Raw genomic sequence first — 231,984 nt, 5'->3', positions numbered from 1 at the left:
GAGGTAATGGTCTGAACTTTTTAAAGAAAAAAGATAGTACGCCACTGCCATATTTCAAATTAACAATCGTTTTTGTATTCCTCGTTCAATTTGTGACAAAAAATCTATCTTCCTATTTTTTCATACGAGGTGCCGTTTTGCTGCAAAAAATAAAATATCTTAACGCTTCCAAAGTATTCGAATTAGTTTTTATAATGGATGTACGAGTTTATGTAGATGTAGAAACTACTAATAGTAGTATTTTATTTCATAGAAGTTCGAATAACGGTTAAGATGTTTTATTTTTTGAATAAAAATGGCGCGTCGTATGAAAAAATAGGAAGATCGATTTTTTGTCACAAATTGAACGAGGAATTCAAAAACGATTGTTAATTTGAAATATGTCGGTGGCATACTATCTTTTTTCTTTAAAAAGTTCAGACCATTACCCCTATGCGCGCCAATGATAAATATAAAATTTTTAATTGTATGTCAAAAAATACACAGCAACTACCTCTTACAACTCGCCAAATTTTATTACAATGTTGCCAGTAGTTTCGGCAAAATCGTAAAGAATGTGTAAAATTTTGTTTTCTTCAACGCTCTGTATCTTGAAAATGGATGGCGTTACAAAAAATTTTTATTAAGCAAACCCCAATTATTTTTCAGTTTTTTACTTACTCCAGTGACGGTGTTAACTTTTTTGAAAAATATGTATAAAACTATCAAAAAACGAAAAAAAAACCGAAAAAATGCGGTTTTTTATTTTTAAAGGTGCGTTTCACCAAATTTAAAAATTTGAAAAAAATCAGGATGAAACATTATGCAAAAATACACGTTATATATTCTTTTCGTAAAAGCAAATGTCTTAGTTATTTTTTTATACTCATTTAAAATTTTGAAATCGTTCTAATATTTAAATTTCCCGCCAAAAATTAAAAACAAAATTTTTTTCGGACAGAACTTTTTAAAGCTTACAACTTTTTTATTTAAAGTTTTTCGCTAGTTCTCGATGCGGCTGAGATAAAAAATAACAACATAAAAACCCTAATTAGGCTCTAGGTGGGTCACATGACCACCTAGGGTGCTAAAAATTTCAGAAAGTTAGTTTCACTATATATGCTAAACGGTGGCCTATATGGAATTCGAATCGAGTTGGGGGCACTTTTCATCATCTTACCCGGCTAGGCCCTTTGCTTATATAAAAAAGAAGAAGATTTTGTTAATATTTTGTTGACTGCACTTGTTGGTATATAGTTTGTTCTATTGTTTTTATTTTCGACATTTATTTCATTTTTTCGTGGATCATTCTTTAATCATCATATCTTTTCTGTAGAAACTCTAGTTCTTCATACATATCTGTCGTCCAGATTTATTGTGCTTTAATTATTTTATTTTATTGATCTATGACTCTCTCTACTCTCTATATTTTTTGTTGTCTTGGTGCCGGTGCTTGTTCTGTCTTGTTTCATCCATTAACTCTAGAATTTCTTTGGTCATTTCAGGGTTTATGTGCTGTTTGTTAAATCCTTTTGAAACATTTTTCAGATTTATGTCACTTATTAATTATTATCGTTAGCAAGTTTCATATATTGTCTGAATTTTCCGTTTCTTTATCTTTAACAGTTTTATGCAGTTCTTGTTGTACCTTCTTTGTATATCGATTTCATTTAGTAACGTGTCTGTTCTTTGTCTTGGCTAGAAAATCATGGAAACAAGGATAAAAATAGAAAAGTTTGTTAATAATATTATTTATTTACACATTTTGGTAAAATACTGCTTTATATTACAAAATATGACTTGAAAAATCTACGTGAACACTACATAGGTAGGCACTAATTTTTGTTAACTATTTTTTTCGACAATATGTTTAAAAGCTTATGTTAATTCAGGTGGCTAAATCAATTCTAAAAACGTCAATTACTTAACTTTTTATTGACTATTTAATAAAGATAAAAAATTAGATTTTCTTCTAATTTTTTAAGAAATGCACTAAAAAATCTAAACGCAGGCGCAGGAGAGAACAAAAATAAATATAATACACAAGGAACCGGTGATCTTTATTTATAAGTGGATAGTTATCTCTCTTGGATCTCCTGGAACCATCTGGAATCCTTTGGCTAAGCTATGTAAACAAGAACAGAAGATTCCCTATCCTTTCAGGTTGCATCATCAGCTTGCAAAGACTAAAAATTTTGGTTTTGTTTGAGTTCATTTTAATGCTCATTTCCTCTTTTACTTCGTGAATAATATGATCAAGCAGAATTTCAAGAATTTCAAGCATTTCAAGCAGAACCTTCTGACCTTTTTTCTAAGGAGGCATATATCCTACGCAATACAAAAGTGGACGTATTAGATAGGTGGATGGAACATTATAAAGAATTACTTTCCACCGAAGTTTATTAACACGGCATACAATGATTTCTTGAGAAATACTTACAAAAATTAAACTGATCTACTGACCATTACGAAAATTAGACAAGATGTAACATTTCTGACATGTCATAGCAGGCCTCATGAAAAGAAGGGGTGAAGAATGATGGTGAAACGGGCAACAAATGGCTGTATTTTTACTCTGGAATGAAGAAACAGAAGAATGTACGAAGATAAAGGTGCTTTAATTTTTTCTGGAATAATAATTGATTATACACGGTTTTAAGTCGGGAATTTATTATATAAATTATGTTTTAGTGTAAATAGTTTAGTATAAATAAATTAAAATAAAGACTAAATAAATTAAATGTTTAAAGTCATTAATAAATTAAGTATCAACGCTTCCTTATGTGGAAGTTTGCTTTTAACATAATGTTTTTTCAGCAGCTTCCGATTCGAGAACTAAAATTTTTGTTCAATTATCTGGCAATTAAATAATGTTTTTTGCAGTGTTGTATTTATTTATACTAATGTGGTTGTTGTGGTGGTGCTCTATTCATTGTAGCATTCACAGCTCCTCCATCCTCGGGGATGCTTATTTGGAATTGCAGTAGCACCACCAGGTACGTAACCATAGTGGCTATTAACTGTAAATAGAAATTTATTTGGGTTAACTTGCATAGAAAAGATAAAAGATAATTTGAATAGATACTGAACTGTTAATTGTAATCATGTTTTAGAGTTACGGCCCATTAAGTTTGGTCGTAATAGTGTAGGGATTAGGGATAAAACAATAAAAGAAGCTTATATTTTTGCGCAAAACAAACATGAAATAGCTATTTGTATAACAAGGGAGGAAAAGGCACTTTACTCCCATGTTATACATATGATTTTTCCACCTTCCTCAAATATCAAGTACCTAATTGTTTCATTTTTATACAATTTATTTATGTAACTAACTGACAAAATTTATTAGAGCACTAAAACTAACAAGTAGGTACAGTATAACTGTCAACTGTCAACTGTCAAATTAAGTCAAATTATTAATGTAAACATTGTTAAATCAAAATAACAATTTACTGTTTTTACCATTCTGCAAAATACAGGGTGCTCTATAAATAAACGTTAAAATGATACTCACGATAATAGATAATAGAATATTGTATAGGGCGTCAATAAGATATTTCATCAATGACATACCATGACCTTACTTTTACTTTTCCTCCCTAGGGAGGAAAAGTACGACTTTGCTCCCTACAATCAGGTCAGGAAAAGTATACTTTCGGTAGAGGTAGGTGCAAAACATATTATGTGAATAATAAAAAATACGGCTTTTTTGCAGTAAGTATTCAGTAAAAGTTACTTGCAAAGATTTGAATAATTTAAAGATTATAGTCTAATGTGTTCTATACAAGGTAGGTCTGGATCCCGCGTATGAAAAAAAAGTTGATTAATAGCAAGCTGAAAATTTGTTAATAGCTTAAGGGTGTCTAGTCGGAGAAACTTTGATATATGGGAACACTGGAACAGGGGCAGTTTTAATTGTGGAACAGGTTAAAAATTTGGAACGGTCACACCACGAAAACGGCACATTTATTTTGTCCGACAGAACAGACTTAAACTCTCCGAACAGAGATTAAACTCTCATGCAAAAATCAGACTGCTATTTATCACCAAATGGGCGTTTTAATGAGTGGAACATGTAGAATATGTCAAATGACAGGAATTATGACAGGTGATAAATAGCAGTCTGATTTTTGCATGAGAGTTTAATCTCTGTTCGGAGAGTTTAAGTCTATTCTGTCGGACAAAATAAATGTGCCGTTTTCGTGTTCTGACCGTTCCAAATTTTTAACCTGTTCCACAATTAAAACTGCCCCTGTTCCAGTGTTCCCATATATCAAAGTTTATCCGACTAGACACCCTTAAGCTATTAACAAATTTTCAGCTTCCTATTAATCAACTTTTTTTTCATACGCGGGATCCAGACCTAAGGTGTTTTCAACATGATCTGAAGTATGTTTGTGATCAATTCATCGTTCAATTTTAAGGTTAAAAGTTCCGATAAACATCCAATAAGTTTTGTTGTGATTGTGATTGATACAGGATTTCTAGGTATATCAAAAACGTAAACAGCATCTCACAAAAATTTCAAGAAGTCGATTAACTTCAGGAAATATTCGATATCTTTTTTCTTCTTCAGGTGCCATTCAGAATTATTATTCGACGTTGGCGATCACCATTGAGAAGGCATCTCGATCTTCTGCAATATGGAACAAGAAACTTGTTTTTTTCCTATACATACCTCTACATCTCTCTATTTTGCCTTTAAGGATCAGTTGTATTTTTCTCACTATATGTCCCAGATAAGACATTTTTCGGTGTTTAACAATCAGCAGTTCTCTATCTTTGTTGACCCTCTTTCTCTTTAGTACTTCTTCATTAGTTTTTCTTGCTCTCTAAGGTATCTTCAGCATCCTTCTATGAATCCACATTTCCAATGCTTCAATTCTGTTCATGGTCGATACTTTTAGCGTCCACACATCTGTACCATATAAAAGTACAGACCAACCATAGCACTCGATATATTTAATATTTACGAAATAGTGAAAGGAATAACAGACAGATATTGGTCACTGCTTTAAATTGTCAAAATAAGCACACTCACCGATTTAAACAAATTTCTGTTGACGTCAAAGAATCCTCCCAAACTCATGTCTGTAGGGTTCATTTCTGTTGCTCTTAAAAACATATTTATCTAAAACGAAAAACATTTTTAAAAGTAGGGAGAGTCGGCTAATGGTGCGCGTCGGGTAATTGTGCGCATCAATGTTTGTAATCTCCTATTTAATAAAATTGCAAAAACTATATTGTCGGGCCATCTAGTAGCAACTGCCCACATCTATCCGACACAAACGAACGTCGGGAGATACCTGCTTTACCGGTTGGCAGGTATCGTTTAGAGGCCTTAAAATCAACATTTCAAAAACAAAGTGGATGGTAGTTGGAAAGAATAATATAGATCAGGGTCAGCTTTCTCTTGATGGAGAGGAGTTAGAACGGGTGAATCATTTCAAGTACCTTGGCAGCTGGTTAAAAGTAAATTGTGACTCTGATGAAGAGATAATAACTAGGATCGAAATATCACGGAAGGCTTTTATGACCTGGAAACCAGTTTTATGTAACAGAAACCTGTCGATGAATATTCGAAAGAAGGTCCTGAAATGTTATGTGTGGTCTATCTTATTGTATGGTTGTGAGACATGAACAATGGACGTTAAAAACCACAATGCTAAACAAAATAGAAGCATTCGAATTGTGATGCTATCGACGAATCCTAAAGATATCGTGGGTTTCGCACACTTCCAATGAAGATGTTCTTCAAATGATGAATTCAGAACGTCTGCTCATAAACATCATAAAGAGGAGAAAAACAGAATACTTCGGCCATATAGATCGAGGACCTAAATACCATCTACTTCGCCTTATAATACAAGGAAAAGTGGAGGGAAAGAGATGGATTGATCGAAAGAAACTTTCATGGCTGAGTAATATTAGACAGTGGTGTGGCTGCATAGTAGAAGAATTATTTCGCGCAGCTGACGATAGAGAGAGGTTTCTGGAAATTGTAAACATGATAACGGCCAACGTCTGAATACAGACACGGCACCTAAAGAAGAAGAAGTTATCGTTTACATGTTTTCGCGTGGTATGATATTGTTTGTGTGACTGAGAAAATAAGCGATAACTTTTTTTCTTGACAGAAATATAGTTTAAATAGTACTTATATCTTTTATCTATTTACCATTTTAAATACTGATATAGTTAGATTTGCTCGATTCTGTTTTGTTTTTATTAAATTTGATACGTGTAATTTTTGTACGTCGTCTAATGGTGCGCGTTTCGCACCATTAGCCGGTTAAGGTATATAAAGGCATTTTTTACGTTTTGTGACTGCGTCATAAAACGTAAACAAGCGTTAAACAACCGTCAAAGTAGAGAAAGGGGCAAAGAGAAAACCACGAAATTGAAAAAAGGTACAAAAAGGATAACTAGGGACACAACAGCTCCGAAGTTATTTCAGAAAGTGAACTGTGCCATGATGATGAGTTGGAAGATCTCGTGTCAGATCTAAATGACTTCTGTGTATTGTGGTGATGGTAGCAAAGAAGACGAGGTATGGTGCAAGTTTTCGATATATTGTCAGTGGTCTCATGCCATATGTATACGACAGCATAGTCCAGAATGATATATTATTTTTGACTTCTGCAATATTTAGATTTTTTTTTAAATATCTGTAACTTGGTTTCTTATCTTTTTCCGTGTACATATTTGTTTGTTCCTTTAGTATTTATGTTCAATAAGCTACATTTTCGAAGGTTATTTGTAAGTTCTATTATTGCGCACAGTTATCCAACATATGCGCACCATTAGCCGAATAGGTCGGGTATTTGTGCGCATTACACCAATTGCAAATTTCACCTCTCACTCTTCTACTGTTCAGCCATTCATTAAATGCGGTCCCTACCAATATACCTAAGCCTTTGAGAAGTATATTTGTCTTCAAAAAAATTGGAAACGGAAATGTTTCAAAGTTTGTGAAATATCCTGAAATTGCCTTAGGTGCGCACCAATAGCCGAGTCTCCCCTAAATAGGTAGATGTTTTATAGCTTAAATTATCACAAATATGTCTGCTTTGAAAACCTTCCCTTTTCATGCAAATCTCTTCCCTTGGAGCACATGCTTATTTCAGTAGAGAGAGCAAACTTAAACGTCCTATTCTATTCTACTTGATTTTCCTATGACTATCTCTGCACTCCATCCTCCTTAGATCCTTATGACGAACTATATTGATCATACATATACCATATTGATTATTATATAATATATACTAGGTCTGGATCCCGCGTACCAAAAAATGTTGATGAATAGCAAGCTGGAAATTTGTTTACAGCTTAACTGTGTCTATTAACTAGTTTTGATGGGAAATAAGCCACAATTTTACTAAAAAAATATTTTATTAACGTTTCGACGCCCAAATCGGGTGTCGTTGTCAAAATACAAAAAATATTAATGAATTAAACAAAAATGTTGTTGCTTAGTAAAAAAATTCTTCTAATAATTTATTTAATCTGACTCATTTATATCAGCAATTCAGACATATATTATAGATTTTAAAGTAGAAGACTCTAAAATGATATTGCCAATATTTATGAGTTGCGTTATAATATTATTTTGACAACGACACCCGATTTGGGCGTCGAAACGTTAATAAAATAATTTTTTTAGTAACATTGTGGCTTATTTCCCATCAAAACTAGTTAATTGCAAAAATGCCACAAGAAAATAGCTTCAGAATAACTGTGTCTAGTCGGACAAAATTTGATTTACGGCAACACTGGAACAGGGGAAGATTTAATTGTGGAACAGGTTACAGGTTTCGAACGTTAGACTACAAAAACGTCCCATGTATTTTGTCGGACAGAACTTCCAATTGATTTGTTACCCTTTCATTATTAAACTCTCATGCAAAAATCAGACTGCTATTTACCACCAATATAATTCCTGTCATTTGACATGTTCTACGTTTCGGACTTATTAAAATGCCCAACATATTTGTTGGACAAACATTTTTTATATACATTTTCACGTGTTTCAATTTATCAATCAAAGATAGAATAAAAAATTTAATTTTTTTATATAACGCGGGCACAAAAATTTGATACACCCTGTATATTGATTTGTAAATATTTATTAGAAGTTAGCTTTCAACGCAAAATGGTTTCTCCTTAATGAATTTTTCCATGAAGAATATTAAAACATTTTTGTAAATAAAAGTGAAGTGAAAGTTATTTAGGATTAGTATTTTAAACCGATTGTTTATTACGGGAAAGATAAAAGCCATAGGTAATTAGTTCTTAGAAAATTAAGGTAAAGAAAGTTTGGAATTTTAAATATGTTTGTTTAATGACAGAAATATTTAGATAATTTCCAAAAAGTCATTAGTTTTGAGTAGAAGTATTGTTTAAATTGTTAGTTGTATTGAAGTATTTTGAGTAGAAGTATTAAATTTGACCCCCTATTTATTTAAATAATTATACATAAAACTTTAAAAACAAATTTGCAAAAAAGTATTTTTGGAGTTTTAAATAAGCATTATAAAATATCTTATTTTACAGGAGAAGTTGCGCTATGTTATCAGTATTAATAAAAAAAAATTGGTCCAAAAATATTTAATATTTTTCAAGATATGGAATTTGTTTATCAAATGTTACTCTATTTTCCATCGCAAAAACGAGGTTGTTGCCAAAGAAATATTCACCTGTATTAAATGTTATTATTTTTATTCTTATGTATATTTTCGATAAATGTATTGATAAATTCAAATTTCAATTTAATTTCCTCCTAAAATGGCATTTGAAAATTATTCATGTTTGTTTATAATTTGTTTTTTTAATAACGTCACGGGTATTAAATATTTTGAAATTCCGTTTCGATAATTGGATTCCTGGGAATTTTTCACTAATTAACAAAATTTTTTTCTTTTTTCCTCTTCTTTTTTTTTCTTGGAGTTATATTACTATGGGGCCTTTTAGGGTTAAGTTTCATTAAAAATGTCGAATCTCTAGGTTGTAGATTCTAGACCTAAAAATATTAAGATTGGTCTAAAATCACTTAAATAAAATGTGACTACTTACTGAGTTACAGGGTGTTTTATTTAAAAATTTAAAAATTATTTTTACCAAGTACTTTCAAACTATTTGACATATACTTATCATATTTGGCACAAAGTGTGGGTACTATACACTCTACTAAATTGTGATAAATAAAAGTTTCTAGCTACTACCAGAGGCGTACGACATGGGATAGTTAATGGTTGACCCTTTCCAAATTCTACGCCACTGAGGTAATTACTATTTTAGCTAAATTTTTCGATTCTCCAATACTTTCTAAGCAAATAATATACTCTTTACTGGTAACGCTTAAGTCAATAGTTTTCGAGATATTGGACGTTAAAAATTAAACGGCATAGTTATTTTGATTGATTTGATTCATTCATTCATTTTAAACTTCCAATATCTCTCAAACTGATGACTTTATCGATACCAATAAAGCTATTTACATACAAAGTATTGGAGAGTCGAAAAATTTAGCTAAAATAGTAATTGACTCAGTGGCGTAGAATTTGGGAAGGGTCAATCATTCACTACCCCCTGTCGTACGCCTCTGGAACTAGATAGAAGCGTTTATTAATCACAATTTAGTATCTAGGGTGTATAATAGCCACACTTTCTGCCAAGTATGATAAGGATACGTCAAATAGTATTAAAGTACTTGGTAACAATAATTTTTAAATAAAACACCCTGTAACTCAGTAAGTAGACACATTTTATTTAAGAGATTTTAGTTAAATCTTAATATTTTTAGGTCTAGAATCTACAACTTAGAGATTCGATATTCTTAATAAAATTTAGCCCTAAAAGCCCGTAGTAATATAACTACAAGAAAAAAAAAGAAGAAGAAAAAACGACAAAAAAATTTTGTTAATTAGTAAAAAATTCCCAGGAACCCAATTATCGAAACGGAATTTCAAAATACTTAATCCCCACGACGTTATTAAAAAAACAAATTCTAAACAAATTTGAATAATTTTCAAATGCCATTTTAGGGGGGAGTTTAGTTGAAATTTAAATTTATCAATACATTTATCGAAAATAAACATAAAAATAAAAATAGTGAGATCTTAATCAGGTGAATATTTCTTTGGCAACAACCGCGTTTTTGCAATTGAAAATATAGTAACAGTTAATAAACAAATTCAATATCTCAAAAAATATTAAATATTTTCCGACCAATTTTTTTTTGCTTAATACTGGTAACATATCGCAACTTAATCTGTAAAACAAGATATTTTATAGTGCTTATTTAAAACGCTAAAAATAATTTTTTGCAAATTTGTTTTTAAAGTTTTATGTACAATTATTTAAATAAATAGGGGGTCAAATTTAATATAGTAAGTCTTATGTGAAAGATTTACCCTTCAACTTAGCAGAAAAAATCCCATAGACCTTCATTAATAAGTGAATTACCTCAGCAGTTAAAAAAGTATTTTTTTTTGCAAAAGTGACCCCTTTTTAATTATTTAAGCAATGATCCCCTTGTATGATTTGGATACTTTCTTGAAAATATCTCTTGTACCCACCTAAACTTTGATATAAAATTTGTTTTAACCTGTACGAATTTACATTTTGACTTTTTTTTATTTTATTAGGCTATAAGTAATTTTGCGAATACCAAATTTGTTTGTTTAGCTGGGTTTATTAATGGTATCAAGAACAAAGCGATAAATATTTGTTTGAATTAGATTCATTTATATGGTAAAAGTTTCTTTTGGACAGTTATGCCCACAGGATTTAACTGATAAATTTATAGAGCATTGCTTTTGATAATAAAGATATTTGTATGTGTTTATTTATGATTTTTCTATTTATTTCCTTTTCCTATTTTATCCCGATAAGGATCAACTAAGAGATACTGAAACCACGAGAGAAGATAAGTATAACATAAGATAATTTAGACATATTTTTTATTATAAAAAGGCACCCTGAGATTTTTTTCTTAATATTTTTATGTATGATTTGCGTTAATTAAATAATTGATCAAATAAATAAATAAATAAATAAATAATAATTAATATAAAGGTAATAAGAAGCAGATCATAACAATACGTATGTATTATATAAAGTTTGTTATTGAATAAACTTAAATTAAAAACAACCTGCTAGTTTTCACAATCATAAACTTGTCAGGATGACACGTTCCACAATTAAAATCACATTCAACAATTAAAACTGCCTCTGTTCTAGTACTCCCGTAAATCAAAGTTTGTCCGACTAGACACCGTTAAGCTATTAACAAATTTTCAGCTTGCTATTAATCAACTTTTTTTTGGTACGCGGGGTCCAAGCCTATACCCTTATTGTATCATATCAAATTAATAATACACAAAATTAATAAACACTTTACCTCCTGTTGTGCATCGTCATTCATCCAGTTCAATTCTACGAGCAGCAACTTCTTCTGGAATTGCACTTTCACCTTAAAACAGAAAAAATAAGAAAACACATTATGTAATAAGAAAAAAATATTAAGTACTCTCACTAGAAAAATCAGTTTTTCTAATGTTAAAAGATATGATTTGATGCACAAGAGAAAAATTTAGACATTTCTAATAAATGAATTTAAACTGTACTCTTCTTCTTCTTTTTAGTTCAGGCGACAGTTGTTAATCTCTGGCAGTTGATCGTAAGGTTTGTGTACCACACCTTGTTTTTCCATCTAACTCTAAGAAGTCCTGTGGCCTCAACGAAGGCCAACAATTTCCTTATTGGCAGTTTTAGCATATCTTCTGGTTCAATGCTCAATTGACCAGTGAATTCCTGTCTAATATTTTATCACTTTGCATATTGCAATGGCATATGATGTGTATGGCAGTCTCATCTTGCTTTTGACATTTTTTGCACCATGGTTCATTTACCTTACCAAGTTTGTATAGGTGTTTTCTTAAACAACAATGTTTAGTTGACTTTATTTATTTTTAACAGCTTACAACTAAACAAATGAAAAACAATGAATTTATATCTTTTATTTTAAAAACTACGATATCTAATTTATTTAGTACACCAAAACTAACAATTTATTTACATAATTACAAATTCAAAAAAATACCGCACCCGATACATATCAAAATACACCGACGTATTCAAATTCACAACTAACTGCTAATTTCCAAATCCCTCTTATTTATACAATGCTTAATCATCTCGAATACAAAAGAATGATCCAGAATAAAGGAGTATTTACATAATAACTTAAGGCACGTAAAATCGAATTTTCTAGTACAATAACAAAAGAACAATTATTAGGAAAAGGTATGTAAGCAAACTCGGTCGAGATCTTTCTTTAAATTAGGGTCTCTCATAAATCAATCAACCACATAAATCATTGTATAAAAAAAAGTTCTTGGTAAACACCTTCGGCGTCTGTTAGTCCGGGAGCTGAAAATAGTTGAGTGACATAAATGTGTCACAATATTCTTGATTATTTTCTTAGTCTAGATTTGCTTTTGAGTGACTCTCTATCTCTTCTTTTGATGCTATCTTCTCAGCCACTTATAAACCTTGTTTTGTAGCCTTTTATAACTTTTATCCCGAGCCTTGTTTTGTTAACATATCTACTTTTTCATTTCCATGCAGCCCTTCATGACCCGGTACCCATATTAAAGATATTTTATTATCTTTTGCCAGGTTGTTGAGGAGTTCTTTGCAGTTTCTCACCAGTTTTGATTTGGTGAGAGGGTTCTTTACTGCCAGAATAGCCGCTTGGCTATCTGTATAAATGTTGACTCTCTTTGCTTTGGGGTCGTAGTCTTCACCATTGAGTGTATCACCTATCCTAGGATGTAAGATTTATTATAATTACATGTCTGCCTAAAGACTTCTGGTCCAGTGCCATGTCTAGCAAACTGTATTCATTTGATTAAGTTGTATTAATTTAACAACAATACAACAAAAAAATAATAAACCCCAGCAACTCATAGCAAAAAAGAATATATACAAAGTGCGAGGAACAACTAACAAGAACAAAATTCGGATCTCGTGATGCTCTGGGAACACGGGAAGCCCTTTTTGCTGTGCAAGTGCTATTTCAGAGATGCAGGGATGTAAATTGTGATATATACGTATGCTTTATAGATTACCAGAAAGCATTTGACCGAGTAAAACATGACAAATTAATAACTCTAATGCAAGAAATTGGAATTGACAACAAAGATCTGAGAATTATCAGAAACATTTATTACAATCAAACGGCCAAAATCAAAAGTTTACTGATAAAATTGCAATAGAACGAGTAGTACGACAGGGCTGTATTTTATCTCCACTACTATTCAATATTTACTCTGAATGGGTATTTAAGGAAGCTTTATAGACGGTTGTGCGAAGGGAGTATTAATAAATGGTGAATGGTTGAATAACATTAGATATGCAGATGACACCATAGTTTTTGCCGACAATCTGAATGATTTACAGATATTAACAAATCGTATAACAGAAGTCAGCAACAGATACGGACTAGCTCTAAACATAAAGAAGACCAAATTTATGACAAATAGTAAAAAACCAATACTAAACACTCAACTTACAATCAACCAACAGAATATCGAAAGAGTTGAGCAATATACATATCTGGGCACGAATTTAAATAGCCAATGGGACCACTCGACAGAAATTAAACAGCGAATAATAAAAGCGAAAGCAGCATACGTTAGAATGAGACCCATTTTCAACAGTCGAGACATATCATTAAAAACAAAATACCGTCTATTGAAAAGCTACATATTCACAGTTCTGCTCTACGGAATGGAAGCGTGGACACTAACTGTTGCATCTATGAATCGGCTCGAAGCTTTCGAAATGTGGTGTTATAGGCGCATCTTACGTACATCTTGGGTTGACCGAATTATTAATGTGGAAGTCCTGCGTAGAATGGAGAAAGAGTGTGAAATTCTCATAACCACCAAAACAAAAAAATTAGAATATCTAGGATAAGTAATGAGAAATCAAGAACGTTACGGCCTTCTCCAACTGATTCTCCAAGGGAAGGTAAATGGTAAAAGTGGACCGGGAAGAAGACGCATTTCCTGCCTTCAAAATTTACGAAAGTGGTATAACACGACTACCACTGAACTGTTCCGCGCTGTGGTAAACAAAGTCAAGATAACCATGATGATCGCCAACACCCGGAACGGATAGGCACTTTAAGAAGAAGAAGAACTCATAGCAACCCGAAATACTTCTGGTGTTAATTCTGTCTGCTTTAGTTCAGTAAAGCCTTTAGCACTATTTTTCCCGCTGCACCTTTGCTATTCCTTAATACCAGGTTTCTATTAGGCCTTTAGAGCTAAAACTAGAGATTTGAAGTCGGAGCTAAGAGTTAGGTTGGCTAGGTGCTACGTTTTCTCGACTTTGTTTTATGGAATGGAAGCTTGGACCGTGAATTCTGCATCAATGAAAAAACTAGAACCACTCGAGCTGTGGGTGTACAGAAGAATTCTGAAAATATCGTGAACAGAACACGTCACAAAAAAAGAAGTTCTGAGAAAGATGAATAAAGAAATGGAAATCCTAAATATGTACCATCAAAACAAGAAAACTGGAATATCTCGGACATATTACACGTGGAGAGAGATACACCTTGCTCCAATTGATTATGCAGGGAAAGATTCAAGGAAAGGGAAGCATAGGGAGACGCAGAATATCGTGGCTGCGCAACCTGAGAGAGTGGTACGGATGTACATCAAATGAACTTTTCAGAGCAGCCGTCTCTAAAATACGAATAGCTATAATGATTGCCGACCTCCGCCGCGGAGATGGCACTTAAAGAAGAAGATTAGGCGTTTTGTTGATTTTCAGTTTATTACTCATTTTTTTTTGTTGGGTCTTTAGAAGTTCCTTTTATATTTCCGTACCATCCGTACCGAATGAGTTGTTCTGATATTGATATCGTCAATAAAACTTGTTTTTTCTTGTGAATATGTTTCTGATATCTTCATATTTAATTCCTAGTTTGAATTTTCATAGTGATTTTAGTTTTTGTTTTGTTTTCTCTTCGGCTATTGAATTTTTTTATAACCTTTAGTGCATGAGTGAGCGTTTAACTAAAGTATTTTAAAGTTTCTAACATTATAGAATTAAATGTGTATCTTGGGACAAGAAAAAGTTAAGAAATGTTAATAATAAAGTAGTAAATCGAGTATATACCACGTGATATTTATTTATATGTACTTTATACTTACACAATTGGATGCATAATGCGCTTCATCGCTGATCAACAACAGCATCATAGCAGCAAAGAAGGCTGTAATAGCCAGTCCAATATCTTTGACTCCCAGGCCTTCTTGAATCTGTGACATCAAACCATAAATAGTCAAAGTAATAATCAAGAACAAATATAAACACAAAAACGTTAAGGTAAAGCTGAAAGCGTTGCCAATATCTCTGACTGTCCTGCTGAGCAACATCCACAGAGATCTAAATTCGGCAACTTTGTTAGCTGGTCCAATGTTTTTGAGCACTTCTTGAAAGTCATCAGCGACTGTGAGGGCCATACTGCCTACTAGATCGCAGAGCATGTACCAAAGACCACCGATCATGTAGGTAGCAATGTTAATGTAACAGTAAGGAATCACCTGAAATAGAAACAGCCAATAGTTAAACTCAATGAATGAATAATATTATAGAATAGAGATAGTCTATAATATTCATCATCTTCTCAATGGTATTACCTACTTACATCTCTTCCAATCCATTCTCTGAATGGATCTTTGCACCTTTTTCTAGGCCGTTTACACCTCTTTCCCTATCTGTTTAGCTTCAGTTCATATTCATCACACGTTGTGGTAATTCTGTTAATGAGATGTCGAAGTTCTTAGTAACTAATTATCAATATTATCAATATTGACGCCATTCATATTGATACCACATTGAACCTTATCCAATGCTTTATTGAAAACGAACTCCGAATAGATATTAAATATAAGTGGGGACAAAACGCAGCCTTGTCCTACACTTCTTCGTATTTGAAGCTCTTTAGAATTATCTCGGCCAATCCTGATGTGTTCACGTTGATTACAGTAAAGATTTTTAATGATACGTAGGTCCTTATTATCAATACCTATCTGCTGATGAATAACTACCATTTGAGTACGTTTACTCGATCAAAGGCCTTCTCAAAATCAATAAAACATATATAAACTGAATGGCCCACATCTCTGTACCATAACCTGAATACTAAATAGTGCTTCTCTGCTCCAAGGTTATTGCGGAATGTGGAAACAAAACTGTGTGTCACTCAGTTGTTCTTCTATTTTTTGGTAAATCCTTGAGTACGAAATTCGAAGAAATATTTTAGAACGTGGATTACCAAGCTGATGGTTCGGTAGTCGCTACATCTTTTTTCATTTGCTTTTTTAGGTATCGTCACAAACGTCGAAAACAGCTAATTTGTTGGTGTATTATAGCCAGTTTTATAGATTTTATTAAAAAGATGAATTGAAAACCTCTACTGTCTTATGGTTAAAAAGACTAGACCTGCAAAAACATATTTACCTGTAGTAGTTTAAAGTGGACCATGGTCACATGAGTCACAACCATGGTAGAACAAGCCAAAATCGGCAATCCGATAGTCACAACAACAGGTTTGTTGCCAAGAAAATGCTGGAACTTCTTCTTAGTGATTTTGTGATACATGTTCTCAAAAACGACAAAATTCGTCAAAACTCTGGCCAATTTTTTTGCTTCACTCCAACATATAGGAGTTAAAAATATTGGGACCTTAAAAATAATAATACACATAAAAATATATCACATTATTTTAAATGAAATAAAGTCAATTTATCACATACAAAAGTGGACAAAATCACTCCCAAATAAACTATTTTTAGAGAGAGTTTGTTTCTACTCGATTAATTTGGAATTCAGTCTATAATCTGATGATGCCAAAAGGCAGAAATAATTATGAAAAGTCATAGAAAAAATATAGTGTGCAGTAGTAAGTGAATACGCTTGTGTTGTTCTTACCAAGTAGACTGAAAATAAGTAATCAATTACAGCTTCTTCAAAACGTCCTTCAGCTGATCGTACCATTTCTAACTTGTCCCATTTTATATAACCTATGTACCCTAATATTATTAAGAAAACTACTACCGAATATATCATCCATTGTAAAGTGACCTAAAAAATGCTCTATTAGTATTATAAACCGATACATTTTTTTAAGTATTTAATTGTAATAAACTGCTCGTCAAAAGTTAGGGATATAGAAAATTATGCTGATTTTCATAGTTGATTTTTTCTCGAATAGACGGATTCCGCTATTTTTTTCTATTTTAGATTTTTCTTTAGTATTTACACAGTTGTGCAAAGGTTTACTCAAACTTATGTTTTGTACTTATACCGGGTGGAAGAAAAGAAATGTTTTTCTTATGTTAAGTTTAAGACACCCTGTACTAGAACCTGTATTAGAACGTACAAATGTGAGTATACATCAGAACCGTATTGTAGTCTTATGTTTTGTGAACATGTTGTTTGAATGTCCCTGATATCTTTAGAAACAAAAAAATAGACGGTTTTGTAATTTAACACGTGTTTTAACCGAAACAAAAGTTTGAGACACCTTGTAGGGAGAAAAAGGCACAAAGGTGAGTATACCTCGATAATATGTTGTAGTCTCATATTTTGTGAATATTTTATTTTTTAATTTCTCTGATATCTTTAATAACAAAGAAACTAGACTGTATTACTTTTTAATATGTGTTTCTATGTTTCACATGTGTGATGTGGCGCAAGTCGTCAGTTAAAACACATATTAAAGAGAAATACCGTCTAGTTTCTTTGTTATTAAAGATATCAGAGAAATTAAAAAAATAAAATATTCACAAAATATGAGACTACAACATAATATCGAGGTATACTAACCTTTGTGCCCTTTTCTCAATACAAGGTGTCTCAAACTTTTGTTTCAGTTAAAACACATGTTAAGTTACAAAACCGTCTATCTTTTTTGTTTCTAAAGATATCAGGGACATTCAAGAAACAAAATGTTCACAAAACATAGGACTACAATACGATTTCGATGTATGCTCACATTTGTACCTCGTCCACCCTACAGGGCATCTCAAACTTAACACAAGAAAAACATTTCTTTTCTTCCACCCGGTATAAGTACAAAAAAAGTTTGAGTAAACCTTTGCATAACTGTGTAAATACTAAAAATAAAAATCTAAAATAATAAAAAAAAAGTAGCGGAATCCGTTAATCTGTTTACGAAAAAATCTACTATGAAAATTCAGCAGAATTTTCTATATCCTTAACTTTTGACGAGCAGTTTATTGCACGAGATCTTTTTCTTTATATTGCTCAATATTTACTCAGACTATTTTAGTCTAGGCGCCAAATAGAGGTCACCGTGTCCTTTTCAATTCTGATGGACAAACTCAATGGTTTCTTATGGATTTTTGGCTGCTGATTACGAATTTCGAGGGTGGATTTCGATCCTAGTGGTCAAAAAAGTGTTATAAACAATTTAATTGTTCATAAACTAAAAGAGATAAAAAAATGTTTCAAATAAAATTTGTTCCTTAATAAAAAACGAAGAAAAACGTTTACTAAACTTAAATCCAACAATTAGAACTCAAGAAAAACGTTTACTAAACTTAAATCCAACAATTAGAACTACAAATTGCAAATTGCAAAATAAGAATTTTTCGAAGCTTTATCGATCGTAACTGGGCTTCTACGAATGCAAATGAGCCTTAGAAGAATTCATTTTAAAGCTTCTAATGAATAGGCTTCCAAAACATAGTTTGTTAAATTACTTTATCTTCATTTGTTTTAAAGTATACCCGTTTGAAGTTATAATTTTCTTAAAAAAATTAATCAATAATTTGTTTATACGGGTTTCAAGCAAATTTGAGCTATAAACATTTACACTTTAATTAACAATAATGATAGAAGAACTTAAAAGGAACAATTTGAGCTTATGAAAATGTTCGTAAGTTTATTTTTGGCCAAGATATCGATATTTTGGCTACGAATTTCGTCACTTACTTGACTGTGAGCCGATCTTGCGCCTCATAGCGCGCCATTAAAATATCGATATCTTGGCCCAAAATATACTTACGAACATTTTCATAAGCTCAAATTGTTCCTTTTGACTTCTTCTATCATTATTGTTAATTAAAGTATAATTGTTTATAGCTCAAATTTGTTTGAAACCCTTATAAACAAATTAATGTACAATTTTTTAAGAAAATTATAACTTCAAACGGGTATAACTTAAAAAAATAAAGATAAAGTAATTTAACTTCCGAACTTTTTTTGGAAGCCTATTAATTAAGCTTTAACATGTGATCTTCTTAGGCTCATTTGCATTCGTAGAAGCCGAGTTACGATCGATAAAGCTAAACAAATTTCGTCACTTACTTGACTGTGAGCCGATCTTGAGCCTCATATCGCGCCATTAAAATATCGATATCTTGGCTAAAAATACACTTACGAACATTTTCATAAGCTCAAATTGTTCCTTTTGAGTTCTTCTATCAGTATTGTTAATTCAAGTATAATTGTTTATAGCTCAAATTTTATTTGAAACCCTTATAAACAAACTAATGTACAATTTTTTTAAGAAAATTATAACTTTAAACGGGTATAACTTTAAAACAAATAAAGATAAAGGAATTTAACTTCCAAACTTTGTTTGGAAGCCTATGAATTAAGCTTTAAAATGAGAGCTTGTAAGGCTCATTTGAATTCGTAGAAGCCGAGTTACGATCGATAGAGCTTCGAAAAATATAGTCCTGTCGCCTGTGGGGGTACAACGGCCTCCTTAATTCAGATGGACTTACCCAAGTTTTTTTATGTATTTTGACCCGTAGAACACGAATTTTTTGGGTAACAGTCGATCCGGATGTCGATAAGATTGTTATAAACAAAGAACTTGAGGAATCATATAACAGCGATTTTTCGCAAAACAAAATATTTTTTTGGATTTTTTGGGCCATTCTTAGCAAAAAATGTTTTTACAAGTTTTTTCGTAGGATGCATAGTTTTCGATATAAACGCGGTTGAACTTAAAAAAAATCGAAAAATTGCAATTTTTGAACCCGAATAACTATTGATTGAAAAATAAAATAGCAATTATGCTTACCGCATTTGAAAGTTCAAGTCAAATTCTATCGGTTTTGATTACTTTCGTTGCTAAAAATAATATTTTTTTATTGTTAAACAAAGCTATAAACACATAGTGATTGAATGATGTTTTCAATGCATTTCTCATTTGAATTCGAACGAGTAGGCGCGCATACAGACAATTACTATGTAGATTACGTACAACGAATGCATTGGGCACGGGAAACACTATGTGTTTATGGCTTTGTTTAACAAATAAAAACTTAATTTTTAGCAATGCAAATAATCAAAACCGATAGAATTTGACTTGAACTTTCAAATGCAGTAAAGATAATTGCTATTTTATTTTTTAGTCAAAAGTTATTCGGGTTCAAAAATTGCACTTTTTCGATTTTTTGAAAGTTCAACCGCGTTTATCTCGAAAACTATGCATCCTACGAAAAAACTTGTAAGATCATTTTTTGCTGAGAATCACCCAAAAAATACAAAAAATGTTTTGTTTTGCGAAAAATCGCTGTTATGTAATTCCTCAAGTTCTTTGTTTATAACAATCTTATCGACATCCGGATCAACTGTTACCCAAAAAATTCGTGTACGACTGGTCAAAATACATTAAAAAAACTTGGGTAAGTCCATCTGAATTAAGGAAGCAGTTGTACCCCCTCTGGCGACAGTACTAATACTTATTTTGCAATTTGCAATTTGTATTGTGCACTAATTTTACAATATCTTGAGTTCTAATTGTTGGATTTTAGTTTACTAAACGATTTTTTCTTCGTTTTTTATAAAGGAACAAATTTTATTTGAAACATTTTTTTTCTATTTTAGTTTATCAGCCAGAGCCTTATAAACAATTAAATTGTTTATAACAATTTTTTGACCACTCTGATCAAAATCCACAAAAATCCATAAGAAACCGTTGAGTTTGTCCATCAAAATTGAAAAGGACACGGTGACCCCTCTGGCGCCTAGACTATTTGTGTGGCTCTGAGAACCATCCGAAAAAGACTCCAGTACACATCACTGAGGGAGGTGGCTGAAAATGAGTCAATATACTTCTTCCACCAAGCCACAAGAAGACATCTTAAAACAAGAGACATCCTAGCCAGAAATCAAATATAGAGGATGTACAGATGTAGACACAGACTGATCGTCAATCTGATCAGGTAATAGCCAGGTGGTTGCAAAAACCGGTAAGAAAAGTAGGTACGATGCCACAAGAAGTGCCTACAGAAAAAGACGTCCACCAGAACTCCACGACATGATGAATCAGGTATCCAAAAAGGAAGCAGTCCAAAAGGGGATGGTGCAGAAGCGGAACACCAGAAGAAGAAATGAAATATCTTAAGGAATGAAATGTATAATATACAAGAATAAAAAACCGCTAAACACCGTAAAAATGAGTGGCGCATACAATATTCCAGCTACAATAGATCTGATATGAATATTTTTTTTTATTTACATTAACGTGCTCGGCAACTATGGCCACTCGCACGGGACGATTACAAACAAGATTACAAGAGGTTTACAAGATTAAAGAGCATTAACAAGTTATGTCATAAAAAAAATTTTTAAAGTTTATGATACAATGATATTTTTTTTAAAAACTGAAGAACTCTGTCTAACTGGTTGGTATCACTTAGAATGTCACATAGCTGCGGTTTGAGTTTGAGCTGCTGTCTTACTACACTTAACTGATGACATTCGCTAATAATGTGGTTCACGGTAAGTTGGCACTGGCATACGTGGCGCGAAAATGTATTTCCATTTCGATGCAAAATAAAATTTTAGTTTTATTTTAAACGATTTTTCCATAATATTTGCTAAATTTGATGTAAAACGCGCCACAAAAGAGTAACTTTGATACAGTTTGAATTTTTAAACTCTTTTGTGGCGCGTTTACTTCAAAATTAGCAAATATTATGAAAAAATCATTTAAAATAAAACTAAAATTTTATTTTGCCTCAAAATGAAAATTTATTTTCGGGCCACGTAATATTCATATCAGATCTTTTGTAGCTGGAATATTGTATGCGACACTCATTTTTACTGCGTTTAGCGATTTTTGAAGTTATACTTCTTTACGGGCGTAATGACGGTGAAATTTTATATGGGAAAACCTAGCGACCGGGCGCATGCGCATTATAACTTTGTTCTGATTGGATGTTCAAATGACATGACAAAAATTATCCAATATGGCAGCTGTGGCACAGCTGTGGGACTGTGGTTTGGTTATAATGTATGCTTGTTGCGTTTTAAAATTTGTAGGAAGAGAAACAACAAACAAAAAGTTAGTTAATGGTTATACTGTCTTTTTAAATAGTTTTCATATTATATTTTTGGACTTATTTACATAGAAGAGATGATTGTTGCATGCCAATGTGAAAGCTCATCAAACTGTGACTAGTATGAGTGCCGCAGATCTCGCTTATTCAAAGCTAAAGAATCTTTCACTGGTAAGTGTTTTATAAATAGTTGATCAAATTTTGTTATGATATTTGAACATAGCCACTTTGCACGACGCAAGTGATTGCGAAATTTATTAGTCGTTATACGGGCTCCGATACCTACCTTGAACCTACCAAAATACATAAGTAGTATGTAATACTTTTATTTAAATAATATTCACCTAATATATTGTTTTCTTACTCTATGTTTTGTTGTATTTTTTCAATTCTAAATCATTTCAATTCAAAATCAAAATAATTTGATTTACATAAGTTAAAAATGTCAAAAGGTTAATCTGTTTAGTTAGACGATCTTCGCACATAATGACAAGCTGTCTCTGTGGCGAAGTTTTAATGCGGGTGAATCCGAATACAACGCAAATACCAGCCGCTTGGTAAGTTGGTTCGAATCCCAATAGAAACTTTTATTTTTTTATTTTTTTTTATACATTTTATGATTGTAAGTATATTTATTATATAATTTTATTTTCAGAAAATACGTATTTAGTTAAAAAAATTCCGACAATTAATGTTCAGAAATCATTTGTGGCATTTTTAATGTACTTGTGTGTGTTATTTTTTTATTATTTTAATTTTTGGCACTGTTTTAATAAAAATGTTTGAGAAGTAGTAAGTGTAAATTAATTTAATATTTAAATAAAATATAAATAAAAAGTACATTAATTTCGTTTATAATCATATAATCATATAATAGAAGTATAACTTCTTACGTGCGTACAAAGTACACACACATTCTTTTTTTATTCATGTATCAGGAGTTTTTCAAAGTTTTTTATAAATTAAATGTATGAAATTGATTGCAATTTTTCTCGATTACACGTTAAGCTTTATAAATGGTCGCCTTTGTCGCATTATCTCCCAAATGATCTAGTGTCCATGGAATGTACACTAGATTTTTTTTCTATTCGAAATAGATTGAAAAAAATATTGGGATGGCCGGTTAATGAACTCGGATTGCCCGTTGTCAGATCAAATTTATCGTCGTAACCACTACAACTGCATAAACCATTTCGGAAATAATCGTTAATTTTATTATACTTTTGGAGATTAATAACTTCTAAGCGGCTTAACCGATTTTGACCACTAAACATGAGTTTGAAACGTATTGACTAGTAGTATCTGATGCATCTAAGGTCAAGTATGATAACTGAAGTTATTACAGGAATTATTGAGCTTGAAAAACCGTTTTTCCCATAGGAAATAGATTTGATCATACTTATGAAGCCTATAGCTTAAAAATTCGAATTTTCCCGGATATGTGGACATCGTCAGATTCGTCTAGAGTCCTTCTACAAACGGTCAGTTATTGGCGCAATTCGTTTCAGATCGGTTTAACTTTTCCAGTCACATACATACATATTCACAAACATTAGTCACATACATACATATTCACAAAAATTTCCCTTTTTTAAATAGAAATTGAGTCATATTTATGAGCTCGGTAACTTTTGAATGGTATAACCGATTTTCAAAATTATACATGCGTTGGAAAGGTACTATTAGAAGCCCCAAAGGTGGGACTTAAATTTTCAAAGTATTTGAGAGTTTTGGGGACGACAACGAAAAACAGGCCCTAAATAGGAAGGGCCGTAAAATCCACCGGACTGGGACGTTTGGCCGTCGCCGTTTCGCCGTCGCCATTTCGCCGTCGCCGTTTCGCCGTCGAGCCACTTCGCCGTCGGCCGTTTCGCCGTCGAGCCAGTTCGCCGTCGGCCGTTTCGCCGTCGCCATACTGGCATTGGTTAAGTTTACAAGAACGTGATAACATACTAACTTTTTTTTATACTAAATGTCAGTGTAAATAAAATGCTGATGTTAGTAGTTAAACCAAGTTATATTTTCGTATTCAACTATACATTGTTTTCGTCTGAAAAATAAAATATTTACAGTATTAAAAATATGACTATTATCAGATTCCCGGAAATAAACAATACTGAGAAAAGGGATTTCAATTTCACTGTATCAAAAATAAAAAATTTCATTATGCAAAAGTGTTCGAAATATAATCGTTCGAAAAAGTTCAAAACTTATATACAAGTAATGGCGACGGCGAAACGGCGGCGGCGAAATGTCCTAGACCCAAAATCCACACCCTTGGACCAAAATGGATGGTTGACATATGAATGGGTGAGTCTTTTCCGTAACTTTAAGATGGAAGTTGGCACTATTTTCACTTCCGTCAGATTTAGAAAATCGAAAATTTCGTGTATATATAGTTTCCCATGTAGGGGGGTGTAGGTGTGCGCCACTGGCGAGAACTGCCGTTCCCTGGTAGTTATGTATTATAGGCAATAAATGTTTTTATTTTTATTTTTATGTTTTATCTGAATATGGACCATTTATTTAACAAATCATTTGAGAGACATAGTCCTGTCGCCAGTGGGGGTACAACGGCCTCCTTAATTCAGATGGACTTACCCAAGTTTTCTTTATGTATTTTGACCCGTAGAACACGAATTTTTTGGGTAACAGTCGATCCGGATGTCGATAAGATTGTTATAAACAAAGAACTTGAGGAATCACATAACAGCGATTTTTCGCAAAACAAAACATGTTTTTGTATTCTTTGGGTCATTCTAAGCAAAAAATTATTTCACAAGTTTTTTGGTAGGATGCATAGTTCTCGGCATAAACGGGGTTGAACTTTCAAAAAATCGAAAAATTGCAATTGTTGAACCCGAATAACTTTTGATTGAAAAATAAAATAGCAATTCTGCTTACCGCATTTGAAAGTTCAAGTAAAATTCTATCGGTTTTGATTATTTTCATTGCTAGAAATTAATTTTTTTATTGTTAAACAAAGCTATCAACACATAGTGATTGAATGATGTTTTCAATGCATTTCTAATTTGAAATCGAACGAGTAGGCGCGCATACAGAATTTCTACGTACATTACGTCCATTAAAACGCATGCATTGGGCCCGGGAAACACTATGTGTTTATACCTTTATTTAACAAATAAAAACTTATTTTTTAGCAATGCAAACAATCAAAACTGATAGAATTTGACTTGAACTTTCAAATGCAGTAATCAGAATTGCTATGTTATTTTTTAATCAAAAGTTATTCCGGTTCAAAAATTGCACTTTTTCGATTTTTTGAAAGTTTAACCGCGTTTATGTCGAAAACCACGCGTCCTACGAAAAAACTTGCAAGACCATTTTTTGCTGAGAATCACCCAAAAAATACAAAAAAAATATTTTGTTTTGCGAAAAATCGCTGCTATGTAATTCCTCAAGTTCTTTGTTTATAACAATCTTATCGACATCCGGATCAACTGTTACCCAAAAAATTCGTGTCCTACGGGTCAAAATACATAAAAAAAACTTGGGTAAGTCCATCTGAATTAAGGAGGCCGTTGTACCCCCATTGGCGACAGGACTAACAGCCATATGCAATAAAACTCAACGGGGAATTACTTAATGTAATTAGATATGATAGAGAAAAATGCATGGTGTCTAATATAATCGTTAATTAAAACCTCTTACCTGAAATACCATATCTAATTGAGCGATTGGAGATATACCTGAAATCTTCATAAACAGCAACATAGGCCTTAAGCTGTCAAAAACTACACTACTGCTGCCACTTTTGCTTTGAAAAGCTTTTATGGGTAATTGGTGACCAGGTCCTGGACCTTGTGGGTGAAAAGGAGCCACTTTAGTGACCGGATTTTGCTCAGGATTCTGGTAATAAGGCAATGTTCCTTCCAAATACACGCTCCGTTTTCTTTCTGTAGTAGGTGTGTCTTCTATGATGTTGATGTTTGGCCCGAACATGGTGCCTGAAACCATGCAAAAGAAAGCAAATCTTTATTTTCTGCAAGATTTTTGACTTAAATTTTAAATAGCTATTTTGATTTTCTACAATTTTCTTCGTGTTTCGAAAAAGAAAAGTCGTTTAAGAACTAAAAAAGAAGAATTTAGACCGTAATAATTCGAAAAACGAGACAAGCAGAGGAAGAGTAGAGGCAGTTGAGACGAGACGAAAAAGGAATACTGAAAAGGAAGAAGAAGGAGAATAATGAAAACCAACTGAAAGAAATAGAGAAGTATAATACACAAATGGAAACGTGAAAATTCTACAAGAAGGTTATCTAAAACAGAAAAGAATTAAAACTTAGATTATCAATAGTTAGAAACAGAACAGGGGAGATAAAGACCAGATACTAGAAAGATGGGCAAACAATTTTGAAGAGAGACTAAATATAACAACTGAGATGAGGTTGCAAGAAGCAGAAATCCAGCTCGAAGACATGGAATACGAAAGAGAGAAAGATAACTTTTCAACAGAGGAACAACACAGAAGAAATACAAAAATTGCAAGAAAATAAGCTCCTGGAGCAGATGGAATTCCCTCTGAGCTTTTAAAACATGGCGCAAAAAATCTGTTGTGTAAATAGACTCGTAAAACTGATTTGGAAACAGGTAAAACTATCAGAAAACTGGAATGTAGGTATAATCGTACCTATTCATAATAACGAGGATCAAGCAATTTGTGATAACTACAGAGAAATTAACGTGACCCACAAATAGTGGCATACATTATGACCATAAGATAGCCTATTGTACCTTTTATTCAACATTGCTCTAGAGAAAGCTAATAGAGAATCCATAATAACATCAGTGACAAGAAAGCATAGATAACAATACATGGAGAACAAATTAAAAAAGTTGAAAAATATAAATATCTGGGTACAATAATTAATGAAAATAATGAATACTTAGAAGAGATTAAAGCGAGAATAGGACAGGCAAGAAATGCTTTCATCAAACTAAAAAAAGTATCCTGTAGCAAGGATATTGTACAGGATTTATATTAGCATAAAAAAATAAGAGTAATCCATATCGATTTAATTTTTAAAAGTCTTAAACATTGTCTACATGTATTGTTTACGTTACGTAAATGGGTGACATTGATGTTGCAATGTAGACCACTCGTTTTGAAAACTCCGAAGTCAGCGATTCTAATATTATTAGTAATTCACGGTCACATTCGGGTGTCGTAAATCGTAATAGAACAATTACGATTTATTTATAGATACGGAGAAAGTAAAGAGGGAATTGATTCATTATTCAGACATCGACGAGGTTAGATCATAGACTTTGTCCACCAACTTGTTACTGGCGTATTTAGTGTTCAAAATAAATATATGTCTGGTAAATAGTGTTTTCAACTCGATCAACCCCATCATCGGGAGTAACAACCCCCCAGTGCCAAGATAATATTACAATTTCTTTAAAGATAAGACTTCTGAGATGCTACGTGTTCCCCGTATTATTTTATGGGTTGGAGGCTTGGACACTAAAGAAAGATGTTTCGGACAGATTAGAAGCCTTCGAGTTATGGGCCTATAGAGAAGGATATTAAGAATAAGTTGGGTGGATAGAGTCACGAATGTCGAGGTGTTGAGAAGAATGAGAAAAGAAAGAGAGGTTTTTAGGGGCGAGCGTTATAACTTGTTAGAGCAACGGTATCGAAAGTGCAAATTGCCATGATGGTTGCCGACTTTCTTATAGGAGAGATATATGAACAAAAAGAATAACAACAAGAGGAACCACTATTAATAGAAGCGTACAAATATTAGCGTATGCAGACGACATCGCTATCATAGCAAGAAGAAAAGCGGTGCTGGTCCAATAGTTCACGGCATTGGAAGCAGCAGCAAGAAGAATAGACTTACACGTTAATATTAGTAAGATTGGAAAACTATACTAGTAAAATTGAAAAAAAAAATACTAGTAGAACCCGAAGATCTAATGGTTGGAACATATACTTTCGAAGGAGCAAGAGAGTATGTGAGGGACAGAGCCTATTTTACTTCAAATCAGGCCTGAGGCACTACACAATTTTCGGGCCCCTAAATATGATTTAATAATACTAATAACTTTTTTAAATAAATAAATAATTTAATAGAAATATAGTTGCACCAAAAATTTAAATTTTAAATAAGTTTAAATTTTTATTAACAATAAATAAAATTTAAAAACAATTACTTAAACGTTGTTTATTATTACAGTCATACAGGTTGAAGGTTCACATTTTTTAAGATACTCAACTGAAATTAAAATTTTAATCGCGGCCTACTGCGAATCCACAACCAGAGTAATTTTTCTATATTTTACTTCGCGTTAGCTAGATATCGGAAAAAGTTATTTGAAAAAGATGTTCCAAATATTATTCTAACCCCACATACCAAATTGCATGACAAAATTCGCACTTTTAGTTTTTTCAGTATTTGTAGTCAGGACCCTAAAATTCGTCTGTCCCGTGATGCATCTCAGGCCAACCAATTTTAAGTTTTAGGATCCTGACTACAAATAATGAAAAAAACTAAAAGTGAGAATTTTGTTATGAAATTTGGTACGTGGGGTTAGAATAATATTTGGAACATCTTTTTCCAATAACTTTTTCCGATATTTCTAACGGGAACCAAAATATCGAAATTTTACCCTGATTTTGGAGTCGCAGTAGGCTGCGTTTAAAATTTAAATTTCAGCTGAGTATCTTAAAAAATGTGAACATTCAACCTGCATAATTGTACAAAACTTCACATTTGTATTTATTTTGATAGCCAAAATGTATGGCTGTCTTCGTTTTAAATGCGACACACCCATAAAATGGTTTTATTATTATCCAGTTGTGTAACACATTCACTAATATTATCAATGTATTGATTCGGTCGATCATTTATATTTGAGGCCTATAAAATCAAAACCGGCTAGATCCATGTTTTGAAAATTTTCAGGAGGCTATAAAACATTAAAAATGTAAATATTCCAAAAAGTATCAGGCATTTGTCAGTCAAAGGGGCATCAATAAATATCATAAAATGGCACACTAATTTGTCATTTTTCTGCATGCCCCTTACATCTTCAGAAATTTGTACTTTTAGTTTGGATTTACATATAGCAGAACGACAAATTTAGGATTTAGCAGGTTTTGATTCTGATGTGCTCATTTATAAGATATTGTTGAAATTCCAGATTTACCTAAATGTTTTGGTCAATCCCCTATATCGCTAGGAAAAGAGTTATTGACATTGTCGTTTTCTATAGGAGATGACGGAGATGTATTTGTGACAGGTGAAGTCGCTTGAAAATCAACAGTGGAGTAATCACTTATCATTTCCTGTTCGTAAAATGAAAGAATTTTGAAAATTTATTTTGTTATTGTAATATAAATAAAAAATTTTTGGTGATCTTTCCAGGCCCTATTAAAATGCGGGCCCGAGGCAGGTGCCTCACGGGCCTAGTGGTAAAATAGGCCCTGGTGAGGGAGTATATCTAGGCACAAAAATCAACCAAAGTAATACAGTAACTGCAAAAATTATCAGACGTATGTATCTAGCAACTAGAGCATACTATTAGTCCAGAGTAATAAGGATTTTCTCGGGACACTCAAAGATCCAGGTAGCTGACTACTTTTTTAGATATTGTAGACCTATAGGAAGAAAACCTACCTGTTTCCTGCCTAGAGTTCGCGTCCGTTTTTTAATTATTAACAATTTAGTGCAAAAATCGCGATTTTTATACTAAAATACTATTTGATACTAAAATTTTTTATTTCATTAGTAGTTCCAAAATGACACAAAATCTAGGCATCGGATAAAAAAGTTTATTTGAAGAAAGTGTATTTTTTTGTTCTTCTTAATGGGGGTACAGGCTCGTTTTTGTAATATTGTATTTAATTACAGAGTAATTTCCACATATTAATATATTTTTCAAATTGGGCTCTGTACTGCCATTCTTTATTATATTACGAATAAGTGTGCCAAATATCTCGAAAAAATATTCAAAATTACAGCCGCAATCTTGGAACGCGTTTTTGCTACCTGTTGATCGCTACTGTTTACTCTTAAATATGAAATTATAGGTTAGGTACCTAATTCTAAAAAATTTGGTTTGAAAAAATTTTTTCTACGGCAAAAATTGAGTGAATTGTAAATGAGTATATCGAAAAACATTGATTTTTTCGATATAAAACTAACACTTTCGATATCGAATAAATCGAAAACTATTAATTTTATCAAAAAAATGTATACAACATTTTTTGCTTAGAATGAATGTTTTTATGAACTTTTGTGGTCAAAATATATTAAAAAATTTCCACCCTCGAGATGGGGTGGCAACCATCCTCATAGTAAAAGCGCCTTTCGGCATCATACAGATTTTGATCCTTGGACTATGCACCACTTATTCTCAAATTTTCAAGTAAATCAATCCATTCTGTAAAAATTGCGAAATGAAAAGCTTCGGTTCCTGAACTAGTATGACCGTTCACATATCAAGTAAAACAAGTTAAAATACTACGAAAAGAATACTATCATTATATCCAAACTACCTACTCACAAACTGTTAGAAAACTGCTTTATAGATGTTTTTCTATTTAGTTCTTCTTGGTAAACACAATCTCGAAGCTTTTATTCGATGTTGCTCTACATATGTTTTTTCTATTTGATTCTTTTTACTAAGTACCGACTCGAAGCTTTTATACGATGTAAGACAGACTGAACTTTTCTAACGAACTTTCTTATTTTCACTACGACCATCTCCAGACTAATCCAACCACAAACTGAACTTATTGTTAAGAACAAAAGCTCATATGCTTTTCTAGAAACATGAGGCTCAGAATTTTTAAGTGACCTACGGCTCTTAGAGGTCAAGACATAGACGTGTCACTAGTCAATTTAAAAAAGAAGGGCTTGAGTATTTTAATAGTGCTCAAAGCCTGTTTATATAGACATTTACAGTTATTTAACAAACTGTCATATAAGGGCGATTAATAGTCGACATATTTTATAATTTTCTACCATTGTTTTGCCCACCAGGCTTGTAATAAAAGGAAGAAATTACTTTACGTACGCTATCCCAGGCAACCAAATAACGTTTACAAAACGTTGAAAAGACGTCATAATTATCACCAAACCACGTCAGTTTATAACGTTTTTTCGACGTCGAATGTCACGTGAATTTGTTCCACCACAATTGACGTCATTTTTATCACGTTTTAACTTACGTGATATCAATAACGTAGTTTTTATGTCGTTTTTTTAGATTATCTTTCATTTTATGGTTTTAAAAATACCTAACAATTATTCGTATAAGCATTTTTCATTTAACTGTTTTAAATTTAGCCCCAAGGCTGAAAGTAAAACCAAATGGAAGACTATCTAAAATGATATAGAACTACAATACCCTCAATGCAACAAATATAGAATTTTCACTTTTTATATATACTTACGGTGTCAAAACTGAAACAACATATAAACTAATAAATAATTTATTAACAAATTATTTAATTAAACTCGGTAACACATAATTAGTTTATTAACAGAAAATAAACACAAAAAAAAATAAATAACATAACCTCAAACAGTTTTCAAGAAGAACTATTGCATTGAACTAACTCACTTGAGAAAAACGAACAAAAATCTCTTAATTAACACGTTTCTTATTTTACCACACAAAGCATGTAAACAATAAATAAAAAAATTCTTATGGAAATTGTTTGGAGTCATAAGTGGCATTACCTAAGTTTTTAAGCTCCTCCCAATTTTGTGACGTCAGACTTAGGCTATCAAATGAAGACGTTTCTACGACGTAATGTTCAAACACGTGTATATATTCAACCAAAAACTGACGTTTCCTCGACGTTATTGACGTCACTTGGTTCCCTGGGATGCAACTGATCTCTCTTTCTCTCCCATTCTCCCTTGCATTTTTCTCATTACTGAGAATCGTGATTTCCTCCAATACTCCTAACAAACTTTCTCCATTGGTCTCCATATCCAGCTGCTCTAAAAGGCACGCATGAGTGGCCCTCTGAATTCTGACTTTGGTCAGACAATCTGGTTAGTGGTCGTCCTCTTGGTCGTCTTCCCGGAACGTTTTCGGAGGTAATTATTAATATAATAATCGTCATCTCTGCAAACCAAGTCACCCAAGAACTGTGGAATCCGCTGCAGATATGTTGACAGCCTTTTTTAATGTCAATTTGGTTAAAAATGGAAACGTTTGTCCAATTAGTTGTCCAAGGTATCTAAGACATCAATTTTTAGCGTTCTTGTGTGCGAAGAGCATTAGAAATATTGAGAATTAAAGTGCTTTCATCAATCTCATCTTGATTTTTTGAGAGACATATCTGTCTTTCCAAACCTTAGTTAGGTGACTCATCGCATTTTTCACTCTACGTGTCATCTTTAGTTATATTAGTGCTCTTGTCTGTGAAATAATCCCTCACCAAGTTCTGTAGTTATGGGGATATTTCCAATTCTTCTAATAGTCTGATGATTTTCCCCCAGCTCGCGTTGTTGAATGCATTCTTGATTTCCAGGAAGATTGCCACCATCCATCTACCCCTGCATGCTTCTTTCTCCCTTTCTAATGTGTTTATAGCGTCTACGGCAGATCTGCCTTTTCTGAACTCATTCTGGCGATCCAACAGGCCTTCCCTATTTCTTTTTCAAGCTTCGACTTTATTAGGATTTCGAATAGCTGCCTAGTGTATTTAGCAAGCAGATTGGCCTGAAAGCATCCGGTTCTTCCATTTCTTTCCAGGTTTTAGGTATAAGGTTTGCTGCTTTCCATACCGTGTGTTCTAAGGAGGACGTCCATAATATTTTTCACCCATTCAGCTTTTTCCTCAATTATAGTCCTTAATATATCCGGCGCAATTCTATCAGGTTTGGGCGCCTTTTCTACCATTAGTGCTTCCTGCTTCCATTGCTTGTGCTAGTTCTCTTCTGCGGCTGTTCTCTATCTTAAAGAAGATGTTTGCTTTGAGGTATTTTGTCCCAGATGTTGTTCCAGGCTTTCGTATAGTTCTTTCCAGTATCTTCCCTTTTCGCTGTTAATTTCTTTGGTTAATTCTTTCTTTAAGGCTTTTAGTCTTTTGGCCTAATTTTAGTTCTCTTCTACTAGTCGGTTATTTTCCTGTCTTTGGTGACTTTTCTTCTTCATTCGTTGTAATTTCTTCTTATAATCTCTAAGTTATTTGTCCACCGGTATGGACGGGCGTTCATTCTTTTTCCCCCGGGAAACATCCCTTAGTTAGCTTTTTGATTTGTTCATATCCAGCAATCCAGCTTCAAAATTATTTGGGTGTTTTCTCATTCCCTGTAATTCGTCTCTCTTTCCTTGATTTTTTTTCTTACTTTGTATAGGATATATTTATGATATGTGAAGGTTTACCCTACTACTACATCCCATTCTTCTACTTTTCTCTTAATCGGATAGTTGCCATCGTTACATGGATGTGCGTTTGGCTTGTTCCTTCTTCGAATGTTGCCTTTCCCGTATTTAATTCAACCAAGTTCATAGCTTGAATGACTTCAACCCATGTGTATCCCCTTTTATCGTCTGCCGGTGCTCCCGAAAGTATTGACTTTCAGATCTACGCTCCACAGCAGTTGAAGTACTCAACTGAGATCTTTCTTGGTTTTCTTCTCCTTACAGCTGTCTGTAGTATGGCCGAAGCGCATACATGCGTAGCACCTCATCAGTTTGAGTCTGGGGGCAGTAAGAGTGCAGGTTACTAATCGTACCCTGATCTATTTTTTTTCCTTAAGATCAGTGTCTCTGCTACGTTAATGCTAGCTGTGATGACAACTGCATGTCCACCATTTAGGTATTCACTTCTGGCTTTTAAGTTGATGGTTTCAGCCTCCCTTCTTCCCACCACCCCCTTAAGTATATCCATAACTTCTATTCTCTATTAAAATGGATGAAAGATGTATCCAGCTTACACAATTGAATACCTTCTGATATTCAACAAAGCAAATAGTCATAGGTACTTAAAATAATCTCGACTGTTCAATGAGTTGTCTTAGATTCAGGATTTGCACACCTGTACCTTTTCCCTTTACAAAGCCCGCTTGTATTTGGTAATGTAGGTTAGGTTTTAATCTGTTGTTGATGATATGCAACAAGATTTTACTGGCATATGTTATTAGTGATCATGTACAATAGTTTTCACATTTGGTCCTGGCTCATTTTTATGTGGTGGAATATGAATTGATGTACACCAACCAATCAGATGGCCATTTTCCCCAATTTCTTGTCATCTACTGAATGCACTAGTGCTTTTATTATTGTGTCAACTCCTGGGGATTTTAGACAAAAGTTAAAAAAAAAATGGAAACGTCACTTTGTTGAAACTGTGGTAAGAACAAAAGACGAAATGTGTTTATATAACATTGAACACCAAAATGAAGAGTATTGATCAAAAATTTGCAGATCAAACTCCCTCATCTCTTCCTTAACGAACCGCTATGAATCAATTAGCAAACAAATATTTAATTTTCTTTTGGAAAGCGGTCAAGTTTCCAGAAAATGACTTAATTTGTAAATAGAATTATTGACGGTTATATATCAGCATTTTGTGATTAATTGTTCGACGTGTAATTGACAAGGTTTTTTTTAAACAGGGGTGAGAGCCAAGGATAGGGGGCTGCCCTTAGTAGTAGTTTTTAATAATCAATGTTGCTGTCTACTTGCAATATACATAAAAATACTCTGAAATGGGGTTCAAGGTTATATCTTTGTTGTCTTTTATTATTAAAACCATTTCTCTCTGTATCTACCTTTAATAATATTTTTTTAATTCAGTTTTAAATTGTTTATAACTCGAAACCGAACAAATTTAGAAAAGAATACAAGATACTTTTTTTCTTCTTGCAGTACCGTCTCCTATCGAAAGTTGGCTACCATCATAGCAATCTTAACTTTGTTGGTTGCAGCTCTGAACAATTGTATTGAATTGTACCCGTACCACTCCCTTAAATTTCGCAACCAGGAAATCCTTCTACGTACCACATTTCTCTCTCCCGAGATTTTTCCTTGGATATGAGCCTTAGCATCTTAAGCAAAATATCTTGATTTGTTACTCTCTCTGGCCATGGTATTTTCCACATTCTCCTGTAGCACCCCATCTCGAATGCCTCAATGTTTTTGATGTTTATCTTTTTTAGTGTCCAACCTTTTATGCTGTACATCAGAACGGAGAAAATATAGCACCTTAAAATTCTCGTTCTCAATTTCAGATGTATGTCTCGGCAGCATATGAACTTTTTCATTTTGATAATGATTGTCTCACTATTTATGTTCGCCTCTTACATAAATTCTCTTGTCTGATCAAGACATTAGTGTCAGTGAACCAAACCCCTAAATATTTGTAGGACAATCATTATGTTCAACAATCTTTAGAAAGATCCAAAAAATCTACCTAGAAAATCTGTCAGGGCCGAAAAAGTTGATTTTTACGATTTCTTTAAAAATAAATTTAAATAAATTAGGACCACTTTTCGGAAGGGCAACTTCTTGAACTTTATTCTATGCCATTCTATGGCATTTCATTAAAGTGATTATGTCTCTTCTCTTCTGAAACACATCAAACGTAAAAAAATGAAAAAAATATTCAGGCTGTATTGATCTCAAAAAATATTAGGCCTGGATCCCGCGTACCAAAAAAAGTTTATTAATAGCAAGCTGTAAATATGTGAATAGTTTAACGGTGTCTAGTCGCACAAACTTTGATGTAGGTGTGGAAACAGGGGAAGTTTTAATTGTGAAATGTAATTTTAATTGTGGAACGTGTCATCCTGACAAGTTTATGATTGTGAAAACTAGCAGGTCGTTTTTAAGTTTATTCAATAGCAAATTATATAAAATATCCCTAAAAATTCAGTTATTTCAGATTATACCTACATAACCTATAGAAAACCTTGAGTTAATCTATTTTGAAGTCTATAACATGGAGAAAATCCCTAAAAACCACCGAACAAACCAGTTTTGCGGATTTTTGAAGATGGCGCACCTTACGGAAAAATCTGAAAAAAGTCAGAAATATAGTTTTTGATAAAATCAACAAAACACAAAAAAAAATAGACATACATCCATCACCAAAAAATTATACGTACCTATTAACAAACAAAAAAAAAGAGGTTATAATATGTACACTCAATATTCGGGTCCATAAAAATAGATGTTTTAAAGGCCTCAGCTGTGCGTGTGAATTTTTTGTAATTTATAATTTAATAATTATTAACTATCCTAAATGGGAAATAAGCCACAATTTAACCAAAAAATGACCATTTAGAATAGTTAATTACAAAAATGCCACAAAGAAATAGCTTCAGAATAACATTCATAATTTAATTGCAATCCAACGTAAAAAAAAATATAATCGAAAAATTGACATTTTTGGCTGTGGGGGAGGGGGAATAGAGGAAGTGGGCTAAAATTGCGGTGAGTCCTAATTTTTTAAAATCATATAGAACGTAAAAAAAATAAAAAAAATATTCAGGCTGTATCGACAATAAAAAATATAATTAGACCCGCAAAAATCTTTACAAAATTTTAGAAAAACATGGTTTTTGGGGGGTTTAAAAGTATTTCGCCCAATTTTTGAATATCCTAATATACTCAGTTACTTTAAATTATACATAATCTATTAACAAAACCTTGAGTTGATCTATGTTGCAGTCTATAAAATGGAGAAAATCCCCAAAAACCCCCTAAAAAAACCGTTTTCTTGATTTTTCAAGATGGCGCACCTGACGGAAAAATCTGAAAAAAATCAGAGAGATAGCTTTCGATAAAATACACAAAATGCAAAAAAAATTGGACCTGCAGCCCCCTCCGAAAAAAAGTTATAGGTTTTAAAAAAGTTAAAAAAAAATTTGAGGTTATGTACACTCGACCTATGGGTCCATAAAAAATGGACGTGTTTTGTAAAAGCCTCAGCTACACGTGTGAATTTTTTTAAATTTTTAAATCAATTGCAACCCAACTAAAAAAAATTAAATCTAAAAATCTACGTTTTTGGCTGTGGAGGGAGGGGTAAGCGGGGTGGCGAGCTAAAAATCCGCGTTATCTCATTTTTTAGTTGCATAGAACGTAAAAAAATTAATAAAATTGAATTCTGGGAGTGAGGGCATTTTGCCTATCTTAACGGGGGGTACCCTTTGCACTCAAGATATTTATGATTCATAGTCACTAAGTAGCGAAATGGGTACCCTAAAAATTTCAGTAAAAATACTGAAAAAGAAAAAGTTATTTGGAATGACTTAAAAATGATCAAAATAGAAAAAATGCACCCGAATATAATTTTTTATAAAACTTCTTATGCACAAGATACTTTCAAGACTATTGACATCAAACAAAATAATAAAGAACTTATTAATCAAGGACAAAATAAGAAAATCCAGATAAAACCATTCTTCAAAAAAAGCCCTGCAATCGATAAAAATAAAAAGATAGATCTACTGGATCTTTGTAAGGAAAATGCCATTAGACAAGTTTATTGGCCATGTTACCAAATTTACCGGAAAAGATCGAGTAGAGGAGGGGCCTGAGTCCGACTCTGAATAATTTGTATTTATTTAACTTTGTTTTAAATTAAAAGTTTAATTTTCTAACAAGTTAATTTTATCTCAAATCCTATAGTCTCCAGACAGACCTCTATTTACAAGAAGTAGCTAATTTATGTCGTAATTCAAGAAAAAAGTTTAGTTCGATAGTGTAACAATGTCACTAAAGTTTAAATTTCAGTTAGTTTAAACAAATATTACCTAAATATTTTCATGCACTAAAATGTTCTACAGTCCTTCAAAACCAAATTACTTATTTTCGTTCATTAAAAATGAAAATTAAAAAAAATATATAGAATATATAAAATACGAAATTTCTTTTTCTTCATTTTCTCACATATTCTAATTTTGGACTTGTTACGTTATTGAAGTGAGGTATCGATATGCCTATTTAATAAAAACGCCTTAGTTTGGTATTAAATGACATGATAAAAAATTAAATAAATAATAATTAAATATCAAATAAATCTGATTTGAGTCTAATCTACAGTGTATGCAACCAGCTTAACGCAATATTAAAAATTGTCGTCTGTGCTGCCATCTATTTAGTCAAAACCAAATGTGATAGAAAGCTAACCTGTTGTCAAGTAGTAATCTTGTCAACCTCTACAAGCATGTAATGAACATAGATTTATAATACTCTAGATTGCGCCTTACGATCTTAAAATGGGTGACGGTTGCGACAGAGATAAATGAGCCTATTTGGTCGGTAGTCTCTTTCTAATTCAAGGGGAGTATCGACGACGTCACTATCCTACTCTGTCGTCGAGTATTTTAGATGATTTGACAGTTCGAGCGGATGGCGACGAGAACTGGTCGTTTGTCTTCGGACGTGGATAATCCTGGTTCGAATCCCATAACAATCTTTACTTTTTTATTTTTAGTTTAATCAATATTGCGTTTATTAGATATTATTACATCTCTAAAATAAATCTATGCAAAGAAATATATAACAAATAAGAAAAACTGTGTAGGTACCTATAGATTTTTAAAAATATAAAAGCCAATGTTATTTTTTTTAATAAGTTAATGGTAGAATACTATAAAGTAATTAAAAATATTCGTAAAAAAATACCAATAATTAATATCAACATAATGTACCATCGATTTATTAATTGAATCGGTCATTTAAAAAATAACACGAGTCACATATTCCTAATTTTACAGAAGAGCAAAGAAAACTTAACTATATAGTCGAAAGATGGATGAAATGGATGACATCAAAATTCAAAGTTATATTGTAGTTTTGTTCCTAATGTTTTTACTAGACTGGTGTCGTTTTTGCACACAACGTTTATCTTAAAGGAGTCTATTCCTCTCAAAAAGTTAGTTTCTCAAAATTGTGGACTTTGCTGTTTTTGAAATGACCGATTCAATTATAAGTAATTAGACATTATTTTTATTTATGAAACTATTGTTACAATTTTTTAAAAAAGTAGAAGCAAAACAAATATTATTCACATCATTCGAATAAGGACGAATTTATATTAATAACGAATGACTTTTATTTTACTATGCAGTTCACAAAATGTATTCCAATATTAACTTACTATACATAGGTACTACATTTATTATCTGCTAGATTTACTTAGGTCCATTTTTCAGAAGTAAAAATATCTAATAAACGCAATATTGATTAAATAAAAATAAAAAAGGTAAAGTTGGTATGGGATTCGAACCACGATTATCCACGTCCGAAGACCAAAGACCATTTCTCGTCACCACCCGCTCCAACTGTCAACACATATTACTCGATAAAGTGGGATAGTCACGTCGTCGATATTCCCCTAAAATTAAAAAGAGACTACCGACCAAATAGGCTCATTTATCTCTGTCGCAACCGTCACCCATTTTAAGATCGCAGGGCGCAATCTAGAGTATTATATATCTATGGTAATGAAAGATGTCACTGTCGGCCGTTATTTGATTGTAGTTTCACTTTTGTGTCGTGGTAACCAAAACTGGCGGATTGTCTACTAACATAACCTTGCAGTTGGTAGTTAGCATGTTATTATTCATAAATATACAATTAGAAGTGCTAAAATGAAAAAATTAAGTTGTATAGTGCCGGATTGTGATTCCGTGGATTCCCAACACGATGGTGCAAATACAAAGTTTCACCAGTTCCCTAAAGAAGCCGAAGTGAGGAAAAAGTGGCTAAAGGCTATAAAACGAACGGAAGGAGAAGTTAACAAAAGGTCTAAAGTGTGTTCCAGGCATTTCAAAACCGACGATTACGCTATCACCAGGCTCAACTATGGAGTTGGAGGTAAACCCACAGCTTCGGGCTCTAAGAACACCTGTACGAGTATTTTGAGGTATTTGTATATTTTCTCTAACCACCCTGTATCTTTTAGGTGAGTTCAAAGCGTTGAAATCGGAGGCGGTCCCCAACATGAATCTACCGCCAAAATCTACTTTCAAAATTAAGATTAGTAAAAAGGATAACAGCAAACACATAAAAGTGGAGGAAATAAAAGTAAAAGAGGAAAAAATCGAAAAACCTGAAAGGGTAAGTAGTGTTTGTAATATTTTAACGTAGGGGGCTCTGTTATTAAATTTCCAACGTAAATATTTGTTTATTTAACAATTTTGTCCACAAAAATACGTTCATCCGTTAAAATAACGTACATTCCATTAATATCCACGAAATTACTTAAACCCCTTCCAAAATATTTCATCATTGTGTATCTGCCAAACAGAAATATCGAGTCAGTCAACTGAAAAATCAACTCAAAATAATAATTCATCATATTCAAGCCGTCACTGGTCGACTATAATGAATGTTTTTATGACCGGCGTCATTCTCAAGTGTACAACATTTATCAGGGTTCTTATTTTCACCAGACGTCGACTCAGCTCATTTTTATCAACAAAGGCATGCATTGTTTGGACCTAATTTGTGGCGTACTGTTCATATTTTGGCTGTTTAATTTTCCAAAACATTTTTCTTAGAATTCGTCCAAATTGAAAATTTAAATTCGCCGCTAATGGAGGTCCCTCCCACAAGCGGTGTTGCCACTAATTCCGATAATGTCTTTTGAAGATATTTTTGTCCTAAAAATAATTTTTTCTTGATTTGTTTGTTATTAGATGCAATTAAATTAAACAAAATCACTTGTTTTCTACTTTTTCCTTCTGCTTTTATTAATTCTTGTTTTATTTTTCTTGTTCTGTATTATGTTGTTAACAGATGGAAGCCATTTTTGTTTTGTTTGTATTTCATTTGCACATTTGATAATTTTTCACCATTTGGGTTTATTTAAGCTATTTCCAGTATTCTTAATCACATTTTTTCTATAAATAAAGCAGTTTACTGGTCATTTTGGAATCTTCTGTAGATTTTCTTTGAAATAGGAATAGAATTCTTTGATTTATTATTTTTGTGAAACTTCCTGCTTTTCCAGATCAGTTTTCTTAGATATTTGGGTAGGAGAATGTTTAATAAGAATAAAACTTCATTTATTGTTTTCATCTTTTTCTTTCCATTGTAAGTAAAAATTGTCTTACTTTTTCTCCCTTTGATTCACCTCTTTTTTGATTAATTCTTCTTCATGTGCCTCATCTTTTAACGACATTAGCAATGATCATCGCTCATTTTACTCTATCTACAGTGATTCTGAAGAGTTCTATTGTGGTTTTTCCACCTCACTACATTAAATTTTTCAACCAGGATGTTAATTTCTTAGTATGTGACCAACGCAGCTCATTTTTACGTATTGTGTCCATGATATTTTCCTCATTCTTCGATAACACCATATCTCAAAGCTGGCTAGTCGTTTTTCAGTTGCATCCGTAATTGTCCAGGCTTCAACTTCATATAAGAGGACAGGGTATACCTAGCATCTCAATAGTCTAGTTCTAATTTCTATTCCCAGTTTTCCATTGCATAATACTGCTTTCTTAAAAGAAGAAGAACAGCTGAAAGTATTTGAAAGAAAAATAATGCGCAACATTCTGGGAACAAAAGTACTAAATGAAAACAAAAAAAACCCTGGATGAACCACGAAATAGATCAATGGATGGAAGGAGAAAACATAGTGAAAGAAGCAAAAGCACGAAGAATAAGGTGATAATATGGTCATATAAGTAGAAAAAGTGAAGATGATCCCATTAAAGTTATTACCAACTGGATACCCGAGGCAGACCAAAAGCAAGATGGAAACAGTCGAAAATGACTTAAGAGTTATGGGAATTCGAAACTGGAAAAAAAGACTGAGAACCGAAATGAGTGGAGAAAAGTAGTGATGGAAACGAAGATACTCCAGAAGCTTTGAAGAGGCAGATTAGAAGAAAAGTGGACTGATCCCCCATGTCTTAACGGATCATTAAAGTGAAAAACAGCTACAACTTCCATGGGAGTGTACAGCTTGTATATATAATATTGCTTTCATTTTATCAAAAGTGCTTCTGGTCATCTAAATGTTTCTCTAAAGCTTTTACTTTAACGTAAATTGCAACATCTTCAATCCTGTTCTTACTGTATGGTCAAGGAGTATTGTATCATCTGCATATCTGATATTATTCACCAGTGTTCTATTGAATGATATGCCTCCATTGATGGCTTCTAGTGCCTCTTTAAACATCTTTCTGAGAACATATTAGAAAGTAAAGGGGATAGTACACATCCTTGTTGTAATCTTCATATAGGTATCTCTTTAGATTTGTTGCTCTACTTGTATTATGGCTTTCTGATATCAGATGTGATGTTTCATTCATATATAACAATTTTTTAGTGGTAAAAACCAGACCACATAAATAAAATAATTAATGATGTACAAACGAAATTATGTTATTAAACCGAAGGTCAATTTTTCATTCATATTTGCAATTCTAGAAACATCAACTAGTCACCAATGTCTCCTTTCTTTATCCTAATATTATTTGAGTAGAAATTAAAAACTGGCATTAATTTTCTTCGTATATGCTGTCGTAACTATCATATCGTGACTGGCTAAACAGTTTAATTGACATTTTTTAGTGCTTCTAGTCCATTCATACCATACCATTTTCATACTGTCTTTCTTTGATAAAACATCATAATACTTCATAAACTGTAGGACAAGGTGCTAAAGGTTTAGTAAATGAACAAACTTATTTATCTTTTTATTTCTTGTTTCCTTTTTCAATTCTGAATTTTAATGAACAACTACACCTTTTCTTATCATTTGTATACTTTTAAGCATTTACAAACAAATGTAAATTGTATTATTGCTTTATTATTAACACGTTGGCTGCCATAATGTTAAAAGAAAGCGGCTCCCTACACAGTCTTCCGTTTCTAAGATTTTGAGACAGCTATGGTATGTCAAGTGGCTGTTATCAACATGAGACACAACATTTGTGTCTCATGGCAGCCAAAGTGTTAATATTTCATTGTCATTTCCTTTATCTTTTAGACATCGCCTTTGATATTTTCACTATTTAAAAGAAAGTGACAAAGCTAACTGATGCTTTTAATGGTTAAAAATGTAATATAGTTCTTTAATACATTATCCATAGTGTGTAATAGTTTGAGTGGTACATGGGTTTTGAAGCTATTTTCTTGTGGCATGTCTACACAACTACGGAAGTGTTATATTGACGTATCTTTTTTTTTTTCGGGTTTTTCAGAATTTTTTACGTTTCACTTCCACATGCTTCCTCTCTCCTCATTTCTTGATCCCTTGTCAGGCGTGGTGACCTCTAAATATTGTTATTATGCTTGCTATCTCCTGAGTCAGATGAACGGCTTCATGTAGTTATTTTCCCTCCAGTCTTTATTTGGTCTGCTCATCATATTGGTGATCTTCCTCTTGATCTTCAGCCTCCTACCTTTCCTTAGTTTAAGCTCAATACTATGCCAATATAATTAGTTTTTTAGGTTGTTTGTTACATCCTATGGTTAATTCTTTTTGTTTTTTTCTGAACCATTCTATGTCTAATACCACATAATCTTATCAATATATATACTACGAAAAGAAATAAAGGCGTGGTGTGACAAAATCCAAGCAATAAATAACAAAATGGCGGAATGAAATCCACCTAATATCTGAGTAGTATTATCTCAAGGACATATAAATTTATTCTATTTAGTTAAATCGAATCATAGTTAATAATACATATTTGATATTTCTAAGAACTGTATAAGTATCAGGATTTTCTGTAGAAACAATTACAAAACAATAAAGATTTAACAAAAAATTTCTCCAAAAAAATGTATTCATATCTACGAAATTCTCTCTCACATCGGCAACGTCGCTAACGCAGAAGCGTTTTGACAGGACGTTTCCAAGATGGACGCCGCGCCGGCCAAAGCAAAATAAAACTGCATCCTATTTGTTTATTTACATGGAAACTTGGAAAATATGAAAAAAGTACGCATTTTTATCGACCAAAAATCGTTCTACACCCAAAAATATGATCGTGCCAGTGCTTGTTTCATGATTTGTGAGATATTTTAGCGCAAGTCGCTTTTTAGCGCCATAATTAATTTAATACTTTTATGAGCCTTTTTCTTTCTAAGACTGATCTTGTTGTTGCTTAAAGTTAAAATGAAGGTTTGTAATGACTTTTTTAACAATCGTAGAAAAGTATTACCTACTTGCCCCACCTACAGACTTGCAGTTTCAGCCTTTTTGGGACAATGCAAATTATTTATGACTGAATGGGTCTTTTTTCTAAAAAAATTGTTTTGCTTGATGGACATTGATGTATTCTTCTGTTTATTTTGTTTTATATAATTTATCTAATTTGTTTGTTTTTTATCTTTTTGAGGTTAAGTTTGTTTATATTATTTGTTTATAAAGTTTCAATGTCAGTGCATGGGATGGAGTAGGGTAGATTTTTTTTTATTTTAACCCTGGCTATTAGTGGAGCTTAAGTTATATAATATTATACCCTTGTGGATTTTGCGGTTGAGTCATGTGCTACCATCTATTTTAATTTTTGCTTGCCATGCTTTTTGTTGTCTGCTGTATTAGTTCAGAGAAATAAGGAAAAAAATAATGCTGTTGGTGACACAACCCCCTCCAGGCCGAAACCAAATTTTTTGAGTAGTATGAACATCTAAATTAATAACCTATATGTTTCCTGCAGCCGATTTTGATGATATACATAGTTATAAACAAATGAAGATCAAAAAACGGTAAATTTTCGCTTTTTTCATCTATAACCAAAAAGTTAAGTATTTTAAACAAATTTGAGAGCGAGAAACTCATAAATCGTATAAAAAACTTCAATATGGCGTTCGCTTAATGTCTATCCTTATTGGTTGCTTAGAAAATTGCAAAATAAATCATAAATTTTGAGTTTTTATAAATATTCATAACTTATGTATAAATTAACTTAGAATGTTCTTATTACACGGAATGCTGAGACTTCTGGTGCTTAAATCATACCCTAAATTTCAAAGCAATTGGTCAAATAGTTTAAAAGGTATTTAATTTGTTCATCCCAAATTAATTTTTTTTGCAACGCTATAAGTCAGAAAATAATGAAATTACATTAATACTTTGGATAGTTTATGAAAGAAGAAGATTTATACTATTAATTTAATTAAAAAGAAATGACAAGAATAATTCTAAATACTGCAAAATTATTTTGCAAAAACAGGGGGGGGGGGCGGGGGCTAACTTCGTCCCTAGTTGTCCTAGGTCAATTGTTTTTCTTTCTAAATGTGTATAAAAATACAGTCGACTCTCGTTAATTCGAAACTCGAGGGATTCTTAAAATATTACGAATTATTGAGTGTTTGAAATATCAAATGGTTCGAAATTTGTGAGGGAAAATAAATAAAACTTTGAATTATTAAGTGTTGATCAATTATTATTTATTAACTGCTATTCTATAACGATGACAAAAGTTTAGAGGTACATTCGTGTACATACATGTATGTATTCATAATGTGAATTAATCAATCTTTCGAAAGAACTCTATTATACTATACTGCTTTGCTTCAAAGCACATTGCTGCTGCCCAGACTGCTCAATATCTTTTTTTAAGAGAAAAAGTGCCTGAAATGCTTTTTCATCACTTTCGTTCTGTAGACAAGGTATCAAATGAGGATCTTGCTTCCTTAACTGAAACAAAGGCGCGTTGAAAGAAGTTTGAAAACTGTACTTACTACAATCCTTTCGCCTCTTTCTCTCTGCAACTTTGAATTGTCGAGGGTTGGACGCCGATGAGTTCGAATTAACTCGTCGTTTTGTCATATAGCAATGATTTTTTTCTTTCGAATTACCAAGTGCATAAAAATGTATTGATTTAGTTCGAAATATAAAGAGATTTTGTAGGGAACTTGTGATAACTTTGAATTATAGAGAGTTTCGAATTATCGCAGGTTTGAATAACCGCGAGTCGACTGTATGAAAAAATAATTTTTCTACAGGTAACAGTTAAAAAGTTATTCTAATTGTTTATAAGTAAGCAAAAAATCGACGTGTTTTTTCAAAATAATTTTACACTGCTTAAAATTACTTTTTGTCATTTTTTTTAATTAAGTCAATAGTGTAAAAGTTCTTCCATAAACTGTCAGAAGTCTTACTGTAACCTCATAACTTTCTGACTTACAGTGTTGCAAAAAAAAATAAATTTGGGAGAAACAAATTAAATAACTTTTAAACTATTTGACCAATTGCTTTGAAATTTAAAATATAATTTAAGCACCAGAAGTCTCAGCAATTTGTGTAATGAGAAGGTTCTAAGTTAATTTTTACATTAGTTATGAATATTTATAAAAACTCAAAATTTATGATTTATTTTGCAATTTTCTAAGCAACCAATAAGGATAGACATATTCAGCGAACGCCATATTGAAATTTTTTAGACGATTTCTGAGTTTCTTACTCTCAAATTTGTTTAAAATGCTTAACTTTTTGGTTATAGACGAAAAAAGCGAAAATTTACCGTTTTTTGATCTTCATTTGTTTATAACTATGTATATCATCAAAATCGGCTGCAGGAAACATAAAGGTTATTAATATAGATGCCCATACTACTCAAAAAATTTGGTTTTGGCCTGGAGGGGGATGTGTCAGGAGAAAAATCTTATTTCTCTGGACTATATTATATTATCTTCTTCCTTCTGTTCAAAACTGTTCTTTAAGCTAGAGGTAAATATTTTGCTTTCCTTAACACCTTGGCTGCGTTCTTCATATACTCCTCCCTCTCCTCATCTTTTGCTGTATTATCAATCTTATCATTACATGGATGCCTCAGAAGTCAAACAGTGTAAGTCACATTCTCCCTAAAAATGACTTATGAGATATAACATTTATTATTATATATACTGAATTTGCTCTATCGAGATTCACTTTGACACTGACGTTAGTAATTTCTTTTTTGGAAAGTTCAGTTGTCAGAAGTGACTGGAAATTACTGCACAACCAACGCACCTGCTCATAGCTCATATTATTAATAGTAAACAGACATAAAAATAACATAAATCTTACACCAATCAATAATTATTTATTTACACCATTATAATGTATTGATAAGAAATGGGAAAATTATTTATTGTACAAAATAAAAATATTTTGTAGAAATAAACTCCACAAAATTTTATGAGATTAGTAGACACTCCCACTATTTCTAATAATTCTTCTTTTTTTTAATGAAACAGTAAGTTGATTTTAGCTGTTAATAGTGTGAGGTAGGAATTTTTGGTGTTGTATGTTGCCTATTCCGAATGTGTCAAAGTGAATATCGGTAGAGCGAATTCAGTATAATAATATTATTTTCTTGTTTGTGTTTATGAATATGTTACTCAAATTATGAATTATGATAAATAAAGACAGTTTATTTGTTTTTAATAACTACTTATATTTCTGCAACTATTGTCAGAAACATCTTAGTGTCTCATTTTAAACACTTATTGACTTACACCGATTGGCTTCTGAGGCATCGACATGTCCCAGATATTGTAAACTGTATTTTTATTATGTTTATTATGTCGTATTCTTTGCCCATTTCTCACAATACTTCTGTCCTTTTCTTTCCATTCTATTTTAAGGATCCTTCTGTAACACCAAATTTCAAATGACCAGCTTATTTATGTGTTCTTGTTTCAACTTGTCTGAATGTCCAGCTGTCAAGCCAAAACACGTAATATATGAGAGCCCTTACTTTCATGTCTTTATTGCACAGAATTGTTTTCATTAAGGGCCAATTCATGGCCCTTATTTCTATTGTTTGATCATTATTCTATAAAATCCAGGTTCCCAGATATTTGTATTTAACAACGCTTTCTATCAACACATTTCTCAAATGTATGTTTGTATATTTGTTTTCCTTATTATTATCACATATTTACTTTATTTTATATTCATCTTTATTTCACATTTTTCACAGAAACTACTTATCTTATTTAGTAGTATATGTCTGGATCCCGCGTATGAAAAAAAAGTTGATTAATAGCAAGCTGAAAATTTGTTAATAGCTTAAGGGTCTCTAGTCGGATAAACTTTGATATATGGGAACACTGTAACAGGGGCAGTTTTAATTGTGGAACAGGTTAAAAATTTGGAACGGTCAGAACACGAAAATGGCACATTTATAACAGACATAAACTCTCCGAACAGAGATTAAACTCTCATGCAAAAATCAGACTGCTATTTATCACCTGTCATAATTCCTGTCATTTGACATATTCTACATGTTCCACTCATTAAAACGCCAAGTTGGTGATAAATAGCAGTCTGATTTTTGCATCAGAATTTAATCTCTGTTCGGAGAGTTTAAGACTGTTCTGTCGGACAAAATACATGTGCCGTTTTCGTGGTCTGACCATTCCAAATTTTTAACCTGTTCCACAGTTAAAACTTCCCCTGTTCCAGTGTTCCCATATATCAATGTTTGTCCGACTAGACACCCTTAAGCTAATAACAAATTTTCAGCTTGCTATTAATCAACTTTTTTTTCATATGCGGGATCCAGACCTAGTAGTTGGAGTTGTTCAGCAGAGCTTGTCATAATCACTGCGTCATCTGCAATCTTATGTTGTTAACAGTTCTTCTGTTAATTATTATTCCTTCACTTTCAGATAGTAACGTGTCATAAACAGATTCACTACATTAAATATTAGTGATTACAGAATACATCCCTGCCTAACTCCTCTCCTGATTTCAATTTTTTAACTGGTTTCGTTATCTATTACAATTTGTGCTCTTTGATTTTATTCTATTCTATTTTTTCATGTCTTACTTCGTCAAATGCTTTTTCAAAATCAACATAGCAAACATCCACATTCATATCTATGCATCTGAGCTATCAAATTAAAAGCAAATAATGCCTCTCAGGTTCTTAGTTCATTTCTTAACCCAAATTGACTACATATTCCTTCTTCCAGTTTTTTATTTATACAACAATGTATTATTTTCAAGAATAATTTGAGAACACGACTTAATGATATTGTTCTGTATTCATTGTAGTCTTTAGCAATTGTATTTTTAAGGACAGCGCAAAAGGGAAAGGATGTCTTTCTTATAATACTAGATCTAAAATTTGCTCCATTATCCATTGTTTCTTTTTGTATTTGGTTGGTGTCAGAATTTCTTTTTGACTTTGTTCTAGTTCTGTTTTTATTAATAACCATTTTGTATCCTTGTCAGTATTTTGCAGAATTTGTTCTTTAAAATTCATTAATACATTATTGATTTCATCTGTCTGGCATTGTCTTATGAGTGGGTTCGTTAATATACTTGTATCAATTTGTCCATCTGTTGTTTGTCATTTTATTATACAGTAGAACCCCGCAAATCCGAACCCCGCTAATCCGAACGTTCGGCAAATCCAAACCAACAGAAAGTGAAAAAAATTAAAAAATTCACACAAAAACTTAAAAACATGTTTATAATACAGAGTAAAACCAGAAAATTGAACAATGTAGCATTAATAAGACTTTGACATTTAAAATTTCTTGATGAATATGTACTTTATCTGTACTGCCTATAAAGGTTAAATATAAACTTACGTCGGTCCTCTTGCAGTCAACTTAAGTCCAAAAATGTTGTCCACACTCTTGCGAGAACGTTTTGAGACTCAAAATCAACGACAACGAAAGCTTTGAATTATCTTTCGGATAATCCGAACTTTTCGGAATCCGAACAGGCTCTTTCCCCAATTAGTTCGGATTTGTGGGGTTCTATTGTATTCTCATTTTAAACCTAATTTTGGTCACTACTGGGTTGTGATCTGATTCTATGTCAGCATTTGAATATGTTTTTGTTGATATAATAAAATTGTATTCCTTTATCTTTGTCTAACTAATTCTTCTTGATCTGCTAATGATTTAGAAAAGCTTCATCATTCAAAACTATGTTCCTTTTTGTTGTTCTGAAGCTATTTCCTTGTGGCATTTTTATGATTAACTGTTTATATGGGAAATAATCCACAATTAAATTGAGAAAAATAATTTTATTGAAAATTATTTTTAATTAAAATTAAAACTAAAATGTTGATAAAATTATTTTTTTCAATTTAATTGTGGCTTATTTCCCATATAAATTAATTATGTTCCTTTTATTCCATATCCAGTTCTAAGAGTCACACAAAAAATTTTTTCTTAGTACTGTAAAATCAATTTGTCTGCAACCGCGAGGAGAAGAGATGACAGACGTTCGTTTATGCGGTGCAAGTGGTCTTGAGGGTTTTTGTTAACTCTGTTTACCTGTATATAATAACATTCTTTACTAGATGTTGTAAAAAGGGACATGTAAGCTTTCATATAGACATTTCTTGGGTTATTTTTGATAGACTGCACATCTGTACATGAGTTATACTAAACATGAGTTTCCATTGCCATTGGTACTTGATTGTGTCATTAATTTTATCAGATATGCAAAAATAGTGGTATAGTTTAACACATTCACGGACAAGCTTCACATGTATATACATCTTCTTATGGAGTAAGTGACTCCATATGCAGTCGTGACCATGAATGTGTTAACATCTTGGCTGCATTACAAGCAAGGCAACAACCCGATATTAGATAACGGTTGGCAGCATTGATTTTGTTGTAAAGCATAGTGGCAAATGGGGTATACGGGACATATTTAACAAATAGTAACTTACTCAGTGTAAGTTTATAAATATCTCTAAACACAGCCAAGGTGTTAAAGAAAATAGACAGGATGAAAACATTTTCATGTTTCGTGACAAATAGATTTTATTTAATGTCATTACTTCCTCTCTCACACATACATTACTATTGTTATATGCATCAGCTCTATAGTTTTTCTGGATGGGATACTTTTGTAGTAAATGTTTTACATTATTTCTTTTTATTTTTTATAGGTAAAAATGCCTAAAAGACCTGCACCCCCCGACAGTCCTCCAAGGTCTAGAACAGGGTCTAGGCCTAGTAGAGCAGCTAGTAAAGAAGCACTGAAGCAGATGCAGTTGTTGTTAGATGATGAAAATGATGCCGTAGAGATTCCTGACGACGTAAGTAATCGACTTTCTCGTAATATTACATTTCAGATACAATTACTGGTTAATAATGTTGTTAACATTACATTTTTTCTTGCTTTCATATATGGGATACCTGCAGTATTTCTTTGATGTATGTATCAACTTTAAATATGCTTTTCTATATAGTATACATGTTTTCTATGATCATTTCTATGATTTTTTGTTTCACAATATATAAAAATTACACAAGTAAAAACATTTGTAGAATATTAATCAAATGAAAGAACAAAAAATCATTTATACATTCGTAATATATGTCAGAGGTAAATATGTACTAGCATTATTCGATAGGTTTGAGCCTATTTCTCATTATAAACTCAGATAAGTAATTCTTATGTCCCAGCTATCCATTTCTTCATTGAATATAACACAACCATATAAAACTGTATATTGTGTACTGTATAGAAGAAAATTAAACTTTGAGTACTAATCAGATATAAAGAAACATTGTATGAATGCAATGGTAATAGAAAACATGTGTGTACCTTACCCCAGCAATGATTTGAGCTCTTAAGGGTATCCTCTGTGTTATTAATCATTTTTCTTTGAGAACAATGGCCCAAAACTCACAATTCATTTAACACGTTGACTGCCAACTATGAAATAACTCGATATATTAAATCTGATTTCATTCAGAAGGTAAGGGCAGTCAAAATTACTATTTAGAATTTTAAAAATAAAAGCAGCACCTGAAATATCCCTTCTTATACTAATAGCCCAATATGTAAATGACCGTTTTGGAGTGTAATTTTCAGGGGCAACTCCGAATTGTATGAAAATTTGGATTTAGGTTCTGCTTACCCTCCATTTCAAAGTTGAATTTGTGCCGTTGGTTGCTTTTACTTGGGGGGTGACAGTCGCCCCTTCTCGAGGGATGAAAAACGCTTGTTTAAAATAAGTCTTTTTACGTAAGTCAATACTTTTCGAGTTATTCACGATTGAAAATGTTGATTTTTCGACAAAAAAACTACGTTTTCAAACCGTTTTTCGCAAATAACTCAAAAAGTAAATATTTTATCGAAAAAAATATTCTTAGCAAAAGTGTAGCTTATAAAAAAACGAAAAAAAATGATGTATCAGTAAAATCTATAAATTGAGTAAAAGCAAAGTTGTAGCTCATTAAAAAATACGTTCTTATTCATCTAATTCCAAATCGAATAATTCCACGCAAAATCACCGAAAAATTAAGCACTTTTCGGGAAAAGCTTATTAACATTTTTAAAGGATCTAAAAAAAGCTTTATATTTGTTTTTTACAAAAGTTTCTAGCATAAAAAAATAAACGAGTTACACTGAAAAAAAAAGTTGGCCCCTTTTTTTGGTAAAAAAAATCGTGAAAACCTCCCTCTATTTAGCACCCTAAATAAAATTAACCGTTAACGCTTTACCATTAATTTTAACTGTTTGTGTATTGTTTATATGATCTGTAACTTTGATTGCTTTGAAGTGCTTATTTTTGAAAACATTTTTGAAACATTTTTGAAAAATTCTAAAAATTTTTGAAAAATGTCCTTTTTTCAAAATAACTTAAAAAATATTAGTGATAAGTAAAATTTAAAGAGTAAAAAATGTAGGTTTTGCTATTCAAAATATGCTAGTTTTATTTTGTTTTTCCGCAAGACAAAAATTGGTTAAGATATGGCTGTTCAAAATTTGCATACACTCGTAATTAGTGACCCGTTCAAGATTTTTCAACTATAACCCTTTCAAAAATAAGCACTTTAAACCGATGAGACTGACAGATCATATAAAAAATAGATAAGTAAGTAAATTGTTTGTAAAGCGGCAGCGATTAATTTCATTTGGAGAGCTAAACACGGGAGATTTTCATGATATTTTTACCAAAAAAAAGAGGACCAACTTTATTTTTAGCGTAGCTCGCTTATTTTTAATGCTAGAAACTTTTATAAACAATTAAAATAAAGCTTTTTGTGAACACTTTAAAAAAGTTTGAATGGGTTTTTCCCGAAGAGTGCTTAATTTTTCGATGAATTCGCCTTGAAATATTCGATTTGGAATTAGACGAATAAAAACGTATTTTTCATGAGCTACAACTTTATTTTTACTCGACTGATAGACTTTTCTGATACACCATTTTTTAGGTTTTTTATAAGCTACATTTTTGCTAAGGATATTTTTTTCGATAAAATATTTACTTTTTGAGTTATTTGCGAAAAACCATCTGAAAACGTAGTTTTCTTGTCGAAAAATAAACATTTTCAATCACAAATAACTCGAAAGGTATTGACTTACATGAAAAACTCTATAGAACAAAAGTTGCTTAAAATCAGTCAATTTATCCATTTCCGGTCTTATCGTGAACCTATGTTTTTTCACCCCCGAGAAGGGGTGACTGTCACCCCGCAGGTAAAAGCAACCAACGGCACAATTTCAACTTTGAAGTGGAGGGTAAGTAGAACCCAAATCCAAATTTTCATGCAATACGGAGTTGCCCCTTAAAATAGCACGGTATCGCCGTATTTCTCGTTCATTTACTGGGCTATAAGTGCACTAATAGCGCAGAGGGAAGGAAAATAGACCCACTGATTGAGAAGATCACCAGATGAAAACTGAAAGACCAAGGGGATGACCCAGAGAGAGATGGGAGGACCAGGTCATGAGAGATATCAAAATTCTGGAAGTGAGAAACTGGAGGGAACTATGCACATATCGAAATGAGTGGAATATAATTGTAAGGAAAGACAAGTCATACAACAAACTTTGACACTACACAAGAATAATGGCAGAGTGATTCACTGCAATAAGTGAATCAGAGAGCTGTAAGTAAGATCGGCAAACATTCCATCCAGAATGAAAGGCATTGATGATGATGACTAGCCTAATAAAGGAGAATAGCTTAAAATAAATGCTGAGAATGTTACATGAGGACAAAATGATTTCTTTATAAAAATTTGCAGTTTTGGAACCAGAATAATAATCATAAAATACTTTTTACATTAGAAACAACAGGGGATACCTTATAAATTTGAAAACACCACAGCTTATACACTAAATTTGCTTTTTTCATAAATTAAGTATAATCCTAAAGCTTTTCCTCATTTTGCTTATATTTATAACATAAATAACGTAGTAATAACAATATTATTAAAAGCTTGAATAAATATGAACAAAAACTCAAGTTTGATTTCATTTGTTTCAAAATTGGATTCGGTTAAGTACTTTGGAGTCTATATATATTTTTTCATCAATAAAAGACATATATCTTATTGCTAATGCATAGTAAATATGGACTAGTACTATAGTTCATTCGCTTTCAAGATGAATAACAACGCCAGTTTTATATGCCTGATTTGTGGGTTTTTCGTGTCGTCGCAGCTTGTCGTTTGTTATAATTTAATTTATTCCAATTATTGTTATTTCTAACAAATAACAAGCTGCGACGATACGAAAAACCCACGAATCAGATATCTGAAACTGGCGTTGTTACTCATCTTGAAAGCGAATAAACTATAGTAGCATAATTTGAAGTATGTACTTAGTCTACAGTCTAGAAGTATCTACAGTCTATTTTAATGTTGTTAATACTACCACAAAATGTGTGATTTTAACTGTGTATGCACAAAGGTAAACGGAGCTATTTACATTATTCGCGGTGTGCAAGTACTTGGAAGGGGAAACGAGAAACGACCCTGCGCGAGTAGCGGAGAAATATTGCAACTATCTTAAATAATTCATATTGTCAATTGAAATTGTCAAATTGACGTATATTTCATACCTTCTGTCAATGAAGCAGAAAAATTATATATTGCTCCACAATATTGATATGATATGCAATTACTATATAAAGGTAAATTTAATTAATTTTATTTTGCTTGCAGTACTGCATTTTAATAACTAATTTTATTTAACACATACAATTGTTGACGTTTTCATAACATAACCTGAATCTTATTTTTTCTTCTTATTATTTTTTTGGACTATGGCCTTGACAATTATCCAGTAACCAGGACTAATATAATTGGCCAATATAATTAAAAGTGCGAATTTTAGTATAGAGCGTAGAAATAGGGGTCGCTTTGCCGAACTTGCACGGTCCCAATAATGAACCATAACAATTAGATAAAAATCAAAAGATTTTACAAGATTAATGAAAATATTTCAGCCATGAGCCTCCAGGCCTAAAGAATTGTTGTATATAATGTAAATATTTCAGTTTATTTCTACTAATACACAAAATGTTTGTTTTTTTAGTATGACTATTGTGGATAGTTGTTTTGACTATTTATTATAGTGTATGATCGTTTCAGTTATTATCTTGCCAAATTTTTATACACTTAGGGCCGGTTGTTCGAACGCTAATCAAAAATGGAATCAACTGATCATTATCAAGTATTTAATTAGGTACTGTCACCAACTGTCAATGTCAACTTTGTTTGGGTAGCTGAAAACATTATTGATTACAATTATGAGATTTATTAATCAATTATGTTAATAATTGTTATGTTAATTAATATGCTTTTTCTCGTGAGGATCTTTCAGTGCGTCACAGTTTTTCGATTTCTTTGTAACGCATTAAATTGCATGTGACAAAAAAAAAACGCACGTCGGTGATTACATTTCGTCGGTGACATTTATAACATTTATTCTAGTTGTCAATAGACGGCGATATAATCGAAAAAAAATATTTACGAAATATATAATATATCTACGAATATATGTAATCTGTACAATTTATAAGACTATACAAATCAAAGAAAATACCATTTTATAAATGCAATAAACACAATTGATTTGGTTTTATGCCAAATTGCAAATAAAATGTGACAACTGTCAGATTTAACTAAAATGTCATGTCACTAAAATGTATATTATCATGGACTTACCTTTTTTTTCTATCATTTGTGACACACTGAAAAATGCTCATGAAAAGAAGCATAATTAATAATTAATTAATCAATTATATTAGTTATCATAATGATAATTAACATAATTGATTACAATCAACTGATTGACGTACGAATGAGGGGAGTGTTATTTGATGGTTGTTAAGGGGACTTAATTATAATCAACTTCTTGATTAGCGTTTGAACAACCGGCCCTAAATCATGTATTGATTCAGGTAACTATATTTTTTTAAGAACATTTTTCTTCTCTTTATTTTTTTTGTTTCCAAAATCACTGCACAAAAAGAATTAATTATATAGGCATAGAATTATATATTTTATTGAAACAGCTATAAATATGGCATTGAACAACATTTAGGAATCTTTTGAGTGATTTAAATGGCATTTATAATGTCTGGTAAATTTAGTCTCTTAGTCTTAGAGGAAAAGTATAGACAGCTGAGACCAGACAAAAACAAATACTGAAAAGAAAGAAGAAGCAGCAAATAGAATACGAACTGAAATGACTAGACAAATGGAAACGCGAGAATTGTATAAGGAGGTTAACAGGAAAAGAAAGGAATTCAAATCTAGATTATTAAGGCGAAGGAAAGGAAGGTTGTGGAACCAATGATGATGACATTTAGTTATGTACATACATAAGGTCCAAAATTAAAATTTAGATCAAGTGAAAGAAAAACCTTGGTTCAAAGTATCCAAATACTATTCAGAAATAGTTATTTTCCTAACAAGTGCAGAAAGTCATACTTTTCCGCACGCGACTGCAGTTTGCCGAACGACGCGAAGCGGGAGTTCGGCAAGCAGTCCAGTGCGGAAAAGAGACTTTCTGCAAGCGTTAGGAACAATATTTTTCTACGAGTCTTTAAAAAATGACCAAATCTTAATCAATTAATTTAATTAATATTAAAATACATACACAAATTAATTCTTTGACAAGGTTGTCAAAACCAAAGTTTCAGCATAATTGGTAGCATGACGACGATCTTGGTTTCCATGACGACGATTCAAAACCACTGTTATTGTCTACTGATTTGACTTTCGAATATTATGTCAAAATTATTTTATTTCATCGAATTCTCGCGTTAATTTCATTAAAACATAAACACAATAAGATATATTTGAAATAAATTAGTAAATAATATCTAAATATTAGTTTATTGCTTGTATTATAATTACTTTAAGGCCATATTAACATATCTAAATTACCACTCGTGCGGAAAAGTAAACCGCGTGCGGAAAAGTAACACGCGTGCGGAAAAGTAACACGCGTGCGGAAAAGTAAAACTTTCTAAACTAAAATGCGTGCGCGAAAGTAGACATTTTTGCACGCTCGTAGAAAAAATCAGTTTTGATACCATCAGTTTCTCTTTGTTGTAAACAAAGATATTAAAGAACTATAATAATAATAACCAAGTTACAATAATTGTTCACGAATATAACAACTGAAACGATCATATAGTAACTGCCATAAATATTTGGTGTTAAATTATATTTTTTGAGCAGGTCATGCCAATTGCTCCATCCCCACCTATGGGTCCGCCACCTAAGAAAAAACACAAAGTAAGTCACCGAAAATCTGCAGATGCGACTGCTAAACCTGCACCCACAGGTAAATATAATTTTTTATTATTACAAAAATTAATATAAATTAATTTATTTAACACATTCTTGGACACGACTTTATATTAGGCAGACAGTAATTTCCCCTTGTCTGCATATGCAGTCGTGTCCGCAAATGGATTAACCTTGATTAAATTACGTTGATTGTCACTACAACGAGCTTTCGACATCCCTTCTGGCGTCTTCGGGGCTTTCGATGTCTCAGTATCCTGAGCCTACAGAACTACTATTTGTTTTCCATTTAACCTATGGCTTCTTCTGTTGGCTGCATGTATGCTATCTTTGATATATTCATATTGTTATTCTGTATTTCCAAATTCTGTTCTATTTAATTCATCACTTAACCTTCTTTTTCTTTGTCTACTGCACTACAGCCAAATTGAGCCATGGCCTTCTTTATTTTTTGCCTCTAACATTGTTTGTCTGTGACTGCTGCTCTTCTCCATACATGGACTCCAAAAGTGCTTGTGCGTCGCTGTTTACTGTGTCTTCCCAGCGCTTTCTTGGCTTTCCAACCGGTCTCTTTCCCTGCATTCTAGCGTTCAGTGTTCTTTTTGGTAACCTATCCTCTCCCATTCTTATCACATGTCCGGCCCATTGCAATATTCTAATGAAGTTTGACAGGGGTGTTTCCTTATAAAGTTGATAAAGCTATCATTTAACCTGTTTGAATATAATTTCCATATACGTTCTTGTTCTAAACTTTTTATATTGGATATTTTTCTCTTATCTCTTTTGCGCAGTCTTCTTTGCCAGTTACTTCTGTTTTAAAGTGTTTCCTGGTTATTGGCTTTATATTTTGCCGTCAGAAAATAATGGTCAATTATTTTGGTGTCTTTTTTTATTCTAGTGGGTATTTCTGTTTCGTTTAGTCATAACTTTTTAATAGGGGAGGAATGTATGCTAAATGTGCAGTCACTCGAGCGCTTTAGGGACCTATTGGGTTGTGAAGAGTAGGTTCTAAAACCAAAAAAGTTAAGTAGTTTTCCATTTTAATGGGGACTCATTTATAATTTAATTTTCCATTTCCAACAATTGTTTTTTCCGATTATAGCGCCATCTATCCATACTTCGAAAAAATGTTTCAAATAAAAGTTACTTATTTTTTACATAAGAAATCCGAATCTGCAATAAAAAATGGGGGCTCCTATTTAAAATTTTATAGTAACCCCCACCCCACGTGGGTCGTGTTTGGTGCCATTCGATAGATTTTTCAAACATATTGAATAAGTGTATTTTTCAGATTTACCCCCCCCCCCTCTCCGTGGGCAGTCGTGTTTGGTATCATTCGATAGATTTTTGACAAATATTGAGCACATATTTTTTAGTTTTTAGATCTATCGTTCATTTCGCGAAATATTCGCTTTTTTCTTGTGAAACTTCGTGCCCAAATCGTCAGATTTTTGAAATATACACTGTTTTGCATGTATGTACTTAACTTACCTTATCTTAATCTGACGATTTCGAGGATTTCTAAGGATAGATTTTTTTTCGGCCCCCTTAACGAATTCCTCTGTGTTTAGAGCCAATATGTGGTAGAGGTACATCTACAGGATATGATATGGTTCTCCCCATATGATAATCTGACTCGCTCGAGTTCCTGCAAAAATCCCTGCTTAGGCTTCCCTACAATTTATAGTTTTAGACAATTTTGAAAATGGTTTGAATAGTCACTGAAATTAATTAAAAGAAATCAAACATGTGTCACTGAAAGTTTTCATTGTTTTCTTCTTCTCCATGTACCGTGTCCTTTCAGAACGTTAGTTACCATAATAACTATCTTAATCTTGTTCATTTCCACCCTAAATAGAATGCTTGTATCAATATCATACTAATCTGGCAAGTTCTTCAACCATGAAGTCTTTCTTCGTGTTGGACTGCGTTCAAAACGAGCCTCAAGGCGATTAGATCACTTTTATTCAAGACTTCAAGTCTCGACACCATAAAGTAAGACCGAGAGCATGCCTTATGAGTATTTTGGTTTAGTTATATTCTGATCAAGACCTGCCTTCTTACAGCTCTCAACGACACTGTTAAGTAGTGTTTGCAGATCTTCTTGAGTAGAAGCTAAGAGGACTGTGTCGTCCGCATATCACAAATTATTGATGACTGCACCGTTTACAATTATTCCTTCTTGTACGGCATCTCTGCCGTACTCCTCTTTTAATATTAAGAGCGTGTGATTCTAAACCATCTACTAAAACTGATGTTGTTTGATTCCAATACAAATTTAAAATTATGCGAACGTCTCTGCCATCCATTTCATTGTTTTTTTTTTATAGATAATCTAGGTCTTTCTTAGGTCATTCCTTATACCGTGTGGTGAATTGGAAAACGGGCCATAGGAAACTCAATGTAAAATTCTAAACTGTTGAATTTCTGCTTCCCTAATTATTTTACATCAAAGACATTAGAAACTATTTGTAGAGGATTGAAATCTGTATTGAAAACAACTGTTAAAATTGTTCTACGAATTAAACATATTCCAAAATTTTGTAAAAATGTAATACATTTTTCAGTTTTTCAGCCCAAAGTTAGGCCACACACAGTGCAATAATGTGTCACAATCAAGTTATTATTTTCATATTTTTGAACTGTCAATATTTTCATTTTATCATTTATTGTTTAAAAACAATACAGTTGATAAGTCAGTAAAGTAACTCTTTATCGAACAAGTCTGATATTATGAGCCGAGCGAACAGACGAGTTCGATAAAGAGTCTTTACTGACGTGGTGCATACAAAATTTAATCGCCAATCATAAAAAACATTAACACTTACTTAATTACATCCTAATGAAAAAAGAGTGTGTGTACTTGGTAGGCACGTAAGACGTTATACTTCTGTTATTATGATTTCAACGAAATAAAAATATTTTAAACAGTTTAATCGTATTTTTATTTAAATATTAAACCAATTTTAACACTTATAATTTAATAAAATATCAAAAATTCAAAATACCGTTAATAGTTACGTTATGTTTATGAAGTGTAGCCTACCGTAGCGCAGTTGCTTTTCCCTTGATGAATAGTAGAAAATCTAAATAAATATATTTGCTAACAAATTATCATTAATATCTGTCACTGTCATATACATATAATCCAATTAACAAAAACACCATTTCATAATATACACAAAATATTTAAGAATTTTATTAATTTTGGACGAAATAAAAATTTCGTGTGACAGTAATGACGATGACAGAAAGCTTTTGCATGATGGCCGATTTCGATGTTTAATCGATAGTTGTTATTAATATTGAATAAGTACCTAATTACTAAATCTGTAAAGTTTTGATTTACGTTTTATGAATATAATTGCAAAATACTACAGAATTTCAATTCCTGACATAAATTTAATTAATAATAACGTAAATTTTGTACAATATTTTTAATAATTAAAGTAAATAAATTTTAAGTTGACTCAAATAAATAATCGATTACTGCCATCGACCACTTACATTCAATCTCAGTTTATTTTGATTAATCGCGGCAGGTAAAGTAAAATTCTTCTTTCAGTACAATAAAGTGTTACTTTACTGCCGCAAATGGCGTCAAATGAGTACAATAATGAATTACTTTAGTGACGGTTGGCGATAAAGGTTTTTTATTCAGTCAATGGTGTGAGCACTGTCAGTTAAATAGTAATGTGTGGCCTAACTTTTACACACATACCTACGGTGGCAAATGTATCATATTTTTCAAAATTTTGGAATGCATTTAAATCGTAGAACAATTTTAACTTTTGATTTTAATACAGATTTCAATTCTCTACAAATATTCTCTCATGATGTAAAATAATTAGGGAAGCAGGAATTCAACAGTTTAAAATTTTACATTGAGTTTCCTATGGCCCGTTTTACGATTCACCACCCGGTAGAATAAGAGTGTATATTTTCTTATCACACATATTTTGTACTATTTTTTATTTTATTTAGATCGAGATACAATAGTTTTACAAACAATAACGAACCGAGATGCCGAAAATACACTAGAATTGGATTGTTGGGTGGAACAACCGGACCAAATACACAAAGACCGTCGAAAGAAGTACCTAGATGAACAAAAAGAACTACAGGACAAACTCGACGCTCTAGTAGCAGAAAACCATGGGAAAGTCATTTTCAAGAATGAGACGAGCACTATCATCGAAGTTTTGGAACAAGTTCGCTCAGCTGTCGAAGGTGAGTGATCATTTGTTTATAAAAAGTCTTATCCAAACTTTATTAGAATTCATCTTCTTCTTCGGCAATCATCATAGCTATTCAGACTTTAGAGACGCTGCTCTGAAAAGTTCTTTTGATGTGTTTTGTCCACGATATTTTCAGAATTCTCCTGTACACCCTCAGCTCACTTTTTTCTAGAATCCATAGAAATCACTAAAATAAAAAAGCGTGATATAACTTACATGTTAATGGTAATCAATTGCTGTTGTCAAACAATTAGGACGCTTTTCGATGTACACTTAGCGTCAAAATTAACGCACCACCTTAAATATGGGACATTTTTGATGTCTCGTATATCCTAAACCTGTTGTCCGATTTTAGTGATTTTTTAAATATGTTATAGCTTTATTCTTCAAAAATATCGATGTAATAATATTGTTGCTAAACAGATAAGTGTCATTGCATACCGGGTGTAACAATGATAATGTGTTTTTTCTCAAAGATTGGAACACCCTGTGGAATATTCCAGCGTATATAAAATATTGAAATTAAAACTCAACTGTAGCCTTAGGCTTTCTTAACAATTTGCTTTTTGATTCATTCGCTTATGTTGGATTAGCAACGTTCTTCATCAATACATGGTGTTTCTAAATAATTGCGACAAACTTTAAGGGGTAATTCTGCATGAAAAAATAATGACAGTTTGCTTTATAAACATAATATGTCCGCAAATGCTTCGTTTCCGAGATACGGGATGTTGAATTTTTTCAATTAACTAATTTTGATTGGAAATAAGCCACAATTTTACTAAAAAATTATTCTATTAATATTTTTTGTATTTTGACAACGACACCCGATTTGGGCGTCGAAACGTTAATAAAATCATTTTTTAGTAAAATTGTGACTTATTTCCCATCAAAACTAGTTAATTGCAAAAATGCGACAAGAAAATAGCTTCAGAACAACGTTGAATTTTTTCTTACAAACTGACGATTTATTTATTGCTCTAAAACCGGTTGAGATATGGAAATGAAATTTGGTAGGTATTAAGAGGTAGTTATTGCGTATTTTTTGACATACAATTAAAAATTTATAAAGACGGACGTTTATAAAGCAAACAGTCATTATTTTTTCATGCAGAATTAAATTATCCCTTAAAGTTTGTCGCACTTATTTAGAAACACCCTGTATTGATGAAGAACGTTGCTAGTTGTTTTTTAAACCTAACTTTTTTATTATTTAATAATATTTTATATATAGGCTATTGATTATGTACTATAGAAAGGAACTACAACGTTAACGGGGTTTTATTAATTCATATGGTCAATGAATCTCTAATGTTGTTCTGAAGCTATTTTCTTGTGGCATTTTTACAATTTTAACTATTTAGAATGGGAAATAAGCCACAATATTATTAAAAAATGATTTTTATTAACGTTTCGAGTAAATAGAATAAATAAATTTTCAGTAAAGAGGAAATTAAAGCTTTAAAAACTTTAAAAAATGATGACTCCATAACGATCCTACCAGCGGATAAAGGAAATGCAACTGTAATAATGGATAAAATACAATACGAGGACAAAATTACAGATCTAATTACAAATGGACCTTATACCAAATTAACGAAGGATCCAACGAAAACACTGGAAAACAAAATCTATAGAACTTTATTCAAATTTAAAAATGATCTAACATACTATCAAAGAAAATTAATTACACCTCATTACAGTAAGTCACCACATTTTTATGGAGTACCGAAAATTCATAAAGCGAACATACCACTTAGACCCATTTGTAGTACCATCAGTTCTCCTTGTAGTGAACTATCAAAATTTTTATTAAACATTATAAAACCATTTGCTAATAATGATGACACATTTATAAAAAATACAAAACATTTTGTAAACAAATTATCAACTATTGAGTTTAATCCAAATAATATTTTAGTAAGTTTTGACATAAACAGTTTATTTACAAATGTGCCATTAGATAAAACTTTAAACATAATCAAAACGAAATTAGAGAATGATGATACATTGACAACTAAGACAAAACTAAATGTATCAGCTATAATGGAGTTATTGACATTATGTACTAATAATACCTATTTTCAACTAAATAATGAATTTTATAAACAAAATTTTGGTCTAGCAATGGGCTCCTCTTTATCTCCATTATTGGCTAATATATTTATGGAGGATTTCGAAACTAATATCATTTCTAAACAAAATTTAAAACCCACTGTATGGTGGAGATATGTAGATGATGTGTTTTCAATATGGCCTCATAGATCAGAATTGTTGGATACATTCCTGAATATTATAAACGATCAAGAAGAGACAATAAAATTTACAATGGAAAAGGAATATAATAACACCCTGCCTTTCCTCGATGTTTTAGTCTTAAAGAAGGATACTGGATATGAGAGTCAAGTGTATAGAAAACCAACACATACCAACAGATATCTCAATTACAAATCAAATCACAACATCAACGTTAAAAAGGGAATCATAAAATCCTTATATGATAGAGCCAAAATTACTTGTTCTAACGAAAATTCCTTTTTAGAAGAAAAACAATTCTTAACATCTGTTTTATTAAAAAATGATTATCCTTTATCGTTTATAAATAAGGAATTGTCAAGATTGGATCGAATGGAACAGAACAACATAGAACGGGATCCTACAACATTCACAAGAAATAATACGAGGAAAATATCAATACCATACATAAAAGGACTATCCGAGAAACTTAAAACAATAGGAAATAAATTCAACATTTCAACAACATTCAAAACAACCAACACATTGAGATCTATTCTATCTAAAACTAAACCTAACAATGAACAAGAAAGGACAAAGAATTGTATTTATAAAATACCTTGTGAATGCGAACAGTTTTATATAGGTGAAACATCAAGACCATTAAACGTTAGAATAAGTGAACATCAATCTTATATTAAAAATAGAGAATTTGATAGATCTCAAATATGTCAACACGCATGGGATAATGAACATAGAGTTCAGTGGAGAGATTCAAGTATAGTCCTGAAAGAAACAGATAGTAAAAAGAGAAAAATCAAAGAAGCGGCTCTAATTATGCTAAACGAAACCAATTGTGTCGCAAATTCCTCGGTGGAATGCAGTAGGATGTGGATACCCATACTGAAAGAGGAAGTCAATAGAAAGAAAATACCACAATTAGTAAGTCAATAGTCGAGTTAGTACATATTTTATATTTTAGTATTACTTATATACCCATGTATTATTGATATTATTTATAATTTAAACAAAATTATAGTAAAGTCAGAATTTGGTATTAATTTTGAGAGTAAATTAAATGTAAGACCAAATACTTACGATGTCGGGATAGTATCACGAGGTTTTTCCTGGTTTTCCCTCGTGATTTACTATGAGATCTCTAACGCGAGAATTTTAATGTCACCGTTGCATGTGGTTGTCTTTTTAAAGACAGATCACATGCTATGATTTTTTTGTGACGGATATTCTTGAGTTGGGGTTGATTTCATGTAATCGAATGAACTATCTTTCAGTAAAGTCGTCCCAGGAACGCAACTCATAAATATTGGCAATATCATTTTAAAGTCTTCTACTTTAAAATGTATCATATGTATCTGAATTGCCGATATAAATGAGTCAAATTAAATAAATTATTAGAAGAATTTTTTTACTAAGCAACAACATTTTTGTTTATATTAATAGTATTTTGTATTTTGACAACGGCACCCGATTTGGGCGTCGAAACGTTAATAAAAATCATTTTTTAATAATATTGTGGCTTATTTCCCATTCTAAATAGTTAAAAATGAATCTCTATATATGAAAAAACCGCGGAGTGCTACCATTTAACGGGGTGCGTTTTTGAGAAATGGGTGAATTAGTCCCTGGGCACAGGTTACATTAGGGTGAGTTCTAGGAACTTTTGGTACCAACACGTCTACATAAAAATTGTTCCTGGTTAAATTTCCTATCTAAATATAACTTTTTAAAGTCAAAGATGCCTTTTTTACAAAAATATATTCAAAAGAAAAAGCACAAAGAAACCCAAAAGGAAGAAATTTTGTTTTTTGTCACATAACTTTTGTCTGCGGGGATATAGGTATAGACATTGCTTCACAGAAAAAAAACTTACATACTTTTTCTTTAAATTGATGTTTGGTAGAGGTCATTACGATTTACCGTTTTCGAAATATGATTTTTCAAAGTTTGCCACTCACAGCAATTTTGGGCAATTTTCCTTGTTATTTCGCAAATATTGTTTTGTAACTTATTTCTACGCTACGCAACTTTAGGCATATGCAATGGTACATGTAAGAGGAATAGAAATCAATTACCTTTAAAATGTTCTACTGTATAATGTTGTACGACTTCTTTTAAAGAGGTTATCTTTTTCAAGATTTTATACTTTTAACGAGTTTTTATATTTTTTACGATTATTTTTACCATTATAACTTTTTTTCTATATGGTATATATTATATAATAAAAAAGAAAGCTTATTCTATTTAATTTAAAATGGTGTATTATAAAAAATTCTAGGATTATTTTGGAATAAGATTTATGGTTTTTCAAAATGTAATAAGTACTTGCATCGATTTTAAATTTTATGAATATTTTTTAACTTTCTCATTACAACTTTTTTATGTGATTGTGTATTATGATTGAATCTTATTTTTTATAGGTAATACTTTGGATCCACTTGACTCGGCCGGGCAAACTTCAAAATATGGATTAATTCCAATATTTACTGTCAAAGCTCCTGCACCTTTGCTTGAAAAAATAGCATGTAAATGTAAATACCAAAGGATGTACAAAAAACTGCGGTTGTAGGAATAGGAATTAGTTGTTCAATATTCTGCAAAGGGTGCATGTGCATGGGTACTAATTGTGGGAACTCGTAAGATAACTGAGGTGTCAGAGGAAGATATTGAAGCTAATGCTAACGAAGAGATGGACTTTGATTTTGAAAATTTTTTAAATGTCAACGTTTAAATAATTTTAGTGATGTTTTTTAAGACTAATGTTTGTGTAATTTTTGTAAAAGAAATAATTTTAAATAATACAGGTAAAAAAATATCAAAGAATCACTCGGTTTCCATTATTTAAATATAGATGATAAACCATTTTAAAGAACAGAAAATAAGTCCTCTTTTTTGGGCAATATACAGTATATTCATGTACAAGAAAAAAAAGTTATAATGAGAAATTTAAAAAATAATAATTAATTAATATTACATTTTGAAAAATAATATTTTATTCAAAAATAATCCTAGAATTTTTTGTAATACACCATTTTAAAGTAAACAAAATAAGCTTTTTTATTATATAATATAATATATACCTAAATGTAGAAGAAAAAAAGTTATAATGAGAAATTTCAAAAATAATCGTAAAAAATGTAAAAAACAATATTTTTTATATTAGGTATTATATACCTAATATACAGGGTGAGGCAGATAACTGGCCTATTAGAAATATCTCGAGAACTAAAGGCCACAGAATCACGAAAATTGGAATACAGGGGTTTTGAAGGATGATCTATTAAATGAAAATATTTTCATCTCTTTGCAACTTCCGGTTATACCGGAAGTAGCTTATAACTTCGTTTTTTTAATGGGACACCCTGTATATTTTCAGATTTTTGGATTCTCTTCGATGTCTTCTTTTTTAAAATATGAAGATTTGTAATGCTATACAGGGTATTTTAAAAGATAAATACGTTTTTTTTATTAATTTCGTATCAATATTCACACCCTGTAGAATTGTAGTATGTAGTTTGACAAATAAAACTCTACTTACGTTCAAATGATTTTTAATACAGTCTACTATTGTTAAGAATCATTAGTATAGCTAAATTTTTAATTTTAGTATACAGGGTTGGTCGAAACTCGGAATGAGTATGTTCTGAGTTATCTTAAATGGAACACCCTATATTTTAGTATTGTAATGAAATGATATTTTATGGTACTTTTTTATTTCTTAAGCATTCCCTATACCTAACTGCTTTAATTTGTGCTTAATTGTTAGTTGCATCAACAATCTTAACTACGTAGGTATTTCGATAGCTAAACCATTATTGGTAATTTTAAGGATCAGTCTGGATTAATATGTATTTATTTCTGAAAAATTATTTGTGATTGAATATTTTCACGGCCAACCTAATAAAATTTTACGTATTTTTTTTGCAATTAATGTTTAGCTTGAAAATAATAAAATACTAGTTCACGAAAGGGATGTCAAAAAGAGATGGAGAAAGTACTTTGACAGCTTATTAAATGAAGAATTTGACAGACAGCCTGTAGAGTCAACGGAGACAGTAGCAGCAATGGTCACCAAAATAACCAACGAGGAAGTGGCTCAAGCGCTTCAAAAAATAAAGAAAGGAAAAGCGGTAGGACCAGATGATATTCCTGGGGAAGTATGGAGAGCATTGGGAGAGACAGGAACAAGGTGGCTAGCAGGTCTATTTAATAGAATTATGGAAGTTGGACAAATGCCAGACGAATGGAGAAGCAGTATACTGGTACCTGTTTACAAAAACAAGGGAGATATACAACAATGTACAAACTACAGGGCTATAAAACTGCTTAGCCACACCATGAAAATATGGGAAAGAGTAATTGATAGACGGATACGTGAAGAAACCGAAATATCCGAGAATCAATTTGGCTTTATGCAGGGTAGATCAACAACAGATGCAATTTTCATTATAAGGCAGTTGATGGAAAAATACAGGAGTAAAGAAACAAACGCTCATATGGTATTCATTGATCTTGAGAAAGCATATGATAGAGTTCCTCGAGAGATTCTGTGGTGGGCACTCAATAAGAAAGGAGTCCCTGGTGAATATGTAAAGATTGTGAGGGATATGTATGAGGGAGTAACGACTAGTGTTAGGACAGGTGTGGGAGAGACTGATAAATTTCATGTGAAAGTAGGATTGCATCAAGGTTCTGTGCTTAGTCCGTATTTATTCTCATTAGTTTTGGACCAGATAACAGCGAAAATACAGGGGAACATTCCATGGTGCTTAATGTATGCTGATGATGTCGTGTTAGTAGGAAATAGTGAAAGAGACTTAGAACAAAAACTGGAACAGTGGAGACAAGCTCTGGAGGAAAAAGGTTTAAAACTTAGTAGGACAAAAACAGAGTATTTGGAATGTTCATTTAAAGATGGAGCTACTACAAATAAAATGGTATCTTTGGATGGTGAAATGATTGTAAAAAGCAATAGTTTTAAGTACCTAGGATCGGTATTACAGAGTAATGGAGAAATAGATGGAGATGCATGCAGTAGAATTAGGGCTGGATGGATGAAGTGGAAAGAAGCGAGTGGTGTGTTGTGTGACAGAAAAATTCCAATGAAGCTGAAGGGAAAATTCTATAAAACAGCCATAAGACCAGCTATGATGTACGGAACTGAATGTTGGGCAGTGAAAAAGAAAGAGGAACAGCGAATGCATGTGGCGGAAATGAGAATGCTTAGATGGATGAGTGGAGTGACAAAGAAGGATAAAATTAGAAATGAGTATATTAGGGGAAGTCTAGGTGTGGCACCAATTGATGCCAAAATGAGAGAGCATAGGTTAAGATGGTTTGGTCATGTTCAACGTCGAGACGTTAACCACCCAATACGAAGAATAGCTGAAGTGCAGATTCCTGGAAGGAGTAGGAGAGGAAGACCAAAGAAGAGCTGGGGGGAGACGATAAGGCAGGACATGTTGGTAAAGGGGATTAACATTGATATGGCCCAAGATAGAATTGTGTGGAGAAATGCAATTAGGGAAGCCGACCCCGCATAGGGATAAGGCAAAGAGAATGATGATGATGATGTTTAGCTTGAATCACCAATAACTCAAAATTAAAGAAGTTAGGTATAGGGAATAATTATAAAATAAAAAAGTACTACAAAATATCATTTCACTACAATACTAAAATACAGGGTGTTCTATTTAAGAAAACTCAGAAAATATTCATTCCGAGTTTCGACCAACCCTGTATACTAAAATTTCAAAATTAGCTATACTAATGATTCTTAACAATAATAGACTATATTAAAAATCATTTGAACGTAAGCAGAGTTTTTAATGTCAAACTATTACAATTCTACAGAGTGTGAATGTTGCTTCGAAATTAATAAAAAAACGTAATTATCTTTTAAAATACCCTGTATAATATTACAAAATCTCATATTTTAAGAAAGAAGATATTGAGGAGAATCCAAAAATGTAAAAATATACAGGGTGTCCCATTTAAAAAAACCAAATTATAAGCAACTTCCGGTATAACCGGAAGTTGCAAAGAGATGAAAATATTTTCATTTAATAGATCATCCCTCAAAACCCCTTTATTCCAATTTTCATGATTCTGTTACCTTTAGTTCTCGATATATTTCTAATAGGCCAGTTATCTGCCTCACCCTATATAATATAATATTATATTATATATACTCTAAATAATATATTATATAATAATATTATTTTATTTTTATATTATATTATAAAAAATCGTTAAAAGTATAAAACCTTGAAAAACCATAATCTCTTTCGAAAAGAAAAAGTCGTACAACGCTATACAGTAGACCATTTTAAAGGTAATTGATTTCTATTCCTATTACGTGTACCATTGCATATACCTAAAGTTACGTAGAAAAAAGTTACAGAACAACATTTGCGAAATAACAAGGAAAATTGCACAAAATTGCTGTGAGTGGCAAACTTTGAAAAATCATATTTCGAAAACTATAAATCCTAATTACCTCTACTAAACAACATTTTAAAGAAGAAATATGTAGGTTTTTTTTTTCTGTAAAGCAATGTCTATACCTATATCCTCGTGGACAAAAGTTATGGGACAAAAAACAAAATTTCTTTCTTTTGGGTTTCTTTGTGCTTTTTCTTTTGAATATATTTTTGTAAAAAAAAGTATCATTGACTTTAAAAAGTGATATGTAGATAGGAAATTTAACCAGGAACAATTTTTATGTAGGTATGTTTGTACCAAAAGTGCATAGAACTCACCCTAATGTAACCTGTGCCCAGAGACTAATTCACCCATTTCTCAAAAACGCACCCCTTTAAATGGTAGCACTCAGCGGTTTTTTCATATATAGATGTCCATTGACCATATGAAATAATAAAATCCTGTTAACGTTGTAGTTCCTTTTAGCTATCTGGTTTTGAATATAATCAATAGCCTAATACATAGGTTAGAATATTCCACAGGGTGTTCCAAACTGTGAGAAAAAATCACTATCATTGTTACACCCGGTATACAATGACACTTATCTGTTTAGCAACAATATTATTACATAGATATTCTTGAAGAATAAAGCTATAACCTATTAAAAAAATCACTAAAATCGGACAACAGGTTTAGGAAATACGAGACATCAAAAATGTCCGATTTTTAAGGTGGTGCGTTAGTTTTGATGCTTAGTGTAGATGGATACTTGGGCAATCAGTGGTTCAAAATGCAGAAGATCTTGGACAATATGTACAGTTGAGTCCCCGAGTCTTTACCCGTGCGTCATCATTTAATGCATACGAAATAAGTCGGAAATTTACTAAACGCAACAGTAAGTGACAGAAAGTGGGTATTATTCCAACACGGGTTTTAGTATAAAATTTGACGTTATCAAATAAATAGAATATCAAATTTAAGTATTGCTTTAAAATTTTGGTGCATAATTACAGCTACATTTGGAGTAGCTTAATAAATTCTTTTATTATCATTGATTAATAAATAAATAAACAATTTATAAAAAATTCGATAACATATTTTCTTTTTGCTATTTTATTCACTTTGGTGGAATATTAAACACAAGCATTCCTTAACTGTGTCAACAATGAGGTTATTTGTATGTTGTCAAAATTTATCGTAAAATAACATAAACTTATCATAAAATTTCTAACTCCAATATAAAATTAGTTGTGAAAATAACTGTTTGTATATTATAAAAAACTTCAAAATGCAAAAATTCGACAAAATAACAGCAAAAAATTCAACAAACTGACAGTCACAAAAGTAAACAAACCAAAACGTCAGAAATTGTACTTAAAAATATGTGAAAACATCCTCAATCGTCCTTTTCTGTACCTTTCTCTTTTCAATGCACTGAGTCTAGATCGTTCATAAAAATACCATGTGGTTTTACTTAATAACAGGCGGCAGTTGGTTTGTCATTAGTTTCATGCGTGGAAGAGAACGATGCTAGATAAAAGGTATGTGTATTACTAGATATGTAGATAAAAGGTATTAATGACGCACGGATAAAGACTCGCGGACTCAGCTGTATGAAGAATTTTATAGTCACTGTGAATTCCATTGCAAAGTGTACCCCCGTAAGATAGGCAAAAAGTCGTCCCCCTGAGAATTAAATTTTTTTGGTTGTGTCACAGAGTATACCGGCTTTTTAGAGACGTTTGGGATGATTTATTCATCTTTCTCGATCGTGAATTTCTTTCTCAGTGATTGTCTTTATTTTATAAATAGATCACATTGAAAACATTGTTACAAATCAGCGTTTATTTATTTTTAGGAGCTGAAAAACCTCCGACAAGTGTAATTATAAATAATAACTTAGGTGGAACGCAATCTTATAATTTGGTAATGGATCCGACAGCAGGTCTAGTTGCTTCGGCGCCTATCCAGATAACACCTCCCGTCGTAACGCCAGCACTTGTCGCCGTTACACCACAGAAAGCACCTCAAGCAAGAATATCGGTAAGTTATAGGACTCTATGCTTTGTTTTTAAACCAGGAGAAGTATTCCTCATTATTTACATTAATTATGCTACTGCTTGTGCTACACAAATATCCTTGGTCAACATATTTGAATCGTATGGTCCAGCAATGCACTTTGATTCTCCTACAAGGATTACAAAAACTACATCTACCATAATTGATTATATTGTCTCAGATTTCTCACCCCTTGATGTTCGCTCTACAATTATTAATGCGGGATTATCTGATTATGAAGCTGTTTATACGAAGTTTAACGTCTTCAGCAAACCCTCCTCGAAATCCCGACGTTTAGTAAATAACGTATCGTAAATTCCAAAATGTAATGCTTAACCTCTGAGTGGCACTTTCCTTCTGTGGACGTGGACTATAATTTCAGTGATTTTTTGAATAAGCTTATCTGTATCTTTAGCAAAGCATTTCCTTTAATTACAATTAAGCCAAAACATCGTAAACCCTGGACTATCAAAGGTATCCGCATATCAGCCAAGAATATGCGTTCACTACTGTACATCAAGAAATTTACTACCAACGTCTCTGTCACTGAATATATCACCAAGTACAGGGCAATCTATCTAAAACTTATCAAATCAGCTAAAAAAGCCTACTGTCAAAATCGTCTGGGAAGTTCTAAAAGTGTTGCAAAAGAAACTTGGTCCATAATAAACAATCTTCGAAATAAAACTCACACAGCTCAAAAATTTTCCCTTCTTGACCCTGAAAATCTAAATGAAGACTTTGTTAATGTGAGTAAAAATATAACATCAACTATTCTGCCAAAACAAGATCCCATTTCTTATCTCCCTAATTCAAGAAAGGTCTCGAATTCATTCTTTATAAGACCAGTTGATAATCTGAACTGATCCAAACAATTAATAATATCAAAAGCAGATCTTCCTATAGTACTGATGGACTATCCATAAAAATTTTCTCATATCTCCCAGAAAATGTGTTAGGAGTCCTCATCTCACTAATTAATGATTCTTTTGAGAAAGGTAAATTTCTAGAGTGCCTAAAGACAGAACTTATTATTCCTCTTCATAAGGGTGGTGAAAAATCTAATGCTTGCAATTATAGACATATTGCATTACTACCGGTAATCTCCAAAATTATTGACTCATAAAAGCCATTATTGACTCATAAAAGCCCGACTTATGCCTTTCTAGTTGAAAACAACATTTTATCACAAAATCAGTTCGGCTTTTTAAATAATAAATGCACCACTGATGCCATGTTTTCTGTACTCCATGAAGTTTATCAAGCACTGAACAATAATCTTCACACTGCCACTGTTTTTGTGACTATGCCAAACTTTTGATTGTGTAAATCACGAAATTTTGATAAAAAAAACTAAATTTCTACGAAATTTAAGGTATTTCTTTGAATTGGTTTCAATTTTACTTGGATAATAGGAAACAACTGGTTAGAATGCAATGGTTTAGCTGGTTTAGCAAATGATACAGACTCTAGTCTCAAAAACATTGTATGTGGGGTACCACAAGGTTCAGTATTGGGTTCTCTACTTTTCCTTATCTTTATTAATGACATCACTAGTTTAAAAATCGATGGAAACATTTTTCTTTTTGCTGATGATACCAGTATTACTTGGAACAACTTAAATGTTACAACTGTTCATGCTACTATAAATGCTGATCTACTCAATAAAAACCTGGTCCGATTCTAATTTACTCTCTTTTAATGTAGATAAAACAGTAGCATTATCCTATAAAGGAGCTCTTCAACCCTTACCTCTTAATAACAGCCAGATCAGTACCGTTGATTCTGTAAAGTTTCTTGGTATTTTTTTAGATAGCAACCTTAAATGGTCCCTTCGTATCGATGTGTTAAGTAAAACTATCCTCAGTCTGCTATGCAATAAGATTTGTTTCGAAGGAAATCAAGTTAGCCTCTTCCAAAATAACATATTTTTCTTTGTTAGAGTGGCATCTTCGATATGGTCTTCCTTTTTGGGGTTCTGGTACAGCTGCCCAATCCGATGTTATTTTTAGATTACAAAAAAGAACAATAAAATATCTGTTTAGGCTCAGAAGAGCAACACGTTGCAGAAGCTACTTCAAAGATCACGAGATTTTAACACTTCCTTCTTTATATATTTTAGAAACTGTTTGCTTAATTCGTAAACATCTACATGCCTTTCCAGCAAGACCTAATCATGACTATTTCACCAGAAATTCTTCCTTTGACGTCTATTTACCGATCCAGTCCACCGAGTTAGTCAAGAAATATATATTATATTCCGCAAAAAAACAAAATATAATATCTGAAATATGAATGAAATGTGATATACCGGGTGGTGAATCGTAAAACGGGCCATAGGAAACTCAATGTAAAATTCTAAACTGTGAAATTCCTGCTTCCCTAATTATTTTACATCAAAAGTCATGAGGGAATATTTGTAGAGGATTGAAATCTGTTAAAATCAAAAGTTAAAATTGTTCTACGATTTAAACGCATATCAAAATTTTGAAAAATACAATACATTTGCCACAGTAGGTATGTGTGTGAAAGTTAGGCCACACGTTACTATTTAACTGACAGTGCTCACACCATTGACTGAATAAAAAATCTTTATTATTAATACTTTCTCCGCAACTGAGGGTATCTTATCAACTGTATTGTTTTTAAACAATAAATGATAAAATAAAAATATTGACAGTTCAAAAATGTGAAAATAATAAGTTCATTGTAACACATTATTGCACTGTGTGTGGCCTAATTTTGGGCCGAAAACCTGAAAAATATCTTACATTTTTACAAAATTTTGGAATATGTCTAATTCGTAGAACAATTTTAACAGTTGTGTTCAATACAGATTTCAATTATCTACAAATAGTTTCTAATGTCTTTTGATGTAAAATAATTAGGGAAGCAGGAATTCAACAGTTTAGAATTTTACATTGAGTTTCCTATGGCCCGTTTTACAATTCACCACCCGGTATACATATTATATTCTACAAAAAAACTATACAATCATCTCCCTTTGCAACATTTTTCCCCAAGTTTCGTAAAATAACAAAAGCCAATCTATCTGAAAGACCATATTATTCAGTAGAAGAGTTTCTTAATCAATAACTAAGAAGTTACGGTACCCTTACGTAAAAGTAGTATTTTTATCTATATTTGGGTATCATATGTAGCAGCTTAATTATTTATTAGTTCTTATGGTTGATTATTTGCAATTTATTTAAATTTGCAATACATTGTTTTTGGTTTACTTATTTTTTTTAATTTATATTGATGATTTATGTAATTTTAGTAAATTGTATTTGTAATTGTTTTTCAACTGTTTATAAGCTTTGTCTATAAAATTTTACAATTTTCAACGACAATAAAGCACATTTCTATTCTATTCTAGTAAACTAAAAAGATGAGTCAAGCCCAAGAAAGTCACTAGAAAAATCACCAAATACATCTTCTTTTTTGGTTGATCATGTCGGCCTTCGACGGTAATCCATAAATATTATATTATACTAATACGTCGCTAAAGAGTTTTAAAAACAACTGTTTTTTATGTAAATGCAGACTAGAAATCTAAAAATTAAAGGAATAACGCAGAAAACATAAAATCGCCGATATAACTTAACCTATGAAATGCAAATATGTAGTGTCAAAATTTCATAAATGTTAATAGTATCAAAATTTGATAACAGTCAAGTAAACTTGCCTGCGGTTGGACCAGTTATTACAATTGGCATTACAGCTTGGTAAATTTGAATTACTCCTCCTGGTTTAAAAACAGGACATAGTAGATCTTAAGACGATTTTCTCTTGTCAAACTCTCAAGAAGAGAAACAGTTGTAATATTTTACTACAAGTTCACTCTTGTATACTATGATTTTTGGTTCCAGGTGGTTCAGGATCTCCAGCAAACTCCTCCTCCCGCCCCGACGACGCCTCGCGTTGCCACACGAAATCGGGCTAGAGGTTCTACAAGCAAGAACACCCCTCCACCTCCCGCACCAGTCGCCACACCACCAACAAGAAGCAAAGCAACGCCGGCCCAAAGTACTCCTCCAGTACAAGCTCCTCCGACACGAAATCAAACGCGCGCCCAGGTTCAAACCACTCCAGCCCCCAAACCACCACCGGCAACTCCACAGACGAGAGGTCAAGTGCAGAATACGCCGCAGACTCGGGGACAGAACGCTCAGACTAGAGGTCAGAATACGCCTCGAGCGGCGCAGATACCGACTCCGACGCCAACCCAGACTAGAGCCCAAGCAGCAGCTGCTACACCGCCTACACCTACACCTACACCGCCTCAGACGAGGGGCAAGAAACAAGTCAATACTCGAGCGAGAGGGGTGGTAAGTGTTCCCATGTTTGCATCATTTTTAATCCGGTCAACTTAGACATCAAAATAGATGGCAAATAACAAAAGTTGCCGGAGAGCCAAGTTTTGGTGGAGAGCTAGAGTTTACCATAACAAATAAAGTTTTAAAAGTCCCCATCGATCCCATGTGTGCAACAAAAGTTATTCGGGGTCAAAGGTCAAAATTTGAGATTTTTTGGATTTTTCTCGAAAACGGCAAGTTTTATAAAAAAAAAACTTCAAACCAAAGTTGTAGATCTTAACATTCTCTACAAAAATAGTCCTTACAATTTTTTTCCTAAGAGTTGCCATTCCTGAGATATCGCGATTTTAAAAGTTACTTTATACATTATATGCACTATTAAGCCACCTATATACATAATGTGGCACTTAAGACAAGTATAAATGCCTATTTGTGTCTCTTTTATATAATATATTATACTATTCTGAAAATATTTCTTCAAAAGATAATCAGTCCCAAACTGAATTTCCTCTATCCACGTGGCCTTAAAAAACATTTGGCTATACCATTGTTTAAAAAAGAACAGATTGTCTATTGTAAACAATGGCTACAGTATTGTCCGTAGGTCTTGTTCATATTAGGTTTGTTCGTAGTACGATCCAATCGATCAGCAACCGTTGCCAACCATCAGACGCATGCGCAGTGAACAGTTAGCGTTGCGCAGTTAACAGTTAGCGTTCGTAGACTACGAACGCGCATGCGTCTGATGGTTGGCAACGGTTGCTGATCGTTCTACGAACAAACCTATTATCTGTTTCTTTTAGTGCTAAAGGTTCAGTTCAAGTGAATATAAGTACTTATTACAAGCCACTACCATTTTTTAGCAGATATTACGGGCTTACAGTGACAGTGGTATTTGACGGCTACAGTAACTCGACAAAGAATATTAAAGATGCAGAACAACGTCGTCGAACTACAAAAACATCATCGGGTTCCGAGATTATCTTTGATGAAAATATAAAAGTTCCAGCGAATCGACAATAATTTTTCGCTAACATTAATAATAAATCTCGTTTCATTTCCATGTTAACTGACAAATTAACATCTGCGAATATTAAAGTGAAACAAGCTAAAAATGACGCAGATGTCCTTATAATTGAGACAACAATTGAAAAATTTAAGGCAACAAACACAACAATTGTAGTTGGTGAAGATGTTGCTTTGTTAGTACTGCTTATTGCAAGGACTCCAGTAGATAAAGTTATTTATTTTCTGAAATCTGGAAGGGCTCAACAGCGAACAGAGATATACTCTTCGAAAAGTTTATCTGCTTATCCCAAATGCCAAAGTCGGCTGCGACATTACGTCAGCAATGTACAGAAGGGGCAAGACGTCAGTACTTAAATTATTCGAAAAAAAGATTTGACTGACTGCTGTAAAGTCTTTACAGAACTTCCACACCGCAAACAATAATTACGCAAGGAATTCGCTTTCTTCTTGCGGTTTATGGAGCTCCAAAAAAAATGAGTTGGCTTGATAAATACCGATACTTAACGTAAAAAATACGCGAAACAAGAAACAAGTACAACTATCATGTCTTCCTTTAACATCAGCATCTGCTTTTCAACATTTGTATCGAGTATATTATCAAGTTCAAACATGGCTAGGCAATGAACTGAATCCAGAAGCGTGGGGTTGGAAATTAATAGATAATACTCTGGAACCGATTAAAACCTTACTCCCACCTGCTCCAGAAAAACTCCTTAACACTATTGCAAAGAAGGTTGTAGTGCCAAATGTGGATGTAAAAAAGTCAGGTTGCTGTGTTCTCTAGCGTGTACCAACTGTCAAGGTCAGTCTTGCTCAAATGTCCAGTTTAGTACAACAGAGGAAGACTCGTGTGATTTTAATGAAGAGACCAATGACTCAGTCACATTTGAACATCCAGCAAGAGGAAGAGGAAGAAGATGAAATCGAAGAAGACTGTTGAAGTAGACTTTTAAGAATATGAATCTGATTAAAATATCTAAAGAAATCAAAGCAATAGTTAACCTAATAATCAATAGCAATATCAATAATCAATATCAATAATAATGAGGCCTACAGGGGAAACCGCGGTAAACAAACGCGCCGAGTACACTACTTCACAGGTGGTGTGGAAACGTGTGCATATCATGTATAATGTGACCCAGAATCGCGATATCTCAGGAATGGCAACTCTTAGGAAAAAAATAGTAAGGACTATTTTTGTAGAGAATTTTAAGATCTACAACTTTGGTTTAATGTTCTTTTTTGATAAAACTTACCGTTTTCGAAAAAAATCCAAAAAATCTCAAATTTTGACCTTTGACCCCGAATAATTTTTGTTGCACACATGGGATCGATGGTGACTTTTAAAACTTTATTTGTTATGGTATACCCTAGCTCACCACCAAAATTTGGCTCTCCAGCAATTTTTGTTATTTCAAATGTCTATATAGACCGGGATATTTAAAATATTTGTTTTTAAAACACGATTAGACGGTTGCGTTTCGATTCAATTGGAGTCTCTTACCATCCTCTGACACGTGTTTCTAGGTCTACCTGTCATCAGAGAGGCTCGTAATGAGAGTGAACCGAATCAAAGCACACGAAATGCAAATATATTGAAATATACCAACGCATGCCTTGAGCGACCTCTAAAGAGGAAAGATGAAATGAGTGTCGATAACAATAATGTTTTTTAATTCCTAAATAATCGTCTTTGCGTTTATCCCGGTGCGGGGTTAAATACTCAGTGATTTTGCCTGTCGCCATACGACGACGGATTCAATCAATTGCCATCTACAGTCACTCCACTCAATTTTTTCTGACTTATATCTATTTTGTTGAAGCTCCCTCAAATTTTTTCTGACTCCCTCCATTTTTTTCTGACACCTCCAATTTTTTCTGACTTCCCTCCAATTTCTTGGATTCCTCCAATTTTTCCTGACCCCCTCCAATTTTTTTTTGACCTCCCTCCAATTTTTTTGACTTTTCTCCAATTTCTCGGATTCCTTCAATTTTTTCTAACGCTTTCCAATTTTTCTTATTTCCCTTCAATGGTTTTGACTTCCCTCCAATTTCTCGGATTCCTCCAAATTGGCAAAATTACTTACTAAAATCACTGGCAGTTGTGTCGTGAGTTTAACGAACCGACTATAGCAAAAAATATATTGAAATTTTCAACACTTTGTTCGTAACTTTCCTTTAAAAATGTCTGCAGCTATGACATTCTCAAAGTTTTTTCTTTGCGGTTCTATAATACAAAATTATGTGTTAAATTATAAGATACCATCGTTTTTTACAGCTTAAGCTGTCTCTCATTAACTTGTTGTGGAATGCAATTGTAGATTCCCCCATTGCCTATCATTTATCGCTCCGTTTGCCTTGCAAATTTTAAAAGGTTCGAATTTTAGGTTGTTACCAGAATATTTGCTTTCGTATTATTTTGGTCAATAGACAGCTGGATTTAGTTTGAATCAGAGCGCACCACAAAACCATTCTGACGATTCCAATAGGTTGAAACGTACGTAAACGGATGTGGGTGATTTCTGAAACAAATTAAATCTAGTTGTCTCTCATTACGTTTTTTTTTACTTTATTTCCAGCCCGGTTCCAATACATTCACAACAACGGTACGTCCGTCAGAAACTAACGTAGAAGGAGGTCTTTCGGCAGGTAATAAAAACCAGGTAGTGGAAGTCGATCTCACTTCCACGGACGATACAGAAACCAGCAAGTTACCGCCGGACAGCAGAGAAATAGCGTTCAATAAGTTACAAGGCAAGACCTATCCTTCGCTGGTGGTCGTAGCGAGACCTCACTTAAGAGCCAAAGACTTGTCTTTGGATAGGCCCAAGTTGGACGCCAAAGTGAAATCAGTGCTTATGCATGCTCCACCCAAATTTACAGAATGGTAAGTCGATAGTTGTATTCAGTGCCGTAATTTTACAGTAGGTATATCAACACGTTCTCTGCCACATTGGTCCGATATGACCAAAACTGATGCTGTCTCAGCAGGCCTATGGAGCTAAATATAGTTTGTTCCGTTGCAGGTTAACGGAATCAATTAACTTAAATTAAAATAAGTGTAAAAACAACAACTTGTCAATAATATATTTATTTATGTCGGTAAAATAGCGTGAATATTTCTCGAAAGAGGGTTTGTTATTCCTTGCGAGTGTGGTGGTGTGTCCGCGTTGGGTGTCCGCTGTGACTATACTGAAAAAAACACATGTCTGTGGTTTTACGTTGAAGACTAGTAATTTATCGACATAAAGAGGCTGGTCCTTTATCTGATGTTTTAAAAGCTGAACACATTTCTTTCAAGAAGCGTCCTCGAATGCATGAAAAAAGTGATTCATTGACATAAGGTCTGATAAGGTAACTATTTAATGGGGAAATTTTAAACTGAGACTGAACATGCCATTACCATCTGGTTTCGTATAGAAAGAATTGTGAATTTTAAATGACCCATATTATTTTCGTTTAGAAAAGAAAGTTAATATTTAAAATTAGCAATTAAAAAAATAATAAATGGAGCGTGTCGCTATAAGTTTATACCAAAACCTTCTTTTAGTGCGTCATAGTTTATCAAATTCTCTCTAACGCATTAAGTTTGTTTTACATCGCGGCCACTTGTGCTCAATATAAACTATATTTTTTATGTTTGGCGTAGTGGACACATGTTAAAATATGTCTGACACACTTAAATCATCCCGTAGGTTAATCCAGCAGGGTCTCATCCGCTCGGAACAAAAATGTACTGTACATACGAGCACTCAACTAAAACTCGGCATGTACAGCGATGTGTCCAAGTTTCCCTATTCCGGAGGATACGTGTGGATTTCCGAATGTTGTCCTCAAAGGTTTGTCTCGGTATTCAGCGGATCGTTATTCGAAGGGTCGCCCCATCCTCCAGTCGTCATATTGAAGTTGCTGTACCATTGGGCGTGCCAAACCAATATTCAGAACGTCGTGCAATGGGTACGTAACTATTGATAAGTAACTCCTTTGATTAAAAGGGTCCTTTACATTCATTACGAAATAAATAATTTATAGTTAAAGTTAACTTTAAATTTATTAATTATTAATATTTTAATTTAGGTAAAAGTAGACAACCTGTATGTCAAAGGTATGTTCACGTGGCTGCGTTCCATCTGTACCGTAGGCCTCCAGTCGCATTTCCGCCAGCTGGGAGGACCAGGAGTCAAAGTAGAGGTGGGCGTGATCTCCCTAGGCACCAGTTCCCAAGATGGAAGCACGCGACAAGTAAAAGTCGAAGTATTAGGAGTTCTAGAAGCGGACTCGAAACTTATCAGACTACGAGCGGTAGAGCCTCAATCGGACGGCGATAGGAGCTACAAAAAACGGTTTTCGAAGATACTGGAACCGTTGGTCTCTTGGGTACACCCGCACAGTATGCTGGTAGCAGATATGACGGTTGACAAGCAAGCGTTGTACAACATGGGGTTCACGAACGTTGTGGTTTCTACTGTGGTCACTAACAATCAGATCATGGAGTATTTGCGGAGGATAGTGCCGAGAATGTTCCAGAATACGCTGTCTTTGTTGTCAAGGCAGATCATCCAACAGGTAGGTTTTAAAACATTTATCAACACCTAGTCCTATATTCCTATCCTTTTAATATCAACCTCTGACCTGCTAGAAGGTTTGGGTCATTGATTTATGTACTTTTTCCACCACCACCACCACAAATCTTCATTTAAACAAATTTTCGTTATATACTCATTTGCACTCTTCTTCAGGCAAACACTAGTTAATAATTATTTGTTTTGAACAGTTTTTGGACGAATTGGTATGGCGAGAATGGTTCGGGACATCGTCCCTCCAAGCATTCGACAGCGTGGTCCAGCACTTAGCAGAACAAACTCGGTACGAGAGCGGCATGTCACTGATAGTGCGTCTTAACAAGGTCGCCCAAAATCCCTTCAAGAGTTGGAACATGGGCCTCCCTAATACACCGAAAATACCGGTGGAAAACAATGCCATAAACGCGACAAACGCCACAAACAACTCCAAGAAGTCGAGGAACGCCAGAAAACCGGAACTTCCAAAGGTGAGTAGAGTTACTTAATAGTTGTGTATAAGAAATAATGATAGCACTATATACATGAGCGTCAGAGAAAGCTGACGGCTTACAAAATTTAGAAAATTTTATATATTTTTTTATATATATTTTATTATAATTTATTTGATTGAATAATGTTATATTTTGTGCTATCATGGTTAATCATACACAATATACTTACCATGAATCGGAAATAATAAATGCTATAAAGAACTTATTAAGAAATATCCAAAATTTAGTTATTTTGGAAATAGTAAATACCATGAAGGGACTTTTTTAAGATTAGTTTCCTTTAATGTTTTTTTGTTTAATGCTTTGTATAATTTTAATCTGATGTTGTTAGCGCAATGTGATCATTTCAGAACTGATTTATTACTTAGTTCTCGCTCGTTTTCATTATTTATGAATAGCAAATTTTAATACATCACTTGTCACCCCAAAATGTCATCTGTCACTCCATAATTAAACTTCGAGTATGACAATGTTACTTATCGAATTAAATTGCCTTCTGTGGGGCCAAAATGTTACGTCACTTATTAAAGGAATATCGAGAATTTGAATATATACGACAAAACAAGACGGTTTTCTTAGCTTCAGTTTATTTTAATTGATCTTAACTCACATCCATTTAAAAAAGAGTTCTTTATGTGCTACCTCGTATTTCCTGAGCTAATATATTTCTTAGCTATTGAACTTTTTTATTATTTACAAAGAGTCAGTTTTAATCTCATTTGTCATGTCACACATTGAATTCAAATGATTCTTGTCCTGTCAAAAGTCACCTGTCACTTCAAAATTAAACTTTGTGCAAAAAATGCAGCGTATAGGATTTTTGAACGCTTCTCATTTGTTTCGAGCCTCTGTCATATGTCGTATAATCCGTGTATAATATCAAATACATTAGACGATAATACATACAACTCTTAACATTTCCCATCAATTTTGTGGAAGCAAACAAAATAGCGCCATCTAGTGGTATGGGTTGTAACCACAAACTATGCATTTAAAAGAAAGGTATTTTTATAGGATTAAACCAAAATACAAATTTAGTTGTGAGCTATTTTCTTTAATTTTATATTCTTAGTTTTTAATTTACACAATTTTTCGTTTTTACTATCGTTAATTTTATTTACATACGCTTTTATTAAACGATCAAAATATTTATCTATAAAAGTTTTGAGACAATTTGTAGGTACATACATTTTGGAGAGTTTCTTGTAACATTTTAATTTTAAATTATATTTAACATTTTCAACACTCTCTTGTATATAATTTTAAAAATACCTTTTAAATATATCATTAATTTTATCTGAAGCTCCCTTTATAAGTTACATCTAAATTTCACACTATCAGGTATATCCTTAGCCCTAATAATAGAAAATAAATTTCCTATACAGTCTGGGGTTAGCCTTCTTGTAAAAAGAAATTGCAGCTAAACGCTGTCTCATCGGGGTGAATGGAGGCAAAGTAATACAAAAATTGGAATAAATCCTTTGTAAAAGGTATAAAATTTATTAAAATCCCTAAAGGGCTACATCAGAACAAAACGTTTTCGATTTTATTACAAAATCATCATCAGTGTAAGACAGTCTGGATGCTAGCTGAGCCACCAAAGAAATATAGGGGTAATAACCCTTCAAATATAAAATGTATGCTTTACAGATGCATATTTACTTAAAATGCCTTGTGATGGGCAAAAGGCAACAGGAATAATGCCCTAAGGTAAGGTATTTAAATTCCCAACATGTGGGATGCAAAAAAAATTTGAGTTTACATTTCGATGACTTTATGGCAACTGCTGCCATCCAGTTGCCATAAAGTCATCGAAATGTAAACTCAAATTTTTTTTTTTGCATCCCACATGTTGGGAATTTAAATACCTTACCTTAGGGCATTATTCCTGTTGCCTTTTGCCCATCACAAGGCATTTTAAGTAAATATGCATCTGTAAAGCATACATTTTATATTTGAAGGGTTATTACCCCTATATTTCTTTGGTGGCTCAGCTAGCATCCAGACTGTCTTACACTGATGATGATTTTGTAATAAAATCGAAAACGTTTTGTTCTGATGTAGCCCTTTAGGGATTTTAATAAATTTTATACCTTTTACAAAGGATTTATTCCAATTTTTGTGATTGATGGTATACAGCCAACTACAGGAAAACTTTTCTTTCCTTGTGGATAAAGTAATACACTTTTTACTTAATTTTGTTGCCATCCTAGGTATTTGCTGAGAATCCATTTTACCGAACCTATTTTACAAGACATTTTGTGTAAAAATACAAACACAATTTACCAAGATTAGCTAATTACTTATCCAAAAATTGACAAAATTAAATTTTTATGTTTACGTTGAGAAAACGTAGTTCAACTCAAGCCGGCAGAGGCACTAGTGGCAACGTGCTTCGAGTTTTCGAGTGGGAGTTGGATGTATTATCGTCTAATGTATTTGATAATATTAATATACGACATATGACAGCAGCTCGAAACAAATGAGAAGCATTGAAAAGTACTATTGGGTCGAAGTGTCTTCTGTCAAACCAAAAATTCCGTCACATGTAGAAGTACCTACTTAAATTGTATGCAGGCCAAAAATTACCTATAATTTACAATCAGTTGGTACTTGGTTGATTCTTTAAACCTCCCAAAGAGGTATTGTAGTCAACTTTTTTACATTGTAGCCCCATCGCCTGTACTAAACTTTCAGGTAGATCTAGTCCAACTAAAATAAAAAGTTAGTATGTATACTAAAATCGCAATAAAGATATACTAGAAATAATCAAAAGACATGTTGAATGTTACTAGAAGCACTCATGAATCATGATTTACAATGTATAAGCTTTGTAAATCATGATTCGGTAGTGCTCCTTGTAATATTCAACGCGCCTTGGTTTGTTTATTTCTAGTGCATCTTTATTGTGACTTTGGTATAGTATCTTGTTTAATTCAGAAAACATTCAACTGATCCATAATCTTATAGCAATTTGTTTTTTCTTTGTTTTCTTTTTTAATTTCTTAAGTTCGATAATAGTACTAAAAATTATTTACAACAGTTAACTACAAAAAAAATTTAAAGTCCTTCAGTTTCGCTAAAATATTGACCAGTGGATGGCTTTTAGTACTCTGTTATGTGAGACTTAAGTTCTTTAATAGTTAAAGTTTGTGTTAATAAATATATGTTTTTCTCTCAACTGACCCCAACACAAACCCCTCATACTTTCCTTTCCTCCGTTAAGGTGAACCAGGTTACACCAACAGACGTCAACAGGCCGCCAAAAAGCACATCTCCAGACGTTCCTGAGCAGATGGTACCATTGGAAAGCTACTATTACGGTACCATAGAGACCTACACCAAAACACCGAAGATTACCTTAAATATGAAGTGTCCGTTCTGTAAGAGCGTGTTCGACAACAATATACAGCTGATGAGTCACTTGTTCAAGCATGCGCACAACGTATCTATGGACGCGCAGCTGTGCAGGTACTGCCTGACCAGTGTTGCCACAGCCAATGACCTGTTGAAACATATTGGTAAGTTATTGTTGCTTTTTGTTGCTATATTTTTATTACTGTTTCAAAATTGTTAGAATATGGAGCAGAAAAAGCCTACATAGCTGCACTGGATGGTTTACACCTTCATTTTTACATTGTAAAACCTTAAAAAAGCAGTGTTCTATGAATTTTCTCTGTCAAATTGCTTGTCAAAAATTTCGCGCATATTGAAAAATACCAAGCTATTAAACGTGTAGAAAATGCCCAGAGTGCATTTGAGTGACGCGCAAAAAACAAAAGCAATGGACCGTAATAGTCGTGATGTCAAATCAATGTTGGCTACTCTGAAAAAGGTTTCCAAACAAAGCAAACAGCTGTCAGGCACACGTGGTTTTTGTGGCAAATTTTTATTTTCGTCATGATTTTCGTTTTTATAAATGAAATATATTGCTTGTACGTTATTTAATTTTTACAAAATGGTAATGTGTTGGGTACCCGATTGTAATCACTGCTCATAGAGGCGAACTTGTTAGTCTTTTAAGTTTTCGAAAGAGACTGATGTTCAAAAATAATGATTATCATTTGATATTCTAAGTACTAAAATATTATATAATAATATCTTTAAAACAGTTAATTTCATTAATTTTAATTAACTGTTTTTTGCCATTATTCCAATTAATCAAACGCAGATGATTTTTAAAACAAAATAAAATTACAAATCGATACATCAGTATCAGAGTGCACCAACTCAAAAAACATAGTTCTTCACAAATCAGCTTTAACTTATTTTTTCTGGGAGCAAATATTTTTAATCTGTTGTAAATGGTCCATTTGTTTTTCAAATGGAACAAAATTTGGGAAATAGATGCTTATTTTATGGTTCTTTTAGATGATAATTTTTGATTAATTTTTTTTAAAGAATTCAGATTTTTTTTTTGAGTTGGTGCACTATGAAACTCTTGACACATCATTTTTTAACAGTTAGTGCATTTTGTATAGGGTATTTGTATGGAAATCAAATAAAATTATTTAAGTATTTTTTTCTTATAATATTATTATTGTTCCTTGATATGAAAAAATATAATAAAATCAAAATAATTCTGAATTGTCACTTTCTTCAGTAGCGGCAGAAGTTGGTAAGTTCTGAAAAAACTCACAGTGGATTCTGGGTATTCAACCCGAGGAGCAGAGCGACAACAAATAACATTTTTTAAGCGGTGGCACTCGATGAGGTTTATTGGAGAAGGTGAGAGATATTGGAGAAGGTGAGAGATGGTTCTTCATAAGCCATGCTCTTTCTGTTTTATCAAATATTTATGACATTATAATTTTCGTCAAAATAAGACTTCTGTTACATTATTTTGTTTGGCTGGTTTTTCTCAACTCTTAGAATTTGTATTTATCTCCATTTTATTTGGTCTCCGGCTTCATTTGTATAAAAATGTTCCCAATTTTTTGTAAATTTTTACTTTATACACTTCGGCAATTTCTTCTGTAGCGTACCAGGCCGTCCAGTTTTATTCTTCTCTTTTTCTTCTTTTTGTATAGATATGACTCTGTCTGTTTTTTCAATGTGCCTCTAGTAAGATGTCGTTTTCCATCGTTTTCGTGGTCTTCCCACTGATCGTCTTCCTATTGGGAAACCGTCTCTCGCTGTCCTGACTACATTCTATTCTATTCTTCTGTTTCTTACCCAGTCATTAATGTTATCCACCTTGCATCTCCGTCGTATATCTATACTTCTAGCTCTGTCCCATAGAGTCTTACCATCGATTTTTCGAAGGGTTTTCATCTCGGCTATTTCGAGCAATCTTTTTGTCCTCTCTGTGTCGGGCACTGTCGGGTAGTGTTTCTGCCGCGTATGTAATTATTGGTCTGATGACTGTTTTGTAAATTCTGCCTTTCATTTCTTTTCCGATATTTTTATCGGAAGTTTTCTTAGCCAGTCTAATTATCATCAAAACCATTTGCGATAAAATATAGAGAGGGTTTCCTTTTAGGTATCTTTTTTTTCTTTTTCTATGAGGGCATGCATCGCATCACCCTCAATTTTGAGTATGTCCAACTACTAAGCATTTGTGGGTTAGGCTTTTTATTGCTAAGTTTTGACAGCAATATAAAATCAAGCAAGCAATGAACTTGTTTTTGTTTTGGCCCAGGCAATTATCGGAATAAAATATGTGCTCATATTGATGTCCCATGGTTCTTTAGATACTGTCAAAGACACGTACTTATTTCATTAACACCTCTGCTTCCAATACATTCGTGCCACAAAAAACTATAGCTAGGTTTGTGAGAAATATCAAATATAGTGAAGTTGTAACATGATAGGCGTCTCATGTAAAAAGAAAATCACTCCGATCTCCATTTGGTAGTGATAATAAAGTTGGAGATGAAAGCAACAAACTACAGAGCACTGTCATCTTCCTTTGAATTTTTGATATCCAACTCCTTCTCTAACCGAATCTAATTTTTTTTCTCTGATATGTGCATCATACTTAAGTTGTACAGTAAAACCTGTGTTAACGTCCACCTGTCAAAACCGGCTACCTGAACTAGCCAGCCAGTTTCAAAGTTCCCCAAACCAAAATTTATGGACTATAAAACCTGGTATTAGCGGCCACTTTTTTATATCGGCCAAGAGTCCTGTCATTTTTAGTGACCGTTATTGACAGGTTTTACTGTAATACTTTTTACAACGCTGGTTTTTTTTGGCTGAAAAAAGGCAATATTAAATTCCCTGTTGAAAATCTTGGTGCAATAATTGAGTTTTACGGGAATTTTCAGTTCTGCTCTACATTTTTCTTGGTACAGTCTGTACACGATGGCTAAGTTTAGAGATTTGATTTTTCTTGCTCCGCAATAATGAGAATCATTTACTGGAAAAGATTTGATCACGAATTCTTTTTCATCATCCAGCACCCTTGGTCGCCCAGCATTTTTTTTTCCTCCGCGGTTGTCATGCTGTACAAAACCTAGCTCTGTTTTTTTAATTGTTGTGCATGCTTTTTCATTATTATACTATTCGAAATGTTTAAAGTATTCATAAAGAAAACTTTACATACTCTAATTTTTTCATTACTCATCTCAAAGTAATTAGCTATATTTTCGCTTCTATGACTCCCTTCTTTCTTATATTGATATTTTGGCTTAACCGGCATTACATTGTTAACTATAAAATCTCACTGCCTATTTAAATCACCGAGACTCCAGTAGATACTTAACAGTTTTTCTCTTTCTGTATCACTGAATTGTTTCGAACATTTAATTTAGTAACGGTCAGTGCAACAGCTTTCACAGACCATTTTGAGTTAGTAGCTGGCAACAGTTATACCGATCAAGTTTCATTATGCACTAACTCAAAGTGATGCGGTATGAAACTAGGACATTGTAAAAAAATTATGGATTCTGCATGTTGACAAGTCAAAATTTTTTACAATGGGGTTGGAATTTTGAGATGGTGTAATTTGAAACTGATAAATAAACATATTTTAACCATTTCCTCATACTTATCTCAATATTGAAAAATTTTGAGTTCGTGCAGTCTGATACTGATGTATCGAAATGAATACACAAACCACGTGTATAATAGTGACACATCTTTGTTTTGTTTAGAAACCTTTTTGACGTCACACTATCACGGTCCATTGCCAAACTCAAAGAAGGTTGGTCACTAAGGCATGTTGCTGCAGATTTGAACGTGAGCCATATGTGCATATATGGAAAATCAAAGATGGGATCATTTTCACTCTATAGGGCTTTTCATCGAATGTCATTTGTTTCGAGATTCTGTAATGTGTCACATGATATTAATATATCTCCGTCATATGTCTTTGGTTTGTATCATTGGTATATACCAATAACGTATGAAGTAGATATATTAATATTATGTGACACATGACAGAAGCTCGAAACAAATGACTGTGAATGAAAAGCCCTATAGCACGGTTCGGTGGTTCAAGAGGGCCGAAGATCTTCACAGAACAATAAGATGAGGTGTTAGTAAATTATCTGAGAGAAGCTTCTTTTGCCACAGACCGAAAAGCTAGCGAAGAGACAGCATTGACAGCCACTGCACGTAGATGGATTAAAGCAAGTGAATTGATAAATTGTGCAGCTGCATGGAAACCTTTTTGACTGAGGATCACAAGAGGAGACCAGTTGCATTTTGTAATGAATGACCTTAGTGACAACTTTTGGTCCAATGTTGCATTTTCCGATGAAAAATTGTTTCACTCATATAGGAATAGTCGAATAAGAGGTTATAGGCCAAGAAATCATAGGTTTGATGAATGGTATACTCGTCTCTTAAGATTGTTTGTTCTCACATAGATAAAAAATTAACAGGATAAACAAACAGCAGTAAACAACGGCTATAACGAACAAACAGTTAACAAAATTTTAAACCAAAAACTCCATAAGAAAGCCCTGAAATTAGTGTATCCACCACCACAGATAGAACCCAGTACCTTCTGCTCTCTCACATATACTGGCAAGATAACAACAAAAATAGCCAGACACATAAAAAAAGAAAGGAATAACACCAGCTTTCAGAACTAACAACAACTAGAGCATATATATTAAGAACAATAAAAGCCGAAAGAGAAAGCAACTACAGAGTGGTGTGTACAAACTAACGTGTGGTGACTGTCCGAAAACGTACATCGGTCAGACTGGCAGAACTTTTGACAAACGGATAGCAGAACACAAAAGTGCATTCAACAATAGAAAAACAGACACTTCTACATACACATTTCACCTTCTAGATCATAATCATTCTTTCAATGAAGAGTTTCAAATTCTGCATATGCAAAATAAAGGCCTTAAGCTATCTTTTTTAGAATCTATGGAAATTAATAAACTGAAAAATACAGATATAATTCTGAATGACCAACTCGAGACAAACAGCTCCCCACTCCTCAACCCCTTCAGTTGAAGACTTAAAAAAGCAAACACATTGTAAACTATATCACTTGAGAAAGGCACTCTGCCGAAACAGCTGTAGTCACTTAGTTATAATAAAATCTGTGGAATTATAGAAAACAAACGTTTTCAGTGTTTTATTATTAGATTTTCTGGAGGATATAATGTTGTCATCAGTGATCCAATAACACGAGGAGATTGGTACTATCTATGAACAGAAGATTGCAAATGTTAAATAGTGGGGAGGGGGGGGGGATAAAGCACAGCCCTCTTTTATTCCCTTTCGTACAGCTACCTGTGCTATTTTGTATCCACTGTAGAGAGTTCTTTGGCATCAAAATAGTAGTCCAGGAAATTGATTTGTTAAATAATCATTTATTCGTATAGAAATATTGCTGATGATAATATTTTTGTTTTACCTAGCCACATCACATCCAGCCGAAACCAAATTCGACAACGGATTCTGCTGTCTGATCTGCGAAACTCCCTATATGAATCCGTTCATTCTGGGTAAACACATGTCCAAAGAGCACTCTCCCAGCGAATTGCCGTACCAATGCGGTACTTGCGGCTATCGTTGCTCCAACCACAAGCAAGCCATAGATCATTTCTACAAAGCACACGACAACGGACCCACGATACAGTGCCCCTTCTGTTTGAAATCGACCACGGTGTTTACGTCAAGCAGAAATATTGTACAGAATATGAACTATTTCATCCAGCACTTACAGGTAAGTATCTAACATTTTTGTTATCCTATGATATTTGTGTTAAATTGTAGTTTATTCCAATTAAAGATAATAGATAACAAAGAGAGCACAATAAGATAATATATTCAAAACCACATTAACAATTTTTATATCATGTTTAAAGTATTTTAATCTAAAATTGCAAAGATAATTGCAGAACTAGCTCTCCACGCCCCTCCCCCACCCCTTCTCACCATCTTTCAATACACTTCTCACTCTATTCCTCTCCCCCACTCTCTGTCTATTTTCCTTCTCTCCCGGTCTCTCTATTCCTTCTCTTTCGTTTTCTTTATCGTCCACTCCCTTTCGTTTCCTATATGTATTGTTATGCTCTGTATTTCTCTCTTTTATGAAATTGATGAGCAAATTCTTAATTCAATTAATTACTTAATTATTTAATTACTGCTTATGTAAAACAAAACCAAATTTAAATTAAATTTTCTAATAAACTTTATTCTCAGGGCTAATTTATTTTTGATGCTTTACCTTTGGTTTGTGGCTTCTGGTATTAGTTGCTTACTCCATCCAAGGACAAAACAGGGAAATTAAACACACTCAATGTCATATAAATGTTAAAAAATATTATTTATTTATCCAATATACCATAAACATAGGATTTAAAAAAATATGCTAAAATCTAAATTTGTTGCAACTATTTCTCATCTACTAAATTAAGCTTTAATTTTGATATCTCATCTGTTTTAACAAAAAAAAAATATTTAAATAATTCGTTATTTATTCTTAAAAAATTTAATAAAATTTACTTTTCTCTTTTTGAATTGATTACTTATTTCTTCTTTAAAATTTGGAATGACTAATTATGTTATAGAACTGTTCAATACAAAATTAAGCAAATATGGTGTGGATATAAACAAACTCTCTCCGTTTCACAAATGATTTGACTAACCTTTTTGTTTCTTCTCTACTTCTTTTCCCGGTTTGCGTCGTCCTCGATTCTCCCACACGTACTCTTAGGATGTTGCGAAAGGTCCCTCTCGTCCAAACTGCTTCACAAACAAACAAACAGGACTCGCTCGAATTCTCGACTCAGTTTTCTTTCTGCTCAATATCTTGTGCAAATAGATACCAATCGGCTACTCGTTCTAGACAGAAACAGGAATCTTCCTCGGTCCCAGGAAAATTAACTTCTCAACTCAGTCAACGATTTCGTTTCAACTTGATTCTGCTCGCAAAGGCCAACTTCACCACTTTACACTGACTTCTCACTTTTCAAAAACTGGACTCCTGTCTTCCGATATTCATTTCACAGTGCCTATTTTTTCTCTCGTCAAAATCAGACTCAACACTCTCATCCCTTCCATCCATCATTTTCCACCAATCACAAAACATTCTTTCTACCCACTACCCATATTATCATTTCTCAAGAACCAATTTAATTTGTATACAACTTTCCAATTTGTTAAATTCCTGGAGACATCAAATTACTTTCGTTGCTAAACAAAAAGCCTTACATTCTAAACTCAATAAATTTGTTTACCGCTTAACCTTCTTCGAATTTTTTATAAAATGTCTTATTGTCCATTGCAAAGCGAAATAAACTGTATTGTCTAATCTGACCGCACCACTGTTTAAGGTGGTTCAAAAACCCTTTAAAAAAATCACCTTCTTAACGATTTCACTTTTCCGTGAAAACACTGATTGATTACTCACGAAATTATCCTATTACAATTTTTGGTCATATACAGGGCAATGAAAATCTATAATTTCGTGGTCTCTGATATAAATTTATTTACTAAATTTTTCCCAAAAAAATTATACAACAGTATAAAATATATCATCATCATGGCATTGGGTTCCATGGGTTCTCCCTCTTTGGGTTCTTCCGATTCATTTGTCGCCGAGAATCAGTCCGCATTAAATTTTGGTTTTACAATTGGTTGTATGACTTGGCATGTTCTACAATAATTCTTCATTGGTCCTGTTATTACTTATGGTTATCCATTTTCGAAGTCGCATCTTCTTAAGGTGCGCAATTATCTGGTTCTTCATCTTGTTTTCGGTTTTCCTCGTAGTCTGCTTCTGGATTTCTCCTCTATTTGTCTCATCCATCTGAGGCACTGAGCCTTGATAAATCTGACAATGTCTTCTCCTTTCAAAACTTCTTACTTATTTTACTTCGTGGTTCATCAGTTTTCTAAATTCATTATTACCTAAGTTTAATGGGCCTACTACTCTCCGAATCATTTTTCTTTCTAGGATCCTCAATCTCTAGGATCTTTCATTTTGATTTATTGCCACACCTCTCTTGGATGCTTCCTTGCAAAGTCTTGCTTTAAACTGCTTAGGTTTCTGCTAATCAATGCTATGTGGTTAGTGTACGCCATAAGTTGCGATGTTGAATGTTATAAAAGTGTAATTTTTATTTCGGATGTTCTTATTGTTCCTTCTATAGCGACATTAAATAGTGACGTTGATAGAGAATCGACCTGTCGTACTCCAGTTGCCGTTTCTATATTTTTGGAGATACCGCCATCTATTATTATTGCTACCGTCGATCCTTCCATTGTCATTTTCGTAATCTTTACGAGTTTCGTTGGGATATCTAAGCCAACAAAAGATATTCGTCAACAAAACTTGTCTTGCTGTAAAACCATCACACGCAGACATATTTTATTAATATTATTTTATGATTTTAGAAACATCAAAGGAAAAACTTAGCTCGTCGATGCGGCAAATGCAACTCGTGGTTCGTGCAAAAAGACGCTCTCAACGACCACCAGAAAAAAATGCACATTTCCCAACGGGGCAAGCCCGAACTGGTTCCCTGGACGGCACCCCGAAACGGTATTATGGTTCCAAAGTCTAAGATGGATAAGTATCCCGTGGATGCTGAGGTTATCGACTTCGACGCCTTAAAGTTAGATCTGAGCAAAGGACTGATGTGCAAAGAGTGCGATACGCCGATGGATACGCCAAAACACTTTCCGTAAGTAAACAGCCAAAACACTTCATACATAGTATTTTTTTAACGCAGTAAGCGTTCAAAATATATCTGTTACGGTTGATGTGATAAATCCGGTCTGTATTAATAATTACCGGTAAATATTAGTAGTATCCGTAGCAACCGTGATTAATAATGCTTTTATAATTAGATTTTCCGACTTTTATTAATACTTTCCTAACAATTCTGGTTAATGTAATAAAAACGCATTTTGGCCTTCACTATTGTTTATTTATGAAATTTGATAATAAAGTTAAACACTTAAACAGAATTTATCAATAAAAAAACTCAACTTTTAGACACCTTATAAGTAAAAACAAACTCATACATACGCATTAGGCTTTAAATTACTAGACTATAATGACTTGTTTTCGTAGGAAGGGCTCTTGTGGCATTTAGAATTAAAAAGAACGCTTAATTTTTTATATTTGCAGCGTTTTTAATTGCATTGGCCACTACAGTTGCAGTGGCGGATTCCTTGACTGCCTAAATTCGAATCTTTACGAACGCATTCACTGAGACTCTGAGTATCAGGCGCTTCATTGACTGAAATAAGTTTCCTTGCATGTGGTATATTCGTTTCTTGCATGAAGTTGGTTTAAACTGCCATGCTTATTGCCTAGCTTGTATAGCTGTTCATCTATAACAGAAATAATAATGGCAATAATGTTTCGGCTATCGGCCTTAGCTCTATTAACTTCTGGAATTCGCACTCTAACACTTTGACCTACTGACCATTCTGTCAGATTCTTTTACAAGTGACTGTTTAGCAAGATCCCGAGTCTCCTGAATTTTCTTTTGAAGTTTTGTCGATTGCAGTGCCATCTTCTCCGTCTCTCTCATTTTCGTTAACGCCAATACTGGCATTGTCTGCCTCATTTACAGCAATTATCGCACACGCATTATGTTCGATTGGGCTGTTAGTGTTACCTGTATCTTCAATATTCGCTAACTGTGAATCCTCGGTTGTACTGTTGAGTTTAATATCACCACGGTGCTTTACTCCATCATCAGCGTCATCAGAATGATCTGCTATTATCGCTTCTAAATCTTTTTTAATTTCGGATAGAGTACCAGGAGGTAAGGATGGTTTTAATCCTGCTTTTAGCCTTATGTATTTAATACATTAAATAGTGTATTATACAGTGGTCGACTACAGATTGACTAACACTGTGATATGCGCTATGCACCGTATTTAGCTTGGGTATGCCGCAGTGACTAATAAACCTCCCTACACTCCGCAAGCTTCTACGCACTTAACGGTGTTGAAATTTATCACATTTACCGTTCTAATCCGGGAATTATTAATAATTACCGGTCGATGTGATTAATTCTGGCATATTTATTACTTTTACTTAGCTATTCGGTTTGTATTAATAGTAACCGGTAATTATTAATAATTTCCAATTAATCGTATTTATCGTAAAATATCGATTCTTTTGTCCAACTTTTTCACTTTCTTGTGATGAAAAAATTGAATCCTGTAAGTTCCAGCCCATAAAAATATTTTTTAGAGGTCACTCAATAATCCTTTTCTCTAAAAATCGCGTTATTTTTCGTTTTCTTGACTAGAGCGAGTTGACACGATCCAAGTGTACTTGGACTAAGTGCACTTGTACAAGTGTACTTGGACTAAGTTGGTTGCCACGGTTAAATGACTTAGATCTCAAATAACCATTGCAAAGGTGTTTATACGTATTTTGCTTGGATTTATGTTTTTTAATATATCGTTTTCAGTGAGAACAGGAATATTCACGTGCACTTTTATTCGTTGTAGGGCCGCACTTCTAGCATCGTTATTTGTATATTCCTTTATCTGGATATTCCATAATAGTCCAAGTAATGAAGCTTGAAATAGGACAAAACCTCGCAATTTTTACAGAATGGATCGATTTGCTTGAAAATTTAAAAATAAGTAGTGAATAGTTCAAGGATCAAAATCTATATGATGCTGAAAGGCGCTTTTACCATGGGGGTGGTTGGTACCCCCTGTTGGGGGTGGAAATTTTTTATTATATTTTGACCGCAAAAGTTGGTAAAAACGTTCATTCTAAGCAAAAAATGTTTATACATTTTTTTGATAAAATTAATAGTTTTCGATTTATTCGCTATCGAAAGTGTTAGTATTATATCGAAAAATCAATGTTTTTAATCAGTTTTCTGCTAATAACTCCAAAAGTTTTCGTTTTATCAAAACAACCTTACTTAATAAAAATGTACTATTTGAAAAAATAAATAAAACCGTGTTTTTTAATTTTCTTTAAGACCAACAGTAATCAAGATATACTTTATTATATGTTAGCTCTCCTTTGTCAAATGTTAAATATTGTAGTTTCAAAGTCAAAAGACGGGCAAAATATGCATTTTTCGAAAATAACTTGTTAAAACTAATTTAAAGAATTTAAAAATATCTATCTCTAGAAATAAAAAAGAAGTCACTAGCTCAAAAATTAAGTGACTTATAATGAAAAGAATGTCAGTCCCTATTTTTTCCAGCGCAAAAGTGGTCGGAAGCAACCCCGTAATCACCACCCTAATTAAAACTAGTCATTGACCTTATTTGGTCTTATTTATTCATGTATTGTTAATAGGTCCGAGAAGTTTGACCGACTTAGAATGATTCGTTTTTAAAAAAAATGAAGTTAACAGCGATTAACGAATTTTTGTAGTTTGGAAAAAATGGCCTTTTCTTCTGAATAGAAAGATTAGCATCAGAGATGTGAAAAAATGTTTAAATATTAAATTGTATCTAATTCAATTCCCAAGAATTTGATATGAAAAAAATTTTTCTATGACAAAAATTAAGTGAGCTATTGATAATTAAAACTTGTAATGGCATGCAAAAACCACCTTTACCAACCCTTTCAAAGTCACCTCTTTTTGTGACTAAGAATTTTAATAAGATTTAATATTAATAGGCTTGTAGATCTTGTAAAAACCTACAAAATTCTTTTATACCAAACTTTCTAAGATACAAAATAAAAAAGTTACGGTTAAAAAATCAACATATTTTTTTGAGAAAAAAAAAAAGAAGAAATCCAATTGTAAGCATAATAATGTAAGTTAGCGGTGTTTTTAGTCATTGGCCTTATTCGTTCTTCTTTATTTGTTTATTATTAATATATTCTAGAAGTTTGACTTGCTTAAAATGATTAGTTTTTAAAAAACTGAAGTTAAAAGCGAATAAAGAATTTTTGTAGTTTTGTAAAAAATGCCATTTTCTTCAGAATAGAAAGATTAGCATCAAAGATAAGAAAAAATGTTTAAATATGAAATTGTAGGTTATTTAATTCTTAAGAACTTGGTGTGGAAATTTTTTTCTACGACAAAAATTAAGTGAATAGTAAATGAGTATACTATAGAAGAACGTTGATTTTTTCCATATAAAACTAACACTTTCGATAGCGAATAAATCGAAAACTATTAGTTTTATCAAAAAAATGTATACAACATTTTTTGCTTAGAATTAATGTTTTTATCAACTTTGCTGTCAAAATATAATAAAAAATTTCCACCCCTGAGATGGGGTGGCAAACACCCCCATAATAAAAGCGCCTTTCGGCATCATATAGATTTTGATCCTTGGAACATCCACTACTTATTCTAAATTTTCAAGCAAATCGATCCATTCTGTAAAAATTGAGGGGTGAAAAGCTTCGGTTCCTGGACTATAATGCTTCCTCAGCTTCATATAGTCCATGAATCTAACGTTCTCTCTTTAAGACCATTTTCTTTTTGTATTTACATCTCGTTTTCGATTTTCCGACAACGACGTCATTTTAATTTTACACTTTGACACTACTTGGATCCAAGAAAGTTGGCGAGCGTCCTAGTTAACTTGGATATAACCTGTTGATACAAGTGTACTTGGACGAATAGGTGACACGTACAAAGTAGCTTCCAAATGTTGCGCGCGCAGCGTCCAAGCAGACCAAGTACCCTTATCGTGTACCGCCTTAAAAGGTGTAAAAAATTTATATTCAGCGTATTTGAGTGCCTTTATTTTTTCCTTAAGTTTTCTCTTTGAATATCATCCTTTTTAATTTTGTTTAAAATAATTATAATTATTATATAGTTAATTTTATGATTATGTTTTATAAAAATGCCTTAGGTTTTAACGACCTGTTGTGCGTGTAAATAAAATTAATCAAGTCCCTTAAATTTGAAGACATTTTATGTGTCATTTTTTAGCAATTTTAGGAGTTACAATGTGCAATAAAAAATAATGTGTACTTTGTACGCACGTAAGAAGTTATACTTCTATTATATGATTTCAACGAAATTAATATACTTTAAACACTTTATTTATATTTTATTTAAATATTAAACTAATTTTAATACTTACTACTTTCCAAAATTTTTTATTAAAACAATACCAAAAATTAAAAAAATAAAAGAATAAAACACAGACAAACACATTGAAAAATGCCACAAAGAAATGATTTCTGAACAATAATTGTTGCCAAAAATTTTAACTAAATACGTATTTTCTGGAAAAAATTATATAATAATATACTTTATGATATACAATCATAAAATGTATAAAAGATAAATAAAAAAATAAAAACTTGCAATGGGGTTCGAACCCGCAAATTATAGGGCTGTTAGATTGTAACTCAGAGCGTTTTACCATTTAACTACCTAGACATATCAGTTACGGTGGAAGATACACCATAAACTTTTTGACAGTTGCTTATTACCTTATGAATGTAATCAAATTAGTTTGATTTTTGTGAAATTAAAATATATTAAAATACAACAAAACATAGAGTAAGAAAACAATTTAATATTAGATGAAGATTGGTAGAAATTTTGTTCGTAATCAAATTATCTAAATTAAAGCATTACCTACTAATAGGTAAGTATAGTATTTTTACTACAAAAGCGATATTACGTAGGTCAAAATTTTTGACGTAAGAGAACTGTCAAAACATTTATAATAAACATGACAATAATGAAAAGTCACATTCTAATGTTTTGACAGTTCTCTTACGTCGAAAATTTTGACCTACCTAATATCGCTTTTGTAGTAAAAATACTATACATTATTTTTTACGTACCTACCTGTTGCTTTTAAAAACTATTTAAAAAGTCACTACAATTATAAACTTGCTTTTGTTTCTGTCCTCACAACAATAAAAACTAACATACATAATATTTGTTTACCCATAACCGCCATATTGAACAATTATTGACAGGTCATTTTAACACCCAATCAGATACCGTATAAGGTTTGAGCTGCGCTCAGGACCAAGACTTTTGATCAATTCGCGCAAATATACATTTACTCCCAAACGCGGCTAAAGAAGTATAACTTCAAAAATATTTTTCATACTACATTAAAACATTTTTAATTAACACCTTTTAAGAATCTTTCTCATTATAAATGATAGGCCAGGAACCAAAGCTTTTCACCTCGCAATTTTTACAGAATGGATCGATTTGCTTGAAAATTTAAGAATAAGTAGTGGATAGCCCAAGAATCAAAATCTATATGATTCCGAAAGGCGCTTTTACCATGGGGGTGGTTGCCACCCCATCTCGGGGGTGGAAAATTTTTATTATATTTTGACTGCAAAAGTTGATAAAAACATTCATTCTAAGCAAAAAATGTTCCATACATTTTTTTGATAAAATTAATAGTTTTTGATTTCTTCGCTATCAAAATGTTTGTTTTGTAAAGAAAAAATCAATGTTTTTCGATATATGTACTCATTTACGATTCTCTCAATTTTTGCCGTAGAAAATTTTTTTCATACCAAGTTCTTGGGAATTAAATAACCTACAATTTTATATTGAAACATTTTTTCGTATCTCTGATGCTACTATTGGGACCGTGCAAGTTCGGCAAAGCGACCCCTATTTCTACGCTCTGAACTTTTATTCGCACTTTTAATTATATTGGCCAATTATATTAGTCCTGGTTACTGGATAATTGTCAAGGCCATAGTCCAAAAAAATAAGAAGAAAAAATAAGATTCAGGTTATGCTATCAAAACGTAAACAATTGTATGCAGTAAATAAAATTAGTTATTAAAATGCAGTACTGCAAGCAAAATACAATTAATTAAATTTACCTTTATATAATAATTGCATATCATATCAATATTGTGGAGCAATATATAATTTTTCTGCTTCAATGACAGAAGGTATTATATATACGTCAATTTGACAATTTCAATTGACAATATGAATTATTTAAGATAGTTGCAATATTTCTCCGTGACTCGCGCACGGTCGTTTCTCGTTTTCCTTCCAAGTACTTGCACACCGCGAATTCTGAAGAAAATGGCATTTTTTACCAAACTACAAAAATTCGTTATTCGCTTTTAACCCCAGATTTTTAAAAACTGATCATTCTAAGCCAGTCAAACTTCTAGAATCTATTAATAATATATAAATAAATAAGAATGAATAAGGTCAATCACTAAAAACACTGCTAACTTACATTATTATGCTTCCAATTGGATTTCTCCTTTTTTTTTTTCAAAAAAATTTATTGATTTTTTAACCGTCACTTTTTTATTTTTTAACTTAGAAAGTTTGGTAAACAAAAGTTTTGTAGGTTTTTACAAGATCTATAAGCCTATTAATATTAAATATTTTTAAAATCCTCAGTCGCAAAAAGAGGTGACTTTGAAAGGGTTGGTAAAGGTGGTTTTAGCATGTTATTACAAGTTTTAATTGTCAGGAGCTCACTCAATTTCTGCCGCAGAAAAATTTTTTGCAAACCAGGTTCTTGAGAATTAAATAAGCTACAATTTCATATATAAACATATTTTCGCATCTCTGATGCTAATCTTGCTATTCTGAAGAAAAGGCCATTTTTTTCCAAACTACAATAATTCGTTATTCTCCTTTAACTATATTTTTTTAAACTAATAATTCTAGGCCGGTCAAACTTCTAGAATCTATTAATAATATATAAATAAAAAAGGCTAAATAAGGTCAATGACTAATTTTAATTAGAGTGGTGATTAGGGGGTTGCTTGCGATCACTTTTTTGCTGAAAAAAATAGGAACTGACATTCTTTTCATTGTAGGTAACTTAATTTTTGAGCTAGAGACTTTCTTTATTTCTGAAGATAGATATTTTTAAGTACTTGAAATTAGTTTGAACAAGTTGTTCTCGAAAAATGCATAGTTTTCCCGTAGTTTGACTTGAAACTACAATATTTAGCATTTGACGAAGAAGAGCCAACATATAATAAAGTATAGCTCGATTACTATTGGTCTTAAAGAAAATTTAAAAGAACGGTTTTGTTTCTTTTTTTAAAAGGTACATTTTTGTTAAGTAATGTCGTTTTGATAAAACTAAAACTTTTGGAGTTATTAGCAGAAAACTTATTAAAAACATTGTTTTTTTTTTCAATATAAAACTAACACTTCCGATAGCGAATAAATCAAAAACTATCAATTTTATCAAAAAAATGTATAGAACGTTTTTTGCTTAGAATGAACGTTTTTACCAACTTTTGTGACTAAAATATAATGAAAAATGTTCACCCCCGAGATGGGGTGGCAACCATCCCCATGGTAAAAGCGCCTTTCAGCATGATATAGATTTTGATCCTTGGACTATTCACTACTTATTCTCAAATTTTCAAGCAAATCGATCCATCCTGTAAAAATAGCGAGGTTTTGTCCCATTTTAAGCTTCATTACTTGGACTATGATTAGCAAACAGTTTATCTCTTGATCGTAAGCAGGTTTAAAGTTATTATACATTATTTATTCGTCCACAGATCGTTTGAGAGCTGCCAGAATCCGAATTGTCAGTATTCAACGTGTTGTACGAATGCAATGCAAGAACACAACGCCAAATGTAGCAAAACCAATAACCCCATTGCCGAAGAAAAGCTTCCTTTTGAAATGTTCTGTATTTGTGGATTCAGTAATACTGATGGTAAGTAAAGCTCAATAAAATATATACAAACATTAATCAAAATCTGGTTTCCTTAGTAGTCTGTTTTTCGTTGCCGGAAGTAAGTTTTTGCTTTCGGTTCAGGGAAAACTAGAAAAACACATTTATTCGTAATCTATGATAGCTTTCTATCGTGCGTTTTCTATCGAGTATTTTTGTGACCAAACATTGAATTCTCCAATTTAACATCTTCTAGTTCCTCATATTGGTTTTCGATTCTACCAAGCATGTCGACGACTCAACATGAACATATCCACGCAGAAAACAAACTGCATTACCACTGCGAACGATCCAATTAGATGTAAGCTTGTAATAGAGAGGAAACCCATAGAACAGCTGAATCAGTTTAAACCCAGCCAGAGACCTAAGAGGACAGATCGATAGATCTACAACAAGTATAACAAAAAGTAGAAGAAGGTTTTCGATTCGTTCTGTTATCAGTCGAATAAGGCGTATACCTCTGTGATTTTACATTTCTTTTTGTCTGCTTTTTTACGGATAAAGCTTATACATGCCCAACTTTAATCTTTTGAAATATTTTCCTTATAGTGCAGTCAATGAGGGTATTTGGCCCCGAATTCCATCCTACTAAAATAGCCACGGAAGAGGCTAGAGAACCTAATTTTAAGCAAAAACTGTTCTATAATTATTTTTTGAAAACTCAATACTTTTTGAGTTATTCGTGGTTGAAAATTAACCATTTTCATTGAAAAATTACACCCTTTTGGGACGGATTTTTGCGAATACCTTAAAAACTATGCATCTAACAAAAAACTACATAAAATATTATAAAAAAACAAAGAGATTTGTTCCTTCATAAATCTTCTAGTTAAATACAAAGAGGAGTATGGTAGGTAAGAAGAGTTTATTTTTTTTTGCTGCATGCTCAAATCGGTTTATTCAACTTGAAATAACAGAAAACCTGTCGATTTTAGGTGTATAATGATACTAATAACTTTTGTAGGGCTTGAAAAGACCTTTAAAATGAGCAATAATAAATGTCGATCACATTCAAACTAAGCGAGATATTCTGCAAAAAATTTGATGACTAATGTATTTTAAGAAGAAATGAGAAGTATATTTAACCTCTCATCCATCAGAACTTAAATACATCGTTTTGCTTCTAAAATACTTTTTATTATAGTGTTATTTCTATGTTCAAAAAGTTGGACTGGATTAAAATGAACGGTTTTTGAAAAAAATAAGATTAAATTATAGAGCGCATTTTTAAATTTTCTTAAAAATCTTATTATATTCTTTCATATATATATTCTTCTATATATACCTTTTCCTCCATGTAACTCGAAAAAGATAAGAGATACGAAAAAAAGATACCACACAAAAATGTAGGGCTTATAAATTTACTTTTTATTTTTCATTACTGTATCTCTCTTATCATTTTCAAGTTACATGGAGAAAAAGGAAGATTTTTTAAAAAAATTTAAAAATGCGCTCTATAATTTGATATTTTTTTTTCAAAAACCATTCATTTTAAACCCATCCAACTTTTTGAACATAGAAATAACACTATGGTAAAAGGTATTGTAGAAGGAAACGATGCATTTACATTTTGGTGGATGGGGGTTAAAATTACTTCTCATTTTTTCTTAAAATACATTAGTTATCAATTTTGTTTCCAGCATATCTCGCTTAGTTTTAATCTAATGGACCTCTAATATAGCTCATTTTAAAGATCTTTTCAAGCACTACAAAAGATATTAGTAGCATTATACTCCTAAAGTTGACCGTTTCTCTGTTATTTCAAGTTGAATACACCAATTTGAGAATGTACCAAAAAACAAACTATTTTCACCTACCATATCTCTTTTTGTATTATAACTAGAAGATTTATGAAGGCAAGTGTCTCATTGTTTTTTTATAACCTACAAAAATGTTTAATATAGTTTTTTTTAGTTGATGCATAGTTTAGATGCATAGATTTTAAGGTATTCGCAAAAAACCGTTCGAAAAGGTCTTATGTTTCAATGAAAATGACCAATTTTCAACCACGAATATCTCAAAAAGTATTGAGTTTTCAAAAAAAATTATAAAACAGTTTTTACTTAAAATTATGTTCTAGCGAATTCCGTGGTAATTTTAACCAAAAATTTGTCCATCCCTTTAAAGGAGTGGGAACCACCCCCAAGATAAAAGCACACATCGGCATAGGGTAGACTTTGAATTAGGAGATAAGAGATAAGTAGAGGCTAGGCCCAAAATTTCATTAAAATCCATGCAGTAGGATAGAATTCGCCCATTGACTGGCGTATTGTTTGATTACGCATTTATTATAAAGATTTGCCCCAACAATTCTATTAGTATTGGCTGCCCGAGGTTTATTAATTAAATGGAGAAGTTTCCAGGCCTTATGGCTTTCCGGTTTTTCATTTCCTTTAGGGTTCATCTTATCTTGTCCACAACTGATTGGTTGTACTTCGGCTTCGTCTATTGGATCTGTTCTAAAGTCCCTGTAATTTATTTCGCAATGTGGTCTTGCTTCTGTCAATAATGATTTGTAATATACTTTCCCTCTGACATACGTTTAGGGTTTAATCTCCCTCTTCCTTTGTGATCTTTTCTAAGGTTTCCTACAAACTTCCATGCTTCAGATATTCTAGTTTCATCCACATATCTGTTCATTTTTTCACATTTTTTGTTCCACGCTTCGTTTTTTCTTTTGGTCGTAGTTTTCTTAACTTCTCTATTCCAGTAGGTGTGTGTTCTCCAGTCTTCTGGATTTTGTGTTTGTGGCCAGATTTAATAAGCTGGTTTTTATTTAACAAATTCCAAAGAATTATTTTCATTAACATTAGAAATGACTAAGCTTTCTTCTTCTTTAAATTTTAGGCGTGGGTAGCTTCCATGACAATTTGCTGATATTGTTCTCGATCTTGTGCGGCATGTAATAGTTGATCTGCTGATAAGCCAGTCCATTGACGAAGGTTTCGGATCCGTGAATATTTTTTCCTCCTACCAATTTCTGTTTCCGTCGATCTTTCCGTTGAGAATTAACTGCAGCATCGTGTATCTGCTACCTCTCATTATATGCCCCGAGATATTCAAGTTTTCTCTTTTTTATCATCTTGATTAAGTCACCTTCGCTTTGACCTACTCTGTTTAAGACCTCTCTGTTTGAAATGCGTTGAACCCAAGAGATATTCTGAGCATTCTACGATATGACCACATCTCGAAGGCTTCTAATTTGTTCATCATGTTAACCTTCATGATCCAGTTTTCACATCCATATAGTAATAATGGATACAAATAACATTTTAGGAACTTGATTCTTAGTTGTAAATTCAGCTGCGAGTTGCTCAGAATATAAATATCTAAGTTTCATAAATGCCCCTCTTGCAATTTCTATACGAGTTTTAATTTCTTCATCCAGATTGTGTCTCGTTTATCAAACATCCTAGGTATTTAAAATGGTTAACTCTTGTTATCGGTTCATTACTGACAATTAGTTGCATAGGGCCGACGTCTTGTTTGCTAACCAAAAGTTACTTTGTCTTTGTTGTATTTAGCTAAGTCCGTTATTGGAGCATTCTCTAGTGACTCGATCTATAAGGAATTGAAGATCTTCGATACTTTCAGCCATGATCGCGGTGTCGTCTGCATATCTGATGTTGTTAATAGTTTCTCCCCCGATTCGAACTCCACATTGCCCTTCCATGGCTTCGTTAAAAATTATTTCTGAGTATACGTTAAACAAAGTCGGGGATAACACACAACCCTGTCTGACACCTCTTTGAATGTAAATTTTGTCTGTGTCTTTGCCATCTACCAGAATAAAAGCTTCTTGATTCCAATATAGATGTTGTAAAAGTCTCAGATCTTTATCATCTATTCCAATCATTTCTAGATGTTCAAACAGCCTACCATGTTGAACCCTATCAAACGCCTTCTCAAAATCTATAAAGCAAACGTAAATTGGTTGCATGATCGTTGAAGTAATGTTAGCATTGAGAAGAAAGCTTTCCTTGTTCCAAATCCTTCTCTGAAACCAAATTGTTGGTTTCCCATTGTCTCTTCACATTTATGCTTGATTCTATTAAGAATTATCTTAAGAAGTAGCTTGAGAGACTCAGCTTTATTCATCATCATCATCAGGGCTTTTCATTTCGGGTGGAATGTTTGCCGCTCTTACTTAGAGCTCTCTGATTCACTTATTGCGGTGAATCACTCCGCATTCCACTTGTATGTTGTCAAAGTTTGTTGTATGACTTGGCTTTCGTTACAATTTTCTTCCACTAATTTCGATATGTGCATAGTTCCCTGCAGTTTCTTACTTCCAGAATTTTGATATCTCTCATGACCTGGTCCTCCCATCTCTCTCTGGGTCTTCCCCTGGGCCTTTCAGTTTCTGGTTTCCATCTGGTGATCTTTTTAATCAGTAGGTCGTTTTTCCTTCTCTCTATGTGTCCCAGCCATCTCAGCCTCTGTGCTTTAATAAATCTAACTATATCTTCTCCCTTTGTAACAAAATGAGGTTTTGTTGTGGCAGAATAGATATAGCTTCAAAGGGGTAATTACTTAGTTATTTAAGTTTCCTGAAACTAGGCTAGCTGGATATTTAAGAGACTGTATCAAGTGGACTCAGGAGAAGATCAGGCCGTATTTGCACGCCCGAAATAAGACGGTACCTAATGAAGTACTGGAGTGTTAAGAAACTAAATTAAAATAAGGAAAGAAATGAAAAAAAGGAACTACTGACGAGAAGATATTACTGAGAACGTATAAGGGCGCCAGGGAAGAATTGAATATTTTCTTCTCCACGTGACCTATATTGCTGTACCTAACTAATACTATTAAAATGGTAGGATAATAAAACATATATGTACAACCAACAAATTTAATGAAAAAAAATACCTATAACCCCTATATACAATTTTATACAAACTAGCTAATTCCTGACGTACTAGGCTAGTACGCTCCTGTCTGCAACGCAGCTTTTACAGTAAGAAAAAATGTGTTGAATTTATTACAAAGACAGTTAATTATTGATCTACCTATGTATATACAACCTGACTATGAATGAGGATTAATATTGGCTGACAATCCCGAATCTGATCGGAGGTGACAACCTGACTACAATACCTGACAAATGGAATAAATATTATTAAATAAGAGAATCTACGCTAGATATTGTGCACAACATCGTCATAGGTCATAATCCCCAACTATTTTAAATAAAGGGTATGAACTGTGAAAAGATTAAATTTGTTGACGATGATGAATATTACTATGTTAACTATATTTTTAATGAAAAATGAAGATATATTATTATTAGAGAGCTTATTTTTAAGTTATTGACATAAAAAATAGTAATTGAAAAATATTATTAGAACAAATGACATGCAAATTTTTATTATAAAAACCTGTCGCTACAACGTAGGCGTGTTGCTTCTTCAAACCCTGTGAAGCTGATGGTGGGAGCGCCAAATAAGGTATCCTCCGTTTTCCCTCAATCCTTGGGAGATCCTCAACCAAAGGAAGGTATGACAAGGAGGTACTTTCCCAGTATCAAAAAAACTCAACTGCTATTCCACAGAACCAAAAAAAAAACCCATCCAATTTACATCCAAAAGAATTCCCCAAAATAATGTTTCATTCCATAAAGGCAAACTAAAGTATTGGTTGACTTAATTTCCTATCTTATCTTCTTTCTTCCATGGCTAAAAGAATAGAAAAAAAACCTATCAGCTGGTTTTCCTTGAGTACGCAAGAAACAGGGTCACTATAAAAAGGTGGATCACCTTATCAGAACTTGACAGAGAAAAAATCTAGGGAAAAAATGAAGTTTGATGTACATGCTTGAAGTTCATTGACCTTGATTATCCTTGACTGGAAAAAGCCTTTTTAAACGAATATAAGAAAGTATTTGGACAAGTAAATGTGGATCTTTGTAATCAAAGATTACTATATGGACTTATATAAAGGAGAGAATGAAAATGATCATTGATTCCAAACTTATTTGAGAGTGAAAATGTAATTCTAAGAATTCTATTTTTTTCCTGTAAACGTAGATTAGAAGTATTTAAGAATTGAAAATGTGGTAATTGAAGAGTAGCAATGCTTTTAATATAATCTAAATATGGCATTAAAAATGATTTTGATGGTTATTTTTAACAGGGAAAAGACATAAAAAACAGCTACGTGATAGTTTCATACATACCCATTGCTTTTCAAAAAATATTGGAAACAAAACTCTTCTTTTTCACTCCACAAATCCAAAACAAAATATTAATAATTCCTTCCAACGTAAACTGCTCTGCTATAAACGAATATTTCAACCAAAAAATAGTATTCTTTAAACAATGGCCATGGAAGAAGTTATGGGTTCATCCAACGAGATTGGAAATTCAAGTCCATCCGCTCCGCTGGCGATATGATATGCCCCTCCGTCGGAAGCCGTACAGCCACACGCTGAGACCAGAATTCCCCAATCTAGTACCAACCTTATATTGTATTTGGTCCCAAATTTAGGTAACCCGTTCTAAGCACGAATGCATAACTGGTAGCATACTTGTTAGGTGGCTTATAGGAATAAATATAATATTATCGTAACGATGGCACTCACCGTTACACCTTCATTATGTCTCTTAGTTCATGGTTCATTCTTCTTCTGATTTCTCCGTTGTCCATTCTTATCGGACCCATAATCCGTGTGAGGATTTTCCTTTCGAATATTCTCAATTTTTCTTCATCTTTTTCCGTGAACACATTGTCTCAGCTGCGTACGTAACTACTGGTATGCTTGCAACTCTGTATATTTTCAGTTTTGTATTTCTGGATAAGTTCTTGTCCTTCATAAGCCTATGATATCTCCAGTATGTTTTGTTGCCTGCTAGTATTCGTTCCGTTACTTCTTCACTTCTCTTGTTTTGGCCATTCACTATTACTCCCAAATATTTAAATTGTTGGACTCTTTCAAAAGTGTAGTTTTCTATTTTGATTTCTCTCGTCCTGTTATCTTCTCTTCTAGAGCAGGGTAGATATTTTGTTTTTCTTTCGTTAATTTCTAGACCTCTTTTCCGTGCTTATTTTGCCAGGATTGTTACTGCTTCTTTTAATCTTTCCTTGCCTCTTCCCATAAGAACTAAATCATCTGCATATGCCACTATTGTGTTGAGGCGTGGGCTATAGTTCCTTTAATTTTGCTGGTCTTGACTGTTCCTTCTACTGCTATGTTCAATAATGTGGTTGACAGGGAATCGCCTTGTCGCACTCCTGTTTCTATTACAATTGATTTTTACGTGTGGATTTCTATTCATTGCACTTTTTTCTATGTCGATGCTACTTTCTGTGTATATTTTTTTAAGTTATAATTATAGACCAGGACTAATCTGTAAAAAACGTCTATTTTTGGATGTGAGAGGTGGCATTCGGATTTTTGCAGATAAAGTTAGGTGACACCTTCAGTAATAATAATTGACTTATGCTCCTTCTCAAATATGCCCGGAACATTATTAAAAAAATTAAAATATTTAAAAATTTCGAAAAGCATCGATTTTTTCTGCTTTCTTTGCTTATAACTTTAAAACGATTCGTTTTGGAACAAAGTCGTACACAAATAAAATAAAGATAATTGAATTATTTATGATATACGACTGGTCAAAAATGTCTTAAGGTATTACCTTTTCTAAAATATAGCAATAAATACAAAATAAGGGGACAAAATACGCCTGTTGTTATTCAATGTTTCTTAACCACTTTGGTGGCACTTAGAACCTTAGTAATTCGCGTAGAAAATTCTTATAACTTATTTAAACGGTCTACCAAATTTCATTAAAATCGACCTAATAGATTTTGCACAAAAAATTTGCAATCTAAATGTTTTTAAAAAAGTTCAAATGTTTTAAAATCTTTCTGAACAAAAATTAGACCATTTAGAAGTTTTGCTAATTTTTTTACATATAAAGAGGAGCTCTACCTATCTGATACACTTTACAGAATTAAAATCGGATTATTTAAGGGGTCTCGGCAATGTTTTAAAATTATAAACAATTTTTTGGCCTATAAACAAATAGCTTTGTTTAATAATAAAAAATTAATTTTTAGCAATGCAAATAATTAAAACCGGTATAATTTGACTTAAACTTTCAAATGCTGTCAGCAAAATTGCTATTTTATTTTTTAATCAAAAGTTATTCGCGTTCAAAAATTGCAATTTTTCGATTTTTTGAAAGTTCTACCGCGTTTATCTCGAAAACTATGCATCCTACGAAAAAACTTGTAAAAACATTTTTAGCTTAGAATTACCCAAGAAATACAAAAACATGTTTTATATTGCGAAAAATCGATGTTATATAATTCCTCAAGTTCTTTGTTTATAACAATCTTATCGACATCCGGATCAACTGTTACCCAAAAATTCGTGTTCTACGGGTCAAAATACATAAAAAAAACTTGGGTAAGCCCATCTAAATAAAGGAGCCGTAGCACCTCCTCCTGGCCACAGAACTAATTTGTTTATAAGTCAAAAAATTGTTTATAACTTTAAAACATTGCTGAGGCTGCTTAAATAATCCGATTTCAATTCTGTAAAGTGGATTAGATAGGTGGAGTGCTTCTTTATATGTAAAAAAGTTGACAAATCTTTGTATGTTCTAGTTTTTGTTGTGCAAGATTTTAAAAAATTTTTATTTTTTTTTTAAGTTTAGATTGCAAAATTATTATGCAAAATCTAGTAAGTCAATTTTAATGAAATTTGGTGGACGGTTTTAGCACATTACAAAAACTTTCTAAGCGAATTAGGAAGGTTCCAAGTGTAACCTAAGTGATGGAAAAGCATTGAATAAGGACAGGCTTGTTTTGCCCCCTTATTTTATATTTATTGCTATTTTGCAGCAAGGGTGGTAAATTAAGACATTTTTAACCAATCGTATCTGATAGAAAATTTAATTATCTTTGTCTTATTCCTATACGTCTTTGTTCCAAAATGAATCGTTTTAAAGATATAAGCAAAGAAAGTAGAAACAAAAAACGGAATTTTTTTGAAATTTTTAAATATTTTATTTTTTTTATTAATGTTCCGGGCATATTTGAGAAGGAGCATAAGACAATTATTATTAACGAAGTTATCACCTAACTTTATCCGTAAAAATTCGAATGCCACCTCTCACATCCACCTAAAAACAGATCCTTCCTGGTTTACCACTATTTTTCGACTTTTCGTTGGAGCGAAATAACTTTGACCTGTTACCACACACACACACTGTTGCAGGGTTGTTTTGTTTTAAACATTTTGTTTTAATCAACTGTTTTACACATGTTTTAAACGTTTGCTTATGTTTAAAACAGTTTTTGTTTAAAACACTTAAATTAAACAAGTGCTTTTTTCATTTTCTTTATTAATATAACATCAAAAAAATTCTCAAATACATTATATAAACTTTTTAACATATATATTATTTATTTATTAATAATCTGAACACAAAAAAATTGGAAAACTGAAAATATTTTGCAAGGAAGAGTTAATCAATTTCTCAAAACTGTTTCAGACTCATAGTAATCTTGTAATTTAAATCAGTCACGTCATCACTGATGGAATTAAGAAAAATTGAAACCAACGTAGCAGCTTTGACATTGCCTAGCCGATTACGTAGTTTGGAATGGTAAACCGTATGATGAGAAGGAAGAGCCTTTCTATGTTGTCTGACGATGCGATAGCTGTGTGAAGCTGTTGAGCAAGTTTCAATGCTGTAGTATACCTATTTATATTTTTCTTAGAACGTCACCATGCCAATGGTTTTACATTCTCAATATAGGTGTTTAGGAAACATATGGTGTAAAGGGTACACACTTTGCTTGGTAATAATAATAATCTAAAATGCTTCTGGATGATAATTTTTAATGGATGGAGGATAAGTTTATTTTCAATAAAGCGATGATCAAGCAAATTTGCCAAAAAAGGAGCTGGGGTCACCAAATCATTTGCATGTTTAAAAAAAACACTAAGCACCACCAGAAACAGCACAAAATAACTGACAATAGACGTTATTGCAATAGCCAACTTGTAATGCGGATTTATAAATAGTAAATAGTCTGGGGTTCCCCAGGCAATAGCTCCTAATTTTGCAATTGGTTTTCTTATCTATTATTTAGTAGAATAATAATAATAGATCAAACACTTTCCATTAATATGATGTTTAGGAAAATATTTTTTTTTTTTTATTATCTCCCTTTATTGACAATCAGATATAAAACAAACATCTATAAGTCAATTTGTTGGTCTTACATTAAATTAAATTATTGTAAATGTGGTGACGTGGAGAGGTAAACATCCAGCGATGTTTCCTCAGTTACCTCTTAGGTCGGAGGGCCAGCTTCTTCTTAGTCTTCTATTGTGGACAGGTTGCAGTAGTGGATGAAGTAGTGGATTAGGATGGTCTTCTAGTTTGTTGTGGTGTTTTCTGTTGTTTTCTCGGATGACTTCGGTTACATATGGAATTTTTAGATCTGTGTGTAGAGTTTGGTTTGATACATACCATGGTGCATTAACTATTGCTCGAAGTATCTTGGATTGCGCTCTCTGGATAATCACAGTATTGGATTTGCTAGCACAGCCCCACAGTTCAATGCCATAAGTCCAGATTGGCTTTATCACTGCTTTATATATTAGCAGTTTGTTTTCTATTGAAAGATGGGAATTTCTTCCAATGAGCCAGTAAAGTTCTTTGGTTTTTAGGTCAAGTTGCATTCTTTTCTTTGTTATATGGTGTTTCCAGTTGAGTTTATTGTCAAAGTGTAGCCCTAGATATTTGACTTGATTACTTTGTGGTATTTTTATTTGATTGATGGTTACTGGTGGGCAGGTTCCAGTCCGGAGAGTGAATGTTATATGGGATGATTTTGTTTCGTTTACCTTAAACTTCCACTTCTTCAGCCATATTTCAAGTGAGTTTAGATGCTCTTGGAGATTTTGTGTTGCTGCAATAGGATCGTCATGCTTGGCAAAAATAGCAGTGTCGTCTGCAAATGTCCCGATGGTTGTTTTATCATTTGTAGGCAAGTCACATGTATATAGTATGTACAATAATGGTCCTAGTATGCTCCCTTGTGGTACGCCAGAGTGAATAGGCTTGTATTCCGAGACTTCTTCATTAACTTTTACTTTAAACTGCCGTTCGTGTAGGTAGGCTCTCAGTAGGTTGTAGTAACTTGCTGGAAGAATTCTTTTTATTTTGCATAACAAGCCTGGATGCCAGACTTTGTCAAAAGCCTGACTGATGTCTATAAAGGCTGCTGTGCAGTACTGCTGATTTTCAAGTGACTGGTTAATGGCGTTGACTATGCGATGGCATTGTTGTATCGTTGAATGGCTTTGTCGAAATCCGAACTGATGATCTGGGATCCAATTTTGTGGATTTATTTCTGCATTTATTCTGTTTAGGATAAGTCTTTCAAGCAACTTGGAGATTGTTGGTAATAAGCTGATAGGCCTATATGATGAGACATCTAGAGGGTTTTTGCCAGGCTTTGGTATCATAATTATTTGTCCAATTTTGAGTGCTTTGGGCCAGTAGTCACATCTAAGTATTGCATTGAATATGTGCAGTAGTTTAACTATGCCCTTTTTGTGTATTTCTTTTAACATTTTTGCGGTTATCAGATCTTCGCCTGGTGCCTTCTTTGGGTTTAGGGTGGCAATTACGTCTCTAATTTCTTTTGGAGTAAATAGTTTTATTCGGTCCTGTATCTGTAGTGGTTCTTCTAATATTTGGTTCGCTTCTGGTACTTGGTCGTCATTTAGTGGAGTAAAAACTTCTGCTAAATACTCGGCAAATAGGTCAGCCTTTTCTTTATCACTTTTTGCCCATGGTCCTGGTGGTGTTGAATTTTTACGTATTGGAGGTAATGCTGTTATTGGCTTTCTCTTACTTTTTATGGGCTTCCATATAGAGTTGTCTTGTCTTGAAAGATTGGTGATATAATTCGTAAATGACTCATTTTTGACTTCTTGCAGCTTTGATTTTAATTTGTTGCTGATGCGATTGTATCTTGTTCTGCTGTCTGGTGTGTGTGTTCGTTGCCATGCAGATCTGGCCTTTCTTTTTTCAGCTACCAGTTTTTTTATTTCTAAAGGTATATTACTTATGTTTCTGTTGGGACTACTTTGTGGGGTAGCTGATTTAGCTGCATACTGTAGTATGTTTATAAATTTGTTATAGTCCTCTTCTATTTCTTCCGGTTTTTTCAGCCTCGTTGTTATTTCGATAGTATCGTGAATTATTTGTCGGTAAGTGTCCCAGTTTGTTTTATTGTTGTGCAGGTGGAGTTTTGGTTTTTTAGTGATAACTGTTGTACTTACCGTTGCTATTATTGGGCTATGGTCAGTAGTTAGGTCATAGCTTGGTGTTATATCTGTATAAGTTATACCGATACCGTTTGTTATGAAGAAGTCCAATAAATCTGGTTTTTTGTTGGGATCGGTCGGCCAGTATGTTGGTGTTCCCGTTGAGATAAATGAGTAATTCTTATTTTGTATAACATGTGCCAGTTCTCTGCCTTTTGTTGTTATAAGTCGTGACCCCCACAAGGTATGCTTGCTGTTGTAATCTCCCCCAGCAATGAATTTTGGTCCTAAAGTTTGGAAAAATTCTTCATAGTGTTCTCGTTTTAGATTATGGCGAGGAGGGCAGTACACAGCTGTTACGTTGACATTATATGGAAGTGCTTCAACGCTTACTGTCGTTGCTTGTATGTGTTCTTCTTTGTACTTCAGTAGTTCATGATGTTTAATATTTTCTTTGATGAGTATTGCTGTACCTCCGTGGGCTGTGCCGTCAGGATGCTCAGTATGATATAGTTTATATTTAGGTATGTTAAAATAAGTTCTGTTTGTGAAGTGTGTTTCACTAATTAAAAATATGTCAATTTTATTTATGTCTAGAAATATTTTCACTTCTTCTGTATGGCTTGGAAGGCCGTTGGCATTCCATTGGGCTATTCGAAGAAACTTAGCCATTTATTTCATTTTGTTCATAAGCATGGTAAGCATGTTGAGGACCATGCTATTTTGTTGGATTAGTTGGTTGAATAGATTCTTGAATTCTTCCAAAAACTTGTTTAACACAGTGGTTGTATCTTCTGTTTGGTTGCGTTTAGTTACTTCAGCATAGCTCATGCCCTGGGGCAGTGGATTGGATAGTTGTTGTGTGTTTCTTGTGTATATATCATTTGTGTAGATTGCTGATGGGTTTTGATGCTCTCCATTGTTTTTATTGCTTCCTTTGGTAAGTTTCTTATAGTGATCACATCCCTTGTAATTGGCTGGGTGGCCTCCATTGCATAACGCACATATGGCTGGCGTCTCCTTTGACTTTTTGCACGTGGTGGTATTGTGTGAGCCTCCGCATTTTACACAGACGTATGGTTTATTACAATATGATTTGGAATGTCCATATTGTTGGCATCTCATGCACTGTATTATACTGTTTTTTTGAGTTCGTGGAGGTTCTATGTGTACTACTCTGTTCTGTAGGCCTGTTATATTATAGACATCTTTGTTGTTTTGCGCGGGTTCTAAATCTACAAAGAAGAGATTAAGTGGTTCTTTGGTTTTTTGTTGTTTTACATTAACTATGTTTCTCACTTTGTGCCCTAACTGAGATAGCTCACTTTTTATGTCATCAGTATTGGTTGAGTGATGTAAGTATCTGATCACGATTCTGTAGGCTCGTTCTTCTTTTAGTTGGTACGTGTGATGGTATATATTTTTTTCCTTGAACTCCTTAACCAATTTTCGGTATATTTCTGGTGTTTCACAATTTATTTTGACAACGTTGTTTATTAAACTTTTTGTCTGGTATTCTTCTTTTTTGGCTATTTCCTCTAATTGCTTTGTCATCTCTTTGAAATCCTGTACCCCGTGTACAAATATTGGTGGAGGTTTTGGTATTTTGTTGGTTTCGACGTTTCCAATATTTTCTTCTGTTTCTTTCGACAGCGGTTGGAATCGGTTACCTGTTTCAATTTCGCTTGGATTTGGTTTGTTGTTATGTATTTTCTTTCTTTTATTGCTTCCCATGACTTGCCAAGCGTTTTTACTGTTTGTCTGATTTTCTTCTTCATCTTCGCTGGTTGATGTCATATAGTGAGTTTCTCTGTCTTCGATATTTGCACTATTTTTACTTGATGTCGGCATTTGCTGCTGAACTGGTTGAGAGCTGAACTGGTTGGTATTTACTGTCTGTATAGGAGTTGTATGATACTGTTGTTGCATAGTTGGCATATTCATGTTCATTGCATTTTCTGGTTGCTTCATCATTGTTGGCTGCCACTGTAGTTGGTTATTGGTTGCTTGTGGTATTTGTAAATTTATTGGATCACTCTGTATGTTTTGTTGTTGATAAACTGGTTGTCCATTTCTGAACCCAATAAGATTCCCCGAAGGGAACATATTGTTTTGTTTTTCTCACTTATTGCTAATGGGTTTTTTTTTTATTGTTGTTGATAAGATAATTAGAATTCTTAATCACCGGTTTTTCGGAGCGCTTTAACGATGTTTACACCTCGATGGCCCAGCGACGACTAGGAAAATATGATTTAAACAATGTTTTCTTCTAAGTTTTATTTGTTTAAAATATAAAATTTAAAAACAAAAACATTTTTAGAGCAAAAAAAAACGTTTAAAACAAAAAACATGTATTTTAAACAAGTTTTATCTGTTTAAAACATACAATTTAAAAACAAAAAAAACATCTTTAAAACAAAAAAAAAACGTTTGTTTTGTTTAAAATTAAAAAACATGTTTTTTTGCAACCCTGCACTGTTGCCAAGCCACTCAGCTTTATTATTTCTTTATTTTTTTAGGTAATCGAATGGCGAAACATCTGGCTACCTGCGAGAGGAAGTCTGCATATCCTTCGAGAGCCGACGCCAGGTCTGCAACGGTGACACACAGTATGTTGGACGTCTTAGGGTTAGTAAGAAGAGCAGAAGAAATTCCAAAACCGACTGACACCACCAAATCAGACGACTCGAAGCCCAAGCCAAAAACGGAGAAAAGGAAAAGGGCGAAGAACGAAGAAGAATCTACAATAGACGGTGCTAACGCGAACAAAGACAGTGTTGAGGTATTGACCATTGATGAAAAAGAAGATGAAGTGGAAGTTAATAAGAGGAAAAGAAGGAGACTTCTGATTCAGAAGAAAGAATCAACTGGTGATGTTATAACTGTCGTGGACGACAAAGATGAGGTTAATAAAAAAGATGGTAATGATATCGAGAAAACAAAGACGACAGACAAGCCTGAAATAGAAAATAAAGATGTAGAACAGCCACTAGCTGAAGATAAATCATCTGACTCGAAATCTAAAGATGAGACACTTGAAACGGAGGAAAAACTAAAACAAGATGACACTCCCCAACCAATGGAACAAAACGCAACTGAAAATGTTGATGACACTTCGGAACCAATGGAACAAAACACAACTGAAAATGTTGATGAAAGCGTTACAGATACACCGAAAGATGGCGATGATGTCCAACCTAGTGAAAATGTTGAAGCAGCTGCTTCAGAAAATGAGCAATCTGCCAATCTTCAAAACCATGTTGACGACTCAGAAAATACTTCTGAAGAAAAACAGGAAATGGAAGAAGACAAAGAAAATCTAGCTGACTCTACAGATGATAAGTCACAAGACACGGAAATAGTAGACAAAGACACTGAAGAAACTAATCTGACAAAAGAACACGAATTAGAAGATAAAGATGGCACTGACATAAATAAAAAGGAGGAAGACACATCATCTAAAAGCATTGAACAAGATAAAGGCGATGAGAACGATATGGAGAATCAAACAGATGATAAATTACATGACGATGAAAGAGATAATGAAGAATCGGTAGATAAAAACGTGCCTGAAGACAAAAACGGTGACAGTTTGGAAGGGGAATCAAAAGAAGAAGACTTATTAGAAGAAGAAAGATCAAAAGAAGACAATGTAGAAAAATCGAATGTAGAGAACTTAGAAGAAGAATCGAGAGAAAATGAAGAGTGTCAAGAAGAAGATTTGAGAGAAAATGATGTGAGCCAGGAAGAAGAATCTCAAGATAATGTCCAAAATGTGGATAAAGACGACAAGGAGGAAATTGGAGATGAAGGAGAGTCAAAAGATAATGAATCTTTGGACGATAAAGATTATAGTGAAGAGAGTCAGGAAGTACAAAATAAACACGAGGAAGAGGCTAAAATAGACGAAGATGAACTTAAAGTGCAAAGCGAAAAAGAGGCTGAGACGCAAGACGAAGCGATGGAAGAACAAGAAGAAAAACAGGTGGATGATGATCAAGAACTAGACAGAGAGGATGAGACGACTGAAGATAAAGTAGATGTGGCTGAAGACGATGAGGAGGAAGTGAATGAAGACAAAGAGGAAGATGTGGTCGAGGAAAAAGATGCAGCTGTGGCTGAAGAAAAAGATGAAGCTATGGCTGAAGAAAAAGATGAATCTATGGCTGAAGAAAAAGAGGAAGATGAGGCTGAAGACAATAAAGATGTGAATGAAGACATCGAAGACGTCTTACTGGAAGAGGAAGATGTAATTGACAACAAAGAGAAAGACACAGTTGAAGATAAAGAGGAAGAGGTAGCTGAAGAACATGAAGGTGTCGATGAAGACAGAGAGGAAATTAACAAGGATGAAGAAGACGACGAAAGCCAAGAAGCTGAAGATGTACATAAAGGTGAAGACGCCGTGACAAATGACGAAGAGCTGAATGAGATTACTGAAAAGGAACAGGACGATTTGGAAAGTTCAGAAAAACAATCTGAAGACTTAAATGCCTCAGAAAAACAGTCTGAAGATTTGGATGTCTCAGAGAAGCAATCGGAAGACATGGACGTCTCAGAGAAGCAATCAGAAGACTTTGACGTCTCAGAAAAGCAGTCTGAAGATTTTGATACTTCAGAAAAACAATCCCTGGACTTCGAAGGTCCAGAAGACCCCACAGATCTTCAAAACCACGTGACGAACGACAATACGAACGAAGCAGAACGACCTACATACAAACAACCCAAGTTTTCTTCGGACGACATACATGACCTGTTATCTAACGTGGTGGGGGAAACGGAAAGTGACTCAAAAAATCCCAATGTGGACAGTGGTGGGGATGGTTCGACTCCGATGGACACTGATTGAAGTGCGTAGACTAATGACTACGATGTATTTTTACTATTGAGGTAGCGAAGGGCATTTGGAAGGTATTTGAGTCAATATAGGAGATGTTTTGAATGTAAAAAACAGAAAATAGAAGCTGTAGGCATTCAATACTCAGAAATGTAGTACTGCATCAGTCTACCGTTGAAAATTTACAACTCAAATCTAATTCAATTCTTAATTTGTACTCAGTATTCTTTAAAAAAAATTCTAACGAGATCATTCTTACATAGCAGCTAAGTTGATAATTTCTGATTAATGCAGAACGATTTCTGAGTTTGATAAAGGTCTCTGATACCAAACACACATTAACAAGAACAGTTGAGCTTATTTTAATACGTATACCGCGGTACCTTATGGAATAATAGTTCAATTTTCGGATGTCGCGACTTTGCAGTGTTGAAAAATGTTCATAGGTTGAAAACAAATCCATAAAATTATATTTTTGAGACACTTGAAGTTAGATTTCCAATTTTTTTAAATGCAGGACAAAAAATATTAAAAATACTCGAAAATTTTTAACAAAAATGTTCAAAAGTCTTGAAAGTTTTCCTTAAATTGAAATACTTGATGTTCTTGGGCTGCTGAAGATTGCTGATTCAATATGGACGTCCGAAAGTATTAAAAACATTCAAATTTTTGTCTTATAATAAAATATTGTTTTTTTGAGTCACGCAATACTAATCTGAGGCTCAAGTATATAGAATTTAAAAAAGAACGCCAAAAAGTACTCACACATTTGAAAATTTTTCGTAAATTTGTATTTTTTTGGATGTTTTTTAGTAATTAGTAGGAAAAATGAAAATAAGCCATTGCCATACATTTCGCATTATGATAAGCTCAAGATGTGTCTAAGTACTTACTGTATTTTGGAGTGCAATTGAAGATTTTATATAAAAAAGAAAAATTTCTATTTAAATGTTTATCTTGATAGTTTATTTCTCGATATCTTTTGGATATTGGACGTATCAACGTTTTGTCTCGAATTATCTATACCTACCAACCCCTTCATGCTGTGGATGTTGTTTTATAAAATCATTGCTCCAGTTATGAAAATATTTACATATCTTCTAATTTTACACATTTACTAGATTTGAGATACTTTTTTAATTGTCTTTAAATAAAAGAATAAAATTTGAAATTTTATGTACATGGAATAAACTAGAAAGTGTAGGAATAGTTGACAAATGACATATTACTTCTTTTTTTTTGCATATCTTCTAATTTTAAAGGAACATTAAGGGAGTTCTGTTTATTTCTTGTTACCGAGTGAAGTCACATGTGAATGGATTATATTAACCACGCACCATGGTTTTTATTGGGGATTAAAATTTGCCAAATATTAAAATGTGTAAATTATATTTAAAAAGTCTTCTAGCATTCCGAATTAGAATTGGTGATGTTTTTCTTCTGTTTTTCCTTGTATGTGACGAGAAAACACGCCCCTTAGCAATTTGTCGCATCCGACTTATCGAGACTACACGCTCCGTTAGCAAAACGTCGCTGACATTTTACATTGGATATTTTCAGATAAATATTATGTAAAAATTGGAAAAAATCTTTTGTAAAAGGTATAAAATTTTATTAAAATCCCTTTAAAGGGCTACATCACAACAAAACGTTTTCGATTTTATAAAAAAAATCATCAGTGTTATACCTAAAAGTAAGTACAACCGATTTAATGAATGTAAAGTTGATATTTAAATTTTGGCTAAGGTTAGAGCAAGTTGGTTATACTTACAGATTGGATGCTAGCTGAGCCACCAAAGATATATTCGGGTAGAAACCCTTTAAATATAATATGGATGCATTAAAGGTGCATACTTAAATAAAATGCCTTATGATGGATACATGGCAACAAGGATAATGCCCTTAGGTAAGGTGTTGAATTTCCCAACACGTGGTGTGCAGATTGAGTTGTTTACATTCCAATGACTTAATGGCAACTAAATGTAAATTGATTGATGTTTCTGAAAGGTGTCAAAATTCAAACCGACAATGTGACGTAGAAGTTACCCTGTATTACTACAGTCAACTAATTGTAATAAAAGATTTTTTTTATTTTATTTTCCAACAGTAATAACAAACATCAACAAAGTTGTGGCTATAATTACATTTACCTTAATTATGTAAGATGTAGGTAGAGTATAAAATGGTTGTATAATGCAAATATAGAATTAGCCAGAATGTATTTGCATTATAAAATTATTTTATACTCTACCTACATCTTACATAATTAAGGTAAATGTAATTATAGGCACAACTTTGTTGTTTTTTGTTATTACTGTTGGAAATTTTTAAATAAAAAAATCTGTTATTACAATTAGTTGGCTGTAGTAATACAGGGTAACTTCTACGTCACATTGTCGGTTTGAATTTTGACACCTTTCAGAAACATCAATCAGTTTGCATTTAGTTGCCATTAAGTCATTGGAATGTAAACAACTCAATCTGCATCCCACGTGTTGGGAAATTCAATATCTTACCTAAGGGCATTATCCTTGTTGCCATGTATCCATCATAAGGTATTTTATTTAAGTATGCACCTTTAATGCATCCATATTATATTTAAAGGGTTTCTACCCGAATATTTCTTTGGTGGCTCAGCTAGTATCCAATCTGTAAGTATAACCAACTTGCTCTAACCTTAGTCAAAATTTAAATATCAACTTTACATTCATTAAATCGGTTATACTTACTTTTAGGTCTAACACTGATGATGATTTTTTATAAAATCGAAAACGTTTTGTTGTGATATAGCCCTTTAAAGGGATTTTAATAAAATTTTATACCTTCTACAAAGGATTTTTTTCCAATTTTTGTGATTGATGGTATACAGCCAACTACAGGAAAAATTTTCTTTTCTTTGTGGATTAAATATTATGTATTTTTATAATAATTTATTTTATGTGCGTGATTTACTTACACATGTTTCTAAACTAAAGAAATATTAAGCAGACATACGTTTTTGAATCGGTCATTTCAGAAACAGCATAAGTCCACAATTTTCGGAAACTTAACTTTTTGAGAGGAATAGACTCCTTTAAGATAAACTCACGTTGTGTGCAAAGACTACACCAGTCCAGTAAAAACATTAGGAACAAAACTACAATATAACTTTCAACATCTTTCAACTAGTTAGTTTTCTTTGCTCTTCTGTAAAATTAGGAATATGTGACTTGTGTTGTTTTTGAAATGACCGATTCATTTATATTTCCCAGTAGTTCATCTTGCCATCGTGTAGGTGGTCTTACTCTGTCTCGTTTATCTGATCTTGGTTTCCATTCAGTTAACATGTGTTCATCTTCCATCGTTATCCTTGCCACGTGGCCAGCTCATCTCCATTTCAATCTGCAAATCACCAGTCACTTTTTTATTTTTTACCAAATTTTAAACTATTACAAATTATATTTCTATATATATTTCAATATATATTTAAAAATCCTAGATGAATACATTCCGTGTTTTCCAATTAACCCTCCGTTAGGCGCGTGGTCTACAATCGTAGACCACTCTCCTTTAAGTGGTCGCAAATTGCATAAAACTGCACATACGGCCCCATCCCGCTTAGTAGCTGTCACTAATACTTCCAACTTACTCTTCAGTTTGCTAAATGCCGCCGATCTGTTTGCATTATTTTTTTTACCATTATTCAAAGAGCACTGGTCTACAACCGTAGACCACGAGACTAAGCGCGTTCCAGTTTTTAGTTGTGCATATAAAGCTATGGGCCATTCCACGAACATACGCCTGTTTTGGATTATTTCGACAACGAATATTTTACTGTGCAACATAAGAAGTACGAAAGTAAATGGCGCTAATAATTATTCCAATAAACAACAATGTAATTTGCTATTTACTTTCGTTCTTCTTATTTTGCACAGTAAAATATTCGTTGTCGATGTAATCCAAAACAGGCGTATGTTCGTGGAATAGGGTATATTATGTAGCCTGCTGTGTATATAAAGCTAATAACATAAATGAAAATGTTTCAAGAAGCGACTTCATTGAAAACTTAGCATGGGAACTAATCAAACAGCAAATTGAATTGATCAACTATGCCTTCCCTGCTAAGGGAACTTAGACGACGAGCTCGCGTACTGCTCGGAGTTCAAGAAGTGGTACCCCCTTCCCCTAATATTCCAACAAATTACGTGGGACGATGTTGTATTTGTGCATGAATTTGCAACATGTCAATAAGAAGGGCATGCCAAACATGTGACACATTTACATTCAAGGATCATTTTGGGGATATTTGCACTGAATGTTTGACGGACTAAAATTGTGCCACTTTGACCATTTAATTGTTTTGTTCTTTTTTACTTTTTAGTTCTATTCTTTATTATTTATCCCTATTGGTCACTCTATAAGTTCAAAGATAAAAAATATTTGTGTTTTTTACTAAATTGAGCTTATCTTTGTGACCATTTTCATTTAATTGCGAATAAGACCCAAAAAATCATGACCTCGTTTTTAATTTTACCACTGTCAAAATGAGAAAAGCCAAGGAACAAAATATATCTAATATCAAATTGCGAACATAAATAAACATGTTATTAACCACTAATTTGTTAATTTTGTCAAAATCCGGTATTAAACGACAAAAAAATATTGGTCTACAATCGTAGACCACGCGCCTAAGCTTGTCAGCAATAACGACGCGCCTAACGTAGGGTTAAAAATATTTATATTATTACGGAAAAATGATTTTATCAACATCATTCACGCAGCAGCAGAATAACAAATTCTTTTCTAAACGAAAGGCAATGAGATGACGGTTTAAAAACCTTTAGCAGGTTCCTAGAATGGAATCGTTCTGAGTAGACTGATATTTGGGAGGAAGATTATTGCCGACGCTATAAAGGGATGGACGTCGTGTAGTTATTGTGGCGTCTTTGAACGCGATTTTTGGCCGTTATTTTAAGTTGCGGTCCATCCTTTGCTCATCTGTAACATATTCTGAGTTCGAATACTAAATTGTTGTAGAATTCGTCTTCATGCCTCGTATTTGCGGTTTTTTCTATCTTCTCATCTCTCTGGATATTGTCTTTTTGTAGTCTTCCCGTGTATTTGAATTTCCTTACTACTAATCGGTGGTTACTTGCACATTCTGCTTTTCTGTATATTCTGACATCTTGTTTTTCTGGTTTTTCTTAATATTATTTAATCGATAATTGATCTTTGGTTTCTACTAGGTTCCTCCTATGTGCATCAATGTATGTTTTTATGCTGAAATCTTGTTGGTTATGGCCACATCGTATTCTCGACAATTAGACGGCTTCCATTATCGTTTCTAATTTCGTCTTCCCTCCAATCTTCCCACTATATCTTCATCTTCCTTTCCTATATGGCTGAAAAATCTCCAATTAATAGAATATCTTCTTTTTCCTTTGCCTTATCTAATACATCTTTTAGTGCTCTGAAAAATCTTCCTTTTCCCTTAGGGTGGCATTATCATTTATTGCATATACTCCAACAATTGAGGGGGTTAAAAGTAAAAGGGTTTAAGTGCACTTTTCTAAAAATATGATCGAAATACAGATTAGTATACTTAAATGGTATTATAACTTGGTGCTAAAAGGATTCAAGCATATTTCGCCTTACAGTCGCCATTACATTTAATTTAATGAAAACAATTGCATTTTGCATTGGTAGTAAAATGGTTTAAGTGCATTTGAACCGTTTTACCACAAAACTATTTTTATTAATCTGTAAAAACCTCATACAGGATTAATTTCAAGTAAATAAATATTAGATTTGTGCCGAATTTTGAAGACTAATTATGCAAAATTATTATGCAACGTGCCAGTTGTAGTTACACTGTGGATAACAGCTGGGATAAAAATGATTAGTAATAGTTAAAATCTGCACTTAAACCGTTTTACCAGTAACATTTATCAACGCCATGTACCGATTCAAGTGCATTTTAAGTAAGAGTAATAATATATCCTTATATTTTTATTATTTTATAGAACATAGACATAGTACACTAGACATATTTTAGTTTAATGACTCCTAGAATTTAACTCAAACAACTTTGAAGCTGATTATCTCAGAATCAGAACTATCAAAACTGCACTTAATCCTTTTACGTCTGACTCCCTCAATTATTGTTGGTTGTCCAAATATGTTCATCCTAATTTCCATTATTTGTTCATTTATTTGCTGGTAATGTTAAGTATTTCCTCCACTTATATTTTCTTACTATTGCTACTTCTTTTGCTACTCTTTCCATTCACATAGTCCTTCTACTTCGGCTAAGTCGTATATTCTTGTTTCCGTCTAAATTCTGAGGCTCTGTTGAATTGTTTTTTGTATGATTTTTTTCTGAGCGTCTGTCATAATATCTGTGAAAGCATTACAAATCAAAAAGAAAATGCTTTTTGTAACGATGTATGTTTGAACTACTATATTGTTCGTTCGCTATAACTTTTCTCATGCGTCACAATTCATTTTCAAACAAATTAAGTCAAAGCATAAAGTGAAACGTACGCCGATGTGTGTAGTATATAGTATACAGTATACAAAATGTATATGCACATCGACTTCTTCTTCTACGGCACTACAGCCCAAATTGAGCCTTGGCCTCCTTTATTTTTTGCCTCCACCCTTGCCTGTCTGTGGCTGCTCTTCTCCATACACGGACTCCTAAAAGGGCTTGTGCGTCGCTGTTTACTGTGTCTTCCCAGCGCTTTCGTGGCTTCCCAACCGGTCTCTTTCCTTGCATTCTAGCATTCAGTGCTCGTTTTGGTAGCCTATCCTCTCCCATTCTTATCACATGTCCGGCCCATTGCAATCTTTGTAATCTAATGAAGTCTGACAGGGGCGTTTCCTTATACAGTTGATAAAGCTCGTTGTTGTATCGACTTCTGAAGATTCCGTTTTCCCTCACAGGTCCTAGTATTCTCCTAAGTACTTTCCTTTCGAATGTGTCGAGTTTGTTTTTGGATGTTTCTTTCAGCACCCAGACTTCACTGCCATAGCATGTTATTGGTCGAATTAAGGTTTTATAGATTCTCATCTTTGTATTTCGGTGGACACTTTTTGACCGAAATATATGGGAGAGGGCAAAATAAGCTCTGTTTGCCTGCGTTATTCTCTTCCTTATTTCTCCATCTTCTGATCCGTCGGCATATATTTCTACTCCCAGGTATGTAAACTTTTCAACCGTTTCAATGTCATCTTCATGTATGATGTTTTCTGGGACTATATTTCTTCTCGTCTGAGTCATTATTTTTGTTTTTTCTGTGTTAATTTCCAGACCTAGCATTTTTGTTTGTGTTTTTAACTCTGCATATGTTTCCTGTGCTCCTGTTGATGTTCTACTCATAATATTAATATCATCAGCATAAGCGGCCAGTTGAACCGTTCGGTTGGTCAGTAGATTTCCTCGTCCAGTTTGCATTTGCCTAACCGCATACTCCAGTGCCAGGTTAAACAATGTTGGGGCCAGCCCATCTCCCTGTTTTAGTTCCTGCGAAATGTTAAAAAAGTCTGTCCGGTGGTTTTGTATTCGTACACATGCCTGAGCTTCATCCATTGTGGCTTTATGAGTCTTATTAACTTGTGTGGTATTGCCAATTCAGCCAATATATAGTATAGTGTGTTCCTTTTGACTGAGTCGTATGCCTGTTTGAAGTCTACAAACACGTTGTGAACATCAATATCGTGTTCCCATGCTTTGCTCAAGATCTGTTTTACTGTGAATATTTGATCCAGTGTCGATCTTCCCCGTCGGAAGCCCGTCTGATACTCTCCAATAATATTTTCTGCTAGTGGTTGGAGCCGCTGGTTTATAATATACGTGAGGACTTTATATGCTGTACATAGTAGAGAGATTCCACGGTAGTTTTTGCACTGGAGTTTGTCTCCTTTTTTATAGATCGGGCATACTATACTTTTCTTCCAGTCGTCGGGTATTTTATCTTCTTGCCATACGTCTCTGATGAGCGCGTGGATGTGACTTGCTAGGTGGTCGCCACCTACCTTATATAGTTCATATGCACATCGACGTTCGTTTCAATTTGTGTTTTGACTTAATTTGTTTGAAAATGAATTGTGACGCATGGGAAAAGTTATAGCGGACGAACTATATATAACGACTCCTCAAGATCTCTCGACTTCTTACCTTTCCAACGAGTTTCTTGCACATAAAGTACATCAATAATTCCTCTCTTCCTTTACCTGTCATACTTCCGATGTTGAGTGTTGCACTCGTCGTGACTAGCTTCTTCGCCCCCTTCTGTCCTCGTAAGGGATAGCCCTAGCTCACTTATCGCAGAGGTAATAGTCCAAGAGGCAGCGCTGAAAAATCTCATTGAATTTACTAGAGCTAGATTTTTCACAGTTGATTACTGTGAGTGTGTAGAGAAACATACTGCGGTCGGTCAAGCGAAACGTAGAACAGGGGTTACTGAGAGGGTATCAAAGTTGCTTTCCTACGAAGGTAATTAAATCCATTTACTAAGGCTGAAAATCGGTACACACATTCTAAATTAAATATAAATAAAAATTATTATAGTCGGTCAGCTGTATGACGGGACAGAGCCGGTCGGTCGGCCCCAGTGAATGTACAGGGTTATTCACTATATTTTGACCCCCTTGTGAACTGCTTTATTTACAGAACTAGAAAAAAATGTAAAATACAAAAGTTATTCCATTTTTAAATTATGATTTTTTGACATATATATCGTACTAGTGACGTCATCCATTTAGGCGTGATGACGTAATAGACTATTTTTTTAAGTGGGAATAGGGGTCGAGTGCTAGGTCATTTGAAAGGTTATTCAATTCCCTATTCAGTAATATAAACATTAACATGATTAATTATACAGGGTGTCCAAAAAAAAATTTAATGAAAATAATTGTTAAATTTATAATTCAAATTTTTTTTAGACACCCTGTATAAATAATAATCTTAATGTTTATAGTACTGTATAGAGAATTGAATAACCTTTCAAATGAGCTAGCACACGACCCCTATTATCATTTTAAAAAATAGTCTATTACGTCATCACGCCCAGATGGATGACGTCACTAGTACGATATATACGTCAAAAAATCATAATTAAAAAATCGAATAACTTTTGTATTTTACATTTTTTTCTAATTCTGTAAATAAAGCAGTTTACAAGGGGGTCAAAATATAGTGAATAACCCTGTACATTCATTGGAGCCGACCGACCGGCTTTATTCCGTCATACAGCTGACCGACTATAATAACTTTTATTCATATTCAATTTAGAATGTGTGTACTGATTTTCAGCCTTAGTAAATGGATTTAATTACCTTCGTAGGAAAGCAACTTTGATACCCTCTCAGTAACCCCTGTTTTAGGTTTCGCTTGACCGACCGCAGTATGTTTCTCTACACAATCACAGTAATCAACTGTGAAAAATTTAGCTTTAGTAAATTCAAAGAGATTTTTCAGCGCTGCCTCTCCGTCTACAAGGCGAAACAGCAATTGCGCGTAGCTTACGGAGAACGCCCTAGCCTCGTAAGCTCTTTTCATAGCGTTTTAGCAAGGTTTTTAAAATCAACACTGATAATAACTATGCTGCTCAATTCAGCCAGCAGCTACCAAGGGTGGAGAAACCCTTATGTACATTAAAGTTGTCATATACGGTTTATTGAAGCTGCAACAACTACACAGTCTGCATCTCTCAAACAATGTTGTAATTAGGTGTTTCCTGTATATAGTAGAATGTAAGAGATTTTTTTTTTGTAAAAAAGTGCTGTTCTATAGATGTAATCATCCGCAAGTAAAAGGCTCGAGGAGGTTAGAGTGGTTAGAGTTTATGGATATTTAAATAAATATATAATTTTCCAGAGTGTGTTGGAAAACTTTGTCGATTATGAAAAGTGTTTGCTCTACTCAAAGTTTAGACTTGCACGATTGATTGAAGTAGAAAACGTTTTATATTCTTCCAAGACTAGTTGTAAAAATGGCCATTGGACAATGTGTAAGCATCACAGGTGTCTCTTTATATACATCAATCCATCTTTCGTCCTTCATTTTACCAAACTCTTCAGTGCTTTCTGAACCGTCCCAGCTAACTTTCTGATTCAAAAAGTTTCCAGCAATTATCTTTGTTTGCACTATCGTCACTATCATTAAGAAAATCGCAGTTTTCGCTTAAAACTGCTCTTAATCCAGCACATGTACGTGAAGTCAATGCAATTTTGATATGGCTTACCACTTTTTACACGAAAAAGTGAATAGAAACTCTACTGCAATAATCACCCAATGATTTTTTTTTGTGGCTTAACACAGGTTTGTTTATACAGAGGATTGTCCATATAGTAACTGGAGAAACCTTAGCACAAAATACGAAGATTTAACCTAAAACACTTAAATAAAATATTCCTCCTCATCGAGATACATAGTGTTTTATTACAAATATTCTAAAATGATTTTAGCCCATTGTTTTAACACCTTCCAATATATTTTTTTTCAAACTTGACAAATAGTTTACACATGTTAGGATACTTTAACTAGTGTTAAAAGATAGTTTTCCGCTGGTACCAGAGGTGTGCTGTAGGAATATATACTTCTTTTCCCCCCTCACAATGTACTCCGCTGGCGTAATAATCATTTCAGCATGCTTTTTTTTATTCTTCTTTACTTTTTACATAAATATCATCTTTTTGTCTCAATTCGAAAGAGTAAATAGTTTTCAAGTTATTTACGTTTAAAGGTAATTGATTCAATAAGATTATGTATTTTAAACACATTAGGTTTGTTCTAGCATCAGTTTCAAACGGTTTGAAACTATGGTACAATAAATTTCCCAGGTATGGCACGTAATGTTCCAAAATCGGTCGCTTTCGCGCATGACGTAGTAAATATCCTTCTTCACGCAATATTTGAATGTAGTTTTATATGAAAGACTTTTTAATTTTAAATTTTTAATATAATTTGGCTAATTTAATTATAGTAATTATAAAGAAATGATAAACTTGTGTTATAATATTTAATAATAAAAAATATTTTGTAGCTAATTTAATTTTGTTGATTCTCGGGTGGTTATTTTAGCGAAGTTTTGAAACTGATATTTTAGAAACTTGTTACTTTGTTAACACAGATATCCATTATAAATCATTTTTTAATTATTATTTGTTTATTATACATACAGGTTATTCAAGTGGTACTCGAGAGTTCGATATTTCAGTTGTTTAAAGATACAAAAAAAGTAATATCCACATAAAAACGGGTCGCTACAAATTTTAAAATTATTTTCAAATATACAGGGTTTCCCACTTCTTAATTTGTTGATGATCACTTTGTAATTTAGGTACTCAAAATTTGTAGCTACACTCGAGTCCAGACTTGAGTACAAACACCAAACACAAAAACAAACAAATACACGAAAGCAAATAAAACTATATAGACACTAACGAGTAAATGTTCTTAAATTAGTCTATACAAACTATAACACATATATACTATCCAAAAAACTGAGAAAAATCGCTAAAAACGAGTTGAATTTTGCAAAACACTCCACATAATAGTAACTACCATTACAAATAATGGCTCAGGGATTTTGATCTTTGTTACGCCACACGCTTGCCCTCAGCTGTCAAATGTCGTGCGCAAAATTGTACCATGGTTTGAAACCATCGGCGAATAGCGGACCAGCGCGAGTAGAGGGGATAGCACTGGTGACTGTATTATATTCTCTCACTGACCAACTGTTTGCTGACGGTTTCTGACTAGTTTGACAGTTTGCTAGAACAAACGTATTATCTTATTGAATCGATTATCTTTAAACGAAAATAACTTGAAAACTACTTACCTACTCTATCGCATTGAGACAAAAGGATGATATTTACATAAAAAGTAACGAAGAATCAACAAACATGCTGAAATGATTATTGCGACAGTGGCGAAGATTGTGAGGGGGAGAAAAGCAAGTAGGTATCCCTACAACACGCCTCTGGTAACAGCTTAAAACTATCCTAAGTGTTTTAGGTTAAATCTTCGTATTTTGTGCTAAGGTTTCTCCAGTAACTATATGGACAATTCTTAATGAAACACCCTGTATAGATAGTGAAATAAAATAGAATTCCGAAAATCGTGGCTTACCATTATGTTGGAATTGGCCTTTAATGCATTTTGTAGTCTTTTTCGCCCAGAATGAACTAACCCCTAGTAACTTGGGTATTTGCGAAAGTTGGATGGAAAGTAGGGGTCACAAAATATGGGATTTTTCATAGTTGGCAGGTACTGTAGAACGTCTTTAAAACGGAATGAACAACAATGAGAGATATAAGGAGATGAAATATTGGTGCCCAGTACTACATTGTTTTGTAACCGAGCTGTGGTTTTCTTCCAATTAGTTTATAATTTTATGAATTATAAAAACTGTCTGCTTTGCCTTCATTTTCGATTAACATACCTAGGATTTTTTGTCTATTGCAGATATGTATGATGTCTTTGTTCCTTATGTTGTCCATAAGTGTCTTATCTGCTATCCTATCCAAAGTATTAACCACAGTGGATAAGACACGACTAATATAAGGCGTCCAATTATGATTAGAACAATACAAGCAGTTCTTGCTATTGAATCAATAGGGAAGGAACTCCATTTCAGTAGCCGCCGTTTTTGTGTAAGGGTTATGTGTTCCATGACCAAATAATTTTTTATCGCTTGATTCAGTTTTTTAATGCCATTATATTGTCGTTGAATCGAGTTGATTCACTACATTACTTCGTGCACGAAGTTTGATTAGACACCTGAATAGTATTTAGAAGTTTTCGTATTTTACCAAAAAGTAATGATACTCGATATAAAATTTCAAGCTAACGATTTAAAGAGAGATATTTGATTGTAGTAGTAACAAAAGTAGTGATTTTAAGTTCACAATATGTATGTGTCATAATGTTCGATATTTTTATAAGGTTAGTATTAGTTTTGTAAATAATTAATAATGACACTGAAACCCGATGTAAATTTGAAAAAACATTTTTTCATAATCAATAAAGACCCCGGAAACACACTGTACATAACACGAAAATTACTTTATTGAACACTGCGCCTGAGATAATCTGGAATATGCCAATTCTTCTGCAGCATTCGCAAAAAAAGAAAAAGTTTTACCTCTCTTCCTAACCTCCGGTGTTATGTCGGACGCAGTGTTAGAATCCCTTGTTTATATTTTTTATAGGTGATATATATAACTTTTTTAGTGTATGATTCGTGTTGCACTATTTGTACGTTTAATAAATTTGTTTTTTAGTTATTTGCGATTTTATTTCGAAAATAAATATTTTAATTTATTGTATTGTGTTTTCATTTCGATTGTAATCACATGAAAAAAATCATGGCATATATGAGAGACCAAAATTTTTGTTAACCAAAAATAGTCCACAGACAAATAGTAAAGGGCGATTCCATTTCAAATCACTCAATTTTGGAGCCAAAAAAATTTTGGATCTGCGATTTGTCTGAAAATTGGTATATAGCTTCTACGGGACGTAAAAATAAGATATTTAAGGTAAAAAAATCTTTTTTTCTCAAAATGTTATTTTATGCGATTTTACAGTGATTTAGTGTTTATTTAAACAAATTTGCATTTTCTATCGTAAAGTATCAATGGAAAACATAATATTTTAATAGAAGGGACTCAAAAATGGCATTATAACAAGTTACTTTGATTCAAAACAAGTTTTTACCAACTTTATAGTGTAGAAAACGTTAAAATACCGTTTTTTATATTTTTCTCCATTCCCAAAATACGTCATAATCGATTTGGCTAAAAATTTGCCCACAGATAGCCAAAACATAGGACTTTAAGTGGTGAGAAGGATTTGAATTATATTGCAATACCAAAAAAGTTACATGCAATATCATAGTAAAAAATATAGACGTCTACTGTAAGTAAAATTAACACGAAAATATCGACCTCACGACAAAAATTGTTACAAAGAAATTGTAAATACGATTTATTTGGAACAATTTTAGTTTCTACCATTTTTGTCGAAAAGTAAAAAATGGCGAAGATATTGAGCAAAACAGGTTCTCCTTTAAAATCAAGATGGCGGCTAAAGTAGCGGAGGAATTCCTTCGTGATTTTAAATTTAGGCTACTATTTACTCCCCTAAAGATTAGAAAAATAAAATTTTAGGCAGCTCGGCATGCAAGATCAAATGCTATTCCGACTGGACTAATATACTTTTGAGTCTGATATTACTGCATGTAACTTTTTTGGTATTGTAATATAATTCAAATCCTTCTAACCACTTGAAAGTCCTATGTTTTGGCTATCTGTGGGCAAATTTTCAGCCAAATCGATGATGATGTATTTTGGGAATGGAGAAAATGTAAAAAAAGGTATTTTAACGTTTTCTACACTATACAATTTGATCAAAACCTTGTTTTGAATCAAAATAACTTATTATAATGACATTTTTGAGTCCCTTCTATTAAAATGTTATGTTTTTCATTGATACGTTGCGACAGAAAATGCAAATTTGTTTAAATAAATACCAAATCACTGTAAAATCGCATAAAATAAGATTTTTTGACCTTAAATATCTTATTTTTACGTCCCGCAGAAGCTATATATTAATTTTCAAACAAATCGGAGATCCAAAATTTTTTTGCCCGAGTGATTTGACATGGAATGTACCTAAAACAAAACAAGATTAACGAATCAATAAAATCAAAAGAAATTTGAATAAAATAATTATTATTTGAGTATAACAAAACCTTTGACAAAGCAGATATCAATACAGGCACGAGTCCAGGGTTCTTTACCCGTGCGTCATCATTTAACAGTGGTTCTCAACCTTTTTGAGTGGTGTACCACCAAATACGTTTTTTTTTTGGTACCACCTAACTGAAATATCTATCTAGCCAGGTAATGTAATTAACTATAATAATGCTGATTTTGGAATACGTTTTTGCGTACCACTGCAAATAATAATATGTACCACCAGTGGTACATGTACCACAGATTGAGAACCGCTCATTTAAAGCATACGAAATAAGTCTGAAATTTACTAAATTAATGCAAGTGACAGAAAGTGGCTACTGCTCCGATCATGGGTTATATTATAAAATTTGACGTTATCAAATAAATAGAATGTCAAATGTAAGTTTCGCTTTAAAATTTTGGTGCAGAATTACGGCTACATTTGAAATAGCTAATAAATTCTTTTAATATCATTAGTGATTATTAAATAAATAAACAATTTATAAAAAATTTAATAACCTATTTACTTTTTGTCATTTTATTCACTTTGGCGGAAACGTAAACAACCATCCCTTAACTGTGTGAATGAGGTTAGCTTTGTAAGTTGTAAAAATGAATGGCAAAATAAAATACACTTACCATACAGTTTCAAACTCCAATATAAAATTAGTTCTGAAAAGAACCGTTTGTGTGATATAAAAAACTGCAAAATGCAAAAATTCGACAAAAAAACAGCAAAAAATCTAGAGCGTTCATAAAAATAACATGTATGTATGTATATAAGCTGTACACTCCCGTGGAAGTTATAGCTGTTTTTCATTTTAATGATCCGTTAAGACGTGGGTGATAGGAAGGCGAAGGATTTCGTGGCTGAAAAATCTACGTACGTGGTTCAACACAAACACTACAAATATTTTCAGAGCAGCAGTGTGCAAAGTACAGATTGCCATTATGGCCGCCAACATCCGAAACGGATAGGCACTACAAGAAGAAGAAGACATCATGGGGGATCAGTCCACTTTTCTTGTAATCTGCCTCTTCAAAGCTTCTGGTGTGTCTTCGTTTCCATCACTACTTTTCTCCACTCATTTCGGTTCTCAGTCTTTTTTTTTCCAGTTTCGAATTCCCGTAACTCTTAAGTTGTTTTCGACTTGCTGTTTTCATCTTGCTTTTGGTCTGCCTCGTGCTCTTGTCTCAGGGTGTATCCAGTTGGTAATAACTTTAATGGGATCATCTTCACTTTTTCTACTTATATAACCGTACCACCTTATTCTTCGTGCTTTTGCTTCTTTCACTATGTTTTCTCCTTCCATCCATTGTTCTATTTCGTGGTTCATCCGGGGCCTTCTTTCGTTTTCATTTATTACTTTTGGTCCCACAATGTTGCGCATTATTTTTCTTTCAAATACTTTCAACCGTTCTTCTTCTTTTAACGTCAGGGTGTTGGTTTCTATGGCGTACATTACCACTGTCCTTATGGTAATCTTATATATTTGCATCTTTGTATTTCCGCTTAACTTTTTATCTTTTATTATTGTTTTATTTTTGTGATAAGCTCTATTTCCAGCTTGTAGTTTCTGTTTCAGGTCTATCCTTTCATTATCTCTATTAACCCTTAAACGCCCAAGGGTGGGTAAAAAATGTCCACCTAATGCGTATTCCTTTGTAACATATTTATTACGTGTTTTAAAATTTAAAAAAAATTATTTATTGTTAAAAAGACAGCCCTTTATCGAACGTTAATTTGGTTCTAACGATAATTTTAAAAATAAAAGTAATATCTTGAGCCGGCATAAAAAGTACACCCTTGATAAAACTTGTTACTAAAGGTTTCTATATAATTTCTTATTGGTAGGAACATAATCCATATAATTATCGACGTATAATTACATAATCGACATAATTATCTGCCAATGAGGAGGCTGAAAGGAAGAATGTGGAGAAAATCGACAAATCTGAATTACTGGCTTTTACTGTTATGTTAATTTTGATGTATACTGTAATTTTGTTGTAAGGTTTGTAAATTGTTTATATTAATATTTTAGAAGATGCTGTGTTTATTAAGAATAATATTCTTAAGTTTAATCCATTTCCAATAACTCTCAACAAATATATTAGCTGTTTTCGAGGTGGACATTTTTTACCCACCCTTGGGCGTACATGGAACCTAAAAAAGGTTGGGCGTTTAAGGGTTAATCATCGTTCCCAAGTATTTGAATGTATATACTTCCTCAAATCTGTAATTATCTATTATCATTTGTGCTAGTCTTGTTTTCTTGAATCTGCTTGTGTTCATGTACTTGTTTTTTCCATAATTATGTTCAGTCCACTTCTTTTTGCCCCTTTTTCTATTTCAGAGAATGCCTTAATTAATGATCTTTTGTCCCGGGCTACTTAGCTACTACTAAGAAACGATATCATCTGCATAACCTACTATTTGTACAGCATTTTTATTAATTATTCCGTTATTTATTGCGTCTTTTATTGCACAATCTAGAGCTGTAATGACTAACTCAGTTGACAGGGTATCCCCTTGTCTGACTTCGTTTTGGACCCTAATCTTCTCTGTTGTCTTTTGACCTAAATCTATTACTGTTTGTGACCCTTTCATTGCCATTTTTATTAACTGTATTAATTTCAAATTAATTAATAATTTGCCTGGTATTTTTATGCGTGTTAGCTCTTCTATTAGTTCTCCTCTGTTTAGTTTATCGAAGGCCTGTTTAAAATCCACAAAAAGCATATATGCAGTTCCATGTTGTGTTCATATGCTTTTTCCATGATTTGTCTTACTATGTGAATAGCGTCTATCGTCGATTTTTCTTTTCCTATGATTTTTTTCGGTATGCTCTGCTAGTTTGTTCTTTATTATTCCCGTAAAATAATATGTGTTCTTACTGAATACAGGCGGTAGCTGGTTTGTCATTACGGCACGGGTAAAGAATAGTGGACTTAACAGTATTATAACGGTCCGAAAGTCGTTATATTTTTGCTCCATCCTGTATACTAAATCCGTTTCAGAAATTTTGTTTGTTTGTCGCGTAGAAATGTGATTATTTTTCATTTCTCATGAATCTGTAGTATTACGTAATTAATTCTTGATTCTCATGCGTATTCGTATCTCTTGTTTTTGTCTAAAGTTGAATTTTTGTCGTCAAAGAAATGAGACTCGTAAATCTTTTTGCTAATGTATTTTTGGCGTCGAAAATATGATGCTTTGGAGTGATTTGTTTACATAGTGCATACCGTTGCAGATGAGAGGCTCTGAGTGTGTTTATATAATCGAACAAGTGTTCTTAAGCACTTTCCATGGGAACGGGCCTTCGCTGTGATTACGTCCAAGTAAGCATTTTTTTTGTGAGAAAAATGGGTGTATAGTGAAATATTGAGATCTCTTTGTGTATTCTTTTCTTTGATTGTATGAGCCGTTTTTGGTATACGCCAGAGGGTTCAACCTGAAGCGTAATTTGCAGTTTTCTATTGGCTGAGATTTGATTAATTGATTATGGGAGTCTAAAATTTCTGTTTTTGGTTTAGCATCTTGTCTTGGATGGGGACGAGAAGTCAGTTCTGTTGGATGAGTTCTGTTGTAGAGTTCAGGAGAGAGGCCCTTGCCGGGCCTCGTGCCGCCAATATGCGGTTACCGGCAAAGTTAGTAGTGAAGTTCCAGATAAGTTTTTTTGCAATTGTATTGCAGAAGTAATTGTGTTTAGTTAGTGTTTACCCCATCATGGCTTAAACAAATTACAGACCACCGCGTTTTCGCCGTTTCAAGCGAACGCGATATCCTTGTTCCACTGTTGGTACCATCATTCTTTACAAGCAAGTAGAAGTTTTCTTTTAAAGCACGGAGTTGCTTTCATTTTAGTATTTTTGATCCAGTTTCATGAACTAGAAAACAAATCATTTTTAATATTTGTGTACGAGTAGTGCTTTTTAATTTGTTTTTGAGAATGCTGAATGCATACAGTGCTGAATTTTTCTACATAAATTTTTTTATGAACTATTGGTTTCATCAATTATGTACTGTTGCTGTATCTATTAATATTGTGGAGTGACTTTTGTGCAGTGAAATCGACCACCGAAAACCACAGGACAATGATTACAAGGTATTTTTTTAATGTAGAACTTTTCATTTATTTGTTTGGTAATCTCGATCTCAATTTGTAACACCTTGAGATTACAGATTCGTAAATTCATTTTTTATTTTAATAAATAATGTTTTATTTGCTAATTACCATCTTAATATTTCTCTTTTCCTTCTCTCTTGAATCGTAAGAATAATATATAATTTGCTGAGTATAGTATAGAGTAATCAATGTAAGTTACACCATATTTGCTGTAAATTTAAAGTATTTTATATATTTTTTTATTTGGCTATGTTTTTTGTTTTATTTTGATTTAATACTATCTTTCTTTTCATATTTCTATTTTGTAAAATTTTTGATTCTCTCGAGGTAACCAGTGGCGCCCAATATTTATTTTTTTTTATTTGACATCCCTATTTCGATTTTTCTTTTATTTTTTTTCTAAGCTAATAAGAGTATACTATAGCATCCTTTAAGAATCCACAGCCCTTGGATCTCTGAGACTAGAGCGACCGTGGCCATGTCCTTCATTGTGTAACATCCCCTAATATGACATAACAACATATTGTCAAAATTCTATTCCCCTTTTTTGGGATAGTTACATAAAAATGTCGCCCACCGTGTTTGGGGCATACTTAATGTTATAGTATTTAAGACGACAAAGGGACTGCTCTGCATCCCCTACCCTGTCCAAAATATTCCTGGAAAAAACCCTGCAACCATGTAAACAGTGCGAAGGAATTGGCATACCAGTAAGAAACGGATACCTATATACCCCAAGTTTTGCTGACGACCAAATAGTAATCCCACAAGATGAAGATATCTTCAGCTTTATGATGAGAACACTGTAACATGAATGTATAGAAAGAATGGAATGGAAATAAACCTAAAGAAAACTTGCCTAACAACGGAGACAACTGAAGAAGATATAAAAAAACTTTTATGAAATTTTGACACTACTGGCATTTCATAGGTTTAGTGATGTAACCAATAAAAAACGGTACCGTTTTTAAAAAAAAAACCGTTTTTTATTGCAAAAAAAACGAAGCCTTCGTTTTTTTTGTTTTTTGAAGATATTCTTCTTTAGCGGCGAATCGATTGAGGGTAAAATTGTACATTTACCGCGCGCCTGCGCACACTGAGAGTATGTAGTTCTGACAGTATGTAGTTCATTGCTAATCTTTCAAGATAGGTATGTATGTATCTGTAACCGTGCAAATAAGTCATTAAAAGAATATATTAGTGGTTTTAGGAAATGTATTATTTATTATAATTCTTGTGTTTTTGGATTAATAAAATATAATGTAAGCATAACATTTTTACACTATATGTCGTGTGCCGTGTTGTATAATTATATCCGAAACTTACATGTCTAATTCTAGTGCCTCGATGGAGTAGTTAGAAATGCGTTGGCACTGAGATTGGAAAGTTGCGGGTTCAATTCCCTGGCGATTCATATTTTTTTTATTTTTGGTTGTTTTAATAAAAATTTTTTGAAAGTGGTAGATAAGAAAGTTAGTTTGATTTTTAAATAAAATACAAATAACCTTTTAAGTATATTTACTTCGTTTAAATTACCTATTATATAATAGAAGAATATCTTCTTACGTGCGTACATAGTACACACACATTCTTTTTTTTCGTTTTTTTTATTTTGATTTTTTAAGTGGGTACAGTTTATTTAATGACAAAAACATATAATAAATATAATATTCTGTATAATTTTATAACAAAATAAGTATTATTTCGTTTCATAATTAATTTCGTATAAATCCTTTAAATAAAAAGACCATGGGTATAAACAAAATAAGAAGAGTTTATTCGTTAACTTGCAAAATCAAAGCAAAAATAAGTAATAAAAATTTATCAAATAAAAAAAACAACGTCTTAATGATTGAAAAGGTTCAATTAATTAACCGAATCCCTTAAATGAACACTGATCCGTCCCGTCGCTATCTGCATTTTCTTCAGACTCTGAAGCTTCCTCTTCATCACTTTCAAAGACAGATTCCGACTGATCTGAATTGGATATTATCATTGGTTCCGGTTCAGATTCTAATGCAGGATTGACTGTGAAGCTAGTGCCAGCAATTGATTCTGAACTGGATGATTCACTTGGCTGTAGTTCAGCCATTAATTTTAAATTATGAGCCACATACACGATTTTTGACGCTCGAGTATTGGTCAGCCTGTTTCTCTTGTTGGTGTGAATTCCCGAATATGAAGAAAAGGATCTTTCACATGCTGCTGATGTCGCTGGCAACTCTAGAAAACGAATCGCCAACTTGGAGAGTGCGGTATTTGAGCAAAGACCACTCCACCAGGCAATAGGGCTGATAGCTGCAATTGTGTCCTCATTCCATAGAAAAGCATTTTTGAATAGTCCTTCTTTTGCAATAAAATTGACAACGTCAGCTAAGACGGCTGCTTCATCGACATCTGGCATCTTCTGTGCTACCTTGTATATGACTTCTGTCGCATCAGTCTACATTAAATAAAAAAATTAATATAAATATAAATAAAACCCACTATAACCTAAAAAAATTTACCATCTCATCTGAGCTAAGTTCGCAGCCACGATATTTTGGATCCAAAAGGTTAGCTACAAAATGAACACTATAAATAGCAAACTTCTTCCGATTTTCAAAAATTTCCCTTGTATCTGCTTCCTCTTTGGATAACAATGGACTTTTAGTGACTTTTTCTAATGAGGTGTTAACCATTTTTTTAAATAAATGCAGACATTTTGAAATCGTTGGTGTGTCACCTTCTACAGAGGTAATTGTGTTAGCAATTGGTTCCAGAAGCATAATGTATCCTTGTACCCGGTCCCAAAATATATCGCTTAGAGCATTTTTTTTAAAGATGGGTGTTTGCTTACTGCCTTTTCAACTTCTTCATTGATAGCCATCCTTTTTATTATTTGTTTGTTAGCAAGCAATGATTGTAGACAAAGAACTAATGATCCCCATCTGGTAGGCACTGGGAGTTTAAGACTGCAACTTATTTTTAATTCGTTTTGTTTTTCCTTTACCCACGCAGATAATATGTGGCTTTGTCGGATGGCCTTTGTAAGGGCAACAGCATCGGCAGTAAACGATTTCAGACTTGTTAAATTTTTGAGATCGGTAAATATTAAATTAAGAGAATGAGCAAAGCATCCATAGGTAAAAATGTTATTATCAAAATCATTTTCAATCAAGGCCCAAGCAGCTTTCATGTTTGCTGCATTGTCTGTGACTATACCAAATACCTTTCGGGGACCGATTTCACGTATTACTGCACCAAGGGTTTTTGCCATATATTCTGCAGTATGAGGTGCAGTGCCTGTGGGCATAATTTTAAAAAGGAATGGCTTTGGAGTTGTTACAACAAAGTTTAGGACAGCCTCGTTCTTAATATTGGACCATCCATCCACCATTAGTCCAACAGAATGTGCTCCAGCTTAAAGTAAAGAGATAATTACTTTTAACCTACTAGCATAATGTAGGTTTACTTATATTAAAGTCGGGCCGTTCTAAAATTACTGAAATATATACGACGGACGGTGTGGTACAACAATGTACCGCATCGGGTTGCTGTTCAAGGTCTTTCCTGTTAAACTTCGTCCGTAGTACGTTGTTCAGTGCTAATTTTACAGCGGCTCGCCTATATATTGTCAATGTTTTAATAAATATAATAACAGTAAATTAAATATTTTTTTAAAAATTCCAAAATTCCCCAAATTACATTAGTTTTAATGAACTAATACGGTTCCAACCGGAGTCGATGCCAAATTACATCATTTTGTACAACACTCCTTGGTAATGATGCAATGGCATCGAAACCGGTTGGAACCGTATTAGATTATTATTAAAACTAATGTCATTTGTGGATTTTCTAAAAAATATTTAATTTATTGTTATTACGCAGAATTTCACAGAGTAAGGGCCGAAACAATAAATTTTAATAAATATGGTAAAACTTAAATCTTACCAATGTTTTCCGAAACCATAGCCTTTACACGTAGGTGCTCACTGTCTAATAGTGGGCCTGATACAAGGTGTCGGGTTGGTATCTGATAAGCAGGTCTGAGAAATTTAAACAACTTCTGCCACTGTATATTTTCTACTAAAGCCAGTGGTGCTTGACTTGAATAGATAGCCCGGCTAAGCAGTTCATCGGCTTTTACTTTTTGTTCAGGTGTCATTTTATCCATGAATGCGGACACCTCTTTAGATTGTGATTTCGGTTTTTCTGTAAATAAAATTTCCAAATTCATTAAATTTAAAAATAAGTCTGTAAAGTAAGGTTATCTTTAGGAATTTCTACTAAATAAAGAAGAGGGAAATTTGGAAATATTTTTAGAGCTTTGGTACATACCTTTAACTTGTTCCTCCCTTTTTTCATGTATTGTTTGTAATAGTCCAATGTTTCGTTGTTTTCTCTCCGTCACTCCATACTTTATTTTAACTTCCTCTGGACATTTTAGGCATTTTTTAATATGTTCCAACAAACGTGTCCCATTTTTTGATAGTTGAAGTGTACAAAAAGTACACTCTACTTGAGGAGTTTTTTTTTCTGTGTTTTTAGCATTTTAAACAGGGAACTTACTTTGCAACTTTTCCTTCCCCGTGATTCCCGCGAAGAACAAGAACTCGAATTCGAAGACATTATAAACATTCAGTTTTTGTCACTAATGTCACTACAGTAGGTAACAAATAATTTATTATCAAAAAACACAGAAAATATAATTAGCAATAATTAATTTATTTAAACACACTTAAATAAGCACTAAACACAAATATTTCCGGCACAAGGCAAGTAAATCACAAAATAACAACAGAACACCTGCAAAAGCTAATCGGTAATTCCCCGGTTTTCTCAGCGCCAACGAATACGAGCGTCCTGCTAAATTTCGGTGATTCCCCAAAAGCAACGACGTAAAAAAATAATAGATAAAGGCAGTAAGGGTTTAATGTTTCAATATTTTTTAAAAAGGAACGTCAAACACTGAGTTTCTAGATGTTTTGGATATAATATTGAAATATTGGGTGATTTTTAGGCTTACAAACAACTCCTAATATTGATATTGTTAATATTACGTTGAGAAACTAATAAAAAACAATTAAAAACAAAAAAAAACACGTTTTTTTACATCACTACATAGGTTAATTAAGTTATATCGACGATTTTTTGTTTTCTGCGTTATTTTTTTATTTAGTCTACTTTTATACAAATAACAGTTGTTTTTAGAACTCTTTAGCAACATAATACATAGTATAAAATTATAATTATGTATCGATTTCAGTCGAAGGCTAATATGATCAACCAAAAAATAAGATGTATTTGGTGCTTTTCTAGTGACTTTCTTGGGTGTGAATCTGTCTTTTTAGTTGACTCCTCCTGGTTTAAAAACAATCCATAGTGGTCCAATAATAACTTATATGTTTAAATAATGTACCAAATATTTACAAAGCATTTATTTGTCAACATATACACATACAAATCTAAAAATTTCACGCATTCAGTCTTTTTTTACTGTAAATCTAGCTTATAGCACATGAACAAGTTCTAATATTGAAACTTTTACTTATTTCAATTCAAACAACAGTATATTACATTGTTTCAGATAATTTTTCATATACAGGCAAACTATTCATAAACATTGGTAAAATCTCTTTGAATATGCAAGTGAAAGAAGTGTTAACGCCGTACCAAAGAGGGCGCTGAGGAACAGTTTTCTTTTTACTTTATGTTTATGTGTGAAAAAATAATTATGTATACCAAGACCATTTCCTCCATAATCTCTTCTCCTCATTAATCAATTTTTATGCATAATGCATTTTTTTGGAGATTTTTCTCCAAAAGAAAAGTAAAGAAAAGCAACCAATTATTAGAACTTACTCATAAAATTGTACCCGATGTTACTACAATATGGCATAGGATTTTGTTTTAACCTTTACAAAATGACTAGTGGAATTTTTTAACAATTTTCCGCTTTATTATCAATATTACACTTACAGTTAGAAATAAACAACAAATTAACGGAAGAGAAAGAACCTAAACGATATAGTGTTTATTATAAATAGCCGGTGACGTCAATGACATGTGACAGGGTTCACCAATAATGACTTCACAATTTGTAACTATTACATAAAATTGCATTTAATTATAGTGCTTTTTGTTTCCTGAGGTTGGTAGTGTATGCAGCATTGCATACTCAAAAGTCCTCGATTTAATTGTTGGACTGCTACAAATGAAGAAAAGTTAACTGTTAGTCAATGTGATTGTCGGTTTAAATAGTTTAAATAGTTTTAATTCTATTTAATTTATTTTAACGCAACAATCACTTTTTCCACAATTGAGGGGGTCAGACGTAAAAGGGTTTAAGTGCAGTTTTGATAGTTCTGATTCTGAGATAATCAGCTTCAAAGTTGTTAAATTCTAGGAGTCATTAAACAAGTCTATGTTCTATAAAATAATAAAAATATAAGGATATATTATTACTCTTACTTAAAATGCACTTGAATCGGTACATGGCGTTGATAAATGTTACTGGTAAAACGGTTCAAGTGCAGATTTTAACTATTACTAATCATTTTTATCGCAGCTGTTATCCACAGTGTAACTACAACTGGCACGTTGCATATTAATTTTGCATAATTAGTCTTCAAAATTCGGTACAAATCTAATATTTATTTATTTGAAATTAATCCTGTATTAACATGAGGTTTTTACAGAATACTAAAAATAGTTTTGTGGTACAATGATTCAAGCGCACTTAAACCCGTTTACTGCTACTTGTTTTTACAGAATACTGAAAATAGTTTTGTGGTAAAACGGTTCAAGCGCACTTAAATCATTTTAATTACCAATGCGAAATGCAATTATTGTTTTCATTAAATTAAATGTAATGGCGACTGTAGGGCGAAATATGCTTGAATCCTTTTACCACCAAGTTAAAATACCATTTAAGTATGCGAATCTGTACTTCGATCATATTTTTAGAAAAGTGCACTTAAACCCTTTTACTTCTAATCCGTTCAATTGTAACCGATATCGCTTAATAGACGATTTGTGAATTAACTATCAGTTTCTGTACATGGATTTGATCCAATTCATTTTTCAGTACATCAAATGCAAATAACTTGGCATCACAGCAAGTTTTGTCATTATGACGTCAATATCTTTTATAATTAATTAGGGTTATAATAAATACGATCCAGCTGCACTTATAAAAACATTTAACGGGTAAGATAGTCAAAATGTGAATTAAAAATTGCGAGTGGTACTTACAACGTTCGGAAACTGTAACTTAAGTTAAATTTTTAATTTTTTTCCTTCAGTAAACTGTCAAATATACCATTTTTTAGTAAAAAATAAATATATAATTTCCTAACATCAAATTGTTCAGTATGTTTTATTATAATTAAGACGTTCACAATATTGAAGATATTTATACCCGTACCAGGTATCTAAAAGAGTCATTAATATTCAGCTCAACGGGGTGCTATTATTGGAGGTATGAAATTACATAAACAAGGGATCGTTTCATAAAACAGATAGATCCCTTGTTTACGGAATTCCACACATCCAACAATAGCACCCTGCTGAGCTGAATGTTAAGTCTCTTAGACAGCTGGTACTACTTTACCAATATTTGCTTGCGACCAGTGTATGTCATTAGCTCGCCGTGTTGTTGCCTTCCCCGGATGAAAGAGATGTACAAAACAGCTCTTTATTGTTTAAAAACAGCTCAGAAGTTTGATATAGATAGCAAAGTAACGACGAATTTAACAGTTTTGTGAAAAGTATCTCAAAAACAGCTCATATTTTATATTCTGGGGTTTGTCGATTATAACAAGATAATCGTAGTACAAATGTAGAAAAAATTGTAAGAAATATAGTAAAATTTGCTAAATTTAGTGGCCAGCAGTATCTGCTGACTTAAGTCCATCTGGGATCATACAGAAACTCGCTAAAATTAAAGTAGAATGTGCAAACATACTTTAACTGTGAAGAAGAGGTGTGGAGAAACAAAAGTAACAACCAGAATACTGGGAAAAATTTAATATCAACAAGGAACGCAACAACAAAGTGATTGTGACGCAATGCAAGAATATACTGATAAATGTTTAATGAAAAATATACTCAGCAATTTAGTCCAAGTAATGAAGCTTATAATAGGACAAAACCTCGCAATTTTTACAGAATGGATTGATTTGCTTGAAAATTTGAGAATAAGTACTGGATAGTCCAAGGATCAAAATCTATATGATGCCGAAAGGCGGTTTTACCGTGGGGGCGGTTGCCACCCCATCACGGGGGTGATTTTTATATTTTGACCACAAAAGTTGATAAAAACATTTATTCTAAGCAAAAAATGTTCTATACATTTTGATGATAAAATTAATAGTTTTCGATTTATTCGCTATCAAAAGTGTTAGTTTTATATAAAAAAATTAATGTTTTTAATCAGTTTTCTGCTAATAACTCAAAATTTTTCGTTTTATCAGAACAACTTTTCAAAACTAGCTCATGTTCGTCAAATGCTACATATCTTAGTTTCAAAGTCAAAAGACGGGAAAACTATGCATTTTTCGAGGATAACTTGTTCAAACCAATTTAAAGTATTTAAAAATATCTATCTCCGGGAATAAAAAAGTCTCTAGCTCAAAAATTATGTGACTTATAATAAAAAAAAGAATGTCAGTCCCTATTTTTTTTCAGCGAAAAAGTGATCGGAAGCAACCTCCTAATCACCACCCTATTTAAAATTAGTCATTGACCTTATTTGGCCTTCTTTATTTATGTATTGTTCTGAAGCTATTTCCTTGTGGCATTTTTATGATTAATTATTTATATGGGAAATAAGCCACAATTAAAATGAAAAAAATAATTTTATTAACGTTTCGACGCCCAAATCGGGTGCCGTTGTCAAAATACAAAATATTACTAAATAAACAAAAATGTTGTTGCTAAGCAAAAAAATTCTTCTAATAATTTATTTAATCTGACTCATTTATATTGGCAATTTAGACATATATTATACATTTTAAAGTAGAAGACTTTAAAATGATATTGTCAATATTTATGAGTTGCGTTCCTGGGACGACTTACTGAAAGATAGTTCATTCGATTACATGAAATCAACCCCAACTCAAGAATATCCGTCACAAAAAAATTATAGCATGTGATCTGTCTTTAAAAAGACAACCAAATGCAACGACAGTAAAATTCTCGCGTTAGAGACTTCATAGTAAATCACAAGGGAAAACCAGGAAAAAACCCTGTGATACTATCCCGAAATCGTAAGTATTTGGTCTTACATTTAATTTACTCTCAAAAAATAATACCAAATTCTGACTTGTAACATGTTCAAATTATAAATAATATTACTAATACTAGATATATAAGTAATACTAAAATATAAAATATGTACCAGCTCGATGTTATTGACTTACTAATCTTGGTATTTTCTTTCTGTTGACTTCCTCTTTCAGTATGGGCAACCACATCCTACTGCATTCTACCGAGGAATTTGCGACACAATTGGTTTCATTTAGTAGAATTAGAGCCGCTTCTTTGATTTTTCTCTTTTTACTATCTGATTCTTTCAGGACTATACTTGAATCTCTCCACTGAACTCTATGTTCATTATCCCATGCGTGTTGACATATTTGAGATCTATCAAATTCTCTATTTTTAATATAAGATTGATGTTCACTTATTCTAACGTCTAATGGTCTTGATGTCTCACCTAAATAAAATTGTGCGCATTCACAAGGTATTTTATAAATGCAATTCTTTGTTCTTTCTTGATCATTGTTAGGTTTAGTTTTAGATAGAATAGATCTCAATGTGTTTGTTGTTTTGAATGTTGTTGAAATGTTGAATTTATTTCCTATTGTTTTAAGTTTCTCGGATAGTCCTTTTATATATGGTATTGATATTTTCCTCGTATTATTTCTTGTGAATGTTGTAGGATCCCGTTCTAAGTTGTTCTGTTCCATTCGATCCAATCTTGACAATTCCTTATTTATAAACGATAAAGGATAATCATTTTTTAATAAAACAGATGTTAACAATTGTTTTTCTGCTAAAAAAATTTTTTAATAAAATTATTTTTTTCATTTTAATTGTGGCTTATTTCCCATATAAATAATTAATCATATTTATGTATTGTTAATAGATTATAGAAGTTTGACTGGCTTAGAATGATTAGTTTTTAAAAAAATGGAGTTAAATGCGAATAACGAATTTTTGTAGTTTGGAAAAAACTGGCTTTTTCTTCAGAATAGAAAGATTAGCATCAGAGATTCGAAAAATGTTTAAATATGAAAGTGTAGGCTATTTAATTCCCAAGAACCTGGTTTGCAAAAATTTTTTCTATGGCAAAAATTGAGTGAGCTATTGACAATTAAAACTTGAAACAACATGCATAAATCACCTTTATCAACCCTTTCAAAGTCACTTCTTTTTGCGACTGAGGATTTTAAAAAGATTTATTATTAATAGGCTTATAGATCTTGTAAAAACCTAGAAAACTCTTTTTTACTAAACATTCAAGATAAAAAATAAAAAAGTTACGGTTAAAAAATCAATATATTCTTTTGAAAAAAAAAAGGAGAAATCCAATAATTGGAAGCATAGTAATGTAAGTTAGCGGTGTTTTTAATCATTGACCTTATTCATTCTTCTTTATTTATGTATTAATAACAGATTCTAGAAGTTTGACTGGCTTGAATGATTAGCTTTTAGAAAACTGGAATTAAAAGAGAATAACGATTTTTTTGTAGTTTGGTAAAAAATGCCATTTTCTTCAATACGGTTTGGTAAAAAATGCCTTTTTCTTCATACGAAAAAATTTTTAAACATGAAATTGTAGGATATTTAATTCCCAAGAACTTAGTTTAAAAAATTTTTTCTACGGCAAAAATTAAGTGAATCGTAAATGAGTATTATCGAAAAACATTGATTTTTTCGATATAAAACTAACACTTTCGATAGTGAATAAATCGAAAACTATTAATATTATCAAAAAAATGTATTAGAACATTTTTAGCTTAGAATGAATGTTTTTATCAACTTTTGCGGTCAAAATATAATAAAAAGTTTAGCCACCCCCATGGTAAAAGCGCCTTTCGGCATCATATAGATTTTGATCCTTGGACTATCCACTACTTATTCTCAAATTTCCAAGCAAATCGATCCATTCTGTAAAAATTGCGAGGTGAAAAGCTTCGGTTCCTGGACTAATTAAAAAGTCCCATTGGGTCGCTAAAACGTGGGAAAATTATCTGTCCCGATAGTCTTACTAGCTCCGCCCACTGAGTTATCGAGGAAACCTTTAAACAAAATCGAGAATAGGTCATCTGGCAATAGGTGACACATTTTCTCGATATCTCAGGCTAGCACAGTGGCAGATCTATGGGGGAGGGGGAGCTTCCAATGAAATAAAAACGAGAAGACATAAAAAAGATAAGCCCAAACTACATAAAAGACATAAATAAGGGAACATCCATAAACTACGTCGTTGAAAAGGGGGAGAGGTCTTTGCTTATTACGACGGTATACGACAGGGGGGAGGGGGCCATGAGTGCACATCCGACGTCGTTTGATGTTCACGAATATAAAAAATTACCCTATTTTAGAATTAAAAAGAATTAGTAGGTATATTACTTTTATCGCATACTTTTCATTTCGTTTTTATCACTCACAGCCTAATAATATTGCTAGCAGTTTTGTACAGAATAACAAACAATAAAACATTGTTCTATGTATTTAAACAAACGCTTCTACAGAACAACGTACAGAACAGCGTCTGGAAGCAATACATATAAAACTGTTCATTTATTTTCTGAATACTCTGTGTGAAACAATTCTACAAGAATGAATAGAAATAAAATATTCTATTTTATTTAGTTAATACATTGTATTTATACTTAATAAAAGAAATGGTATTGAAATCAAGACAAAATAAGTATCAGGATTTATATGATGCAGTTAAGAGAGCATAGGAACTCCGATAAAAAGTATTGTCTTTTGTCCCAATAAAGCTAATTAGTTATACAGTGAATTAAGAGAAAAAAGTACGCGGATATTAATGAGCTACATAGTAATACTGATTTGGATACATTCGTAAATAAACTTTGATAGCTAACTTTAAAAAATCCAGAAATAACAAGGAATTAAAAAAAAATCACTAAAAAGGGGGGTCATGAGTTGCAATTGCGACGTCGGTATGAGGTCAACTGTAAACGGCGTTTTACAACGGAAGGGGGGAGGGGGAGGGTATTAAAAAGTCCAAAATTTTTACGACATAGTTATGGATGTTCCCTAATAACTTAAATGCGTTAAGTTCCCCTAATTTTCTTAACTAGCGGGTTTACTGGATTGAATTGTCTGTCTATGGTTTAAGATTTATGTCAGCTAACACATTTTTGTTTCGACAATTTTTTTCTTTAAATTTTGGACCTTTGGGTGGAGGCTGTCTCCTATTTTCGCTCCTCCGTAGATCCGCCACTGGGCTAGCATTAGGGTAGGTTTAGCGACTCAAAGTCTGCTCATCGTTAATTTTCTACATTTCAAATTTCCGGATTAAATTAAAACACTTAAAAATAACCACGTCAATGATAAAAATAATGTAAATACAAAGCTTAGAACGTAACATGAATATCTTTACCTTAACACTGTAACAACTAAACTTATATCCTCATATATTTGACTTAATGTAAGTACTTAAAAATTGTAAATGCACTTTAAAGCCCTAATCTAAAATATTAGGCGTAATTCGATGGTGGATACTGTACAGCACTGCGACAGTGACGTATAACGGATTCGTTTTTGCCATAGACATAATAAGAATAGACAAAGGCATCCTGAGCTAAATAGTGGTCTATCTAGCTCTCTTACATACTCAACATTGAGTAGTCAAGATAGCTTGACCACGCAATGTTGAATATTGGCGTTTCACCTCTATTCACAGAGCGGTCCATACCTTACCTAGTCTATTTTTATTATGTCTATGGTTTTTGCGTTGAACTTATGACGAGCACTAAAAGAGCATGAAGAAGCTTGTCTAAGCGTTGTGATGCTAGTTTTAGCTAGAACATATTGTGTCTATAATAGTGCCATTAGTGTTATTAGTTGTGGCAATTAGGTACAACTTACAAAAGTTCCCAGACTGTAACGTTAACAATGACATTTCATAAATAGTTATGGTTACTCATTGACCTTTAAAATCTTTGACATACACATAATTCTGTACATACGAGTTACCTTTAGCTTAACGGTATGTAAGGCCACCGACAGTTCAGTTTTTCATCAATAACCCAGATATATCAGGACATTTTTTTCTTTCAATATCACGTTTTTTGATCGAAATAATTGTTTTTCTTTTTTTTATTTCTACATTATAACATTCAATTTGTTTCTAGCTTTGTTCTTTCTCCCTGTTCACTATTTTCTTCTAAAAAATAGTTGGACTCTTAAACTTTTATACATTTCTTTCCTATAACATAGTTGTGTCTTGTAATAAAAAAGAGAACTTCTGTTGGAGTGAAAATAAAGAGAATGATAAACTCCAACAGAAGTAAGGAAAAGAAATAAATACTAAATGTATCAAAGTGAAGGGCTTCTACGTTGGGAAGCCTATGTAATGAAAATACTACTTTTGTGGTAGCATTATGTAGGGGGGAAATGGTAAGATGAAGAAAGTTGAAGGAAGGGGAATTAAGATGAACTGATAATAGATATATGAATAGACAGAGGCAAACTGAATGGAGTTGGCTAGCACGAGATGCAAGAGATCGACAACTGGACACTCAAGGATGGATACGGCCAATTTTGCATGCCTGTCAACGAACAGCAGATCAAAGTAGATAGTGATGATGACTAGAAAAGGTAAATACTAAAACAAGGAATACGCCCAGAAAATTAGGTTTTTATACTTTATTCTTGGTTTGATATTTATTTTGTATTATTAATTGCTTGTTTCCCAGATATTTTGTTGTCTATTCGCTTTAGTTCATTTGTTCGGTTAATTCAGGTCGTTGTCGGCGCCCGACGTTGGGCGCCAATGTATCAAAAAAGAAAGCATAAAATCCTTTATAAAAGGTATATTTGTTAAAATCCCTATACAGGGCTACATCAAAGACAGAACTAGTTTTCAATCGGTTGACCGATCATCATCAGTGCAATCCTAAATTTTTCCTCGTGGATTTTTAAAAAAGAAAGCCTCTGTCCATTCATATATCTATTATCAGTCCATCCCACTCTTTCATCTTATCATTTTCAATTTTCATTCCCCATACAAGTACTACTGCAAAAAGTAGTATTTTGTTACTTCGGCTTCTCAACGTAGAAGCAACCTTTTCTTTTTGACATGTTTTCATTACTTCAACTTCTCCAACGAGAAGCTATTTTCTTTTTTATTGCCTTTTTGTTCCCATTTAGTTACACATTAGTTTCTTTCTTTTTTCTACTTCTGTTGGAGTTTATCTTCTCTTTACTTTCACTCCAACAGAAGCTTTCTTTTTTGTGAAAATTTGTCTCATTTGGAATCATAAAATAATCTTCTCTCCTATAATTATAGCGTGTCCCTTGTATACAACTTTTGTTCATATTTAGCATTTTTACTTGAATTGATAATAAATAATTTTTGCTTTGCTTTACTTTTGCACAATAATTATCTGCCGCTATCTATCTAACAATATATCTACCGCTGCTCTGAAGAATTCTATTGTATTGCATTTTATTTCAAAACTGACAAGATCATAATTCAAGACCTTACAAACCGACACCAAGTGAGGTCACACACACATTCTTACTTTATAAAATTGCCACAACATTGACAGTAATGATGGTATTAGAGACACTACACCAGCAGTATCTAATATAGATTGTCAATATATGTAAGTAAATGAGTCATAATCAATGATAACAAATAAGAGAAAATAGTACGTTAAAGATGTTAGATATTGGTCCCGTAATAGAAACAATTTTTGATTATACTTCTTGAGGCACGAGGGTGAATTTTTACATTCCCTAGCGCATGCGCACACCGACAGTATATTGTATTAGTCGCTATATGGTATTAGTCGCTCAAACGTTATACGGGATCTGATTGGGTGTTAAAATCATCTGTCAATAATTGTTCAATATGGAGATTATGGATAAAAAAACTTTATGTATATTAGTTTTTATTGTTATGATGGCAGAGAAAAAAGCAAGTTTATAATTGTAGAGACTTTTTAAATAGTTTTTAAAAACGACAGGTACGTAATAAATGTAAATGTTCCAGTATCCTAATAAAAAATTACATAGGTACCTACCTATTTGGAAAATTTAAAATGAATCTACCAAAATAGTATGTAATGCTTTGATTTACATAATTTGATTACTATCAAAATTTCTACCGATATTCAACTAATATATTGTTATTCCACAAAATATTCCTTTAATTCCCCAAAAATCAAACTAATTTGATTAAATTCATATAAGTAATAAACAACTGTCAAAAAGTTTATGGTGTAAACGTTCAGTTGGTGTATATTCCCACATGACAGATGCGCGAAGGTGGCGCAATTAGAAAGCACTTCGAATTTCAATCGGCGGGATCGACGGGAAGCGGGTTCGATCCCCAATGCAAGTTACTATTTTTTATTTTTTTTATACATTTTATGAATGTAAGTATATTATTATATAATTTTTTCAGAAAATACGTATTTAGTTAAAATTTTTGGCAACAATTATTGTTCAGAAATCATTTCTTTGTGGCATTTTTCAATGTGTTTGTGTGTGTTTCATTCTTTTATTTTTTTTTAATTTTTGGTATTGTTTTAATAAAAATTTTTGGAAAGTAGTAAGTATTAAAATTAGTTTAATAATTAAATTAAATATAAATAAACTGTTTAAAGTATATTGATTTCCTTGAAATCATATAATAGAAGTATAATTTCTTACGTGCGTACAAAGTACACACATTCTTTTTTTATTACAATTATTGTATCTGGGTAATTTCTTAAAGTTTTTCCTTTAACGTAGATTGTTTCAATCTTGTTCTTACTGAAACTCATGTCATGTAGTTATGACACAATGTTAATGTGAGATTTTGGTTCGGTGATCCAATTTTGGGTCTAAAATATATAACTGATGAGGTAGGCATAACAAATTCTAAACCTGTCAAGCTATCAAGTTCGTGGAATATGTTGTCAACTGTCAATAAAACACTATTAACTCTCAATCAAATTCTGTCAACTCTCTGCTGTATAGAGCATACATTCAGGGGTAATATTCGTTCAAAGCGTTTGGATTATCAATTGTTACACCCACTATGGATCTTTCCAGAATTGGAATATCAATCTTATAATCCGAACATGGCTCCAAGTATGGAGCATTATTTATTATCCTTACATTTTAAAATTCTTCTTCTTTCTAGCATGATCGGTAATGCTAGTAGGCTACTGCCTGTTCATTACCATCAAGTCTTCCCCGGACGATGAGGTCCAGCATTCTGGCCATCGCTTTGGTGATCTACCCTGTGGTCCTTTACCCACTGGGTTATTCGTTTTAAAGTAAAAAATATATCATACAAACGTAAAAACTTCGTTTGTACAATGGTATAAAAAGTTTATTAAAAAGTCATCCAAAAGGATTCGCAAAACGTTTTCGATCTAGATCAGATCATCTTCAGTGCGTTCTGCTTAGTAGATGAAACTAGCAACCTTATAAAATTGGTAACAACGAGAAATATGGTTTACTTACATGTTAATAATGTGATATTTGTAGCGACTATAAGTCGATGTCAAAAGATTAAATTTGTTAAGAGTGCTCAAAGGGCAACATGGTTCCCTGCTCGATAAGAACGTGTGGTTCTTGCCAGTTCAATGGACACAGATCAACCTAACAAATTTAATCTTTTAACATCGACTTGGGAGTCGCTACAAATATCACATTATTAACATGTAAACCATATTTCTCGATGTTACCAATTTTATAAGGTTGCTAGTTTCATCTACTAAGCAGAACGCACTGAAGATGATCTGATCTAGATCGAAAACGTTTTGCGAATTCTTTTGGATGACTTTTTAATAGTTTTTTTAATAAACTTTTTATACCATTGTACAAACGAAGTTTTTACTTCTGTATGATTTTTAATTATGGTATACACCCAGACTGGGATTTTCCCATTGATTTTGTTAAAAATATATAATTTATCGAGTAGGCATCAATTAGTCACCAAAAATCTCAGCATCCTATTTGGGGTTTTAAGCTTATTTAAATTTCGGTTTGGTAAAGGAGCCTTTGGCCTTAACAACACTTTTAGTTTTCTATAACGATTAAGTTTGATGTATTCCACTGAAAAATACGTGTGCAAAACCTACTTGTGGAAGAGATTGTCAAATATCAACTGTCAGTAGAACTTAGGACGTCATGTCATCAACGTTACAGTCCAGGCATGGCTCCAAATGATTATTATTTATTAGACCTACTATTCTGTATCCGACCGAAAATTGAAGGAGACTACCGCATTTATTTTGTTCTTTAAGCATACAATTTTCTCTTAAAAGCCACAAATAAGACTCAATGTGACCGCGATAAACGTTTCTACTATGTGACTATATCATTGCTCTCATAATCTCTCTTAACAGTGCACGAACTGCTATAAATATGTCAATTATTAAAATACTGATACTCCGTTCACTACGTAACTGCTTCGTGAGTAATAACAAGTGGTAACTATAAAACGATTGTTTTCCCACAAAAATTCGGCTTTCCGAAAGATGATATCATTGAGTCATATGAAATATTTATCTATTATTTAACATAAAAGAACGAAGATTACTTTTTGTCAGTCAATGTAAAATTGTTTGACACAAAAATAACTCTGCAGAGATCATTTTAACAGTATTTAGGTAAATGTATCGTGTGGTGGCTAGACAATGCTACATATCCCAACAAACTTACAAGAAGAATCACTGGAACAGACAGAGAGTCAAGAAGTAATCAACTACCGGATTTGAAGACCAGTAAATACCTATAAACTCTTGTAATGGACAATGCAATCCACAATATAAGATACCTAAAGCGATAAACGAATATTAAACCGAACATTCAGGAATACTTAGGCAGAGGAGTCAAACAACTAATCCACCTGCCCAATAAATATTTTTATGATGCCTTCACCAATACTTAAAATTGCAGACATAATTCTTTTCTAGGTTGAGTTGTTCCTAAGTCATAGTCCATTCAATAATTGATACATCCATCCCTCTATCCATGATTATCATGTGATTTGGTGTCCTTTTGACATTTCTTTTGTTTGTACATGTAATTTCAACCTTTATACACTTGTCAGAAGTGTTTGGACCTTATTAAGCGCAATGCGTCGGACTTTTGGCGTCGATTGGCAACCGTTGATGAAATCTGGATCTACCACTACACACCAGAGAACAGAATAAACGCACGGCAGTGGACTGAAACCGGCCAAAGTGTTTCGAAACAGCCAAGAGTAGATCAATGGGTAGGAAAGGTATTTGGGGATTGCAAAGGCATAATTGTAATTGACTATCTTGAAAAAGGTGAAACTATCAATAGCCAATATTATTGTACATTACCGAACTCAGCGAGAAACGGCCCCATATACCGAAGAAAGTGTGTTGGTTCTCCAATACAATGCCCCCACTCATAAGAGTGACAATGGCAAATATTCATCAGTTGGGCTTCGAATTGCTTTCTCATCCGACTTATTCCCCTGGTTTGGTTTCATTCGATTATTAATTATGTGTTACCAAATCTGAATAGATGTCTCTTAAATAAAAAATTCAGCTCGAACGAATAGATAATTGTCGAAACAATTAACTGTTTTGCAGAGGTTCCAGAATTGTATTATTCGAACTGTATAAAGAAGCTGGAAAATCGCTGGAATCATTGTATTGAGTTAAAAGGAGACTATATCGAATAAAATAAAATAATTTTCAGGAAAACATGTTTTCCATTGCAAAGGAGGTTACTTATCAGATCAACTTGTTGACACTATTGTTCTAATTGATTACTTTCGATATCCAAAGATTTATGCACTGGGGAGTAAAAGAGTGAGTTCAGAAAAAATTCTTCCGTTTCCTTGTAAATTGGAACAGTGCTTCAAGAAACTAAGAATAAGAATTGAAAACAATAGGACTCTATGAAGTAGCATGCTAGCAGGAGGAAGAATTAGAACACTTTGCATCAAAGGGAAGGAAGTGGTGCGTTGTGGGAAAGCTGTGGATGACCAAAAGTAAGATCTTCAACACGATGGACAGACTAAATGAAGACTTTGGTGGAAAAACCCTTACAAGAAGCCGTATATCTGACACAGGCTCGAGCTATTGTAACAATATTTAGAGTGTCATCAGAAGGAGTCAAGGGATGAGAAGGAGATGTAAATCCAAAGAAGAATGGATAAACATCCAGAACTCATACAATATTAAAACGTATAAAACTAAATTAATAGCAACAATTTTTTTCTCTCTCTCTTTATTCGTACTACACTGTACATCATCTCTTCCTAGAATATAAGCACCTATTAAAAACTAAAAACTGTTTTTTCGTCCACTCATTCTATTGACACGTTCGATGCCCATCTTGAACAAACGTCACATGGCTGGTACCACGTATTTAAATGGTTCACTTAGTAACGCGGTACTACCGCCGACACTCGTGCGTCGTCAGTACCCTTGATGAAGCCCTCGTGACGACACACTGTCGTCGTGAGTACAGAACGAGTTAACTGTATGATAAGTTATATCAGCAAATTAATGTATCTAATGAAAGTTAATGACATGTTTTTGGCCTTAAATACACACCAACAGTCAAATTTGTATTAATTATTGTCATATGACTCAATAATACTAGGAAAAAAGTGTTAGTAAGTGGCCTTAAGGTCTAGTATTAACTCTCGGAGAACTGTAGATCTTAAAAAGCAAAATACGAATACTAGTATCGTTGCGTCTCATTCCTCCTTCGGCTTTTTCTTGTCTTTTATCTCTTGTTCCTTCCGGAGTTGTTCCTTCAGCTGCGCTACCTTCAAGTTTGTCATCAGCTGGGTGGACTGGTACAGCCAGCTTCCCTACAAGCAGATAGATCATAAGAATAATTGTTAAAATGAAAGACGTGATACAATTATTATACTCTGGGTTAATTAGCAAAATTCATGGAAAAGTTATTTACCAGCAATTTTATTGCTGGAATCGAATTATAAGATCCTATATATTAACAATATAGGTATGCAAAGTCCGCAGATAGTGTGCTACTTTTTTTATAAACAAAATGGCGCCGACAAATCGTATTTTTTTCAATTATTGCTCTATAACTCCGAAGATTTTAACTTTACAACAAAAACACCCAAATAAAAATTCACCGCAATTAAATTCTGCATAGAGATATGTTTTTCACGATTTGCTCCGACGAAAATTTTCCTCGGAAAATGCGGGTTTTCCTAACAAAAACTATAATTTTCAAATAAAGTTTTAGGTAAGTAATTATTAATCAATAATTAAATAACTTAGTGACATTAAAGACTTCTTGGTATAGATTGTAATTCCAGAAGCCGGTGAAAATTAAACGAATATTTTAGCAACAATTCAATTGTTAATTAACAATTTACGATCGCAATAATAACCAAAATAATCATGATACATTGATCAAATTTATAAAGAATATAAAGATGAGATGCTTTTTCAATATTTTATCGACAAAATATAAATTTTTCTTTTTTTTGCATAATCTTTAAATTAAAAAAAAAATAGTTATAATACGTTGGTCTAATTAGTTAAGTACAAAGAAAGGTTATTTACCAGCAATTTTATTGCTTTAATCGAATTATAAGATCCTATTTATTATTAATATAGGTATGCAAAGTCCACAGATAGTGTGCTACTTTTTTTATAAACAAAATGGCGCCGACAAATCGTATTTTTTTCAATTATTGCTCTATAACTCCAAAGATTTTAACTTTACACCAAAAATACTCAAATAAAAATTCACCCCAATTTAATTCTACATAGAGGCATGTTTTTCCCGATTAACTCCGACGAAAATTTTCCTCGGAAAATGTGGGTTTTCTCAACAAAATCTCGAATTTTCAAATAAATTTTTTGGGCCAGTAATTATTTATCCATAATTATATAGCTTGGTGAAATAAAAGCTCTTTTGGTATAGATTATAAATTCAGAAGCCGGTTAAAATGAAACGAATATTTTAGCAACAATTCAATTGTTAATTAACAATTTACAGTCGCAATAACAACCAAAATAATCATGAGACATTGATCAAACTTAGAAAGATTATAACGGTGTGATGCCTATTTAATATTTTGTCGACAAAATATAAATTTTTCATTTTTTTGCATAATCTTTAAATGTTTAAAAAAATTGTTATAAACAAATTAACATTTCTTAGAAATTGTTTATTATATTCTAATTTTAAAAAATACTTAAAATGCGTATTTCATAGGTCTTGAAAATGAATGCTTTAAAAAAAATTTCCAACTATTTGCAAAGAAGTTAGAAAACAGTAAAATAAATATACGATATCTCCATTGTTTATAATTTGTTTTAATTGTTTCAAAGCTTAAAAGTGAGTCTATGGTACAATCTAATTACTCACAAAGAATGTCAAAAATTAGTGCAATGGTTATATTTTAATCAAAGATTAAAAATACTTTTTTTTGTAATTTTTAGCGCGAAAGTAGGCTTGATACAGAGCCGGAGATAAAATGTTCACTCGAAGCGACTGACACGCTTAAACTCGCGCGAGTTGTATATGTGGGCGGGTAGCTACGGTACTGTATTATTCTACATTCGCGCGTGTAAATTACAAAAAAATATATTTATAATATTTAATTAAAATATAACCATTAAGCTGATAATCGATATTGTTTTATAAATAATTAGCTTGTACTTTAAACTCACTTCTACGCTTTAAAAGAATTAAAAAAAATTATTAACACCGTAGTAATCGTATGTTTAATTTTCTGTTTCATAACTTTTTTGCAAATGGTTGCAAAAAAGTTTTAAAGCATTCATTTTCAAGATATTTGAAATGCACATTTTAGCTATTTTTTAAAATTATAATATAATAAAAACTTTCTGAGAAACGTTAATTTGTTTATAACTATTGTTTTTAAACATTTAAAGATTGTGCAAAAAAATAAAAAATTTATATTTTGTCGACAAAATGTTAAATAGGCATCTCATATTTATAAGATTTCAAAGTTTGATCAGTGTATCATAATTATTTTGGTTATTATTGCGACCGTAAATTATTAATTAACAATTGAATTGTTGCTAAAATATTCGTTTAATTTTCGCCAGCTTCTGGAACTATAATCTAAACCAAGAAGGCTTTTAAGTCACCAAATTATTTAATTATTGGTAAATAATTACTTATCTAAAACTTTATTTGAAAATTAAAGATTTTGTTGGGAAAACCCGCATTTTCCGAAGAAAATTTTCGTCGGAGCAGATCGGGAAAAACACGTCTCTATGCAGAATTTAATTACGGTGAATTTTTATTTGAGTGTTTTTGTTGTAAAGTTAAAATCGTCGGAGTTCTAGAGCAATAATTGAAAAAAACACGATTTTCGGGCGCCATTTTGTTTATAAAAAAAGTAGCACACTATCTGAGGACTTTGCATACCTATATTATTAATATATAGGATCTTATAATTCGATTCCAGCAATAAAATTGCTGGTAAATAACTTTTCCCAAAAATGGCCTATTCTCCGATAACCAGCCCAGACTATTACAAAAATGACTTGTTTGTAAATATGACAGACCAAAGTGATCCGTTAATTATATTGCTTTTAAAATTGAAAGTGTTACTTCAATAAAATTAAAAATAATATAAAATTTTTATTGAGACCAAGTTTCTGGTAACGCCTTCGCGGTTTCTATAATTTGCAAACCATACGAATGCTGAGGCAAAGAACTAAGGGAGATCATAAATATTTTTTAATACGTTTTTGAAGATAATAATTTGAGAACAATATTTCGCTATTGTATTTGTTATTAAATTAACAAACAAAAAAAAATATATTTAAATTTTTTACTTAAACCATTACCGGGGTATTTTGTTATCAGTCTAATGATTCATTGATAAAATCGTACGATGTATACAAAATACAATTGTTGGTGTAAAGTCCAGAATTTGAATAGAATCAACTTTAAATGTTATGGAATTTTATTCATTCATAATCCGTAAATACATACAAATTATTTTTTTAAATAATTTATTTTTAGGACTTTTTGTTTACTTTATTAATCGTAGTGAGGGAAGTATGCTAAATTTGCAGATCCTCGAGCGTTATGGGGACCTACTGGGTTGTGAAGAGTAGATCCTAAAACCAAAAAAGGTTAAGTTAAGTTTTCCTTAAAGTGGGGGATTTTCCATTTTTTAATTAAATTTTCCTTTCCCAACAATCGTTTTTTCCGATTATAGCACCATCTATCTATAATTCGAAAAAATGTCTCGAATAAAAGTTACTTATTTTACGTAAGGAATCCAAATCTGCGATAAGAAATGGGAGCTCCTATTTAAGATTTTAAAGTAACCCCCAGGGGGGGGGTCGTGTTTAGTGTCATTCGATAGGATTTTTCAAAAATATTGAATAAGTGTATTTTTCAGTTTTTCGATCTGATGTTCATTTCGAGAAATATCGCGGGGCTTGTATTTAAAATTTTAAATTTACCCCCACCCCTCTCCGTTGGGGTCGTGTTTGGTATCATTCGATAGATTTTTGAAAAATATTGAACACGTATTTTTTAGTTTTTGGATTTGAAGTTGATTTCGCGAAATATTCGCTTTTTGCTTTGTGAAATTTTGTGACTCGCATTTCCTTAGGCCCCGCTTAAATCGTCAGATGTTTGAAATATACACTGTTTTGCATGTACTTAACTTAACTTATAGGTCTGGATCCCGCGTATGAAAAAAAGTTGATTAATAGCAAGCTGAAAATTTGTTAATAGCTTAATCGGATAAACTTTGATATATGGGAACACTGGAACAGGGGCAGTTTTAATTGTGGAACAGGTTAAAAATTTGGAACGGTCAGACCACGAAAACGGCACATTTATTTTGTCCGACAGAACAGACTTAAACTCTCCGAACAGAGATTAAACTCTCATGCAAAAATCAGACTGCTATTTATCACCTGTCATAATTCCTGTCATTTGACATATTCTACATGTTCCACTCATTAAAACGCCCATTTGGTGATAAATAGCAGTCTGTTTTTGCATGAGAGTTTAATCTCTGTTCGGAGAATTTAAGTCTGTTCTGTCGGACAAAATACATGTGCCGTTTTCGTGGTCTGACCGTTCCAAATTTTTAACCTGTTCCACAATTAAAACTTCCCCTGTTCCAGTGTTCCCATATATCAAAGTTTGTCCGACTAGACACCCTTAAGCTATTAACAAATTTTCAGCTTGCTATTAATCAACTTTTTTTTCATACGCGGGATCCAGACCTATTATATAGGTATACTGATAATATAATATAATGATATAATAATACCTGATGATACAGCTATTATTTATGATGCTGAGAATTGGTATGAATTAAAAACAAAAGCAGAATGTGATCTACAACTAATAAAAGAATGGTTTGACTACAAAATACTAACAATCAATTTTAAGAAAACTGTTTATCTACCAATATTTAACTCTAACTTGACCACTGATCTTTTCAAACCCCTTCAAATATCACATAATAAACAAAATTTTTATATTAAACCCGTAACAAATGTTAAATATCTAGGAGTTTTTATAGATACACATCTAAAATGGGACTTTCACATTAAATATATCATTAAAAAGCTACAGTTTATCCTGTATAAGTTTAAACATCTTAAAAAACACATACCTAATATATACCTTCGCACACTATATTACGGACTAGTAGAAAGTCATCTCCGTTATAGTATACTGGCTTGGGGAAGCGCCCTAAAAACACACATTCTCCCACTGGAAATCATACAAAGAAGATTTCTGAAAATTATTATGTCTAAACCATACACCTACTCTACAGATAGATTATATAAGGATAGTAATATATTTTGACTTGAAACAGTTATACTTTCTTTGTGTGTCTTTAAAATATCACACCATGAAAACAGACAACAATTTACCATCACATGAGCATGATACAAGAGGCAAACACCTTTATATGATTCCGAAAATGACAAAGTCCTTCTGTCAAAGAAGTTTTCTATTTCTAGCCCCAAAAATATATAATCATATCCCCAGTGATATCAAAAATACTAAGAATGTTCTTCTATTTAAAAAGAAATTAAAATCATTTCTGATGGAACAAACAAGAAATTTTTGTGACATCATTATAGTAGCTTAAATTTACATACATTAAAAAACAAAAAAATAAATGAAACTCTTAGAATCACTACCAATTTTTATACCTATATTTCAAATTTTATATTGTTTTAAACTGATTTATTTTGCTTATTTTTATCATATTTAATAAAACATGCGTATATACACCATTCTTCAAAAATATTACTAACTAATTGAGCCATACATAATTGTTAAAAAAAATTAATTATTCGTGCTTTATTGTTAAACTAAGTATTTATTTTATTGTTTTCATTATATTATTTATTCTACGTATCATATTTACTAAAACATAACTGTGTATTTACAATTAAAAAAAAACGTACCTATCTATTTATTGTATTATATTGCTATTTATGTTATTTACGTTAATATGTTATTATTTTATATCCTATTTACCGAAACAGGTGTATCCACACCTCTCGGAGACCTTCGGGTTAATTTATTCACTTTAGCTGTAAATATCTAAAAAGATTGTACCTATTATTGTTGAATAAATTATCCAGATTTAGCCATACGGCTCACACTCCCTCTAAGGGGAAAATTGACTGATCCCAGATACCTACGGTATCAAAAGGATTGAGCTCTGGTGGGACTCTTTTCGTGTTATCGAGCCCTAGGTGACTTGGAATGCAGGTGTATCTCCCAGAAATTTTCGTACGCATCTGGCCGTCGCGAGTAGTACAGCTTTCTGCATGGTCTTATAAAGATGTTCATTCAGACCCAGCTTTTTGATGCTTTCGAGGAGGGTCTTCGGAATGACTCCAGTAGTAGAAATAATAATCGGTATCGTCTGGGTACTTTCCATTCTCCATTGCCTTCGTATTTGAATTTCTAGATCTCTGTATTTGGCGATTTTTTCAGTAAATTTACTACGTAGATTATTGTTGTTAGGTATCGCCAAATCAATTAGTGTTGTTTGTCTTGTTAGTTTATTAACTAGTACGAGATCTGGTCTATTATGTGCCACTGTTTGGTCTGTGAGCACAGTGCGGTCCCAGTATAGCTTGTAGTTGCCATCCTCAAGCATACTCTCAGGGACGTATTGATAATACGGGAGGTGGTCTGTTTGGAGAAGTCCCAGCTTGATAGCTATCTCTTGATGAAGGATTTTTCCCACTGCATCATGCCGTTCCTTGTATTCAGTTGCAGCAAATGCCTGGCAGCCCCCTGTAAGATGTTGGATGGTTTCTTGGGCTTGACATCCATATCGGCATCTGTCGTTTTGAACCTGAGGGTCTTTGATGATATATTTCAGGTAATTTTTGGTTGGTATAACCTGATCCTGAATGGCCAGTAATGAACCCTCCGTTTCAGGGAACATCTTTCCTGATGTCAACCAGTAGTTCGACGCTATATTGTCGACATAATCTTGGCTGACCTCATTGGGATGTCGCCCGTGCAGAGGTTTACCCATCCAGGCGCGCACTTTTTCGTCCTTAGTAAGGTGGTTTATGCGCATTTCTGGTTCCCTCAGTTTGATCGGTGTTGTGTCATCTACTGCGCAGATAGCGCGATGTAGAGTAGATGTCTCAGCCTGCATCTGAAAATAAGTTCTTAAATTAGCAATTTGTTTATCTAATTGCTCACCTATATCCATAAGTCCTCTTCCTCCTAGATTCCGTGGTAATGTTGTTCTTTCTACTGCACTTTTAGGATGGTGTTTTTGTGCCTTTGTGAGGTGTGTTCGTACTTTTCGCTGTAGAGCTTCTATATCTGTTTTTGTCCACTTAACAATACCAAATGAGTAGCTAAACGCGGAACATGCGTAGGTGTTTAGTGCCTTAAACAAATTTCTACTGTTAAGGTGTGAGCGAAGCAGCTGTTTTACCCTTCGTATAAACTCAGTAGTTATCTCTGTTTTCATTTGTTTATGGTCAATTTTCCGCGCTTGCTTTACTCCAAGATATTTATACATATCGCTTTCACCCATGGCCTCGATGTTCTGGCCATTTTGCATATCGAATCCCCCGGGCTGTACTTTTCCTCTGACTATATTTAAAATACGGCACTTGTCTAGTCCGAAGTGCATACTAATATCATTAGAAAAAGTTTCTACAGTTTTTAGCATCTCGTCGAGTTGGTTTCGAGTGGAAGCCATTAATTTCAAATCATCCATGTACAATAAATGATTGAGCTTCGCCACCACATTGTTGTTATTTTTGATGCTAAAACCTGCATCTGTGGAGTTCAATAGCTGAGATAGTGGGTTCATAGCTAGACAGAACCACAGAGGACTCAACGAATCTCCTTGAAACAGGCCCCGGCTGATTGCGATATTTTCAGTTTCGATGTTACTTTCACCAGGTATTTGAAGATGAATTCTAGTTTTCCACTCTGTCATTATATGTTGTAAAAAGGTCACTATATTATCATCGACTTTATATATTCTCAATATATCTATAAGCCATTCATGCGGCACTGAATCAAAGGCCTTCTTGTAATCTATAAAAGCAGTAAATAGGTTCCTCTTTTTGGAATATGCTTGATTAGAAATGACTGAGTCGATGATAAGTTGTTCTTTGCAACCCATGGAACCCTTAGCGCATCCTTTCTGTTGAGGCTCTATGATATTGTTCAAAGCACAGTGTTGGTAGATACGCCGGGCTACACAGGATGTGACCAATTTATACAAAGTTGGAAGACAAGTAATTGGGCGGTATTTTGCTGGATCTTGGGTGTTATTTTGATCCTTCGGTATTAAATAAGTGGTTCCCTGAGTTAGGAATGATGGTATATCCTGTGGATTAGAAATAACATGATTAATTAGTGTTGATAAGCATTCATGAACACTCCAAAACTTCTTGAGCCAAAAGTTTTGAACTCCGTCTGGTCCAGGAGATTTCCAGTTATGAAGCTCGTTGATGATATTTGAGACTTCTTCAGTAGTGAAGGGTTCGTAAAGGGTAGTAACGTAGTGTTGGCAGTTCTGTGCCGTATCTTATATCCATCCAGCATTGTTGTTAAGAGCAGCTGGTGTGGAAAGTTGATTTCCCCAAAACTCATGAATTTCTTCTTGGCTTGGATAAGACTTATCGAGATTTCCTACGGTGGAATTGAGTTTTCGATAGAACGCCTTCTCAGCAGTCTCAAAAAGGGCATTGTCGGATTTTCGGTTGTTACTCACTTTGTACCTTCTTAGTCATCCTGAATAAACTGAGAGTCTTTGTTTTAATGTATCCAGGCACTGTTGAGCTGTGTTGTTTTCTGGATCGTATCTTGAGTGTCTTGCAGTATTCCGTATTATTTCTTCAGCTCTCCTGATGACTCTTGTACTTCTTACACCTCGTATATATTCTGTGACTTGACCAATATCCCTACGCAGCAATTCAATCTTTCCGAGCAGTCTTTTTTCCCAGGGTGCAATTCTGCTACCAGTCCTTCCGTTATTAGTACCCTATCGTGTTCTGATCTTAATGCCCATTACATTAGCAATTGCCGTTGCTGCACAGTAGATTAGCATGTGCAGATACTCTAATGTGTGGGCTTCTACGACATAATTGGGTAGGACTTCAGTGTTCACAATTTGTAACAGCACACCTAGTCTCTTACAAGAGTTTATTCGTGGTAGCGGTGGTCTGCTAAGTGGGTTTGTTCCATTAAACTCTTGTACAGCACGTGCCATTTCGCTTACTAGGTTATCATGTAGCTCGTTGTTTTCCTGCTCTGTATTGTCAGGTTGAGTTTCTTGTATGGCAAGCTCAGGAATCTGCTCATGCACTTCATTGGGGACTTGATCTTCAATTACAACATCGTTATGAATCTCCCGTTCGACTAAATTATTATTATTATTATTATTATTATTATCTTAATCTGACAATTTTGAGTACTAACGATAGATTAAGATAGATTATGATAGTATTAAGAGCCAATATATGGTAGAGGTATATTTACAGGGTACAAGATTTCTCCTCATGTGATAATCCGACGCGCTCGAGTAACTGCAAAAATCCCCGCTTGGGTTCCCCTACCATAATGTGTGTGCAGATTATATACCAGCTCAGTGTTAACGAATCATCTGATACTATAATTTTTGCTTTACAGACTTTTTTCTATTTCTTCTCTGGAAGTACTCTGTTATAATAACGGTCATCTGCACCTTATTCGTTTTATACTACTTCTTTTTTTGGCTTGTACTTAGTCGCACCTAGCCCATTGTTTGTAGTCATTAAATCATTGTATAGCGCCGTTTTCATACCGCTCATACCTTGTAACAAGTATGCAACAAAGCAACACTTCTGTAATTTTCTTTTTGTATATGCAGCATCAATCTTTGGGCACAGTTTCCTGTTTCCATATTCTTTTGATACTTCTATATTACATCCATTATTGTAGTTCTGCCCTCAATTCTTTAGCATTTGCGCAGCTATTTTGTTTTCTCCCGGTATTTTGTCATTGTGAGCCCATTGATTATACTTTTAATCTCTCCTTCACTAGGCAGTTCTATTTCTATTATTAAGCCATCATCGTCTATAAGTAAATTTTCATTCTCATCTGTATTTTGCCCATTCAGCAGTTCACTAAAATGTCTCTCCCTTATACCCATCGTCGATCTTTTTTCACTCATGAGTGTTTTATCCTCTTTTTTCATGTATGAATAGTGTGAACAACTAGCCCGAAAAATCCGGGACATAGCCCTAATTACGAAGTCGTGTCCGGGCGTCCCGGACCAGGCTTCCGGGCCATCCGAATTTTCAATGTTTTGGTAAAATTCTATTTTGAAATTTTGAATATTCTTCTAAGAATTCATATCAAACTGAATTGGTTGGACGAAAAAAATTGGACAATTTCGAGAGTGTAATATTAAGATCAATGCTCGGGGTGAGGCTTATAGATAAAAAAACAAATAAATGGATTAGAAACAAAACCAAAGTAAAAGACGCAGGAGAACATGCTGCCAAATTAAAATAGAGCTTTGCAGGACACAATGCCCGACTGAAGGATAAAAGACGGAATCATGAAATACAACAATGGAGACCGTGGTTAGGAAGAAGAAGCAAAGGAAGGACACAAATGAGATGGGCTGATGACATAAAGAACTTTGGAGGACACAACTGGATACACGTGGCGCAAAATATACAACACTGGATTGAATTGGGGGAGGCTATGTCCAAAGTTGGATTTCTGAAGGCTGAAGAAGAAAAAGAAGAATATTAATACCACATCCAAAACGCTGCATATCATGGTATTTGGTATTATAGTTCTACAAAAACTAAAACTGTGAACTTTTTTTTCGTTTCTGTATTTTAATTATAGTCATTACAACCAATTATTGTGGTTTAACCCCATTAAAAATATCTTTATCAACATAAAAATGTTTAATAAATAAAATGATGATATTATGAAAGTTCTATATTAAAAAAACTGACCCGATTTTCATTGAAAAGTCCCGGATTTCAGGTATTTTTTCAGCCGTGTCCCGAATTTGACTAAATAGGAGTTGGTCACACTATGTATGAATTGTAATTCGGGTATCCCTTTCAGTTTTTTAAACTTCTTGATAAAACGACAATTTTTTTTAGAAACCTTTCCTCTATTTCTTGTATTATTTCTTCGTTCCAACCAACACAAATGATTAGAGATTAGAGTAAATTAAAAGTATGTACAAACAAATACGAATATCATAACTAAAATACAGTTAAGGTATATAAATAAACCAACGAGTTATGCTTTTGTTTGTTAAGTTTTGTTCTTTGGTAGAAATATTGACAAAACAATAAACAAAAATACCTACACAAAAATTACACACAAAAGTATTGTGCTTTGTATAATTGTACCTAAATTCGTAGATCAATACTTTTGTCTACAAGTGCACATAGTTTTTTTCCTATAATAATGATAAACATGAATTTGAAATAACATTCCACTAATTATTAACGAGTATACATGATCATCGAGATTCCGCAGTTGGATAATAGATAAAAATATGATGATGCATATTTAATTGTTATGTAAGAAAACCAGTCGCTATTAGTCACTTTCGCATAGAAAGTAATGAAGTTTTATTACTAATTAGTCCAGAAAGCCACTGCGCATCCGCTAGGAAAAATATTCCGATTCGGATTTTTTGCACAATCTTACTCAAAAAGGACTCCTTTTAACAAATTTGCATGTTGTCAGGACCAAAAGTGGGTCAAAAATTTTTTAAACGTTTTTTTTTGTTTTTTTCCTAAAATTATTTTTTTTTGCACGGAACAAAGTTTTTTTTAGGTTTTTTGGATCATTCCAAACAGAAAACGTCTGTAGTAACATTTCTCTAAAGTTGATTGTTTTTGACATATAAGCGATTAAAAATTGAAAAATTGCGAAATTGGCCATTTTTAACCCTCAAAAACTATGTGAAAAACTGAAAATTTGCATGTTGCCAAGGTAGGTAGATATTCTTTAAACATCGATTGATGAAATCCCGAAGAGTTTTTTGCAATACAGTATTCAAGACTCCTTTGTTTTTAATTGCTAATCAAGCGTGCGCGACACTATTTTCCACCGACAGTATGGTGCAAATGAAAGGAATAAATTCGTTATTTCATAAACCGGCGACTTTAAGGAAAAATCCCGAAACAGGTCGATTTTTATTTTTAAGTTACGATATTGTGGCATATATGGTATACTAGTGACGTCATCCATCTGAGCGTGATGGCGTAATCGATGAATTTTTTTAAATGAGAATAGGGGTCGTGTGCTGGCTCATTTGAAAAGTTCTTCAATTCTCTATTCAGTAATATAAATATTTATACAGGGTGTCCTTCTACTTCTTTTTTTATCAAATAATTTAATTTAATAAAAATTTTTGGACACCCTGTATAAATAATTATGTAAATGTTATTACTGAATACATAATTGAAGAACCTTTCAAATGAGCTACCACACGACCCCTATTCTCATTTAAAAAAATCATCAATTACGTCATCACGCCCAGACGGATGACATCACTAGTATACCATATATGCCACAATATCATAACTTAAAAATAAAAATCGACCTGTTTCGGGATTTTTCCTTAATGTCGCCGGTTTACGAAATAACGAATTTATTCCTTTCATTTGCACCATACTATATACACATGCAACGGTGGAAAATAGTATCGCGCACGCTTGATTAGCAATTAAAAAACAAATGAGTTTTGAATATTGTATTGCAAAAAACTCTTCGGGATTTCATCAATCGATGTTTAACGAATAGCTACCTACCTTGGTAACATACAAATTTTCAGTGTTTCACATAGTTTCTGAGGGTTAAAAATGGCCGATTTCGCAATTTTACAATTTTTAATCGCTTATATTTCAAAAACTATAAACTTTAGAGAAAAGTCACTAAAGATCTTTTCTGTTTGGAATGATCCAAAAAACCTAAAAAACTTTGTTCCATGCAAAAAAAAACCTTTAGGAAACAAAAACGTTTAAAAAATTTTTGACCCATTTTGGTCCTGGCAACATGCAAATTTGTTAAAAGGGGTCCTTTTTGAGTAAGATTGTGCATAAAATCCGAATCGGAATATTTTTCCGAGCGGATGTGCAGTGGCTTTCTGAACTAAATATAATGGTCAAAAAGGAAGGAATTTTATTTGGATATTTTTTTTAACTTTTTCCATGGTTGCTGATATGTTTATCATGAAATTCTTTTTGCTTGAAAATTGACAAAAAGATGACAGATGCAGAAGAACAAAATGGCTTTCGTGCAGGCAGATCCTTTATGAACAGCATATTTTCTGTAGAGCAGGTTATTGAGAAAAGATTAGCCCTCAACCTTTCAACTCATGTAGTTTTTATAGATCTGACCTGACAAAGGCATACGATAGTGTACCACTTTTAATGCTCTGAGTAGCAATAGAAAAACAATAAATAAGCAAAAAATATATATGTACAAGCAGTACAACAGCTTTACAAAAATATGACGGTAAACATTAAAATTGGAAACAAATTAACTGGAGAAATTCCTATTAGTAAGTTCCTAAAGCAAGGCTGTTGCATAGCAACTACTACACTCGGCAAAATATATCTGAATGACGCGCTCTCAGTATGTAGAAGAAAGTGATGAAATATGGACATCACATTCGAAGACGAGATATTGTACCCTATACCTACACTTCGCTGATGACCAAGCTATTCTAGCGAAAGACGAGAGCTTCTTCTTCTTCAAGTGCCGTCTCCTAATCGGAGGTTGGATATCATCATCACTATCTTTACTCTATCCACCGCTGCTCTAAAGAGTTCTATAGAACTGCATTTAAACCAGTCCCTTAAATTCTTTAACCATGACACTCTCCTTCTTCCTATACTCCTTCCGCCTCTTATCTTTCCCTGTATTATCAGTCTTAGCATTTCATATCGCGGTCCCCTCATTACGTGTCCCAGATATTGTAACTTTCTTATTTTTATTGTGTTTATAATTTCGCATTCTTTACCATTTCTCGCAGTACTTCCGTGTTCGTTTTCCTCTGTGTCCATGCTATTCTAAGCATCCTTCTGTAACACCACATTTCAAATGACTGTAGCTTATTTATGTGTTCTGGCTTTAATGTCCAGCTTTCAAGTCCATATTGTAGTATCGAGAACACGTAGCATCTCAAAGCTCTTACTCTCAGTTCTAAGCTAAGGTCTTTGTTGCAGAGAACTGTTTTCATTCTTGCAAACGCATTTCTTGCTATTTCTATCCTGGTCCTTATTTCTGTTGTTTGATAATTTTTCTCTGAAATCCAGGTTCCTAGGTATTTGCATTTATCAACCCTGTCTATCGGTACATTTCCCAAATGTATGTTTGTATGTTTGTTTTCTTAGTTATTATCATGTATTTGGTCTTTTTTATATTCATTTTTAGTCCATATTCTTCACAGAAATTGTTTGTTTTGTTTAGTAGTATAAATTTAAAGACGAGAGCGACATGGACTAAATGCTTAGAAAACTGGAAGAGAAGTACACCAAGTGGGGCCTCATAATAAATATACAACAAACCAAGTACTTTCTTGCAAGAGAAAAACCAGAAAGCCTACAAATTGAAATGGGAACTATAAAACCAACTAAAACTTTCTAATACTAGGGAGTCTAAATAATATCAAAAGCAGGGACTAACGAAGAAATACATTCCAGGATTGGCGGTGCAAGATTAGTCACTAGACAGTTACACGGACTCATTCATTCATTCATTCCTCAACTTCTTGCATCCATTGTTGGCTATATGTCTCCTCCATGTTCTTCCATGGTTCTCTATCTTGTGCTTTCTGTATCCAATTTCCCACTGTTTTCTCCAAGTCATCCATCCATCTTTTTGGTGGTCTACCTCGGTGTCTTTTATCTTCTCTAGGTCTCCATTCTATGAGTCTTTTGGTCCATCTATTATCATTTAAACGTGTTACATGTCCAGCCCATCTCCATTTGGCTTGTGCAATTTTTTCTATGACATCTGTCACTTTGGTCCCCTGGTCCCCTCTCTCACTATCCTATTTGGTACCATACCTCTTCTTGTTATTTCCAACATTGCTGTTTCCATTATTTTATGAGTTATTCTTAATTTATTTGCAGAATGTTTAGTCAAAGTTATGGTTTCGGAACCATATGTTATTACCGGTAGTGTGCATTTGTTGTAAACTTTTTTCTTCGAGCAAATCGGTATCGTTCCTTTTAGAATATGTCGCATCTTGCCAAATGCTGCCCATCCAAAGCCTAGACGACACTGCATCTCACAAGATTGATACTCCTTTTGGAAAAGGACCAAAGAAGATCTGGAGTGAGGCGCTTAGACAGGCTCATTCAGGGATAAAGGCAAAGAGAACGACGATAAACGTTATTGGACGGAAATGGATGGTAACTACACTACCAATTCTTCTTCTTCTTCTTGTGCCACTCCTATCGGAGATTGGAAATCATCAAGGCTACCCTGACCTTGTTTACAGCTGACCTAAAAAGTTCATTAGTGGTGCAGCCAAACCACTCTCTCAAATTCCGCAACCATGACCTTCTTCTACGACCTGTCTACACTACCAATAAGCCTTACTAATAAGGCTTTTATTTCCATTTTTAATTATATGTACCTTCTTCTTCAGGTGCCATCTCCGCTACGGAGGTTGGCAATCATCATAGCTATTTTAATTTTTGAGGCAGTAGCTCTAAATAGTTGTTTTGAGCTGCATCCAAACCATTCTCGCAGGTTCTTCAGCCATGAAATTCGTCTTCTTCCGATGCTTCTTCTGCCACCTATCTTTCCTTGCATTATGATTCGCAGGATGCCATACTTCTCGACCCGCATCACATGTCCGAGATACTGTAGTTTTCTTTCTTTAATTGTAAGTTCAACTTCCTTCTCTTTACCTATTCTTCTTAGTACATACTTCGTTGTTCGTAACTCTATCTACCCAGGAAACCCTCATAATTCTTCTATAGGTCCACATTATATTTCAATAATTATACCGGTATAAACGAAATAAGAGGGTCATTAAAGGATCATTAAGAGGGAAATTCTATCAACAAGGGATCTACATGTTTTATGGAACGATATCTTGTTTACTTAAGTACACATTTCCAATAATAGTACTCCGCTGAGCTGATATTAAGGACTCTTTTAGTTTGATTGCAGAACTATACGATTTTTGTTTCGATAGCACTAATACTAATTTGTTAAATCTTTCATGGGCAATTATGAACAAAAAACATTTTTAAAACAAAAGTTTCATTGTTTTATTTGTTATAAATCTCAATACATATCAATTTTTAAGCTTTGTTAAGTAATGACAACCTTAAGCCATACAATTAACTTTTCCTTTTAAATGCAAACTACAAACTTACAGTCACGATATTTACAAAAAAAAAAAAATGACAACAGAATCGAGAATGCCACTTAAAATTCCGCATACATATTTATTCCAGTGAACTTTGAAGCATTTTACAATCAACGAAAAACCTTGATCAACTTAACGTTTGTAATTAGTCCTGCTATGTAACTAACTACTAGTTCAAATTATAACTAAATTACAAAAAAGTCGTCACCGGAAGATGCTACAGCATACAAAAAGCATGTAAATAGACCAGAGTGTGAGACTACCCTAGTTCGAAATTGTTCTGATTGGGTTTCTTTGCGAAATCTTCTTCAAAGATATTATCTCCTTTAAACAAATCCAAAGTTTCTGAAGTCTCAACTTGTTTTAACCAATTATATTTAGTAAAATTACAAAAATCAACTTTTTAGCTACAGATGAAGATTTTTTAATACCAGGTTGCACCAACAAATCTTAAGGCTATGGGTACATAATTCGCAAATATTTTACGTGTATCCCTACTTTTCCTGTCTTTACACGGCAAATTACGTGTAGTAAAATTCACACTGGTGTGGATATGTAAACATTACTAGAATGTCATTCTACTTGAAAATGTCATAATTAATTTAAAGAGATGGCTTTTGAATGTTCTTGGATAACTGTTATTTTTATAATTGCAAATTATTAATTCAGTTAATAAATGTGATAATTTTTTCACTAACTATCTTTTCAGTGATTGTAATAATTTATTTGTACAACAAAAACTAATAATCAATCGAGAAAAGAGGAAAAGTGTTAAAGTGATTTTTTAATAATATGTTGTTATTTTGGAACGCTTACAATTTTGAACATCTCTAACAACAAAATACTTGGATCACAGGATATATCTGATGTATTCTCTGCTTGGATCTTCCACAAATAATACACAATAAATAACTTTTTATTAAGTTCACGTCTTAAATCAATTATTTATCAAATACACTATATATCAATAATATTTAATCAATTTCTCAAAATATTCCCGATGCAATGTCAAATATTTAAAATTGTCACTGATTGTCAGTGTCTGACTGACAATATATGCTGACAGTATTATATTCGGTTGAGTGCGTTGTAAGACAAAGACAGATTTGGAAAATGTTACCACGGCATTGTGTTCATTCTTTTCAAATCCTGAAAAAACCAATAAATATTTTTGAAAAATTTAAACGCAGAATGAAAGACTAAATTATTACCGAGGGCCGAAAGTCCCTTAGAATAAATAAAAAGTTTATTTTGAATGAGATATTTGAAATTAAAAATCACACTAAATTTTCTCTTAGTTTTTTCACCCCTGTAACTTATTAAAATAAACATTACAGAAGTTCTCAGGGACTTTTGGCCCTCGCTAATAACGTAATCTTTCATTCTGCGATTAAATTTTTCAAAAATACTTATTAGTTTTCTCAGGATTCGAAAAAAATGAATCCCCATTTGAATAGCATTGCAGCCGAAAATACGTACCGATCCTCTTAAGGCTATGGGTACATAATTCGCAAATATTTTACGTGTATTCCTACTTTTTTTGTCTTTACACGGCAAATTACGTGTAGTAAAATTCACACTGCTATGGATATGTAAACATTACTAGAATGTCATTCCACTTGAAAATGTCATCATTAATTTAAAGAGATGGGTTTTGAATGTTCTTGGATAACCGTTATTTTTATAATTGCAAATTATTAATTCAGTTAATAAATGTGACAATTTGTTCACTAACTATGTATTCAGTGATTGTAATAATTTATTTGTACAACAAAGACTAATACTCAATCGAGAAAAGAGGAAAAGTGTTAAAGTGATTTTTTAATAATATATTGTTATGGAACGCTTACAATTTTGAACATCTTTAACAACAAAATACTTGGATCACACAATATATTATCCTGATGTATTCTCTGCTTGGATCTTCCACAAATAATACACAATAAATAACTTTTTATTAAGTTCACGTCTTAAATCAATTATTTATCAAATACACTATATATCAGTAATATTTAATTAATAACTCAACATATTCCCGATGCAATGTCAAATATTTAAAATTGTCACTGATTGTCAGTGTCTGACTGACAATATATGCTGACAATATTATATTCGGCTGAGTGCGTTGTAAGACAAAGATAGATTTGGAAAATATTACCACGGCATTGTGTTCATTTTTTTCGAATCCTGAAAAAACCAATTAATATTTTTGAAAAATTTAAACGCAGAATGAAAGACTGAATTATTACCGAGGGCCGAAAGTCCCTTAGAATAAATAAAAAGTTTATTTTGAATGAGATATTTGAAATTAAAAATCACACTAAATTTTCGCTTAGTTTTTCACCCCTGTAACTTATTAAAATAAACATTATAGAAGTTCTCAGGGACTTTCGGCCCTCGCTAATAACGTAATCTTTCATTCTGCGTTTAAATTTTTCAAAAATACTTATTAGTTTTCTCAGGATTCGAAAAAAATGAATCCCCGTTTGATTAGCATTGCAGCCGAAAATACGTACCGATCCTCTTAACTAAATCTCACTTACTGTGCACCATAATTTTCGATTCTTTGTAACGGGCAGCTCTTTCAAGACGACAGACTCAGTAAAACACAGGTTAAAAATAAAGTAAATATATTAAAGATGATTATATACAGTTTAAAATGAATAAAATAAAATATATTTCTTTTTTTCTGCAAATGAAAAGCAATATTACACTTCTTACTGCCATCCGAACATAATAGAAATATTAAAATGATATGATAAACAATACAATATATACAATAACAATCTCGCTAGGTTAAATCAACATAGCCATATATCCCGACACGGAGACAACGCACTTCACTTCAATGCGGCACGGTTGAACAGCGACACGCAGTCACTCGGTCCTCGCTACTACTAGACCAGTAAGGATCTGTTTTTAGGTGGATGTGAGAGGTGGCAGATTTTTGCGGATAAAGTTAGGTGATAACTTTGTTAATAATAATTGATTTATGCTCCTTCTCAAATATTCCCGGAACATTAATAAAAAAAATAAAATATTTAAAAATTTCAAAAAATTTCTTTTTTTTTCTACTTTTTTTGCTTATAACTTAAAAACTATTCATTTTAGAACAAAGTCCTATAGGAATAAAACAAAGATAATTAAATTTTCTATAAGATGCGATTGGTTAAAAATTTCTTAATTTATCACCCTTGCTTCAAAATAGCAATATGTAAATATAAAATAAGGGGGCAAAACAAGCCTGTCCTTATTCAATGATTTTCCATCACTTAGGTTACACTTGGAACCTTCCTAATTCGCTTAGAAACATTTTGTAATGTGCTAAAACCGTACACTAAATTTTATTAAAATTGACTTACTAGATTTTGCATAATAATTTTGCAATCTAAACTTTTTTAATAAAATTAAAATTTTTTTAAAATCTTGCACAACAAAAACTAGAACATACAAAGATTTGTCAATTTTTTTACATATAAAGAAGTACTCCATCTATCTAATGCACTTTACAGAATTGAAATCGGATTATTTAAGCAGCCTCAGCAATGTTTTAAAGTTATAAACAATTTTTTGGCTTATAAACAAATTAGTGCTGTGGCCAGGAAGGGGTGCTACGGGCTCCTTTATTTAGATGGACTTACCCAAGTTTTTTATGTATTTTGACCCGTAGAACACGAATTTTTTGGGTAACAGTTGATCCGGATCTCAATAAGATTGTTATAAACAAAGAACTTGAGGAATTACATAAAATCGATTTTTCGCAAAACAAAACATTTTTTTTTGTATTTCTTGGGTAATTCTAAGCAAAAAATGTTCTTACAAGTTTTTTCGTAGGATGCATAGTATTCGAGATAAACGCGGTGGAACTTTCAAAAAATCGAGATATTGCAATTTTTGAACGCGAATAACGTTTGATTAAAAAATAAAATAGCAATTCTGCTGACAGCATTTAAAAGTTTAAGTCAAATTATACCGGTTTTAATTATTTGCATTGCTAAAAATTAATTTTTTTATTATTAAACAAAGCTATTTGTTTATAAAGCAAAAAATTGTTTATAAATTTAAAACATTGCTGGGGCCCCTTAAATAATCCGATTTTAATTCTGTAAAGTGTATTAGATAGGTAGAGCACCTCTTTATATGTAAAAAAAATAGCAAAACTTCTAAATGGTCTAATTTTTGTTCAGAAAGATTTTAAAAAATTTGAACTTTTTTAAAAACATTTAGATTGCAAATTTATTATGCAAAATTTATTAGGTCGATTTTAATGAAATTTGGTACACGATTTAAGTATGTTACAAATAATTTCCTAAGCGAATTACTAAGGTTCTAAGTGCCACAAAGTGGTTAAAAAATATTGAATAACAACAGACTTATTTTGCCCCCTTATTTTGTATTTATTGCTATATTGCAGAAAAGGTAATACCTTAAGACATTTTCTACCAGTCGTATATCATACAAAATTCAATTATCTTTATTTTATTTCTCTACGACTTTGTTCCAAAACGAATCGTTTTAAAGTTATAAGCAAAGGAAGCAGAAAAAAATCGATGTTTTTCGAAATTTTTAAATATTTTAATTTTTTTATTAATGTTCCGGGCATATTTGAGAAGGGGCATAAGTCAATTATTATTACTGAAGGTGTCACCTAACTTTATCTGCAAAAATCCGAATGCCACCTCTCACATCCAAAAATAGACGTTTTTTCGCAGATCCTTACTGGTCTATACCGCCTACTGCGGTAACGGTTACGGTGGACGCCACGTCACTACGGTGTGCCTAGGCATGGCATAGTTCCACCTCAAATACGGTGTATCTCTGCCAATCGAGCTATTGCTAATTCAACACGTTAGCAACAACTGATTTTCTCATTCTCCTGGCTCGTCTTAAATATGCTCTCGATGCCACTTCTCCTTCAGTTTCCCTCAGCGGTGTTATGAAGAAGGAATGGGCCAACACGGACACTCCTACGGTCGTCTCTGGTAGACCAGCTCATCGCTTGCCGTGGTATCATATCGTTACATCTTAGCTAAGCACGTCTTTACTGAGACGAAGTTTAAGATGCAATCCGTAAGCTGAGCTTAAGGCACGTCTTAAGTTTAAGATCTGTTGGGCATAAATAGCTAGTAGGAGGGAACAAAGCAAATGGAGAAAGATTAGATCATACGAGGTTAAATTTTGCTTGTGGTTTGATAAATTCATGTGGTGGTTGCCTGTTCATTAACTGACTTGTGAGCTAGTGTGTTGTCTTCTTCTTCTTCTTTAAGTGCCTTGTCCTCCCAGAACATTGGCGATCAGTCGCATGATCTTTACTTTGTCCACAGCTGACATAAATAGTGTCGTGGTGTCCTCTTCATACCACTGGCGGAGGTTCCTACGCCTTCCTGGTAAGCCAGGAAGTTCTTCTGCGTCCGGGGCCGCGCTTTCCCTATCTTTCCTTGTGGCACTTGGAGTTATCGTCCCGGACAAACTGTGTTTCCGCTTAACGTGTCATCCTGTCGTTTTAAGTTAGATGAGCATTTGATAAATAAGGTCGAATTTTGCTTAAAAATTGTTTTTTTGTCAATACTGAAATTTTACTTATAATATAAAAACTATTTTTTTCTACGACCTTTTAATAACATGCTCATTATTCACTATTTTTGAATAAATAATAACACCCATTACTTTACCCGTGAGTAATAGTTCATTACTCACGGGCTGAAGTTACACGCGGGTCATTACTCACGGGCTGAAGTTAGGTTCAAAGGTGAATGGGCCACTTTTAATAAATGAAATTACTTAAACTTGTTTATTTTATACAATAGTTACTGTATTTTATATCAAAAATTAACTTCGAAACATTTTTAAAGGAATTTTAACTGTAACAATTTGCCAGTAAGTATATTTTTTTCGTTTGTATCTTGATTACTAAAAAATTTGACGTTTGTCATTTTTAGTGACACTGACATTAGCGCATTTTGTTTGTGTTAATTGGAATTTATAACTAATTGTGCGTTTATTTTATAGAGTTATATTGTGTTATAGGTGTTATAACATATTATAAATAGTTATATTATTATATTATATATAGTTGAATATAAAATGTAGAATATAACTTTATGAAATACGTCCACCAATAATAGTCATTTCCTATTTATTAGGAACATTGACAGTAGGTACAAATTTGGGCTTATAATTTTTCGGAAACGAATAGAACTAGCATTGACTATTTCTTATTGCATTTTTAAAATAGATTATACAGAATTTGGTAATAGTAGGTAACCAATAACCAATTATTCAGCCACGTGCTAAACAGCATTTAGGTAGGTGTATTTGTAAATTTTACGTAAATCTACGAAAGCGGAAAAATTCCTAAAGATTTGCTTAAATCATCATTTGTTGTACTACCAAAAAACACAGAGCCACAAAATGCAGCGACTATCGCACCATCAGCCTAATGCCTAATGAGTCATGTATTGAAAACTTTTCTCAGAATAATTCATCAAAGAACATATAGAAAAATTGAGCAAAGGATCTTAAGTACTCAATTCGGTTTTCGCTGTGACCTTGGAACGCGTGATGCACTGTTCGCAACCCAAGTTTTAATGCAAAGATGCAAAGATGTAAATCATGCCGTTTTCATGTGCGCGATTGATTTTGAAAAGGCCTTTGATAAAGTTCGCCATAAAAAAATGCTACATATTCTCAAAACTACCGGTCTGCACGGTAAGGACATTAGAATAATCGCAAATTTGTATTGGGGCCAGGCTGCATGTGTTAGGGTTGGGAATCAGTGCTCTGAAGAAGTAAAAATCAAGCGTGGAGTTCGACAAGGGTGTATATTGTCACCAATGTTATTTAATCTTATGAACAATATCAGATATGCAGATGACACCTTGTTAGTGACAAGATCAATTGAACATCTTCAAGCGTTATTGAACCGAATGGTGGCATTCTGCGCGATATATGGACTAACATTTTTTATTTCATTAGTATTTCCAAAATGACACAAAATCTAGGCATCGGATAAAAAAGTTTATTTGAAGAAAGTGTATTTTTTTGTTCTTCTTAATGGCGGTATACAGGCTCGTTTTTTTAATATTGTATTTAATTACAGAGTAATTTCCACATATTAATATATTTTTCAAATTGGGCTCTGTACCGCCATTCTTTATTATATTACGAAAACGTGTGCCAAATATCTCGAAAAATATTCAAAAATACAGCCGCAATCTTGGAACGCGTTTTCGCTACCTGTTGATCGCTACTGTTTCACCTTAAGAAGAAGATTTGTAAATTATAATTTTAATTTCGAGTAGTTGATATTTATATTTTTTATTAATTTTTAAAATAAAAAAGGTCGTAGAAAAAGTATAGTATTCTACTCACATGTAATGGCTATTAACCACTATGATGAATTACGACACTCGCCTACGGCTCGTGTCGCAAATTTCATCATCGTGAGTAATAGCCATCATTACATGCTCGTTGAATAATATACTATTACGTTGTAACATATTTATTATCTACGTTAACACTTCCCTAACACCTAAATCATCATCTTTCACATAATAATGTCTCTAAAAATTATATATATTTTCACCTATTGTTTAGCTACTTTCCAAATATAATTCAAACAAACCCATTATTTAGACTGCATTAACCACACAAAAATGGAAAGTGTTAATACTAACTCAACAATAATTATTAAACCATGGATTTACTCGTCTGTTTCCTCATTTATAGATGCAACGTTTAAAATTAACATATTAATGTTTGAACAATATTTTTTTCACTAGTTGTAAATATAATAAACGCGATAAGAAAATTGTAGTAAAATTATTTTTGTCTTTGTCGTTATCGGTTGTTGTAATTGATATTTTTAGTACTAATTATATTGTCGATAAACACAGAAAAGCGTGTCAAACAAGTAGATAGCAGTAGCTGTCACCAAATGCAACTTTTTATGGGCAACTTTATTTTTATTTTATTTTTCATCACACACTGCTGCGCCAATGTAGAGAACATTGGAAGAAACTGATGGAGGTCTATGTCCAACAGTGGATGCGATTGGCTGAATGATGATAATAATTCTTGAATTATTCCGTTTTCGTATTTCGTCTAGTTCTTTCATTTATTATGTCGAAAATCTGTCATTTAGAAAGGTAAGCAAGAGATACAGCAATAATTGGCGTGTAAAGTTCTATTACAGAATTCTATAAATACCCTGGTTTGCCTTGAAAAAAATATCTTTCACCAAGATAACACAGAGAGCTAAAAATTACGCTAACAATACGCTTATTACGCTGCTATGTGTTCAGCATTTTGTTCTATGGAATGGAAGCATGGACACTCACGGAAATAATGTGCAAAAGGATTGAGGCTTTTGAAATGTGGGCTTATCGCAGAATATTGGGGATATCATAGATGAACAGAGTAACAAATCAAGCGGTAATGCAGCAGCTAAACAAAGAAAGATAAGTACTGAATATAATAAAACGAAGAAAGCTAGAGTAATGTGCCCACGTGATGACAAATCCGAAATATGAAATGCTACATATAAGAAAAAATTAGAGGGAGCCAGAAAAAATTAAAAGTAGTCAGTAAAAATTAGAGGGAGACACGATAAAATTGAACGGATGCAGAAAAAAATGGAGGGGATACCATAAAATAGGAGGAAGTCATAAAGAATTGAGTGGAGTGACTGTAGATTTGCAATTGATGGGATCCCCCTCGAATGGCGACGGACAAAATCGCTAGTTTTTCGATTCGGTTCCTTCAGTTTACGGTTTCCTTCTTCGAATTTTTTGGTTCTGGGCCGTTTTTCTTCTAATTATCTCGAAACATGTCGATTTTACGACATATCGAAAATTTATAGGTAAGTACTGCTATTTTTTTTAATTAAAAATAGCTATGGAGTCCTTCAACGCGTCTGATGACTCGATGTAGGAAAAACCAATGTGACGCAACTCATAAATAACCAGCCAATTTTTCCAGGATACAGGATAGTAGCAAAAAGAATTTTTCATATTCGATTCTGACTGACTTTGTTTTCCGATTTTTCTGCCTGATGGCTGAAAGTTGTATATCCAGGTAAATCCCACAAAATATTATGACATTTTTGGTTTATTTACACCCTTTTCCCTTAACTATTCAGTTACGACCCCACCCCTTAACGAATTGTTACTAAAAATGCAAAAACATAAGAATAATATACTATATTAATTTACTACTATATATAGTGTGTCCCTGTAAGTTGTATCCATATGGAAAACTTATTATTATTAATTTTACAAAAAAAAGTTACTCTTCATAAAACGCTCTGCATGGTCCAAAACCTAAGATTTAACCATCAAATATCAAATTTTCTGAATATTATACGAGGTATGTCAAAAAGTTTGAATTTCACTCAGGACTAAAGTAGCTTTATTTTTCACAATATTGAAAATTGCTATTATGAAAAGTTGTTTGGAATTAAAAACTATATTCTAGTATGCAATTACATCCTTCTAATTGAATTTTTTTTACTTATGGATAACTAACATTATTTTCAGTTATTTTAATTCAGATAACTCTTTTATTATGAATTTTTCGAAAAAAAGTGATTCTTAATAAAAAGTTCTGCATGGTCTAAATGCAACCATCTTATATCAAATTTTATCAATTTTATACGAGGTATGTCAAAAAATACGAATTTCGCTCAAGAGTAAAATACGTCTATTTTTCACAATTGTTATTATAAAGTTATTTAGAATTAAAAAGTATGTTTCAGTATGTAATTACATCCTTCTAATTGAAATATTCTGAACTATAAAGGTACGTTACTTTTGATCTAAATTTATCTTTTTTGGCATAACTCGTATAAAATTGATAAAATTTGATATAAGATGGTTGCATTTTAGCATTGTTTATATAGGGAGATAGTTGGTCAGCCCAATAGGAAAATTTGTTTGATTCAAATTGAGACAGTCACCAGATGTCCCCACAATTTCTGTCAGGGTCGCAACGTCAAAATGCATAGACACCAAGTTGGATACGATCCTATTCATAATACCCCAACTCGCATACATATTAAAAAAATAAATATATATGGAAGAATATATTTAGAACTTGAATTAATGATGTCATGTTATTATCTATATAATGTATAGTAGTATGACATCATTAATTCAATTTCTAAATATATTCTTCCATATATATTTATTTTTCTTAATATGTATGCGAGTTGGGGTGTTATGAATAGGATCGTATCCAACTTGGTGTCTATGAATTTTGACGTTGCGACCCTGACAGAAATTGTGGGGACATCTGGTGACTGACTCAATTTGAATCAAACAAATTTTCCTATTGGGCTGACCAACAATTCCTATATAAACAATGATTTTAGGTTTTAGACCATCCAGAACTTTTTATTAAGAATCACTATTTTTCGTAAAATTTTAATAAAAGAGTTATCAGAATTGAAATAACTGAAAATAATGTTAGTTATCCATAATTTTTCAAAAAATTTTTTTTTCAATTAGAAGGATGTAATTGCATATTAGAATATAGTTTTTAATTCCAAACAATTTTTCATAATAGCAATTTTCAATATTGTGAAAAATAAAGCTACTTTACTCTTGACTGAAATTCAAACTTTTTGACATACCTCGTATAACATTCATAAAATTTGATATCTGATGGTTGAATCTTGGGTTTTGTACCATGCAGAACTTTTTATAAAGAATAACTTTTTTTCGTAAAATTAATAATAAAAGTTTTCCATATGGATACAACTTACAGGGACATACTGTATATACTACTATATATTAACTTGTAGTAACTTGTATTAACTAGTATATTAACTTTAAAATTATTCTCTAAGCCACCGAATTTTGCGTTTTTTTTTCTAAAACGCGTTTGTTTAGAAATGCTTGGCGTTTATCCATTTATTTCATGAAGTAGCATTTAAAATAAACTCAAAAATGAAAAATCCATTAGCAGAAGGCACGAAGTTGGATCTCAACTGTATGTTTTCCTGTAAATGTTCCAAAAAGTAGATAAGATATATACCTATTATAAATACGACACAAAATCTACTTGACGTAAACACAACATTTTTACGTTTTGGGAATATAAATGATTTGATTCGTTTAAAAGAAAGACGCAGAAGATAGTTGTTTGAATACGTATTCGAAATATAGAAAGAAGCAACCGAAAAAAAAAGAACAATACAAAAAGGGGATAAGAGATATTAAACAAAAGATCATATCAAATAATATAATCATTATTGTAATAATGGTTACAAAATTAAGTAAATGACGAAATCTGTACGATTATTCTGGACGAAGTTAGTCACTTTTTTCAAATCAGCGATATAGAAGAATTGACTATGAAATTCAAACTGTATAACATATATCTCTTGCTCTTGTTGATGGATTTTGACGTTTCTTTTTATAATTTGTATGTATTGTATGTATTACGCACAATAACGTAAATCCGGTCCATAACGTTATTAATCGGTCAATATCGACAATAGCTTGTTGAATTGGTCATTGTCGACAATGGCTGGATATTAACGTTATTGTCCATAGAAACTGGATATTGATGATATGTAATTTTAAATTCTTGATAACATTTCCACCAATGTCCGGCTAATCTCAACAATGACCGTTGTTAATCGTTTAATGTAGAAATTTTGAATAAAAGTTTTATTATGTTTATTGTTTGCTCCATTTCTGTTCTCGTACTGAAATTACGCACTCGTGGTAAATTTATATAAAAAAGAATGTGTGTGTACTTTGTACGCACGTAAGAAGTTATTCTTCTATTATATAATTTCAACGAAGTAAATATACTTAACAGGTTATTTGTATTTTATTTAAATATTAAACTAACTTTCTTATCTACCACTTTCAAAATTTTTTTATTAAAACAACCAAAAATTAAAAAAAATATATGAAACGTCCTGGATTGGAACCAGCGACCTTCCAATCTCTGGCCCAACGCTCTACTAACTACGCCACCGAGCTTCTTTAAGTGACACGTAAGTTTCGGATATAATTACACAACACGGTGACAAATAGACATATAAAATGTCAGAGAAAGACAAATCCAAAAATTATAATAAATAATATATTTACTAAAAACACAAATATATTCTTTTAATTACTTATTTGCGCTGATACAGATACATAGGTACACCTATCTTGAAAGATTAGCAAGGAACTATTACTGTCTGTGTGCGCATGCGCGCAGATTTATGAAATTTTACTCTCAATCGCGCCTAAAGAAGAATAACTTCAAAAAGTGTTACAACATGCCATGGATGAAATGAAAATAAAAATGATTATCGGAGAATCTGGGCTGATTATCGGAGAATAGGCCATTTTTGGGAAAAGTTATTTACCAGCAATTTTATTGCTGAAATCGAAGCTTATGATTATATATATTAATAATATACTTATGCAAAGTCCGCAGATAGTGTGCTACTTTTTTTATTAACAAAATGGCGCCCCCAAATCGTGTTTTTTTCAATTTTTGCTCCATAACTCCGAACATTTTAACTTTACATCAAAAACACCCTAATAAAAATTCACCGAAATTAAATTCTGCATAAAGACATGTTTTTCCCGATCAGCTCCGATGAAAATTTTCCTCGGAAAATGCGGGTTTTTCCAACAAAATCTTTAAATTTCAAATAAAGTTTTAGATAAGTAATTATCTACCAATAATTAAATAACTCGGTGACTTAAAAGCTTTCTTGGTTTAGATTATAGTTCTAGAAGCCGGTAAAAATTAAACGAATATTTTAGCAACACTTCAATTGTTAATTAATAATTTACGGTCGCAATAATAACCAAAATAATTATGATACACTGATAAAATTTTAAAATCTTATAAAGATGAGATGCCTATTTAATATTTTGTCGACAAAATATTAATTTTTAATTTTTTGAATAATCTATAAATGTTTAAAAAAATAGTTATAAACAAATTAACGTTTCTCAGAAAGCTTTTATATTCTAATTTTAAAAAATAGGTAAAATGTGTATTTCAAAGATTTTGAAAATGAATGCTTTAATAAAACTTTTTTCCAACCATTTGCAAAAAAGTTATGAAACAGCAAAGTAAACATAGGATTATTACGTTGTTTATAATTTTTTTAAATTCTTTCAAAGAGTAAAGTGAGTTTAAAGTACAAGCTAATTACTTACAAAAAATATCGATTATTAGTTTCATGGTTATATTTTAATTAAAGATTATAAATATTTTTTTTTGTAATTTACACGCGAGAAAGTAGACTAATACAGTACCGTAGCTATGTATTATGTATTATACCCGTCCACATACACAACTCGCGCGAGTTTAAAGCGTGTCAGTCGCTTCGAGTGAACATCTCCGGCTCTGTATCAAGCCTACTTTCGCGCTCTAAAAATTACAAAAAAAAACATTTTTAATCTTTGATTAAAATAAAACTATTGAAGTAATGTTTGATATTTTTTGAGAATAATTAGTTTGTACCATAAACTCACTTTTAAGCTTTGAAACAATTAAAACAAATTATAAACAACGGAGAAATCGTATGTTTACTTTCCTGTTCCATAATTTTTTTGCAAATGGTTGGAAAATTTTTTTAAAGCATTCATTTTCAATACCTTTTGTTTGCGCCATCCCGTATAAAAAGGTAGAAATGTGTGTGTACGCAGCGAGCTGCTACTTGATTGATTGCAGAAATCATTATTATCGACCTGTGTAGGGATCTGCATGGTAGCGTCGCGCGCAGGCGTGATATGGGAATGTAGACCTTAATAATATCGATTAGAAAATTGTATGTACTTGTAACCGCTAAAAATGTAACCAAGTTTGTGCTTAAAATAAATTGTGTTTGCATCCGGATTTTGGTAATAATACACCCTACCAGTGCACCCATCCTTCCGTCGACGAAGTTGTTCAAGGGAACCATCCATTTGACAGTCCACTGCCTCACCATTTGGTCATTCGAAGCCGTATCTTTTGAACGCATCGCCGGCAAGCTTTCGCCATTGTGGAATTCACGTTTGTAAATAGGTGAGTACTTGTCTCAGCTAATGTTATTAAATGATCCGAGTGTTTTATTACCATATCCATAATATCCTTTGCTTGTTGATATCCACTGTAACCGTATTTAATACCCAACCAACCTTTTTTCCAATTTATTTATTTTATTCCCGCCATTTTAATACCAGATTTTGTCCTAGTTCATTCCACCAAAAATTTATTACAGCAATTTTAATATTCCAACAACAATTTTGATAAATGCATAGAAATTCTTGTTTAAGCTCGAGTTGATTCCACCAAAAATTCCTATTTTAATAATTTAATTTTTAATAAAAGTTTCGTAGTATTGCAGTATTATTTTTTGATTTATTTGCAATTATGGCTGAAGCAGAACAAAGTAATGTTAATTTATCCGAATTAAATAATAAAAGAGGTTCTGCCAGAAGGTTTTTCACTATTTTAAGTAATACCATTGAGAAAGATCCACAGAATGTGCATATAATTTTAAATTCAATTAAAAATGCCGAACGAGCTTTAAATTCATTTTTTCTGGCAATTGAGAGTAATTATGTTGAAGAATTTGATAAGGAATACGCTCCTTACTTTGAAAGTCATGCCGAACTAGACAATAAAATTCTTAAAATTAAAGATGGGTATTCTTCATCCTCCCGCGAGACGGGGTATACGGGTTCCGGAATTGGATTGCCAGTTCTATCCTTGCCTAAATTTTCGGGAAAAATAACCGAGTGGGCTTCCTTTAAATCCAGATTTGACACACTAGTAGATTGTCGTGGTAGTTTGTCCGAGATTGACAAGTTGCAATATTTGCTATCCTCCCTTTCCGATGTCGCGCTAGACGTAGTTCGTGGTTTAGACGTTACTCCTGGTAGTTACAAGATTGCGATGCAGTCTTTGATTGAACGTTTTGACAATGCCAGGGTCACAGTGTACGGTCACGTAAAGGCAATATGTCATATCCCACCTATCCAAAAGGAGTCATATGACGCCATCAGATATTTGTTAGATACTTTAGTTCAAAGCCATAGATCTCTTAAAAATTTAAAGCGCCCAGTAGAGCATTGTGATGATTTTATTATCCAAATTATCCATGAAAAATTTCCTCGTTCAATGCAGAATGAATGGGACGCCACCTTGAAGGGTAATGAGTTTCCTACCTTTGAACAGTTGAGATCCTTTTTAGTGAAAAAATGTCAGCTCCTTGAGACCACTCCAACCCACACTCGTGACAATAGTACTAAAAATTGCAAGTCTTTAGCATGTATAAATTCCGATCCTCCCAGTGGGAAAATTAAATGTGCCGTATGCATGTCTCCTCATTTCACGCGTTTATGTCCTGATTTGTTGAAATTAAATCCAAAAGAAAGAGTTGCCTTAATTATAAGCAAGCGTGTTTGCCTAAATTGTTTTAATGCAGGACATTTTAGTAAAAACTGCAGAAAGTCAAAATGTACTATATGCAGTGGTCGACATAACACGGTACTGCACGTAGACAGAACTCCGCCGGTTAATTCGAACACGGTTAATTCCAATACGGCCAATAATGATGTGAATAGTACTACACCAACCCCCGTAAGTAATGTTTTATCCAGTCTTGGTGTACCAAATCAAAACATACTCCTCACCACTTGCATAGTCGGGCTAAGGGACCACACCGGTCAAATTCACGCTGCGCGCGGTCTCTTGGATTCCGGTTCACAGGTAAACGTGGTCACTTCCAGATTAGCAAATCGCTTAAACTTATGTCGCCATCCTGCGAAGCTGTCCATACAGGGTGTTGGAGGTAAAGCTGTTACTGCTGCCCAAATCATCAGCGTTGAAGTTTCATCCTTTTCTGAAAATTTCTCTGCCTCCTTGAATTGTTATATATTAGATCACATCACAGATTGTATTCCTGCTAAACCAGTGGATCGCAGTGTATTCAATATTCCCGCTGAAATAAGGCTAGCAGATCCTCAATATAATTTATCCAATGAAATTGACTTATTGATAGGTGCTCAGTTATTTTGGAGATGCCTCAAACAAGATAGACTCGTTATCGACCCAAATTTATTACTTCAAAACAGTGTTTTTGGCTGGTTAATTAATGGTGCCGTGAACACTGAAATTTCCCAATCCCATTCTAAGTGTCACTTACTAAATTTATCTCAAGTAGAGAAATCCATATCCAGATTTTGGGAAATAGAACATTTCGTTAACGCAAGCCCTATCTTAGCCGTTGAAGACAAGATTGCTGAAAGTCATTTTTCCTCACATACTCATCGCGATGATTCCGGTCGGTTTGTAGTTGCGCTGCCCTTTGTCGAATCCCCCGAAAGGTTAGGAGATTCTCTTACTGGTTGTAAGAAGAGATTTCTGAATCTCGAAAACAAATTAGAGCGTAATCCGAGTCTTAAGTTGCACTATGACGAATTTATCCTGGAATATTTAAAACTTGGTCACATGTCCCTTTTATATGACATTTCGTGTGCGAGTGATTCTGGTTATTATATTCCACATCATGCTGTCTTGAAAGACGGTATTGAATCCAAAATCCGAGTTGTTTTTGATGCTTCGTTTAAAACCTCCAATGGTGTCAGTTTAAACGACATATTGTTGAAAGGTCCTGTAATCCAAGATAATCTATTTGTATTATTATTACGTTTTCGTTGCTACAAGTGGGCTGTGACCGTAGACATTCGCAAAATGTATCGACAATTTTTAATAAGAGAAGGCGACCGAGTTTTCCAAAATATTTTATATCGATTTAATACTGACCAACCAATCTCAGTATACCGATTGAATACCGTAACTTATGGTACCAAGCCCGCTTCATTTCTTGCCACAAGGTGCTTAAAGGTCCTGGGTGAATCTGTTCTTCATTCTGACGTTGATCTAGCTAGATTAGTCTGTAATGATTTCTATATGGATGATGCTTTAACCGGCTCTGATTCCGAAGAGGAATTAATCTCTTTGTGTAACCGTTTGGTAAGTTTATTCTCCACAGCTGGTTTAGAATTGAGTAAATGGTGTACCAATTCCACCAAATTTGGTGAAGCCATACCCTCCAGCGATCTAGCTACCGAAAAAATGTTGGATGCGTCGGAAAATGAATTACCGAAAGTCTTGGGGGTATATTGGTCGAATCGTGGTGATCATCTAAAATACCATTGTGACATAAATTCCAGATCTGCTCGTACAAAGCGATGCATGTTGGCCGAAATATCCCGACTGTTTGACCCTCTTGGGTTAATCGGCCCAGTCATTGTTCGTGCCAAGTTATTCATGCAGAAACTTTGGAAATCTAATTACTCATGGGATGAGGTATTGCCTGAAGATTTATTATCCGAATGGTCAGATCTAAGTCTAGATTGGTCTTCAGTAAGTGAAATCACGATCCCTCGATGCATATCTTGTTGCTCCAGTACCTATGATTTAAGGGGGTACTGTGACGCCAGTGAAAAGGCCTACGGTTGCTGCATTTATCTTGTTTCCTGTATCGGTGACGACGTCACTCATAGCCTTATATGCGGCAAATCGCGCGTAGCCCCACTTAAAACTATCTCCATTCCCCGGTTAGAGCTCTGCGCGGCAGTACTGCTAGCTGACCTCATGAATGTAGTCTCTAACGCCTTACCCTTAAAAATATCGAGAAAACGTTATTTTTCCGACTCATCAGTCACACTTTCCTGGATTCGCTCTTGTCCAAGTCGTTGGAAAACTTTCGTTGCTCATAGAGTAAGCCATATTATTGATTTATCCAACCCAGATGATTGGTTTTTTGTTCCCGGTCGGTTGAATCCAGCAGATCTAATCTCTCGTGGATGCTCGGTTTCGATGTTACAGGATTCCGAAATTTGGTGGAACGGTCCCGATGAATTCCCCGATAATCCCGTCCAGATTCCGCAGGAATTACCTGAACTGCGGGTTCTAACCGTGGCTACCAAGTCAATAGATTCTTCTTTCATCGAGAGAATTTCAAACCTAGAGAAACTCATACGAGTAACTGCCTGGTGCTTAAGATTTTCTCACAACTGTCGTGTTAAACCTCCCCTATTTGGTATACTCTCTGTCCCAGAACTAAGAAGTGCTGAACTTACCTTAGTTAAGTTAGTTCAAGGTTGTGCATTCCAATCCGAAATGGATGACTTAATGAAATCCCGAGATCTACCAAAGAGTTCATCTTTATTATCCCTGAATCCGTTTGTCGACTCTGCGGGTATTTTACGCGTAGGAGGTCGTCTTGCTTTGTCTAATCTGACCGAATTCCAAAAACATCCTATATTGTTACCGAAAGGTCATTTTTCTGAGCTGATTATTCGCAGTGTTCATACTTTGAATGGTCATGTCGGTGCTCAAACCACCTTAGCTCTAGTGAGAAACCGTTTTTGGATATTGAACGGGCGTAGTTCTACTCGGAACGTATTAAGAAACTGTATCTCCTGTATCCGTTTTCGTCCTCGTTTCACATATCCTATAATGGGACAATTGCCGCTTGAACGTGTCAGTCTCACCAAACCCTTTACTAATATTGGTATCGACTTCTTTGGTCCCTTTAATGTAAAGGATTATCCTAAATCTAAGCGAATTTATAAAGTTTATGGCTGTGTCTTCGTTTGCTTAAGTACGAAGGCTGTACACTGTGAAGTGGTGGACAGTTTGTCCTCGGACTCGTTTTTAGCGGCCCTCGGAAGGTTTTCCTCTCGACGTGGGTTGCCCTCGTGTATATTCACTGATAATGCGACTAATTTTGTAGGTGCTCGCCGCATTTTGAATGAAGCCTACCGATTCCTATTAGATAATTTAACGCTTTTAAGGTCGGAAGTATCACGACTTCGTATAGACTGGCAGTTCATTCCTCCCCGAGCCCCCCATTTCGGCGGAATTTGGGAAGCCGCCGTAAAGGGCTTTAAAAATATTCTTAACAGAAAAACTGGTACTGCCAATTTGACATTTATGGAATTAACAAATATATTAATAGATGCTGAAGCTATCCTAAACTCCCGACCTTTGTGCTCCCTCTCCTCTGATCCTAATGACCTACAGTATTTGACCCCGGGTCATTTTCTTGCATTCACTGAGTTAAGGTCAGTACCTTGTACAAGCTATAATGAGCCAAAGGAATCGATCACCATTCGTTGGCGCCGAGTTCAAAGGCTGCAACATGAATTGTGGTCAACCTGGAGCAAACATTACCTGACTCAGCTACAAGTTCGTCCTAAATGGCGAACATCCAAAGGCCAACCTGTGGCCGTCGATGATTTAGTCTTGATCCATGAAGACAACGTACCGTCCCGATTATGGCATCTAGGCCGTATTAAAGCTGTCCATCCTGGAAGGGACGGCATAATTCGTGCTGCCACCGTCAAGGACTCCAGTGGCACCTTATTCAAAAGACCTGTGGTGAAGTTAAGTGTTTGGCCTCTTGGCGATAATAAGGTGTAAAGTGTTTCCAAGTGAGGCGCTTATAAAGGACTAATACTTACAAGCGTCTCTGAATGTACTTTTAATGATAATTTAATGTTAATTTTGATTTTTATTCAGGGGTATAAATCTAATTTAATTTTTTCTAATTTTTGGCTAATGTGACAATTTTGCTGTATAATGCCCAAGTTTTTTGTATTTTATTGATATGCGCACATTGTTAGTTACGCTTTGTCTAGTTTTATTTTTTCTGAAAAATGTACGACATATCAACGTGGGGGCCATGTTTGCGCCATCCCGTATAAAAAGGTAGAAATGTGTGTGTACGCAGCGAGCTGCTACTTGATTGATTGCAGAAATCATTATTATCGACCTGTGTAGGGATCTGCATGGTAGCGTCGCGCGCAGGCGTGATATGGGAATGTAGACCTTAATAATATCGATTAGAAAATTGTATGTACTTGTAACCGCTAAAAATGTAACCAAGTTTGTGCTTAAAATAAATTGTGTTTGCATCCGGATTTTGGTAATAATACACCCTACCAGTGCACCCATCCTTCCGTCGACGAAGTTGTTCAAGGGAACCATCCATTTGACAGTCCACTGCCTCACCACCTTTGAAATACGCATTTTAAGTATTTTTTAAAATTATAATATAATAAACAATTTCTGAGAAATGTAAATTTGTTACAACTATTTTTTTAAACATTTAAATATTATGCAAAAAAATGAAAAATTTATATTTTGTCGACAAAATATTAAATAGGCATCACATCTTTATAATCTTTCTAAGTTTGATCAATGTCTCATAATTATTTTGGTTGTTATTGCGACTCTAAATTGTAAATTAACAATTGAATTGTTGCTAAAATATTCGTTTAATTTTTACCGGCTTATGCAGTTATAATCTATACCAAGAAGGCTTTTATTTCACCAAGTTATTTAATTATTGATAAATAATTACTTCCCCAAAAAATTTATTTGGAAATTCGAGATTTTGTTGGGAAAACCCACATTTTCCGAGGACAATTTTCGTCGGAGCAAATCGGGAAAACATGCCTCTATGTAGAATTAAATTGGGGTTAATTTTTATTTGAGTGTCTTTTGTTTAAAGTTAAAATCTTCGGAGTTATAGACCAATAATTGAAAAAAACACGATTTGGGGGCGCCATTTTGTTAATAAAAAAAGTAGCACACTATCTGCGGACTTTGCATACCTATATTATTAATATATAGGATCATAATATTCGATTCCAGCAATAAAATTGCTGATAAATAACCTTTGTTTGTACTTTACTAATTAGACCAGCGTATTATAATTATTTTTTTTTTTTCAAAATTTAAAGATTATGCAAAAAATCGAAAAATTTATATTTTGTCGATAAAATATTAAATAAGCATCTCATCTTTATAATCTTAATAAGTTTGATCAATGTATCATGATTATTTTGGTTATTATTGCGATCGTAATTTGTTAATTAACAATTGAATTGTTGCTAAAATATTCGTTTAATTTTTACCGGCTTCTGGAACTACATTTCACTAAGTTATTTAATTATTGATTAATAATTACTTACCTAAAACTTTATTTGAAAATTAGAGATTTTGTTGGAAAAACCCGCATTTTCCGAAGAAAATTTTCGTCGGAGCAAATCGGGAAAAACATATCTCTATGCAGAATTTAATTGCGGTTAATTTTTATTTGGGTGTTTTTTGTTGTAAAGTTAAAGTCTTCGGAGTTTTAGAGCAATAATTGAAAAAAAATACGATTTGTCGGCGCCATTTTGTTTATAAAAAAAGTAGCACACTATCTACGGACTTTGCATACCTATATTATTAATATATAGGATCTTATAATTCGATTCCAGCAATAAAATTGCTGGTAAATAACTTTTCCGTGAATTTTGCTAATTAGCCCAGAGTAATATGACCGTACGAATAGAGGCGCACAAACGGCATAATATGTCGTTTGTTAACAAATTTAATGTTAAATTAAACCATTTTTAGCCCGGACAAAGTAACACATCTTGTTGCGAGGTATGAAATATGATATAAATGACAGATGAACGTCCACAAGCTGGAAGATTACGGCATTCAAAAAAGAAGAAGTGAATAAACAATAATAATGAAAGCTCGGACAATGTCTCTAAAAATGAAATAATTCTTCTGTAACCACAGCTTAAACCTTAAATTACGCCAAAGAATGATCAAATGGTACTATATTTGTTCAGTGTTGTTATATGGCACCGAGACACGGACTCTGAAGACTGATACCATTAATTGCCTAGAGTCGTTAGAGATGTAGTTGTATAGAAGAATGCTACGAATAAAGTGGACAGCGATGCAGACCAACGAAACTGTGTTGTTAAATAGAGCAAATGCCGTTCGACAGTTAGTAAAAACTATTAAAATAAGAACAATTACATCTTGAAGGCGACCGGTACAGAATCCTTCATCATCATCAACCCGTACTCGTCCACTGCTGAACATAGGTCTCCCTCAGCTCTTTCCATCTTTCTCTGGTTTGTGCGGCTTGCATCCAGTTGCTGACAATACGCTTCAGATCGTCGGGCCATCTGGTTGGTGGTCGTCCTCCGCTCCGTAGTGCTTCTTCTCGTGGCCTCCACTCGACAATACGTTTTGTCCATCGGTTGTCTGACAATCTGGCGACGTGTCCTACCCAATTCCACTTGAGCAACGCGATTCTTTCGACGGCGTCCGTTGTTTTTGTTCTACGACGTATTTCTTCGTTTGGAATTCGGTCCCTCAGGGAGACACCCAACATCTGGCGCACCATAGCCCTCTGAGTTATGCGAATCTTGTTCACTACCTCAACTTGTTCACCACCACAAACTAGCGTTTGCAGACCGGCAATCGGACTGCCCATTCACATTATCATACATAGAACGTTTCCGTCGGTTTCAGTTTGGTGCGGTGCAGATGTGTTTATTGTCACAACACATGTTTACATGACAAATTGCCTCGAGAACTACTTTTTAAATTAGACCGGGCAGTAACGTCGCCCCGGCTAGCGAAATTATTCTGATTCGATATTTTTAAACAAACTTACTCAAAAAGAGGTCCTTATAACATATCCATAGGGTGCCGGGCGGTGCCGTTGTCAACAAATTGTTTTAACAATTTTTGTTAAAGAAATTCACAAAAATAATTCTTTCACTACGAACGATTTTACGAATTTTTTTAAATAATTTGGGTTATTCTTAGCAAAAAAGGTATCTTGTGATTTTTCTCTAAAATTGATTGTTGTCGAGTTTACGCGATTTAAAATTTGAAAAGTACGGAAATGGCCATACAACTCGACAACAATCAATTTTAGAGAAAAATCACAAGAGACCTTTTTTGCCCAGAATAACTCAAATTATTATTAATTTGGGTTTAATTAAATTATTAATAAAAAATTGTTTTTGTGAATTTGTTTAACAAAAATTGTTTAAACAATTTTTAGACCACGGCACCGCCCGGAACCCTGTTGATGTGTTATAAGGACCTCTTTTTGAGTAAGTTTGTGCAAAAAAATCTAATTTCGCTAACGGGGGCGACGATACAGTTGGACTATAGCGGTAATTGTTAATAGTTAAAAATAACAGCTTTGTAATAAAATAATGACAAAAATCTCTTCAGGACCTTGAAGAAGTTGTTTGAAACTTGATTTGGTCACTTATTGAAATTCATAATAATAATTTTTAATGGAGTTATTAAGCTTTGAAAATAGTCATTTTCGCAATTTTAGAGAAAAATGACAAGAAACCTTTTTCGCTCAGAATTACCCAAATTATCTAAAAAGAGTATTGCTCGAATGAAAAAATATTTTTGTGAATTTGTTTAAAAAAGATTGTTTAAACAATTTTTCGACCACGGCACCGCCTGGCACCCTGTGGATATGTTATAAGAACCTCTCTTTGAGTAAATTTGTGCAAAAAATCGAATCGGAATAATTTCGCTAACGAGGGCGACGATACTGACCAGTCTAAATACTCTGTATCAAATTCAAAGAAATACCTAAATAAACAACGAGGGGAAAACGACCCGTAGCTGTCAACATCCGAAAAATATTGTTTTCGAATGAACCGAACGCAGACGTAACGTGTCTTATACGCTACGTTACGTGTCTTATACGTACAATATGAATGGTTCAATTTAAAAACCATTAAATTATATTTTTCGCAAACGAAACGCTACGTGCCGAAAACGCGACGTGCATTATAATATGCGGCGACCTTTAAGGTCGCGTCATATTATAATGCACGTCGCGTTTTCGGCACGTAGCGTTTGCAGACCGGCAATCGGACTGCCCATTCACATTATCATACATAGAACGTTTACGTTGGTTTCAGTTTGGTGCGGTGCAGATGTGTTTATTGTCACAACACATGTTTACATGACAAATTGCCTCGAAAACTACTTTTTAAATTAGACCAGGCAGTATCGTCGCCCCGGCTAGCGAAATTATTCCGATTCGATATTTTTAAACAAACTTACTCAAAAAGAAGTCCTTATAACATATCCACAAGGTGCCGGGCGGTACCGTGGTCGAAAAATTGTTTAAACATTTTTTTTAAACAAATTCACAAAAATATTTTTTTCATTTCGAGCAATATTTTTTTAGATAAACTGGGTCATTCTGGGCAAAAAAGGTCTCTTGTAATTTTTCTCTAAAATTGATTGTTGTCGAGTTACATGCGATTAAAAATTTGAAAAATGCGAAAAGGCCATTTTCAAGGCTTAATAACTCGGTTAAAAGTATTATTATGAATTTCAATAAGTGACCAAAGTTTCAAACCCCTTCTTCAAGGTCCCAAAGAGATTTTTGTCATTATTTTACTACAAAGCTGTTATTTTTAGTTATTAACAATTAGCGCTATAGTCCAACTGTATCGTCGCCCCCGTTAGCGAAACTATTTCGATTAGATTTTTTTGCACAAACTTACTCAAAAAGAGTCCTTATAACAAACACATCCACAGGGTGCCGGGCGGTGCCCTTGTCAAAAAATTGTTTTAACAATTCTTATTAAACAAATTCACAAAAATAATTTTTTCATTACGAACGATTTTTTTTTTAGATAATTTGGGTTATTCTTAGCAAAAAACGTATCTTGCAAAAATGCGGAAATGGCCATATAACTCGACAACAATCAATTTTAGAGAAAAATCACAAGAGACCTTTTTTGCCCAGAATAACTCAAATTATTATTAATTTGGGTTTAATTAAATCATTAATAAAAAATTATTTTTGTGAATTTGTTTAAGAAAAATTGTTTAAACAATTTTTAGACCACGGCACCGCCCGGAACCCTGTTGATGTGTTATAAGGACCTCTTTTTGAGTAAGTTTGTGCAAAAAAATCTAATTTCGCTAACGAGGGCGACGATACAGTTGGGCTGTAGCGGTAATAGTTAATAGTTAAAAATAACAGCTTTGTAATAAAATAATGACAAAAATCTCTTCAGGACCTTGAAGAAGTTGTTTGAAACTTGATTTGGTCACTTATTGAAATTCATAATAATAATTTTTAATCGAGTTATTAAGCCTTGGAAATAGCCATTTTCGCAACTTTAGAGAAAAATGACAAGAAACCTTTTTTGCTCAGAATTACCCAAATTATCTAAAAAAATATTGCCCGAATGAAAAAATATTTTTGTGAATTTGTTTAAAAAAGATTGTTTAAACAATTTTTCGACCACGGCACCGCCTGGCACCCTGTGGATATGTTATAAGAACCTCTCTTTGAGTAAATTTGTGCAAAAAATCGAATAGGAATAATTTCGCTAGCGAGGGCGACGATACTGACCGGTCTAAATACTCTGTATTAAATTCAAAGAAATACCTAAATAAACAACGAGGGGAAAACGACCCGTAGCTGTCAACATCCGAAAAATATTGTTTTCGAATGAACCGAACGCAGACGTAACGTGTCTTATACGCTACGTTACGTGTCTTATACGCACAATATGAATGGTTCAATTTAAAAACCATTAAATTATATTTTTCGCAAACGAAACGCTACGTGCCGAAAACGCGACGTGCATTATAATATGAGGCGACCTTTAATGTTTCCGCTCCATAAGTGAGTACAGGCAATACACACTGGTCAAAGATTTTCCTTTTCAGGCATATGGGTGAGTCCGATTTAAATACATAGCTCAGTTTACCAAACGCTGTCCAGGCTAATCCTATGCGACGTGGGAGTTCGCACGTCTGGTTATCTCGTCCCAACCGAATTTCATGTCCCAAGTACTTATAAGATGCAGTCTGCTCAATATCCATTCCATCAACAACAATATTACGATTTAGCACCAGATTAATCATTATTTGCGTCTTGTTGATGTTAATCTTTAGTCCGACTTCTAAGGAAGCGTGATATAACTTGTTCAACATTATTATTGCATCATCCATACGATCGGCTATAAGGACGATGTCATCTGCGAAATCTCAAATGACTGAGCTTCTCCCAATTTATATTGATACCATATTCGTTCAGATCTGCCTTCTTAAGAGTACACAGTAGCGATCAACAGGTAGCAACAAACGCGGTCCACGATTGAGAAAGTTCTGCGAACTTTCAAAAGTGAGGCAACAGTGCGTCGGTAATTCGACACTGACAGTGACGTTTATACTATCAAAAACAATAATTTTTATACACATAGGCGCGAAATGTTGCCAAGTCAGTGACGTTCGATTTCTTGTTATAAAAAAAATCGATTTTTAGTAGTTCCAATGTTGAATTGGGATACACAGCATCTCAGTAAACATCATATTAAAAATAAACCTTTTAATAATTAAATGCCCGTGGTAATGTTTGTTTTTAATAAATACGATTAACCTAGTTTTTGCATCGATGCATGCTAGTATTTGATACAAGGTCGAGTTGCAATAATATTCAGTGGGTGTTTATTAACAGTCAGCACTTTTGAATCACGTTCACCTTGGCTTACCAAAACAGTAAATAAACAATAATAGACTTTAATTATATTTTTACGAGAACAGAAAAATCAATTAGCAGTTGAGATTCCAGGGGGTAACATCGATTTCAAGTAAATACTATACCACCAGTTACTTTCTGTGATATATTTAACGTGTAAATAAATGTATTAACAACGAACGATATTTACTACATCAACCCTCATAGTCGGGGTAACCACCCCTAAGTATCCAGGGTGGCTCAGAAGACAGGAGCCACCATAATGTGACACAAATTCTAGGCACGGGATAAAAAAGTTTATTTGAAGAAAGTGTATTTTTTGTCATTCTTAATGGCGGTACAGGCTCCTTTTTTCAATATTTTATTTAGTTATCTTGGAACGCGTTTGTTGCTACCTTTTGATCGCTACTGTTTGCTCTTAAAAGTGTGTTCTAAAAGGGTTGTGAACAGCTTTGTTGAGATGGTGTCTCCTTGCCGTACTCCTCGCTGCATACATAATTTATTAGTTTGTTGATCAGAGAGTCTTATGCTAGCCGTTGCATTGTGGTAGATATATTTTATCATGTTACTGTAGCGATGGTCTATTCGGCATTCTGTCAACGCTTTTAGCATTTTCTGCTGGTTTATGGTATCGAACGCTTTCTCGTAGTCCACGAATATCAGTGCCAATGGTTTTTTGTATTCCGCCGACTTCTCTATCAAGTTTTTTACAATCAGAATCCTTCACCTTACATTAAAAGGTCAAATCGAGGGCTGCAGAGGAATTGAAAGGAAGCACGTGTCAGGCTCAAGAACAATCACGTTGGACAGAAATACGCAGTCTCGAACGTTAGGGGAATTAATTGGAAGTATGTTGCTTAGGATAGAGATCGATGGCAGAGGCATTTATCCAAAAATGGACGATAGAAAGCTAAGAGGAAGGGGAACCTAATATGGCACTGGAAGAATAATCAATTAAAGAACGCTGAAGTATACTATTGCATCATTTTCCTCAAAAACATGTTACAGATTTAAAATTTGTGGGATCTTATCTCTTCCTTAATAATATTTAGAAAAATGCTATAAATAAACATAGGTACATATTAAAATATTAATAAACGAGTTAAACAATTCGATTAACCAAGTGATGTTATCTCAATTGAAAATTATCAATTATTACGAGGGAAGAGAAGGTAGTGCTATTTAATCATACAGCCGAGATCCGTTTATTTTGTTTCAAGACGCCCAAGGTCGTCCGTAACAAAATTGCTACTAATTCTAAAATTGTAAGATCTAAAGTTCATGTCTGTAGTAATTGGAATTTGAAATTTTTGTTTATCAAAAAACGTTACGATAGGTTTACGCTTAAAAATATTCATATTTTATTTGACAATCAAACATTTCAAAGTCATTATTATAGTCAAACTACAGGGTGTAACGAAAATACAGGTCATAAATTAAATCACATATTATTGGACCAAAAATAGTTCGAATGAACCTAACTTACCTTAGTACAAATATGCACATAAAAAAAGTTACAGCCCTTTGAAGTTATAAAATGAAAATCGATTTTTTTGAATATATCGAAAACTACTAGAGATTTTTTATTGAAAATGGACATGTGGCATTCTTATGGCAGGAACATCTTAAAAAATAATTATAGTGAAATTTGTGCACCCTATAAAAATTGTATAGGGGTTTTGTTCCCTTAAAGCCCCCAAAACTTATGTGTACGTTCCAATTAAATTATTATTGTGGTACCATTAGTTAAATTCAATATTTTTAAAACTTTTTTGCCTCTTAGTATTTTTTTGATTAGGCAGTTGTTATCGAGTTGCGGCCTCTTTTTTAATATGTTAACATAAAAATCTTATGGGGGTTTTGTTCCTTTAAACCCCCCAAATGTTTGTGTACGTTCCAATTAAACTATTACTGCGGTACCATTAGTTAAACACATTGTTTTTAAAACTTTTTTGGCTCTTTGTATTTTTTCGATAAGGCACCTTTTATCGAGATGTGGTTTCTTTTTTAATATGGTTCAAAATATACCTAAAAATGTAAATCATAAATAAATTTTCATATTACATATTACCAAGTCTACATAATCGTACTTAGCCATATACAAATATGTGGTGGATTTGACAAATATTCAAAATATCTCGATAAAAACTGATTTTTCGAAAAAGTACTAAGAGGCAAAAAAGCTTTTAAAACATTGTGTTTAACTAATGGTACTACAATAATAATTAAATTGGAACGTACACAAAAGTTTGGGGGGTCTAAAGGAACAAAACCCCCATAAAATTTTTATTGGGTGTCCAAATTTCACTATATTTTTTTCTTAAGATACTACTACCATAAGAATACCATATGCCTATTTTCAATAAAAGATCTCTAACAGTTTTCGATATATTGGAAAAATCGATTTTCATTTTGTAACTTCAAAGGGCTGTAACTTTTTTTATGTGCTCATTTGTACTAAGGTAAATTAGGTTCAATCGAATTATTTTTGGTCCCAGAATATGTGATTAAATTTATGACCTGTATTTTTGTTACACCCTGTATAATAACATTGTTTTAGTAAGGAGAAATATTTTTTTCTACGGCCGTGCTTAAACAGCCACTTTCTAGCACGCATTTCGTTTCCGAAAGTTGCACTTTTCCGCACGGCGTGCGTAATAGTATATTGTGCAACAAGTGCAGAAAGGTACTAATTTCTCACGAGTTTGAAAAATTGCGGTACGAGCGCAAGCGAGTGCCGCAATTCAAACGAGTGAGAAATTACCTTTCTGCACGTGTTTCACACTATACTTTTTCTACAAGCACAGTTTTTCCTAAAAATAAAAATCACAATTTCCAAACGACGATTAATTATAATAGGTACCTATGTGATAAATTTTAAACTGTATTTAATTAATACCTACTAATCAATTTAAATTCCTTATACCTAAATAAATTGCACAGAAATCAGTTAAAAAATTAATGCACTGCCTTAATTTGTTTAAATTTAAACAATTATTACACATTATTGACATTATATTTATGCAGTCACGGATTTACACAAAACCTACTTCATTCGACGTCTCTTGCACAGGTTGCTAAATCGTTATTGGTTATTTGATAATTATAAAATGTTTAATAAGAATAAAATTGTAAAATAAAACAGTTGTAACATCCATAATTTAGTTTCTATGCTATAGTTAAATATAATAATTGTCTTATAGGTTATATATTTGTCTAAAGTTTAACCACGGATGTAAACAGAATATAACGTTACTCAGAATGCGGTAGTCCACGGATGTAAACAGAATATAACGTTACTCAGAATGAGGTAGTCAACTGTGCAGAAAAGAACTTTGCGGCACAGAAACGTCACTTTGCGGCACAGAAACGTCACTTTTCTGCACACTAATGTCAAATATCTTATACTGTGAGAAAATATCAAGTTTGCTAACATAAAATCGTGCAGAAAAGTGCACTTTGAATAGTGGTTGTAGAAAAAAGTTATTTTTTCTACAACCACTATTCAAAGTGCACTTTTCTGCACGGTTTTATGTTAGCAAACTTGATATTTTCTCACAGTATAAGATATTTGACATTAGTGTGCAGAAAAGTGACGTTTCTGTGCCGCAAAGTGACGTTTCTGTGCCGCAAAGTTCTTTTCTGCACAGTTGACTACCTCATTCTGAGTAACGTTATATTCTGTTTACATCCGTGGACTACCGCATTCTGAGTAACGTTATATTCTGTTTACATCCGTGGTTAAACTTTAGACAAATATATAACCTATAAGACAATTATTATATTTAACTATAGCATAGAAACTAAATTATGGATGTTACAACTGTTTTATTTTACAATTTTATTCTTATTAAACATTTTATAATTATCAAATAACCAATAAGGACTTAGCAACCTGTGCAAGAGACGTCGAATGAAGTAGGTTTTGTGTAAATTCGTGACTGCATAAATATAATGTCAATAATGTGTAATAATTGTTTAAATTTAAACAAATTAAGGCAGTGCATTAATTTTTTAACTGATTTCTGTGCAATTTATTTAGGTATAAGGAATTTAAATTGATTAGTAGGTATTAATTAAATACAGTTTAAAATTTATCACATAGGTACCTATTATAATTAATCGACGTTTGGAAATTGTGATTTTTATTTTTAGGAAAAACTGTGCTTGTAGAAAAAGTATAGTGTGAAACACGTGCAGAAAGATAATTTCTCACTCGTTTGAATTGCGGCACTCGCTTGCGCTCGTACCGCAACTTTTCAAACTCGTGAGAAATTAGTATCTTTCTGCACTTGTTGCACAATATACTATTCTCGCACTGCGTGCGAAAAAGTAGAATACCTCCTAATACGGCATTATAATATACTTTAATACATGCAATAAACTAATATTTAGATATTATTTACTAATTTATTTCAAATGTATCTTATTGTGTTCATGTTTTAATGAAATTAACGCAATAATTCGATGAAATAAAATTTTTTTGACATAATATTTAAAAGTCAAATCAGTAGACAATTATAATGGTTTTAAATCATCATCATGGAAACCAATATCGTCGTCGTGGTAACCCATTATATTGAAAGTTTGGTTTTGACAATCTTGTCAAAGAATTAACTTGTGTATTTTCACTCCTAAATAAAAATTGATGTGACTCTATTTTTTGTGGCTTTTTACAAACGTACGGCTTTAGAAAAAATATTGTTCCTAACTCATGCGGAAAGTGTCTTCCCCGCACTCGACTGCTTGCCCGAACTCCGCTATCGCGTCGTTCGGGTCAACGGCAGTCTCGTGCGTGAAAGTATCACTTTCCGCACTAGTTAGGAAAATAACTATTTTCTAATACCTATTTTCTAAGTGTTTTTAGAGGTACAGTATACAGAATGAAATATTTATTTATTTACTTATCGTATGACTGTTCCATGCTGATTTAAAAATTACTGACTTAAACCTAAACCACCCTAAACATCAAAATAAGCGAAATATATATTCAAACGATCGTAAGTTTACGCCCCTACTACAGAACAACAAGACGAAGAGGTCCAAATATTCTACGACCAAATATCCTATGCAATCAAGGAACATCCACGCCACTTCTTAATAATAGGTGGTGATTTCAACGCCAAAATAAACACTAGGAAGACTCCTCTGATCATTTATCACTGTATTTGGAAGACTATAGTGTAATGAAGAACGATACGATATTAACCTCCTTGATATTGCACTGGCTGTAGTAGACTTAAAATATTGTAGTCAACTTGATCCTGTTAGTGTTTGACATCAGTCAATCTTCTTCTTGTGGTGCTATTTCCTTTAGTGGAGGTTAGCGACTACACTGGCAAATCTCTCTCAATCAAGGCCGGTTCAGTCTCTGATATTTCTAAGCCATGAAATCTGGCGCCTACCGGGACCCCGTTTCCACTCAATCTTACCATGGATGAAAAGTTGCGCGAGACGGTATTTTTCGTTTCTCATTAAGTGTCCAAGGTAGATAATCTTGAGCAGCTCCCTATCTGTACCTATTCTCCTCGGAACATTTTCGTTGGTGGTGTGGGTTGTCCAAGGTATTTTCAAGATTCTCCCATCAGAGTTCAAATGCTTCTAACTTATTCATCAGCCTTATGTTGAGCTTCCAAGGTTCCGTTCCATACAAAAGTCAGTATCACTGCTAAAACCTTATTATATAGGTTTTTCTCTCTTATTTCAATAATGCACTTCAAATGAGGCAAAAAAAATCATAGAAAGTTGAAACGCATAAAAACAAAATTGACCTGACTTTCTGATTTCACCCTGTATATAAACATGTGATATATATTTTTTGTACAGTCATTCATAAACGATATGTATAATTATTCAGATTTACAGATTTCTTATGTGTTTGTTTAGCAACAATGTTGTCTTCTTAAAAACAAGTTCTTAACCTTGTAGCAGTGATTTTTTTAAGTTGTTTCTTTGAGTGTAAATAAATAAACATATAGTTGAAAGTTTTATTTTAATAAAATTAAAAATAAAACTTTTATTGAGACCAATTATTTTCGGGTAACGCCTTCGTGGTTTCTACAATTTACAAACCAAACGAATGCTGGAAACAGAAGGCTAGGGAAGATCTATAAATTGCATCTCACTTCCTGCCTGTCCGGCGTGGTAAAATTCCAACGAAAACTGTTTCTAAATGGTTTCCTCGAAAGAAACGACGATTTTATTTAGTTTTAGAATATATGGTTTTTCTAGGATATAAGTAAACATTTAATTTTAATATCCCCTGGAAATTTGACAAGACAGAAAACTTGTATGCAACACTATTTGTTCTTAAGAAATGAAAGTAGGGATGTAATGTGCAGAGAAAATGCTTGTGATTGGCGAGGAGATAGATGGAGGGAGAACAGAGTGGTTGAGTCTCAGATTGATGAAGGAAAAAGATTTACTGTGTAATTAAGAGCGGAACGGAGCAGTCCAGTTTGAAAATAGTAATTTTGTGTAAAGTGGTGAATTTGGTGGCCGTGTAAGCAGATTCAATTAGAAGTAAAACTAATAGAAAATAATATTTTCATTATAAAACGAAACCAGGAGACGTCTTATATTTAAACATACGATAAATAAACATATTAAAGAACAACATTTTTGGTTTCATGCACATAAAAAAGTGATCAAAAACTTACCACCATCAAGATGCAATTCAACAGGATTGGTATCGAGAACACGACAGATATGAATAGACCATTACTGTCGAAATACTGCTGCCGCGAGAATATCTTCCAATTCGTCGACGCCATTTTATTGATACTTTCAGAAAAATACACTAATAGCACTGAAAATAAAAAGTATTATTAGGTAGATATGTACACCCTTCTACGAGAGAATTTTATCCCTCCTTTATAAAGGGGTGGGCATAAGTAAGCTGGCATTCTTAAGCATGCCCCAGATTGAAAAATCAATAGGAGTAATGTCTAGCGACCTTGGAGGCCACGGTTGGTTTTCACATCTACCAATCCATCCAGGAAAATGCTGGTTTAGTGTAATCTAGGTAATGTTTTGTTAGTTAATGCACGCTTAACACAGTAGAAGCGGTGGAATTCGTTAATGCGTCGTTTCCGGGGATGTTAGCTTACGTATGCCCATCCCAGTATAAAGTATCTCGTATTTGTTGTGTACTTACATAAACAGAAGAAGAGAAGAGCCTGGAAATTCCCGTAATTTCTAGTAAGTAAGGCCATCATAAATATGGAAATGTGAAATGTGAACAGTGCTATCAACCATGGATCTCGCCATTCAATCTGCAACAGAAAATAACTGTAAGCATTTTCTGGCCATAAACAAAAAGCAGGAGAACTTTCAGCGGTAAAACACTAAAAAGAAGTTACCATGGTGATGAGATTACAAATTGTCACTCTTTTGTGGAACTCTTCTTTAAATCAAAATCAATTTTTTCGCATATCTAGCTCATTTTCACAATTACAATAATATATTTTTTAATTTTTTAAATATCTATTATTTTTTATTATTTATTATTGTTTTTTTTTTATTTTATTCTTTGACCTACATGAACCTAGAAATAGAAGTCAATGACAAATGCAAAGAAAAAAGCTAAATGACCTTAGGATAGGCGAATCAAAAAATCATAAACTTGGAATTTCAGGGAATAAGTCATAAACAACTGATTCATGTACGGTTGTCATGTTTCAATCATTTATTTACAAAATTTATCCTCCTTTTATGTTGACAAGTTTTGCTTTTACATATTAAAATCTCGAGACAATAACAGTGTTATCATTGTAGTAAGGTCGCAGTTAAGACTATCGATAACGTGTTTATTTCAGTTAAATGAAGATTCTGTCTAGAGATGCACACTATAAATAGTAATAGTCAGTCATACTTTTCAAACAATACTGTATTGTTTATACCCTATTCCACGAACATACGCCTGTTTTGGCTTATGACAACGAATGCCTGAATATGCCTGACAACGAATATTTTACTGTGCAAAATAAGAAGAACGAAAGTAAATTGCAAATTACATTGTTGTTTATTGGAATAATTATTAGCGCTATTTCCTTTCGTACTTCTTATGTTGCACAGTAAAATATTCGTTGTCGAAGTAATCCAAAACAGGCATATGTTCGTGGAATGGCCCATATGTATAATTATTATAAAAATATTTGTATGTGTATATGAGCCAAATTTTTTATATATTGTACTTTTAAAAAAATAGCCTATACCTAGGGTTACCATACGTCCGGATTTCGTCCGGACAGTCCGGATTTGAAAGACATGTCCGGATTGGCGTCCGGATATGAGAAATGTCGGGTTTTTTCTTTACTAAAAAAATGGAAAACACTTGGCCCAACGGTGGGAAATTTCATTCTGCGCAGCACCTAGTTAAGTTGGTCGCACTGCTTGTCATGTTAAAACATAGGTGTAGATGTATTTTAAACTGGCAGATATTTTCCATGTTAGTTGCACATTGTAGCGAAACAGCTGTACTTTTAATTGTGCCATACAATATGCATTTTGCATATACATATGTACAATATAGAGGTAGCAACACAGTCAAATTCACATTTTACATTTTCTATAACCCCTTGGACTACCCGTACATACCCCTCTATTAGGTGCCCCTGGGTCTGATATTTGACTCTCGAAAGGGTAAAAATAGCATTTTTTTACCCTATATTTTGAAGATCTACATCTCTGAGACCAGTGGACCGATTTTTAATATAAAAGGGCTCATTTTTCTTACTATTATGCCAGCTTTTTGATGAAATAATTTGCAAAACCGCAAAAAATGCGATTTATTTTATACGTTAACGAGAGCGAAAAGAAAACTTTCAAAATTTTATGATTTTCAACTAATTGTTAAAATTTAACCAAACGGGGAAAACAATTTAGAAACCGGCCGCAGATGAAATGGTCTTGAAATACCTTTCAAACAGACATTTTCAAATTAAAATCCATCTAGTATATTCGAAGATACAGCTGTTTAAAAATAGCCGGTTTTTCTAAAATCGCATTTTTTATTATTATTTGTAAAATAAAAATAAAAATGTATACCATTTTTATTCAGTTGCAATGCGAAGGCAAAACAATCCTATTTGTCACTTGGAATACGGAGCGCAGTACAGCACTCAGCAACTTTACCTTTTTATTATTTGTAAACTTATAGTACTTTTTCCTGACAATGTTAAATTACCTAAAAATTTATGAGAAGATAGTTATACAGTGAGCACGTAAAGGTTGGAATAAATTCATTTTCTCGAGAATGGACTATTTTGGAAAAAAATCCCGAAACAGGTCAATTTTTATTTTTAAATTACGACTTGCTGGCATATATATCATACTAGTGACGTCACCCACCTGGGCGTGATGACATCATCGATGATTTTTTTAAATGGTAATAGGGGTCGTGTGATAGCTCATTTGAAAGGTAATTCAATTCTCTATTCAGTAATATAAACATTAACATAATTATTTATACAGGTTGTCCAAAAAAATTTTTTTGAATTTTATTTATTGACATAAAAAGAAGAATGCATGTAATTTATTTAATTCCAAATACATTTTACTGCTCTCAGAAAACAGAAAACAGAAAACAATGTTTATTTGAAAAATATTCATTGCTTTTCGCTTTAATTAAATGTTCAAACTGTCAATAGGAAGTTGGGTGGCTGCTTTAATATTGAATTTAAACAAAAAACAATATTTATTTGTCAAATAAACATTATTTCCTGTTTTCTGATAGCAGTAAAATGTATTTTAAGTTAAATAAATTACACAGATTCTTCTTTTTATGCCAATAAATTTAATTACAAAAAAATTTTTTTGGACGCCCTGTATAAATAATTATGTTAATGTTTATATTACTGAATAGAGAATTGTATAATCTTTCAACTAAGCTGTCACACGACCCCTATTCTCATTTAAAAAATCATAGATGACGTCATCAAGTCCAGATGGGTGACGTTACTAGTATGATATATATGCCAAAAAGTCGCAATTTAAAAATAAAAATTGACCTGTTTCGGGATTTTTTTACAAAATCGTTCATTCTCGAGAAACTGAATTTATTCCAACCTTTACGTGCTCACTGTAAATGTATACAACAATCTTTATTTATTGGATTTTTTGGCCCGAACCTTTAACTATTTTTTTTGACCGCCTAAAAATTGAGATTATTTGCTTCATAAGTACGCCAACAAATGTTGTCATTAATAATGTTTCTTAATTGTCTGACTATTCTGCAATTTTAAAACTCAACGAATTATTAAAATAGATAAAATAAAAAAACATGAAAAAAATATTTTTAAGAAACGCTTTTCTTTAGTTACGAGTGATTAAAATTAAACATATAAAAAAAATCAACTAAAAAGCAAAAAAATAAAAAAAAATGATAAAAATCTAACACATTCGTCAAAGAAAAGCGTGGCGCGTCTTCATCGAATAAACGGTTTTCGCCCCACGCTTTTCTTTAACGAATGTGTTACGATTTTTTCAATTTTTTTTATTTTTTGCTTTTTAGATGTTTTTTTTATATGTTTAATTTTAGTCACTCGTAACTAAAGAAAAGCGTTTCTTAAAAATATTTTTTTTATACTTTTTATTTTTTACCTTTTAGTCTTACACTTTTCAAGCATTTTCAAGCAAAATATATCGTCATGTTTATCAAAATATGTATAAAACATATGATGTACAAACATGAAAAGTAGTCGGAATCGGCAAAAAAATTGAAACTTTATTGTTTATTTATGAAGCATAACGTGAACAATTAACGTAAAAAGTGAAATTATGTATAGTTCATATAATTAGCTATAATCTGTAAAAGTTGTCAAGTTTCTTCATTGTAAAAAACAAGAGAATTTTCTGTTAAAATCGTTTTTTATTTAAACAATTAATAAACAAAAAATTTTTTTATTGACTATTCGTGTATTGTTCCCGCGAATGCATATGTCTGCAAATTTTTAGTCATTTGTATTGAAGAAAAGGCAGTCAAATTAACGTCAAAAGATTTGACCCAAACGATTGAACTAAAGAAAAGCGTTTAATTAATTAATACGACAAAACGAATTCTAATGTTAATTGTAGCACAAAACGTCTCTACCGGTGGTTTTTCTAAGACTACGATAAAAACACGATTTTTTTAATTCGAGTTTTGGTTGAAATTTTGTTTCGTATCGTATTGAAATTTGACACGAATAAACGCCGATTTATATAAGTATAAACAAATATATGAGCGTTCAAAATTTTAAACTTTATTGTTTATTTATGAAGCATAACGTAAACAATTACCGTAAAAAGTGAAATTATGTGTAGTTCATACCATTAGCTACAATCCGTAAAAGTTTCAAGTTTCTACATTATAAAAAACAAGAGAATTTAAGCATTTTCCATTAACACCGCTTTTTTTTTTAATTTTTTTTATTGACTATTCGTGTATTCTTCCCGCGAATGCATATGTCTGCAAATTTTCATTCACTTGCATTGAAGAAAAGTTTGCATTGAAGAAAAGTTTGCATTGAAGAAAAGTCAGTCAAATTAACGTCTAAAGATTTGATGCAAACTATTGAAGTAAAGAAAAGCGTTTAAAAAAACCTAAATTTTAAGCATTTATGCGTATGCGTCTTGCCCCTGATTCACTACCCATGTCAACGCGGCTTAAGAATCGGTTAAGAAAAACATTTACCCCAGGCTGTGGGTGAAAAAACGTGATATAATTCAGGAATTTTTGAAACCTATCAGGTGTTGTAAAGGACGATGCCAGGAATAACTTCTACTAAAATGTAACCAAAAATATTGTGCCCTTTTTTTATTGCGATTTTCATTTGTTAAATTTGCAATTTTTAATGATTGTTAATTTTGTAGCTTAGTATATTGATTTTAGAGAAAAACTTTTTAATAGAAAGTTGTAGTAAATTAAAAAACCTACAATTTGAGCTATGGTAAGTTTAATTTCGTTAATTGGTTATTGCAAAACAGCCTGCGAAAGGTCCAAAATGGCCGTTGTTTACAATTGCATTATTTATTGTACAAATAATTTTTTTTATTTTTTAAAGCTTTAAAATAAAGATATTTCAATTCCAAACATAAAAAAAATTGTAAAGCCAGATTAATGAATTTGTTGCTTAGATATTATAAATTGTTTATCCCAAGAGGTCAAATGTCAAAGGCTATAACTTTTTGAAAAAAAAAATCGTAGAGAGTTGGTGAAACATCCAATCTCCTTCTAAAGAGTTATATTTTCATATTCTGATGTAAATAAATGCGTAAAACATTTTTAAACCTCTAATTTTTGGGTTTGAAAATAAGGGGACAAATTTCGTTATAAACATTTAGAGCTGAAGCGGCCCTGTACATCCTATGAGTTTTTAACTTACAGATTATTGTTGCTGAAGATGAAAGGAAGATTTATAAAAAAATAAAAAATTTCTACGACCAACTGAAGCCGAGATAATTTTTGGGTTTGAAAATAAGGGGGCAAATTTCGTTATAAACATTTAGAGCTGAAGCGGCCCTGTATATCCTATGAGTTTCTAACTTACAGATTATTGTTGCTGAAGACGAAACGAAGATTTATAAAAAAATTAAAATTTTCTACAACCAACTGAAGCCGAGATAATTGTTTTTTTTTTCTTAAATCGTAGTGCCTTTATTTATAACAATTAAGAAATTATTTTACAGTCATTGACTAAAGAAAGACTTATATTATCTTAAAATAAAAATTATTATAAAATATAATTACATTTAATTATTAAAAATTATTTTTAAAATCGGTGTTTTTGTGAGCGGCCGAATTTTGCAAATCGCCCGGCTCGCTTCAAATCCGCGCGCTCAGAAAATTTTTACGTAACTTGTATTAAATTTTGACGGAAAACAATTTAATAATATTACCATTATAATATACAGTCTATTTACCACTGTATTTGTTTTTCTTGATAAACTTTTATATGTGAAATCCAAAAAGAATAGTCACTACAAGAAGAAAAAGTTTTATATTGTATATTATAGTAAGAAGTAACATTATTATTACTATATTTACATAACAATGAAAAAATTAAAAATATAGTTATATATTTCATATATATATATATGTATCATTTTTGTAATATTATTTCTTCAGAAATGAAATTTCACATATAAAAGTTTATCACGAAAAACAAATACAGTAGTAAATAGACTGTATATTATAATGGTAATATTATTAAATTGTTTTCTGTCAAAATTTAATACAAGTTACGTAAAAATTTTCCGACGGCGCGGATTTGACGCGAGTCGGGCGATTTGCAAAATTTGGCCGCTCGCAAAAGCACCGATTTTAAAAATAATTTTTAATAATTAAATGTAATTATATTTTGTAATAATTTTTATTTTAAGATAATATAAGTCTTTCTTTAGTCAATGACTGTAAAATAATTTCTTAATTGTTATAAATAAACGCATAAACGCACTACGAAAAAAAAAACAATTATCCTGGCTTCAGTTGGCTGTAGAAAATATTTATTTTTTTATAAATCTTCGTTTTGTCTTCAGCAACAATAATCTGTAAGTTAGAAACTCATAGGATGTACAGAGCCGCTTCAGCTCTAAATGTTTATAACGAAATTTGCCCCTTATTTTCAAACCCAAAAATTATCTCGGCTTCAGTTGGTCGTAGAATTTTTTTTATAAATCTTCGTTTCACCTTCAGCAACAATAATCTGTAAGTTAAAAACTCACAGGATGTACAGGGCCGCTTCAGCTCTAAATGTTTATAACGAAATTTGCCCCCTTATTTTCAAACCCAAAAATTAGAGGTTTAAAAATGTTTTACGCATTTATTTACATCAGAATATGAAAATATAACTCTTTAGAAGGAGATTAGATGTTTCACCAACTCTCTACGATTTTTTTTTCAAAAACTTATAGCCTTCGACATTTGACCTCTTGGGATAAACAATTTATAATATCTAAGGAACAAATTCGTTAATCTGGCTTTACAATTTTTTTTATGTTTGGAATTGAAAGATCTTCATTTTAAAGCTTTAAAAAATAAAAAAAAAATATTTGTACAATAAATAATGCAATTGTAAAAAACGGCCATTTTGGACCTTTCGCAGGCTGTTTTGCAATAACCAATTAACCAAATTAAACTTACCGTACCTCAAATTGTAGGTTTTTTAATTTACTATAACTTTCTATTAAAAAGTTTTTCTCTAAAATCAATAGCCTAAGCTGCAAAATTAAAAATCATTAAAAATTGCAAATTTAACAAATGAAAATCGCAATAAAAAAAAGCGCACAATATTTTTGGTTACATTTTAGTAGAAGTTATTCCTGGCATCGTCCTTTACAACACCTGATAGGTTTCAAAAATTCCTGAATTATACCCTGAAATCGACCTATTTTTCACCCACAGCCTGGGGTAATTAATATTGTGCTGTGTTGTGACAAAAAATACATAATATATGAATATTTAAATTTACTAGAATTATTTATTGTCTTCTAAATGACTAAGGTCACGGTATACATTTAAAATTGTTTGAATTTTTAATTAAAAATACCACAAAAATGACAAGTAATTGTACATAATAGATCTCTCGATATTTCGATTGTAAATGGGTATTTTTAGTAGAGGATCCGATTATAAGGTCAATCTGCACAGATCTGTTTAATGGATTATAACTCTGACCCGTCCGGCCGCGAATATAACTCCTCCGTCATTATACCAGGTAGAATGACAAATGAGGTTTCAAATGAAAGCTTATAATCCAAGGATAGCACAAAAGGTGAGAAATTTGACCTAGGCTGTCGGTCCATCCGACCACGAATATAACTCCTCCTCCGTCACTATAACAGGTAGAATGACAAATGAGTGAGGTGTCAAATGAAAGCTTGTAATCCAAGGATGGTACGAAAGTTAAGAAATTTGATCTAAGCTGCCTGTCTGTCTGTCTGTCCGACCGCGAATATATTATTATATGGACCGTTCACTCTTGTTAGAGTATAGGTCGCTCAAATACTATGAGCTCTTTTAATCCATTTCACACGGTGGATTAGTCCGCAGTGTCCTTTAGGTCATCGTTCATAGGTTGTGATGTTTTTTTGCCTTCTCTACTATCTTCTTCCACTCACTCCGGTCCTGAATCTTTTCTCTCCAGTTTGCAATTTCCATCTTTGATATATCGTCTAGCAGTTGATCTTCCCATCTTATTTTTGGTCTTCCTCTTGGTCTATTTGTTACTGGTCTCCAGTTCACTATCTTCCTGATCAGTTCTTCTACCCCTCTTCTTTGTGTGTGTCCAAACCATCTGAGTCTTTGTGCTTTAATGAATTTTATTATATCTTCTCCTTCAGTTATATTTATTATTTCATGGTTCATCAGCCTTCTATATTCCCCTGTTTCTGTCATCACTGGGCCATGTATTCTTCTCAAAATTTTTCTCTCAATTATTCTTAACTTTTCTTCGTCTTTTTTCGTAAGGCACATTATTTCTGCTCCATAGGCTATCACTGGTCTAATTTCTGCTGTACATATTTTTGATTTTGTTTTTTTGCTCAGGTTTTTGTCCTTGAGTAGTCGGTGGTATTTCCAATATACTCTATTACCTGCTTTAATTCTTTCGTTTATCTCTATACTCCTTCCGTTTTTGCCGTCCACCATCACCCCCAGGTATTTGAAGCAATCTACTCTCTGGAATGTATTTTCACCTATCTTTATTTCTGTTATTCTGTTTACATTGTCTCTTGTGCTTATAAGGTATTTTGTTTTATTCTGATTGATTATTAATCCTCTCGTCTTTGCTTCTCTTACAAGGGTTAAAAGTGCCTCTTCTAGTCTTTTTTTATCTCGTGCTATCAGTCCTAGGTCATCCGCATATCCTATGATCTGTGTTGAGCTTTGAATAATTGTCTTTTTCAGGCCTGTGTCCCTAATTACTCCTTCTAGAGCGATATTGAATAGTGTCGTTGACAGACTGTCTCCTTGTCTTTTTTGATGTCGTTTGTATCTCCCTCATTTGTTTTAACTTTTGCTGTTGAGTCTTTCATTGTCATTCTAGTTAGTCTTATTAATTTTGCCGGTATCTCCATTTTTTTCATTTCTTTTAATAATTGTTGTCTGTATATGCTGTCGAAGGCCTGTTGGAAATCGATGAATAGTATGTGTAATTATATGTCATGTTCATAGCTTTTTTCAATTGTTTGTGTTAGGACGTGTATTGCATCTATTGTTGATCTTCCTTTTCTAAAGCCCTGTTGGTATGGTCCTATAATTTTTTCTGTGTATTCATTTAGTCGGTTTCTTATAATTGTGGTCAATATCTTATACGTTGTATTTAGTAGCATAATTTCTCTGTAGTTGCAGCACTTAGTTGGATCTACTTTCTTAAAGATTGGTGCGATATGTCCATTTTTCCATTCTATGGGCACGCTTTCGTCCTTCCAAATTGTAACCATTAACTTGTGCATTCGCTTCGTGAGCTCCTCTCCTCCGTTGATGATCAGTTCGTTGTTGATTTCATCTGGTCCTGGCGTTTTGTTTACTTTTAGTTGTTTTAGTACCTCCATGAATTCCTGATAAGTAGGTGCACCTTCCTTTTCATCTCTGTTATCTCTTATATCCTCATCCTCTGAATCTGCCTTGTTGTTGTTTTTGTATAGGTTCGTGAAATGTTTTTCCCAATCTTCGACCGCGAATATACCTCCTCCCTATTAAAACAGTTAGAATGACAAATGATGTGTCAAATGAAATTGTGCAATTAGAACGAAAACATGCATTGTTTCGGAAAAATTCAAACAAGTTTATATTTTTCTAAAACTTTTTTTGTTAGTTCATAGACTTGTTAAAGTAAAAAGTTCTACTCGCAGATTTCGCCGCTAATTGTTTAAACAATAACAATTGTTTTGTATAGATAATTTTAAAAATATCGTTAAATTCATCATTTTACTTTGATCAAATATGTTTCTATTTTATTTTTGATTATGCTGAATCCGAATATGGCATTGCAATTTGAAAATTCTTATACAGAAGCTCTCATACAGTAGCTAGGAACCACATGGAAAACGTTTTTATTATCGATTTTACGAAAAAAAGTTCTTCTTCTTCTTCTTCTTTTTGTATAGACATGACTCTGTTCCTTCAATGTGCCTCTAGTAAGTTGTCGTTCCATCGTTTTCGTGGTCTTCCCACTGATCGTCTTCCAATTGGGGAACCGTCTCTCGCTGTCCTGACTACTATATTTGTTGTCATTCGGTTTATGTGGTCATTCCATTCTATTCTTCTGTTTCTTACCCAGTTATTAATGTTATCCACCTTGCATCTGCGTCGTATACCTGCACTTCTAGCTCTGTCCCATAGAGTCTTACCATCGATTTTTCTAAGGGTTTTCATCTCCGCTGTTTCGAGCAATCTTTTTGTCCTCTCTGTGTCGGGTCGTGTTTCTGCCGCGTATGTCATTATTGGTCTGATGACTGTTTTGTAAATTCTGCCTTTCATTTCTTTTCCGATATTTTTATTTCTCCATATTGTGTCATTCAGGCAACCTGCGGCTCTGTTTGCTCTATTCACTTGATCTTCCACTTCTGTTTCGAGTCTTCCGTAGCTAGATAGTGTGATGCCTAGATATTTAAATTCCATCACTTGTTCTATTATCTGACCATCCAGCTCCAATTTACATCTTATTGGATCTGCTGTTATAACCATGCATTTTGTCTTTTTTGAGGAAATTAACATGTTAAATTTTCTGGCGATTATGTTGAACTGGTGCAGCATACGTTGTAAATCATCTTCACTTTGAGAGATTAATATTGCATCGTCCACATAGCAGATTATTTTAAGTTGTTATTCTAAAAAAAGTTATACTTCATAAAATGCTTAGGATAGTCAAAAATCTCAACCATAAGATATCAAATTTTATCAATTTTATACGAGTTATGTCAAAAATATGAATTTCGTTAAAGAGTAAAGTACCTTTATATTCCAGAATATCAAAAAATGATATTATGAAAAGTTGATTGCAATTAAAAACTATGTTTAAATATACAATTACATCATTCTAATCAAAATTTTTTTTTAAATTTTTTCTCAAATTACGGATACATACTACTCATCATCATTTTATTACAATTATGATACAACTATTTTATTATCACAGCCCGGGAGGTAGTGTCAAATTTGACCGGAGCATTTTAGCATGGCTGGTTTCTTTTTATTTAGGTAGGTGTTTCAAAGCTTATTAATAAATGATGTGTCAGCTGGCCCAAAACCGGGGATTTTAGACAAAAAAGGTAAAATATGAAACTTGATGGAAAAACGATGGTATTATGAAAATAGGTATTTTTCACAATAAAATGTCAATTTAAAAAACAAAAAGAATTTTCCGCGCCAGGATTTGAACCCGGATCTCCTGAGTGAAAGGTAGGAGCCAAGTAAGCAAGTCTATAAAATGTTCTGAGTAACGTATATAAATATTTGACATTTAAGTTGTAGCGTTTGTCCATCAACTTTTATATTTTACCTTTTCTTGTCTAAAATCCCCGGTTTTGGGCCAGCTGACACATCATTTGTTAATAAGCTTTGGAACACCTACCTAAATAAAAAGAAAACGGCCATGCTAAAATGCTCCGGTCAAATTTGACACTACCTCCCTGGCTATCACTTTTACAAAAAAAGTTATTCTTTATAAAATGCTCTACCTGGTCTAAAATCTAAGATACAACCATCAGATATCAAACTTTTTTAATTTTATACGAGGTATGTAAAAAATATGAATTTTTCTTAGGAGTTAAGTGCCTTTATTATTCACAATATTTTAATTAGAAGGATGTAATTGAACACTAATACAAATTTTTTAATTCCAAACAACTTTTCTTCATAACAATTTTCGATATTGTGAAATGTAAAGGTACTTTACTCTTAAGTGAAATTCATATTTTTTGACATACCTCGTATAAAATTAATTAAATTTGATACTTGATGATTGCATCTTAGATTATATACGATGCAGAGTATTTTAAAAAGAATAACTTTTTTTCGTAAAACTGATAATAAAAAAGTTATCAATAGGTTCCAAGTTACGCAAAAATACTGTATAAGAGCTAAAAATTTTTTTTTGCTGAACATTTATTATTGTTGAAGATTATTATTAAATGTATTTTAGGTAAGTTTTACAGAAAAAAGTGTTGATCACTTTGTATAAACATTTTTTTAGCTGGTAATTTTCGGTTTTTGTATTACATTTTTGTTATCCTTCTTAATTTTCTCAAAAAGAAATAGTTTATTTCATTTCCAAAGTAAAATAAGTTGGTGCATTTTAAATATTACATCCTAAGCTTTAAAAAAGCACTTATAAAACTGTACTAGATCTGTTTAAACTTGAGTAATACCGTCTTAAAGTCTTAAAGTGGTGGTAATTCTATAAAACTACGAAGATTTCAAAAATTACATTTTTTGAGACGTCATATCATTTGAATAAATTTTTGAGATTTTTTTGAATGAAACATAATTTAGCCAGATGCCAGATGAAAGGTAAGTTGTGCGTAAGTAAGTAAAGGTAAAAATTGAGAGTTTTATAAGAAAAATTGTATTAGTTACACATGTTTAAATCATTTTTAAACAAAATTCATGTAAGGCTCACTTTCCGCCCACACCGTACTTATGCCCATATATTTTATATCTTTTTATTATAACCATTAGATAGCTTAATTATTCTTCTTCCATGTTCAATTTGTAAAATTTCATTTGATTCCTTAGTTAAAGAATTACATTAAAATAACTCAACAGTGCACTTCGCCGTACGCTAGTTTATAGTGCGCCAATGTTTGTGAGAAGGGTGACTTTAGCGTTATAAATAAAAAATTATAGAAGATGCAGATTTAATTTTAGAAAATTCTTTATATAAGGTATTTTTTGTAAAATTTTCTGAATTTTTCAATGGTCAAGTCAGTTTTTTTCTAAAGGTTATATTTTCGGAGTTATTTAAAAAAACATCTAATTTCGCAGTTCATTTGTTTAATAAAAAATGAAGCACCCACTTCTCGAGTAGAACTTTTTGATATGTTGTTTATTAAACATTTCTTAATGAAATTACAGAAAGTTCTATCTTGTTTGATTTTTTCCGAAGTGAAAATCTATATGCACTCCCCTAGATAAAAATTATTGGATATGTAATTTAGTATGTTTACAATTATAAAAAACAATGGGTGCTCGACCCAATTTTGTTCTGACTATAACTAATTAATAATAAAAAAATATTACACATTTAAATTTATAAATTAAAAAAAAATCGACCCGGACAGATATTATTTTAAATTTTTTGGATCATTCTAAACAAAAAAAGGTCTTTTGTAATTTTTCTATTAAGTTGATCGTTTTCGAGTTATAAATTATAAACAATTTAAAACTGAGAAAAGAACGAAAGATGATGATAACCAAGGGTCAAAAATACAAGTAATAGATATTTATGATATAAGTGTTGAAAGTACAATTTTAAGGCACGCATGTGAAAGTTTGCAGAATGAGCGAAGCGATTTTTATCTATTAAACAGATCGACCTTATACCATATCTTGGACCTTTTGTTGTTACCAGAATCATGAAAGAATTGGCCCAGGACATAAGATGGACATAAGACATAAGTCAGGTTGGCCTGAGAACAGAGAGTGAGAAATAGAGAGTAATGGAAAAACTTATAGAGGAAATTTCGAAGGAATTAAACAGGAGAGGATGCGTTGATTCAGTCAACCGGCCATTTTTTACTTTTGCTTAATAAAAGCAAGAGCGTCCAGTACTCCATAAGGAGAGAAGAGAGTAGGACGAGATAGAGGGACAGAGATGGAAAGCTAAAATTTTTTATCATTACATCACTGGAAAAAAGCGAAAAATGCAAAACAGCTATCATCATTCTCTTTGCCTTATCCCTATGCGGGGTCGGCTTCCCTAATTGCATTTCTCCAAGCAATTCTATCTTGGGTCATATCAATGTTAATCCCCTTTACCAACATGTCCTGCCTTATCGTCTCCCCCCAGGTCTTCTTCTCCTACTCCTTCCAGGAATCTGCACTTCAGCTATTCTTCGTATTGGGTGATTAACATCTCGACGTTGAACATGACCAAACCATCTTAACCTACGCTCTCTCATTTTGGCATCAATTGGTGCCACACCTAGACTTCCCCTAATATACTCATTTCTGATTTTATCCTTCTTTGTCACTCCACTCATCCATCTAAGCATTCTCATTTCCGCCACATACATTCGTTGTTCCTCTTTCTTTTTCACTGCCCAACATTCAGTTCCGTGCATCATAGCCGGTCTTATGGCTGTTTTATAGAATTTTCCCTTCAACTTCATTGGAATTTTTCTGTCACACAACACACCACTCGCTTCTTTCCACTTCATCCATCCAGCCCTAATTCTACTGCATGCATCTCCATCTATTTCTCCATTACTCTGTAATACCGATCCTAGGTACTTAAAACTATTGCTTTTCACAATCATTTCACCATCAAAAGACACCATTTCATTTGTAGTAACTCCATCTTTAAATGAACATTCCAAATACTCTGTTTTTGTCCTACTAAGTTTTAAACCTTTTTCCTCCAGAGCTTGTCTCCACTGTTCCAGTTTTTGTTCTAAGTCTCTTTCACTATTTCCTATTAACACTACATCATCAGCATACATTAGGCACCATGGAATACTACCCTGTAGTTTCGATGTTATCTGGTCCAAAACTAATGAGAATAAATAAGGACTAAGCACCGAGCCTTGGTGCAATCCTACTTTCACCTGAAATTTATCAGTCTCTCCCACACCTGTCCTAACACTAGTCGTTACTCCCTCATACATATCTCTCACAATCTTTACATATTCGCCAGGGACTCCTTTCTTATTGAGTGCCCACCACAGAATCTCTCGAGGAACTCTATCATATGCTTTCTCAAGATCAATGAATACCATATGAGCGTTGGTCTCTTTATTCCTGTATTTTTCCATCAGCTGCCTTACAATGAAAATTGCATCTGTTGTTTATCTGCCCTGCATAAAGCCAAATTGATTATCGGATATTTCGGTATCTTCACGTATCCGTCTATCAATTACTCTCTCCCATATTTTCATGGTGTGGCAAGTAGTTTTATAGCCCTGTAGTTTGTGCATTGTTGTATGTCTCCCTTGTTTTTGTAGACAGGTACTAATATACTGCTTCTCCATTCGTCTGGAATTTGTCCAACTTCCATAATTCTGTTAAATAGACCTGCTAGCCAACTTATTCCTGTCTCTCCCAATGCTCTCCATACTTCCCCAGGAATATCATCTGGTCCTACTGCTTTTCCTTTCTTTATTTTTTGAAGCGCTTGAGCCACTTCCTCGTTTGTTATTCTGGTAACCATTGCTGTTACTGTCTCCGTTAACTCGACAGGCTGTCTGTCAAATTCTTCATTTAATAAACTGTCAAAATACTTTCTCCATCTCTTTTTAACATCCTTTTCGTGAATTAGTATTTTATTATTTTCATCTCGGATACATCCAATCTGATTAAAATCTCTTGCTTTCTTTGCTCTCTGTTTGGCTATTTTATATATCTTTGCTTCGCCTTCCCTGGTATCAAGTTGATCGTATAGGTTTGAATACGCTTCTGCTTTAGCTTTGCAAAACAGCTATATCTATGTAATTATAGTTCTTGAAAAAAAATATGATAATAATATGTATATCTATACTTTAAACAGTCTAGTTGATAAGCATAATATTTATTTATTTAAATGTGTTTACAGAGTGTGAAAATATAAGTCAATAGTAATTTTTCCATTTAATCCAATTTTATAAATTTTTATCAAACCAATTATGATAAAGAATGAATTCTATGAACATGAACAGTATTGGGACCGTGCAAGTTCGGAAAGGCGACACCTGGTTTCATAGCTCAGCAACATTTTTTGTACTTTTAAATATATTGGCTATAGCCCAAAAAAATATAAGAAGAAAAGTTATTAAATGTTATTAAACAGTAAACAATTGTTTGTAGTAAATAAAATTAATTATTAAAATGCAGTACTACAAGCAAAATACAATTAATTAAATTTTCTTTTATATGATAATTGCATATCATATCAATATTAGAGACAAACAATTTTATATCTATGTAAAATATTTGTAAAGAAAATGATTAATGATTTATTTTTATACTGGTCTTTACTCCTTTGAGTAACTAGGTCCATTTTCTGTTGGAATTTACTAGCTGAACAGACGGGGTCGTGAATTGTAAGTTTTTGAATTCCCTCTTGTCTTCTTCGTTTCTTCATCCATCTGGCTTGCAAATTGTAGAAGCCATGGAGGTGTTACCAAGGTAATGGACCAAAAAGTTTTCATTTAAAAATCTTTTAGTAATATTTTTAATATTTTTCAATATTATTAATGTTGCTATTAGGATGAAAATTCCTTACCTTTTTGATTAATGAATCATTTTCTCCAAGTCACCTACACTAGTGGTCACAACATTTACTCATTGTAACTTGTTTTACAGATTGTAAATAAATTGGTAGGTTAAATAAATAAAAAAAAATATCAATATTGTGGAGCAACATATATAATTTTTCTTCTTCAATGACAGTAGGTATGAAATATACGTCAATTTGACAATTTCAATTGACAATATGGATTATTTAAGAAAGTTGCAAGATTTCTCCACTATTCGTGCACAATCGTTTCTCCTATCCCCTCCAAGTACTTGCACATGGCGAATATGTTTGTGCCCTAGAGCAATTTATATTAACACTAGGCCTATTATATACTTTTTGGATCACAATGAAGTATCTTATGCATCCATTTAAAAGTTTCATATTATTTTTCTATTTTACATGCTTCTAATATTACCTTATTAGAAAATCTGTTTTTCTCTATTGTATGTCACTGACATTTTTACAGTAATTATTGCTTTACTTCTATTTATTCTTATGTGGTCTTCCATATTATTCCACAATAAAATATTGTCAACCCATATTAGATTTTAAAGCAGTGAATGTGAGATTTTGTTAACTAATAACAAAAACAACATTCGTTAACCTTACAATCATTACACTGCCAAACAGAAGAACATAGAAATAAAAGAAGAGTTCTACAAACAGCTAGAAGAAGTACCTATATGTCAGCTCATCTAGAAATGATCAAGATCTTTAGAAAATATGAATGCGCAAATAGGCAAAGAAGAATTTCTTTTAGGAACCATTTTCAAACACTCACTAGGATCATCACCTACATCAAAACACCAATGAAAATGGAGAATTACTAATCAGCTTTGCTAGTATAAAAAAAACCATTATCATAAGCTCAACTTTTGTCCCACATGGATGGAACAACTGCAATCCAAATTAAATAAGTCTTGATATACGAAAGGGCCCCAACAAGCATAAGATTGTGAAGAGGAGCCTGTTGTGGATATGACATATATATCTCCTAGTACAGATAAAACATATATATGCAAAATTCAAGGAAACAGGAGGGACAAATAGGAAGAAACAACAGAACAACTAGACATACAAAGATTGAGACAAGATAGCAAACAGAACTATGAGACAGAAATAATACAAACACTGACAAATACAGGCAGTCTAGGAAGAGTGGAAGAATTCAAAATAAAAGTAATTGAATGCAGCAGGAAAGATCATAGACACTAGAAATAAAGAAAGCAGAGAATGGTTAAATGAGAGTTTCAAGAGGTCATACACAAAAGAAATCAAGAACTTTTAAGAAAAGGATACAAAGCTTGAACAACTCTATGCAGAAAGGGAGAAGGGCAGATAACCAGCGATCCACGAGAAATGTTAGAGAAGCCAACTCCATATAGCGATAAAGGCAAATATAATGATGATGTCTTACTGAAGACTCTATAATCCTCAGTAGTAAAATGAAAGTCAGTTAGGGGTTGGGGGTGGCCAATGTTCATGCAAAAGGTGAAATTTTTGGTCTTGGCACACACAAATAAAAATCCTGGACAATTTACTGCTTAGGGCCAAGTACAAAAAAAAACAAAACATTTATATTAGTATACTAAAAAATTCATCTGTACTCTAAGTTATATCTTTGAAAAACTAAATGAAAACTGGCATTTATGATGCTCTCTTATAAATTCTCCTATTACTATCAAATCTAACTTGATAAGTAATCCTTATCAATTAGTTTATTACTATTATGAATAGTAAAGTGCTGAGACTATCTCCTTGTTTAATACCTCTCTTCCAATTAAATTCTTCCTATCTTTCCCCAGTAATTGGTACTCTTCCTTTCACCTCTTTGTAACCAGGTAGGTACTTTATATAATTTTTATCAATGTATTTGGTACATTTATTTTCCTTAAGCATTTCCCTACAATAATTTGGTTTCTAACGTGTCAAATGCTGCTCTTAGGTCTATGAATGCTGATACTAGTTTTCCAGTTTTCCCTTGTGTATATGCTTCTTTCCATTAGGTTACTAATGATATACAGTATACTCTCTCTATAAAGAACATGGGTATTACGAGATTTATCTTACAACGAGATACATTAGGTGTCTCTTGAAATTCCTATTGAACTATAACATTTCTAAAACAAGGTATATTTGGTTATAATGAGGAAAAATGAGATCAAAGAACATGTTTCTTTACCAGTTTTTGGTGCGGTGATGGCTATAAATAAATACCCCAGCTGCCTTTATACAGAAATGCCTAAAATCTGAGTGTTTATCGAGGCCAGTGATGTAATAAAATCCACAGTCTGTCAACTTCATCCTATTTGTCCACCAACTCTTTTTCAAAAGCTCCACAATATTTAGTATCTTATATTGCTTGGAATGGCTTCACTGTAGGAAGTTAATGTTTTAGAAAACTACATATTCATATTTTTATGAACAATATTATTGTTGACTCATATAACAAGATCGGCTTATAACGAGGTAATTACTCTGCCATTTCAGTTCTCATTATAGAGGGAGTCTAGTGTAGTTGTTGTCATTTGTCTGATATAATTTCAGTGCAACATATTGGGTGCGTTCGGATGACCACAGCTGGACAGCTGAGCGAGCGTTAGCGTTTAGACGATACCGCTGGAAGTCAGCCGCTGAGAGATTTACTAAGCTTTCCCTATCAGCGTTGGATACAACCACTCAGCCGATTTCTGCTGACAGTCAGCTGCTGTGGTCGTCCGAACGCAACCAATATACTTAATGAAATGATAGAGTTTTCAGTGTACTCAACAGCAAGATGGACAGTGTAACTACAACACAATCCGAAAGAAGCTCTAATAGAAGACTTAGTAGACTTTCTCAAAAATTGTAAACTGTAACAAATTGTAAGATTTCACAAAATGTTAGTATTTTTCAAAACAGCTATGTACAAAAAACTTTTTTCTAAAATAAAAATAAACCACCCCACTAATAACTCTAGTGGTTCAAGCAGTTAAAAAAACTGAATAACCACTCAATCATAGGGCATACATTATAATCCATCAAATGTGCTTCCAATAAATATTAGTTTATAAAACACAAATCAATAAAACAAGCAAGAAAGTAAAAGTATACAAGTCTGAGTGAGCTACAGCTGTTCAATCATAACATTTTATCTAAAAAATTCGATGAAAATTACTGAATGGCAGGTTTAATTTTACAAATTTGCACAAACTTGAAAAAAATATATTTATACAGCTTCCCATTCAACTGTTTGTTGATTTTAACAGTGAAATCACACAATTATAAAACCATAATCCAACCGGTTTACACTATAAACCAGATCTATGAAATTCACACCACCTTGAACTAAATATTTATTAAAATAATATACAAAATTTAGAATAAGTACTTACGTTTCCCAAAAAATGCAAAAAACTATTTATTTGATTAACTTCCACAAACTCTTGATCAAACATGGTTTAGAATTAGAACTATAGATTTTTAAAAAACTTGTTATTATTGTTTATTCTAGAATATTGCCACTGTGAACTAAATCATCTGGGCCCGGATTACGTACACTCGATACGCATCGTATCCGCCATGTTTTCCCATAGCGCCTTACGGGAAAACATGGCGGATACGATGCGTATCGAGTGTACGTAATCCCTATGCTGTATTTGGCATCCGATTTCGACTGACAGAGTGACAGACGTCGTTTTTCATAGATATTTTTAAACCAATAAAATGTCAAATGTCATATCGGTATTGCAATTAACAAGATAGAACGAGTAGAACAAGTCCCAATTAAATCAATGTATCAAACAAGGATCAAATATTATTTTCAAGATTTATTTTTAAAGATTCCTCTAAAATTTTTTATTTCATTTGTATAAATTTCTGTAAAAAAAAATGTTTCCTATCTAATATTTTCCGGATTTCTGTAACAAAAGTAGATTTTTTTCTGTGCTGCCATCTGTTGTGATTTTTATTTATTTTTGTTATTTTTCCTCAACTTTCGTAAGATCAGAGGCGGCTTTACCTATTGTGCAGGGTGTGCGGTGCACACGGGCGCCGGCATGTTGGGGGCGCCGAGCGCCAAAGAGCGGGTCCTTTACTTTGTTTCAAGATAAGATATGCTTTAAGACGATTAATGAAAAATAAACATTGGCAATTAAGCGCGATTTATAGATTGCCGCCTGCCCGTCTGTCCGTCCAACGCTCCAATGGACTGGCGGCAATCTTTTGATTCATTTGAAGACATATCGACAATGATTTCTAAAAAGGTAACCTATAAAGGTCAAATTGCTTGGGACTTGCCGGGCATTTTCAAAGGCGTTTGTACACGTGTCGCGGGGAAATTTTGCGAAATAAGCGTTGACGAAATGAATTAAGTACCTATTATATTTAAGTTAACATGTAAATATAAAGTAAAGCGGCTTTTCTTTTGATCAAAATTATTTAAAAGGAAGATTTTCTTTTATTAATACCACAATTATTGCGACTTTCAGCGGAGTCAGAGCTTCTCAAAAATTATACGTATTAACAATGTGTTGTTGGTTCTTTAGTAATACTGAAAATACGTAGTTCATCGTAGATTAGATTCGGGTAGGTTGTTCTGACGCCGTGAATACCTATGGCTCCCGACATCATTTAATATTGCACTATTTGCATCTGGATTTTTGTGTACATTATAAGCGTACATAACACTCTCTAATACCCCATGTACTAGTATTAGGTAGGTACCTATTCGACTATTTCATTTTGACTGCGCGTCTACCAAAGGGCGCCAGGGCATCAACTGCACACGGGCGATACATGGACTAGAGCCGCCTCTGCGTAAGATGTTGCTAATTCGTAAGATATTCCCAATTTTAAAAATTATTTGTAATCAGGAATAATGAATAATTGTATTTTATAACTGTAGCAAAAGATGGTAGCTGATTTTTTTCTTTGAAAACTTTGTGCTTTGTTATTGTGCTGCCATCTATGTAAAATGTTGACAATTTATATAGAACTACTATGCCTTGTTAGTTAATTTTACACAAGGTGGCGCATTTAGTTAATGTATTTCTTACCAATAATTAACACAGATTAACCCAACAGGTTGTTGGGTTAATCTGTGATAATAATAATTAATGCTTTGATGAATACATACAAAATAATATTTTGTAATAAATAATATATTATATAAACAATACAAAAACTAAAATATTTTTTTCTTTACAGAATATTAATTTATTTTATATTTAATTATCATTTTGATCTATAACACAAACCATACATACTTTTACCTAAATGCCCGCTACTCAACAAGTCGCGGGCAAGCAGTGGATGATAGAGAATTGGCCAAGAGTAGAAATCGGTGGAAGCAAATGGAAGAGGCCTATGTCCAGGAGTGGACGAACACAGGTTGAAGAAGAAAAAAAAGAAACAGTTGTAAGTGTGAGTCCATAAGTACAATGGTACTTATAGCCATAGCCATAGGTATAGAAAAGGGTCAATACTCACAATCTTATCCTTTTATTGATGTTAAAAATTGGTCACCGGTTTCGTGACTTATAATTTATTTACTATCATCAGGCCAGAATAAGAGGTCAAATTGTTATTCATTATTAATATTAGATAATTAATATGAATCAGTTGAGAAGTCATAGTTAATTGCAGGGCCGCCGAGAGCGATGAGCGGGCCCCGGTAAGAAGTGAAGAGCGGGCCCCTGGCAAAAAGTGAAGAGCGGAAAAAAGTTTGATTTTTAAAGAAATAAAATTATTAATAATAAGTAGGTAATAAGAAACATTTCAAGTCTGATTATATTCATAATAGTGAAAATATAATACAGTTGATTTTCGACTCTTCTGACTGGCAAAGATGTCTATAATTTTCAAAAATTTGATGATTTTACAAAAGCATTCTCATTCTCAATGCACAAGGTTGCTAGGCCAGATCTGCCGATCCTATTTCATTGTAGATCTCATCCTCGTAGCATTTTTTATGCGAGAAAGACAACTAAAGGATCTTTCCGGTTCTGCGACTGTCATCGGTAATGTGCAAAATAATCTTAACACGATAACGGCATCATGAAATAATGATACCAATTTGAGATGTTTAATTTTATTAATTAAATCTATTGGCGAAAGGTGAGATTCACGAATATTGTCCTTGTATATCGCCCCCAAATGAAAAATTTCATCTATCAATTCTTCACTAACGTGTTCTTTATAAAACTCGTGCAGTATATCATTTTTTTTTAATATTGTCGTCATCTTCAACTAGGAATGATCATTAAATGTTAAATAGCGAATTAATTTCATTTGCCGAATTAAGTCTTCAGTCTTCTGGTGAAATTGCTTATTATACAATACATGACAATATTTCACAGCGAAATATTGCATCTATCTCAAAATTAGTATCAGTCGCGTCACTACAGCAAATCATCAAAAAATCTCGCAGTCTTCTTGCGCCGTTTTCTCTATATTTGATGAAAATTATGCACATAAAGTGGAGAGCAAAAAAAACGGGCAACATTACGTCTTTGGTCTAGTCGACGCCGGCCCCCTTACATCGCCGGACCCCGGTAAAATGTACCGGCTGTACCACCCTCTCGGCGGGCCCGGTTAATTGTATTGTGTATATAGTCAAACGTAAGTAAGTTTATCTTTTATCATTAAACTAGTGATTTTTCCCGTCGACCTGCTACAGGGTATCCAATCAATTACCATCTACACTCACAACTAGAGATGCCATCAGGGACCTTGAATGCAGTGGATTCTCATTTCCTTCTGCATTCTGATGCCGTTGATCACTTTCTTGGTTCTTCCGCTTTCGAGACCAGTTTCTCAGTCTCAGGACAACAGAGAGTCCTTCCATTTACCAGCTCATCCGCCCGAAGCCGTTGGCCAGTA

The 231,984-nt window shown here is 32.9% G+C and overlaps 4 protein-coding genes across 7 annotated transcripts; 1 reads left to right on the top strand and 3 right to left on the bottom strand.

The window, feature by feature from the left end:
- Positions 1–1,742: 1,742 nt before the first annotated feature.
- LOC114324228 (gustatory and odorant receptor 24) lies at positions 1,743–31,127 on the bottom strand. Of its 2 annotated transcripts, none has more exons than XM_028272019.1 (8): positions 30,917–31,127; positions 26,058–26,353; positions 16,993–17,145; positions 16,522–16,746; positions 15,210–15,602; positions 11,381–11,452; positions 5,021–5,110; positions 1,743–2,999 (listed from the first exon to the last, which is right to left on the bottom strand). In XM_028272019.1, exons 2-8 carry the CDS (start codon positions 26,346–26,348, stop codon positions 2,880–2,882), a joined length of 1,344 nt encoding a protein of 447 aa, XP_028127820.1. In that variant the 5' UTR covers positions 26,349–26,353; positions 30,917–31,127; the 3' UTR covers positions 1,743–2,879. The 2 variants fall into 2 exon arrangements, with proteins under 2 accessions (XP_028127820.1, XP_028127825.1); XM_028272024.1 differs by having other exon boundaries at positions 30,921–31,120.
- An 8,733-nt stretch (positions 31,128–39,860) lies between these two features.
- Positions 39,861–121,336, top strand: LOC114324247 (uncharacterized). Of its 2 annotated transcripts, none has more exons than XM_050646285.1 (16): positions 39,861–40,208; positions 40,297–40,451; positions 51,212–51,361; positions 57,756–57,861; positions 61,809–62,054; positions 72,597–72,781; positions 76,669–77,127; positions 80,724–81,031; positions 81,840–82,101; positions 82,222–82,710; positions 82,919–83,194; positions 86,445–86,739; positions 92,047–92,354; positions 95,030–95,319; positions 103,080–103,240; positions 118,076–121,336. In XM_050646285.1, exons 1-16 carry the CDS (start codon positions 39,983–39,985, stop codon positions 120,403–120,405), a joined length of 6,246 nt encoding a protein of 2,081 aa, XP_050502242.1. In that variant the 5' UTR covers positions 39,861–39,982; the 3' UTR covers positions 120,406–121,336. The 2 variants fall into 2 exon arrangements, with proteins under 2 accessions (XP_050502242.1, XP_050502241.1); XM_050646284.1 differs by having other exon boundaries at positions 39,861–40,241.
- A 1,960-nt stretch (positions 121,337–123,296) lies between these two features.
- LOC114324296 (transmembrane protein 18) lies at positions 123,297–228,773 on the bottom strand. Of its 2 annotated transcripts, none has more exons than XM_050646283.1 (4): positions 228,498–228,773; positions 208,866–208,983; positions 208,369–208,517; positions 123,297–123,774 (listed from the first exon to the last, which is right to left on the bottom strand). In XM_050646283.1, exons 1-4 carry the CDS (start codon positions 228,558–228,560, stop codon positions 123,724–123,726), a joined length of 381 nt encoding a protein of 126 aa, XP_050502240.1. In that variant the 5' UTR covers positions 228,561–228,773; the 3' UTR covers positions 123,297–123,723. The 2 variants fall into 2 exon arrangements, with proteins under 2 accessions (XP_050502240.1, XP_028127905.1); XM_028272104.2 differs by lacking the exon at positions 123,297–123,774 and adding an exon at positions 144,656–159,300.
- On the bottom strand, positions 141,005–142,018 carry LOC126881777 (uncharacterized). Its single transcript, XM_050646282.1, has 2 exons — positions 141,758–142,018; positions 141,005–141,693 (listed from the first exon to the last, which is right to left on the bottom strand). The coding sequence occupies exons 1-2, from the start codon at positions 142,016–142,018 to the stop codon at positions 141,121–141,123; spliced, it is 834 nt and encodes a 277-aa protein (XP_050502239.1). The 3' UTR covers positions 141,005–141,120.
- Positions 228,774–231,984: the final 3,211 nt, after the last annotated feature.

This window comes from Diabrotica virgifera, chromosome 3, assembly GCF_917563875.1.
Source record: "Diabrotica virgifera virgifera chromosome 3, PGI_DIABVI_V3a".
Lineage (NCBI taxonomy): Eukaryota > Metazoa > Arthropoda > Insecta > Coleoptera > Chrysomelidae > Diabrotica > Diabrotica virgifera.
Note: the sequence above shows the minus strand (reverse complement) of the source record. Positions and strands in the feature narration are given on the sequence as shown.

What these genes read in the sequence shown, in the direction of transcription:
- LOC114324228 (XM_028272019.1), bottom strand. Translation starts at nt 26,348, where the DNA reads ATGTTCGGGCCAAACATCAACATCATAGAAGACACACCTACTACAGAA. An exon ending in AATTAGATATGGTATTTCAG is followed by an intron (nt 17,146 to 26,057) that starts GTAAGAGGTTTT and finishes AGCATTTTTTAG; the next exon opens with GTCACTTTACAATGGATGAT. An exon ending in ACTTATTTTCAGTCTACTTG is followed by an intron (nt 16,747 to 16,992) that starts GTAAGAACAACA and finishes ATTATTTTTAAG; the next exon opens with GTCCCAATATTTTTAACTCC.
- LOC114324247 (XM_050646284.1), top strand. Translation starts at nt 39,983, where the DNA reads ATGAAAAAATTAAGTTGTATAGTGCCGGATTGTGATTCCGTGGATTCC. An exon ending in CACCTCAAGCAAGAATATCG is followed by an intron (nt 72,782 to 76,668) that starts GTAAGTTATAGG and finishes TTTTGGTTCCAG; the next exon opens with GTGGTTCAGGATCTCCAGCA. An exon ending in TGACCTGTTGAAACATATTG is followed by an intron (nt 86,740 to 92,046) that starts GTAAGTTATTGT and finishes TGTTTTACCTAG; the next exon opens with CCACATCACATCCAGCCGAA.
- LOC126881777 (XM_050646282.1), bottom strand. Translation starts at nt 142,018, where the DNA reads ATGCTTCTGGAACCAATTGCTAACACAATTACCTCTGTAGAAGGTGAC. An exon ending in AACTTAGCTCAGATGAGATG is followed by an intron (nt 141,694 to 141,757) that starts GTAAATTTTTTT and finishes TATTTAATGTAG; the next exon opens with ACTGATGCGACAGAAGTCAT.
- LOC114324296 (XM_028272104.2), bottom strand. Translation starts at nt 228,560, where the DNA reads ATGTTTGATCAAGAGTTTGTGGAAGTTAATCAAATAAATAGTTTTTTG. An exon ending in TTTTGCATTTTTTGGGAAAC is followed by an intron (nt 208,984 to 228,497) that starts GTAAGTACTTAT and finishes TTTCTGTTGCAG; the next exon opens with ATTGAATGGCGAGATCCATG. An exon ending in TGAATTGCATCTTGATGGTG is followed by an intron (nt 159,301 to 208,368) that starts GTAAGTTTTTGA and finishes ATCTGCTTGTAG; the next exon opens with GGAAGCTGGCTGTACCAGTC.